This window comes from Sarcophilus harrisii, chromosome 3, assembly GCF_902635505.1.
Source record: "Sarcophilus harrisii chromosome 3, mSarHar1.11, whole genome shotgun sequence".
In the NCBI taxonomy this organism is placed as follows: Eukaryota; Metazoa; Chordata; class Mammalia; order Dasyuromorphia; family Dasyuridae; genus Sarcophilus; species Sarcophilus harrisii.
This window is the reverse complement of record NC_045428.1, coordinates 401,433,628-401,681,531: the sequence shown is the minus strand read 5'-3', so window position 1 is coordinate 401,681,531 and position 247,904 is coordinate 401,433,628. Positions and strand designations below refer to the sequence as shown.

General features: G+C 34.1%; 2 protein-coding genes across 3 annotated transcripts; one reads left to right on the top strand and one right to left on the bottom strand.

The window, feature by feature from the left end:
• Window positions 1-12,837: 12,837 nt before the first annotated feature.
• SLC25A12 (solute carrier family 25 member 12) lies at window positions 12,838-127,011 on the bottom strand. Of its 2 annotated transcripts, XM_012544818.3 has the most exons (18): window positions 126,930-127,011; window positions 125,843-125,896; window positions 109,973-110,115; window positions 99,162-99,277; window positions 89,792-89,931; window positions 83,268-83,414; window positions 80,013-80,151; window positions 78,592-78,685; window positions 76,706-76,790; window positions 44,013-44,094; window positions 42,508-42,666; window positions 37,856-37,908; window positions 37,487-37,567; window positions 22,279-22,419; window positions 19,067-19,205; window positions 15,980-16,138; window positions 15,791-15,881; window positions 12,838-13,951 (listed from the first exon to the last, which is right to left on the bottom strand). In XM_012544818.3, the coding sequence occupies exons 1-18, from the start codon at window positions 126,939-126,941 to the stop codon at window positions 13,753-13,755; spliced, it is 2,034 nt and encodes a 677-aa protein (XP_012400272.1). In that variant the 5' UTR covers window positions 126,942-127,011; the 3' UTR covers window positions 12,838-13,752. The 2 variants fall into 2 exon arrangements, with proteins under 2 accessions (XP_012400272.1, XP_012400273.1); XM_012544819.3 differs by lacking the exons at window positions 109,973-110,115; window positions 125,843-125,896; window positions 126,930-127,011 and adding an exon at window positions 93,589-93,692 and having other exon boundaries at window positions 99,162-99,250.
• A 31,926-nt stretch (window positions 127,012-158,937) lies between these two features.
• Window positions 158,938-247,273, top strand: HAT1 (histone acetyltransferase 1). Its single transcript, XM_031960464.1, has 11 exons — window positions 158,938-159,055; window positions 185,425-185,529; window positions 200,351-200,426; window positions 202,228-202,348; window positions 216,963-217,142; window positions 217,422-217,543; window positions 218,044-218,148; window positions 218,477-218,583; window positions 223,196-223,347; window positions 226,189-226,305; window positions 245,659-247,273. The coding sequence occupies exons 1-11, from the start codon at window positions 158,953-158,955 to the stop codon at window positions 245,824-245,826; spliced, it is 1,356 nt and encodes a 451-aa protein (XP_031816324.1). The 5' UTR covers window positions 158,938-158,952; the 3' UTR covers window positions 245,827-247,273.
• Window positions 247,274-247,904: the final 631 nt, after the last annotated feature.

Here is a 247,904-nt window from a genome sequence, read left to right as displayed (position 1 = left end):
CATGGAAGACACAACAGATAAAAGAAGTCAGATCTTCATTATTGAGAATTTAACCTTGTTATGTTTTTATCCAGGTAAAATTTCTAAAGGCTTGTGGAGCAATCTATATTTAGAGTTGGAGAGGAACCAATTTTGAGTATAGTTCTGGGGAATTATCTTTTCTTCTTCATAGTGTTGCCAGTATTTTGATCTGTTCACTTCTGGTAGCCTTCTCCCCCAAAAAAGTGAACAGCAAATTAAGAAGAAATGAAATTCAAAAATCTCTGCATTTTGTTCATATTAACAGTTGTCAAAAAATTTGAGAGACATGAAATTACTAAAAGCATATTGCAATGTTTAGGCCAATGGAGGTTTGGCATGTTATATACTTCGAGTGGAGACCTAGCCAAGGACTGTATCTACTGTCCAAGAACAACTTTGTATAGAGAGACTCATATGAGAAAGTTGGCCTCTGGGTGATGTATATGTTTTGGAAAGTGTCGGGGTTGGGATAGGCAACAGGCATAGTAACAAGCAAAGATTGTCTCCTGAAGTATACAGTGGTTGCCAGATCTGTTAAAAAGAACTACATTGATGAAATCAGATTCTTGAAATCTTGAAGAAATGACTGGTTATTAAGCTGATTTTGAGGATTTTGTGTGTTTTCACTTCTAATATATTTAGTGGAAGGAACACTAAACTGAGAGTCAAGGGTTTGGTTGCAATCCAGTACTGATTAAGCTCTGTGATCTAGAGCATATTACTTCCTATTTACATGTTTTATTTTCCTCTTCTATAAAATGAAAAGCTTTAAGTTGAAGATGAACTGAAATTCTTTCCTGATAGACTGTCTTAAGATTCTTTCTATTTATTTCCAATTATCATTTCTAATCAGGACTATTAGATTGTGATTTTTTTTTTTCTTTAGCTTACATTTTTTTGAGACATCAAAATATCAATATAACCACAAAAGGAAGTTTTAAAAATAATACTGTAAAAAGTGAGACATTAGAAAAAATGTCTTCTTTCAGTCATTTGACTAGTTAGAAAAAGCTAAGTTAGAATGTTTTGAGAACTGAATTTCAACCCATCTATCCACAGGTAACTTTAATTCATTTGCTATGTATCAGCAATGAGAATTTTTTTCTGATCTAGAAATATAAACTTTTTCCTTTGATTTATCCCTTTAGTTCTTTTTACAGATGTATTTTGAGTGGAGAATCAAAATGTATTCCTTTCAGTAGTTTTTCTTTAAGCAAAAATCTGCCTATTATTTGAAGACTTGCCCATTTTGCAATACCATTTTGAAATAATTACTATCCTATTTATATGGAATTTCCTGAACATTTTTGCTCAAAGAATTAGCAAGTTGTTCTTTCTTTATGCTCTGTGGGTTGAAAGTTCTTTGGTCTTTTCTTTTTTCATCTTAGAAAATACCAAATGTTGAGTTCCAAAATAGGCCACTATTTAGCCCTGCTGTCTTTAGTATGACATTTTTATTGGCATGAGAACAATTTTTCTTTGGAAAGCTATCTTATTAACTGATGTGTGTATTCTTGTACCAACTTTTGCTCATATATAAAAGATAAGAGAATAAAAGATCAATTCTTTTTTAGAAAAGACTATATATAATACAAATAAATCCTTTTCCCCTTTCACTTCAATTTTCAAAAGGTGCTTTTAAAAACTATTAGGTGATACATTGCTCTTTAGTAGTTGATACAAAGGCAGTATTTTTTTGTGTGTGTTTGATTTTGTGGCCAAATCCATTTTCCTGTTTTGTGAGTTACCATAGTGATGTTTTAGAAGAAAAACTTCACAGAACTAGTGAATTTGAGAGTTGGAAGGGACCTCATTGGCCATCTAGTCCAACTCAAACACATAAAGAATCCCCATTATAACATACTGGTGGATGTTACCCATTCCTTAGAAGACCCCCAAAGAATGCAAACCCACCATCTCTCAAGACAGCCTATTCCATTTTCACACAATTCTAATTGCTAGAAAATTATTTTTGACATCCAGCATAAATTTGCTTATTTGAAACTCTCCATTGCTTCTGCTTTGATCTTTTTAGGATTCGGCAAAACAAGTACGACCCCTCCTTCACATGATAACTTAAGACATTTGAAGGCAACAATTATAATACAACCAGTGCCTTGCCTTCAGCAGGCTACATATCCCCAGTTTCTTCAAGAAATCCTCACATGACATAGACTCGAGATTCTTCATCATCTTGGTTGTCCTCTAGACAACTCTTAGTTTATCAGTGTCCTTAAATCATGGTGTTCAGAACTGAGCACAGTACTGTGGATGAGAGCAGAAAACTGCAATTTTTCTATAGTGGAACTATTACCTCCCTATACCTGGAAACTCTGCCTCTCTTAATGCAATCAAAGAACTTTTTTGACTGCAAAATCATATTACTGATTTGTGTTGAGTTTGCTGTCCACTTTTAATGGACATTTACTTCTTTTTCATTATGCTGTCTAACCAGCCTTCCCTGTCATATGATTGTGGAGTTGATTTCTCATACCCCCAATTCAAGATGTTTGACTTACCCCTATTGAATTTTATCTTATTATATTAAGCCTGGAGTTGTCATCAGCGAAGATTCTTTGGATTCTAATTCTGTGTTAGTTTTACTTCCTAATTTGATGTCATTTAAAAATTTGAGGAGCATGATATTTATGCTTTATACAAGGTGGATCAAACCTAGATCCCTGAGAGATAGTCCACTAGAAACCTGCCGTGTTAAAATTGAACCACAAACAACTACTCTTTGAGTTCAGCCATCAAATCAGTTCTGAATCCATCTGATTATATTACTTTTCTGAATTTCTAGCTTTGCTAAAGAGCTAAGTAAACTATATCTACAACATTCTCTTCATTTACTAGTTTAGGAGTCCTGCCATAAAAAGAAATTAAGTTATCTGACATGAAATTTTTTTTTTTTTTGGCATGATTTATTGTTGATGATAATCATTCTGTCTCTTTGTGACCACTTTGTAACCACTACTACCTATCTAGATGTTCACAAACGATTTCTTTAATGATTCATTCTAGAATTTCCCCAGGAGTCAAAAGTCAAGCTCATTGGCCTATAGTTTGTAAATAGCTCTCCTACTTTTCTTTGAAAGTTGAGATAATTGCCCTTCTAGTATTGTTGCATCTGTCCTATTTTCCATAATCTTTTAAAATAAATTTTACTTATATATTTTGTGTTTACATTGTTAACAAATACGGATTTTGTATCCTTCCCAGAGAGCTGCCCCATAGGACAAGGCAAAGATTTTTTTTAATTAGCAAAACTGATCAATATGTTAAAAAATGTTGAAAATATATGCAGTATTCTACACTTGTAGATTACTTACTCTTTAAAATAATTGGAGACAGGTATCTTATCACATATCTTCTTTGAGATTCAGCAGGTTCTTTGTAATTTTATAAGGTTTATTTTTTATTGTTTTGTATTAGTGGTTCTTTTCATTAATATTGTTGTAGTCATGTGTTTTCCCCCTCCCTTGGCTCTATTTACTTCAGTTTCTATCAATACATGTTCTATGCTTTGCTGTATTTATTGTAATCAACATTTTTTATAGTATGATACTTTTCCATTATATTAATGTAACACTGTCTAGTCATGTCCGCTAAAGAGACTTTGCTTCCATTTCTTTGCTACTGTAAACAGTGCTGCTATAAATGTCTTAGTGTATAATCTCCTTTGGGATATATGCCTAATAATGTAATCTCTTGAGTCAGAAAGTATGGCTATTTTAGTTACTTTCTTTGCATGATTACAAATGGCTTCTCAAATAGGTTGTACTAATTCACAGCTTCCCAATAATACATTAATATGTCTATTTCCACAGCCCCTCCAACATTAATTGTTGCTGTCTTTTTCCACAGTCTTTCACAGTTTGTTGGATGCAAAGTAAAAAAGATTTTTTTGATTTGCTTTTTTTCTCTTCTTAGTCATTTGGACTATTCTTTCATATGATTGTTAATAGTTTTCATTTCATTCAAGAATTACTTGTTCATATCCTTTGACCAGTTAGTTATTGTGAAATATTTTGGGGACTTATATATTCCTGTTAGTTTTCTATGTGTCTGGTATCTGACTTTGGAGTCAGAAAAATCTGTTTTCAAACCAAGACAAAATCTGTCTTGGTTCTGCCACTGAAATGTTGGACAATTTACCAAACTCTTATCAGAGAAATTTGATAGAAAAAAATTTTTCCTCATTCATTTACTTCCTTTTTATCCTCACATTAATTTTGTTTGTGAAGCTGCTTTTCAATGTCTTATAACCAAAGTTATCTGTTTATCTTTTGTAATTGCCATGTAATTTTTGGTAATTATCCTTTGTTTGGTTAAAAATATATCTCCTATCCAGGCTGTGAAATGTGTTTGATCTGCTTCTTGTAATTTTTGTGGTATTATCTTTTTGGTAAATAGATACACAAGATGCATATCCATTTTGAACTTATTGTGGAATATAGCAGAATATTGTGGTCTAAACCTAATTTCTTCCAGACTGTTTTCCAGCTTTCCTGAAAGTTCTTATCCAATAGAATTTTTTTTCTCTTAAATAGTTTTTGTTTGTAATTTTTCAAATATCACCAATTGTGGCTCCATGGTCATATCTGCCAGTTCTTTTAGGACCTGAGGATATAGTTCTTCCTGGGTAGGTGGCTTTGGATGGTAAAGTTCTTGCCACCTAATCAACTTGTTAATTATATTAGGTAATCCTCTGTTGTTTTGTCCTGTCTTTTCCAATGCAAAAATCACTCTTGGCTGAAAAAAAAACAAACAAAATAGGAATTGAGCATCTCTATCTTGTCAGTTATTATTGAGGCATTGCAGGTGGCTGGTGTTTCAATGGATAGAGTGCCAGACCTGAAGTCAGGAAGACCTGAATTCAAATGTGACCTCAGATATTTACTAGATATTTACTACTACTCAGATATTACTAGGTAATAATAATAACTACCTCCTGAGGTTGTTATGAGGATCAAATTAGTCAACATGTATAAAGTACTGACTATAGTGCCTGCAAGACACATAATAACTACTTAATAAATGCTTGTTTCCTTTCTTGCTTTTTTATCCCATCCACTTGGAGCAAAAATCATTATCTCATCTTTGATCATCCTTTTTCTTCCAGTTAGAGCTTTTTATAAAAAAGGCACTTTTTGTTATCCTTAGTTTTCTTTCCTTCTTTAAACTTCAAACCATTCTGAGTGTTAGCATTTCTGACTTTATTTTTGCAAAATCATGTCATACTCATACTCTCTGTTATGTCTTTGATTCCATCCTTAGAACACTTTAAAAAAAAAAAACACTAAGCTGATTAGAGAGTTCTTTGCATCCCATTATTTTAAAAACAGTGTTTTAAAACCTTTTTTTCCCCTAACGCTATTGTGTAGACACTTCTTCTAAAGCATTTTAGTCCATGGGATCTCATCTATCTTTTTCCTGAACCCTTTGAAATCTGTTTTCCCAGAATCTAGAGTGTGTATTAAGCCATACCTGGATTTTTATACCCTCCAGCATAAACTCAAGGATGGAGTGGTCACTCCTTTTAGGATTCCATCATTTCCATCCTAACATCCAGTTCTTAGCTATTAATGAACATCAGATTGAGAATAGAATTACCCCTTGTTGGATTCTCCATCTTTTGAAGGACATAATTATCAATGACTAAGGTAGGTCAGAAAATTATTAGATACTCTTGTTTTGAGAAAAAGAGAGCTCAGTTGTCTGGATAATTAAAGATCCTCATCACTACTATTAGACCCCATTCCTGATTTATGATCTGTTTCCCAAATTATTCAATCGTTCCTCTTTTTGTCCAGGTGGTCTGTAAAATACTGCAGTGACAAAATTCCTTCTCTTTCTCCCTTTTTTTTTTGACTTTCATCCAAAAACTCTGTCACACTTTCCAAACCTTCTGGTTCTTGGATTTTCTTGTCTTCATAACATACAATATTATCCCTTCTTATCTACCATTCTCTTTCTTTTGGATAACGTATTCTCATTTTCAAGGATAAGGAACCTCCAAGTGGAACTTCACCCTGGCAAAGTGGAAAGAGCACTGACTTTGGAGTCAGAAGATCCACTTTCAAGTCCTGGTTCTGCCATTGAAATATTGGACAATTTATGTAATTTCTCTTTGCCTGTGACTTTATTTAAAGTAGAATTGGAGATTATAGTATTTGTATTTCTCATTTCCTGCCCCATCCCCTCCCCAAAGTGATTTTGAGAAATGCATTTTGTAAACTTACATCTCCCTGTGTATGTGTGTGTGTACATTTGGTGTAATGTGTCAGATATCATATAAGTATGAGTTACTGTGTTGAAATGGAAAAGAATGCTAGACTTAAAGCTTGTCTGATACAAGCTATGTGACATTTGTGAAATTCAGTTTGTAAAATAACAACAATATCTGACTCACAAAAGTGCTGAGGAAAGTTCCTTAAAATCTTAAAGCACTTTCTAAAATATGAATTATGTCAGTGATGATGTTAGGAAGGAGAAGGGAATGAAGCAACAGCAATTACTAATTCTGATTTTGTGACATTTGGCCTTTTCAGTTATCTCTAAGAGATGTGATAAAATTCTTGATATAACGTTACCTGGAATTCTCTCATCTAAAAAAATAAATAACTCATGTGATACTTTTAGAATTGAAAAGAGAGAGAGAGAGGCAGGGTGGACTGCCATAGAGACAGCATGGCAGAAGACCAAGATTTGAATCCCAACACCAGACACTAGCAGTTACACTTGAGGCTTTATTTAACTCCTCAGTTTCCATATTTGTAAAAATGAGAGTGATAATGATAGCTATCTCAGGGTTGTTGCTAAAGATCTGATGAGAAAATATAGCATTTTGTAAATTATGAAACACTGCTATGAAATTAGATGAGAATTGTTTAGTTGTTTTCAGTTTAGTCTGACCCCATTTGAGTTTTTTTGGCAAAGATATTAGAGTGATTTGCCATTACTTCTCCAGTTCATTTTACAGATGAAGAAGGAGAGAAACAATACCTTGCCTAGGGTCACACAGTTGACAAGTGTCTGGGGCCAGATTTTGAACTCAGGAAGATGTCTTCCTAATCCAGGCCTAAAACTATATCTACTCTGCCGCCTAATTGCCCATAATCAATGTCAAGATTTTTAAAGCAACAAAGACCAACTTTACATTCACTGGGACTAGAATGAGGCACTCTGCCCTTCCATTTAGAAAAGGACTGGGAGGAATGATGATCACTTTAATAAATGTTTTTTTTTTTTTTTTTCAGGGTCAAAGATTTTTACTTCTTTTGTGATCAAGGTGCATTTAGAGGAAAAGGTTGATGTCTTTTATAAAATCCAAAAAATCACTGAAGCTATTCACTGATCCATTCCACAAAGCATTTTTTAGTCCTTTATAAAGTTCAGACAACCTTTTCATGTGAAAGTGTTGAAGAAAAGGATTTAAAAACTCTTAGAGGGAGGAACTGAAGAAAAGGAGAATTTAGGATGATCCTGTTTGTTCCATGTTGTGAAACTACATTGGCTCATTTATTCTCTCCATTTTGTTCTAATACTGATAGGCCATAATATCCACTCCCATCCCCCAGCAATCTTAACTATTTGAAGGAAGGTCTTGAATGAAAATCTAATGTAAAGTGTATCATCTTGGCTTTTCCTGCTCCTCCCTTTCTTTTGGGATTTTTCTTGACTTTCATCATTGAATGTTTATATCTTCAGTCCATGAACATTTGGACATTTTCTAAATATAAAAAAAAATGCTAGAATCCTGCTCCAATGCTGGGAAAAAACAAGGTTTTTTTCACTTTATCTTAGCCCCATAAGTTCAAGAGTTTAGGTCTGTGTCCTGGGCAATACCAAGACAAGGTTTCATTGAGAAACCTCTTCTCTTATAAAGATGTCATGAGGTTCCCTTAGAGTATTTATTTTTTCTATATTCTGGCTTGCCTAGAGGGGAAAAAAGGGAATGGAGGTTTGATGGAAGGAAAAAGAAGGGAAGACCCTGCCTCTGACTTTCCTAATAATCTTGGGATTGTAGAGAAAAGTGCTAATGGAACTTTTTATTTCAAATTCCTTAGACCTGGAAGGGAATTTTGAAATCTTATACTGCTCTCATTTCACAGATAAATAAACTGAGGCCCAAAGAGGTGGACTTCTTAAGTTGCAATCAGGATTTGAACCTAGGTAGATCAATTGACTTCCAATCCATTGCTCCTTCCACTGAGCAAATGAAGTAAATAAGAAATCTGTTTTCTTAGTGCCAGTTTTATATATCTGGGGGAGCTTTGGGTTTCGGTGAAGAGTGGGTTTCACAAAAATAAAGGTAATCCAGCACATGTGTCCATTATCCCCCCTTTTGAAAAGGGCATTAAGATAACCACATCCGCCAGCAATCTTTTAAGCTGTTCTTTCAGTCACAGTGTTACCCCCAAAAGAATGTTTTCTTTGTGGAGAGTGTTACATTTTTCAAAGTTTTTTCACATACAAGAAACTGTTAGCAAGTCTTATATTTTGGAAAAGCTTCCCAGGTTTCTGACCAGAGCCAAAAAGAGGTTTAACAGTTATCCAGTTTGTGTCTTTTTGACAACATACTGGGCAAAATGAGGGGCACAGCTGACTAAATTTTGGTGTTGAGAATATGCTTGCTAACTAAGTCAAACTTTCCCCTAAATCACTTTAAGATCAATTGGGCTTCAAATATGTTGATTTTCATTATGCAGTTTTTAAGCTAGAATGGCTTCAGAACAGCCAATCATTAGGCTTTTTTTTTTTTTTTTTTTTCCCTTTTGCAAACTTTTTCAAAATCACAGTATTGCTTCAATTAGGAAACTGAAATATCAGGTTGATTTCTTTGTTACTAACTCAAAATATGAAAAGCTTTTACTCAAACGAGGCTTTTAAAAGTCATAGCATCTCATTAAATATTTTACCAAGGGTATCCTGGCAAATATCTATCAACTAAACTCTCCAAAAACATGATACTTTTAAATTTTAATATGAATTATTAAGACTTTCTCCATCAGTTTCTGAAGTCTAATCAACAAAACAATAAACCAAGTCCTTATTAACAAATCCATATTTTCCTCACTTCCAAAATACAAATGCCCATGTTGAAAATTTTGCACTGGGCTCACAGGTTAAGCTGGCTCTGGCATACCCTTCTCTTTACGAATGTGTAGAGTAGATTGTGAAGAAGCCACTAAATGACTCAGTGAATAGAGTGCTAGACTCAGCTAGAATAGAGTCAGAAGACCCAAGTTCAAATATGGCTTCAGACACTTGGCTATAAGTGTCTGTGTGACTTTGGGCAAGTCACTTAACTTGTTTGCCTTAATTCATTGGAGAAGGAAATGGCTAACCACGCCAGAATGTTTGCCAAGAAAACCCCACAGGTGATATGGGCCACAGGGTCACAAAGAGTTGGACATTGAACTGAACAATTTGTCCTTTTTTAATCACTTGAAAATGAAGGGCTAAAATAATTTACCAGATACATTTTAATCAGGTTTTTGTTTTTGTTTTTGTTTTTGTTTTTTTTTTTGCTAGACCAATGTGTAACTTACTGCTCTTGAATTAAATGTTATTTATCATGTTCCTACAATGACAGAAAATGATAAGGTTTTAGAGTCAGAAGGAATCATAAAGGTCGTTTAGTTTAATCATCTCATTTAAACAGATGAATAAACTGAGGGCCAGGCAGGTTTAATAATTTGCATTAGGCCACACACTGAGCAGTTTATTGACAGTTTATTGATACCATCTACCCAGTCATCAGAACAAAATGCGTAGATGATATTTAATGTTCAAGTGTTGTCTAACAAACCCCCGAACTCCCAGTTGGTAAATTAAATAGGTTCCATATTGGGCTGCTTTAAAAATTCCAGGGGCTTCTTGTCTCTGGGATAAAGTACAAAATCCTCACGTTGGCAGTTCCCATTTTGCCACTCTCCCTTCACAGTCTGGCTTCTTCCTATCTTTCCAGGCTTATGGCAAATAGCAACTTCCAGCTAAATGGCTAATTTGCAGTTGCCCTAACTTGGCACTCCACCTCCCATGTAGACCTATGCAGAACTAATCCTCCCTGGCAGAGGTGCATACCCTACACAGCTCTGCCTCTTACAATCTTTAGCTTCTTTCAAAGCTCAGCTTACTTGCTAGGTCCCATGGATGGCTTTCCTGATCCCCTCAGTCTTAGTTTTGGCTTCTTTCTTCCTTGAGTTATCCTGCACAACTTTTAAAATAAATTCTGTGTAACTAAAGGTCACCATTTCACATACAATCCTCTTTGTTATCTATGAACGTCTGCATGTGTTATTTTATAATTAAAAAACTAATTAAGCTCACCCTACATTAAAACTTATCCTTTGTATCTTCCCAATATATTGTAAGATCCTTGAAGGAAGAAGGAGAGTTTTCATCTTACTTTTGTATTCCCAGTGCCTTGCACATTACTTAATAAAGACAGACTGGGACTCTATAGGTCTCAGGATCTGTTTGGCTTAAATGGTGAGCTTCATCTTATATGGATGGTCTGCTTTGCCTTTCTTTGATCTCTAGTGACAGAGCTTTCTGGTCCATCCAAACTACACTTTTTAATTTCATTCCCAAACCTTTTATTATGTCTATTGTTACAACAGACTTCCTCTAATGTAAAAAGATTTCCAAAGCTTAACTAACTAGTGGCCCATTAATTTCCAACTTCTGATACAATAAAGAATTTGGACAGTACTTCAGAGGTCACTGTGGTTAATGGATGCTGGCCACATCTTTTCAATCTGAGATGCTCAAGTTGACAGCAAGAAATTCAGAAAAGGCAGACCCTCTCATCCTTTCATTGTAAAATGAATATCTTGTCTCCTTTGAAATGCACTAGTTTCTTGATCAGCATTTATGCTAGTGATGGCCTTTTGCACTTTTCCTTAAAAAAAAAAAAAAAAAAAAGCCTTGAGAATAATTAATGCTTAACAAGCTCACATCTTCAACAAGTGAGTACTTTTCACAAGGTCAGGGGATGCAGCTCCTAAGTACTCTGTACACATGGAATTGCGTGTTTAAAGATCTTTGTTCATACTCTTGCAACTCTCCAAAATTAGCAAAAGACTGAATTAATAGATAAAGACTTTGCTTTCCTATTCCATATTGCAACTTCAGGCTTGGCCTGTTCAAGCCTCTACACTAAGAACCTTATATCTCTGACACTTTGGCCTTTCCCTGAAGCCAAGAATTATGGTTTTATGGAAGGTAGTTTTCTATAGTAGAAAGGACATTGAATTTGGAACCAAAAGACCAGCACTACAGCCCACAGTCTATGTGGCCACAGGCAAATCAATTAATCTTTCTGGGACTTTCCTCATCTATAAAAGAAAGATAATGATATTTGCACTACCTCCCTTAATGTTATTGTAAGGAAAGTGCTTATTATACCACACCAATTACAGCATCATGTGCATAAAGACATTAATAAGATGACTCAGTAAAGCAAAGACAGAACTCAGATTCTTAATTAACCTTTAAATTTGCAACTCCAGGTCCATAAGCCTTTTTAAGACACATTTTGCAAAATGAAGTGTTCATTTTTTTTTAATGGTGCTTCAGACACATTTGCTCATTCAGTTATAGAAGGTAGATATCTGTGGTTTCTAAACAGGCTAGTCCTGGGTTACAATCATGAATTCACCGTTGACACTTCTTAGAACCACTACTTGGAATTGAGGGTTGTGGCTACCACAAAAGACAACTACCACCCTATTATACAACTTCCTATCTCCCCTGGAGATAATAGGTAGGGCTACCCAAGTCCTAGGGTTCAGGGCTTTCCACATATACTCTTTAGTATTCACAACCCTAAGACTGCCAGACTGAATTTGTGTGTAGACCCGGTCACTGATCTTGAAAGATTGTGATTTTCAAAATCAAATCAAAGTGATCACCTGGTATGACTCAGGAGTACCGACTGTCCTAACATAGTCAGCACTATCCTGACACTCAGCAGAACCTGGTGACAGAGGGAAGAAGGGGGATCGATGTTTCAATAGCATGTTTTGCAGTGAAGTTTCATATCTTACGAATGTCAGTCTTCACAGCATATTGTGTTTAAGCAGGGAACGCTGGCAACTTAAAAAAGAAATTCTCTTATTTGCCCCTTCCCAAATCTATGGTTTTTCTTCAAAGTAGTTTCAGCCATTAAACATGTTTCTTCCATCCTAATCAAGAAGGCCCAAAGCCATTTGGAAATAACAACTGTTGACAGAGCAAATATTTTGAGAATTTGTGGCCTAAAATACCGAATCGACTGTGGAAGAGCCATCAGCTGTGTCTCGAGCATCCCTGCCCCTTCCCCCACCTCTCTGCTAGTGCAGCATACTGGGTAGTTTGGTGTGCCTACAAGATTACTCTTTGGAGAAGTTTGTATATAGACACCCAGCTCTGACTGCCAGTCACATATTAACTCATCAGTGGCAGCAATGGAATTTCCCCATATCCAGGTGATGAAGCAAACTGAAACTAACTGCAGGTCAAATCTGTCCTATTCCCAATGGGAGATGTGACTGACAAATAGCATATTTTTATACAGCCTGATCCTGGACTCCTTTGCCAAGTAAGTTTCTAGCTAATAAGAGCCCCAAAGGAAAAACACCTTAACAAAAACCTTAATGACACCCCCCAAGCCACCTGTTTATATGTTTGGGATTTTGTTTTTAAACACAGGAAATAAAATATGTGCGTTCTCTGAGGACAAATCCACATGCCAGGTTTTGGGGACTGAAGCAGACCAGAAAGCACTTCATATTTTATCTACTAAGGAAGATCCAAGTACAAACATACATTTTGGTGCGCAGTTTATTTTTGATTGGAATCATGTCCATTTGGAGGCAAATTAAGGTACAGCTTCAAAGCTTCCAGCCCGTTGCCAAGGCAGCCTTTACTACTCCAAGAGGTGGAGCCTCACCCCTGCTGTATCAGAATAAGGCAAGGCTGCCAGAAAAAAACCTGGCACAAGAAGGGCTATCCAAGAAGGAACCTACTGACTGAAGAGGATTATACTGTAAGCCATGATAGAAAGGGGACATGTTAAACACAGGTTTAAAAAAAAACAACTGACACACAGAAGTCATTATGCTAGTCCTCAAGCAACCGCTAGCATGCATCTTTTTTCCAGTGCTATTCAGGCATGTCACCGACAGCTTTCCTTCTGCCTTAATACTTTGTTTTATTCCAGAATGGAAAACTCATTATCATGAATTCAGTACCCCGTATATTGATGCTTTATTGCCTTATCACCATTAAAAGAATTAATTTAATTTTAATACATTTTTATTGTCATGATTCTTCATAAAACACTTTCAAAACATTCTGTACATTTCCAGCCACTCACAACTGCTTTTTCCTTCTATAAATGTCACTTGGTGGGTGAAGATGCCAAGATATCTCTGTACAAAGATGTACAATATGTACAGTCACTAAATGCAAGCTGTGTCACACGGAGTCTAGGGCGCTAATTCATGCCAAGGTTAAGGGGAGAAAAAACCATTTCAACACAAGACTTAAGCTTGAAACTCTTTTGTGGTTGTTTTTCTGTGCAAATGATTACTTTATAAACAAATATATGTATATATCATATAGAAAGAACTGGTTTAAATTCTCAGTTCAGCTAGAACCATGCAGCTGACTGGACAAATGACAGTGCTGCTCTCCTATGCCTTTCTCCATCACCACCTTTGGCCATGCTGAGTCTCATCACTGTGGTGCCACTGCCACCTTTGGCTGAACTACAGAAACAACAGGAGATTTAAATTTGGGGAGATAGAGGCCAAATTTGTTTTCAATGCCCGCAAAAGTGGCTGTGGCCAGTCTGTATCCACCGATGTGATCAGGGTTGGCAGGAGGAAGGTCCGCGATGCGGGATTTGGGCGTAGGTTCTGAGCCCGAGGGCTTGCTGTAGGTAGAGAGAAAACAAATGTGGTCAATAAAACAGCTTTATGGAGAGAGTAACAGTTGCACTAAGTCTGCAGCAAAGAAAAGTACTTCCCCAGAATGCATGGGCAAGGCCAGAAAGTGTCCCCTAGTGAAGTTATATCCCCTATAACGGGGTTTATAAATAGACCACTGCTAAAACTAGGATGCAAGGGGCAAAAAAGGCCTTCCCAAAGAGGAAAGCATCCATTTAGAGATTAAACTTGTCATCTTGGATACTGGAGCACATGGCAGAGGATGTCATGATCAAGGTTTCTGATGGGTGAGAAACAATGAGAAGGGGAGACCTGGATACCAAGAACTTGTCTTTCTGCTACATGGTCCAGGAAAAAGACACAATATTTTAAATCCAGGAAACTTTAAAAGGTTCCTTAGACAGGAGAAGCCTTCAAATGCAGAAAAACAATATCCAGGGTGGCTTTGGTTTGATGGAAACCTCACTGGAGAATATCCCTTTCTGTTCACTCTGATTCACCATTCACCAAGCAACCTCTTCATTTTGTAATTTGGCCTCCTACACAGATTTATCTGGAAGGTAATTCTTCAGAGATACTGGGAACCAATTTTCTACCCTATATAACCACTATTGTAAATTAGTAAATTCACCTTTTGTGGAACTTGCCTCCACCCTCAAAATAATCAGAAATCTAAGTCTAAAGGGGATCATGGAGTCTATGAAGCCCTCCTCATCTATAAAATGAGAAAATTAAGTGATATCGAGTAGAAGTGGCCAGTGTAGGATTTCAACCCAGGTCCTCCAAGTAATCCTCTTTCCATTGTATTTTCTTTCCCTTCCTAGATGAACTGACAAAATCATATTTCTCTTGATCCATAAAATGGATCTAATTACCATATACCAATATATTGGACATATACCAATATGTCCAGTACCTGGACCCACAGTGATGACCTATGACAGCCTGTCCTATCTAGAAAGAAACACTTCGGTTTCCACATCTGTAAAATAAGGTGTGCAGAGGTGGGGGAGAGTGAGGGAGAGTTGGTTAAGATGATCTCTGAGGTTCCTTCCCAAGACTATAACTATTGAAGTTTTTCCAACTATAAAAATAATAGTAATAACTAACATTATATAGAACTCACTATGCATCAGGCAATGTGCTAAACACTTTACAATTATAATCTCATTTCACCTTCACAACGATCCTGTGAAGTAGGTACTATTATTATCATCCCCATTTTATAAATGAGGAAACTAAGGTGAACAGTAGTTAAATAAGGTGCCCAGGTCACACAATTAATCAGTGTCTGAGACTAGATTAGAAATCCAATCTTCCTCACTCTGGATCTAGTTCTCTACCCTAACCACTAGAAACCGTACCTATCCCCACCATGCACACTCATCACTCTCTTTACCAATAATCAAACTGAAACAAATTATTTAAAATGGGATATTCTCAATCTTTTCACTATCAATAAAAAAAATTTACATGTACTCTATCCTGACCCACAGTAATGATATATATATCTGCTTTGAAATACAAAACTATATATTATTGAATGATAGGACAAAGGGATTAATGATTACTGGAGCTATGAAGGATGGAAAATAAAACATTCTGTTAAAATGCAGATATTTCCAGATAGCACTTTTGTTACCTCTCTCTGTTCTCTCCAAAACAACCTATAAGATATGTCATTTCATCTCCTTAGTGTCTCAATACCACTAGCTTATAAGTATGCATGCCAGAAAGTCTTTTTCTACCTGCTCTTTAATAACCTTAAAAAAAATTAGTATAGCTCAGCTTTCTCTTTATAAAAGAAAATTCACACCACCACTTACAGGCCTCCAAAATCAACATAGAACCATCTCTGTAGAAGTTCATAGGTGACCAATGTAACCCCAAACTGGGGAGAAGATCGGAATACTCGGGCTGTAGAAAGAGAAGGAAGCAAGTCAGCTGGATTTAGCAGCCAAGGGTGAATCTTGCAAAGCAATGAAGGAAGTGTTCTACTTTAAATTGGCCCCTACCTGCAGTTCCTTTCCAGAACGCCGACGGGCCTTCTTCTCTCAGTATCTTTCTGAAACAGTCAATAACGCCACTGTATGTTGTCTGACCAGCGCGGGCTGCCACTTGCAGCCTTGTCTTGATGACATCAGCAGGGGTTACCAAAGAAGCAGCAGGCACACCTTTCAGGAGAAAACCACATTTAATTCACCCAAAGTATCCTGTAAGAGAGAAATACTTCTCATCTCTAACAATATAACTACCAACTTTAACCCTTGTGGGAAGCTTAAACTTTCTTAAACAGGCACTTGGGTGCTAATGGAAAAAAACAAAACACAACACAAGACAACTCTTAGCCACTTCAGGAGTCAGAGCAAAATCTTTCAGTGTTTCTCCTAGGTTAGGAATGTCATATTTTATGACAGGAATTGAAAATAATTCTACATTGTTTGAGTCAAAAGGAACTATGAAAAATTATGCTGTGATTGATATAAACAGAACAATTCTTTCTAAAGTTCCCCCTTGAGTTGTATTATCAATCATTTTAAATACCTCCCCTTTTCTTCTCAAATAAGATGCAAATATTTTCATGGGTAATAAGAAAAGGTAAGATGATGGCATGCATTTAATGAGCTGTTAAATACATCTGACACCAACTTATGGTGTCCTTAGCTAACTTGTCAAACTCACCTTGCTCTGTGAATATTAATAATTAGAATGGCCCACCTGCAGTATGGTACAACATAAAAGTAGGAGGTGACCCCCATTGGTTTCTGAAGTGAGGGCTAGTAAAGCAGACCAAAGAGGACAAACCACCAGTTTAAGAGAAACAGGACAGCTAGCTGTTTAAAGGGCATATCATTTACTGTGTTTGAGATTCCTGGGGTCACACTGACACCGATCAGCAGGATCCAGAAAATGATTTCACAAACACATGGTACACTTATAAAAGCAAAAACAGAGAACAAAAGAATAACACAAAAAGAATTTTTTTAAAAATCAATTTGACCAGAATACTCCTGAAAGAGCTACCCAAGTGAGAAGGGCTGATAGAAGGGTAGGCATGTTACAGAGAAAACCAAATACCACCCCATTCTTGTACTGAATTTCACTATAACTAAGGATAAATAACTTTCCTTAATACAGAATTCTGTATTTTCCTCAGTGGCCACATACACTTCAACTGTGTATGGGTAAAAATTAGAAATATTCACTTCTAATTTTGAAAATTCATATCAAACTGCTGTGAGTGAGAAGTTGGGGTTGACAGCATTTCATGGAAATGACATTTTCGAAAACCATATAAGTTAGGGTTGGTTTATTTACTTGGCTCTCCCAACTGAAAAAGAAACCAACCACAGCTCAACCTAAGGCAAAATGCCTGACTGGGCTTGGCTAGCTCATCTCTTGCTGCTTTTTGTTGTTGATTTGGAAATTGCATGAAGGAAGCTTGGCATGGAAGTGCTGACCCCAACTTAAAATGGGGAGACCCGAGTCAGAACGAGTGAGCTTCAGAAAGGAGCCAGGCCAGCACACCATACAAAATACAAAGCAAATAAACTCTCAGGCTTTCAACTGTCCACTTTAATAAAGATAAGAGGCAGAATAAACCAAATGATTTGCTGAAACATGGTAATGTCTTCCTGCAGCTCTGGTGGTAACCAACCTTGGAAGGAGTTTCTCAGTCACAAGCTAAAAAGTCATGGGCATCTATCTTATTGAAAAAGGCCCTTGCCTGCCTAAAAGGACCCAAAGAAGCCCCTAGGCACCTAAATTTGGGAAGAGAGAGATCTTCAGACTGTCCTGCTCCACCTAGCAGAGTCATATTTTCTATGAAAACAGCGTCTGGACCCTAGACAAGCCTGACAGGTCGTGCTTTTTGAGGTTGGAGATACAATCATACAAGGTCATGTTCTTCCCTCCTCTTTTCCCCCTTATACATATATCCCTTCCATAGCACAGGGGTGGAGATGGGGGACTATTAGGGATGCCCTCTCTTCCCAAAAATCCATGTAAAAATTTTTGGCATAGCAGCGAAGTCTGAATTATTATGATATTAAGAGATAAAACACACTAATATTATATAATACCATGCGTATTTTTTATGCATTTCAGAGTTTCTAAACTTTTTCTATGTTATCTGTGGGCCTGTCATCTGCAGCTTCCTCAAAACTCCCCAAAATTCCCATTTAATTTCTTTTTGCAACTCAAGATATGTCAAAACCATGATGAATAAAGTTGAGATGTGGAAGGGCTAACTATACTTACTGAACAGGAGACTAGACCTAGGATTTCATTGGTACAGGGAATGCCCAAAGGCAGAATCTCCCAATAATGAAGGTTTGTTCCTTCTCTGCAAATTGAAGTTTTAGAGAATTTCCTAGAGCACTGAAGTATTACAGCCAGTATGCCTCAAAAGTGGGGCTTGAATCTTTGTCTCCTTGACTTTGAGGCTGATTCTCTATTTGCTATATCCTGCTGTATCTTTACACTTATTGACATGCAAGTAAATGTTAAGTGATTTGGGACTGTTATGAGCCATTCTCCTATACCACTACTGATAGCTCACTAGAAAATCTTGTTTTACTTACCACTCCAAATCAAATATGAAAGCTCAGAGAAAACTATGAAGTTATAGGCTGAAGTGAGAAGAAAAAAGATTCTTATTCTGACTAAAAACACTTTTTAAACTGCAACCTTTCTTGGTAACTGATTTATAATTAGATAACCGTCCTCCCCCTCCAGAACTCACCCTACCCCTCCCCAACCCCAATTACCTTCTAAATTCCTGGTTTGCCTCACCTCAGATTTACAGTAGGGTAGAAGCTTCTGAAACATGTAAATGATGAAAGCCCAATTTAGATGGGCAGATCTAATTTGGCTACAAGTTGCTAAGCGGCATTAAGCTGTTTATCCACATTATGCAAATGTAATTAGCTCTCATCAGAATTAAAGTATATCCCACAAAGGAGACTGGTGATCATATTTAAACTAAGTCATCTACAAACAATAATCCTGACTCTATAAAGGGAACAGGTACCAGTAGATTCTACATTTCCAAGAGCAGAGAAAAAATAAAAAACTTTTTTGATTAAAAAAGTTACTGTTACCTGCCATAGCTCCAGCTGCCAGGAGATTTAATCCTCCAACCCGTCCATTTTCATCAGCTAGGAGAAGTTTGCAGTGAGCATAAACAGGAAAATAGATGGCAGAGAAGGGAATGTCTCGGAGGAAACACGCTTTGGCACCCTGTCACATACAGAGAAAACAGTGCACACCAGTTGTATAAACAGGGAGAATTAAGCTAGCAAGTTATCCAAGTGGGACAAAAAGGTCTCCAGGTGAAAAGCCAGTTACAACTTCAATAGTTTTTTAAGGGCATGGGGGGGGGGGGAATGTATGTGGGGAAGGAGAGGAGAAGGAGGGGGGTAGTCATTAAAGATGAGGGCTATGAGGAAGAGTACACACCCATAGTAAGACTTAACACAACTTATCTTAACGAGGAGAGCACTGTACAGAGTAACAGTGTATTGTAAAGATGATCAACTGTAAAAAACTTAGCTAATACAGTTGTATTGTATTGTATTGACAATGATCCAAAACAATTGCAAAGAACTGGGATGAAAAATGCTATCCACCTCCTAAAACAGAACTGATGCACTCTGAATGCAGATAAATGCATAGTTTTTCAGCTTTCTTTATTTTTATTATTTTATTTGGTTTGGGTTTTAATTTACAACATGACTAACATGGAAAAATGTTTTGCGTGACTCCACCCACAAAAGTGAAATCAAAGTATTTGCCTTCTCATAGGGGAAAGGGGCAAGAAGAACAGAGAGAATTTGAAATTCAAATGTTTAAAAAATGATTATTTGTGGATTACTTTCATTTATGTTTTTCTTCCCAGGTTATTTTTACTTCTGAATCCAATTTTTCTTGTGCAACAAGAGAACTGTATAAATATGTATACATATATTGTATATAAGATATACTTTAACATGTTTAACATGTATGAGACTGCCTGCCATCTAGGGGAAGGATGGAGGGAGGGAAAAGTTGGAACAGAAGTGAGTGCAAGGGACTATGTTGTAAAAATCACCTATGCATATGTTCTGTCAATAAAAAGCTATAATCAAAAAAAAGTGATTATTAAAAAAATTTTACATGTAATTGGGAAATAGTAAATAAGATAAATAAAAAGACTTTTAAAAGAAAGTGCTAATAAATGCTTCCTGGTGAAGAAAAAAAAACATTCCTAAGACTCCCTAAGCCTTAGTCAATATAGGCTAGTCACTAGATAAATGGAACCACTATAAACTAAGGAGGTATTGGTGTGTCTGTCACAGACTATTCTTTTTAAAATTAACATATTTTCATATATAACCTATGTTAGATTACTAATCATTTTAGGAAAAGGGGAGGGCAGAGATGGAGAAAAATTTGGAGCTCAAAAATCTTATAAAAATGAAAGCAAAAAATTGCTTTCACATTTAATTAGGAAAAAAATACTATTTAAAAAAATTAATACCATTTCATAACATCATAGGATTATAGATATAGAGTTAGAATGGACCTTAGCAGCCATCTAGTCTCATTTTATAGATGAAGAAACTAGTCATAGAAAAGTTAAGTTACTTGCCCAGTTTGACACAGCTACTAAATATCTGAAGTGGGGTCTAAACCCATGCCTTATATAGACTTCAAGTAAAGTGCCCTATCCACCAGCCTCACTGCTGGTAGATCGAGTGGATCAAGTAATTTAATGGGTAGCTATATCTGGAGAAGGAGGAATATTGGGGCATAGGAGAAATCTCGAGGCCATGATTTTGTTCGCAAATTACCAGCTGAGTATCCCTTTGCTAAAGAGAGAGAGCTAACAAAGAACCAAGTCAGTCCCTAGTAAAATATAGTAACTACCAAGGATAAGGAGTTTTGTTCACTGGCTTCTCTCTGCAGGGAGGTACTAAAGTTGGAAAGCAGAGGCAAGAAACAGTGATCCTTATCTATTCCCCTCCTTTGAGGAAGGGAGTAGAGATGAATATGGGGATTATTTGGCAAAAATAAGGTTTTTCAGTTCTGACTGTCAGGTTAAAACTGCCAGTTAAAACCAGAGATAACGTGCTCCCAACTTCAGTGAGTCCCTTTCCAAGCTACATCATCAATTATCCATGAGTTACCAACTGCCCGATCTTTATCAGAGCAGATGATAATTCTATATGCATATATTTTTTCCTGATTTATTTTTTTTAAAAAGACAAATGTCAGTCATGGGAAAATTGCAAGGTTTCCTTAAGGCACTGTATTGAGAAATGATTTAAAATATCAATACATTTAGCTAGGGGCATAATGGGAGAAGGAATAATGAAGGACAAAAGAAATCCAAAATCTTAGCCTCAAACTCCCAAATATCGGCACTCTCATTGTGCCATGGAATGGTGATAGCAGGACTCTTTAGACAACATTAGAGCTGTGTGACTCTAATCCATAGAATTCCTAATAAAAGCTGCCACTACCAAAGCAAATTTACACGATTCTAAGGTGTTAGCTTTATAAATAAATCCGCTTCCAAGAGGATGCTTTGGAAGGACGGTGCACAGCTGCCTGTAGGTACAGAATTTACCCCCTTGTACCAGTGAAGGGAATAGGAAGAAAGACTTCCTTGTTTAAGAAAACTAATAGCTTCTGCTCCATTTCATCTGATCTGTAATGATGGGAGTAAGTATACCTGCAGGGAAGGAATCTGTTGACTGGCATTTTGCTAAAGTACAGTACGGTGTGGGCTTTTTTTTTAAATGGAATTCATTATTGACAAATCCCACCACTTAACTTCTTAAACATCTGAATCCTACCAAACTCTACTACTGTTTCCTGGTCGTCAAATTATTAAGACAAAAGAAGGCTCCCACTGGGAAGATAACAATAGAGATAACAGATTCAAAATAAATGTAAGACAATTTGAACTCCAAAACAAGCACAAAGGAAAAGCTGAGAAACTTTTCACAAACCCCACCAAATGAAAAGATGAGTGGCTGAAGCCAGTGGGTCTGCAATAGAGGTCTCCCTGGGGAGAGGCATAAAAGCTCAGGGAGTGGAGGTGGGGGCTGGAGACAATGTTTGTACATCCCATAGCCACCACTACAGTGTCAGGTGTTTTTCCTTTTGTTTTTTCTCCTCCAGGGGCCACTGGGCAGGAAAACATGGGGCTGGTTTTGTTTGTTTTAAATGTGAAAAGCTCTTGTTTAACACAGTTAGATTTCACATCTTTCCCAACTAAGGTGGGACCTCTGTGGAGTCAGTTCCACACTCTAGGGAGACTACCTACCTTGTATAGTCCAAAGATCCCTAGATCCCGAAGAACATTCAGGGCACTGACTCTGGGACCTGTGGTGATCTCCCCAGCCACCTGCAATCGAATCTTCACAATCTCCAGAGGATTAGTAAAGATCACCTGAGAGCCTCCGGCCTGTAAGATAAGGAAGGAAAGAAATGAAAAATTCCCTTAATTGGGGAGTGATGCTAAAGGGATCAGTAAGCCATGAACAGTCAGCTAGCCTTTATTATGTGTCAGGCAGTGCTCAATACAACACCCTGTAAAGATGCTCTCCCTTACCTGGGCTGGATTGCAGCTGGCCTCTCCAGCCCAGACCTAAGGAGCTAATCCTCATGCTTGGCTCTAGCCCAATTCTTGTTGTATTGGGTCTTTTCATTTTCTAGGCTGGAAATGTGAAAATTGTTGGTGAGTTGGGTTTTTTCTTTCTGATTTTTTTCCAATCCGAACAGTCCCTGACTATCTTTTTTCTGATAACCAAGAAAAAATAAGGATCTCTACACCTGAAAATGAGATAGATGGAAGAGTCCTTGGGTAATGTTCATTAAATGGGGGACATTATATTTAAATAAATGGGCACTTAATTTATGTTTTTAATCAATTATAAATAAGAACATCTTGCCAGGTAAACAAGTAATCTCCCTCAGCATATTCTCTTTTACTAGTCTAAATCTTTTCCCCAAAATCAGTCTATGGCATATTAAAAACCTAAAGTTATGCATGGGGCATAGATGTATGGGAGCTAGACTTGGGTCCAGAGAAGTTGTGAAATGATTTGGTCAAAACGACATGGGTTGACAGGATATATAAGCCAGGGTCTTCTGATTCTAAGACAAGATCTATAATGATATTCCTATACATTTAGTACCATTATTTTCTTTTTTTACATAAATTATTGAATTTTTTTTTTCTGGTGACACATGTACATTTATCCCCCCCAGGCAATTAGGGTTAAGTGACTTGCCCAGGGTCACACAGCTAGGAAGTGGTGTCTGAGGCCAAATTTGAACTCAGATCCTCCCAGTTTCAGGGCTGGTACTCTATTCACTGAGCTACTTAGCTGCCCCCATTTATTTTTTGCATACATATTTATTTATGAATCATGGAAGAGAAAAATCAGAACAAAAGGGAAAAACCACAACAGAAAAAAAATTAAAAGGGTGAAAAAGTGAATATAGGATGTGTTGATTTACATTCAGTCTCCATAGTTCTCTTTCTGGATGCAGATGGCATTTTCTGTTCAAAGTTTATTGGGATTGCCTTAAATCACTGAACTGTTGAGAAGAATCAAATTTTTCCTAAGTGATCATTGCATAATCTTGCTGTTACTGTGTACACTGTATTTCTAGAACCAGTATTTTCATTCATTCACTTTTATGAAGCTCCTATTGGATGTACCTACTAAATACTTGTCAGACAAAGTCAAAACCAAACATCCTTGTTCTCCAAAGGGTACCATTGCTTCTTACAATGTTACCTGTGTGATTCAGGCACATTACCTACCCTCTAATCTCCATAAAAATGAGGGAATTGAATTAGGTGAGCTGGGAGATCCCTTCTGGTTCTAAATCTATAATCTACATGCTACCAAATGATATACACAGATCCTGCTCATCTTCTGAATTCTCAGACACACACTTGTATGTAATGCTTTTCAAATTAATTGTTCAGTTTCTTGCCTCCCTCTAAACATTAATATAACATTCTGAAAATCCTTCTTGGCTTTTATTTCTGAGCCTTGTAGAGAGCAATCAATATAACTCAGGCATCCTCAGGACTCATCAGAGGGGGAATGAGCCACTCATGTTCAAGTTTCAAATCTAACACCATGAACACAGCTCAGAGACAGATCACCACTTACTTAAGAGAGGCTTAGACTTCCTAAAGCACAGCTAACCCATAGAATGCTTAAGTCACCAGGAGTCTATGCTCACAGCCCACCCCCTCCTCTCCAAAACAACACATGTTCTAGCAGTCTGACTGACAGAGATCTCAATTGAGAAAATGAGTGTTTTGCATCTAAAATTTACAAAGCACTAGAAAAGAGAAGGAACAGCACAAACAAGTTTAACTTGAGTGCTAACATCTCTTCCTAAGGTTTCTACAATTGTGTGTGTGTGTGTGTGTGTGTGTGTGTGTGTGTGTGTGTGTGTGTGAAGTTTCAATTGCCTGAGCCCTCACAGAGAAGGAAAATTCCTCTTTGCACATTTCCATCCCATAATGGTAAGCTCTTCACAAAGGCCTGTCCTGCTGCAAGAGGCCTTTCACCAAGCAATATTTTGCATCCAAGTGACATCCTCAATGGGGGATGAGTACAGAGAAAAAGCCTAAGCAACATCCTTTTTAAGACTGCATTAGAAGTGACCTGGGTCCTATCCTGTGCTTTCTACCAAGCAGAAGGAGCACACAATCTGGCTGTGATTTTATTTTATTTTATTTTTTTTTACTTATGAGCCCAAGTTTTCTTTTATTTTTCCTAAAGCAATAAAATATGTACAAAACACCCTCAAGAGTAATGACTATCTGCAGCTGAATATCCTTGCTTTACTCTGGCTAAAAATCACAACTTCTCTCCACAGGCTTGTCGGTAAATTGACTATCCCAATTATTTGGAAATGAAAATGTGGGGGCTGGATCCTGCGCCCTCTCCCCATCGTGGGAAACCTATTGCTCATTATGATCCAGGACAGTAATCCCTTCTTTGTCTATAGAGCAGGGAGAGGCAACAAGTTTTTGCTGCTCAGTCTCATCATCTCCTGAGACTGGAGCCATATGCAACAACCCAGCTCCGCACCCCCATAATGCCATTGGCACAATGGCCCAACACAATGATTTGACCCAGTTTTGCATCTTGATTTTCCTCTGTGTGTCTCTCCCTCTTTTAATCTGTTGCCCAGCAGGAGGAAACATTTCAATGTTTCAGTCTCAGCAAACAATATTTTTTTTAAGAGATTGCTGGGTGACAAATTATGTTAAAATGATAATCCAAGTAATTCCTCTTGATGGAGTGTTAAAGACCAAACCAATTGGAAAAGTGTATGGACTTCCCTGAAGTTATGCTTTAAAATAATGGTAACAAAGAGAATCTTGGTCCAAATGTTCTCCATTTTCTAAAGTAGAGCAAAACCACAGATGACAAAACCACATATTTTGAACATAATACAGAAAATTTGGGACTACCAGACAATGTCAGCCCCTGGGTAATGTTCATTAAGTGGGGATATTACATTTAAATAAATGGGAACTTAGTTTATGTTTTTAATCAATTATAAATAAGAATATCTTGCCAGGCAAATAACTAATCTCCCCCAATGAACACATATACCCTCATTCCCATAATGGGACCAGTTTCAAATTAGTTCCCTCTCACTCTCTCCTTTAAATGGATATTTCCACTCTTTTAAGCAACATACCAAATTACATTTTGAGTTATATAATTCAATAAACATTTCACCATGGGAAAGATACCAAATTTAGATAAGACACAGCCCCTCTCTTCTTGAAATTTACAGACTGGAGGAAAGGCAGAATTTGGGATATATACATAAGCAACTATAATGTCTATTGCAGGAATGAAATGAATATATATAAAGAATAGCATAAGTAAAAAAAGGGAAAAGCTCAGAGAGCAGAGTGTTCAGGGAATAGAGGATAATCCAGATTGTCTGAAGAGAATATATTAATGGTATTAAGATAACATTTTAATGGCCCTGAATATCAGGTAAAGGAGCATGGATTTGGGAGATAACAAAAGGCACTGGAGGAAAAAAAAAAACCCAGAAATTCAACTTTGTTACATATTTAAAAGCAAGTTGTACATAATAGATTTGCAATTTCATGTGCAATTATCTTTTTTATTATGTTATGGTGATACTCATTTTATCCCATAAATTTCAAAATAAAATAATTTACAAAGGTTACTTTTTATTTTTTTTTACAGGACTAATTGTTGGTTCTCTTCTATGCTATCTTTTAGCAAGTAATAATGTATACAATTATGTCTCAGGTGTTTTGTAACACTAAATCCAAACAATGTGCACTCATATGTATAGATATATACATATTCTTTCCAAGACACCAGTAAGTCATAAGATATTTATTGAGTCCCTGCTATGTTTCACAGTTATAGGTTCTGCTTTACTGGATTTAGTGTAGCACACTACAATTACGTTACTTTTGTAGGTTTTTTTTTTTTTAATGAAATCTCAATTTATGTTGAGCTTTACAATATGAGGTGGACACACTGTTCAGATTATTAGACAATTTAAGAGACCCTAATAACATGTCTAAAAGCATTGAAATCTTAAATCCGTTTCAGCAATGGTATCAAACTCAAAAAAGAAAGGTATCCTTGCAGGTTTTATATTGACTTAGAAAACCACAAATTAACATTGTCAGTCATATGGTATTTTTATTTATTTTGTTAAACATTTCCCAAATACATTTTAATCTGGTTGGAGCCACTCTGGAGCAATATGAGGCCTCAATGTTTGAACACTTATGCCTTACGAGACCTAAGTTTATATATTATTTTTGACACTACCTATGGGGCATTTAATTGCTGTAGGCTTTGGAAGACTCATTTTCCTCAATCCATAAAATGGGGATAATATACCTCCTAGAATCTGCCTCACAAGACTGTTGTGAAGTAATGCATGTAAATACATTAGCATATAAAATGCTGCAAAAATATAAAACACTATATAATAACACCAATTTTAATAAAGTATGGATCTAAAATGTCAAACATAGGTAGGCAAATATGTTTTGTGATAAATTGTTAACCACCCCCCTCCTTTTTACTTTGCCATACCTAATATTGTTTCCTTTTTTTTTTTTTCCTTGAGGGGGAGAGATATCCTCAGTTTTGTCTCTTTTTTAAAAGTACAATAAAATTCCATTCCATTCCTATGCCTTTCTTGTTCTGCCACCACCTAATAGCTGGACACAGGAAAGGTAGCAGGAGACCTTAGAGAAGGAGCCACCAACTTTTCAGGCTTAGAACTTAGGTTTGAAAATGAACTTTGCCCCTTAATCTATGATTTGACAGCTCACATCACTTCTTTAGAGTTCATTCATTCATTCAATCTGAAAGATGAGGAAATTGGACTGGCCAACCTCTGAGGACCCCTCTACTCCTGATTCTCTGACAATGGAATCAAAAGTACTAGACTTTGATTAAAAAAAAAAAAGTTACACAAAAAAACCAAACCATGATTACAGGCATCTCAAAAAGAAATCTCTAAGATTGATGTTTTTGATGGGGTTTGGTGGGGGGAGGTGAGGAAGGGGGTATTTATTTATTTATTTGTTTGTTTGTTTTTGCCTGTGCTCAGGTAGAAAATAGAGGACAAGCTACCTACAGTTAAATTTTGGGATTTTCTGCTTCTTTCCCTCCCCAAAAAATGACTCAAGGGCTTCAAATTGTTTTATTTTATCATCATGAGAGGAAGACATTACTGAACACCCACTCACACTAAGCAGATTCTTTTATGAAAGTGGGTCAAACACTTCTGTTCACGCTGATTTCTATCCTTTTATTTTCCACATAAAGTCATTTCTTCACTTAAATCAATTACAAGGGAACTCAATAGTTGACAAATTTCATTTTGAATAGGGGTTATTCCTATGCAACAGAAATTTAACGCTTCCATTTAACCTCCCATCATTTAAAATAAGACTTTTCCTAACTCTCCACTACCCCCTCCCCACCCCCAACCCCATGAGAAAATAAACCAAATAAATCTGACAGCAAAGGTTAGAGAAGAAAAGGCAGCAGATTGAGATCCAGGCCTAAACCCCTCCTGACCTGCCTGAGGCTGGAGGGGCTACACAAAGGATCCCACAACATTTGACCTCTGCCCTTTTGATTCCACCCCAGAGGCAGAGTCCACAAAGGAGTGGCCAGATCCTGCCTCCCGTAAGTTCCCAGTTTACTTCCTACTTTGAACTTCTTTGAGCCTTCGGAACTGGAGCTATTTCCCACTCACCACAAAAATGTGAATATAAATGTTCAATCCAGTTTGTTTTTAATTTTTAAAGAACAAGAGGTAAAAACAAAGTCCACCATCACAAAGTCCCTGCACTCCTGCTGGAAAACATGCAGTTTATGAGTTTCTTAGTGGGGTGAGCATAATTTACTCATTATTTCCCAGCACAACATTGACCACAAAATACATACATTTAAAGTTGTAACTCAAACCAATAAAAACTACAGAATTAGTAGCTGAGACAGACTACATCTAATCATTCTATTTGAGGGAAGGGGTATAATGAGAAAGGGGTAGAGGAGATGTCTGTCTCTTTTCCACAAACAGATACAACCACCCCAAGATTAGTAATGATAGCTAGCATTTATATCGCCTCTCCCATGTGCTAAGCACTTTCTAAATATTATTTCATGTGGTCCTCATAAGAACCCTTCAAGGTAAGTGCTATTATTATTATTCCTATTTATAGATGTGGAAATGAGACAAACATGTTGAAGTGATTTGCCCACAGTCTCCCAGGCAGTGCGTGTCTAAGGATAGATTTGAACTCATGTCACTCTACCAGTTATGCTGCCTCATGGATTTAAAGTTGGAAGGGACTTTAGAAGTCACCAAGTCCAAATGTCTAATTCTAAACAAAGCTAGTCACAAAGCTAGTGAGCATCTGAGACAGAATTCACACCCAAGTCTTCTGAGTCTGAATCCAACACTGTCTCCACTAAAACAATAACTTTTATAATACTGAAGCTCAGAGTTCAATATCTATAATTTATGCTACTTCTATTTAAATAGTGAAACAACTAGTATTAATAATCTGAAAGGAAAGGAAAATAAGACGGCTCTTCAATGCTACAGCTGGTGTAGATAAATGGATAAAAAGGTATTTATTAAACCCCTAAAAATTATGGAGACAAATATAAAAAACAAGACCAGTTTCTGCCCTCAAGGAGCTTAAAGTCTAATGGGGGATGATTATATACAAAGGAGAAGGGGCCAAGAATCCAGGGACAGGCATTTGGATCCAGAAAATTACAGGGATATACTAACCCACCTGGTCCAGGTGGAGGTTGATTTGATAATGGTTAATAGTTCCCAAACTGGAGAACTAGGGAGGAAGAGGTGTCTGCCCTGCACAGCGAGGTTACTAGTGAGGCTTAGAAGAACTTAGATGGTCAGAGAATCAAAAGTGAAGGATGACTGGAACTTTTTCTGAAATAATGATTGAGAAACATTTACCAAGGGAGAAGTTACTCTAGGCAGAACAGGAAGGTGACTGAAGAAGCCACCAGAAATCTGAAAGTTAGGAAATGTATCATAATCTGTAAAATGACAGAGTCAGAATATATCTCCAAAGTCTCTTCAGACTCCAAGAACTTTAGAATTTAAGATTTAGGTTCTAGAATTGGTTTTCTTACTGATAGCATGGCAAGCTTCTGCATATATGAAGGGAAAGGATTGAACCAGATTAACCTGCCAGGACCCTACCAGCTCTAAAAATATTTAGTATTCTAAATCTCCCCAAATCTAGGAAGGTCCAGATGGACCATACCCAAATCCAGAGATACCTCAGAGATAATGCAGGTTCAGTTTCAGACTACCACAATAAAATGAATATTGCAATAAGGTAAGTCACACAAAATATTTTGTTTCCCAATGGATATGAAAATAGTTCAAGCTTCTTAAATGTTTTCTGAGTGACTCCTTTTCCCCTAAGAAATTTTTACACGATCCTGAATATACAAGCATATAAAATAGATATACACATCAAATGTTTACTGATAATAAGTCATAATTTCACAAATCCACATTCAATTACACTAACCCACATGGGTCACAACCCACAGTTTAAGAAGCTTTGCTGTAATCCATCAAGAAATAATATTATATTTATAATTTTTTAAATGTACATGCCTTAATTTAAAATATTTTATTGCTAAAAATGCTAACTATCATTTAAGCTCTGAGTAACTTGTAATCTTTTTGTGGGTGGAGAGTCTTGTCTCAATATTGATAGCTGATGAGGATGGTTGGTTGGCTATGGCAATTTCTTAAAATAACACAACCATGAAGTTTACCACATTGATGAACACTTAGATAAAATCGTAGGGCTATTAATTGGCTTAATTTCAATATTGTTTTGTTTGAGGGAAAAGGGAGACCCAAGGAGAGGAAGAAAGACAAGGGGAATAGCCAGTTGATAGAGCAGTCAGAACAGATAAAACGTTTATAGATTAAGTTCACCCAGTTCATGGCACCTCAAACTGATAACAGATAATCATAACAAATATGATAATAGTGAGAAAATTTGTTATAGTGTGAGAATTACCAAATGAACAGAAAAATGATGTGAGCACATGATATTGAGAAAATAGTGTTATATAACTGTTAGCTATCATTATCACTATTATTGTTATATATCTGTTATGGGCATATGTCACATAATAATAAAAAATAGCACTTATATAGTACTTTAAGATTTATAGAGTGAGGGGTAGGTAGGTGGGGCAGTGGAGAGAGCACCAGCCCCTGAAGTCAGGAGGACCTGAGTTCAAATTTGACCTCAGACACTTAACACTTCCTGGCTGTGTGACCCTGGGCAAGTCACTTAACCCCAATTGCCTCAGAGGGAAAAAAAGATTTACAGAGTGTTCCTTACAAGTATTTTCTCTTAATTTTTTTTTCCATCCTCACAATAGCCCTGGTAGGTATCCACCCCATATTACAGGTGAGGAAATGGAGAGACAGAACTTAAATCATTTAGCCAGATCACACAGCTAGGAATTATCTAATACTATATTTGTGCTCAAGTCTTCCTGACTCCAGAACAAACTTCTATCCACTGGGAGGGTCTCTCTCCTACACACAACCCTGCCCCAGGTTATTTAAGGTAAACTTAAATAGTGCTGCATTTATATATACCTGTCATAATTACATAAAATCGATAGTAAGAAAGAACTCTTTTAGGTTATAGGTTATATAAAGGTAAATTTGGTGAAACATGCCTGAATTATTATAAATTTAAATTGCTGAAGTTCAAAATCCTAAGGTGTTACTATAAAAGCAATATATGTCAATGGCTATATTAATGGCTAATACTTACAAATTAGATTAATACTCTGAAAATTTCAAAAAATTTTAATAGTCTCTTCCATTATTCTATCTCATTCCATCATTATATTCAACGTTCAATTCTATTTCGATTTTTTTTTTTTTTTGCTGAGGTAATTGAGGTTAAGTGACTTGCCCAGGGTCACACAGCTAGGAAGTGTTAAACGTCTGAGACCAGATTTAAACTCAGGTCCTCCTGACTTCAGGGCCAGTGCTCTATCTATCCACTGTGCCACCTAGCTGCCCTCAAATTAATTTTCTTAAAATAAACCCATGTTTATTTAAAGGTACTTTCAAATCCTCTTGTATTTCACACCAAGAAACTGAGTTTCATCAAATATTGTCAAATGGAAATACCTCTGACCACAAAAAAGGCTCTAATCAAACAAACAATAAACCTTGAGAACAGGAGCCTCTCCAAAAACAAACATTTATGCTGGTATGCCTAGGTTCATGCATGTGAAGCCCACATATGAGCATATACATCTTTCTCTTGCAATGTAGTGAAATGAATAAAACTGCTCTAAAAAACCTTGTTTCAAACCCTCACAATAAAATAAGTGAAATCTCTTTTTAAGTAGGTATGTGATATTCCAGGGCTGAGATCAACAATCATCACTACTCATGGTTCTCTTTATAAAGAGGACCTTGCTTCTTTTTTTCCCAGATCGGACATGGCTCATGGAACAAAGACTTTCTACTGGGGAAGAGGAGGTCAAGAAGGTCAAGCTATTCTTAATCTCCCTCCCTGAACAAATGACCCTAACTATAAGCTTGTGAGCTTATATCAGAGACAAAAAGTAAAATGAATGCAAAAATGAGCCAGACATGTGATTCAATGGAACAAGCCATTAATGCATTAGACATTTATTCTTTTGTGTTCAGAGTCGTGGCAGAGACTGATTAATTTCAATTCTAGCTTTATGATTAATTGTGCCCTCCACTAAAATCCTACACTTTATTTATCTTGTATGTAGTTATTTATATGCCATCTTCCACATTAAAAAATGAACTCCTTGAGGTCAGGGCCTGGCACAATTCCCCTTTGTGTGTAGTGTGAGTGTGAGAGAGAGCGAGAGAGAGAGAGAGAGAGAGAGAGAAAGAGACAGAGAGAGAGAGAGAGACTTAAATGTTTGTCGACTGACTACTCAAACTACCCATCATGATATGTATGAGAATTTGAATTCTTAAAAATTATATACGTTTTACCCAAGTTAAAATAGCTCAGAGAACAGGCATAGAAAACTGTGAACTTCTCTTCCCTAAAACCAGCTTAATTTAATTCTAAAAGAGTGGTCCACCAAGGGATGAATATTGGGACCCTAGAAACACACTAAGACTAAGGTGAAAAGGGCTTATAAATCACAGTGATGGGGAGAAGAGTCACACCTGTGAAATCATGGATATTTGAAATTGCTTGTGCCTCACTTTAGTACAAGTCTCTTCTTATTTCATTTTTTCAAGAATGTAAAGAGAATAATTTCTAAAATGTTCATTATTATTGGATGAAATTCGAGCTGAGGAAAGCAAAAATTCTAACCGTATTGACAACCAGTCACTGAAAGGTACCAAGAGAGGAAAGTCTCATCCCAACCTTTACAGACATGATAAAAGTTACCTCCCCTGAGATCAGAGTTGGGGCCTTGGATTCTCTCTCCTACACACAACCCTGCCCCAGTCCCAGCTCTAGGAAAAGTGTCTTGCTGCAAAAGACCAACTCCCCAAGGAGCCAATCTATGCCAAAGCTTAGGTCGTCTCTTCCTGATTAACTTGCATTAGCTACATTTTAAAAACTGTAATTAGGTTATTTGGGAAGAATGGCAGCATTTTTCTCTAACTGTGAAGATGATGTGCCCTTGATCCTTCGAAGCAGGGTGCTGGCTGTGCCAACAGCATCCAGCCCTACAGCTCCAGGGACTTTTAAAAGTACACCTTTACCAACTAAATCCCGAGACTAAGAATTCTCAGAGGGATGATTTGGGGGGGGGGGTTAGAAGAAAGGAGAGGGGTTGGGATATCTCTCCACAAAAAGAATACCTTCCCCATCATCCAAATCATGCCTGAACAGTCTGCAAGTGAGAAAACATTCCTTTGGCAAAGTTTTATTCCAAGTTAAAATACAAATCCCCTGAGAGAGATAACATATTAAGCCTGATTTGTCTTTTTTATAATTTGGGTCTTGATGAGTTTGATTTGGGAGGGAGCAGTAAGGGTAGGATATGCATTGGGACATTAGACATCTGAGGAGGGAAAGGAGAAAGGAAGATGAAAAGAGAAGGGGTCAGAAAGTACTAAGAATAGGAAAAGCAATTGTACCTAACTTTATAGTTATCTAAGATAGATGAGCTATTCAATTTTTTAATCAAATAGTCCCAGACTACTAAGGACAGTAGGTCTTCCAGAAATGAATCATACATAAAGAAGAGATTTAGAGCATCAAAATAACTCTCAACACCCTCCAAGCTTCATAGGGGATTATCAGCCCAGCCTAGCCAAAGCCCCAATCTTTAAATAAGCTCCCTAAAGAAAAGACACATCCTATAAAGAACAAGGCAACTAATGAGAAAATAAGCTGGCTAGGTTTTAACCACCTCATTCCTGTGGCTCAGTTTCTCATTTCATCTGAATGGCTTAGTCACCTGGACTAGAACCTTTAGAAATTCCACAAATGTAAACAGAACAGTAATTAGGAACACAAAGCAGAAAAATCATTCTTTCCTTCTTTCTTTTCTTCCTTTTCTCTCTATTCTTTCTTTCTTCCTCACCCCCTCTCTGTGTATATATGTGTCTCCCTCCCTCTCTCTCTCCTTTTCTCCTTCTCCTTCTCTCTCTCTCTATCTCTTCTCTGTCTCTGTCTCTTTATCTCTCTCTCACTGTCCTTTCTGTCTCTATCTCTCTGTGTTCTTTCTATCTCTGTCTCTCCCTCTCCTCTTTCTTTCTTTCTTTTTTTCTTCTTTGTCTTTCATGCCATTCTTTGTTAGCTAAGGAAAAATCCTGCTTGTAAACAGGTAAAAAAATAAAAAATAAAAATGGCAGCAATAGAAGTGACACCCTCAAACCAAATATTTCCCACACTTTGTTTCCCCAAATATTTCAACTCAGATGTAGCTGTGGTCTTAACCTGTCTAAGCCTGTCTATCCTGTGCAAGTCTTGTCCATGTCATCCCAAAATTTGCCACAAGGGGCCACCCAAAGTGCTGAAGGTTTTCATTGTTCTGCCACTGAGAATATATCAGTGGAGAATTGAGGCTATCTACCTGCTATCCCTCAGTCTAGCCACATAACCAAATTCTTCTTTTTCACTTCTTCATAGTCCTGACGACATCCTTTTCTTTGAAATTCTTTTTTTCTTATGTGATGCTACCTGCTCACACCCACCATTGCGTCTCCATTGCCCTCTGTATGACACTCATTTTTAATTTTCCAGAGATGGTAGGGTATTATTCCATGACCCATACCCAAACATGCAATTGCTGGCATTAAAAAAAAACCAAACCTTTATTTCTGGCAAGGTGTATGAGAGTCATTAAAGGAGCTTTGTAATTTTTATGAAGGCAATCCAGCCCTCTTAACTTCTCCTCTTTAATTCTGGACTCAAATCATCATTTGTCCCACCAGTCATAAACATACTGATAGACAACCTCAACATATTATCCATCTAACTATACAGTTACTTAATGTTGAAGTAGGAAGAGAAAACTTGCAAACTAAAAACAAAACCAATATTCTAAAGTTATGAAATTGTTCTCTCATATATTCAACAACACAAGCCAATGAACATGCAAAGTTCTGAAGATAACTAAGAAAAAAAAAAAACATATTCCCCCTGATATCAACAAGCTTCCATTCTCCAGGGAAGAGATATAAGGACTTAAATAACAATAGTACAAGTCGAGGAAGGTTAAATAATTAATAGCTGGGAGAGATTCTGGGAAGATTTCACAGAGATGACTGAATATGAATTGAGATTTCCCAGAAAGACCCATGATTCTTCAAGGCAGAGAAAGGAGAGAGTGCATTTCAGGCAATGAGGATGTCTTGTATGAATGCAAAAAGGCAGGTGAGATGGTATGTCAAGTGTGGGAGACAACTAATATTCCAGTTCCTCTGGAAAGTAGAGTTCTTGGAAAAGAACAATATGAAATAAGGTTATAAAGGCAGGTAAGAGCCACATTTTATGACATTAAAAAAAAGATTAAGAACCTCTGACTTAGAGAGAAAATGATTTCCATTTTATATATGTTAAATTTGAGATTTTGTTGGAACATCTAGGGTATGCTCCCTTAGTCATTAATATGAACCTGAAGCTCAAAAGAGATATTAGGCCTCAATATATAGATTTGGGGGAGTAAATGTCCAAAGAGAGGTTCAGTGGGCTCTATAATCCATCCTAATTCTGAAAGCTCATGATTTTGAGAATAGAAAGAGAAGAAGTTTCAGGACAACATCCAAGAGGACATCCATGATAATAGGATAGTAAATAAATAATGAACATAAGAGGTAGCTAGGTGGCACAGTGGTTAGGGCATCAGTCCTGAAGTCAGAAAGACCTGAGTTCAAATTTGGTCTCAAACACTCAACACTTATTAGCTGTGTGACCCTGGGCAAGTCACTTAACCCCAATTGCCTCAGCAAAAAAATAAAATAAAATAATAATAATAATAATGAACATAGGATCATATATTTAGAGTTGAATGGGAACTGAGAGATCTTTGAGTTCAGTCTCCCTCATTTTGAAGATGAGGAAATCGAGGTATGAGAGTTTTAACTGACTTTCCAGGCTTACACATGGATTAAGCATCTCTGATGAATTTTGATCCAAGTTCTTCCTAGATCTAACCTCTATCCACTGCAGCACATTAATGACCCGAACAAAGTGGATTTTAGAGTGCTTATATGGAAAGAAGTATCATCAAAGAGAGAAAGAATATAGAGAAAGGAGTGGTGGATAGAGGAAAATGATGCAAAGAAAACATGATAGTATATAATGTGGTAGGGGTGTAGGATCTAAGAAACAAGAATTGGGAACTACTTAGGTACATGTTGCATTCTGTGCATACCACTTATCCTCCAGAAAAAGAAGCTGCTTTTGGCAGTGAAGGTAGTTTTCCTTTCTCACAACACTCACACAGCTGCTTTTTCCATAAGAACATATATTGCTGACAGGTGAGGACTCAGGTATGTGCCATGCTGCCAAATCTAATCAGGGAGAACCAGAAACAGTCTCTCTCTCTGGCCCTCCAGGGCATCTTCCTTGAATTAAAAACTGCAGAGGTCATCAACCTCATCACCTCAGGTTCCACAACCAGCTGAAGAGGGGTTTATTCTGGCCTGTCAGCCAACTCAACTGGAAGTTATTAGAGTTCTCAGGGACAAAATGGGCTAAACTAGCCTTAAATACACCATAATGTTACCAAATGTGGGGCCAATCCCACAAGCAAAATTAGCTGAGCTGAAAATCTACCTTTGTGATTATGTCTAAATCCCAGAGTGTGCTCACAAAAATGATGAGGACAGAGATTCTGGTCCCTGCCCTGCTCTTTCTAATTTAAGTAAATGCCAAAACTATATCATTGAGTTTGAGATTGGTGTCAATAGCTTCAGTGCAGCTAAAACCTAAAAGGAATCTATTCCCCCAAAAGGAATGAAAATTACACCACAATGTGTTTCTCAGTCCCATTACCTGAAAGATAATAATAGCCCAATTAATCAGTCACCTTACATTGATTTTAAATTCGTCAGTATAAATATACCACCACAAGCAACCAAGTTTCTCTTCTTTCCATTCCACAATATTTATGGGGATTCAGAACAAGAACTTCAGAAGAAGGGGTGTGGGGGAAAGAACCCTGTGAGACTGTCAACAGAGTCTAAAAGAAAGAACTGATAAGAATTCCCAATTGCCACCTATTATCACTTGAAGCTGACCAGGCTGTTCAAAAAATCCATTTCATAAGAAGATAGTCCAGGAAAAAAAGAAACTACTTGATCTCACCTGGGATCAGATAAAATAGCAACTGAACCTTTCTTTCTCAGCAATAAATATTATGAAAAAGTTAAGTTTTTTTTTTCAAATGAGTAAAAAGCCCATGATTAACACTTACACAACCTCCAGCAACGATTTCTGCTAATAGCGGAATGGAGCCATCTCTTCGGGTGAATTTGTCTCGAACAAAATCATTAACCTGATTAAAAAGATAGAGTAGTCAGAAAAATTTTTTCCTAACAGTTCCCATATCCTTTTCCTTCTCCAGACACATAATTGTTTTCCTTCTCCAATCAAGGGCACATTGTATGTCATAATTCAAAATCAGTATGTGGCTGTTTATAAAAATTTACATTTTTCAAAGCTTCCTTTTAAGGCTCTGCTGATCTCAATAATCCAAATCCTACTTTTTTCCTTAATAAAATTTGAACAAATGATACAAAGCAAAATGAATCACTCCAAATTTAAAAGAAAGAACATTACTTACAGTCAGTTTAATGGCCTTTTCTGGAGCAACCCCTATAAGTTGTGGCACCAGACCTAGATAAACAAAGATGATCATAAGGAGCAAGATCAACTTTTCAGAAGAGGAAGACAGTTAAGTGGCCCAGGGATTGGAATCCTGGACTTGCAGTCAGGAGGAGCAGAGTATAAATCCTACCTCAGATGCTTATTAGCTATGAGACTCTGAATAAGTCACCTCACCTCTCTCATCCTCAGTTTCTTCATGTGTAAAATTGTGATAATAAAATAACTTACCCCACAGAGTTGTTGTGAGGATCAAATGAAATAAATGCTATGTAAATTTTATTATTATTATTAACATAATTTATTGAGCAAATTTTTAAATAATACTAGATTATAATATAAATCTTCATAGGTATATACAAAGTGTTTGTATCAAAAGTGAATTTTCAGGGGCAGCTAGGTGGCACAATGGATAGAGAACCAGCCCTGAAGTCAGAAGGACCTGAGTTCAAATATGGTCTCAAACACTTAACACGTCCTGTGTGACCCTGGGTAAGTCATTTAACCCCAATTGCGTTGGGGGGGAGAATTATCTGTTTTCATAAGTTTATTATTTTTCTTCACATACTAAGTTTACTCATTTAGTACCTCTTCAAAAATACATAGAGAATGAAACATATGGGCCCCTCCATTCCTAAGATATAGTCAGCATCAAAAAAAAAAAATAAATAAAATTATATCAGTCTCCATATCTAAACAAATCAAGAGAGGCTCTTTCTTAATCTAAAGTCACAAGTTTTGAAAAAAAAAACTGAAAGTTTATTGTTAAGAAGACCATAGTGTATTGGAATTCCCCATTTTGTAGGATACAAGGGGATGATTATACCACTAAACCACAAGGTTCTCCTTAATTGTAACAAATAAATAAAAGGTATGAAATCAAATGATTTAAAAGGAAGCCAAGCATTGAAGAAAGAAAAATAGCATTCCTTTAATTTCCTACATGAATAAATTTGTCTACTCATATATATATAAAAATTAATTTATTTATTAATTATTTTAAGATTAGTTATTATTTTAATTAATAAAATGACAAGTAATACTATATTGTTGGGAAGTTGAATTTTCGTGTACTGGTAACAGACTGGAATAGGAAAACCCCCAATTTAACATCTGCAGATATTCAAAGGACTCAGTTATCTAAAAACTGTGGCTTATCCAAATTATTGCATGGATTTCCAAAGATACTGCTAATAACTGGTCTCCTTCTTTTAAATCATGCTGGAGGTGAGGGTGGGAAGAAAGAAGAACCATATATATCTGCACCCTCACCACTGATCTTAAGCCTACTTTGAAGCCACTGCTGAGTGATTTTCCATGAGCTGGGAGCCAGCAAGTAATGGTGCACACAGGCTACTGTCAGTCAAACTGAATTACCAATGACAAATACATAATCTTCACATACCCTTAATGGAACACACTGATTTTTTTAAAAGACTAAATCAGTAGATGGCAGTCTTAACTTCCTAACATTCACGATTATCAGCACCTATTACTTTTAATCTAACTCTCCCTTACAGCCATGTCAGCATATGCATTTGTTGTCCAACTTGCCTAAATAAAGGCTCATAGAATTTTAATAAAGTACTGATTTATGTCATTCTCTTATCTCATTGTTACTTGTAAAGAGTCTTGGGCTAATCTGTCAACAATTTTGTCAATTATCTGACAGAATAATGGGCCAGTTCTATGTAATATATGACAATCTCAACAATCACAGTGTATATGTGTACACAGTTTACACTGTCTTTTTCCTAATACTGCAGTCTCTCATCTAAAATAGTTGATTTATCAGCTCACATCCTGAGTAAGACCAGAGATTGCCCTCTTTCCAAACCAAGACCATTTTTATGACATCTTTCCCAAAGTAGCCACCAGTAAACATTGCTCACTAGAAAAGAGATTAGTGTATTAAGTACTTTGGTTTCTTTGATTCAATTCCACAATTATTAAGTGTCTATCATGTGCAACATAGAGAGGCAAATATGGTATGATGGGAAAAATACAGATTTTGAAATCAGGAAGACCTGGGTTCAAATATTGGAGGTGACACCTGAGCTGAGCCATGAAGGAAGCTAAAGATTCTAAAAGTCAAAAGTTAGAAGTATTCTAAATGTTAGAACCAGTCTACACAAAGGCATGGAGGTGGAAGATGAAAAGCTGAATTTAGAAAATGACAAACAGACCAATCTAGCTGGAACAAGAATGTGCAAAAAGAGTTTAATGAGAAATAAGAATGAAAAAGGAAGCTGAAGCCAAAAAGTTTTTATTTTGTCCTAGAGGTAATAAGGAGTTGCCAAAGATTCTTAAGTAGGAGAATAATACAAATCTATGATTTAATATTACTCCGGCAGTTATGGAGAAAAGACTGAACAGGGAAGACACTCAAATAATAGTGACCAATTAAGAAGTTACTGAATAGTCCTGATGAGAGCTGATAAGAGCCTGCACTAGAGGATGTATAAATAAAAAGAAGAGAAATTCAAAAGATACTGGGAAGTAGATTATCTGAGATTTGTCAATTGATTGGCTACAGTGAAGAGCTTAGCAGGATTGTGAGGTTACCTACCTGCATATCTATAGGACAGTGGTGACCTCAACAGAAAAAGCAAAGCTTGAAGGAAGGGCAAGTTTAAGGGGAAAGAAAAAGGATTTTAAATTGGACATGTTGAGTTTAAGATACTTATGGGAAATAGAGCCGTCAATGAAGGAGTGAGTGATAGGGGTCTTAAGTCCAGGTGTGAGATCAGGGCTACATAAATAGATTTGGGAGACTTTAGCATAGTCTCTTATTCTTATCTGAAATCTAAAAGTTTATTGTGGTGGAATAAGGCAAATGTTAAATGTGAAAAGGGTAAAGAGAACAGTGGGAAAGGAAAGAAGTCAAGTAATTATTATGAAAATACCTAAGGGAAATACACAGAAAGAGAAAGAGAGAGAGAGAGAGAGAGAGACAGACAGACAGACAGACACTGACTCTCTCCTATAACACACTACTGTTATTTTCTGGATGGCTAAATACTCTGTATTTAGCTAAATTCTCTAACAAGATAAACATTTAAAAATCCCAGAGTTTTGGGTCTTGTAGGAAGGAGAATCTTCAGAGATAGGAATGCAAAACATATCCTATTTCAGAAAGATATGCTTTTCTCTTAACTTGTAAGCATAGATGACAATGTTCATTCTCTCTAATACAAATTTTCTAGATCTCCAGCTCTTATGTAGACCATAGGTCTTTGGACTCCAAAATGTAAGGTTCTTTTCACCATACCAAGCTTCAATACAAGCATTTTTTTTCATGTGTTTAAATATAAACCACAAATAAGGCCCAGAGCATCTTTTCTGTGAGAAGGTCTGAAGGGAAGCAGTTCAACAGGGCACTCAAATAATAAGCTAGAGATTGACTAAAATGTTTCTGCAAACAAACAAGTACTGTAAACCATCTAAATACCCAGGACCTGAACAGGCAGAGAATGTTTTCAAAGAATCCCAAGTGGCGCCCAAGGGGATTATAAAATTAATCTCCTTCCAGAAGGAAACACAAAATTCTAATGCGAAAACATTTACATGAAAGTCATTCTCACTCCAAAAGAGAAACAAGTTCCTGCAGAGCCAAGGAAAATGAATGCAGGCTGGACTGCTGCTTCTGATGCTGAGAATGCTGAACTCAGTCAGGACTATAGTCTGGACCTGAGGGAAAGTTTCCCTTGAAAAATAAAATCTCCCAGCTTTGATTCTGTTCACCTGTGGTTTGCTCTGATGCCTCCCCACCGACAGGACCTCAAGCTCCAACTTTCCCAATCTCAGGAAGCAACGGAAAATAAAATAAAATCAAAATGAAGTCCCAGGAGGGGAAAAAAAGAGGATATGACACTTGGAGCCAAAGGGGTTGTTTAAACCTCAGATGACAGACTGAATAGAATATATAAATGTCTCCCTCAGGATAGAGGAGAAAAAAATCTTCAAAACAAAACAAAAAAAAAATGGTGATGAATGGAAACCAGTGGCTAAAGAATAAACTTGATTTCAAAAATTAAGCCTCTATGATGTGAAAATGAAATATATTTTTCCTTTTTTAATTCTTCAAGAAAATACCTTTTAAAAAAGATGCTTATCTTGGGCCTTTTAAAGATTCATAGTATTCCCCTAGAACTCTATTATCACAAATATATGATTAAAAGTTCAAGATAAATAACATGAAGAAAAAAATGAAGCTTTCATTCCCTAGATGATGTGGCTAGCAACTAAAAAGAAAAAAATGAGGGGGAACATGATGAAAAAAAAACAGCTATAAAATGAGAATAATATTAGCACCTACCTTCCAGGGTTATTCTGAGAATCAAATGAGATTATATTTGTAAAGTACTTAACACAGTGCTTGGCACATAGTAGGCACTATATTAATGTTAGCTATTATTATTATTTTTAGCTATTAAGACACACATCCACATCCACACCCACAGAGAGAGAAAGACATTGAAGGAAAAAAGAAATGGGAATAATTAGTCTGCTTAGATTGAACTAGACATTCATTGATTTCCAGGATGTAAAATGCTGCTGCTAGTGATTTTACAGTCATTTGACTTGAGCAGCTAAAATTCATTTACTTACCTCTATAGAGTCCAAAGAAGCCTTCATAACGTAAGACTTTCTTAAAACAGTCAAAGCTGTTTTTATACATCAGCTCCCCCACGACAGAGCCAGTGCCACGCTGATTTTGCATACGCGTCTTTACCAGGTCTATGGGATATACTGCAGTGGCTCCCACAGCTATAAATAGAACAATTTTTAGACTAAAGGAACAGCACAACTAAATGGAGAGAATAAGATGAAAATAATCCAATCGCAAAAGGACCAGAAAAGTCTCCAAGATATTTGTTCTTGCAGAGAACACGTTACTTTCTTCCTCCTAGATCCAGCCAAAGGATGACACGGCTACCTTTGGGATCCATAAATACAAGTTCTATACATGCTGCTTCAGGGGATAATTGCCAGGAATGCTCTTTGATATTTTAGGCATTTAATTTAAGGAATGGATTATCAATCAGCATCAGATAATCAGCACTAGGTTTCCTATAACAATAAGATTGCTATTTAAAACATTTCACTTTTCCTTTCATGCTCTGCAAGGCACTTAAACATCATATTGATTTTGCCTTTTAAAAATTATACATATATCACTGTAATTCTTTAAATTTAGTCTACTGAAGCACTTCAGTACAGATTATATTTAGGATGTAGTCACAAGTAGAAGTGCTAGCAAGTAGAATTCCATATCAAGAAAACAATATCAAAGAAAAAGGAGAAAAGTAAAGTTAAAATCTTCTCTGCATAGGCAACATATTTGTACAATAACAAGGGCATATTTAAGTTGTAATTCATCAAATGTTAAGAAATTAAAGATAATCCCTAATGTTTAGCATAAATTTCTTGCTTTAATTTATAGTCATCTATTTTAGATTATGGGAAAGAGGAGAACCACATTCAGAATCATCTTTTTGAAAGCTGGAATAGGAAAATCAGTCATTATTGCAGACATGGTGTTTTTTTTTTTGGGGGGGGGAAATCATATATATAAACAAAAATTTTATTATTTTAATTTTAATTTCAAAGGCTCCTCAGATTATTTAACCTTCTTTGTGTTGAAGATTTAATTTTTAAAAACTAACTCAGAAATCAGCATTTTAAAAAAATAAATAAACCACAATCCAAACTAAGATGGAAAAAGGAGGAAAAACTGTTTCAGAAAAAAAAAAAAAGCTTGTATTTCCTGCAGCTTCTAGGGCATGCCTTTGATTCTTTGATATTTCTTTCCTAGTTTTAAGCTCCCATTTTAGTATGGGCCCCACTTTGTATCATTCATGTGAACAGGGCACTGTATCTGGGAGCTCCAGGTCATTACCAAGGTTTTGGCCTGAAGACTTTTTGGAGCCAGAAATGCCAGAGTAGTGCTAGATCAATTCCTCTGATCATCGGTAAAAATAAAGGACATTTCAGAGAGCTTTCTGCCTTTGCCCGCCGGAACAATGAACTGCACCTTTGGTGATCTGCCCTGCTCTGAGGAGATAATGTTACATTAACCCAGGCTTGAAACAGCACATAGACATGTCACTCACCTCCAGCAATTGAGCCCAAAGTGAATCTATAAGCAGACTCAGCGATCTGGAGCCAGACAGACCTGCCTAACCCAGGAGATTGCTGTTGGGAAAAGGGGGAGAAGAAAAAAAAATGTAAAAAATTTAGAAAAGCATGTGGGAAATAAAAGCAGCTGTGAGTCAGCTTTTATAAAATTAGGGGAAAAAAAGGCATGTGAACAAGGTATTTATTAAAGCTCATTCCTTCATTTCTGAAACAAATACCCCCCCCCCATTTTTTTCATGTTGATATAGTAATGTACATTTTAAATGTTTATCTTTCAGATTCTTTCATAATACAGTAGTTTGCTTGTATTGAAAACCAAGTAATTTGGGTATTTCATAATTTGATATTTCCTTTATGACTCCTCAGATTTTCATTACTTTAAGAACTGTTAATAGTACATTTAACCTAATCTTATAAAAAAAATCTATATAAATAAAAAATAAAAAACCCTGAAATTTAATATTTTAGGAATAAAGATTTTAAAAAATATTTTTTGACAATTTAAAATAGAAACCTTTCTTTAAAAAAAAATCCAACCTATTCCTTTCCCAGTTTCTTGAAAAAAATTATCAAAAAATAAAATTACATCGGGCATCATTTGGACTAGTAACTAACCTGGGTTCTGTATTTATTGCCTTATTTCTATGTTTCTTGGAAGCCTATTTTAAGTAAGTAGAGGAATATAAGAAATTACATGCCAGGTCAGTTATATGTTATGGAAGATAATAGAAATGAAAAATCTTTTTTTATAAAGCATAAAATGTAAGAATACTGGTCAACTAAAGTATCCTATATAATGCTAGGCACTATAATATGGCACATGACTTGGGGCCCCAAGAGACATTTTCTGGGATTCTTAAAGGGCTTGGTTTTCCATCATCTATAAATTTCCCTAATTATCCACTGTAAATTACTTTAAGACAAAGGCAGTGTAGGAACTAATTTATCTTGACTATGCATACTTGTTACATGAATTGTTTTTCATTTTTCTTTTTTCTTCAAGTGTCATAAATGCTTGTAAATTTTAAAAATTAAAATAATTTTTAAGAAAAAACACCCACTATAAATTTATACATAATGAATTCATGAAAATCCTTCTTGAATCTAATTTACATTTTTAGTTTGTGCTACCTCTTGAACTAACAAGTCTTATGAGAGTATGATCCCTTGTATGATGCAAAATTTCCTTTTGCTCCAAAACTATTTTATTTTAAGGGCTGGCCTCTAATTTGGCATTCAGGAATTTAGAAAAGAAGTCTATATCTTAACATACATAAACACACACACACACACACACACACACACACACACACACACACACAGAGATATATTTAAAGAGAGCTTCATTGATGCTCTTCCTGATAGACACTACCCTTGCAACAAAGAGCAATTAAGAAAACCATCTAATCCAGAATCTGACAGATGTCCTAGTAGTTCCTCTCCTACCCCCTGCCATGAAGCAGGGAATACATTTCATGAGATCTCCAGAACCTTACTGATTTCTCCATTACTCAGTACTCAACTTCCTTTTAATTATCAGTTCATCTCATTTTCATCATCATTCTATATGTATATTGCTCTCTGGGCTCTGCTTACTTCAAGATACTTTAGTTTTTATAATCTTCCCATATTTCTTTGAATTTTTCATCATATGTTATTGCATAATTCTTTTCTACCACATTCAGATATCAGATTTAGAGTATTTTGGTTTTGTTTGGCCAGTCTTCAATCAGTAGAAACACATTTGTTTTCAGTCTTGCTGCTACAAAGAGTGTTACTATGAATACTTTGATATATAATAGTATTTTTATTTTTAGTCAACTTTCATGAGATGCATGCCCAGGAGTGAGACTGTAAACCATGTAGTTATTTTCTTTCATAATTCCAAACTGAGATACACAATAACTGAATCACTTAAGAGCCACACCAACAATGCATCAGCATACCCATCTTCCCACAACACTCTAACATGAACTCTTCCCATATTTTTTCATCTTTGCCAATTTGCATGGTATAAGGGAAAACCTCAGAGTTGTTTCAATGTACACTTTCCTCAGGATTAGTAATTTGGAGTATTTTTTTTTTTTTTAACAGTTTTTAGTTCTCCCGAAAATTGTTTATTCACATTCTTTGACCATTTATCTATAGGGGACTGGTACTTGGTATTATAAATCGTCAATCTCCTATATATTTGGGATATGAGAAAAACTTGGTGATATTTGATATAAATATTTTTCCACACCATTATTTCTAATTCTGTCTTCATTGATTTGCAATAATAATAATTAATAAGGATGATAATGATGATGATACTTAGCCCTTATTTCACTCGTGCTTACTATGTGCCAGAGTTTATGCTAAGCCCTTTACAAATACTGTGTCATTCAAACCTCACAACAACCTTGGGAGGATAAATGCTAGTATCTCCATTTTTACAGTTAAGGGGACTGAGTCAAACAGGGGTTATATGACATGTCCAATGTTACACAGCTAGGATCTCTGAAGTTGGATTTGAATTTAGATCTTTTCCAACTCTTGACACAGAACTCTGCATACCATGTTCAGGTAACAGAGTATAGATCATATTGGTTGTTTAGAGAAATATGATGGAAGTAGTTTTTATGTTTTATTTCGTATTTTTGGAGCCAATCAGGTTAAGTGATCAAGGGCCACACATCTAGTATCTGCGACCATATTTGAACTCAGGTCCTCCTGATTCCAGGGCCTATGTTCTATGCCTTGTACCATACAGCTATCCCTGGAAGCAATTTTAAAAATGCTATTGTCACCTGGCCTTCAAAGCACACTTTATTTTTAAACCAGACTTGTGATTTCATAAATATAGGAAACTTATCAGTGAGAAATTACCTCTAAAACATAAATAATTACCTTCATAACAACTTACAATTTGTTTTTTTTTTTTTTTTTTTTTTTAATTTAATAGCCTTTTATTTACAGGATATATACATGGGTAACTTTACAGCATTAATAATTGCCAAACCTCTTGTTCCAATTTTTCACCTCTTACCCCCCACCCCTCCCTAAATGGCAGGATGACCAGTAGATGTTAAATATATTAAAATATAACTTAGATACATAATAAGTATACATGACTAAAACATTATTTTGCTGTACAAAAGAATCAGACTCTGAATTATTGTACAATTAGCTTTGTGAAGGAAATCAAAATGCAGGTGTGCATAAATATAGGGATTGGGAATTCAATGTAATGGTTTTTAGTCATCCCCAGAGTTCTTTTTGGGTATAGCTGGTTCTAGTTCATTACTGCTCCATTAGAAATGATTTGGTTGATCTTGTTGCTGAGGATGGCCTGATCCATCAGAACTGGTCATCATCTAGTATTGTTGTTGAAGTATATAATGATCTCCTGGTCCTGCTCATTTCACTCAGCATCAGTTTGTAAGTCTCTCCAGGCCTTTCTGAAATCATCCTGTTGGTCATTTCTTACAGAACAGTAATATTCCATAATTTTCATATACCACAATTTATTCAGCCATTCTCCAACTGATGGACATCCATTCAGTTTCCAGTTTCTAGCCACTACAAAAGGGCTGCCACAAACATTCGTGGCACATACAGGTCCCTTTCCTTCTTTTATAATCTCTTTGGGATATAATCCCAGTAGTAACACTGCTGGATCAAAGGGTATGCACAGTTTGATAACTTTTTGAGCATAGTTCCAAACTACTTCTCCAAAATGGTTGGATCTAGCTTCACAACTCCACCAACAATGAATCAATGTCCCAGTTTTCCCACATCCCCTCCAACAATCATCATTATTTTTTCCTGTCATTTTAGCCAATCTGACAGGTGTGTAGTGGTATCTTAGAGAACAACTTACAATTTGAAAGAATTACCTCAAGCCCTAAAAGCTTTAAGTGACTTGTCCAAGGTCACAGAGCCAATTTGTGACAAAGGCTGAACTTGAACACTGGTTGTCCTGACTCAGAGGTCAACTCTCTATGGATATTACTTTTCAAAGTATAATTATATATAGTAAAAATAATTTATAAGATCCATAAATTACTATAACAATTCGAGTTCATCATAATTATTACTACTAAAGAAAGCCCAGTGTCATATGGCTACTGTATGTCAGGTGGGCCAGTCTTGTCCCCTACTCTTTAGCATCACAAATGATTTCTACCAAGGGAAGATTTTAAAGGAAGCTCTCAAAAATATAAGTTGAATTCTAAAAATATATTCTAAGAACCTACTTTATTCAAGGCTCTTGCTAAGCATTTAAGAATCAGTTGCAAAGATTAAAATGAAATAGTCACTCCCCTCTAGCACTTTTGTGGTATACAAAGTAACATGAAGAAGGACAGAAGGTAACAAGTAGCGAGAACAGAGGAAGTCTCTCAGAGGCAGACACCTGAACTGATTCTTGAAGGAAGACAAAGATTCTAAATGAGGGAATCAAAAAGGGGGGGTATTGTAGGACAGCTTGGGCAAAGCACACAAGGCAAGGGATGGAATGTTGGTAGTCAAGAAATAGCCAGTATTCTTTCCAGTTTGGCTGGAACACAGAGTGCTTGGAGGCGAGTAATGTGAAGAAAGTGATAGTCATATATCTTGAAAGGTAAGTTGGAACCAGATTTCAGAAGATCTCATATGTAATGCTCAGGAGTATTTCAACCTAGAGGCAATAGAATACTACTGAAGATTTTAAACAAGAGACTGACATAGACAGACCTGCTCTTTGAGGACAATTACATTGACTAGTATGCAGAATAATTATTTGAGAGAGAAAAGACTAAAGCAAGGAGATTAATTAGTAGCTACATCACTAGAGTTTTGGTCATATAAATGAAGAGGAGACAGATAGGAACAACAAAAACAACAGAAACTTGATCCCATGAGGAATAAAGAGGATGGAGTTTAGAATGACCCTAAGTTTATAAAACTGGATGGCTAAGATGTTGGTGCCTTCCATAGGATTATATACTTCTAATCCTTAAAAACACACACAAAAATCAATTATGACATTTTATTAATGTTTAACACAAATCATCTACATGAAAGAAGGACAATGGAGAAGCTAAATGACTCAAAGGATAGAGCATCAGCCCTGAAGGAGGACCTGAGTTCAAATCCAGCCTCAGACACTTAACATTAGCTGTGTGACCAGGGGCAAATCACTTAACCCCAATAGTAAAAAAAAGGAAAGGAGAAAGGAGAGGAGAGAAGAGAGAAGAGGAGGGGAAGGGAAGGGAGCGGAGGGGAGAGGGAGAGGGATAAGGAGAAGGAGAAGGAAAAAGAGAAAGAGAAAGAGAGGGAAAGGGAGGTTAAGACTCCAAATTCAAAAGCAAAAAATAATTGGCAGCAAGACAAGAGACCTATGGAGAGTAGTTTGTTTGGATACTGTTTTGTGTTCCTGATTCAGTCACAGTATGTCCATATTTGAATGAGATGACTAGTGCTCCTAAAGGTCTTATATCTGCCTTTTTATTTTACAGATTTCCCCACCACCACCAATAGGTACCAATAGCAATATTTTAATTTTGTCAATGTCATCTGAAATTTAATTATTATATGATTCTTCCACTTAAGTACTATGCAAATTCCTTTTCATTAACTCATTCAATATTCATTCAACAAGTGATTAAATGCCTGCTACATGTCACTACTGAGCTGAACCTTTTTTAGTTGTCACTGTTGTTTAAACCAGTGATTTCATTAGTATAGTCAGCTAGGTGGTACAGTGTATAGTAGAGTGCAAGGCCTTGGAGTCAGGAAAAGTAGTTCAGATCTGGTCTCAGTTACTCCCTAATTGTGTGATACTGGGCAAACCACCTAATCTCTGCATGACTCAGTTTCTTCAGCTATGAAATGTAGATAAGCCTCCACCCACCTCACAGGGTTATTGTGAAGATCAAATATAGTGCCTGGCACATAGTAGATGCTTAATAAATGTTTATTTTCTGCTCCTTCCCTTCCCTGAAGGAAACAAAGGGTAGAACTGTTTTCTACTGATGCAGAGCAACACCTAATCTTAAGAGTACTTCCTAGAAGTTTCAGTCAGTCATTTTTTAGTGGTAGAACTATGTCCCCACATGGGATTTTCTTGACAAAGATACTAGAATGGCTTCCTATTTCTTTCTCCAGCTCATTTTATAGATGAGGAAACTGAGGCAAACAAGATTAAGTGATTTGCCAAGGTCACAAAACTACTGTCTTAGGATGAATCTGAACTCAGGAAAATGAGTTTTGCTGATTCCAAGTCCAGTATAAACCAATCCATGCCACAATAAGAGATTAAATCCAGAGTCACACAGCAAGACAAAACTTGAACTCAGATCCTTCTAAGGACAACTCTCTATTCTCAAAGTACAAAGTAATTTTAGTGGGAGGGAATACTAGAAACTGAAAGGATCAGCAAAACCTTTTTTTTTTTTTTTTTTTTTTTTTAATTTAATAGCCTTTTATTTACAGGATATATACATGGGTAACTTTACAGCATTAACAATTGCCAAACCTCTTGTTCCAATTTTTCACCTCTTACCCCCCCACCCCCTCCCCTAGATGGCAGGATGACCAGTAGATGTTAAATATATTAAAATATAAATTAGATACACAATAAGTATACCTGACCAAAACGTTATTTTGCTGTAGAAAAAGAATCAGACTCTGAAATATTGTACAATTAGCTTGTGAGGGAAATCAAAAATGCAGGTGTGCATAGATATAGGGATTGGGAATTCAATGTAATGGTTTTTAGTCATCTCCCAGAGTTCTTTTTCTGGGCATAGCTAGTTCAGTTCGTTACTGCTCCATTAGAAATGATTTGGTTGATCTCGTTGCTGAGGATGGCCTGATCCATCAGAACTGGTCATCATCTAGTATTGTTGTTGAAGTATATAATGATCTCCTGGTCCCAGCAAAACCTTTTGAAGGAGAGGTTCTTGAACTGAACTTTATAGGAAGCCCTTTAGGTATTATAGAATGAAAAAGCAAGGCAAGAATTCCTGGAATAGCCTAAACAAACTGAAACAGAATATCATATACAGTGTACAGCAAGAAAGCAATTTTGTCTGAAATATGTGTAAAAGAAAGGTTTATTTATGAAATAAATCTGAGTATTCAGAGAGAGGAAAACAACTTGGAGTACTTGACATTTTCTCGGATCCCCATAATCTCTCAAAACTCTTCAAAATAGAAATTAAGAGCCAAAGATAAAGCAACTTTAGCTGTCTCCAAGATCTAGGATTCATGGAATCCAAAAGCATATTAAAAACAAAACAGCCATGAAATGATACCTACCCTGGACTCTTTGGCTCCATTCCCTTGTCCTACTAGCAACATGGCTATAGTAACTGACCCAAAGACCTGACAAAAAAGCTTTCAATAAAACCACATCCTAATCCCTACTTTCTCTTTCCAATATCCTGAAGATCTTAGCTCCAGACTGCAGACAGACACAGCTTTGTGGTAGTGATTCAGGAGCAGAAGCTTGCTGGGTTACACAGAACTACAATGGATACTCAGCACCATGAATGGCAGCTAGCAGTGGTCTGTGCTTCTGAAGGTCTCTACAGAAGAGGAACAGAGGGAAAGGGGGAGGACACAAAATAGACCTCAATACCACATCACATTCTCCATCTCTTCCTAGGACTTTGGAGACCCAAACTACAGAAATCGGTCCCATAGTACCAGTGCTACAACACTCTGATCTCCCAGTAAAAAAGCAAATAACTAAGGAATAAACAGTATGACAGAACACTGGAATATGTCCCTTTTGGAGGTGGGGAAAGGACTGGGTGAGGTCACTGTGTGTGTGGCATATGTATACAGGGGAAGAGGGTCTACTCAATCTCTATTAAACCTGAAAGAAAACCTCAGTATTCAACTGGAGCCAGTTCAGTCTTTCTAGAAATCACATGAGGCAAAAACCTAGGCTGATGAACAATGAATTGTCCAGTATAGGAAAATGCTGAGATGCTTTGCAATCCAGACTCCCAAGGAGAGGGAGTAAAAAAGTGAGGAGGAGTAATGGGCTTGGAGGTGAAAGGGGGAGAAAGGAATGGACATCACTAAAAATCTCAGATAGAAAAAAAAACCAAAGAGTATGAACAAAAGCAGACAAAACAGCAGGGGAAACCTTAACAAAAGGAATTTTGGTCTCCAAATCTAGTAAATTTGGGCATTTATAAACAAATACTACAAAACAATGGAAAACAATCCAATACCCAGTGGAATGTGAGAACATGAAACCACAATATGCTATTCTTGAATGGTTCAAAAGAGAAAAGAAAAGTATAAAAGTAAAATTTATGGCTTGCACAATAAACCAGAAGAGAAAAACTTGAATCTCTGGTGGCAAGTCTGAGTAAAAAAAATAAGAGAGAACAATGGATTGGAAATGCAACTACACAGAAGTAAAGGACAATAGGGAAGAAAAGCAAAAAAAAACCCCAAAAAGTAACAATAACAATAAAAGGAAAATATGCTTAGTATGCATGTTATATAGATAACCTAAGAGTCCTAGTTCTCCTAAGAAAACTAGACCAAAAAATGTAATCACCATTACACAAGAAATAATACAAGAAAGCTGCCCAGAACTTCTGAACACATAAAATAAACATCAATCAAAAGAATTCACTTCCAGAAGTTAAAAAAAACCAAAAAAACATAAGGCTGCAAATTCCAAGACACATAATGGTTAAATTTAACAATTCAATTCAAAAACAAAAAGGTCAATAAACAATCAGAAGAAAAGATCTTCAAATACAAAGGAAAAGAAATTCAAATAATGCAAGACTATTCTGCACCCCCTAGAAAATGCAAAAGGGAGTGGAATAATATATTCCAAAGAACATGAAACTCTGAATGCAATCCAGTATGACTTTCCCAGAAAATCTGAACTTAATCATAAATGAGAAAAGAGACATTTGATAATAAAGAAGCATTTGAAAAATTCTTACAAAGAAAACCCAAACTGAAGAGATTGTTTGCTTCTCAAACACCCCAGACAACACCCCAGTACAGGAGGGGTGAATAAATGCAGCAACCAAGGAAAATAATAGCACCAAAATGAAAGCAGAAAAAACACCAAGAGATTTCTTTCTAAATGTACACAAGGAGACAAAGGTGACAATAGAAATTAGATGGAAAGAAAAGTGAAGAGTAGAGTCTAAGGCACTATGGACAAAAGCTGGCAACATCTAGCCTATGAATGAATCAACATACTCTTATGGATTTACATTGCAAAATGGGAGGACACATAAAAAAGGGGGAAGGAATAAAAATAGAGGGAAATTTGCCCAGATGAAATTGAAAACTAGCAAAGAAAGGAAAGTGACTTTATGATCTCAGGAAGAGAAACATCTTTGAGGAAGTGGATAATGAGTGGGGAAACTGATTGAAAGGAGATGAAAAGGGAAGAGACCTCATTTTGGCAATGGGAAGAGATTCCACTAATAAATGTAACTATGGGTAAAGGATATTTTATAATGGGAGATAGGGTCATTTTGTAAAAGACTTTATAGTAACAAACTGAGAAGTTTGTACTTTATCTTAATTAAGAAGGGAGGAAGAGGAGCCTCGTGAAAAGAGGGATTACATAGTCAGGCCTATGCTTTAGGAATACTATTTCAATAGCTAGGTAAAGCTTTAACTAGAGATAAGATCATTGAAATAACTTCAGGGAAGGAATGATTTAGACCCAAATGAAGATGGTGTGGAAATAACAGATAAGATGTTGAGAGATTACCCAAAAGAAAGATGGTCAGTGGTGTAATGCTGCAGAGAAGACAGGAAGAATAAATGGAGGGTGGGTGGGAAAGCCACAGAATTTAGCAATCAAAAGATCAATAGTTGGAAAGTTGTCCATGAACTCAAGCAAAGTGAATTGTACTGTATACAAAATAATAGCAATATTCCTGGATGACCAGCTGTGAATGACTTAGCTATTCTCAGTAGTACAATCATCCACAACTTCTCTGAAGAATTTATGAAAAATCCTATCCATACCCAGAGAAGGAACTGATTTTGTCTGAATACAGATAAAAGCATTCTCTCTGGGTGTCTCTCTGTCTCTTTCTCCATCTGTGTGTGTGTGTATGTGTGTCTCTCTGGGTGTCTCTCTCTCTCTCTTTCTCTCTCCATCTCTCTCTTTTAATTTAATTTTTCTTGAGGGTTTTTATTTTCATTAGGGTGGGAGATTTATGTTTTTTTTTTTTTCACAACTTGACTTCTATGGAAATATTTTGCATAACTTCACAAGTAGTTTCTTAATTGTGGATGGGAATAAAGAAGAAAACCCAGAATTCAAAAATTTTAAAAACAAATATAAAAAAATTTTTGTTTCTTTTGAATGTAACTGGGGAAAGATATTAAATAAAGAAAATAAATCCTCCCTCCCCCCTCCCCCCAAAAAAAAGATAAATGGTAACGTTAGAAAAAGCAATTTCAATTGAATAGTTAGCTGAAAGTTAGACCATAAGGGGTTCAGAAGTGAGAAAACAGGAAAAAGAAACAATGAGTATAGCTTTTTTTTTAGTTATTTGACTATAATAAGGAAGAAGGATATAGTGTGAGGGCTGAAGGGGGTGGCAGGATCAAGTGAGTAATTTTAAAAGACATTTTTATTTTAAATTTTTAAAGATTTTTAAAGACTTAGGCATGTTTACAGACAGCAAGGAAAGAGCTATTAAATCTGAAGAGATTGTTGTAGCCTGTTGGTGACCCTGGGTACACAAAGTCTATATCAGTAAAATATAAGTTCTGTCAGGTACTGCCAAGTTGGCTAAGTTTCTGGTATGGGTCTGGAGACTGTTTAGGCAAGGTCAGAGAGGCTGACCATTTAGATAATGGATGCTTTTGGTCATAACTCACAAAATTATTATACACAATTTATGCTTTATATAGAATAATGAAAGTATGAGTATTGAAAAGAAGAATACCAGTTGTAGCACCATGCAAAGATGTCAAACTCCATATTAAAGAATGTGATGGGATATTATTATGCTATAAGTAACAAAGAAGGGGGAAAATCATAGAAACACAGAAAGATTAGTATGAACTCATACAAAAAAAGAAGACCCAAGAGAACAATTTAAACAATAATAGTATTGTAATGACAAACAATTCTGAAAGATTTAAGAAGTCTGATCAAAACAAAGAACCATCACAATTCCACACCACTTAGGATGACAAATATTAACCACCTCCTGGCAAAGAAATGGTGGTCTCAGGATACAGATCAAAATAAATGCTGTTATGAACATGAACAATATGGAAATTTGCTTTGCAGAGTTATGCATATTTGTATTAATGGATTTTTCCCCCCCTTATTCTTTTTCCTCTATTAGGGAGGAATAAGAGGGAGAACAGGTAGATTTTTTAATAATTGAAAAAAATTAAACTAAGTTAAAATAAGTTTCATATCACAAAATTTTGTGCAATATAGTCATTATTCAATGAGCTCTAATAATGAATGCTTAAGATGGGTTTTTTTAAATAGTGATTTTTACAAAAAATGAAAGTCTCACTACCACCAGTGGGAGTCATTATCATTTTTTCTATAAATATGTAATTAAAATATATACAAAGTTAAAACTTCAAATATATCCCAGGTGAGGTAAAATAAGATATATCTGCTATATCTAAGAATAAATTCAAAGTAAAAGAATAATCAAAAGGAAAAGCCCTGCTCTGATGCTTCATTGTAGCTTGAAGACAATCCATGATTCTTTAAGGCTATGCCAGTGGTGTATATGTTTTGACTGGTTCTGCCATACTGGAAAAGCTCTGAATATAGTTTGAGAAACAGATTATATTTGCTTTCTCCTTAAAACAAAGGTTCATTTAAAAATTATTAACATTTTCACACTGATACTGTAAAAGTTATGAAATATTAATCTTAGAAGAATTAAAACTGCAGATTACCCCAAAGATAATGAAGCAGGGCAGAATGGGCATCTTCTCACTACAGAATATCAGCAATTTATAGCACAGAAGAAGTGTCAGAAAAAAGATCAGAGAGACTAGAAAATGATGTGGGTCAGTCCTGCCATAAAAGAGAAGAAACTGATACCTTATATGATCCAATGGTTGAGGCAGTCAGGTGATGCCATGGTATTGGGAGCCAAGAAGTCTCATTCATCTTCCTGGGTTCAAATTTGCCTTCAGATATTTGCTAGCTGTGTGACCCCAGGCAAGTCACTTAATTCTGTTTCAACTGAATTAAGTTCAGTGACCCAATGGCATGTATAAGATATTGGCATATCCAAATGAAGCACTTTGTGTACTCCGTATTGATGATTTACAGAGCAGGAACAAGGGTCTTATAGGACAGAGTCTGTTAGGGAATTAATTGTTGTCTTTACTACTGAAAAAAGTACCTACTTTAATGAGATCACAGATTAACTGAAGGAATCAAAAAAGTCTTTTAAAAATTTTTTCATATCAGGACAACATCTTAATGTTCACAATGAAAATGATTTTCTAAGCATGCTACCCATTAGCTTTTGGTCACAAAACATTACATAGATAAAACTGTAATGGGCTGAGGTTTGAGTTGATGCATTGAGGTCCCAAGTACGTGAGGCTAAATAGTAATTGGACTATACCCTATTAATATACATGATTGGATAAAGAATGGCCCTCACCCACTCTCGGTGCAAGTCCTGATGTATAGGAAATGACGATTTTGGGGGGTGGAGGCAGAGAGAGAGAGGAAGAGAAGCTGGGAGAGATTGAGCCTGGGTTCCATACTCCCAGCTGCTAGTCGTGTGGCTTCTGGTCTAGCTAGCTTCTTGACTCAGCTGCACACATTGCTATTGCTGATTCCCTTCCACCTCCGATCTTTCTTCACTGAAAATAAAGATAGACGATTTTCCCCTAACCTGAATTCCTGACTCTGGCTGATTTTAAAATACGCGGTCTTCACATTAAACATTATATAGAACTAAACCATTACACTTAAAATTATAGAATCATTGATTTAGAGCTAAAAGGCATCTTAGAGACCAGTGAATGAATCCAACTCCCTCATTTTTCAGATGAGGAAATAATGAAAAGAGATGAAAAAAGATCAGAAGATGATAATATTTCCAGATCAGAGTAGAGGGAGGAAATCAAGGAAGACTTCAGAAAGAAGCAATGTATGAGCTAAGCCTTGACAGTTCCAGGAAGAAACTAAGAAAACCATGGATCCTATTCACACACAATTAATATTTGAGATAGGATTTGAACTCAAAGCTTCTTGACTCCAAGTCCAAGATTCCATCTACTTCAAAATACTTCCTTATTTAAAAAAGCAAACAAACAAACCAAAAAACAAAAACAAAACAAAACTTGCTATAATAAAAAACTTGCCACTAATGACTTCCTTTAAAAAAAAAAAGGACTGAGGGAAATTTGTACTAAAGCTTTACTAGAAAAGCCTGTCTCTAGTTTATAGGAGAGCAAAGAACTGCACAACCAAAAGTCATCCTGTCTATATGTAGTATTTTTTGTTAATTATGTGACAATATAATAACATACATGTTTAAAGATTTAGCTTCTTTGAGATATTAAATTACTTACAACTTCCCCATAATCTTGCTATGTTACTTTGTACAATTAACACTGGGACAAGCATAATGGGACCCACAAGAAACAAAGCCACAGTTTCTGCTGTTGAAGTTGGTTGTTGTTCTTCATTCTCAAGGACCAAATGACATCAAATGCCATTTTACAGTTAAGGAAACTGAGGCAAACAAGGGCTAAGTGATTTGGCCAGGTTCATATACCTAATATGTATCTAAGGCTGGATTTGACTTCAGGCACAGTATTCTATCTACTGTACTACCTAACTGCCTCAGATAAAGTCCATATACTCTGGAGAATATTATAGTGAGGTTCTCCTATTAAGGAGTAATCAATAGATACAGCAAAAATAGAGAAGTTCTTCTATTAAGGAGTAATTGGTATATGATCTGAAAAAAAAGGGGGACTTTAATTTCTTATTTAGTACTATTCATTAAACCATTCTATACATGCAAGAAATTTTACTGGTTCTAAAAGGAGACTTCTGAATTTCTTTATTTAAGGGACTGTTTTAATTTTTGATTGTGTCAGGCAGACAGTCCCATGGATATGCTAAGACAAGTTGATCAAAAGATTTCCATAAAATAGATCTTATTTCACCAAATTCATTTAAATCTGCACCAAAGATGGTAGTCAAAAAGCCTTGTATACTTATGGACAAGCAGCTTGAAAACAGGACAAAATTCCAACTTTTCTAAAATTATTTTATAGTAGTCAATCTGTAAAACCATGGGTCTCCCTGAGATATACTAATGGTAGCATCTTGAAGAATATCTTTTCCCTCACAGTAATATGATTACTGTAGTAATCATAGTAAATGTATTTATAGTAAATACAAATACAAATATAGTAAATACGAAAATAGTAAAATGTTCTTCTAAAGGCAACATAGAGCCTAAGATTAGCTGGATCCTTGAAGAAATAGTGAAGGAAAGATAGCAGCTATGAATCCCATCATTTACTGTCACAGCTTCATGTCACACTTATACTCTATAGATCAATTAATTCAGACTTTCAGTTATCTTCTGAAAATGTTCTATGCTTTGAGGTGATCCAGTGATTAGAATGTTGATAGCCTTGGGCCCAGAAGACCTAAGTGCAAATCTAGCTTTAGATATTTACTAGCTGTGTAATCCTGAGCAAATCATTTAACCTCTATCGATTTTAATTTTCTCATCTATAAAATTCACCTTTTTTAAGGGAATATTGTAAGGATTAAATGAGATAATAACTATTATTCTCTGTCTCTATGCCTTGGCTCATTCTATTGTCTACAAATAATATGCCCTTACCCTACATCTCTACCAAATGAAATCCTATCTATCCTTCAAGCCCCAACCTCCATTTTAATTTTAATCCTATCTATCCTTCAAGATCCACCTTCTTCATGAAGCCATCCTTGATTATGTGCAAAGATATTTTTCCTTCCTCAAAACCTTGTATAGTAGTTTCTCTGAACTTCTTTTCTGTTCAATTTTGTAAAATAGTTATGTGTGTAATTACTACTACAAGGATCATTTATCTTATATTTTAAATTTCTTCTGGAACTAGTATAGTAATCTTGAACAGATATAACACTTAATAAATGCTTGTTAAATTGAAATTAGAACACAAGTTATATGAGGATACATGTTTTAAAAGCTTTGGATTTAAATATCTAACTTGATATAGCCCACCTTGGGTAAAGGGTGTTTGCTATAAAAGAACAACTGATGAGGAGGAGTCTAGGGAAGAGGAATGATATTAGAAGTAGGAGTTGATGTTAGAAAATAATATAACTGGCAATCATGGTGAAAAGTGGGGAAAAGAGACAGCAGCACTGAGTGACTAATAGTTCTGTAGAGTGGTGGGTAGGTAGAAGGAAAAGAATGATAAAATTACAAATGTAGCTGCACACTGCCACAAAAATTGTTGTGCCACATTTTAAAGAATTTTATCTACTCAAAATGACTTGTTTCCATTAAAAATAAATATCATTTTACGAATTTAAAATTCATGATTGGTTTTTATTAATCTTTAAATATACATTTTTGTTATATATATATGTATATATGTGTATCTGTGTATGTATGCATATACATATACCTGCTGATTAGACATACAGATAGATATATGTATCTCTGTAGATAGATAGTTCGATTGATGATTTCTATAGCTATAACTATATAGCTGGTCAGATTCCCTCATCAATACACTGCCTCATTCAAGAAATGGACTGTATACACAAGATAGAAATGTGGGAGACTTCTATTTCCATCTTTTCCATTTCGCAGATTAGCAACTTTTATGTTTTCTGATGATTTCCTTTTACTCTTTCTCAGGAATCAGCTCTTTACTTAGAAATATTTTGGATCACATGTAAATAGTTTGTGATTTGAAGCCCTAGTACTATAGTCAACTCATTACATTTAGCTGTGTACACTAACAAACCTGAAATGTCACACAAGGAAAAGAAATCACAGTAAGTGTAAAAAAAAAAATGTTCTGTGAATGGGATCAATACAGGCAATTAATACCATTGAGGCATGCAAGGGATGGCAACATCCATGCAAACATACCCAAGATATTACATGTTTACCTTGGAGAATCAAAAAATCCAGCTGTGAACGCCCAAACAAACTAAATGTTTAGTCATTTTAAAAAGCAGCACATCAGTGTTCACTTTAGCTTAACAAAATTTACAAGGCACAAGAAACACTAGTTAGATCTACTTGATTATATAGCTGATATGCTATCTTCCAAACATTTAAATACTCAAATGATTTTTCAAATATGTATTTTCTCCAAAATCACAAAACTGTTGAAATAATAAAATGTAAGCTTGTCCCTATATCATTCTTATTCTGTATTTTTTACAATACAGAAAATATTAAATTAAGCTGCAAAAACTGTAAAAAACATCTTAAAACAGAAACCCCAACAAGAATTATATAACTATAAATTTTACCTATTCCTACATTCATTAGTCCCATTTTAAGTTACATCCATTCTTTTTTATCCCTTTTGAAGCATTTCTCTTCTCCATAAGCTTTATAAAATCCTACACAAATCATAGAACTACATTGTGCTTTAATTCTTGGCTTAAAATGTCTTTAGCTATAAATACTCAAATGCCTTTTGAAAGAAATGTCACCTCCATCCTATTAAATAGCACTTATAAGATAATGTACAATATATTGTTACTAAGATATGTTTTTTAAAAAGCTAGTTATCACTATAGCTTATGGTTCATTTGTATTCAAGTATGTAAATTAATATAATTAATGTTATAGATTTCATTTCATGAATATTCATAAACAGAATGAAACTGTAGCTGTCATCCCTATTAACCACTAGATTTTTTAGCACTCAGACTTAAAGAAAATACTTGGAACTAAGAAGAAAAATGACTATCAGCAAGTAAGCTAAAGGAAGCGTTCATCTTTACATAAAGATAAATTATAATCAAGAAGGTTGTGTTTGTTTTTTTTAAATTAACAAGACTACTTCCATAGGTTTCATTGAAAAACTAAACTTATAGTTAATTTCTTTTCTAAGGAAAAGTGTTTTGGCTGAATGATGAAGAGAAACATCTTGTGCAATTTTGCCTTAAAATTTTCCCCTAAAATAATATGGGAATTAAAGCATAATTTAATCAACATGTTATATTACTAGTTCTCCATATATTTCACAACCAAAAACAATGACTTCTCCCATTGTGTACAGTGTGTGGGTTTAGAAGAAGGAAAAGGGAAATCTCGAAATACAATTTGCTACCTTGTTGTAGTAAATTTCCAGGCCTGGAGGACACATTGCAGAGATAGTGGAAAGGGAAAACCCTCTTAATTAGTCTTGTAGGTCAGCCCACAAAAGCCTATTTATGTTACTCATAATATAGCTGAAGTATAAAATCAATATTATTAGCTTGAGTAGTAGAATACACCACCATCTATCATGAAGTTAGACTTGAACAGGTATAACCATCTGCTTTCCTCAATGACCTCTCCCCATGAGCTGATATGTTATCTGAATTAATGGGACTCTATGATGAGGAAAAGTGTGAACTGGTAGCTTTGCAGCCTACTACCCAGTTACAAGTCACAGACTGAGGACTGACTTATAAAGGGACCCATAAAGAGGAGCGGTGATTCCAGATAGAGAAACCCTAGACAATATACCTACACTGTGAAAAGAGGAATCTCACAAGTATACAGAGATGGTTTGGCTCAGATTCTCCCAAATTAGATTTTGCCTCACTTCCAGAATCTAGCCCAGCCTTCAGAAGAATTACAAAGGCAGAAATCCCAAATCAAAGAAGAGTCTATATTTCCACCACTCTGAGTCAACACAGCTTTCTAATTAGCTAATAGAGACAGAGTAAAGCAATGATCCACTGTTACTCAGACCTAAATCCAAGTTAGAAACTGGAAGAGCTCAGAACATGAGACCAGTAATCAGATTCTGTCCTGTATCAGACCACTTTAAGAGTACTGAAAACTTTTAAATTCCCAGTTCATCCCCAAGATCTTGGAATTATGCAACATAACATCCCTGCCAAAGCACAAAAAGACAAACTCAAATTTTCCCTTCATAAGTGTATGTCTTCATAAGTGTATCAAGTCTAAAATCAAGAAATATGCTAGAAAAATGGACAGCAACCAAAAAAAGACCGTCATTATGACAGGCGTACTCAAGGCACCAATGTAGAAGAGAATAGATTGAAAATATCTACAAACTATGAGTCAGAGAAAAATATAGAATTTGGCTTATAATTCAACTAGAATTCCTGGAAGAGATAAAACAAGACTTTATTATAAAAAGAGAGTTTAAAATAAAAGGAATAAAAGCACTTGAGGGAAAACCTGGGAGGAAATTGAGAGATGTAGAAAAAAGAATCAGAAAGGGAATTAACAATTAGGCACAAGAGGTACCTTCAAACAATAAAATCCTTGAAAATCAGAATAGTCCAAATAAATGCCAATAACTTCAAGAGGCAACAAAAAATATTAAAAGTCAAAAGACTGGAAAAAATGTAAATATAAGGTATCTCATAACAAAAACAATTGTCCTGGAAAGCAGATTGAGGAAGGGGGAGAAAATTAAACTATTTGAACACCATGATTAATTAATTAAGGACACCTGCACATCATTCTTATCTGAAGTGGTCAAAAGACAGAAAATACATACATGTCAGTACACTGTTAAGGCCAGAAATACATTTCACTCAACAGTGAAATAGGAAGGAAAGAGAAGAAAAGGGGAGGAGGAATTGAAAGGTAGATTAAGGGAAGGTTTAGCCCTAAGCAAAACAAACTCTTAAGAATGTACAAAAATATTTACAGCTCTTTTTGATGTGGCAAAGAATAGGAATCTGAGGGGGTTCCCATAAATTAGGGAATAGGTGAATAAATTACAGCATATAGATGTGATGGAATACTATTGTGCTGAGCTTTTAGTACAATAATCAATTAGGATTCCAGAGGACTAATGATAAGATATTCAAGTATAAGCTGTACTTTTACTCATTTCTCCTTAATTGGAGCAAGAAAATTGAAATACTCATTGATTCTATTGCCACTTCTCCCCCTTTCTCTATTCCTTAGTAATCTCTCCTCCTTTGTGATACATGCCATTCATATCTACTACCAATCAAAATCCTGATAACTGTCCTCTACAGATCCCCAATTCACTCCCTTTCCTTCTTCAATGAGTTCTGTACATTTGACTCTTCCAAACTTTCTCATCCTTCTCCTCTCTATCCTTATCCTCTCAGTTGAGAACTTGTCTTTATTTTGTAGGGAAAAAAATCACTCATTCACTCCTTCTCCCCATTTCTTTATCTCCTGTTACTGAGATGGCTTCTGTCACTATTTCTACCCTTGTCTCACAAGATGCCTTACTTAGCAAGCTAACCCCCACTATCTTCTCAAAAATTCCCATTCTGCTTTGTCTCCTCCAATACTCATCACTTATTTTGTGTATGAGACTTTTTAAATTTTGTTTTACTTATTTAATATTTTCCCCCAAGTTACATTCGAAACAAATTTTTTTTTACATTTGTTTCTAAATTTTTTGAGTTCTAGGTTTTCTCCTTTATTCCCACCCACAATTAAGAAACCACTTGTGAAATTATGCATATTTCCATAAAGTCAAGTTGTGAAAAAAAAAAACATAAATCTCCCACCCTAATGAAAATAAAAATCCTTAAGAAATATTAAGTTTAAGAGAGAGAGAGAGAGAGAGAAAGAGAGAGAGAGAGAGAGAGAGAGAGAGAGAGAGAGAGAATGCTTCAGTCTGTATTCAGACACAATCAGTTCCTTCTTTGGATATTGATAGGATTTTTCATCATCATTAAGTCCTTCAGAGTAGTTGTGTCTATCACTTATTTTTAATTCTTCTGTATCAACTGGCTCCTTTCCTATTGCCTACAAATATTCCTGTGACTCCCTCATCCTGAAAAACTTCTCATTTGATTCTTCGATTCCTACTATCACCCTATATCTTCTCTGCCTTGGTGGGTAAACTCAGAAAGGCTATTTATCTTAAGTGTCTTCATTTCCTTTCCTCTCAATCTCTTCTTAATCATTTAGAATCTGGCTTCTGTCATCATCATTCCATTGATATTATTCTATCCAAAGTTTCTAGTGATTTCTTAATTGCCAAATTCATTGGCTTTTTCTCAATCTTCATTCTCTTTGATGTTCAAATAATCACTGTTACTGATCATTATGCTCTCCTCAATACTTTCTTTTTATCTAGGTTTTGGGGATACTACTTTCTCCTGGTTTTCCTCCGACCTCTCTGCAGTTATTTATTTTTGCTTAACTTTTTTCCTTTATCATTAGAGGGAATTTGTCAGAAGTGGAGGAGAAGTAGAATAAAAACTGTGGTGGAAAATAAAAGCTATCTATAAAACTTAAAAATATAGAAGATACAGAAAAAGATGATCCAATTGCTTAGCTCAAAAAAAGTATAATTAAATGCAATAAAAATGATTAATCTAGTGGCTAGAGAAAGAAAAGAAAATATAAGATGCAAAGTTTATTTTCCCCTTAGCTGAACTTTATACTCTACCTTTGGGATATCAAGCTTTGGTTGGTAAGTCTTCATTTTATCTAATCTAGACACAGGCCTCCATACCATTTCCCACCATCTCCATACCATGCTTTACATACTCTGACAATCATCCTCATCTTCTAAGAAAACTTTTTTTTTTATTTTAATTTTTTTTTATTTAATAGCCTTTTATTTACAGGATATATGCATGGGTAATTTTACAGCATTAACAATTGCCAAACCTCTTGTTCCAATTTTTCACCTCTTACCCCCCCACCCCCTCCCCTAGATGGCAGGATGACCAGTAGATGTTAAATATATTAAAATATAAATTAGATACACAATAAGTATACATGATCAAAACGTTATTTTGCTGTACAAAAAGAATCAGACTCTGAAATATTGTATAATTAGCTTGTGAAGGAAATCAAAAATGCAGGTGTGCATAAATATAGGGATTGGGAATTCAATGTAATGGTTTTTAGTCATCTCCCAGAGTTCTTTTTCTGGGCATAGCTGGTTCAGTTCATTACTGCTCCATTAGAAATGATGGTTGATCTCGTTGCTGAGGATGGCCTGGTCCATCAGAAGTGGTCATCACATAGTATTGTTGTTGAAGTATATAATGATCTCCTGGTCCTGCTCATTTCACTCAGCATCAGTTCATGTAAGTCTCTCCAGGCCTTATCTTCTAAGATAATTTAAAAAACTTAGAAAACTAAGAAAACTTAGTTCTCCACTCTTGGAATGCAGGATTCAGATAGGGGAAGCTTCAGTTTATCTTATCTAATGGGCCCACACAACACTTCTTGGCCATTTCCATACCATATTACTGCAAAAGTCCATCATTCTCATATTCATCCTTACCCACCCCCTAGTTATTTTTTTTTTGTCTTTTAAAAAGAGGAATATGCATAAAACATTGAAGAGTAAAAAAAGCAGAACCAAAAGATTAATTTGCACATCGAGGATAAATAGAAGTAACAATACTTTAATATTTAAATAATCTATAATTTCATAAATATGGATGAATATTAATTCAAACAAAACTACACTGAAATTTAATATATATGGTCTTCAGAAGATGCTATGACTGACAAATTCATCAAACTTATGGACAATGCAGTGAGGATTCTCTGAATTCAGTGAAGCTACTCCAGCCAAAAAATACTATCCATTTATGGTTCTATATTTTAAAACCTTCTAGTATGATAAGAACTGACAGAGCCTACAAACTCTGTTAACTTCATAATAAGGCTATGAAGTTAAGATCTTTGCATTGATGGTGGTTCTACATTTATATAAATATATTTTCTTAAATACTAAGAAAAGAGAATATCTGTTCCATGAAATTAGTGAAAGTTTAAGTAATATAACAAGGTGAAATAAGAAAAATCTCAGGTACAAGTGTGAGGAGAGGTGGTCTGAGATCCCTTACCCAGCTTTAGATTACAAAAGAGAAAGAGACAGAGACAGAGAGGGGGAGAATTAGAAAAAAATACAGGGTGTCCCAAAAGCCTTAGTGTAGTTTAAGTTATCAAAGTCCATATCTTATATAAGCTAGTGACCGACAAGTTTACCAGGAATCTGCTTCCTTAACCTCTTTCTATTTTTCATCATAAAGTCAAAATTCTCAAATTCAAATAGATTTCAAGGGTAATCTAGATGCTAGATGGCACCATAAATCATGGAATGCTGAGCCTAGAGTCAGGAAAACTCATCTTCTTGAGTTCAAATCTGATCTCAGACACTTAGTAGCTGTGTGATCCTAAGCAAGTGACTTAAACTTTGTTTCCTTAGCCTCAGTTTCCTCATCTGAAAAAAGAGCAGGAGAAGGAAATGACAAACCATTCCACTATGTCTACTAAGAAAACCCCAAATGGGGTAACAAAAGATTGGACACAACTGAACAACAAATGAATCTTTTCTATGTTAATCCCTGACTTGAATAGCTTTATGAGCAAGGAACTCACCATTTCAGAAAAAAAAGTCTCTTGAGAGACTTTCTGGAGTTTTTTTAAAAAAGAACTTTTTTGTGCTTTTGTATTTTTTCAAAAATTTTTTACCAGACTTCCAAGTTCAAAACAAAGATGACAGCAGAGAAAGTAGCCAAGCTTTCCCAACATTCCCTTCCAAACAATTTTAAAATAACACCTCAAATTGAATTCTGCAGAACTAGAATCAATAAAAAGTTGGGGTGAGACCTTTTTAAAACCCAAGACAATTTAAGAGGTTAGAAGGAGAGATCTGTGACACTGATGTGGAGGCTGGTCTGAAGGTCACAAACTGGTAGTAATGGGCCTTGGAAGTGGCAACAGTAGCAGCTTCAGAAGCTTTCAAAACAAGAGACAGTAAAGGTACTGGGCAACTGGTTAGAAAGAGATTACAATAGACCACTGCATTGGGTGCAGAAAAGGGCACTGTTTGGCAAATCCATTGCCTATACCAGTTCTGGGTCATAATTCCAAGGCAAAGAGAAGTGCTTGTAGTCCCAAGGGATTAAGGACCCTGGGTATCAATATATTTAACAGTCCCAAGGGAACAGGGACCCTGAAGAGCAGTATCACTTCTAGTTAGAAAGAAACAGTGACCACACCTCACCCCAGATCACACTTGCTTAGAATACACAATAAGTTCTAAACCCTCAGAAGAAGAACTGAAAATAGCAACATGAAAAAGCCCAAAACTTGGCATTAGGGTTCTTCACAGTAGAACACGGTAAATCTTTAATATAAAGTTCAAAGTGAAAAAATAGCCTAGAAAAGAGCAAACAAAAAAGAAGATAAAAAACAAAAACCCAAATGAAAATAACAATGTCCAAACAGTTACAAGCAAAGCCTCAAAGAAAAAAGTGAAATCTATACAAGTTCAATAAGTATTCTTAGAAAGGCTAAAAATTTATTTTTAAATTCAAATAAGAATGGTGAGGAAAAATTGATTAAGAAATGAGAGCAATGCAAGAAAAGACAACAAAAAAGTACATACAAATACTGAAGAAATCTTAAAAAGAAAATGAATTAGCCAAATGGAAAAAAAGGTACAAAAGCTCCCTGGAGAAAATAATTCCTTAAAAATTAGAATATAATAAGAAAAAGCTAATGACTCCAAGACATCAAGAAACAATGAAATAAAGTTTTAAAAAAATGAAAAAATCGGAAAAATGAGAAATATCTTATCACAAAAACAACTATCCTAAAAACTGGATCAAAGTAAAATAATTTAAGAATTATGGGACTACTTGAAAACCATGATTTAAAAAAAAAGCCTAGACATCATATTTAAACAAAAAAATTATAAAGAAAAACTACACCAATACACCAATAAGAATCAGAGAGTAAAAGACTCCACCAATCCCCACTTGAAAGAGATTCCAAACTAAAAACTTCCAGAAATATTATAGCCACAGCTGCCAGGCTAAAGAAAAATTATTTCAAGGAGCCAGAAAAAATCATTTAAATACCATGAAGCTACTATGGGGATCACACAAGATTTGGCAGTTATCATATTAAAGAAGCAGAAAATTTGGAAGATGATATTTCAGAAAGCAAAGGAGCTAGGGTTACAATTAAGAATAAGAAACAGCAAAAGCAAGTATGAATTTCAGAAGAAAAAAATAGATATTTAATGAAATATAGGACTTTTAAGCATTCTTGATAAAAAGATCAGAGATTTATAGAAATTTTGACTTTCAAACATAACATTCAAAAGAAGCATAAAAAGATAGAATGAAAGAGAAAAAATAAGAAACTCAGTAAGACTAAACTGTTTATAGTCCTATATTGAATCAGACAATACATGAAACTCCTGAGGACTTTATCATTATTAGAACAGTTAGAAGAACTCTATAGACAGAAGACAGAGGAGTAAGTTAATTATGTTGGGATTATCTTTTTAAAAAAAATAGGCAAAAAGAGGAATAAACTAGGAAAGGAAAAGGGAAAGGAAGAATAAGGGAAATTATGTTATATAAAAGGCATGCAAGCAGAGCTTTTACAATGAAGTGAAAAATGGTGGGGGAGAGGCATGGCTTGAATATCACTCTCCTCTGACCTTAGTTCAAAGAGGAAAGAACATGCAGACACATCATACATACACTTAATTGGATATAGAAATCTATTTTATCCAACAGGGATGTAGAAGAGTAAAGGAATAAGAGAAAGGAGGGCCGATTAAGACAGGCAATAATCAGAAGCAAAAAAAGGGGAAAAAAAACCCAAACATTTTTGAGGAGATACAAAGCGGGAAGAGAAAATGATAGCAAGAGAAACACAGAAAACAGTAGGATGGAGAGAAATGCATAGTTATCATAATCATAACTACGAATGTGAATAGGATGAACCCACCCATAAACCAGAAACAGATAGCAAAATGTATTAGAAACCAGAATCCAAAAAATATATTCTTTATCAAAAAAATTACACTTGAAACAGATATGTACATATGGTGTTAAAATAAGGAACTGGAATAGAATCAACTAGACTTCAGCTCAAGTAAAAAAAGACAGGGGTAGTGATCAAAACCTCAGACAAAGCAAAAGCAAAAACAGACCTAATTAAAAGAGATAAACAGGGAAATTAAATCTTACTAAAAGGAAACAGACAGAAGTGATATGAAATCTAAATATATATGCAGGAAATCGCAAAACATCCAAAATTTTAAAAGAAAATATTAAGTGAATTACAGAAGAAAATATACAGTAAAACTATACTAGTGAGAGACCTCAACATTCCCCTCTCAGAATTAGATAAATCTAACCAGTTAAATACATTAATAGAATTTCAGAAAAATTAGATATGACAGTATACTTAAGAGAACTTTAGAGAATAAAGCAAAAAACTTATTGAAACAATTAACAAATTTAGCAAAGTTGTAGAATACAAAGTAAATCCACATAAATGATTATCATCATTTCCATTTACTACCAACAAAACCCAAAAGTAATAAATGGTCAAAGGATATGAACAGACAATTCTCAGACAAAGAAATTGAAACTATTTCTAGCCATATGAAAAGATACTCCAAGTCATTATTAATCAGAGAAATACAAATTAAGACAACTCTGAGATACTACTACATATCTGTCAGATTAGCTAGAATGACAGGGAAAGATAATGACGAATGTTGGAGGGGATGTGAGAAAACTGGGACACTGATACATTGTTGGTGGAATTGTGAATACATCCAGCCATTCTGGAGAGCAATTTGGAACTATGCTCAAAAAATTATCAAACTGTGCATACCCTTTGATCCAACAGTGTTACTACTGGGCTAATATCCAAAAGAGATTTTAAAGAAGGGAAAGGGACTTGTATGTGCAAGAATGTTTGTGGCAGTCCTGTTTGTAGTGGCCAGAAACTGGAAACTGAATGGATGCCCATCAATTGGAGAATGGCTGAATAAATTGTGGTATATGAGTATTATGGAATATTATTGTTCTGTAAGAAATGACCAGCAGGATGATTTCAGAAAGACCTGGAGAGACTTACATGAACTGATGCTGAGTGAAATGAGCAAGATCAGGAGATCATTATATACTTCAACAATACAATATGATGATCAATTCTGATGGACGTGGCCCTCTTCAACAATGAGATGAACCAAATCAGTTCCAATAGAGCAGTAATGAATTGAACCAGCTACACCAAGCGAAAGAACTCTGGGAAAGGAGTATGACCCACTACATAGAATTCCCAATCCCTCTATTTTTGTCCACCTGCATTTTTGATTTCCTTCACAGACTAATTATACAATATTTCAAAATCTTATTCTTTCTGTATAGTAAAATAACTGTTTGGACATGTATACATATAATGTATTTAACTTATACTTTAACATATTTAACATGTATTGGTCAACCTGCCATCAGGGGGAAGGAGTTGGGGAAGGAGGGGAAAAGTTGGAACAAAAGATTTTGCAATTGTCAATGCTGAAAAATTACCCATCCATATATCTTGTAAATAAAAAGCTATAATAAAATAAAATAAAAAAAAACAGCACAAAGAGATAGAAAGAGAATTACCATTTAAAATAACCACAAACATAAAATACTTGGGAGTCTACCTGCCAAAGCAGAGGCTAAATGAATACAATTACAATAGGCCAAAACAATGTAATAAAAATGAAATTCTACCTAAATTAATTTACCTATTCAGTACCATGACAATCAGATTATCAAAGAATTATTTTGTAGAGCTAGAAAAAACAGTAACAAAAATTCCTCTGGAAAAACAAAAGGTAAAAAATATCAAAGGAATTAATGGGGGGTGGGGAGGAATGTGAAGGAGGATGGCCTAGCAATACCAGAATTCATATTATATTACAAAATGGTAATCATCAAAATAATCTAGCATTGGCTAAAAAATAAAGATGTGAACCACCAGAACAGACTAAATATACAAAATATAGTAGGAAATGATCTTCATAATGCAATGTTTGATAAAACCAAAGAGCTAAGCTTTTGGAACAAATTTGTCTAGGAAGTCTAGGAACAAAAATGTCTAGGAAAACTGGAGAGCATTTTGGCAGAAATTAGGCATAAACCAACACTTCATACTGTAAACCAAGATAAAGTCAAAACATGTATATACATTATTTAGATGTAATGGGTGACATAAGAAAATTTGGAAAGTATGAATAATTTTGCTTGTAAGATCTATAATTGAGGAAAAGATTTATGACCAAATAAGAAATAGAGAAGACCACAGGAAATAAAATGGATAATTTGTGTAATCAAAATTACAAAAAATTTAAAAGGTTCTCTATAAACAAAACTAATGTAGCCAAAATAAAAAGGGAAGCAGGAAACCGGGAGAAATTTTTATAGCAAGTTCTCTGAAAAAGGACTAATTTCTCAAATGTATAATGGAATTGAGTCAAATTTATAAAAATAAGACATATATGAACTGATTCTGAGTGAAGTGAGCAGAAGCAGGAGAATATTGTACAAAATAAGAGCAAGAGTATATGATGATCAACTATGATAGATTTAACTCTTCTCACCAATGTGGTGATGCAAGATAACTCCAATAGACTTTGGATGTAAAAGGCCAACTCCATCCAGAAAGAGAATTATGGATCAAAGTATAGTATTTTCACCTTTTTTTATTTGTTTGCTTTTTCTTTCTTGTGAATTTTTCTCTTTTGGTCTGACTTTTCTTGTACAACATAACAAATATGAAAATATATTTAAAAGGATTGTGCATTTATAAACTATATCAAATTTGCATGAACATAAAATTTGACAAGAATGAATATTAAAAAACTATCTTTACATGTATTTAGAAAAATAAAATACTATTGAAAAAACATTAAAAAACAAAAACAAGTCATTCCTCAATTCATAAATAATCAAAGGATATGAAAAGGCAGTTTTCAGAAGCAATCAAAACTATTACATGAAAAAAATGCTCTGTATCACTATCAGAGAAATGCAAATTAAAACAACTCTGAGATACTATATATATCCATCAATTAAATAATATGATAGAAAAGAAAGATGACAAATAATGGAAGGGAAAGGGGAAAATCAAGATGCTAATACACTGTTGGTAGAATCGTGAACTAGTTTAACCATTCTGGAGAACAATTTGGAAACATGCCCAAAAGGATAAAAAAATGGACATACCCTTTGACCTAGAAATACCACTACTTAGGTCTGTATTTGAAAAACATCAAAGAAAAGGAAAAGGACCTATTTGTACAAAAAAAAAAAAAAAATTAGCAGCTCTTTTTGTGGTAACAAAGCATTGGAAAATGAGATGCTCATCAACTGAGGAATAGCTTTAAAAAGTTGTGGTAATGATGGTGATAGAATGCTAATATGTTAAAATAAATGATGGGAAGACTTATATTAACTGAGACAAAGTGAAGTGAGTAGAACCAAGAGAAAATCGAACACAGTAACAGTAATACTGTGATCAAATGTAAAAGACTTAGGTACCCTAATTAATACAATAATTAAGACTATTACAAAGGACCCAGAATGAAAAATGCTATCTACCTACAGAGAGAGATCTGATGAACTCTGATTATAGAATGAAGCATGCTTTGTGTGTGTGTGTGTGTGTGTGTGTGTGTGTGTGTGTGTGTGTTTCTTCCTTTTTATTGTTTGTTTTTTACAGCATGGCTAATATGGAAATATATTTTACATAACTTCACATATATGCTTGATACTATACTGCTTGTCTTCTCAATGTGTGAAGGAGGGATGAGAAAGAAGAGAATCTGGAAATAACCAAAATTTTAATAAGTATTATAATTAAATACATAAAAAGGAAAAAGGAGGAAAAGGAAAAAAAAAAAAGAATTATTTTCAGATAACTGACATTCTTTCCCTGTAATCTGTTTTCCTAGGATTTAATTCTTATAAAATACTTTCTTTCTCCCTCCATTTCTTCTTTCTCTTCTCCTGAACTCCTGAATACCTAAAAATCTTTTTTTCATAATAATTTATATACAAGATAATATGATATAGCAAGGAAGTCCATCAGCATAACTGTGCATTTGTATTTCAGAAGGAAACTTCTATTTAGTATTCTAATCTGTTTGCCATATAGCTCCTTTTTTCAGAACTCAGTGGATATAGTGATTGTGGCAATTAAAGACTAGGGAACTAAAGAAGACCTCATATAAGAATACAGAGCTAGGGAAAAAATATACAAGGCAGAAAATCAGAGCAGGATGACAGAAAATGCCCAGAGGACAAGGAAGTATCCAATCACATGCTAATACTATTCCTATTGACCAGATAACTATATGACTTTATATTTAGTTATATATATATATATATATATATATATATATATATATATATAAAACTTTAAATTTCTATGCTATTCTAATCTATATCTGGCCACTTGACCCAGATGATTCTGAAGAGAAAGTGAGGCTGGTGACTTTACACAGCCCTCCCTTACTTAAATTCATTTGATTTGTGTGTCCATGACATCACCTCCCTAATGTAATGGTTCTCTTCAAGAACATAGAATAAAGAACAACAATCATGTTAAATAGCATTATAATAATCCATACAAATATCCTTTATGTTTAAAAAAAATCAGTGAGACCAATGAAATTAGACAATAGTCCTCAATATTTTAAGATTGTAATAAGATAACATGTAAATCTCTTTGGAAATTTTAAAGCTCTAAATGCTAGATATTATTGATAGAGACTGAAGAGCTGGTCTCGGAGTTTAGATGTCCTTACTCTACTAATGTGTCTGATGCATATTGCCTTTGTAACCATGGGCAGGGTCTTTAATCTCTCTGTGTCCCAGACAGACAAAAATCACTAAGATTAAAATCATAAGAAGATTGCCAATCTGTATCAATGAAGGGAAAACTCTTTACCTGAATTTATCTAAGCCAGTGAAATTTCAGATCTATGAGTGGATGCCCATCAGTTAGGGAGTGGTTGAATAATGAATATATAAATTATATAAATATAATGAAATATTATTGTTCTACAAGAAATGATAAGCAGGTGGATTTCAGGAAAACCTGGAAAGATTTACAAGAACTGATGCTGAGTGAAGTGAGCAGAATCAAGAGACCATTGTATATAGTAAGAGCAACATTTACGATGATCAACCATGACTTAGCTCTTCTCAGCAATGCAATAATCAAGACAGTTCCAAAAGGTTCATGATGGAAAATGCTGATCACATCCAGAAAAAGAACTACGGAGTCTAAATGCAGATTGAAACATACTATTTTCACTTTTTTCTTCTTTTTTGTGTTTTTTCCCTTTTGTTCTGAGATTTTCACATGATTAATACAGAAATATTTTTAATATGATTGTACCTCTATCAGATTACTTCTTGTTTTGGGGAAGGGTGAGGGGAATGAGAGAGGGAGAAAAATTTAGAGTTCAAAATCTTATTAAAATGAATGTTGAAAACTACCTTTAATAATTGGAAAGAAATAAAATACTATTAAGTAAAAAAAAAAAAGAGAGAGAAATTCCACATCAAGCTATTTTTACATAATGTATATTTACATATGTATATTACATAATGGTAAAGCTCCATTATTATTCCATGATTGGTTTTCATAGACAATTTTTTGTGGGGAAGCTTCCTATATATCCCAGCTTCTTCTTCTTCTTCTTTTTTTTTTTTTTTTTGGCTGAGGCAATTGGGGTTAAGTGACTTGCCCAGGATCACACAGCTAAGACATGTTAAGTGTCTGAAATCAAATTTGAACTCAGGTCCTCCTGACTTCAGGGCTGGTACTCTATCTACTGCACCACCTAGCTGCCCTGAATGTTTCTACTCTTAAGAAATTTATAACCACAAATGTTGTATGAGACTAAAGAGAGAAAGTTGGCAACTTCAAGATGGAATCTCTCAATACTGCTCTAAAATTCATTCCCATAGCTGTAGCATAAATTAAAATCCCACTTATAACCCTATGGAACAATATACACTCACTCCAGATCTGCTCATATGATCTCAGATATGTCCAATTATTTTTGTAACTTGTTGCAAAACATTAAAAATTAAAATCATATCATAAATCAAAGTTATATTGGCTCTTCTTCAAAATAAATTTCCCAATCTTTTTGATGCTAAGGAAATGGCACATAGGTAGGGGTAGCTCTTAGAATAAATAGTGAGGATCAGTTGAGTGATGGGGAGAATGGAACAAATGTTTAGATCTCTTACTGGATACCCTCAAAGGGCCCTACTACAAATGGGTTAGACCTTTTGTTGAGATTCCCAACAGCTAGTAAGCATCAAGGTTGCCAGAAAATGCTGGTAATTCATCTCTGAACCTGTCTTCAGAAGCCAGTTCACACCAAGAACAGTAATTACATCATTTTCTATTACAAATGAGATAGGAGGTCTCTAGACTTGAGGTGCCAGAAATTGCAACATATTTCTCAGACCTCCAAGGAAACTATTCATTGTGTTATGGGTAAGAGACTCAGTGGGGGAAGGGCAGAATTGAGATTTTTTTTTTTAAATCTAGTTCTCATTGTTTTCAAAAAACAATTAAATATATTTATATAATATTTATGTTGGTAGTTTTCATTTGTGGCCAAAATTTCTGAGCAGACCCCTACTCTCTATTCTTATAAGGGACAGATATTTTGCTCAATTAAGTCCCATTTTATCTTTTTTTTTTTCTACGTTCTCTTCTTCACTCCTTTGATTTCAGCAGTCCACTGGAGACAACACTAAATTCCAAAGCATTTTGGTAGGCACTATGAGAATCTCCATTTAAGTTAGATAGATAATAACCATCCATCTCCCAACAAAGCCCTCATTTTCTGGGCATTTCTTACCATCTTAAAATTTAATATATCCTATCATAGCAAACTATGAAAAGAAGAAATGTAGATAGGAATTAATTACAATATAAAGCTGAGGTTTTAAAATTCAAATAGTTCAATTCAGCTCTTCAAGTAAATATTTGTGAAATGGATTGGAATTAGGTTACATTTATAGGGATTAGATGTTATATTATTCCTTTTTAAAAATAGAAAGATATGGAGGTTTCAAATGATTTGATGATAGTCAAGATTGTATCCACAATTCATAAATATATAGATCATTTGGTTTTCTGTATATGTGTATATGTGTGTATATATATAAAACTGCTCATAAGCAGCTTATAAAACACACTCATTGAATGACTTGTTTCACCCAGTAATGTTTTGGGTTGTGTTGTATGTTTTTTTTGAAATAGCATATAAATGTCAACTTAATTATACAAAGTGAACTTAATAACACTAACCTTTAAACATGACTAGACTGCTGAAGGAAAAAGATTGCTAATCCTAGAAAGATCAATTCTATGTGTGTTTGTGCTGGTATTTTCCTTATTTTAATAAGTTAAGGGGGAAAAAACAAAAACATAAGCCTAATCCCTTTATCAGAACTTTTCCTGAATATGTGGGTGGGGAAAAGAAGAAAAGGAATTTTAAAAAACTTGATCCTTTCAGCAAAGTGAAAGTCTTTTTATGGGAAGCAGAATGTTAATTTTCACAACAAACATCCAGAAGCTTTAAACCCTCATTATCTTGGTCTTTCAGTGTTAAAAAAAAATCATTATATTTATGGGATTCCTCTTACCTGTCTCTGAAGTTCTGCCAGGTTGTAAGGTAAGGCACCTTCGGCCAAGGGTGCTATTCTCTCAATATCTGCCAAAGTCAACCGCCTTCAGATGAGAACATAGAAGAGAAATAATTGTTAGATTAAATAAATATAAACTACTGAAAAAGAAAAAACTTCACTTGACAGTTAAAAGAAAATGCACAAAAACAAACAAAACAACATAAACAATGGGGAATTATATCATAAAGGGCTTTGCTTAGAAGGAATCTTAATGAAGTACATCATAAGTTATCAAGATTCTGCATATAGTAAGCACAGTTTGCTGAATCAAGTTGAATTTATGTTAGAAACCAAAATGAAATCATTACTGAAGTATGCCTATTATTATTGCAAGAGTCTATTTTGCCAATCACTTAAAAGAAGTGTTGAATTTATGGTCCTTGTCCATGTAATCCAAAAAATTTCTGAATGTGGTCTAAATCAGATTAAAATGGGGAAAATTTGGGAAATGTTTAAAAGAAAAACACAATGCAGTATAGATAATGTTAATTTGTGATTTTCTAAGTCAATATTAGGGCAAGGTTTCTAATTAGGTTAGATAGTACTTTAGTTAGGTTAGACAGTAGAAGACCTTCTCAAATCATATTTTGAGAAATGCCATTTGTTGTCCTCAAGATATCTTAAAACATTAAAACCATAAAAACAAATTTGCAGAGATCTTGCCATACACAGAGCAGAAAGATAAATTACATTTATAGAAGTGAAAAGGAAGAAAGAGAATTACTAATCTGGAAAAGACTTTAAAATTTTATTTTTATATTTTATATTTTATTTGTATTTATTATATTTTATAACTAAGAAAGTTTAGATTCAAAATTTTTAAAAGGCTTGCCCAGATAATGATAGATTATGACAAAATTTAGACTAAAACTCAAAACTCATAACTTCCAGATCAAGGTTCTTTCCAATGTATGCTAATAAATAAATAGCAACCATCTCACCTCTTGCCTGACCATTCTGTCCTTCTAAGACAACAGATTACATGTAATATAAATCTCAGGAGAGAATTCATGTTATTCCATAGACCCTAACATTAGAACCTACTCCTTGTATTGAATATCCAAAAATAAACTTAACTAGATTATCTTTGGAACAAGAAAAATCTGGCTGACTAAAAAATTTCAACCTAACTTAATTTTAATAGCTCTTCCAATGAGAATTAAAATATGTAGCAATATTGTGAATAAAAAGTCATTAGATATGAGCAAGAGAGTCCTACTTTCAAAAGCTAAAATATTTTAATAGGATATAATTCCTTTATCCTATTGGGCATTAAATATATTGTACTTTTAAATCCTTTCATGTCTTGATAAGTCACACAACATTGCTGTAGTTTGGTTACTTTTGCATGTAAAATATTGTCTGCCTAAACCCCAAAAGAGTTGATATTTCATAGGTATTCTGAGAATCAAAGAACACATGGCCACTTATTACAAAAGACTCTTCTTTGAATAAGAGTCAACTTCCCTAGATTTATTATTTATAATACCTTCTGATGATAAATCAATAATACATTCTTCCTTTATTCACAAAATACATGACTAGACCCCAGAAGATTAAGTCCCAATTCAACTTCTATATCCTGATCCCCAAGGGATGTGTGAAATCTTAGAAAAGACCCAGTCTTAAAGAACAGAGCTCCTTATTTTCTCTGTCTTTATGGACATTTGGACAATGACTTAAGTATATAAGAGAAACAGATAACTGAATCCTTAATCCAACTCACCTGCACCCAAGTTCTACAGATCATGGTTTACTTTCACATAAGACATATAGCCAACATCTACATGGATTTTTAAAACTGTTGCCTTATAAACTAAATATCCTATCATTAGAATAATTACCCAGTAGCATTGTATAGATCTGCAAGTTGGTATAGAATATCAATTTCCAAAGGTGTAACTTGTCCATATCTTATCGCACTTTGAGCAAATTCCTCTGTGAGGGAAAAAAATAAATAGTCTTTAAATTTGCAGAATACATAACAAACTCTTACTTTAAATTAATGCAGTCCAGAAGCTGAGAGTAACAACCTGCACTATACCTGACTTTAATCATTTACACACAAATATACACAGTGAAAAATATGTTTTTCCCCCAACTCAAATATTCCTAGAACTGAAGGAATTTGAATGCAGATTAAAGCATTTTTTTTTTTTTGGCTTTCTTTATTATTTTTGTTTTTTTGGTCTGTTTTCTTTTGTAACATGGATAATATGAAAAGTTTTGCATGATTGCACATTTACAATCTATATCAAATTACTGGTCACCTCAAAGAGGAGTGAAAGGAAGGAGGAAAGAAAATAATATGGAATTCAAAATTTTTAAAAATTAATGTTGAAATTTTTGTTTACATGTAACTAAGAAAAAAAATAAAAATCAAATCAAATCTTCCTAGAGAATTTTGGATACCTCCTTTGCTTCCCACCACTTCCTACTTGTTATTATAGGTATCTGTGTATGGATTCTTCTTGGAATCCCTAGTTTCTTTCAAGGCCCAAGTTAGGTAATTCTAGTCTACTATTGTTAGTACTCTTCCCTCTACCATGAAATAACTTTGTACTTACTTATCTATGTACAAGTTGTATTACCTCATCAGAATGTAAATTCCCTGAGAAAGGGCTGTTTCATTTTTGTCTTTACATCCCATATTCATAGCCCATAAATAAATTGAATTAATGAATAATTGAAAAATTGAATTATATATGTGTAATGTCCCTAACTTCCTCCCCAGGAGAATATAAACTACACAGAAGCTAAAACTATTTGCTTTCATATTTGTTTTCCAACTGCCTAGCCCATAATAGACACTTAATAAGTGTCTGTTGAGTTAAAAGACTCAAACATCTATTAAAAATTAATTTGTGCATTACTAAATTGCCACAAAAGTAAAAAAAAAAAAGTTAGTATAAGGGATAATCAAAGGTGAACAACATCAAGCTAAAATTTTTTCTTTAGCATGCCCTTTGGTATTAAAAGTCAAAGATGAAAACTCATCTAAGTCTGCCTAATAGAATTCACTAAAAAAGAACTAACTTCCCAAGATACAATAATAATAAAACAAGACAATATGATCACTGTTGCCCACCACCCCACTGTCACTCTTTCAAATCTGTTTTTCCATGCACAGACCTGACACCCCAATCCAAATATTTTGCTCTTGCAGCATCACTTCACATTACTGTGAAGCCCAACATTAAAACTTAAAACCATTTTCCATGGAAGACTAAATGGAAAATGGAAAAACCTTAACAACAAAACTTACCTTTTGTGACTTCAACATCTTTCCTTGTGCCCGCTAGAGTGCTGTATATCTTACGGACAAGTTCCATGTTATTCAGTAAAGAGTTAAATGCATTGAAGTAGGAGAAGCTAACCTGGTGGGCAATACTTCCACCAGCTGCCTAGAAATGAAATGACAGAGCGGGAGAAAAAAAGAATGCATTTTCATCCAAGTTGGATTTTTCTTAAAATTGATCCAGAGCATTCATCATTCTACCAAAAAGCACCAGTCCATAAGTATAAAGAGCATATCATGCTTAAAAAAAAAAAAAAAAAAAAAAAAAAGTGAGGAGAGAATTCTCCTGCCTTATAGGGAAGCCTATATTTTAGACTTAAAAAAAAAAAAAAAAAAAGTAACATTAGGCAGCTGGACTTCATGGTTCACCTGTAAGGTTAGAACTAGCGAATACAATTGACAATCTAGAAAAATCATTTCTGTTAAACATTTCTTGGCTAGTCCTTACCTACAGAATTACTTGTCTGCTCTGGTGCAATTAAATCCCAGTCTGTTGACCTTCAGGAAACAATTTAAGTAGCTTCTCTTAGAATTAATAAATTTTTTAAGATTTCAAGGCTTTCTAAACAATATTATCCTACTCATTAAAAAAAAAAAGACTATTGCTAATTTTATTTTAACATTTTAATTCTGCACTTCAGTCCTGAAACTTGAAATAGCATTTAGAACTGAGAGAGACACAAACACATATCACAATTTCTTGCTCTGAAATAGGGGAAAACTCTGTTTTTGTCATCCTAACCACCAATGGAGCTCAGCTCAAAAGCCCAGCATCACTTCCTTTGTTCCTCATCCTTCTTTCAGCTCAGAATTCATGTAAATCACCTGTCCATATCTTATTTTGTTATTTGTGTCTCTTGTAGTAAAAGCCCCTTAATGTCACAGACAATCAGAGATTAAAGTGACTTGCCCCAGATCATACAAGTAAGGAACCAGCAGAGGCAGGATTCAAACGCAGATCCTCCGACTTCAAATTCACTACTTTTTTTGCTGCTAAGTACATTAATAATGCTGTTAAGTATAGTTAGAATTTTTTTAATTGGCAGACATACTCAACCAATTTTCTACATCATCTCTACAGAGAACCACAGTATGCCCTCTGGACTCAGAGAAGGAAAAACCTTCACTATTCTTGCTGTGTACAGAGATAACTTCACCTCTGTAGATCTATCTACACAAACCCACTTCAGATTTATGAAAGGCTGAAAGTATGAATTTCAAAATAGATGTAAACCATGGTTGACTGTGTTTTTGGAGCAAATATTCAAAATTCAAAGGGATGCCTGCATTAGGATGACTATTTTGATCCAGAAATTAGTGGGGTGTATGTATGTTTGGGGGAAGCACAGGTAACTGCTCCACAAGTGTCTTCCACTTTAACCAAAAATATACCTGGACCTAAACTGGACCAAATCTTCAACTAAATTGAGGCACCAGTTATACACTAAGGGAACTTGAATGACTTAAATCCAAAGAGGATTGGGTTACAAAGTCCAGTAGCTTTCAATCTCTAGATCTTGAAGAGATGGAACCAAGGTAGAATTTAAATGAACTGCTTATTGAAAGTGTTTCTTTGCCCCAAAGAATAAAATCCTTCCCTTGCAGGTCTTTCCCTCCCCCTCTTTTCTTTGTTTTGAAGGACAGAGAAGGGAATAGTGCAGAATATGTAAGAAGTGACACGTATCCTGTTCAAATTCACTGGAGAAAAAGAACAGGAGTTGATCTTTCTCCCCCAGTGTAAAGCAAAGATAATGACCTTCAGCTGAAACAACACAAGGGCTCACTGGCCTCTCTCCATGTAAAACAAGCAGTGATCAAAAACGTACACATATGTATAAAGCACGCACAAGAAAATAGACAAGTGAGGGAGGGTCACTTCAGAGGAAGTGCCTGAAAATCTAACATGCTCAGCTACTTGCAATTTATATGAAAATAGTCTAAATCTAGTTCTGCATTTAAAACCAGCCTTGGGGAAAACTTGATCCATGAATAATTCAAGTGGCTTATTTTTCAGGCTTGGTAGTTTAACAGAATAATGATCAACGTCTAGACCATAGATAGGCAGTGGGTGCCATTTTTGTCATACCAAATAGTTAAATGGCACATAGAAAGAAGGGACAAAAGTGGGAGAAATGGGTCAATGCAAGACAGCCCTTTACACAATGTGCTTTTCTAATTCAATATATCTTTTGCTATGACCACAGAAGCTAAATGAAGGTGCACAGAAGACACACTGTCTCTGCTAGCAAATATTGGAAATAGAACTTCATATTTGGGTCTCAACAGGTCTAGGGCCTCAACGAACTAGGTCGTCAAAGGAAGGGAAGAAGTAAGGAATATGGTCCACTAAGAAAAATAATTTGATTCCCTAATCTACAGCCATATTTGCTCCTCCCAAACCAGTAGGTGCAATAGGAAATAAAGTTTTAAAAGTTCCTGTTATCTTATTACTTCTTATGTACAGCCTAACTAGCCAATCTCTCCCCATTCTAATTCATTCTCAAAGTGCTTCCAGAACAATTTTTGATGTTTCTCTCTCATCACTCACTCATTATTCAAAAAACATCAATGTTTCTCCACTTTCTAAGTGGAGATCACTAAGATCAAATTGAACTATCCACTATCCCCCAAACTTTTCCACTCTGAATTCTTTGTTCATGTCACTTTTTCAACTCTATACACCATTTAAGGCTCACTTCCAATGCCCAATATTACTTCCCTTGTTCCCCAGCTTTTCCTATCCTTTGAACTCATATATTATTTTGGGGGCAAGGAACAGCATTTTATTCATTTTTGCAAATATGTAATAAGGAATAAGACCTTGACCACAGTAAGCCTTTAAGGAGTTTACAATCTAGAGATAGAAAAGTCCAGTAGCAAAAAGGCTGGTGCTCTAGCAATTCATCTTTTTATTTACTAATTAAAGGAAGTGTTTATCAACATTGGAACATGCTTCCATAAATCAATGTTTTTTCCCTATATCCATGAAATTAATACATAACCCTTTATTTATGGCTGGCTACTCTACATACATAATCCTTAATTTCCAGGAAATCTGGACCTAAGGGGCTTAGCAGATCTAGCCTACATTTGAAAATTACACTAGACTATTCATCAGAATACCTGGCATAAAGGCAAAAAATTAAGGCTGTAAATGAGAAAACAATTCCTTGAACTACATTTTCATCCTGAGAAAATCAAAGAACTTGCTTTTTTACTTACTGAAACCAAGTTTTCTTCCACAAAAGGAGTGAGCATGTGAGACCGAATAGTAACCATAATGTCACTGAAATCTAGCCCAGTGATCACTCCACTTTTGCTTTTATCTTTCAGGGCAAAGGCTTGCCTTGCATGTTCCAGCTGCAGCTCCTATAAGAAATAATTAGAAACAGAGCATTAAATTGGCCTTATAGTACATGTCATTAGCATATGTTGTAGGAGAAAAGGGAGTTTTTTTCCAGATACAAGCCGACAACAGAACTGAACAATGAACAGCACTGTATTTACAACAAAGCTTTTGGTTTTTTTCTTCCAAAGAGGCATGCTCTCTTGCAAAAGTACCACATATTTTTAAAATGCTCTACATATTATTCCAAAGGAGAAATGATGAATCAGAGCAATGAAATATAGAAAAGGAAAAAAATTAGAACTTCAGATTTTACTTAAAAAGTATTCAGCATTGAAAATAAACTGAGTATGTTTTCAGCTCTTTATTAAAGCTTTGAAATTATGTTGTAATTTATTCTCTCCTGTTCGGCAGTATCCTTGTCATCCACAAGTACTTCTTGAAATAATGGTTTAGGTTCATTTGTGGCTTTCCAATGCTAAATGTTGCAATCAAAGCTTCTTTCCCTCTCACTAAATGAATTAGAGATAATTTCTCAAACAATTTATATTTCAAATGAACCCAATGAGAAAAGCCAACAACTTTAATCTTTAGAACTTCAGACTTGAAAACTGTCTTTAAAATTTCATCGCCCATATTTAGCTGTAATGTTTTTGCCTGAGTCATAATCAATAAATAGTATAATAACCAGCAATTTGTTCTGAACTTTTCTAATGTTAAACTTTATAACAAATCAGTGGTATTACAAATAAAGATCTGATCACTAATAATGCTCTGGGTATCCTGCAAAACATAATTTAGGTGATTCCTCCCTTGTCAACTTACAGTATGATTCATAGAAAATAGGGCAATAGAATACTAGTGTAAATTGGTATTGTTTTCATGCAGATACATTGAAATAAAGGCCAATATCTAAATTGAATGCACTGCACTAAATAAAGGAAAAACATCGTATTTTTCATTCATAATTTCTCTATAAATACAAGACTAATATTATTGAAAAGTCTTTTGCAAACCTTAGAGTTAACAAGTGAATATATGCTATTATCACTATTCTTAACAATAACAACCACCACCAATACTGAATGAAGAGTGGTACTAAAAGTAGATCTTCACAAATCTCACTCTTATTACCAACTTATTTTTCATTTTCTTTCTGTTACTCCCAAAAGTTGCCATCTTCCTTGCTACTCAAGGCACGAAATTAGGAATGATAGTTTAGAATACTGATATTTGTCCCCAGACATTCCTTTTAAAAAAAAAAAAAAATCTGATCTATTTGTAAAGATTGAGAAAAAAAAATTCAACATCAAGGCATGTTTGGATTTGCTTGTCATCTGCAAAACAGCATTTAGTACAGGAAACTGAAAACCCAAACAATAAGCCATATGGACTCATTGCAGATGACAGTATGGAATAAACCACCTGCATGCATTTGCAGTCTTCACTTCCCCCACTCTACTCCAGTCATTTTCCCCCCCAAAAGCCTCTAGAAAATGAAGGAGTCTTAGTCGGCACTTGGTCCAATTGGATGGTTGAAAGAAAATGTTTTCTGTGAAGCAAGGGAAAAATATATACAATGACTACAATTATGTAACTAGAATAACACTAAAAGGCAGCTGAACTCAGATGAATTGAAATGAATAATCTTGATTTCAGAGCAGAGCAATGAAACAGACATATCATTAAAAGGTGGAAGACCACAGGTTTAAAATATTACACACACCTTTAGACATGGATGCTTTTTATCAATTAATCTGGCTTAACTAGATTTAATGGAGCAGTTATATTAAAAAAAACAATACCAATAAAAATCATCAACATAACACATTCTATAAAATATTTGCTATGAGAACATTTTGGAAAACTCAGAAAGAAGTGATAAGAGATTTTTCATCTCCTTTTCTCCAAATAAAGGTAAAACCTTTGAAATACCGAGAATAAATATATACCTATCACATAAGGAGGGTATGAGTGGCACTTCATAATTTCTAGTCATGTATACCTTCTACTCTATCTTTTTCTCTCCTTTTTTACTCTTCTTTCCACCCCCATCTCAATTCTCACTATCTATGCTTTAAGACTTCATAAGACAGTCAGTGGCAAGTATGTCAAAGACTTAGGAGGTAAGTAAATTTATTAAACATCATATTAAAAAGTTTTTAAATGGTCAAAAATGTTCAGATCCATTTCTTCAATTAAAGCTATCAAGTTGGCAGCAGAGTGGAGAGAGTGGGGAATGAGTGGTAGGATTACATTAGTGACAAGATAAGAATCATCAGGATTACAGTATAATACAAACTTATTCTCAAAACTTAATCTCACAAAAGAAAAATGCTCCACTTTCAAATCTGCAAGAAGGAGAAAAGGGAGAGGTTTGAACAAATGGAAACAGACTCTAAGGGGCTTACCTACCTCCTTTGTTGAGGAAACAGATTGGAAAGAGAGAAGACAGACCTACTACTAACACTGAAATCAGTACTAGGAGTTCCGAGTAATGGTGATTACAGGTGGAGAAAAGGAAATTAAAAGCATAAGAGAAAATAGAATTTCTGTTATAGGCAGCTTTTGATGGTACCAAGTGGTGATGGTGGTAACGATGGTGAAAGAGCACACGAAGATGCTTATCTGGGATGAGGTTTGGCCTTAGTGTTTTATCAAGATCCACAACCTTTTACTGCCAGTATCCCAACCTCTTACACAGGTACATCCAAGAGAAAGTGCTTCCAAGGTCACAGCTCTCATAGCCCAATCCTTTTACTATCTATTATACCTCAAGACCTCCAATAGATGAGTCTCCCCAAGGACAAACACAGCTAAGTAGGAACACAATATATCAATAATATTATACAGGTACCAGACTTCCCACATGTTTATTTTCTTACTACAAATCTTACTACAAAGATTTCATTTGGCTTCCTGATGTCAACACGGTCATTTCTGCGGTACAAGGGCCAACTTAGAAACATTAGCTCAGAAGCTGAGATAGCTCTTCTTTTATTAGTTAGCTAAAGGCAACAATGTCAGAGGGGCAAGAGGGGATAGTGCTCTTGTCAGGATTATTGACAACAGCAGCTGCCTTCCTGTCTCACAGATCAATTAGCTTACTTACCGACTGTGACATCATATGCCTTCTTCCTCCTCCAGATTCCTTGCTAAATTAATCAATTTCAACACCTTTCCAGGTTTTCACAAATGTTTATGCTTTAGCAAGAGCACTGGTAGCAGCAACAAAGAACCTCAGAGAAATTAAGGGAATTCACTACAGTCACACAGCTTATGCCATGGCAATCTAGTAATCAGTATTCTTTTAGTTTTGTGGTAGCATCAGAATTATAGAAGCTATTCTCGGTCACCTTAGAAGCAAAATGAAAAGATGCTACAGGTCTGTTCTCAGGGACTCCATAAGCTCAAAAATATAATAGATGGTCAAAGGGTTAAAACTTATAAGAAAAAAAAAGAATCAATGACTATGTCATGCCTTAGCTGTTGTTCAGTCATTTTTCATTCATGTCTGACTCTTAACGACTCCATTTGGATTTTCTTGGCAGATACACTCTATTGCTTTTCCATTTCCTTCTCCAGCTTTTTTTAGAAATGAGAAAACTGAGGCAAGTAGGGTTAAGTAAGTGTCCAAGATCATACTGTTAGTAAGTGCCTGAGGCCAGATTTGAATTAAGATGAGTCTTTCTCACTTTAGGCCTGGCATTCTATATATTGTACCATCTAATTGCATCTGTCATTTCTAAAGTAATAATTGCCAATATCATGGTTTGAGACAATGGTATCAAACTTAAATATTCATGAAGACCACTAAACCATATGTAAGGATCCGTATGGGCCATATATTAATTTAGAAAACTATATATATTATCTGTGTTTTATAGTTTAAGTATTTAACATGTATTGGTCTACCTGCCATCTGGGGGAGGGAGTAGGGGGAAAGAGGGGAAAAGTTGGAACAGAAGGTTTTGCAAGGGTCAATGCTGAAAAATTGCCCATGCATATATCTTGCAAATAAAAAGCTATAATAATAATAAAAAAAATTATCTGTGTTCTCTAGTATTTTATTTATTTTTTAACTATTTAAAAATTACATTTTAATCTAGTTCAGGCTGCACTCCAAAGTGTTGAGGGTCTCGTGTTGACACCTCTGGCCTAAGAGATCAAGAATATTTAGAATAGATTAGTTGGGAAAAAAACAAAAAGCAAACAAAACAAAAAACCGCCAGCTACCCAAAACATAATTTTTCTATTTTAAAAATAAAAATACCTTTTTATTTTTCAAAATACATGCAAAGATAGTTTCAAACATTCATAATTGTTCACTAAAGGAAATAAATAACAATAGACAACAAAGACTTTATCCTTGGAGAAATCAAGATCAATAAGAGAATAGAACAATATTATGCCCTCTCTCCCCACACATATAGACAAATATCTTTTTTAAAATTTACTGTCTTTGATAGAAAAAGGACTGGAGCCAAGATGGTGGAGAGGACACATGGTTCTTTCTGACCTTCTCCCATGACCCTCAGACTAATTAGCATATCCAGCCTCTGAATTAATTCTGGATTGGCAGAATCCACGAATATTAGGAGTGCAACAAATTATCAGCAGAAGATAACTTCAAAGATCACCAGAAAAGCTCTATTTCAATTGGGCATGGAGGGAAATATGCCAAGCACAATCAGGCCAAGCACAGACTCAGAGTGCAGGCAGCACAGACTCAGAGGGCAGGCAGCACAGACCCTGGGCAGTGGGGGCTCCTCCACTGGAGAATCTATGGGGAGGAATCTACAGCAGTGTTGGCTACTCACCAGTAAATCAACAGAGAAGTTGTAAAACATCCAACACAAACATAAAAGGTAAATAGTGAACCCCCGAAACGCCAGAATTCCATGAGACCTAGCCATGCCTACCCATCATCTGAAGTCAATTACTGCTGTTGCTGCTGCCACTTGTAGAAGAAGGTTAGACAACCTCCCTTGCCCTAAAAGCAGATCTCAACTGTGTTTTTTAAATGAGTAAAAAAGCAAAAAGAACTCTGACCATAAATAGTTTTTATGTTGAAAGAGAAGAACAAATTTCAAACCCTAGAGACTAAAAGTAGATTGTCTCCAGATAAAACCCCAAAAGGTGATATAACCTGATCCCCACCATATAAGGCTCTCCTAGAAGAAATTATGAAAGATCTTAAAAGAGAGCCAGAAAAAAATGGGGAAAGAAAATGAGAATTTTACAAGAGGGTTTGGAAAACACAGAAATTATCTGAAGAAAATTCATTGCAAAATAGACTTAGGAAGATGGAAGCATATAACTCCTTAAAAAACAGAATTTACAAAATGGAAAAATAAAAGAACTTCCTGAAAAACAGAATTTGTGAAATGGGAAAAAAATCCACAGAACAAAACAACTCATTTAAAAATTCAGTTGGACAAATACAAAAAGAACTAAAAAGAGTAAATGAAGAAAATAACTCACCAAAAATCAGAACTGAACAAATGGAAATGAATGACTCAATGAGATATTAAGAATCAATCAAATAAAAAAAAAAGAATCAATCAAGCAAAACCAAAAAAAAAAAAAAAATAGAAGAAAATGTAGAGTACCTACTTGGGGAAACAACTGACCTGGAAAATAGATTTAGAAGAGACAATTTAAGGTTATTGGACTTCCTGAAAATCATAATGAAAAAAAGAGCCTAGACATTATTTTTCAAGAAATCATCAAAGAGAACTGCCCTGATGTCATAGAATCAGAAGGTAAATTTAGTGTCTTCATTTTTTAAAAGTATTTTCACTGATAGTTACTCACGTTAATATTATTAATAACATTATTTACATGGCTGTTTAAAGTTTACAAAGTGCTTTCCTCAATATAAGGCAAGTTGAGCAAGTATGATTATCTCCACTTTACACAGCAGAAGCTGGGCCAAATAAGCTAATTAACTTATCCATGGTCACACACCTAGTAAGTATCTGAGCCAGGACTTTAAACTGAGTCTTCTGACTCCAATTCTTAGTCTCTAGCCATTATATTACAGTGTCCCTCATTTGATTTTTTAACAATAGTAGCAGACATGTAGAAATAACACTTGGAGTTTTGATCTTTTCGATTAAAAAACACTGTTCAAAAAGCACATTCTCAAATTTGAGAGAAAAAGGAGGAAAATAAACCAGTTGGATCTACAGATGATATAATGGTTGGGAAAGTGAGAACAAGAAAAGGAAAGAGTAGAAGAATCAATCATTTACTAAAAAATAAAACAAAAGCAAAATCTAAAAACTGTGCTTGAATATGCATTTTTTTATTATATTATGAAAGTTAGAGTTGGAATGATCTTAGCTTAGCATAAGAAATATTCTATTGACTTTACTTATAAAAAGAAATAGCTTACCTGGAGGAACTGAGTAAATTCTGAGTAAGTAAGATGTTTCTTTCTATTATGACCAAAATGCAGGCGAATAAATTCACAGTCCCAGTTAAAGGGTATATGATGATGAATAATTGTCTGTCCAAAAATTTCTTTGACATTTTCTTGGGAGGGAAAAAAACAGTCAATTACATTGAGGATAAACAATGAAATCCACCATAATGTTCCTACAGAAAAAAATCAAGAGAAGTTTTAAAAGTCAATATCATCCGCTTCTATTAAGATCAACTGCAAACTTATTTTTATCCTCTCAGAAACATGCACAGGAACACAATTGCTACAGAATATAATTTTATACTTAAGATTGTGTACTATTACATGTAAGGCCACAAGATTCTTAATTTCTCTTGATTTAATTTTAATTAGGAAGAGATTTATATCTTGCACAGTAAATGGCTGCTACTTTGCATTCAGGTATAAAATCAATAGTGTTTTCCCCATTCCTCAAGGAGTCGAATTAAGCCCTTTATCAGAGGCATGAATACCTAAATTACAGTATAATGCAATATTTGTCATACTAAGTATGGTTTGATTGAGGCTTGATTATTACATTCACACTAGCCTGAATATATCTATTGAAGATAGGTATAAGGAATGCCACCAAAAGCATATCATTAGCTCAGCAGCAAGCACCTTATTAAAAGCTTCTGATATTGTCAAAAAAAAAAAATGGCCTTGACACAAAGCTTCAAAACTCCCATAAAAAGCCATGATTATTAGTCTCAATTATTAAAATGTTTTAAGATAAGTGAAATTAGTGATTCACTTTTAAAAAAGAAGGACTAAACACAGAACAGTTACTCTTAGACAGGAACCAGTCAAGCTGTGTACTGTACAACGAAAATCCTTAAGTCTACTCTGATGGCCTGTCTTCATGCACTAAAAAATGTCATTAACTTTCTTACACAGTTCAACATTTGTAATAAAAGTCAATTCACAATTGACAGATACTTTAATGAGAATAGACGGGGTATCCAAATTTAGAAACTAATGCCCCCCAAAAAGCAATCATTAACAAGGCTTAAAAAGCAGAAAGCCTGTTTTACTGACATTTTAAGAACCAAAATTATTTCCAAATTTAATTCAGTTTTATTGTGAAAGGCTGGTACCACCAATAACTACCTATTGTAGTAAAGAATCATCAAATACAGACCTATTTTATTTCCTCAGCCAACTTGTACTGTTTCCGACTCCCCCCAATAACCTCTGCTGACTTGACTAAGATGATCTTCAGGTTTTTAATGGTTGAACAGACTGCCTTCAATGTATACCTTGAATACCTCCTCTTTCCTAATTAAAGCAGAAAAGTTACTAGTAGAATGCTGAATTGGAAATCTTCTTGGTATTGACTTAATATAACCAGTCTTGAACTAAGTTACAGAAATTATCAAGATTTGAAGAATTACAGGGGAGATAGGATTTTTTTTTCTCTCTCTTTATCTTATGGAATGCAACAGTCATTTCTTGCCTTGATAGTTAGCAAGATTTTGATTTCTAAAATATTATCACATGGATTTTCATTCTGTTGATCATGAATAGAATTGCGCTCTCCAAAAGCAAAATCTATAGCCAAGAGTAACTTAGAACCCTGGTCTCTAACATAAAAAGACTGTCGTTAAATCTAGAAATCTATTAAATTTCTACTTCAAAGCATGTCAAAACACAACTAATTAAGTAAAATAAAATTTACAAACCTCTTGCAAACCATGAGATAATTTTAGAAATATTTTAGTAGACCAAAACAAAAGCTATTAGGGCCAGTGGAATTTCCAAATGAGTTAGTTCCATTCTCATGATTAATTCATTTTGATGCTTGAAAACAAATGTTCTGGAGTAAAGAACATAAAGGAATTGATGGGGAACAAAAAAGGACTGCTCTTAAATAATTACACAACAAAATATTAAGATGAATTATAGCCAAAGAATTTGAAGGGGGAATATTTAAAGAAGCAATTTCCATTAACCTCAGTTACTGGTTTTAAAAGTGTGTATTTGCTACCTATATTTAATTTTCATTGAACTGTGGAATAAAGCATTCTCTTTTTTATATAAAACTACAATATTTCAAACTCTCAAAGGAGAAACTAGATATTAAAGAGTAATAATTGTAGTCATGGATACAGAAAGCTATCAATTCAAGAAATTCAAATAGTCCAATAAAACAAATTTGATTTATTCTCCTCTTCAAAAGATAAAATTTATAAGAATTTCAACTTCAATGGAGATTTTAAAATTGTTGGCAGGAGGAAGCTAATTAGAAAGGGCTAGGTAATTAGAAATATTTTTTTTTTAATAAACCCTTCAGCTATTGTTAGCAAATTCTTAAAATATCTTTGAAATAGAATATATCAATTGTATTATAAAGTAATGCATTTGATAACCTAGGCAAAGGCTTTCAACTTTATAGAGGTCTCAGTTATGTGTTTCCAGATATAGGATCATTATTTGTCATGGATTTTGTTTGGCTATTTTCTACTTCTCCAAAAGCAACTTAGAGATTTAAGTGATCCATATAAGGTTTTACTATGCTCATCAGAGTTGAATATGCTCTGTCAACTATCTCAAAAATCTTTTAAATTGTTGTCTTTGATCTACTTATGGTATTCAATTATTGTTGTGGGGGCTGACTGACAATTTTTTACCTACTTGAGTTTTACCTACTTTAGCAATTTTCCATTTTTTCTAACTGATTTTTCCCTACTACAGATTTCCCTAATATATAAGATGAATTAAGCTATACTACAGAATTAATTAGTGGCTTGTGAATCATTTATCTGATTGGTGACTCAAAAGTCCAACTCTTATTCATCACTTAACCATTACCAGGATCCTCTTATAAAAACCATACAAAGGCTCCAGAATTGGGGAGTAATTCACAGGAGGCAGCTCTCTTGTGTGTGTTTCTCTCCCCCCTTTCTTTTCTTGACTGGATTACACTCCTGTGATGCATTATCTCAAGCAGCTGGCTTTCTTCTTATCTTATCCAGTTTTATTAGGTCCTGTGTGACATGAAAGGGAACACCAATAATCTCAAATACACCCAAATGCAACTAACTAAAAGAGCACAGCAAGATTTTCCAAGAGAATCCTGTTTTCCAGGGGCAAACAAGAGTTGCTACCTATAGCGCTTTTTTAAGTGGCTATACTTCTGTTCTGAATATAAGTGATATGATGATCAACATCCCATGATTAAGTCATTAAGGCTATGGGCTGAAGTAGTGGGCTGGTTTTTGTTTGTTTGTTTAATAATAAACTGACTATTAATAGGATCAGGAATCAACATAAATAAGCAGGAAAGAGAAATGCTAAACTTTCTAACACAAAACTATCAATAAACAAAGCTTTTACTTCCTGCAGAATTTGGCTTAAGAAATACTATTTACAATTTCCTTTGATTTGGACAATTAATTCAAATACAATAGTGAGACAGAATAATGCTCTCTCTGATGGTATAAGAGGCAGCACATTGATTTGGCAGGAGGGGAAAGGGGGTAGAGGCTAGGAAAAACTGTTTTGGAAAAAATTTCCACAGGCAGAGCATTAGTGATTTGAGCTGTGTTAGTCACATATGACTAATGCAAAATTTGATTATATGATAAAGTATATTATAGCATGTATGATGTAAATGTGTTTTAATGGTGGTTTCCAATTTCCCCATCAGCCCAAGCTGCTATTCCCCATATCATCCACCCTCAGCCCACCCCTTTTTGCTACAGGAGCTTCTTACTAATCTTGTTCATCTTTCTGCAGTACAAAATTACCTCTGACCGGGGCTGGCACTCTTCTCCAAGACTGCCACCATGCCTGCTCCATGAATGAGCCTGGAAGGAGCTGCTGTACCAACGCTGTGGCCAGAGAACTCCTCCTGTAGGTATACAAGCCATCAGCCCTGTGACACAACCCACCTACCATCAGCCCAAAGAACGAGATGTCCAAGGTCATACTTATTTCAAGAATTCCAGCCCAGGAGCCACGGCTTCCAAATTATAGGCTGAAGGCCAAACAGTTTTGGGTTTTTTTCAGAAAAAAAAAAAAAAAATATATATATATATATATATATACACACACACACATACACTTGTGTATATATGTATATATTTGAGTAGCTGAATTCCACCTTGAGCATTTTAAAAAGGCCTTTTGAGAACTTCCATAGATATAAGAATATATTGAATATCTTAGATACAACTAGAAAAAAAATGGTGAGACTTATGGAACCTAGATTTTTCAGGAATTTAGTGGTTGAGGAAAAAGAGGCTAAGGGGAAAAAAAATCTATAATTTATATAGGCAAAAAGACAGCATTAGCCTGGGGAATCAGATACCTGAGTTCAGCTAACAGATTACTATAACCTTCTGTGTCTCCATGGGTGAGGGAAGAAGAAGAGACATTGCCCATTACCTACCTTAAGGAGAAAATGATGTGAGGATTTGTCAATGACAGCAAAGCATTCTGAATGCTAACCAATCTATGTGCCATTTCGCCTCTGGAATAATATATGATACTTCATTTAAACAGCATCTGTCACTGTAGAAACCAGATGCTTCAACAAATACATGTGTTTTATCATAAAACACCATTAGAAAAAAAAAAAAACAGTACCAAATTTCCCCTTTGTCTCAGATTTCAAGCTATGACAAAACCAAGCTTTGAGGATTATATTTGACCCACTCAGGAATGGCTGAAGGCCACCAAGAAGAAATTCTATAAATCTCCTTGAATGGTGTCAGAGGTAAGCTCAGCTGGTGCTTCAAAAGATATTCCATCATATGCCTTTCCTCACATTTATTAAGTGTACTTAATTCCTCTCAGAACTATATATTCTTCCAGGTAAGAATTTCTGTTTTTTACTCAATAGAGGTTTAACTGCTGTGTTATAAGACAGTATGTTGCATCCTATCAGGCCCTTTATGGAAACAATTGATATACTAACTACCTGCCTAATCTGTCTTACTCAGGTCTTCCCAATGGGAAAAAAAAGGCAAAATTTTCTAACCAGGCAGAAGTGAAAAAGAAAACTCAAAATTGTATTTTAAACTATTATACCTTAAAACTACAACATGATCAACCAAGTGGAACCCCTCTTTCTAGAGAGCACTACTTTCAGGGGAGAGGATGTTTTCTTCAAAAGAGATCTTTTCTCTCAAAAAAAGATATTTTCAAATAACTAAAATTCTCCAAAAATTTCCTGCATAAAATCCCTACCTCTTGGTAATTGAAATATTTTCTGTAGATGAGAATGTATAGAGGGAATGTAGTACTTTCAAAATGTCTTGCATTCATCTTATTAGTAAATAGGTAGGATTTCAGTTATGAATGCTTTACTGTTGAGGCAATACACATTTTGGCTAAATCCATTATTGATCACTATTGCACCATATAGTATAAGTGCTAAGCCATGGCATGTCAATAAATTCTATTGAGCAGAAGTAGATAGTTTTGATATGAGTTACACTACAAGAAACTGTCATGCATTCCTAGCAAACTCAGTGGGCAAGCGCTCAGGCTATTAGAAGGACAGAAGTTATAAAAGCCATCAAGCAGTTATCCACAGCTTACAATGTTAAAAGTTTTGCTGAAGGAACATATCAAGGAGAAACAATAAAGTCATGAGCACATTCACACATCACATTCACACTTAAGAAACCTATGAAGTCTTATGCTACTCTAGAAAATAGTCTATTTCTGACTATTTCTGACAAAGGCCTTCTTTGTAAGGCCTCTCCCCCAAAGGTGAGCACCTCTAGCAATACAAGTATACCCCTCTAAGTACTATACAGAGTTAGACCCCAACAAATGGGCAGTGAAAAAGTAGGGATTGTGTTGTGCATTTTTCTCATAATAATTCAAAAATTTGGCTCAAAAGCAGGATAAATCAAATGAGAACAAAGGCTATAAGAAGCTAGTACAGTTTAATCATCTCTATGTAACATATATACATATATATACATACAACTATTTATTTGTATACCAGCCAAAGTACATGTGTCTTACATATACAATAATTAGCTAAATGCATGAAGGTAAATCTTATTTTTTAAAGAATACATATAGATGAAAAATCAATTGCTCAAATACATTTATGTAATGCAATCCTTATCAAGGTAAGATACCAAGGACCAAAGAGTTTCTCCTATTCTATTCCACTCTCCCTTCTCCCTCTCAATTCCTGAGTTATACCTTCTATCTCTCCTATAAATAGAGAGAGAGAGATGAGAGAGAGGAGAGAGAGAGAAATAAGATATATAAGCAAGTGCCAATCTATAAAACTGACTGTGTGAATTGTAGTAGAAATTAGCTGGGTTTAGAATTTCCTTAAATATAAACATTTGCATGATAGATAAGCACAATACTATCTTTTACCTCCTTTCTTTGTATCCTTAGCATTTACCACAGTAACTAGCACATAATAGGTGTTTAATAACTGTCTACCCATTGTCTTACTTCAATAAAATAAATGTGAAATGTAGCTGAAAAATCTCATTATCACCAAGTACCAACAAATATTTAGATCAGGAGTTCTCAAATGTTTTGGACTCAGTTAAAAAATCATTGAGGACAACCCTCCTTCCTAAAAAGCTTTTATGCAGGTTATGTCTATTAATGTCTAACATATTAGAAATTAAAATGACTTAATATTATTAAAATAGTTTTGGCTTCACAAACTCCTGAAAAAGTCTCTGGGACCTGTGAGAATACAAAGATCACACTTTGAGAACTAGCAATCTAAATTATTCTATTGTATATTAACTGTGTAATACTGAACATTATAGGAAATCATTAGCTCTCAGAAAGCTTGTTACCACCTCAATGAAAATATCTGTGTATCTTTCACAATTTGCAATATTAAACTTTGAATTTGTGCTAAGATTGATATTGCATCAAGGTATCAAATTAAAAATGCTCTCTTATACTTCATTTATTAAGTTTTTAAGCTGAGGTTTTTATGAACTTAAAAACCATCAAAGATGTATTGTTTTATGTAGTATAAAGCAGGGAAACACTAAATGAACCTAGGAAATGGTATTACTCAAAGATATCAAATATTGGCCAGTAAGATCAAATAACTGTATTCAAACCAGAGTCATAATATAGAAAGATACTACTATCCACATTTTGTATTCCCTAGGAACCTCCCATTCCACAATTATAAAACTTAAAAATGAAGAGGGAATTAAGATGCCATAGAGGTAACAGTAGGCACTAAGTAAGCCAAAATGTTAAGTGCTTTCTCTCTCTACCAGGAGGTATAGATACTACATTTGGATTCAATTTAATTTTAATCCTTACCTTTAAATCTTACTCTGTTAAAATTAGAAGCACAGAAAAGAATAGCTAGGCATACTGTGCCATATTATAGTTTGGGGGATGTATTAAATTTTAAAATAAGGACTTTGTGGGAAGATGCTAGAATTGCAGTCATAAATTACAAGCCCCTAAAATGGTGCCTCACAATTAGTAACCCCTCAATAAATATTTGCGAAACTAAATTGGCATCAAGAAACTGCTCAGCTTTTTCCTCCACTAGTTATAAATCTAATCATTTGAGCTATGGCAATTTCTTGGACCTGTGTTAAGAGCCTGCTGGGATCAATGGACTCAAGTGCTTTGTTTTTCAAATGGAAGGTTGAAACAATAAGATGGGAGGCAAAAGAAACAAAGAACCACAATGGCAAGATGGAAAGAGGGAACGAAGACAACTTTTCACAGGTTGTCAGGAATTCTAATACCTAAACATGAGGCAAATGCTTTACAGAGAGGCTCAACTCGCTAATTCTCAAGTATTATTCCCACTACTTTTGAGGCACTATTGTTCCAGGCTTGCTGGAACACATGATTTTATGTGACACTTACAGAGGAGAAGAAGAAAATGCAACATTATTAATGCGTGCAAGTTTAAGGCTGAATGGACAGTGGACAGAGGCTTTTTTATTTGTGCTTTTTACAAACTGCAGGAGGAAAAAAGTGTTCCTAAAGCAATTTAATATTTTTCATGAGACAGGTCAGAGACTGCTACAAAGAAAAAGAAAAAAACTGTGTTTCTAAGAGCATGGAATGTTCTCAGATTATTGATTTTAATATTTCTATATTTATTTATCAGGAAACATCTTTGATTTACATAAAATCCAACTGGCTTAAGAGAAAGAACATTTAGGGAAAAGGCAAAATGTATAATTATAGACTCATCAAACAGTCTCAGTGGTAATCTCTGAAGTTATCTGTTTTCTCACCATTCTTATGCTGATAGTAAATCTCCAGAACCAATTTAACTTTGTGCTTTGCATGAGGAAAGTGAATTGATTTTTTTTTAATTGACAAAGTACCAAAATGAATATTTTGCATATGTGGCTCAGGAATGGCCTCATTATCATTTTAGAAAATGATGCCAAAGACATGACAAATGAGGGGCTACAAATTCAAGGAAATAAATACATTTATCTTTATTGAATAGTTTTATTCTGTTGCATGAAACCACTAAGGTACCATACTTCACAGTCCATTAGAAGAAAAAAAAAGCTACTCTTTATACTGTACATATGCCAGTCTTTGTAACTATACAGATATTAAAATCTTTCAAATGCTGAAACATTGTTACAAGTCTTTATTCTAGCTTGCATACTGAGAAACCATGTACCTCTACTAAGGGAATTAAAAATCAATTTCTGTATACAACACAGAATAACAATTTTTTTGTCTTACTTTTAAGACAAAAAACTAAAATTGGGGTATGCAGAGACCTAATTAGACTTAAACTCACTCCCTTACTCTATACTCAATCCTTCTCTTTCCAAATACTAAGGTAACAATTCTCTAGTGATGCTACAGAAAACTCCTGAACTTCTTAATCAGAAATCCCTTAAAGAATGGAGAGGATTACTCCATGCAGTTCATGCTCTATTTCATAAAGAATTTTGCCCAGGCTGGCCCAGAACAAGAAAATTTTGTAGCATGTAGTTTAGGAATGTGAAAGTGTCAGTGATTCAATGAGCTGAAGTAATTACATTCTTGGATTCCTTAATCTTTTGCAACAGTCTAATACTTTGAAGAAAAGAAAACAGATTTTCTATTTTATCTGTATAAATCCTTTTAGGAAATTAGCACTGTACTTAATGACTAAGGTCCTAAATCACAGCAATCTATATCTACTGTTGAATGTTAGACATTAAGACTGGACCAACCTCATCACCTAGTTCTTAAGAGATATTTTCCCTCTCTTTTTCTTTCTCTCTTTCTCTCTCTCTCTCTCTCCCCCTCCCTCTTCCTCTTCTTCTCTTTCTCTCTTTCCTTTCCTTTCTTTTCTTTTCTTTTTTTTTTGGTCTTGAAATATCCTTACCAAATGTCACCTCTCCACTTCCACTCTTGTCAAACAATTGGAAAGCTACTACGAACATAGCATCTGGGGCACACAAAACAGATTCAAATGCCAAAAACTCTTGATAGGAGATCAACCTAAAATAAAATATAAAAAAGTTGTCAGGTTTCTAGAGGCTTAGTAAGGGCAGCAATGCTTATGGTTGGGGAACAACTGATTTGGAACTACATTCATTGAGCTGATAAGGCACATAAAGCATAATTGTCTCCCTAACCTGCTTGCTGCAATGGTCTAATAGACACTCATATACTTGAGATTCCTAAGAAGAGGCATTACAATAATAATATGCATAATGTGTACATATCCACATGTTGAGTCTGAACCTTTATTGGTATGATTATTTTTTCTTCTTCAATTATCATCTCTTAGAAGCCATATTATATAATATTAGACAGCAATGTCTAAAATTTGATATGGACTATGAGTCATTAATTTTTTTGATAACTATATAAAATAAGCTCCTTAGGAAAAATCTCTACCCAAATAAAAGAAAAAGGTTTCCTGAAGAAGAGAAAATAAAGGCAATTTTAAGTGTTCCCTTTAGAAATAAAATAATAAAAAAGAAAACCAAAAACTAATAATAATAATAAACAAATGTCTCTCTTCCCCCCGTCCCCAACGTAACTATAACCCCTGATTGGGAAAATTTCCCAATTAAAATATAAAATGAATATTATAATTCAAAAAATTATTGTAGATGGGGGGAGTAAGGGAAAGGAAGTCATGGGGACATAGAAACAAAAAATTCCATAAGTTAGTATATATATTGAAAAGTACTTTGAGGTTTTATATTCTATATTAATTCCAAACCCAATTCAAGTTTTAAAAAAAATCAAGAAGTTCTATATTTATTGGAGTAACTTAAAATACAGTGGCTCAATTGTATTTATAACATAGATGCAATATAATCTATTCTGTTATATAACAGAAATATTATACAGTGCTTTTGTAGTGCTTGCTCAGAAAGTGTTGCTCCATAAATTAATGAGACTAACCTACTTCTTTTACATAGGGCCTGCTTCACCAAATTGTGTAATTTTTTGTTAAGTAATTAAAAATCCTTTCAGGGCCTAGGATAAAAAAACCCCAATCTTCAAGTAAGAATGAGTTTGGCCATATAACAACATAGAATCCTAAAAAACATTCACAAAATATTTACTGTGTCCTATGTGCTAATTTTTATTAATGGAAGAAATTACTTACACCAATATACCTTTCCCTTCCACCTTGCCTTACTTCACTCCCACCTTTATCAAAAAGAGTAAAGACTATATAGTTAAAGTATGTCTACAACATATGAATGCATCTGAAATGAATCCTAGGTCTATGGTGACAGATTACTCTAATGGGACAAATGAATCTACATAGCTTTATAAAACTGGAGTCTCAGAGATTATCTAATCCAGTCGTCTCAGTATCTCATTATTGTATCATCATTATATATGAGGAAATTGGGAGAGGAGGGGGCAGAAAGTTCAAATTATTTGTTCAAGGTCATAAATGTAAATAAATATAAAGGTAAATGATAGGATCCAAAACCAGATCCTCTGATGCCAAACCTCATGAGTGTTCTTTCTACTACAGTTTATTGCCTTCATTAATATAATTACCATCATCCAGAAAATCTTTAAAAAACCAATGTTTTATATTTAATATGTATTGGTTAACCTGCCACCTGGGAGAGGTGGTGGGGGAAGGAGGGGAAAAATTGGAACAAAAAGGTTTTGCAATTGTCAATGCTGAAAAATTACCCATGCATATATCTTATAAATAAAAAGCTAAAATTAAAAAAAAATGTTTTAATGAATTCAAAATCAAATTTGTAGTACATATGCACATGTGATTTTAAAACAAAAAGATGCAAGACAGATTAGATCACATTGCCTCACAAGTTATACCACCATTTAATAGTATCAATTATAGATACAACTACCTACTGTGATACAGACAAAATAGTTTTAAAAAACATTTTATATCTACTAATCACATTTCCTACCATTTAGGAAATAACTTTATGAACTCTTAAACTGATTCTCAAGATCTTCCAAAGAAGAAATAATTTTAAAAGAATGAAAGATCAAAGATGGTGTTTTTACTGAGGGGATAATAAAGGTAACTAACTGAAGAAACATCAGTAACTACCTACTGATACACCTTTCTCTTTTTGATGTTGGATTTGTTTGTTTGTTTTTTATTTCTAAACTAAATGCTAAAAAAATTTTCCTTATACAAAGTAGAAAAGAAAAAAAGAGGATTGCCCGTGAAGTTGCAAATCTGTATTATGTACAGATTGCTTTTCTTTTAAAATATATAATAAAAATAAACATGTTATAATCAAAGCTGTCCTGCTTGTCTGCATCTTCTATTGCCCTTTCTTTTCTTTTGTGCATTTTTAAAATGTTGTTCAATGACTTTTTTTCTTGTCTTTTTTTTTTCACTTTGGTAACCTTATTGCTGGTTCTACACCTCCCTCCCCCCAAATGAAAGAAAAACAAAATCCTTATATCAAATGTATTTAAACAACCAAAACAAATCCCCACATTGTATCAAAAAATGTTCATCTCCATATTTACACAGTACCTACTACATCTTTATGACATTGCTGAGAACAGTCTGAGTGTGTGAAATGTATGCTTGACAAAAAGGCAAAGGGTAGCTTTCACAGATGATTCTTAACATCTTTTCAATCATATAATTGAAAAAATTAAAAATATAAGATCCCATTGCACTGACTAATTATATGAAAGCATTTGACTTAACAGAACAAAAAGCAGGCTAATAAGGCAAAAAAATATACATCCAAGTGTATACACACATATCAGTCATAAGACTCTATGAGAAATGAGATTAAAGCAAAAACATTATTGACATTAAGAAAATGCTAAAAGAGACAGAGAGGTAGACAGATAGACATTAGCCCAAGGTCTTTTCTAGTATCATAGAAAATGAGTTAGATAAGGTCAAAAGAAATATTTTACTGATGGTGAAATTCTATTTGGAGGTAAAAAAAAAATTAATGTCATGAAGTCCCAGAATACTATAAGCCCTCCTTAGAGAACAGCAATGTGAAATATCAATCTAAGTGTTCTCAGAGAGAAAACAAAGTACATTAGTTTGTGAATACATTTATTTTTTACTTGGTACTACAGATAGGCAATAAGTTGGGCCCAGAACTGGGAATAAGATTGGGCTGACTTTCACTTGCTTGTACTCAGTGCTTTTAATGATTCCAAACTCTATTGCATCAAAAGCTCAGCTCCAGATTCTCCCTGTGAAACTACAGATGAGAATCTTTAAACATGAAGACCTTAGCAGGATGTAAATTATGATCAAAGAAGACTAACGTGTATGAAGTAATATAAACATTACTTAGGACAAATACAACCTGAAATGTGGTAGATGGGTCACAAAGAATGAGGGAGAAGGAATGAAACTGAGTCATATGTTGGTATCTTTGAGATCTAAAGTGAAAAGGGGGAAGTTTGAATGTAGTTGGGTATATATGTAATTTATAGATAATACATCTACAAGAATCACAGAATGAAGTTAGTACACCTGGAAGGAGAGAAGTACTCAAATAGGTAAAAATCACAGGGCCAAATTTTCAGAAATGAAAAACCTGTTCTTTACTTAGATTCTATTTTAATAGTCCTATTGCATTGTAAAAATATCACCTGCAAAAAAAAGATATTAAATAACAGGAAAAGGTAGGAGTGGGTAAATAGTAGGAAGCATTATATAGTGCTTACTACATTCCAGGTACTGTGCTAAGAATTTTACAATTATCTCATTTATTCTCTCAGAACTCTGTGAAATAGATGCTGTTATCCTTATTTTATAGTTGAGTAAACTAAGACAAACAGAAGTGACATGATCATGCAAATAGGAAGTATCTAAGGCTGGAATTGAAATCAGGTCTACCAAACTCCCTACTTAACTGGGAAGCTAGATGGCACAGTTGATAGAGCATCATGTCTGTAATCAGAAAGACCTGAATTCAAATCCAGCTCAGACATTGTGACACTGGGGAACTTATTTACTGTGACCCGTGGCAAATCCCTTTACCTTGTTTGCCTCAGTTTCCTGATCTATAAAATAAGCTGAAGTAGGAAATGACAAAACACTCCAATAACTTTGTCAAGAAAAATCCAAATGCAGTCACAAAGAGTTGGACATGACTAAAATGACCAAACAAAAACTATCTGACTCCAGGTCTAGCACTCTATCCACTGTGTCAGCTAAGTTCCTGTAATAATAAACAATAATCACTGCTTCTCAAGTTCCAGCTAGATTATGGGATTTTTTTAAATTCATAGGAAAACAACAAGCTTATATAGTAGTAGAGGATAGTATTCTGTACAAAATTCAATTCTCTGTATTATTGCTCTGTATTCTCTGTATTACTACTATTTTTTCAGCGGTAGATTTCAAGAAAAGAAAATTTCTACAGGAAATATTTATTATATTTAGGATATAAGAAATATATATAAAATGATATAACCTGAAAGTTAGGCATGAAACTAGAGAACTTGATTTCTGGGAGAAAAAATTAATGCATTTTATTAAGCTTAATCCTTATATACATCATTACCTATCTGACTCCCATACATAGCACTCCTTCTTGATCATGGATCATCATTTATTCCTTCTCACAATCTCCTCTTATCAATCTATTTTTATACTTGTTCTTACCTCACCTGCACCATCTAATTTCCATTCCTTACCTTCTCTATAATACAATTTTCCTCTCTTTATATAGTGCCTCTTCTTTTGTCGCCTTCCTTTGTAGATTTTGCTTTTTTGCTTTTATGTCCTACCATGACTGGATACTCATGTACTCCTGAAATATTCTGCAGTCTTCATTAATGAGGGAAATGGAAAGGTCATAAAAAGAAACAACAACAACAACAAAAAACCCAGCTGAGACAGGATCAAATATAGTTATAGTGTTAAATAGTCAAAAATCATTTATTTTTGCTTCACATTCAATATAATCTATTGAATGCACTAACATTATTTATTTTTAACCTCCTAAAGTAATGACTTAATAATTGCCTACTAATCTCCTTCACCAAATACAAAACAATTCAAGAGACCAATAATAAAGAATGATATTTGAGATATTAAAAATTAAGACAGTGAAGAACGTAGGTATTGATGATAATAGCAACTGCATTATATAAATTCAAAGCATATTTCCCAATCATTTCTCACCCTGATGATAGTACTTAGTGTCTTGAAAATGATGCTTCCAATCATCATACACTTCAACAATAATACTGTATGAGGATGTATTCTGATGGAAGTGGATATCTTCGACAAAGAGAACATCTAATTCAGTTCCAATTAATCAATGATGGACAAAATAAGCTACACCCAGAGAAGGAACACTGGGAAATGAGTGTACTGTTTGCATTTTTGTTTTTCTTCCCAGGTTATTTTGACCTTCTGAATTCAATTCTTCCTGTGCAATAAGAGAACTGCCCGGTTCTGCACACATATATTGTATCTAGGATATACTATAACATATTTAACATATATAAGACTCCCTGCCATGTAGGGGAAGGATGGAGGGAAGGAAGGGAAAAATCAGAACAGAAGTGAGTGCAAGGGATAATGTTGTAAAAAATTACCGATGCATACGTACTGTCAATAAAAAGTTATCATAAAAAAAAGAAAAGAAAAAAGAAAATGATGCCTCCACAAGTTATTTTTATACCTAGATCCCTAATAAATAACAGGAAAGATTAAAAGCAATTTATTATAACTTATTTAATTCTTCTAATTTCATCTCATTTATCCTTTTTACAATTGGGCCTATCAATAGTTATATTTCTCTATTGCATATATACATGATATAGAAAGAGAACAGGACCTTAAAAGCTATCTAATCAAACCACCACATTTTACAGATGGTAAAATTGAGAACTAGAAAGATTATGTTATATGCCCAAAGTCACAAAGGAACAAAGCAGCAGAGCTGGAATTTGAGCATGGATCCTTGGACTCTATATTTCATATGTTGTTGCCCTATCCAAAAACTACTTGGTAGCCAGACACTGGTGTTCAGCCATCTTTGCTCTATCTTTCCCTAGGAAATTTTATTTTCTTCACTGCTCATATAGAAATGTAAATAAACACAAGCTTAATCTCCAACTCTGCCAGTCATAGTACTTAGAACCATTTTGACAGACTAAAAGTGGCAGTAAATACAGCAAAGATTAAATAAGTTGTTCATTTATAATTAGAGATTGGGTGACTAATTAAAACTGATTAAAACTAATGCCATAGGTATCTTTAAAACAGCTACATTTTTCCAATTAAAACATTCAAAAAGATAGGTGACAATGAATAGAATGCACAATTTGGAATTAAGAAACCCTGAGTTTAATTGTAGTTTCAAAAAAATTGCTGTTTTTTTTATTCTTTGTTTTACCTCTATCATCCTTAATTTCCTCATCTGGAAGACAGGGATAAAAGAGGGTTTATGTGATAATCAAATAAGATAACATTTATATAAAGCACTTTGCTCATCTGAAAGTATTATGTAAATATTATTAATAGTACTAACACTAAGAATTCTATATCTCAGTACTAAGAATATCTATATCCAGAAGGGAAAACTACAATGACTCAAATATGTATTGTAAAAGGATAACAAAGATGTTGGAAAATCTCAACACTCACATGACTTTTGATACTAAGGATGTTCCATTAAAAAAGTTCTGAGTTCCCCTAGATAGTAAGTAATTAAATATATGAACAGTTTTTAAAAATGCAAACTACAACCAAATAAAAGTTTGCTCCAAATCTCAAATTAAAAACAAAGATTTCACCTTATACTCAATAAGTTGGTCAAAAATGATTAAAAATGGAAATATTCAGGACTAGAAATGCTGAGGGAAGGTAGACACATAAATATACTATTGGTAAAACTCCAAATAGATCTAATTGTTCTCAAAAACAATTTTAAATTATGGCATAAAAATGTTCATGATGTTGACCCAGAGATCCCACTATTAATCATATCTAGAAACAAAAGGGGCAAAAAGAATTGACTAAAGTATGACTGAACAAATTTTAGTTCACAAATTTCATAAAACATTAATATGTTTTGAGAAATTTAAGGAATTCAGGGTAACATGGGAAGAAATGTATGAACTGATACAAAGTAAAGTAGAACAAGGAGAATAATATGTACAGTAACTGTAAAATGTGAACCAAAAAAAAAAAAAAAAAAGATAAAATGAAACTTAATGCTAAGTAAGTATAATGACCAATCTTGGCCTGAGAGAAGAAAGAAAAGCACAAACCTTCCTTTGACAGAGAGGGAAGGGGTAAGGGACCTTATGACTGCAAAATGCTACATACTTTTACAGACATGGTCATTAGACACTTAAAGGTTTTTTTATTATAAGTGAGGACTCATTCACATATTAGTTGTGTAACCCTGGGTGACTTCTATTTGCCCTCAGTTTCCTATAAAATAAATCTATAAATTGGGAATAATAAAAGCATCCAACTGCTCAGTGGTGTTGTGAGGATCAAATGAAATAAATGTAAAATGCTTAGCTCAGTGCTTAGCATACAATAAGTGTTATATAAATTTTATCTGTCATTATCATGATTACTATAATTATTATTAGGAGAGAAAGAATATCTGAAAACGATTATTACATATAAACAAAAAACATCAATAAGATTTAAGGAGCAAAGTCAGCAAATGATGTACAGAAGCATTTGTGACTTCACAATTTACTTCACAATTCTAACTTGCCTTTTTGCACCTCTGATTCCATACATATTTTACATTTTGTTACAATGTTAATCATTTTTTAAAAGAGAACAGAAAAGCAGTCTGCTAATGAAAGTAGAAACACATTCTTAGGATAGTTCTCCTTAAACTCCTTTTCCCCCTTTAGCTTGTTATAGATGTTCTTCTGATACTACTGACAGGAATCTAACTGATCTATAAAATACAAACTTACACCTCTGGCAGAACTAAGCTTACACAATTAAGGTAGTCACTGTTCCCTAAGTGGACTCCCTAAAAAACTGATATATAAACTTTACACTTGTTATGAGAGAGGGGAAGGGGCAAATACACACACACACACACATTTGCTATTTACATTCTAAAAACTGATGAAATAAATTTCTGAAAATGGGGAGAACTTAGATTCTTCTTCTGCTTTATGAGAATAGAACCTTCACATGAAATGCTGAGTAGGGACAAATATAGAACCTACAATTCTTTTAGTTACAGCTTGAAACAAGCAACTGTCCAAACATTTTAGATTTCAAATCTAAATCGTACAATAATAGTCTCTTGGATACTTGCATATAAAGTATAAAATAATTTTACTTTTAATTTACAAAAAGGACTTCAAAGTTTTAGTTAAAACTAAGGAAGAAACAGATTTAGCTAATTGCTTCCTCTTTTAGACAACAAATCAAACTACTTATAACATACCCAATTGTTCTTTTATATAATGTTGCAAATAGCAGATATCTATACAATATCCTTTTACTTTCTGCCTTTTCAAGAGGTGAAGTTGGGGGATTGCTGGCACTGAGAATACAAGAAAATATAATAAAGATCTGCACATGGTACAGGGAACTCCTGGACTAATTTATCTAAACCACCCCATCCCTACTCATTCAAAAACTTAAGACATGTAGTCTAAATTTAGCATTTTATTTCTAGTCCCTTGTGAATACAAATATAATAATGAAATGCTATGTAGAAGAATTATTTGTGGAAATTTTTTTCACTAACACTAAAATGAAATTAAGAAACACCTTGTATTTGGGTAAATGTACTCAATGAAATATACTATCAATTCCTCTATCATTGAAAAATGAAAGAAAAGTTATCTCCTCATATGCAAAGTGAAGGAACAAAATGGAAGAAGGATAAGGGAGTATCCAGAAGAGATGACATCAGTGTGAAATATTTCAATATGAAAAGAAATACTGTCATTTTCTCCACCTCGGGGTATAAAGATTAGTCAAGGAACATACTGTCAAAACATATGGTTCTGTTATGATTTAATGCTCAAAACACTAAAAATTCAACTATGAACAGATTATATATAAACTGTTTCAGGGAAAACTAGTGACGATAATTAAATAATTCTAATAAATCATGTCACTGCTGCAGATTTTAAGAACCATAATCCAATTTGAAAATGGAAAGCATCAAAAAGAACTGCATTGATCTCTAACCCAAATCAAAGTGAATTATTAAATTAAATTTGACCCTTAGTTTTTTAAAGTAGGTTTCATTTCTTGGATCTTTTGGGGATAGTTGTAATCATCTGGCAGAAATCAGAAGTAACTAAGAATAACCTATCCCTTGATTTCAATTGCCTTATGTTCAAAAAACACTGAACTAAATGTTAATAACAAAAACTCCAAGTACTTTAAAAAAATCAAATAATTATTATTTCTTTATTAACTATATTGAAACAGTAAATTATGTGATCAAAGAAGATTAAATAATATGTGTAAACAAATCCTTAAAGTCATATTTTGCCATTTTCTATTGTCTGGATTATCTCAAATTACACAAGTTATAAGCAACTCAAAAAAAGAAGCCTACATTAAAAAAATATCTTTTAGGTGACCAAAAAAAAAAACTTCTTCTCATATTAATAATACTAGAAAATTCATTCTCCTCAGTTTTAGAAATAATTTATATGCTCCTACATCATTTTATAATTTGAAACATTGAAGTATTCCTATGGGTCAGATCTGCAACCAAAAGAAATATGAGAGTTAAGAGGATTTCAATTTGAAATGAATGAAATCTACCTTTTAAAAAGGTGGACAGTATCCTATTTTTAACAGACTCTTTCTACCTCTTCTTCAGTCAATACCCACTCCTCTGATAATATTTTTGACCTGCTCTCTTCTAACAACTTAACTTTTGGCTCTACTTGACTGTCTCAAGAGTTCTTTCTTCCAGGACTGAACCCAGAAAGCTCTGAAAAATAAGTGAAACCACATTGGAGCTGAAGAGGTCAAAAGGAAGTATATGAAAAGATGTGGATATTGTGCAGACTGGACTTGGAGAATAGCTTAAAAAAAAAAAAAACCCAACAATTAACAGCAAATGTTGTAGAAGTTACCTCAATAAGGTCCTTTAAAAGAATGTAAGGTAGAGATCTATATTAGATTTAATTAATTCTCATAGGTCTGTCTTTGGACTGAACAATTTCTTCATTGAATGGGTCATAGTAACTTTACCAGTTGATATAATCATTCATAAAATTGGGAATATACTATAACTGTGATTTAAAAGTACCCCACATTTCTATTATATTTTATCCTCATGTAAAAAGCTATACATTTCCACTTTAACTTCTATATGTTTCAATATATCAAATGCTATCTCACAACCTTCAGTCTTAACAATAGATTTTCTCTTGTAATAATGAAAAATATATGTGATTGACTCACAGATGTTTTACTTATTTAGAGCTCATCCTTGTATACATAAAAGTAAACAAAAATCAGTGTCCCTCTCTGTGCTATAGTCCTTGTGATTATATTTACATATCTTTAATTTTATATATAATCCTAAAATATATATATATATATATATAAATTTATAATTCTTATAGTATAATTTTTACCAGGAGTAAACAAAAGCATTTTTATTAATACTTAGTTATATTTTATTTAAAAGTTCTAGGTGGGTACTAATTTCTCTTTTAAAAAATTAATTAAACAACATCTTTTCTTTCAAAAACTGTTTCAATTCTCACCCATCCTTGGTTTGATCAGCTACTCCTGCCAACAGCTGCACAGTCCATGGATTATAATGTGTATCAGTATATAATCCAAGATAACGCTGGACAAAATCTTCTGGGGTCATGTAACGCTCTCCATCAACCTCAGTACTCGCATACTATGGAGAAAAGAAACAAAGGTTATAAGGATAAGAATAATGTGTTATTTTATAACTATCAAACCCATGAAATAATAAATCAAAATTTAATAGAGAAATGAAGGGACATCAACAGATCTTTTCTTTTTGGGTGAAAGGAAAGAGGGAATATTCCGCTGACTAATTTAAGAATGTCAGAAAGACAAGAGAGTTCAGAGTACAAAGGGTACAAGGACAGCAAAGATGGTGGCTAGAACCTCAGTGTGAGAAGATAAAAGATCTTCTAATTTTCAGAGACTTTCTTACCCATAAAAGAGGTTAAAAAAAAAAGTCATAATGGAAATTCTTGCTTAAGTAAGTGCCATTTTTTTTTACTGGTTCCAATTTCCAGCATGTGACAAGAAATTAGAAAAGATACTTGTTTCTAAGAAATTTCTTGAAAATTATATCAAGGATTTTATTTATAAGGATGACCAATGTAATCAAAACCTATGCTCTGTGGGAAATAGCTCTTATTAAATGAATATTTGCCCCTTTGACTGAAATCAATCTTAAGTAGACAAATTCATTCTAGAAATTCTTTTTGCTAAATCTGGCAACACCAACAAATAAAATAATCATAGTCCACTTATATGTTGATAAAAGAAGGCTTGATTGTTGTAATTTCTTTTTAAAATAACTTTTCAAATTAAGTACCTGAAAATGCCATGGAAAAGAAGTTAATATCAAATTATAATTTTCTCTGTGTATTTTTATGAAAAAGGTTAACTTTCATTCTCATTAAAATGTTAATCCTTTCTTCTAGGTAAGATTAATAAATTGTTTGTAATTCTGCAGAATATACCCATTCAAACAGAGAGTTCTAAACTTCATAATCCCACAGCACAGCAAGTATTCAAGGATGTCATTAATTTTATATTTCAAACTAAATAAAGCCTTCAGAACTAGCTTAATTCTCAACTACCCAACTCATTACCTCAAAATATCTTTATCTGCTTTCTCCTCTGCCTTAGAGAAAGAAGAGACCCTCCTTTCTGCCAAGAGGAATACCTCCAAGACCTTAATCAAACCCCCTCTTCCTTCAAGAATACTACTTAATCAATCATTATTCTCTCTAGCACTTCCACTTTCCTTCTCCATTGACCCCTTCCTTTCTGTTTATAAATGCTTAAACATGCTTTTATTTTAAAAATCAAACAAAATCCTTCTCAACTTAGTTATCCCATAAAGGTACCATATGATCTCCTTTACTTCCCTTCACAGTGCATCCAGGGACGTGGCTGAAGTCAGTTCAAATTGGGTAAAGATGTTAGATTTTCAGTGTGAGCATTCGCACCTCAGAAATAAGCACACACTCCAAATCAGGAATTGACTTGTTATTTTGTTGATTGTATAGATTTAAGAAAATGATGGAGGAAAAAATGTTAATAATACAGATTAAACTTTTTCATTGATCTGTTTATTAAACACTTATTGGTATATCCTATTAAGTCTACATTTATTGTCTCCATTTCCTCTAAATTATTACTACCAATCTTGAACCAATCTTTGTACATCAATCTTCACATGTATTTTTGAATATATCACTATCCTACTCAGAAAAAGTTCTCAGTGGTTCCCAACTCTACACTGAAAAAAAGTTTAAACTCAGCTTGGGAAGCTTAGAGTGATTTTCTTAGATACTTGAAATAGGGACTCTGCCTTGGCTTTGCATTTCCTATTTCCCTTAAGTATAATATACTATTTTGTGGCATACATAATAAGTGCTTACCAAATGTTTGTTGACTGAATAATCTTAAATGTTATCTAAGCTCTCCATTTAAAATGGGTCCTGCTTCTCATCTCTATCAACAACTGCTTTTAGTTATATCAATAGACATTTTTATCACACTTTAAAAGTGGCGGAAGAATTTACATCTATAATCTCATAGATGCTTTACAACAATTATGCTGTGAAGCAGTTACTAATGTTACTATTATCTTACCTGTAAACTAAGTTTTAAAAAACTAAGGGGCTCACTCCTGGCCACATATTTAAAGAATTGTAAAGACAAAATTTGAATTTGATAGCCTCAATCAGAATAGTTTCTACCACAAAGTAAGCACTAATTGATGTTTGTTGGATTAAATATCTCTTAAACTAAGGACTACATCAAATATAAGATTTAAATTTTATTCACTGAGCTACTATAATAACCTCCTACTTGATCTCTCAAGGTCTTTTCCTTTTCAATTCAACATCCACATAGCTACTGAAATGACTATCCTAACAAACAAGCAGCTAGGTGGCATAGTAGATAGAACTCTGGGAGTGAAGTCGGGAAGACCTGAATTCAAATCCAGCCTCAAATCCTTACTAGCATAAGCTGTTTGATCTTGAGCAAGTCACTTAACCCTATTTGCCTCAGTTTCTCATTTGTAAAATGAGCTGGAAAAGGAAATGGCAAATCACTTCAGTATCTTTACCAAGAAAATCCCAAAGCCTTCTAGGCTCAAAACCCATCCCTGATTCCCTATCATTCACAGGACAAAATAATACAATTGGCCCAAAATAAGCATTTTCACATGAGCATTTAAAATCCTTCACAATTTGACCTCCAAACTATCTCTCCAACTTTATTATTCATCATCATATACTCTTATATTCTGATCACACTGTACACATTTTCCCCTTACATAGTCTCACTGGGATACAAGGCTAGAAAACATTCACCTTCCTAAAACTCTAAAATCCTCCTTCAAGTTAGTTTAGGTACCATTTCCTCCATGAAATCCTTCTTCATTTTTCCAATTGAAAGTATTCTCTATACTCAAGTATTCTGAAAGTACTTTTTCTAGAACTCTCCCTCATGACATTCTGTTTATTTATTATATCTATAAATATATAGATATTTATTATATCTATATAGATCATGTGTTCCTTAAGAGCAGAAATCAGAGGATTATTTCATCTTTGCTGTCCTGGGGTCTTGCATAGAGTAGACTCTTAATATTTGATGAATTTAATACCATTGTTCAAAGAAAGGTGTCATAACCACAGAAGGCACTCAAAATTAGAATGATGTAAGAATGTGGTTCTATAGCTATCTTGATTCCTGCTGTTTATGTTTTTTGGTTTTTGGTTTTTTTACTTTTAGCTATGGTCAAAACTCTACTCACTTACCATTCACAGGCTAAGAATCTATCGGATTCACCAGAGGGTATCTTTCTTCTAATTTATCAGTTTGATTGCCAACATAGTGACCAACATATACACAGGGGGAGAGTAAAAGTATATTGTACTTGTTGCAGAAACAGCACACCACAGTTTTTGGAGTCAAAGAAACAGTGATATGCACAGTGCCAAGAAGTGAGGCTGCATTTCCACAAGCTACCAAGGCCACAGGTAACAATTAAGCAAACAATTGCTTTCATTGTTGCTTATCAATGAAACCAGGTCTGACTTGTGCCAAGAGTTACAAATGATGCTAAAGAAAATCACTTTCCTTGGGTTTTTTCCCCCTTTTTTCTTTTTCCTTAAGTATTTCTTCCTAACTCTCCCAATCTATTTTAATTTGATTTTAACAGAAAGATAAAGTATCAACAGTCCTAGGTATAGCTCAAAGGGGTGAAAAAGTCTTCTCATTGACAAGAAGTATTGTGCTTGACTTCTAGATGAGGCAGTTAACTAATTAACTCATTAAATTAAAGGCAATTACTTGGCAAATTCATTTTGTCTGAAGAATAGCAGTCTAAGACTCTAAGTTCAGAGCTGAAAAATCCATGTATATATTGGGACATACATATATGGATCTTAAATAATAATAATTTACAAACATTTCAGATTTTCAATAACATAATAAACCCATGAGTAAAGTGGGATAAAATTCATTTACATATTTTACATAAAAGAAAAATAAAACTCATGGTTGTTGATCAATTTTCTTGAACATTAAAAGACTGGATTTCAAAAATCAATATTCAAACTCTTATTAAGAATCCATTTTGTAGCCTTGGTTTTGAGGGCTTTGGATTTTGTAGATGGGAAGAAATATCACAATCCCAAATAATTAGACAGAAGAACCAAAGCACTTGCATTTGATAGATTTTGTTTTTAAAATGGGGCCTTGTTTTTTCAGCTTTATCTGCCATTCTTAATGAAGACTGATAAATCAGTTTTTACCTCTTTTATTAATAAGACTTCATTGGATATCTTGAGTTGATGATTTTGTGATTCAGGTGGGCAAACTGTCTTTGTATAAATTATTTATAAAATTTTTTAAAGGTTATATTCTAAAAAAAAAAAAAATCTATTTTGTGCCAGACACTGAGCTAAGTGCTCCAGATGCAAAGAAAGAAAAACAATCCCAGTCTTCAAGGAGCATACAATCTAATGGAGGTAGACAAGAGTTAAAAAGATGGTGGGGAAAAAAAAGAAGTAGAAATTTATTTATCACTGGAGCATGATAAAGTACAGAAGTATACAGACAGATGGGCAATTATAAGTGGCAGCCTTGGGACCCTCCCTAAATGGAAGATCTGGGAGAAGATCTCCAATGTTTATTTTTCAATCAGAGAGAAAGATGGGCCTTGGAGCAAAAAACGTAAGGACCAGTTAGAAGGTTTTTGCAATAATCCAGGCAAGAGGTAATAAGGATACCAGAGTATAGGCTGTATGATTAATGAGAAAAATTAAGAAAGAGGTTGTAAAGGCAGAAATGACAAATTTGGTAACAAAGTAGATACGTGGGTTGAGAGAAAAAGGAATTGAAAATGACACTAAGATTGCAAAGACGATGTCTCCAACACTAATGGGAAAATTGAGAAAAGGCAAAGATATAGGGGGAAAGATGAGTTCAATTTTGAACATGTTTAGGTCAAAGGATGTCCAAGATATACTTAGATATGGAGAACTGGAGTTCGGTAAAGAGATGAGAGATGGATACATAAAGCTGGGAATCACTTACCGAGAAATGATAAGTAAACCCATAAGAACTGATGAAAACATCAATATGAATGATGTAAAGGGGGAAAGAGTTAGGATGGAATTCAAAACAAGGCCTTGGGAAACAGGAAAAGGCCTGACCTGAGTGAAGATAGAGCAAAGGAGACTGAGGAATAATCAGCAGGTAGAAATCAGAAGGGAAATGAAGAGAGACTCAAGTTGAGAAAGGGCCATTAGATTTTGGCCCTTTAAGATTTAGGATTAAGAAATCATTGTGATTATAGTAGTCTAGTATTTGACAAACCCAAAGACTCCAGCTTCTGGGATAAGAACTCACTATTTGATAAGAATTGCTGGGGAAAATGGAAAATAGTATGGCAAAAACTAAGCATTGAACAACCCTATATCAAGATAAAGTTGAAATGCGTTCACGATTTAGACATTAAGAGTAATACAATAATTAAATTAGAAGAGCAAGCTACCTGTCAGATCTTTGGAGAAGAAAGGATTTTATAATCACAGGACTAGAGAATATTATGAAATGCAAAATGGATAATTTGGTTAACACTGAATTAAAATTTTTTTGTAAAAACAAAACCAATGGAGCCAAGATTAGATTAGAAGGGAAGCAGAAAGCTGGGAAATCAGGCTATTTCTGATAAAGGCCTCTTTTCTTAAATATACAGAAAACTGACTCAAATTTATAAGAATGCAAGTCATACCCCAATTGATAAATGATCAAAATATATGAACAGATAATTTTCAGAAATTAAAGCCATTTCAAAGGATGTGAACAATTTTCAGATGATGAAATTAAAGCTATTTGTAATCATATGAAAAAATGCTCTAAATCACTATTGATTAGAGAAATGCAAATTAAGACAACTCTGAGGTACCATTTCACATCACTCAGATTGGCTAAAATGACAGGAAAAGACACTGATAAATACTGGATAGAATGTTGGAAAACTGAGACATATACATTGTTGATGGAGTTGTGAAATGATTCAACCATTCTGGAGAACAATTTAGAACTAAGTCCAAAAGGCTATAAAATTGTGCATACCCTTTAATCCAGTAATCTCACCACTGGGTCAGAATCCCAAAGAGATCATAAAAGAGGGGAAAGAACCTGTATATATAAAAATGTTTGCAGAAGTCCTTTTTGTAGTGGCAAGAAATTGGAAACTGAGTGAATGCCCATCCGTTAGAGAATGGTTTATGGTATATGAATGTAATGTAAACTTAAATACCTTTCAGGCCTCCAATATGACTCCATTCCCACTATGAATATATTTTTTATAATGCCAATATAAATCTTTTACTAGGAAATAGAACATAGTTTAACATTAGATAAGCATCTGGATTCTTTCACTAACTCTACCTGAGGTGAATCAAAATGATTTAAATCTTTCAAATGGAATGGAATAACAAAAGATAAGAAAAAATGTCTGTGGGCCTGCCTCCCCAATGCCAAAAAGGAGTTTCAATAATTCAATAGTATGCAAATGATTTAGCATTAATTTAATAATATCCAGTTTGATTCCAAACAGCTTCTAAAGACTGACGAGATAAGGAAGCCAAATGACTATGGAAACAATTAATATAAACTTAAATGTACTTTAATTTCAAAGTCAATCACTTGCTATTTCAAAGATGCCTTCTTAACAGCTAGGAATCCTAGATGGGCACCAAGTCAAGGACAAATGAAAGACAATCCCAGTGTGAAGGCAGCACTGGTATAAAAATAGTAGAGAGGCTATTTCTTGGTCAAACTTTTCAAATGCAACTCGATTATTTTTCAAGCAAAAGTGTACATACTCTGATAAACAATTCAGAATAAAAAAAAAAAAAAGATGTAGCGGTATAGGTGACAAAAAAAAAACAACCCTCATATTTTGAAGCTTGAAAATTAGACTGATTTCCTTAAGATAGATTGTATTGGTATATTAAGTCAAAGTAGTTGCTTGTTAAAAAAAAAAAAAAAAAAAAAAAAAGGTATCACATGCAAATGTGTGGTGATTAGATCAAGTTACTTCCAGTTCCAATGAGGTCATGATATTTGGCCACAGTCCAACACATCAAGACCTTGATTACCCAAGTAAGCCAACTTGGCAAGCTGCCTAATTTTATCAGTGATTGAATCTAGTCTTAAATGACCCTGGGATTTATAAAACAATTATCACAAGCTAAGCTTAGGGACTGAACCTAACAGAGTCAATCTATAACCTTAAATCACCTCTGTAAAAGAAACAAAATGAAAATCCAAATAATTTGAATTTGTAGGAGCCAAAATTCATGGAAGTTTTGGTTCTGTAAACAAACTACAATCACATTTTTTTTTCTTTCAAATTTAGGGGGAGGGAGGAAGGGGATTAGGGGGAGAGGAAATATTTGGATGGTAAAAATACCTGCAAATGCCTAAGGAAAAGAATTTAAATCTGGGGCATATACTTGTGACTGAGGTGTTCCTTCATGTTTTCTAATATGCTCTAAGGAAAGAACTTTCTCTAAAAATATGCATACAATAAACATAACCATATATTCAAAAATAATACTTCTAGGCAAAAATTTTGAAAATGCTCCCAGAGATTAATATTTCTTAACATTTCTAAAGAAAAGATCTCATCACTACACATATATACATAAAGTATATAGTGTAAAAACTACATTTCTCCCATTCACTTAAAGGCAACTTGTCTAATGTATGGAAGAATGGACACTAAGTCACTATCCTCAATTAGGTGTGATACTGTGAAAAGTATTTAATTCCTCTGGTCCTATGTTTCTCATCTGAAAGTGGGGTTACCATAATTCTGCTTATCCAACAGAGCTGTCAGGATCAAATGAAATAACATAAGAGAAAGCAATCTGAAAGTTCTAAAGTACCAAACCAATATAAGAGTTAAAACACATTAATGGGCAATAGATATCCAACAAGTCTCTGTATCTGGCTGGTTGTCTCTTCTCATTGGGCTTACTAAGTAAGAGGGAAGAGTTGTTCTAATATTTTTCTTCGTCTTCAAAAAAAAAAAAACTTTTCTTGGGTTTGGCATCTATTACCATTCAGCTCACCAGGGAGACCAGTTCTGACTGGCCTAGGTAAACTTCCTTGTCTTTCTGGTGTGCAACTGTAATATGAGCACAAACTATTGCATGACTGTTTCACCTGAGAACTTATGTAACATTTGCTTCTTAACATTATTTCAAATTCATCAGCAAAATGATGAAAATGTCAATAGGGTGTGGTAACAAAATATATAACTGCTGTGCATTTCACATAAAGCAATGTATACATGACCAGACACCAAAAATAGGTACAGCACGTACTGGGTCAGGAGAACACACAAAGCTATTCCCTCCTGATGGTCTTTCTCCTTTCCTGGACTCTATTTCCAACAGAAGCCAAATTTAGGCAGGAATGTACGCCCTTTAATGGCATGGCATGCTCTTTGCACAACCAGTTATAAGTAAAGCAGACCTACAAAACTTTTCTAAGGCTATAATAGGTAGGTCATCCTGTTTCAATCTTCTGGTTTCTCTGTAACACGAAAACATGTTACACTGTTAAATATATATATATTCTAACAAGAAGCAGCAAATGCCAAATCTCTTTAATCATACTGATTAAGACAATTCATATTAGCAGAATTTTTAAAATTATAAAAAGACCCTCACATGCACTAATATTACTAGTTTCATACATAAATCATATGCATATATGCAAACATATATATATACACACATGGATAGATGCACAGACATACACAAGAAACCAGGACTATTATATAAAAACCTTGTTCTGTACAAATAAAATCCACAAAGAAACTTATATCTCTAAACAACTATCTATTTGCTATTCTGAACATTCATTCATTTCATCTTTCATCTCTATTTTTGTACAGTCTCTTTCTCCAGGTCTAGAATGCACTCCCTCCTTACCTCTGCTTCTTAGAATCTTTCATTCATCTTTAAAGCTCTACTCAAAAGCTATTTCCTACATGAGGCCTTTCCTGATCTTTGCCCCAGCTTCTATTTCATATCTAATATTAAATTCAGTCTATATTCTACATTTACTTTTATGTGTATTTACTGTGCCCCTAAATAGAATGTATGCTCCTTATAGACAGGGATTGTTTTATGCTTGCATTTCAATTTCCAGCACCAAACTGAGTGCCCAGAATATAGCAGGCACTTAATAAATGCTGCTTGTCTTATTTGGTCATAGTTTGGGTCCTGATAGACTCAGATTGAATGTAAATAGCAATTATTTCAACTTTGGCCATAAACCCTGAAGGTCTTCTCCTCCCATATTTATTAATTTATTTAGATTTTTTTTTTTTTGACAAGGTAAAAGAGGAGATTCTTTGCCTCAATTGCTACCTAACCTTAATCACTGGATGGGTGTGGCTTTACTCAAACTGAGACCTGTTGAAGACCTACCTTAAAAAGGCCAAGGTCTCCCATTTCATTCAGTCACTTGGATCTATATTTGGCCACTGCACCCAGATAATTCTAGAGGGGAAAGTGTGACCTTGTACAGCCCTCCCTCACTTAAATACAATTCACTTGCATGTCATGGTATCACCTCCCTGATGTCATGGTCTTCTTCCAGTTCAAAGGATAAACAACAGTTTCATTAATTTATTCATTCATTTTGTATTGCCCACTTTATGGCACTTACTGTTGAATTACTACATACTGCTTTCCCAAAAAAGGAAAAAGTTGGGAAAGGTTGCTAATTTCATTTGTTAATCAATGAAATTAGCTGCTGACATACATAATACACAAATTCTAAAAATATTGTTTTCCACAAAATGGCCAAAATCCTTGAAAAAGAAAATGGTGGCTATGGTGAGCAGAACAACTAGAACTAACAGCGTTTCCAGGACAGATCAAACTGAATAATTAATCTCCATTTGTTTCCAAAATACTCATTCAATTTCTCAATCTAGATAACCACAGGAACATACAAGAAGAATATATATGTGTACATATAAACACGTGTATATCTAGTTAATTCCTGGCTCTTGACAATCAAGATATAGCTCATAAGGACCTGTGAAGCTTAGACATTGGCAAGAAATAAGATTAATCTGAATAGCCATCAATATTTCTGACTAAAAGAATTCTATTCTTGGCTAGAAGAAAAAGGTATGCAGACTCCCATTTTTAGTTTAAAAACGCCTCCAACTCAAGAGGAGTCTCATTCAGGGCCCATGAGTTGGTGCCCTTGGAAACACATTAAAAACAAATAGTTCTTTAGCTCAGCCCAGCTCCACATCCTTGAATGATGAACCAATGCTACAGACACTCTGACACAGATAACAGGGCAAAGATGCAGTTTAGTAGAACAGAAAGGGAGCTAGATCTTGATCTATTACCATGTTCATACTTTTAAGCTAAAATTTAACTCTCTGTTAGCCCCAGAACCATGCCTTTGGGGATCCAATATCTTGAATCTGCAATAAAGCATTGTAGTATGCCTATGTACACAAATATATATATATATATATATATATATATATATTATATGCATTTACACATATTTATTAGGTTCAAGTATTCACTGTGAGATGGTTATCCAAGTGAAATAGCAGACTAATACAATTGAAAGAAAAAAATTACCTTGTCTTAAATCAATGGACAATTCAATAGCAGAAAGCTACTACTAAACATGCTAATTTGAAATCAAGCTCAAGAATGGGAAAAAGCAACCACAATGAGGAAAACCCAAGAAAATAGAAGTACTCCAGGAGACTCAAATCAGGCAATCATGCATGGGGAAATCACAAAATAAATACCAATAATTAGCTCAGGCATCAAAGGGGAGGAAATATCCGGAACTTTTAAAATAAAGTATTTTCTAATGTACACTTTCCCAGAAATAATCACTGCCACCATTTAATGCTATCCTGGTGTTGTTTTTCTTATCCATTGCACTGGCAATAAGGAGTGAACTTTCAGAATAAAAATACATCCATATCATGGCCTTATTATCATTTTTCATTTCCTTTATGTTGTAACATATAGCAATATGTACAGACTATTGAGCATTTACCACCCAATTCTAATTTCTTTTGATACTAAATAACACTGTTTTTCCTTTTAAAAAAGGATGAAAAGTATAATTTCTAAAAATTTTATTTTATCAAAAATAGTTTCTAATAACTTTTGCAAATAAACACGGCACAGTTCTGTAAACTGCCATGCTTAAATTCTCAAAGAAGGTATTGAAAATTCTTACTATCTTCCATCTAATTGCCCTCATTCTTGTCTGCTGCTGAGGCCCCAGCCCCACTTTTGCTACCATATACTATAAGTAGAACAAAAGCAAGCCAGTAAGAGTTATGGATGAGAAAGAAGCAATAAAACCCCAAAAATTACTTTAAGAATAATAGTACATTTTAACTTAAGAATTACCTTAGAAATTATTGCACAGGTAACCTGGATACATATGAATTTATTTATTGCCCTCTCAGAGCTTTTTTTAAAAATCTATAAAATGGGGGAAATAATATTTTCCCAACATTGTGGGATTTTTCTGACAAGCACTATAATAATATGAATAAGTATTATTGTATACTACTTCATATTGCTATGGTATTTTAAATAACAATTCACAATCAAAATGAAAAGGAACTCAGATGTTATCAAGTCTCACAGACAAGAAAAGCAAAACTCAAGAGAGATCAAATGATTTACCTCAAGTCACACAGCTTGCTATTTAGTGACAAAAGCAGGAATGGAACTCAGATCTCATGATTTCCCATCAGCATACTTACCACTCTCCCACAGCTATCTTTTAGTAACATGATTTTATACAATTTCACTGACAATATGCATTGATAATTTCAAAATACGAATACTTATCTATCCATATAAAATATGACATCTTATTTTTGCAAGAATTTAGGCAGATGTGATACAAAATTAAGTAAAATAGTCCAAATAAGAGCTTTCAGTAAAATTGTTTAAAATTTAAAATTAAGATTTTATTCTGTATAAAGTTAACCAAGTAATTCTAAAACTACTCCTTTACCAAGAATACTCTCAAAAATCAAGACTCAGTATATAATAGGAAAAATCTACATATTTGATACTTTCTATAGTCCCCTCCTTCCTGAAAATCCTACTCTTCATGTCATCAATTCTATCTTACTTCTTTAACTCTAGTAATCACTTGAAGCCTAGATCTTGATCTTCAGTTCTTCTCGTTCTGTACTCTCTCTTTTAGATTTCACAAGTTCAACCTGCCACCTACAACAAATCTATACCTCCAACTTTACTCCCTCAGTTTCACATTTCCATGATTTGAGGAATACATCTGACAAATGAAACTTAAATGTTAAAAAAAAAAATGATAACAGTTCACATGTATGTGGTACTTTGAGGTTTAAAAAGTGCTCTTCTAATAAAAATCCCCAAAAGCAGGCAACACATTTTATAAATGAAGAAAATGAAGATAATACATTTGACTTGACTTGTCCAAAGTCAAATTCTTCATTAGTGGCAACTGGGTACTCAATCCAGTTTAGAGTTTGAACTAATGCTCTTTCTACTATAATACAACTGCTTCAGAAATACTCCTTCTCCTCTCACCTTCCTGAAAATCCTGCATTTAAAACTTTACTGTCATTTTTCATTTATTTCTCTCTTTTTCATCTTATGCCTCCTCACTATCAATCCAGACACTGAGTTCCATAAAATTTTAAGAACCAGTGAATGTTAAAATTGGAAGGTACTTTACATGTTATCTAGTCCATATTTCTCCTCTCACAGATGAGGAAACTGAGTCTCAAAATTCAAAATATTTGCTCAAGTTCACACAGCAAATCAGTCAATTATAAAGTCCTAAGTGGAGCCCAAGTCTCCAACTTACTAGGCAAGGGCTCTTTTCACTACAGATAAAGTGAATCGATGGCCCTTAACAATTCGTGGAGTACTTTTAGCAGGAAACTTTTTAATTCCTCAGGATTTATCACTCTCTTTCCATTTCCAGACAGACCTTTTCCAGACTTATGTTGCCTCCTATATGCATAATTCTAAAGGAGAGTCTGGTAGTTGGTCATTCTTTCCTCCAAGTTCTTCCAATTTTGATCTACCATATATACAACAGTTGTTATGAACAGCCTTCCATAAACTCAATATTCTTTACCTCCTATTTAAGGACCTACAATTGATCTTTGTTTTCCCATAAATAAAGTCCCCAGCCCAGTATTCTAGGCTACTACACAATGCAACACTGTTTATGTTGAATCTTTTGATATCTGGGATTTTATGAGAGCTTTGTACCAAGAATCACCTTTGCATTTTGCCAACAAACCCCCTATCTCACACCTTTCTAATCTCATCTAGGTATCTCACAATATGGTTGTTATTCCCTAGTCAAACTAATCTGTTTGTTGTCCTCTCCAATCAACTCTGTGCCTTTGTCCTTGGCAGCACACTTCCTCTTGGCTTACATACAACCACAGTTCCTCAAGAACTAGTTAAAAACTCACATCCTATAGTAGAAAGACTTTTAGATTTAGAGTTTTAGGACACTTCTGTTTCTGCAACTTACTTCCTGTGATCAAGCAAATTATTTAGCCTCTCTAGACTTTGGTTTGAGGTACAACAAAATAGTTAGACTAGATGACCTTGAATGTTCTTTCCAGCTCAAAATATGTGATTCCATGATTTGATTCTAACCACATCCTGTCCTACCACACTGATTCATCTTTAGGTGCAAAAAGGATACAAAATAACACACTGAGCAAGTATTTTTATTTTTTCACTTATTGACAAGCTACTTTGTAACTGTTCTCAAGACAGTTCAAGTAAATATTCTGAAATTTCCTATGCTATATAATCTTTTAGTCAGAGAATCTGGCTTCTAAGAATGTTTCAGCCAATAGTAAATGGTCAAAAGAAACTAATGAATTCTACCTGACTTTACTATTTTTTTTGGTGACATGAGAAGGGAAGAATGTCCAGAAATTTTGTCATTGTGGAAAATATCCTTCACAGGCACAAACCAGCAACTTGTCTACTAAAAAGTTTTAATTTGAAAAGATATCTTTTATTGTTATCATATTGTTCAATTGGCTCTGACTCTCATCCCATTTGGTGTTTTCTTAGCAAAGATACTAGAGTATCTTGTTATTGCTTTCTCCAGCTCATTTTACAGATGGGGAAACTGAGGGAAACAGGTTAAGTGACTTGCCCAGAGTCACATAGCCAGTAAGTGGCCAGATCTGAACTCAGAAAGAATATCTTCTTGAACCCAGGCTAGTTGCGCTATCCATTGTGACCTGAAAGCATATTAAGGTGCCAGAATACTGTATCTAAAATATTCAATTTAATGTTGATAAAAGTAACATAAAGGGAGAAAAAAGTCCCTATTAATGAGAAAGGATTCAGTTGATTTCTTAAATATACAAAAGTCTATAAAATATCTAATAATTTCATCTTTCAAACAAATATAATGACGTGACCACCTGTCAATGGCTGAAAAGTCTTTATTAATTTTAAAAATATTTATTATGAACTAAGATTTTAAAACTAGAAATAAAGGCTTAATAACACTGCTGTTACATTCACTGACATTATTGTTATTTAGTTGGAAGTTACATATATTATCAGATGTTTCTAAAATGGAGGCAGAATAGCCTTGTTTATTTAACCTCAGTTTATCAAATCTTAATTTTAATACATAAATGTATTTAAATTAGTTTACAGTATGCTTATACATCATAAGCAAGCCATGTCTCCAACTTTTTAGTCACATTTTCTAAGATATTGCTGAACTTATTGCTGCTGTTAAATTATCACATATCTACAGAATTTAAAGAAACCATTTCATTTTACTGACAAACAGAAAGTTAAATGCCTAAGGTCATAGAGTTGGCAAAAGCTGGGACAAGAACTCTGATTTCTTAACTCTCATTGCAACCTCTAAGGATCACAGCTTAGAGAAAGCTCTTACCATCATTCAATATTCATTTACCAAGCTCTAAACAAATGCCTACTATGTGCCAGAAGCAGACACATGCTAAATGCTGAAGAAACAAAAGTGAAAAGGAAAACAGAAGACTTTACAGTAAAATATAAACTTGGCTTATCTCACTTTAAAGAACACCTTTTTGTACATCAAACTTAAAAAATATAAGAAAGGAAAATAACACACACACACACACACATACACAAACATACCACATATCACATATACACCCCCTAAGTGAAAAAAGGTCAGAGCCAAGGTCATTAGAACTGAAGTCTGAATAGACTTCAAGTTTGCTATATATTGTGGGAGGTCCTATAAAGAATTCTATAAAAGCACATTTTGATACAAAGATAACAATAACAAATTGTTTTTAAAAGAACAGTCAAATACCAATGAATCAGAGTAAACAAAAAAGAATTACAAATTATTATTTTAGTAACAAGCTGAATTTCTTATTTATACATTAAGCAAGGATAATTTATCATCAAGAAAACTACAATTTCTAAGGAGGAAAGAATTTCAGGTACTGTAATCTATTAATTATTCTTTTAACAGAATGAAGACAAGCAAATTCCATAACTACATTAAGTGGTAACTTTTTGGGGGGGAGGGGAAAAATTAGAAATTTTTTTATTTTCCTTCCCATAGACCTCAGAATAAATACATCTGAAAACAAATTGTAGAACATGTTTAATGAAATTTCTCTGGTATGTCTGAGAAAAAGAACCATGTGATATATTATTCAGCTCTGTTTTGAAAAATAATAAGCCATTTTTGAAAGTTAAGGCCTAACCATGTGAATTCCAATTAAAATGATGATGCATAAACAAGTTTACCTGTAGGAATATGTTTCTTAACTCATGAGGATCACCTCGCTTAGTTGTCTGCACCTGTAAGGCCAAAAGAAAAAAAAAGGCTGGTTAATGCTTCACTAGAGAATTTTACTACAATCTAAACAGATAAGAGTTCACTTCCAGACAATCAATGGCTTATCTCCTTAATAAGTGTATTCAGTTTAAATTCAAAACAAAATAAAAAGATACCAGCTGTTGATTACAGCTGTCACAAGGGATGACTGTGACCTGAAGGGCAGAAAGAGGTAGTAGTGTGAAAAACTGGAGGAAGCTGCAAATTGAACATATATATATAGTGTTTCTGTAACAGAGAAAGAAGGCACTAAACATTAAGTAGGTTTTTTTTTTTTTTCCTATTTTGCTAGCAACTCAGTAGCAAATGCCCACCTCCACACCAAGAGGCTAGGAAGGGATCAGTAACAAGAAAGTCAAAATGCCCAAGTTAAAACTCATGGCCTAGCAACCTTCCAAGTGGAGAACGATCCTGCTTAAAACATGATGCCGGTGAAATGAAATAAAAAATGAAGTCTTCTTTCTACTCCAATTAAGACTGTTGCAATATTCTCAAAAGCCCTTAACTCTGCAACCTGCATTGGAAATGCCTACATTGACCCCTGAGCAATGCACTAAAAGTCCCAGATTACTGCACTGAGGCCCCTAATCACAAAATATCCACTGCCTTCCCTTCCCCCACTGCAAGTCTCTCCCCTCCACCACCACCTTGGCCTGACATGCAACTTCCTCCCACCCTCTTTCCGCTACCATACAACCCCTGGATCATGGGTGTATACCCCCGAATCCACCTCCTTGACAAGGTGGTCGAACCGGATTCACGGTCCACACAAGACCCTCAAACTCCCTGTTCCTCTTCCTTCCCCTCCCCCAAGCAGGCATCTTCTCTTCCCAGCCCATGCACAGCTTCCCCCTCTGACGCCGGAGCTGGAGACCCGAAATGCGTTTATCGGAGAGCAAAGCAAAAAGGGAGAAGCGAAAAGAGAAGAAATTTTAAAAACAAAAAACCCCGGTAGTGTTTCCTATGCCATAAGCAGCAGCAGATAGTTGGAGTCACCTTGACCGCCATGCTGTGCTCGGAAGCCGGGAGCGAGCGAGTGAACGAGCCAGCGAGTAGAGCTGTCAGGGTGCGCGCGCGTCGCCTCCCTGGCCCAAGGCGCGCGCGCCCCTATGCAAATAAGCCCTGGGAGGACTAGGACTTGAATGCCCCTGGCATGGGGACTGTCCAGGTGTGGGGTCGCTAGGTTAGGAGAGGAGTGCTTAAATCAGAGAAGCCGGAGCCAGAGGGTCGCATGAACTGAGTTTGCTGATTAAAGGCCCAGAGGCCGCTTCCACCACTAAGGAGAAAACCTCGGTTCTCCTTGGGCCTCTTAGTGGGTGTGGTTTTGCACACTGTCTCAGGCTACTCTTGGGTTCCAACTTCTGAATTCGTTTTATCCCGACATTGGGCCAGATCACCAAAGGTTGTTACAAATAATCATCTTAAAGCACATGTTTATTGTCAACAATAACACGATAAATAAAAATGATATACTGATAACAAATATTCCATTGTTGGAATTGTTTACATTAGGAAGGATTTGAAAGCAAGATAAAAAGATTTGATGAATTTTTTTCTGACTGAAGTAGGGCTGTGAAAATCCAGTAAACTTCTGAATCTGTTATTATTATAACATTCCTCCTCCTTCCCACCTTTCCAGGACTCAGACTGTGTCCAGTGCCTAAGTAAGTTCAAACTCCATTTCCCATACAACTTAGGAAAGAGAAATGTATATTCCCCTTCAATTTCAGCTCCCCGATTTTTATTAAATTAAACTTTTCGTTGTCTTTTTGTAGCTTGGAAAGACTTTAATTCCTCTCTCCCTGACTACTTCTACCACACTGACTGTATCATTGATATATGCCTTTAATTGTCCAATGGTTACTGCAATACAAACAAGAAGCAGGAGTAGAACTTTTTAGAAAAAAAAAAATAGAGCTAGTAATCATTGATCTCAAAGTCGAACAAAAAATTCAATCAATAGAAAAATTACATTATATCTCAATTATATTAATATTTTTTAGATGCATGTCTGTGTATGCATAAATAAGTATGTATATATAAGTGTATCTATATGTGGGTATGTTTGCATGTAGTTGTATTATGTGCATAGAGATATGCATATGTGTGTGAATATATATGTATGCATGTGTATGTGTGTTATATATAAATATATTCATGCTTAACTATAGCCTGCTTGGGGGAGATAGGGAGGATGAAAAGCGGGGGAAAGAATAAAGTAAAAAATGCATAGCAGAAAATAACCTACAAGAAAGCAAAGAAAGGATGGACAGTCATGAATATAATATCTTCTGTTATTATATATGCTTTCTTGAAATGGAAATTTATTATTACATATTTTGAATCTTCTTGAGTATTCTGCTGGGCACATGAAAATGTTTTTGTTTTTGTTTTTGTTTTTCTTTTGTGCTTTTGTTTTTTTTTTCTTATTTTGTATTTAGTTTTAAATAAATAAATAAAGGATACTGAAACTTTATAAAATCAAAAAAGTACGAAATGGAAAGAAAAATCACAGGTTATTTGGTCCAACTACTCCATAAACAGGAGTATATGCTATATTATCTACAAGATACCTGACAGTCATCCAGACTCTACTAAAAAAGCTCTAATGAAAAGGAACTCTATTGCCTTCTGAAGTTATTATTCTACTTTTGGAAAGCTCAAACTATTAGAAAGTTTTCTTTATCTTGAATTAAAATCTGTCTCTCTGTAATACAAGTTACATTACTCCCATTACTCCCATTTCATTACTCCCAATTCTGTCTTCTGGGACCAAGTAGAATATCTGTCTACAAACTTCACTTCTCCAGCCTCAGATTCTTGCCATCTGTGGAACTCTGGGCAAATTATTTTCTCTCTCTGCTCCTCAGTTTCTTAATTTGTAAAATGGGCACAATAATATCGCTACTACCTAATGGAGTTGTTATGAGGTCCAAGTGAGATAATATGTATTTTTGTAAACTTTAAAGCATTACATACATATATGGTAGTTATTTTACTATAATTCTCTAGACCAAAGATTGCTAGTTTTTTCAACTAATTTTCATATATCATGGCCTCCAGTGCTCTCACTATATTGACTCTCCTTCTCTGGAAATCTTCTAGTGCAACAATATTAGTGATTGTTAAAATATTAATGATCTGGTATCAGTAACTGAAGTTTATATTATTGATGCAATCTGACCAGGGACAATGGAACAGTCAACTCCCTTAAACTTGACACTATGCTTCTATTAAGATAATTCAAGGTAGAAAATATGGAACCCAAAGACTGGAGTTCAAATTCTGCATCTCATAATTAAAATCAATCAATATTATTAAACTAAATGCCAGGCACTGTGACAACATGTAAACAAATATATATGAAGCAAACTATATACAAGATAAATTAGAAATAATTAACAGAGGGAAGGCATGGGAATTAAGGAAGAGTGGAAAAGTTCTTATAGAAGATGGGATTTTAGTTGGGATCTAAAGGAAGCCAGGGAGATCAATAGTCACAGTGGAGAAGGGAGAGAATTCCAAACATGAAAGATAGAGTTAATTCCTGGAGTTGAGAGATTAGAATATTTTGGTCTTGGAATAGCCAGGATAGAAGTGTCATTGGATTGAAGAATCCTTATTAGGGAGTAAAGTATAAAAAAACTAGAAAGTAGTGAGAGGGCTGAATTGTAAAGGACTCTGAAAAGGCCAAACAAAATTTGTATTTGATCCTAGAAGCAAAGGGGATTAACTGGAATTTACTGAGTGAGGAGGGTATGGAGGGTAAGGGTAGGGTGAATCAAACCAGTGCTTTTAGAAAATGAATGGTGGATTATTGGTGAGTGGGCAAGAAGGGAGAAAATTTTTAAATTCAAAATCTTACAAAAATGAATGCTGAAAATTATCTTTACATGTGATTTGGGAAAAAAAAATACTCTTAAGTTGAATGGATGATGGATTGAAATGGGAAGACTTGAGGCAGGCTGACCCACCATGGTCCTCTTCAAGAAAGAAGAACAAACAATCTCTGTAAGTAAAGCTAGTCTATAATTGATCAATTGGAAGATTCCTTTCTTCCTTCTTTCCTTCTTTTCTTTTCTTCCTTCTTTCCTTCCTTCCTTCCTTCTCTCCTTTCTTCCATCTGTCCCCATAAGGTACATAACCCTCTTACCTACAGATGCTTTTAAAAGCATTCTCCTCCCTCCTTTTCACCTGTCAAGATATCTTGGGGTTTACTGGCTAGATTTCTTTAATAAGGATCAGGATTTATACCAAAACCAATCTGATTCTAATTGATCACCAATAGGTCCTAGGGTAAGCCCCCAATTGGTCTTTGGAGGTCAGATTTACTCAGATTGAAAACAAATAGCAATCACTTCTGTTTTGGCCAAAAACGCAGAGGGTCTTCCTCTCCCAGATTCATTCATTCATTCATTTGTTCATTTATTTAGATTTTTGGATTTGGTGAAAGAAGAGATTCTTATGTCAATTGCTTCCTAGCCTTAATCACTGAATGGGTGCAGCCTCAGTCAAAGTGAGACTCAGTGAAGACCTTAGCTTAAAAAGGCCAAAATCTCCCATTTCATCCAGGACCATCTTCTGTCATCTTGATCTATATTTTGCCACTGAACCAAGAAGTTTCTGGGGGGGAAATGAGGAAGGTGACCTTGCACAGCCCTCCGTCACTTAAATACAAATTCACTTGCATGACAAGGCATCATCTCCCTGGTGTCATGGCTCTCTTCAAGAAAGAAGGACAAACAACAACAACAATTTCTGCAATAGTCCAGGTCTGTACTAAAGTGGTAGCAGTATCAGAGTTGAGGAAGGAACATATATGAAAGATGTTCAAGGTGAAATCAATAGGCCATGGCAACAAAATGAATACAAGAGGTGAGAGATAGCGAGGATCTCAGGATGATATCTAGATTGTGAGCCTGATCTTAAGAGCAGGAAAGAATAGACACAAGAGAGAAAGAAGAATGCAAGTTCCAAGTAAGAGGGCAGAAGGCCCCTCCCCATTCTGCCAGCTGCTTGTACAATGCCTTGGATTATCCAGCTATTAAGTATTAAATATCTAAGGCAGAATTTGAATTCAGGTCCTCCTGACTCCAAGGCTGATGCTCTGTCCAGCAGACTATCTTGCTGCCTAGAGTATAGTTACAAAATGCTTTACAGAATAACTGGATCAGTCATAGCTCTACCAATAGCATCTAAAAATCTGGTAAGCATCTATACCTTCATCTAAATCCCTGATGAAAATATGCTAAATACAAATTCAAGGACACAGTACCTGGGTTATTTTTACTATAGGCTTCCTTTCAGGTTGATATAAGACTATTCTTAGAGTCCTGTCATTAAACAATTCCAATCTAGCCCACAATATGGATCCAATATGGATAGACTTTCTAAAATGCTTTCTTATAATCTAGATTAAACTAGATCAGAGGATCTAGAAAACCTGTCAAAAATGGAATGATCACTATTTCTTTTTTCTAAATCACCATTTCTTTTAAGCCAACTCTTTAAGAATATATTTTTGAATATGTACAATTGTCCCTTTTTTTTTGCAGAGATGGCATATGATTATGTATTGCTATGTATTGTCAGATTCCATTGTATTGGCTAGATGTGCCGAACTATTTGCCCTCCCATTCCTTTTTAAATTATTTGTTATAAGGACTGGCTCTTTCAATTAAGTTTGGATATATTTAGAAATGAAGGTAATATAAAAACAAGATGTCAATAAAGCATTTTAAAATAATGTTAATTCTTTTGTAATCAAATTCAAGGTAACTGGTTTCTATAGAATGGGGTCTAAAAACTCTTTATCTAAAAATTGGAATAGCTGCCCATATCTAGTGTTACAGCACCATTCTTCCTATCCAAGATTTTTCAAAGACCATAGAAAACGATTCAGCAATCATATGCCCCCAATTCTTTCAGAACCCTAGGATGTAGTGACCTTAACTCACAGAAATCAGTTAAGTTCTCTTCTACCATCTCCTCACTTATCTTGAGTTTCAATTTCCTGTTAGCCATTTTTTGTTCTCTTCTCCCCAATCTGAAGATATTTCTCATTTCTACAGAAAACACTGAAAACTGAAAAGTTCTTGCTCCCCATTGTCATTGACTTATCTATTCTGAGACATAGACATTTTCCTTCTTTTAATTTCATTTTACTCCCCAACAGAACTAAACAGCCCATTCACCACCAATTGTGGTCTATTGTGAGCTCCAAAGTTTCTTAAATCATCACTATTGGGCCATGCTATTCTTTTGTAATCATCCTTAGTTTTCCTTTTGTCTACCAAGCATAAATGTTATTTAAAAAATCAGCTAATGAAATTCTTACACATCCACACAATCTGTTTAAGCAGCTCAAACTTTTTCCACCTCATCAAAACTATTTTTATTTGTTTTCAGAATTTCATTTCCCAATGCAATTAAATATTCTTGAAAATCTTTTATCACATTTGGCTCAATTTCCTCTTTTAAAATTTAGATAATGAAAACCTGCCTCTTCTTTCTCTGAAATCATCAAAGTCCACTATTCCAAAATCAAATTCATTTGATTGCCTGAGAATTTTATGCCCTCTTTCCACTCCAAAATAAATATCCTATAAATTCAAAAAATAAAATAAAATTAGAAGCAAAAATAGAAATTTCTGTTCTATGGCAAGAAAACTCATTCTATCCCTGATAATCTCTCTGCAAGTAACTACTCTAGACTAAATCATCAAGGTATTTATATAATTTCAAATTGAAAACATAACTTTTCCCTAGCTGCCCAAAGACTTATAGACTGAAAAAAAAAGTTTCTTGTGTAATATTTTAAATGCTAAATGAAAGAAAAAAAATTCTACTTGATTACTCAAACTTCTAGTATAAGAAAGAAAGCTTAGCATCAGATAATATATTCTTAGTGAAGGAGGCAGCAGATCTGTATTCCCACCATTTAAAAATAATGACACTAGATCACAATGAAAGCTTTTACATATATATATCCACATTTTTTTTTGCAAATTTATAGGTTTTATTTTTAGCACAAGAAGTAAGAACCAATAATAAATAAACAAGTTAAAGTTTCTACTCTTTGAAAAAATTAAAGAGTACTTCATCACTTCCCTCCCCTCCTGATGTTCTAGGTAATGGAAACCCCATTGAATTTTTCACATTTGCCTAGATATGGGAAATTGTGATTAAACTAAATCAGCAAATACATATTAGAATATACAAATTACTAGACATCAAGAAATATACAAAGAAATTTAAGGCACAGTTTCTGTTGTACTGGTTATATACTAATATAAGGTAGAAACTGAAATTATAAAATGTTTAAACTATAAAATAAATATATTTTTCAGGAGCTGATCAATTAATTGACGAGTAGAAAATAAATCTGTTAAAAAGAACATTAAGAAGAATTTCATCTGTAAGTTATTCTCTTCATTATGTTTTAATACAGTGATGTAAGAAATCATTATTACTTGTGTTTTTGTGAATAAGAATTTTGCCTATTTCTTTTTCTGGATTGAAGGAATTTAAAAATTATAAACAATGAATTTGAATAGCTAACCTGGAAATGAATTTTCAGGAAATCAACAGTTTTTTATAAGGAAAGGGATAGAGAAGGGACTGTGGAAGTACTTTTTTTAAAATTAAAGCTTTTTATTTTCAAAGTTTATAGATAGATAATTTTCAACATTCACCTTTATAAAACCTTGTATTCTAATTTTTCCTTCCCTTTCCCCCACCCCCTTCCTTAGACGGTAAATGATCCAATATACATTAAACATATGCGATTCTTCTGTACATATTTCTGTGGAAGTGTTTTCAGGAAGAGAAATTTGAAAATCAGTCCACCATTTTATCATACATTCCTTGCTGCTCTCTGAAAACTTGAAAACCGGTTAATCACTAGCCTGGCTACCTAGGAGATTGAGCTTCATATATGGATCTCTTAAGCTCCCTCGAGTTCTGAGCTGCTGTGGATTTAGTGTCTGCACTAAGTTCAATATCAATATGGTATATTAATATCAAAAAGCCACCAAATTGACTATAGAGGGATAAACTGGCCTAGGTGGGAAACTGAGAAACTCAAGGTTCCCAGGTCAATCAGAGAAGGACAAAGGCCATGAACCTTTGAAACTCCAGACTGAGTAAAACAAGGAGTTCCATCTTTTAAAAAATATTTTTTCAAAAATTTAAGGCCAATAAGTATTCTTTAAGACTTGGTTTGCTGAAAGAGCTGGTATACAGTTTGATTGGATTGGGGATTTAAATCTGCTTGTGAAGTTATTCCAGGGAAAATATGTTGGTGGCAAATATAAAACTGAAATGTGAATATGCTACACAAATCCAGAGATATTTTACTACAAACCTAATCTATTTTTCAATTATCAAGCAATTTTTTGCCCTTCTTACTTAACAAAAAAGGTAAAACAAAACCTTTATGAACAAATATGCATAGTTAAGCAAAACAGCCAGGTCATTTTATATTTCCTCTGTAAGCAGTTTTATATTTCATAGGTGCCTATTAGAATTGTACTAATTTTAAGTTTCCCTATAAACAAATGTAACTGGCCTTTGGTGCATTAATCAATAAAATACTATTTTTAAAAACAAAACCAAAAATATGGTCAGAAAACAGACAATTTCAAAATATTGTTTCCTCTTACCCCTAACTCCTTTTCTTAACAAGCTTATTTCCCCTATATCTTCTAGCCTCACACTGTTACTTTGTTGATTTTTTAAAAATGCTTTTTTCTTCTTGATTTTACTAGTTAAATGCTTAAGATGGCGGTATCCAAGTGGGAAACTCCAAGAACCTGCTTCTAGAAGAAAACATTTTGGATTTTCCTACCATGTGAGTGAAAGCAGCCTCTTCTACTAAGGGTTTAGCCAGAACTGATTACATCTTTGAACTACCTGAATAAAACAATCTTATTCTTTCCAGAGATAAAGGTCATCTCCCAATGCCTAGGTACCATGTGTGAAGCCTTCCCTTCCTTTTTCTTTCCCTCTTTCCTTTAAGTCCTATAGTCTGAAGAAACTGACTTGGGGATTTTATCTTCATTTGTCTTTTGTTCTAGGTGTATCAAGAGGAGTCTATGACCCTGAAGATCAAATCATAGTGATCTTGGAGGCAGAATTCCAAGCCCAGAAGTTGGTGCCAGAATCCAATAAAGAAGCCCTGAGAAAGCAGGATCTGGGTACACAAGGATTTTTGGATTAGAACTTGATGGGAACTAATGTTATATAGGAGCTAAATTAAGCTAATATTCTAATTCCTTCCCCCACCCCCCAAGACTAAGGATGTACAGAGGGTTTTGTGCTTGGATTTACACTAGAATGTTTGTATGATTGCTTTTGTTTTTTCTTTGAAATGAACATTCCTCTGTAAAAGTTAACCTGATTGCTAACTGGTTAAATGGAATTGGAATTCTTGAAGAACACAATCTATGGGGGATTGAGCGAATGGCAATTCACTAAGACAATTAAAAACATTGTCTTAGAGGTGGAAGGTACCTCTGATGTCATATACTTCAAGTCCCTCATCTAGGTGAGGACCAAAGGACTATGATGCATCCAAGTTCACAAGACAGTACATAGCTGAACCAGGCTTTGATCCCAGATCTTCTGACTCCAAATGCAGATCTCTTTTCACTTATCACACACAACTCTCTATCTTGATTTTCTATTGTTAAAGAAAACATTAAATTGTAGACCCAGAAGAGGGCTCTGGTGACTCTATTTGGTATTTGTGCACCAAGTGTAAGAAATTTGTGTCATAGCAAGTACCAGCTTTCTATGTGGGTGGAGTAGGCAGTAAAAATGTCAGAGTGAAATGTAGAAGAAAGCAAGCTTGGTATAACAGAGATAAACTCTGTATTTCACAATTTTGAATAGTGTCAAATCTAGTTATGGTTCTAGGGGTAACTAGATGATGAAATGGATAGAGTACTGAGTCTGGAGTCAGGAAGACTGGAATTCAAATCTGGCCTCAGAAACTTATTAGCTGTGTGACCCTACACTTAACCCTAACCCTGTTTTCCTTGTTTCCTCATCTGTAAAATAAGCTAGAAAAGGAAATTGCAAACCACTCCAATATCTTTGACAAGAAAATCTTATATGGGGTTGCAAAGAGTCTGAAACCATTAAACAACAAGAAGTTGAAGTTCTAATGAAATATATAGGGTGTTTCAAAAATCTTAGTGTAGTTTAAAGCTAATTCAGTTGGTTTATTTTGCTGAATTATTTTTATTTTTATTGATATATTTTGTTTAGAAGAAAATTATTTTGTGACAAATATCCAAGCAGACTTAGAAGAAAATAAGCACTCAAAAATATTTTTTAATTTACTCATTCAAATAATTCCTACTTGCACTATGTACATATGCTGAAAACAATTACGCAAAGCAATCTAATTAAGTGGTTGCATTAGTACATAATATATCTAATCTTAAAAACCATGCTATTTATAGGACAAATCATACTTAATGTATCTGCAAAAAATAAATAAATAAATAAATAAATGAAGCCTTTGTCTTCTAGTATTTCAAAGAAGGTAAGAAAGACTAATGACTATTTCTGAGGTTTTTCCTTTATTCCACGATGGCAGGAGGGTTTAAAAATAAGTTTGTCTTTTACTAGTGGCTTTATTTATAACATAAACATTTTTAATCATGCTAAAAGTACATGTACATGAGTTCTTTCAGTGAATATTCTGCTATGGATTCCTCTAGGTCTATTTAGTGTAATCATCTACCTTCACCTGTTCCTTATCTTTATTTTCTATAGTTTTTTTCATTCATAGAATTTGAAATAGGCTTATACAATTTACTAAATCCTCCTGCCACTCACTGAGGACCAAGGGAAAAGAGATGGAAAGAGAGAAGATTTCCAGGACTCATAAGAAAGACAAGAAACCCATAAACTTCTCTATATTTGGTTATATAGCAAGGATCTTGCCTAATTACAAAGTAATGTCCTGCTGTGGCATAAGAAGATAGTGAACAACTGTGTAACATTAAGAAATGATATATATTCAATATTTAATGTATAGATTTTATAAAGTATATACTAAATGACTATCTATTTTTATATTTTTTCAGCATTTTACTCATTACAAAGATGCTCCATGTAAACATTTAGGATTGAATTTGTTAAGAGTGAAACAATTTAATGGGAATATTTTTAATCTACTGATATAGAAATGAATATAGTAATTTTTTTAAAAAGTTTGGAAAGAGTTCATATAGAATTAAATTTCCCAAAATATTTTATGATAGTAAGTGGAAGTAACTTTTTTAATTCAAATAGTTTGTGTAATTCAACAGGAAACATGAAAAACAAATTCTCAATTTAAATAAAATATTATAAAACTGAAATAACTTAGAGAAAATCCTTAAAATATTTGCATGGGGAACTGTTATTGGGATTCTCCTAATTTAAATATGTGGATTTTAACAACAACAATGTAAAGTTCAAAATGTGGGAACAAAAATTTGAAAGTCTTCTTTGAAGAAAAAAATCCCATCATTTTTGTTAATCTATAAAGAAAACAGTCCAGAGTTTTTGTATTTTTTTTTTTAAATCTGCCAAAAGCACAGTCATGTCTGGGAAAGGATAAGAAGTACTAAGCACCAGAAACAGAGAGCAAAACAATTACCAGGCATCTCTGAAATCCTTGGTACTAACATTTTTAGATATCTTCCTAAGAAAAGTACATTGCAGGGAAAGTGAAAAAAAATATGACATACCTCTCTCTTTAGCAATAGCTTAAAATGGGGATTTCCTAGTATTTTAGAGGTGAAGCTAAAAATTTCCTTTGACTATCAAGAGGAGACAAAATCATAGAATCTTCACAACTAGAGGAGCCCCAGAGATTTAGACCAATATTCTCATTTACAAATGGAGAAATTGAGGTTCCAAACTGAGAAGTTACTTGTTCAATAAGCATTTACTATGTGCCAGGAACTGTGAAAAGCATTAAGAATATGTATTTTTAAAAAAGGCCCAACAAAGAGTCTACATTTAAATGGGTGAGACAATATGCAAATAACTATATATGTATATATACTTATATATATATATATATATATATATATATATATTCAATATACATTGAAGGTACTTAGGAGTAGGGGGAAGGAGAAGGAGACTAGGAAAAGCCTCCTGAAGAAGACAGGATTTGTATTAGATCTTAAGTGAAGCCAGGGAAATTAGGAGGTAGACAATTCCAACCTGAGGAGATAGACAGTACAAAGATAAAGAGTAAGGAGAATATTTTTGTGTAAGGAATAGTAAGTTGTCTAATATAGCTAGATTCCAAAGTACATGGAGAGGATTTTAAAGTTTAAGAAGATTGGAAAGACAGGAAAGTTCATTATAAAGAATTTAAAAGGGCAAACAGAGGGTTTTACATTTGATCCTACAGATAATGGAAGCCATTGAAGCTTTCTTAGTTGGTAGGTGATCCCATAACATGATCAGACCTGTATTTTAGAAAAAAATCACTTTGGCAGACAAATGGAAGATGGACTGAAACTAGAAGAGACTTGAGGCAAAGAGACATAAAGCTTGAGGTAATAAGAGCTTGTATCAGAATGGCAGCTGTGTAAGTAGAGAAGAGTATTGTGTGTGTGTGTGTGTGCATGTGTGTATGTGTGTGTGTGTGTATGTGTGTGTGTATTTTGGGGGGGCGAGGAAAAAAGAGAGAGGATGGGGAGGAGTTGTTAGTGTTAGAAAGGACCAGATCTCAGAGCAAACTGGATATAGGGTATAAGAAGACAAGGATGGTATCTTACTTCTGAGCCTGCATGACTGGGAGGAGGAGGATGTCTTCAGTTGTAATAAGGAAATTAGGCAGAGAAAGTCTGCAATCAAGGAAAGATGATTTCTGTTTTGGACATGTTGAGTTTGAGGTGTCTAATAGGTAGTGGTGATGTAAGACTGAAGCTCAAGAGAAAGGATAGGATGCAAAAGGTTTATACAGAGGTGTGCTGGTAAATATTTAACAATTGGCTTTCTGTTAAATTGAATATATGCTATTTATATCACTTTAAATCTAGACAATTAACAAAACAATATATCATGTCCTGATTTATAGCATTTTCTGAGATGTAAATGCTTACAATAAATATTTAAGAATTGATTCTAAAAGGCAAGTATGAAGTATGAAGATTCCATATGAAATGGTGATCTTCTCTCTTTGGTTCTATCTTTAGTAAAAACCAAACTTCTTTCTACTTGCTTCTTTTTTTATTTAAATTTTATTTTATTTTATTTTTTATAAAGCTTTTTATTTTCAAAACACCTGCATAGTTTCCAACACTCACTCTTGAAAAATCTTTTCTAATTTTTTCTCCTTCCTTTCCCCCTTTCCTCTCCCCTTAAGAGCAAGTAATCGAATATAGATTAAACATGTGCAATTATTCTTTACATATTTCTACAATTATCATGCTGTACAAGAAAAATCAGATTAAAAAGGGAAAGTGAAAAAGAAAACAAAATGCAAGCAAATAACAACAAAAGTGAAAATCCTATGTTGTATGGGAACTCAGTGTTCCCATAGTCCTCTCTCTGAGTGCAGATGGCTGTCTCCATCATAAGACCATTGGAACTAGTCTGAATCACCTTGCTGTTGAAAAGAGCACTATCCATCACAATTGATCATCATATAATTTTGTGGTTGTTGTGTACAATATTCTCTTGGTTTTACTCACTTCACTTAGCATCAATTCATGTAAATTTCTCCAGGCCTCTCTGAAATCATCCTGCTGACCATTTCTTACAGAACAATAATGTTTTGTAACATTCATAGACCATAATTTATTCAGCCATTCTCCAACTGAGTCCATCTCCAACAGTTCATCCACTCAATTTCCAGTTTCTTGCTACTATAAAAAAGGGATGCTACTAACATTTTTTGCACATGTGGGTCCTTTTCCTTTTTTATGGTCTTTTTGTGATCTAGTCCCAGTAGAGACAGTACTGGATTAAAGGGTATGCATAGTTTGATAGCCCTTTGGGTATAGTTGCATATTGCTCTCCAGAATGTTTGGATCAGTTCACAACTCCACTAACAATGTATTAGTAATTTGGTTTTCTCATATCCCCTCCAATATTCATCACTATCTTTTCCTGTCATCTTAATCAATCTGAGAGGTTTGTAATGGTACCTCAGAGTTGTCTTAATTTGCATTTCTCTGTTCAATATCCACTCTCTTTTTAATTCAAAGAAATGAAAGATCTTTCTTGGTTCCTTGTTCACTGAGATTTGGTCTGTTCTAAAATATGTCCTAGAATCTCTTCTGAATAAGTCTAAGGAACAACCTCATAACGCACTTAATTTCTTGCCTTCTCTCTTCGTTTATTAAATCTATTGTCTCCCAACTCCTGAAGTTGATTTGGTACTACTTTTCCTTTTTTTTTTTTTTTTTAAATATTCATTAGTTCTGTCAACCAGTCACTCTTGGATGATAGTTTCATCTGTTACAAATGAACAGATGCTTGTTTGCATAGAATAAACTGGTTGTGGCCTCTTGTGTCAATATTAGGAAAATATATACGATTAATACATTCAGATATTATTCTGAAGTCATCAGGAACTGGCTTTAAAACTGACTGGCAAATGCTAGAAATTAGGGCCTTACTTAATTGTTTATTTATTGTCCAGGCTTAAGTATGAAAAAAATGTTAATAATGCAGATTAGACTTAAAAGTTTATTGAACTACAGGTTTTTCCCAGAGAACCAGTTGTTAAACATTTACCAGCACACCTCTCAGATTGTACCATATAGGTATTTCCCTTCCCTAACATGTAGGATACTGACTTTTCATAGACTAAATCCTGCCTCTCCCCCAGATTTGAAGAGCTAATTTTTAGCCAGATAGCTGAAGTGTTTGCCTTTACCCAGATTCCACTATTACAACCTAAAAAACCCAAAACAAAGAACATAATTTCTTTCTTTTTACTAAATTAAAAAATTCATTTAAGACTGAAAATTGAAGAATAGTGGCTTTCACTGCTAAAGGGTTTTACTCATCAGGAATTCTCTACAACAATATAATTATATATCCAGGCCAAAAAAGGCAGAGGAAAGAAATCTTTATTGATACCTTCTCACATCTCTGGAAACCATTTTATTAATATTAAAAAGAAAGAAAGATTGAACCTGATTGATCTAGCTAGCAGTCATTTTTGCTTTCCCTCAGAATTTTCTATCTTAGGAAAGAAAATATCTTCTCTACATTATCAGTCAGCATCTTGTAAAGCAGAGGTCTCCAAAGTTTTTTGATCACTTACTCCTATCAGTAATAACATGTATTACAAAATATGTATAAAATGGAAATAAAAAAGAATAAGATAAAGGTGAAATAATAGTTGGTCCTAGAAGAAATATGGTACTGTTGGAATTTGTTGAGTAAGGGACTGACATCATCAAACTTTGACTTCAAGAAAGTAATTGATAGCTGCATGAAGGATGTATTGGAAAGGAAAGAAACTAGACAGAGAAACCCATCAAAAGGTTATTACAGTAGTCAGGGGAAGGAATGGTGACATCCTGGAGTGATATGTTAATCTTGGAAATGGAGAAAAGGGAAAGATATGAGAAATGTGAAGATAACTGAATGGATATGTGGGATTAGAATGAGGATGATAATGAGTTTGTGAAATTGAGTGTCTAGAAATATGATAATGCCCTCAAAAAACAAAACAAAACAAAACAAAACACAGAGGTATGAAAGAGTGGTAGGTTTAAAGGAAAAGTTGATATAATGATATATGCCATGCAGATTATTACTCATCTATGCTTATTCATCCTGTGAGACTAACTCTGACTCATTGAAAACAAAAAGGGTTTAGGTGGGGAGAAGAAATGGGGGCAGAATATGAATATGCTGGGAGGAGGGAAGATATTTTCTCAATGGCAGCTCTGCAGCTACTTGTGTGCATATCCTGGTGGAGGTTTTATGAAAACAGTCCTTAAAGGCCCACACCAAGGCAAAAGGATAGAACTTGGAAGCTTGAAAACTTGTGGAAGGAGGCAGAATGATCGAATTTGGGAGGATAATGATTGGAGGGAATTGCATAGTTATGCTGGAAAGAAATTCCAGAATCAGCTATTGTGGTAGGTTTGAGTTATAATCTATGTTACTACTCTCCAATTGGTAGATGTAATATCTTTTTGGGTCATATGATGGATTTCACTTCAGAGACCACTGATTTAAAAGACCAACAATTTGAGGTAGTAAATATAAGAATTTTGTGCATTAAATAATTTCAAAAAGTTTTCTAACAAGCTAGCTATACTTTTATTAAATGCTAGACTTTGCCAACAATGCAGTATGGCTGCTAAAAATTCCAACACAATTTTAGATTGCAATAATAGGATAGTGTCTAGATAATGAAAGTAAATAATCCTGATATACTTTTTTTAACTAAATAGACTCCATATAGTATATGTTCTGACTTAGGTACTACTGTTTAGGAGGGATCCTTACAGATTAGTGTTTACCAGAGGAGGACAACTAGGATGCCAAGGGCTTAGACATTTCAACAGAGGGAACAACTAAAGGAAGTGGGAATGTTTAAAGAAGAGAATTAAAGGGCAACTTAGGTCTTCACATATTTAATGAGCTGCCATGTAGAAAAGGAGTGTAATTTGGAATTATACAAGAAAAAATACTAACTTCATACCCTTTGATCCCAGAGATTCCCCCTACTGGTTTTAAATTTTAAAGAAGTCAATAATAACAATAAAAGACTCATTTATATGTAATCTAAGCCTTAAAATCCTTCTGTATGGGACTGTTCTCCTTCACAGAGACTGATCACTCCATGTTCTTTGCTTGTGTGAAGGGCAGAACTGGCAATAGTTAAAAAAAAGACAGATTTTTGTCTTCTAAAGTCCCGCTTCAAAAAAGTCATATAGTTACAGACTCTCTTCATGTCCTTGAAGAGAGAAAAAGATTGGGGAAAAGCTGACATTAAAGGAACCAACACTTTGATCATATTTCTATTTTTAGCTAACTACACTAAAGACTTCAGAGATTTTCCCTTTTGGTTACATCTAGTATATTCTCTTGGTCACCTCAGAGCTGAAACATTCTGTATATGATCTAGTGTATATTCTCCTATGGATACTTTCTCTGATTTCTATTTGTTATCTGTGTGGAAAAATAGGTTTATTTGTTATTTGCCATGTGTATTCCTTGTAGAAATGGCATATAATAGAAAGTGTATAACCAAGCCTTGGTTATATACCTTGGGATACTTTTTCTCCATAAGGAACAGAAATCAGGAGGGCAATCTGAATCTAAAAATTATTTCCTGTAGCCTAAAAATATTAAAAGCAGCAGACAGATATAATTTTATTCTAATACCACCTCTCTCTGAAGAGAACAGATTGGCTAGCCTTTAGCTCTAAGTTCCTTTTAATTCTCTTGGAATCAAAGTCTCCCTTGAGGAAAGAGGAGATGATGAGAATCTAGAGGTACCTATTCTTGCTTCCCTTTGAGTTACATCTAAACATACCTCTATAAATATATATAACTGGCTGAGCAAAACATGTTTTCACACACATGTACTACAGTCCCTATATAAAACAAAAGTATTAATGGCATTTTGTTATATCAGAAAGCTAGAAACAATGTGCCTGATAATCAGGTGAATAGCAGAACAAATGCTGGCATATACAGGAAATAGAATATCATTGTGAAGAAAGCTCAGAATGAATAATTTGAAGAAATGTGTGGGGTAAGTGCATGAAGTAAGAGAGGAAAGTCAAAGGGATAATATATATCAAGTCTATAATAACAAAAGTAAAAGCAACAAATTGAGATCAAGTATCAAACCCTCTTTTTTTGTTAATCTGTGAATTATAAATTTGCAGATGACATTAGTTGAAATAATGTTAGATAATTTTGCTTAACTCTACTGAAAGATAGGGGCAGGAGGAAGTGTTAGGGAAGTTTCAAGATAATATATCCATTATTAAAATGAAAAAAGTAAAGGGCATAGACTTGTTCTATACTGACTGAGGGTGGGGGGACAGAAAATTAAGACTAGTAAATTTTATCACTTGTTAGGAAAATGGACTAATTTAATGAACTCTAAAGTCTTTCAGTTTTAAAATTGATTTCCTTTAAAATGTTAATTGTTAAAAATAGAATAAAAATATGTTTGCTTAAAAAAGTATTCTTTGTGTGTAAAGGTTCAATTTAATATTTTTTGTTAAATATATGCCATGTTGCAAAGGCACTGGTTATATAAAGACAAAAATGAAATAGTACCTTCCTTCAAAGAACTTATATTTACTAGAATTTACAATCTGTACACATAAGTAAATACAAGATAATGAAGGAAGAATAACTGGAGGAATATAGGAAAGCCTCTCAAAGAAGAGAGGAGGCAATCTTTGAACACGAACATTCTGAGAGTCAGAGTTAAGGAAGAAGTTCATTCCAGATATGGAAAATGGCTTGTGCAAAACTAGAGAAGGCAGGGAAAGAGATGGACATTCAATGAAATAAAGGATTTTCAATCATTTCTTGTAGAGGAGCACAGATAGTGGGGGAACTCTGGGAAAGGTATACTTGAAGCAAGGACACTTACAGTACGGTGTTTCCTCAGTGTAATTGATGAGGTAATGGTTCTCTAGTTCACATATACTTAATATGATATAATGACATAATCACTCTTGTATGATATAATGATGTAATCACTCTAGTTGGCATATACTTAGTGTGATATAATGATGTAACCAGACTGAGGTATTTAAGGGCTGAGAGGACTGGAGATGAGAGCTTGAACTCCATCTCAGACCCAGACTCAGACTCAGACTCAGACACAGACACAGAGGAGATACAGATGAGGACTCAGACACAGAAGACCGAGACAGAGAGATCTTCCTGGAGGTTCTTCTGCCTTCATCACTCCTCCACCTAAGATCAAAGGTTGTCCAGAGATCCTCCAGAGAGCTACTCCGGACATTACATTCCTTATCTAGAAGGAGCTGAAATCTGTCCCTATCTGGCCTATAGGTCCCTTGCCTCCAGGCACAGTAGGCTTGACCATTTCACCTCCTGAGAGTACTTACAAAACAAGTGTCCATATACACTGACTTGGGAAACTGGGGAATGTGTAGTTAATGTCCCAGTCACTAATACAGGTAGACAATGTGTGATCTATCGCCTAGGAGAAGTAGTAGCATCAGGTTTACTGATACACATTCCTGATAGGCAATTTGGTGATATTTATCCAAATTTTGACTCCTAACAATAGAATCCAGGAATATTCTGGACTGAAGCTGTTATAGCTGACCATTCTATGCTCACTATCTATGTAAATGGCATACCATTTACCATAAAAGGTATGGTATTTTCTTGGTCATATGAGCATATTGTTTCTGCTGCTATCAAAGCATGGGGCACCCTCCCAGAAAGGCAAGATAGAGGGGAAGCCTTCATGAAAATAGAGCAAGGTACAAATGAACCCTTTGCTGATTTTGTGGGATGTATACAGACAGCTTCCAGATCCTATTTTTTTATGGAAATTCAAAGGCAAATTGCATTTTAACCATGTTAGCCAATACTTTTTTATTTTAGGCAGCCCAAAAATCTCATTTTAAATATCATCAGGCTGTTTGAGCTTTCCATTTGCAATTTGGGATAACAAAAAAGGAAGGTAGGAGCATAGTAAAAGCCTGTACAGCTTGCCTTCCTTTCCACACTCCTTAGCTTCCTCCAGGGAAGAAGCCTCATGATTTGAGACCCAATGAAATTTGGCAGATGTAACCCATTATAAATCTTTTGGTCTGTCTTTTATCCATATAGTAGTAGATACCTTTTTCAGGATTTACTTTTGCAATATCAGCAGCAAAAGAGACAGCCCAAGTGGTCACTGAATTCCTTATATAAGCTTTTGCAATTATGGGTGTGCCACAAGCAATAAAAACAGATAATGGACCTGCATATACTTGTAAATATTTTGCACAGTATCAGATTTTATATATCATTGGCATACGTTTAATCCTCAAGAACAGGCAATAATAGAGATTAGAAACAGAGACATCAAGACGCTCCTCTAAAAACAAAAGAAAGGGGGAGCCACAGGTAACCCTAGAGAACTTTTTAATTTAGCTCTTTATACTATTAATTTTTTGATTTTTGATAAAGATGCACTGGCTCTGGCATTCAGGTTTTATAACCTACCAAAAGGGCAATGTCCAGTAGGTGCAGTTCCACTATCTTTAGATAATTGCCAGGTGATGTGGAAAGATCCAGAAAGTGATGAATGGAAGGGACCAGATAAGTTAACTGTTTGGGGGATAGGGTTTGCTTATATCTCTACAGATGGAGAAGGAACCAGATGGGTGCCAATGAGCCATCTTCACCTTATTCATTGGAGAGAGATGGAGAATTCTCTTGAAACAAAGGAAAAGACCCAAGAAATATCAGATGGTTCTATCTCTGAACCTGAACATGAATTACATGTGCCACTGAAAAAGCATGGCTGTTAACCCAATGTGTATGGCAATTGGCTCATGAACATCAAAAATTATTAATGAGACTGCTGCAGAATTTCAAAATCTGCAGGAATCATTGGATTCTCTGACTCATGAAGTAATGGACAATAGATTGGTGTTGAACTACCTTTTGACTGCTGAAGGAGGTATATGTGTGATTGCTATTTATATACTCTCCTTTTAGGACTTATGGATATATACAATTCCTCAAGTTGATTCATGTTGTTTGTTACATCACTACGAGCCTGTGTTACATTACTATGTGCTTGTGTAATAGCTCCCATGTTGATGGATTTATGTATACTTGTTTCAATTAAGACCCTTAATCCAGGAAACCTGCTAACGATATCTGGTTTGGCTCCCCATTTCCCTTTGGTGCCCACCTGCCTTCCTGAGAAATCAGGGAGGGTGTGATCGTCTCCCTTTGGTGTTCTCACCTTTCTTCCTGAGAAGTCAGGAAGGGTGTGATCACCTCCCTTTGGTGTTCTCACCTTCCTTCCTGAGAAATCAGGGAGGGCGTGATCACCTGTGTTCTAAAACAACAGGAGATGTAGAGGGCCATAGATAGTGGGGGAACTCTGAGAAAGGTATACTTGAAGCAAGGATATTTACAGTAGGGTGTTTACTCAGTGTGATTGTTGATATAATGGTTCTCTAGTTCACATATACTTAATATGATACAATGATGTAATCACTCTAGTATGATATAATGATGTAATCACTCTAATTGACATATACTTAATGTGAAATGTAATGATGTAATCCAACTGAGATATTTAAGGGCTGAGAGGAATGGAAATGAGAGCTTGAGCTCGATCTCAGACCCAGACTCAGACTCAGACTCAGACTCAGATTCAGACTCAGAGTCAGACTTAGACTCAGACATAGACATAGAAGAGATACAGATAAGGACTCAGACACAGAAGACTGAGACAGAAACAGAGATCTTCCTGGTGCCTCTCCTGCCTTCATCACTCCTCCACCTAAGACCAAGCTTGTTCAGAGATCCTCCAGAGAGCTACTCTGGACATTACAATTTCTAATGAAAAGAACCAGAACTGAAAAGAATATTTTATCTTCAATTCAAGAAAAAGCATAAAAAGGTAAACAGGGAAGGAAAAAAAAGACTGTTTTTCAAAGGTTAAAATGTTTACATCTCTACATAGGAAGATGATACTTGTAATTCTTAAGAACTGTATCTTTGTTAGGGCAGTTAGAAGAGGTATAATTAGATAAGAGGGTGTAGGCAAAAAAAATTAACTTTAATGTGATGATATAAAAAAAGAAATTAGGGATGGAAAAGGGATTGTATTGGGAAAAGAGGAAAGGAGAGGCAAACTGGGATAAATTACATCACAGGAAGAGGCACAAAAAACCTATTTCAGCAAAGGGGAAAAAGGGAGGGGGATAAGTATGGTTTGAACCTTAATTTCATCAAATTTGGCTCAGAGAGGGAATAACATACATACTTAGTTTGGTATAAATATTTATCTTTATAGGGAAGTATGAGGGGAAAGAAAGGAGGAAGCTAATAGAAGGGAGGACAGAAATAGAAAGGGAAAGGGATAAGAAAAGAGGGACTGAAAAAAGGAAGAACAAGTTGAGAGAGTTGGTGGTAAGAAACTAGAGAGGTAAAATAGACTGAAGGTTCTATAATGTTTAGGGACTTCATGCAAACCACATCATCTTTAAACAGAGTACCATGTGTAGGAAAAACCTTTTCAGTTTGGATTTTGTACAAGACTTCCTCATTGATTGTAACAAAAACCATTAGTATGTCTTGTTCCCTCTTCTAGTCTTACTATTGAAGATTTGATTTAATAATCTGATTATTTTTGTAGGAGCTTTTGTAAACTTAATGCATGTTTTAATGCATGTTTAGGAGATTTCTTTTAGAGGAGACCCTTTAAGGCTACATTTGTTTTACAAATGCTTTTTGCAATCAACAAACAGAGTGGGATGCATCATATATTTCACTAAATCATATGATTGAAGTGAATCATATGATCAAATATGTAGTCTGCTATTGAAAATCATCTACTTGTCTCTTTCTCATATTTTAAAAATATCCCCCAAATTCCTAAATAGACCATTCTTGGCAGGATTTTTATAGAGATGAAAAGGAAAACATATTGATTGGGAATTATTATTGTATCCTTGGTTGCCTTTTTTTTTTTTTTTTTTAATAATTACACCATTTGCAATGATTTCTGTTGGGAAAAGGCAACCAAAAAGACAAATACCAACAATAAGTAATTGGTGTCTATAATTAAAAAAAAAAATCTTAAGAATGGTCTTCATGAGAATTTATGACCAAATAAGAAATACAATGTTAAGGAACATGCCTAAGTGTGAATGGGACAGGTCAATTCTCCTAAAGCCCCTATAGCTGTGAATCATAACACATTTGAAAGAATTGCAAATCAGCCTTTACTGATGCAGATGTTGCTTGTGAATTGGGAATGAAATAAATCGAGAGCAAGAGGGAAGAGGAGAGAGGTCAGAGAATGCAATTGCCTCTTAGTCTCCTTGTATCATTATAATCCTCTCATTATTCTGCTAGTTAGAATTAGATCCCCAGCAGTCACTGGGGGATCCCATAACAATACAAAACATTATAAAATATAAAATGGATAATTTTAATTATATCAAATTTAAAGATTGTTTTGCATAAACAAAACCAATATAACTAACACTGGAAGGAAAGCAGAAAACTAGGAAACCATTTTTACAGTCAGTATTTTTGATAAAGGCCTCCTTTCTAAAATATATAGAAAACTGAACCAAATTTATAAGAATACAATTCATTCTCCAATTGACAAATATTCAAAACATGAACAGACAGTTTTCAGATGAAGAAATTAAATGAAAATTATGAAAAAATGCTCTAACTCCAACTCTGAATTACTACCTCATACCTATCAGAGTGGCTACCATAACAAAAAGAGAAAGTGGTGGGTGTTAGAAATGTGATGGGAAAATTGGAACAATAATGTATTGTTAATGCAGTTGTGAACTGAATCAACCATTTTAGAGAACAATTTGGAACTATGCCCAAAGAGCTATAAAACTGTGCATACTCTTTGATCCAGTAGTGTCACTGTTGGTTTTTTATCCCAAAGAGATCATAAACAAAGGGAAAAAGATCTACATGCAAAAAAATATTTATAGTAGCTCTTTTTTGTGATGGAAAAGATTGGGGATTGTGAAGATGCCCATTTACTAGGGAATGGATGAACAAATTGTGGTTTTTGAATGTACTGCAATATTATTGTTCTGAAAGAAATGATGAGGATGCAGGGATTTTGGAAAAACCTGGAAAGACTTATATGAACTGATGCTGAGTGAAGTGAGCAGAACCAGGAGGAAATTGTACACAGTAACAGCTATATTATGTAATGATCAACCATGATAGACATGGCTCTTCTCAGCAATACAATAATCTAAGACAGTTCCAAAAGACTCATGATGGAAAATGCTATTCACATTCAGAGAAATAATTATGGAGTCTGAAGATCATAGCATACTATTTCACTTTTTAAATTTTTTTTCTCATGTTTTTCTCTTTTTGTTCTGATTGATCTTTTACAGCATGACTTATGTGGAAATATGTTTATATATATGTATGTATATATGTATGTATATATATGTATGTGTATATATATATATATATATATATATATACATGATTGTACATGTATAACCTATATCAGATTACTTGCTGTCTTTGGAAGGGGGGAAAAGGAAGAAAGGAGAAAAATTTGGAATTCAAAATCCTACAAAAATGGATGTTGAAAAATATCTTTACATGTAATTGGGAAAAAAATAAAATACTGTTAGGTGGGGGAGAGGAAGAATGATTTTCATGCCAGCACATTTCCTACAATGATATTATCATATCTTTAGGCTGCAAATCAAAGTTTTATTCAGATTATTAGAAGCCATGGCATGGAAAGGTCAGCTGATTCACAGAATTTCTTTTGTACCTAAAGTGAACTCTGATTATAGAGTATTTCTCCCTCAACTATACAAAGAATAAAATGAAGTAAAGGAAGTTATGTTGGATTGAAAATGGTTTGTAGTTGGTCTTGGAAGTTGGCCAAGAGAGGTTTATTTCTATGAAGGAGAGAAAATTGGCTAGATAAATTATCCTTGACCTCAGAGGTGAGGAACAAGCAATTCCCCCCCTACCCCATCTTCCTTTCCCACCTCCTCCCGCCCCCCAAATCATCCCCTTCTCTGTGGTCAACCTTGTTATATAGATCCTGGGATAAACACAGGAAAGTGGATGGTTACAATAAATGGGAGTGGGTGGTGGATGGTAGTTTAAATATGAAGTCAAAGATGCAATCAAGAAAGGGAAAACACAAGACTCATTTCTCTCCTGGTCTTCATAATGTATATGCACAAGAAGTGGTATAAGGGATACCATAGAAATACATGTACAATTGGAAAATGAAGTTGCTAGTCATGTTTTGAGAGCAGAGTATGAGAAAGATAGCTCAAGTAGTCAACTGGTACTCACAAAATGTAAAAATACTTAGGGAAAAGCTCTGGACTTTTGAGTGTATCTTCTGTGAAGGGTTTATGGAAAAATATGGACAAGAAGTACATGGGACAAGGATGCATGGATAAAGAAACCAATATCAATGAGATGATATTAATGACTGGTATATTTTCTCTAAAGGTTTTCAAAATACTTTACATATACTACCTTATTTTATCCTCATGACACTGTGAAGAAGGTACTATTTATCCTCATTTTAAAGATAAGGAAACTGAGTTAAGAGAAATTAAGAAGCTTGCACAAAGTAATAATGCTAGTTTCTGAGGAAGAATTTGAATTCAGCTCTTGTGGACTCTCAAGTCTCTCTTCATCATGACATCTAACTATAATTATATATTTTTAAAACTATCTGTTTCCTTCTAAGAACTCTTAAAAATAGATCCCTGAATACTTTCAAAATACAGATTCCTTCCAGTGGGCCTAGTTACTCTTCTATATATAATCTTATATTCCATTTCTATGTATTTATGGAACACACTGGGTAATGACAGCTGATGTTTATGGAGTGCTTTAAAATTTACAAAGTATTTCACAAACACTATCTAATCCTTGCAACAACCTTTTGAATTAGAAACTACTATCAATTCTACTTTATAATAAAGAAAGCCTCTACTCTAAGTTTCTAAATAGAGGCTTAAAGAAGTTGTGACTTGAAAACTTTAATTTACAAACATTCTAAGAATTCTTTGGCTTATCCGGGTCTTATATTTTTGACTGACATTTTCCTTCATTAATTTCCTATTTTGTAAAGTGATACTCCTTAACCTTCATTTATTCCTCCCACTTTTGAAAATGCTTATGTTCTTAATATCATGATACCCTTGGCTCTTGTGTCTCTGCTTAGCAAAGAGACAACATTTGTTAGCTAATGCAGTTTCTGAGTTCTTGTGGTTTTCTTCTTATGGTGTCTGTTTTATATTGACTAAATGTTATCTCTAGGATATATGATCAAATTCAGTCTTTAATTGTCCTTTTCCTTTTTTTTTTAAGTCAATAGTTTTATTTGAATTGTTAGGTTGGAGCTGTTGTAATTGTAAGCCTTGAATGAATGAATTTCAGTTTTGTAGTGATGCTCAGTACTCTCTATGCCTAGAGGTTTCTGACTGAATTTCCTTTCTTCAACATGCTATTCAGGAATCATTCAAAAATCACCAAAATTTCTATTTATTACTTGTGAGAAATGCCATTTAAACCAATGAGAAAATGTCAAAATTTGGGTATTTACCTACAATGTCATTTTTTTCCCCATTCAATAATATTATTTTCCCCCGATACCTGTAAAAATAGTTTACAAATTCATTTTTATAAAACTTTGCATTCCAATTTTTTCCTTCCTTTACTCCATATGTCCCCCCCTCCCCAAGATAGCTAGCAATTTGGTATAGGTTAATATGTACAATTGTTTTAAATATATTTCCACATTTGTGTTGTTATGTAAGAAAAATAAGACTAAAAGTGTGTGTGGGGAAACACAAGAAAGAAAAAAAACAAACAAAAAGATGAAAACACTATTCTTTGATCCATTTTTAGTTGTCATAGTTCTATGCATGTGATTACCATTTTCTATTCCAAGTCTATTGGAATTGCTTTGAAACACCACATTGTTGAGAAGAGCCAAGTCCATCACAGTTTATTATCACATACTTGTGTGTGTGTGTGTGTGTGTGTGTGTGTGTGTGTGTGCGCGCGTGTGTGTGTGTTTCCTGGAATATTTTTTTTTCTTTTTCCAAATACATCCAAAGATAGTTTTCAACACTTACCTTTGCAAAACCTTGTGTTCCAAACTTTTCTCCTTCTCTACCCCCTTCTCTAGACATCAAGCAATCTGACACAGGTTAAACATGTACAATTCCTCTGAATATATCTCCATACTTGTCATGCTGCAGAAGAAAAATCAGATCAAAAGGGGGGAAAACATGAAAAAGGGAAAAAAAACAAACAATAAAAAGATGAAAATACTATGTTTTTATCCACATTCAGTCTCTGTAGTTCTCTCTGGATAAGAATGCCACTTTCCATAACAAGTCTATTGGAATTGCCTTCAATCTTCTCACTGTTGAAAAGAGTCAAGTCCATCACAGTTGATCATCACATAATCTTGTTGTTACTGTGTACAATGTTCTGGTTCTGCTCACTTCACTTAGCATCAGTTCATGTAAGTCTTTTCAGGCTTTTCTGGAAATCAGCTTGTTCATCATTTTTTATAGAACAATAATTTCTATTACTTTTTTATAACCTATTTAGCTATTCCTCAACTGATGGGGAATTCATTCAATTTCCAGTTCCTTGACACTACAAAAATAGCTGTTACAAACATTTTTTTGCACATATAAGTTGTTTCCCTCTTCTTATTATTTCTTTGGGATACAGACCCAGAAGTGAGACTGCTGGATCAAAGGGTAGGCACAATTTTATAATACTTTGGGCACAGTTCCAAATCTATAATGCCATTTTTACAGAAAATGAGAATCAACTAACTAGAAAGAGTCAAATGATATGGCTAGTCTAAGTTAATATTGTAAGGATAATATCAACTCAAATTTAATATAGATTTAATATACTACTAATTTTAAAACCTATAGAATAGTTGATAGCAAAGTCAAATTAATATAATGAATGTGGAACAGAAGGTCAAGAATTTTAAAGGAAATCATGGAGGATGAAAACAAAAAGAGCGACTTCTATTTCCAGATCTCAAATTATACTTAAAGTAATAATTATCAAAACTATGGGCAAAATAGATTGCCTAACCAGGAAATAGTTCCAAATGCATGCATGCATGCAAAAAAAAAAAAACACAACAGATTATGTTTGATTAATCCATGACAATAAAATAAAGAAGTAAAAACTAATTACTCAACAAAAACTTTTGGTAAAAAATTTTATAGCAGTATAGCTTTTTAAAATAAGCTTAGGATCCACAATTGGCCACATGTTACCATAAATTTCACGTGGATAAATGTGTCTAAATATTTTTAATTGAAGATAATAGAATACTATCAATTGAAGCTGTAGGTAGATAGACAATTTTTATTTATTCAAGTAAATGAACTCACAGGAAGCAAAAACATGTTTTTCATAAACTGAATTGCTACAGCAAAAAAAAAAAGTATTTAAAATAAAATTTAATTTTTAAAATAAAAAAAATAGATTTGTGACAAAGAATTATTTTTAATAAACATTACTAACAGAAGTCTGACATCCAGTATCAAAAAGAAATTGGCTCAAATTTATCATATCCATTTCCAAACAGATAAAATGTCCCCCAGATTATAGACAGTTCTTGAAACAAGAAATACAAAGTCCATCTGAAACTATGACATCTACTAAAAGAATGCTCTAAACATTTAATTTCTTGCTTTGATTTTCATAACATACTTGCTTTTGACCAGGTTATCATTAATTAGCTTTGGGAAGAAAGTAATTCATCTCCAGGGTATACTATGTATCTAACAACTATATGGTAATTTTGAAAATGCTGAGTAAATGTTGCTACTGCATCTTTGTTTACTGTTTGACTTTGTAAGACTAGGCCATGCTAGGTAGATACAGTTCCTTGTAATTGAGTGACTAAATATGTTACATAACATTAGAAGCAACATGTAAGAAACCTATATTGTACCTATATATGGAAAACCTGAATTTGTGTCACAGTTCTGCCACTTATTTTCACATTTATTAAAATGTGAAAATTGTTGAAGATGTAAAGATAAAATTGAAAGCCCTCTACTCTCTGTGATCTCTTTTCTCCCAAGAAATTTTTATGTGACCCTGGGTATAAAAGCACATAAAGTAGGTATACAAATCAAACTTTCTTGATAATAAACCATAATTTTGTGACCTTCACATTTAGTTATGGGACTCCATATGGGGTCATGAACAATAGTTTTATAAGTTGGGATATCAAAATTAATACCAGGAAGTCTGAGTAGGGAGAAATCACTAACAAGGTGAAATGTAAAGACTTCATAGAGTAAACAACATTGGAACTGAGCTATGAAGAAAAATGGAGGGGATTCGTTCCAGGAATGGAGTAAAGCTTGTGAAAATGCATTAAAGCATAAAATGGAAAGCTGAATTCAAGAAACAGTAAGCAGTTATATTAGGATTTGAAAGCACATGAAGGAGAATAATATGAGATATAACTAGAGATATAGATTGAAGACATTTATGAACTAGCCTAAGAAGTCTTCATTTATTCTAAGGAATATAGGGAATACTGGAAGCTATTGAGCAGTGCAGTTAGTGGCAGTGCAGAGAGTCAGGGTGTGAGAATCCCTTTCTGGTCAGCACAGGTTCAATGTAAAAGAATTCACAAACCCAAAATATTAGCGGCAAAAATAGTTTATTGGCACTGAGAAGTTAATTCTGGCAGAGGAAAAAAAGATCCTAATAGAGAAATTCTGGCAGAGAAATAAAAAGGGGTTATCGCTGAGAAGAGAATGTCTTCCCAGTGGACAGGGGTCCTAGCAGGCAGCTATGCCAAGGAGAAAGCTATTCCCTGACAAGACATAGTCCTGCTTTGGGCCTCTGCAAATTGAGTTTAAAATTGCCTTTTTTATAAGAGATCAATTGAATGAAATTTCCCCAATGTTATCACTGCCCCCATGCCTAGATTTCTAGTTGAATGAGACCATTTAAATTCAAGCTAAATAGGAGTGATCCTGGACTAATTTTCAACTCAATAGAAGGTGCAGCTAGTCACCACCAAGTTAACAGGATGAAACCACTTTAATCTTGATTCCCTGAGGCAGGCGTCTTCCAGAGGAGAGAGTTCAAAGAGAGTTTCTCAAAAGTTCGTTCCCAGGCTTCCACCTCAAAGTCAGAGAGGACAGTTTCAGGGTACCCCCATCACAGTAACATGGGGATAATGATATATTGGCTAACCTTTTTTTTTTTTTTAAGAATTTTATAAAGAAATTTCACAGCACTGGGAGTCTTTGTAAGATTTGCTACAGTGAAGGCACTAATTTCTCTTAATGATTTCTTACATACAAAACTCAAATTTGATTGGTGACAGTTGTGCTTCTACCAAAACTACAGTGTTGGTATGTCTTTTAGAGTTTTGCCTTTTGGAGAGAGGTTAAAATTCTTTTGTAAGGTCAACATTTTGCTTATATAATAATAATAATAATACCCTCATCTTTTTGATTCAATGCCCTATATATAAAATCTAGGTCACAAAATGATAAAATAGAACTAGAAAGGACCTGAGAGGTCAAATCTCTGTTTCATAGATGAAGAAACCAAAGAGATTAACTTGCAAAAGGTCATACAGGAAATAGCAGCTCTGGGCTTTGAATCTAAATTCTCTGATAAAAAAAAAATCCAAGGCTCTTTGCAGTATAAAAAATTCAATTCAGGAAGTGTAAGTTCAGAAAAAAGAGGTGAATTGATCATGTAGAATGATTAAGGGATAACAGATGGACAGTTCTAATACTTGCAGTGTTAAGTAAACTATCTAAAACAAGGGTTCTTGATCTATGTGTGTCTATGTGTGTGAGAGAGAGAGGTGGACCCTTTTGGCAGTCTGGCACAGTCTATGATCCCCTACTCAGGACAAAGTTTTTAAAAACATAAAATAACACACATATGATTACAAAAGAAGTATGGAAATACAGTTATCAAAATATAGTTTGTTTTTTGTATGGGAGAAACTTATGAAGACTTCTCATGGGAATGTGGCCTTGAGACTTTACAATAACAAGTTGAACTATAGCTAAAAAAAAAAAAAATGCTGCAGGTGTTCCTTTGCCTTGGATGAACATTTCCCCTCCTGTTTCCCAAAACCTCTTAATTAGCATTTAAGTACTTCTTTAAAAGGCCGTGATGGCTTTGGGAATTCATAATAGAATTCTCTCATCTATTGTATAGCAGTTCTCTAAGGGAATTTAATTATTTACCAATATTCTTTTGCTTCTGAGATAGACTTCTGTGTTTAGAGTGTTTGGGGTTGAGGGGAAACTTCTAGTCTATTTGATCTTGTGTTTTGCAGTTTGTGCTTTGCACTACTCTCCTGACACATTGTCTGTTGGGAGTTGCTTTTTTCTGGAGATTGTAATAAATCCCTTTTTTGCCTTTTTTACCTAGAGTCTCTGATTTTAATTTGGGTAAGGGTCACTGTCCCACACATTTTAAAAATCATATACCTGAGGTTACTAACCTGATTTAGAGCTGTGCTTCCCAGCACATTAGTGAAGGAGTTGTAGAGGAATTATAAATGAGAGTCCAATAGAATGATTGCAATATATAGTAATCAGTTTTTAATTCAGTGACATATATAGTCTCAATGGAAAAGGAGAACTCTCAAATAAATAACCTAGCTCTGATTCTAGTTTTGGTGAGTGTCACAGCTTCAGTCATGGTTATATAATTCTTATCAAGGTTAAATGGGGGTGGGGAAGGACTTAAAGGAACTTGCTTCTTTTCTTTCCCTTCTCCAAACCTTCAAGTTTTGGTCCTTAAAGCCATCTGTGGTTTCATGCATGACTGAAATATGTAAATATTTTAAGAGGAGTCATTCCTATACAAACTATGTTCTTAAATGTTTCATTCTTCAAGAGAGTAAGCTATCTAGAACTATTAAATATTAATGAACACACAGTCCAAAATCAGCCCTTACCTCAAGGGCAGCCCCGAAATGAAACTCTCACTCTTTACTAGCTGTGTGATCCTGGACAAGTCACTCAACCCTGTGTGTCTCTTTTCCCATCTGTCAAATGAGCTGGAGAAGGAAATGGCAAATCACTCCAGTATCTTTACCAGTATCTTAGGGAACTTAAGAAACTCCCTCAGAGAAGCTCTCCCCTGAGACCCGCCCCAGGGAATAAAGATAAAATGGTTTCCTTTCTGTTATCTGGACCACTCCTACTTAGCCCGAGCTGGAGATCTCAGATATCAAACTCTACTGAGTTGGAGATTAGTCCAGGGACACTCATTCAATTAGAAGATTCTCTATTCTGATTTCGACTCAAACTGCTCCCAGCCCCCCACCAAGAGCTACCCCTATAACAAGCTTCTTTCAGCTCTATTCCTTGCATGGGCCAAAAGCAGATATCTTTATCTCTCTCACCTATTTCCTTAACAGGACCTTACCCCTCTTTACTTCTCTGTCGGGATTTCTCTGCTAGACTTTTACTTCTCTGTCGGGACCTTGTCACTAAAGAAGTCAGACTGCAAAACCTGACTTCCCAGTACAAATAAACTTCTCTTGTTAGTCTAACTTTTCCGATTTGTAAATTCATTTACGAAGCACCTGCACCTACCAGAAGGGAGTTCCAACCACTCCCTGCCCTGCACCGAACCTCATCATTACCTACTTGATAATACAAATCATTTGGAGCGTCTGATTCACCAAGGTCTGTGGTCCTAGTTTTAGACATATTGTACTTGTCACGGAGTAAGCGCTTAATAATTCTGGTTGCTAATTGATTACCCAAGAAATCATTACTTCAATGAATATTAGATACAGGGACAGGTACTTGCCGAGAGGCTTATTTACTGTTTGCTCAAAGAGCTCAAAAAAAAAAAAAAAAAAAAAGCATGTTAGCTTTGAAAGTTACAGGAGGAAATTCAGACAAGTCTGAGCACCCTTTTCTGCGATTTTGCTGTCCCACAGTAGCATCGGGTTTTCAGAATAGACGCCCAAAGAGAAAGCCTTTCCGGGAGGGGGGAAAGAGTTATTCATTTAAGTACTACAGAAACTCCTAAAGAGCAGCGCCCATTCATGGCATTTCCGCAGGGGCTGGAGATCCTTGACCTCCAGCTTCGCCTAGCCGGAGGACGAGCGTTTCAGTCCTGCGGTTGCTAAGCAACGGTAGGCAGTCAGCCTAGCAACAGCGGAGCGCGCCGAGTTCCTCGGCGCTTCCGCCCCCGGAGCCTACGGCCTGCGCGCTCAGAACGTTCGCTCCTCAGCCCGCCGGCCGTTCCGGGAATGGTCGGAAGTACGTCACTGTGGTGCGTTCACTTCCGAGCAGGGAGCGCGCGGGTTGATTCGTTCTCCTCGGCCGCTTCAGCCTGCTGCACGGAAATGGCGGGTAAGTTCCCGGGAAAAGTTTACCTAGGGGGGAAGGGGGCGGGGAGGCCTTGGGGACTGGATGCGGAGACGGCCGCTAAGGAGGTTCCAGCTGTCCGGAGGTGGGAGGAGGGGGTGGTCTCAGCGGCTTGTGTGCCCTGCCACTGGGGGGCAAGCTCCGAACTCTCGTCCTCCCTTCCCTGTCTCTCCTTTTCCTTCTCCCGCCGCGGTCCGGACCTCGGTACCACTGGGACCCTCTGTGTCCGGGGCGGCCGGGGTGTGGAGGTATAGGTTCGGCGGGAAGGTTCTCTCCCCCCTCCGCCGCCACTTCGGCGCGTATGGCCGGGCGATCGCCTTGCCCTTCCCCCTCGCCCCTGCCTCGTCCGTTCGGTGGCGAGCGCCCCTCCTCCCGTGGCTGACAGAGACACTTCCCTGTCCCCAGCTGCTCCAGGGATAGGAGACGCCTCGAGGCCCCGCCCCGAGCCTCTTTTCCCGCGGTTTCGGGGCCGCGGGCTCCGGGATGTCCGAGATGCTTACAGGCGCCCCCACCCTTCACCTCTGACTCTGAAGCCAACTTCAGTTTGGGGTCTCGGATGCTGGTTAGCTTTAAATAGATTTCACACCTTCCCCAAACCCTAGGCTTCTTTTAAGGGTACAAGTAGCAGTTATGGGAAAGCCCCCCAAAAACTTCTGTATTGAACCTATTTTGTCTTTTCCGTTCTCTCTCCACTTTGTGATAGTCTGCCTCGATTTGATTTTACCTCTGGTAGACGGCCTCCCAAGTGAAATAAAAGTACCTCGAGGGCTGGAACTTTTTTCAAACACGTTAACTTTGCATTATTTTTATCTTTGACTTCCTACTATAACCAAACTCAAAATTCCTTTTTCCATATTAGATTGTAATAAAACACAAATGGGATAGTTTATCCCATTAATTCAGAGTAGAGTTAAATTATAGTATTTAATATAGCTCATTTTTAAAGTTTTTATTTTATTTTATTGGCTTGTTATTGTTTAATTGTATCCCCTTGGGACTTTCTTGGTAAAGATACTGGAGTGATTTGCCATTTCCTTCTCCAGCTCATTTGACAGATGGGAAAAGAGACACACAGGGTTGAGTGACTTGTCCAGGATCACACAGCTAGTAAGTTCCTGAGATCTTGCTCAAGGATCAAGATCCTTGGTATAGGGTGTCCTATAATCGGATATGCTTTGAAATGGAAAGCATTTATTTGAGGAATTTGAATTGAGGAAGATGAGTCTTCCTGACTCCAGACCCAGCACTGTGCTAACTCACTGTCCAGTCTAGACAAAAAGCAAAATCGCCAGGCATTTTGAAAATCTACTGCCTAGGATGCAGCCTATATTTGATGGCCAGTAGTTGTTTGACCTTTGACACATTAATCTAGTATTGATAGATTTAAATGAGTACCTTTGAAATAATTTTATCCAATGTCCTCACTTTGCAGAGGACTTGAGCTTGGACTAGTACATAACAAGTTGGCAGAACTGTTACTGGAACCCTGATCTTCCATTTATAACCCACTGTTCTTTTCTCATTATACTTAATTCCCTCTCTGAATTTATATCCACATCTGTAAAATGGGCATGAGAATATTTACCCTGCCTTCCTTAATTCTCTAGGACTGTTGTAAGGCTTAAATGAAGGAATTTGTGTAAGATAATTTATACTATTTAAAGTAATATCTTTTGCTAAACATTGAAATAAAGAAATTAAGTAATTCATCATAACTATAATTGTGGTTTGGGTTTTCTTTTTTAGATTTTTAAAAATTTTAAACTTATAAGAAAAAAAATTACCATTTGTACAGCAGAATGTGAGAGGATTCAAAATATAAAGCAATAAATTTCCATTTCAAGAAAGCCTATAAAATGCATATACATTGTGTTAAGAGCTGTTCTTCTTTGCTTTCTTGTAAGTTTTCTTTTGTTCTCTGCTGTGTACTATTTACTTTATTTTTTTCCTTCCCCCCAAGAAGGCTACAATTAAGTGCAAATATATGTATGTACCTCTCTCCAATGATACACATACATATACTTATATACACAAATGTATATGTACATACAGATACTTACACATGCAGAAATATAGATATCTATAGACATGCACATATACATTCATTTGCATCTTTATAAGACTGTACTATTCTTGTCTGTTCTCTCTTTCTCTGAAAGTGGATAACATCTTGTATTCCAACCTTATACTCTCTAGTTATTTTAAATATTCAAAATAGTATTGAATAATATGGATGACATAGTGTACTTTTTCTTTTCATTAAATCTATTTTAGTTTTAACTTTGAGATCATGATTACTACCCCAGCTTTCTATTTTATCTTTATATCTCATTTCTTATCCCTCCTGATTCCTTTACTTATACTGGCAACCTTGCCCCTCTTATTCAACCTATCCCAACTCCACAAAGATAACTTCCTATCCTCTTTAACCTATCCACCTTTCCATGAGTCTCTCAATTATCCTTCTCTTCTCCCACCCTGTCTCTCTTTATCCTATTCTCATTAATCTACACACCTTTCTTTACCGTCTCCCCAATCCTTTCTCCCATCCTCTTATTTATTTAGAAGACTTCTATTTCCTTCTAAAATGTTATTCTCTCTAACCATGATCTGATATAAAAATTCCTGCCTTATCCTTTTCTCTCATCCTATCTCATTACCTTTTTGTTTCTTTCTGAACTTAGACTTTTATACCCTACTAGATAAATATGTATTTTTCCCTTAATCTATCCCCAATGAGAATGGGGTTCCAGAACTACCAGCTCTCCTTTTCCATCTAATTCCTGTGTCATTTCTTCCTTTCATACTTCATGCATATGAGATAGTTACTTATTTTAATCTTTTCCTACACAATTTTACTTTTTAAACTCACATCATATTCAGTTTTACCCCAGTCTTTGTTTCCAGCTACCCAATTACTAATGACAATTTTAGACATGCAATTTATGTTTCCAGGTTTAAAAGTTTGTCCTTATGAAATCCCTTGTAATTAGTCTTTGATGTTTACCTTACATTTCTTTTGGATCTTGTGTGTCAAATTTTCTATTAAGTTCAGATCTTTTTGCAACAAAATACTGAAAAGTCTGGCAATTTATTGAATGTCCTTTTTCCTCCCCATTCAGGTTCATGCTTAACTTTGCTGGCTATGTAATAGTGGTTTATAGTTCATTCTCTTATTCCTGCCTTAGTAGCTCAGAAAACTTATGTTTTCTTTAGGTTTTATTCTTTGCTACTTCACTAGTTCTCTTTAATGAACAACTTCTAGCTAAAATAAGGACCACTTATCCTGCTTTGCTGCAAATTAACCTGACTTAAAAGTTTTATTTTGTTACTATGTGTCTTTCCATATGCCCTTCTCTTACAACCTTGGTATTAATGTTGTTGAAAAACAAAATGATATGTATATGATACAGTTAATTAGGAATATTCTTTAAGTGAATTCAATTTGAAAAGAAGGATATATATATATATATATTACCAGATTTGTGTTTTCTTTGGAGTGATTTGAACGGAATTGATTTGTATATACAATTTTTATATTCTGAATCTAGGGGGGAATCAACATCAAGTTTCTAAAATTTGTATCCCAAATTTTTAATTTTAGATATAAAGAATCACATATTCCTTTACCTTCCTACTATAACCAGACTTGTAATTCCTTTTTCCCTTTTAGACTTTAATAAAGTCTAAATAAATACCTGTCTTGTTGATTCAAAGTAGAGTTGAACTAGAGTATTTAATATATTTAATTTTTACTAGGTTTAATAACACACTTTCCGTTTCAAAGCATATACGATTATAGGACATCTTATACCAATATAGATACCTATATACACCCTATACCAAAAATATCTATATAGGACACACATACCAAACCATAGACTAGATCTAGAAAGTACTATCTAATCCAATGCTCTCATTTTATACTTGAGGAAATAGTTGCAGAAAAATTCATTCATTTTATCAGGGTAATCTTGTCAAGTCTCTGTAAAGGAAGGCAATGCTCATTTTTCTTGTTGTAATATACATATATGGGGGCCGGGGGAGTGGAGGGGATAAGGCCTTATATAATGTCTGTTTTGTGCCTGGCACTGTGCTAAATACTTTTTTTTTTTAATTCAGTTTTTTTTTTTTTAAATCATCATAACAATTGTGGGAGATAAGTGCTATTATTATTCCCATTTTATAGTTGCAGAAACTGAAGAAAACAGTAGTCAAATGACTTGTCCAGGGTCACACAGCTAGGCTGTATATGAGATCTGATTCAAGCATTGGTCTTCCTGCTTCTAGGCTATAATGTTCTATATGGATAGAGACAAGTGATTTAATTTTATTTCAGAGACTAGTTATCCAACCAGTAGAATAATTATTTCTATTTAAAACTTGTGTTTGATGTATCCCAAGCTCATTTTATACATTATTGTTAAGTATATACATTGAGGTCTTGAATGAAGAGGAATTTGATTGATATTTTCATAGGTAGTCTGTCCTGTTTTCTAAGAAAACTGCCTGCAAAACTCAGTTGTTTTAATTGATATGTTTTCTATGATTTTCTAAACATTGTGTATCTTCAAGAATAGAATTATAAAATTTTAGTGCTTAAAAGAAAGTTGGATAAAATCTAGTCATAGAATTTTATCTTTTGTAAATGAAATCTGGAAATTTTACTTGATTTATATAGATTTATATATTATCCTGGACTTAAAACACCAAATAAAATGAGCATTTCCATTACAATATGTAGAATGAGTAACAATACAAATATTGTGCACGAAGCTACAAATCTTTTTTGACATACAATTTACTTTTCCTGTTAAGTATATAGTAGATTCGACATTTAATTTTCAAAGCTGTCCTTTTTGTTTTTCTTCTAGTCTAACTTCTTTTTTGTTCCTGGGTATTTAAATGTTTCACTGACTCCCAGCTTCCCTTCCTCTCTCTTTCCTTCTTCCTTCCCTCTTTTCCCTACTAACTTCTTTCTCCTTTCCTATTCTCTCTCTTTTCTCCCTTTTCCCTTTCCTCCTTCCTTTCTTTTCTTCTTTCCTTTCTCCCTCCCTCCCTTCTTTCCTTCCTTCCATGCTGTTAATAGCCTACCCCATTTGGATTTGGAAGGAAAAAACCATTGCACCAAATATGTATGTCAAGCAAAATAAATCCTGGTCATTTCTAAAAATGTATATTTCATTCTGCACATTGAGTCCATTGCTTCTGTCTAAGGAAATGAGTAGTATGCTTCATCACTGGTTCATTGAATCTGATAAGGTTAGTCTCCCCTAGATTCCCGATGGTGAGGGAACCAAATGATGAGGTGAGTGGCAAGTTTGAGGTTCAGAAAACCAAATTAAGAGGTTTGGCTCCACTAGAGTCTCTTAGGATTCAGCATAGGGCAGGGAGTTGTGGGAATCCCTACTGGCAGTGCAGCGGTCCTTAGTAAATGAATTTACCCACCTGAAAAGCTAGACTGGTAAAAGAAATTTTTTATTGGCATTGGGAAGTCAGCCTTTGCTCTGCATTAATAGAAAGACTGAATTCCTTGGTGGCAAGGTCCTGACAGAAGTTTCTGGCAGAGAAATCCTAACAGGGAGGTATAAAGTCTTGTTTGTACAAGAGAATAACACAATCTTCCCAGCCCCCCAGGCTTAAAACCCAAATGATATACTATCTCTCTTGCCCCCATATCCAATCTGTTGCCATCCTTCTCTTCTATGATACTACCACAATAGTGCAAAGTCAGGTCAACTCTGACCTGAATTATTGTAATACTAATAGAATACCTAAGGTGGTGGATCTTCCTGCTTTGTGTCTTTAGGAATTCCAGTCCATCCTATATTTTAGTCACCAAATGATTTTCTTAAATTGGTCCCACCTTGTCACTGCCCCCCCCCCCAGACTGTCTTCTCCCTCAATTTAGTAAACTCTTAGAGCTCCCTATTGCTTTCAGTATCAAAAACAAAATTCTTTTTGCACTCAAAGCCATTTATAACCTAACTTCATATTTTCCAATCTTTTAATTATTTTTTTCTCAATAATATTTTATTTTTCAAGTTCCAACTAAAATCCCATCACTTTCCCAACCTCTCTTTCTTCTAGCTCCTCCCATCTGTTGTTTCTTATTTTTCCTATATATGGCTTGTTATTTGTTTACTTATTGTCTCCACCATATAGTATGTCATCCTTGAGGGCAGAAACTGTCTTTTTTTTTTCTTTTCTTTTCTTTTCTTTTGTTTTCTTTTCTTTTCTTTTCTTTTCTTTTTTTGTATCCCCTAAGTTTAGCTTAGTTCCTTGGAATAGTAGGTAATTAGTAAATGTTTATTAACTAACTCATTAACTTTGACCCCTTTCCATAGTTTTAAATAGTTTTCTCTTCCTGACTTTTCTTTGGTGCTTCCTGAGAAGTGGGGTGAAAGGAAAGGTGGGGGTGAAAAAGGAGATGAGATGATCATGCCCTCCCTGACATCTCAGGAAGGGAGATGAAAAGCACCAAAGGGAAGTGGGGATTGCTAGCGGGTTTCTGGGCTGAAGGGTTTTATTAGAAACAGGTATGCACAAACCCATCAGCTTGGGAGGTATTACAGAAGCACATAGCAATAGCGCAGAGACTATTAGTGATGACTCTCCCCACAGTCATTGCAGGCTCAATGTGGTGTAACAAACATGAATTGTACATGCAAGTAGTGATATAACAAACAATATAAATCAACATGGTGTTGTAAAAGATTTCCAGAAGTCCTAGAAGGAGGGTATGTAAACAACAGTCATACATACAGCTTCTTCAGCAGCCAAGAGATAGTCCAAAACCAATCTATTGTCCATTGCTTCACGTGTCAGAGAATCCAATGATCCCCCCAAGTTTTTGAAGTCCTGCAACAGTCTTTTTATGTGTTAGGGAATCCAATGATTCCAGCAGATTTTGAAGTCCTGCAACAGTCTTATCATTTCTCAGAAAATCCAATGATTCCTGAGGGTTTTCAAGTCCTACAACATTCTTATCATGTCTCAGAGAATCCAATGATTCCTGAGGGTTTTCAAGTCCTACAACATTCTTATCATGTCTCAGAGAATCCAATGATTCCTGAGGGTTTTCAAGTCCTACAACAGTCTTATGTCTCAGAGAATCCAATGATTCCTGAGAGTTTTCACGTCCTACAAGAATCTTATCATGTCTCAGAGAATCCAGTGATTCCTGAGAGTTTTGAAGTTCAAGAATTTTTGATGTCCACGATTCAAACGTCATAACTGCCATGCTCTTTCAGTGGGGGCACAGTTAGCAACATAACCACCCAATGTTTCTTGGGTCTTTTCCTTCGTTTCAAGGGTCTGCTCCGTCTTTCTGTGATGGACGAGGCAAATACGGCTTGTTGGCACCCATCTGATTCCTTCTCCACCTGTAGAGACACAAGCAAACCCTCTCCCCCTAGCAGTTAACCTATCTGGTCCCTTCTATTCACCACTTTCTGGGTCTCTCCACATCACCTGGAGATTATTTAAAGATAGTGGAGCTGCTCGCACTGGACACTGCCCTTCTGGTGGGTTATATAACCTGTCTGCTGGATCTAGTGCATCTTTGTCAAAAATCAAGAAGTTAATAGTATAAAGAGCTAGATTTAGAAGTTCTCTAGGGTTACCCATGGCTCCCCCTTTGTTTTGTTTTTGGAGGAGCGTCTTAATGTCTCTGTTTCTCCTCTCTACTATTGACCGTCCTTGAGGATTAAAGGGTATGCCAGTAGTGTGTAAAATCTTATACTGTGCACAAAAGTGTGCAAAATGTTTAGAAGTATATGCAGGTCCATTATCTGTTTTTATGGCTTGTGGCACACCCATAATTGCAAATGCTTGGATAAGGAATTCAGTGACCACTCCAGCCCTCTCTTTTGCTGCTGGTATTGCAAAAGTGAATCCTGAAAAGGTGTGTCTACCACGACATGGATAAAAGACAGGTGACGAAAAGATTTATAATGGGTCACATCTATTTGCCAAATTTCATTGGATCTCAAACCAGGAGGGTTCTTCCCTGGAGGCAGTATAGGAGTGTGGAAAGGAAGGCAAGCTGTACAGGCTTTTACTATGCTCCTAGTTTCCTCTCTTGTAATTCCAAATTGCAAACGTAAAGCTCGAGCAGCCTGGTGATATTTAGAATGAGATTCTTGGGCTGCCTGAAATAAAGGAGTATTGTCCTTTAAATTTCCATCAAAAATAGGACCTGGAAGTCAGCTGCTATGAGAGTAGACATGCAGATATAAATCTTACTTGGATGCTTTCTCACTTGTTCTTTAAGTTCTTTAAAGAGCTGATATATATTAGAGGCTACAAAATTTATTTGGGCTGTGGCAATTCTTTGTACCACATTTGTACTGAATAGACCGAATCAGATATTATATTTATATCTCCTGGATAATAAGTAAGAGCTAGAATGATTGCATACAATTCATTCTGCTGAGTGGACTGAAAAGGGGTTCTGACTGCTCTCTTTATAGGTAAATCACAAGAACTCGTATTTGGATGCATCTATAAAGATAGCTGGTCCTTTAAGAGGAACTTTAGAAACCTTTTCTTCAAGAATCCATCACCAATTACATAATAGTCTGGTTATCTTTAATGGAAACCCGTGTGTAAAATTTGGAGCCATGGCTAATAAAATTTGCCATTCTGGGATGGTCTCACAGCACACATTAATTTGTATATTAGTATAAAAGGTGTATATCTTGTCAGGTCTTGTCCCAGGTAATTGTACTGCTTGCTTAATGGCCTTTAATAAAATTCTAGCCACAAGCACTGGGTAAGGAGTAAGGCTTTTATCTGGTTGTGCTGGGAGGTTCACCCACTCTCTCACACTGTCTCCTTGATGAAGGACTGCTGTGGGTGCCTCTTGTGTAGCAAAAACTGATATTTCCCAGGGTTTTTGAGTGACTCTTTCAACTACATTGGATAAAACCAGTTCAGCTTCTCTGAAAGCCTCTTGAGCTTCTTTGGTAAGCTGATGTGGTAAATTTAAAGCAGTGTCTCCCCTTAAAATGTCATATAATGGTTGCAGTTGATAGGTAGTTAAGCCTAACACTGGATACATCCATTGGATATCTCCTATCAATTTCTGAAAGTCATTTAAGGTGTTTAGCTTCTCTGTTCTTAAGGATAGTTTTTGTACTGTAAGCACCTTAGGGTATACTTCATATCCTAAATATTGAAAAGGAGCATGTCTTTGAATTTTTTTTTGGAGGTATGTACAATTTGTAGTTCCTTAGTGTTTCTATGGTCTTTTGTAGACATGCTTCTAATATTTGTTTCTCAGGTGCACATCCCAATATATCATCCATATGATGTAATAACATTACTTTTGGAAATGCTTTTCTTACTGGAGTAAGAGCAGCAGCAACATACATTTGACACATAGTGGGGCTGTTTTTCATTCCCTGTGGCAAAACTGTCCATTCATATCTTTTATAAGGCTCAATTAAGTTAACACTGGGCATTGAAAAGGCAAATCTTTTCATATCCTCCTTACCTAGAGGGATAGAATAGAAACAATCCTTAATGTCTATAACCCAAAGAGGCCATTTTCTAGGCAATTGAGTAGGAGATGGAAGCCCAGGCTGAAGAGTTCCCATAGTTTCCATCTGTTCATTTACCTTTCTTAAATCAGTCAACATCCTCCATTTTCGAGATTTCTTTTTTTACAACAAATACTGGGGAATTCCAAGGACTTAGAGAAGATTGTAAGTGTCCTTGGTCAAGTTGCTCCTGTATTATATCTAATAAGGCCTGAATCTAATAAGGCTACCTAAGGGCTACTGTTCTATCCACACTGGTGTATTAGTTTTCCGTTGGATAGGAACAGGTGAAAGTGTTGGCAGGCCTTCAACAGCAGCCCTGCCTAAAAAACTGAAGTACTCATTTTTAATTGTTGTAAAATGTCTTTTCCACAGATTGATAGGGATTTTTTCAACTATAAAAGGAGCAAAAACTCCTGTTTTGCCTTCAAAAGTCCATCTCAAAGGGGTAGCACTAACTTCAGCTATTATTGATCCTCCTATGCCAGACATGTAGGTGTCTACTTTAATCTGAGCCAGTTGGAACTTCTAATGACTGTACAATCTGAACCAGTGTCTATCAATCCTTCTAATGGTATACCATTTATATAGATAGTGAGCATAGGTCGGTCAGCTGTCACAGAAGCTGTCCAGTATATTCCTGGATTTTGTTGCTTGGAGTCAGAATCTGGGTGACTATCACCAGATTGCTTATTAGGAGTCTGTCTCAGTAAACTTGATGCTACTACTTCTCCTGGGTGATAAGTCACACATTGTCTACCTGTATTAGTGACTGGGATATTATCTACACATTACCCAGTTTCCCATATCAGTGTATGGATGGACACTGTTTTGTACATACTCTCAGGAGGTGAAATGGTCAAGCCTACTGTGCCTTGAGCCAAGGAATCCATAAGCTGGAGAGGAACAGATTTCGCTTCTCCAAGGGGTCTCTCAGTTGTCCCAGCTGCATACAACTCTATTCTCCCCAATTGTAATCCCTTTCTCACATCAGATGGCTTCCTGACTGATTGGTCATGTATGGGTACTGGACTTCTAGGCACTCTCTGGGTGTAGCATCAGCTGCCATCATGCCCCAAGTGTTTTTTGCCTGGGCTCTGGAGCTGGGCCCCTCATCCCGTTTCCCTGAATCAGTCTACATTCTGAGGCCCAGTGGAAGCCTTTGTTGCATTTTGGACATGGGGTATTGGGTCTTATTCTCCCACCCTGTTTTCTCATTCAGTCTCTATACCAACATTGAGCTTTCAGACTTTACCACACTGAAAGCATTGATGAGTATCCCTGGAAGTCCCTTGCCAGAAGGGACCCTGTCTTCCCATGTTGGGATCTTGGGAAGTCTGCATCATAACCTGGCTATAAAAGGCATTTGTGCCCACTGTGGCATAGCGTCTTGTGATTTCCTCTAAAGGAGCATCCTTGTGCAGTCCTAGTATAATTCTTCTACATACCTCATTAGCATTTTCTTTAGCAAGTTGCCTTATCGAAATGTCTGTTGCTGTATTTTTGCCATTAGTTCGTATAATAACTGTTTGCAGATGTCCCACAAAATCAGCAAAGGGTTCATTTGGCCCTGTGTTATTTTTGTGAAGGCTTCACCCTTGTCATTTTTCTTGTGGAGGTAAGCTCATGCTTTGATAGCAACAGCAGCAATTTGCTCATATGCTGCTATGGAGTAATTAATCTATACTGAGATGTCTCCATAAGAACCTACACCTAGTTGGTCATAGGTGATTGAAGTATTACCTCCATTTTGACTATTTTGTTGGGCTTGTATCCTACAGAGCTCACTATATTCAGAAAGCCACAAGAAGTTTTGTTCAGGTTCTAGGCATACCCTTGCTATAGATTTCCAGTCACTAGGGGTTAAGACTTCATAAGCAAAAACATCTTAACATAAGCTGATGTAATCCCATAAAGAGTGCAAGCCTTTTTCAGGTCTTTGAGGATTTCTATATCAAAAGGAGCCTATCTTCTACTTTCTTGACCTGAAGAGTTAAACTGTTGAATCACAGGATAGATTTGTAGTTTTTAACTCGCCTATATTCTTCCCTTCCTCTGTGGCTTTAAATACTGCCTTTTGCAGTCTACTCATAGGAGGAGGTGGTTGCTGGGGGTGAGGTGCTGGTGCCACCACTGTCCCTCCCACTACTCCTCCTCCCTCTACCCCTGAAGGTGGAGTTGATGGGGAAGGGTCAATTGTCTGCTCTTTAGGCAGGGTTGAAGCTTCCTAGTGAGATGGAAAATTACCACACCCTTGAACCTCACTTAAATCTCCATGCCCTGTGGGGATATGGTCATTAATCTATTCATGTCTTCCTCTTTTTCCTCACACTTCCTCATCTGGCTGTTCCTAGAACTTTTCTTTTTTCTATAACTTGGAGGATTCTTTAAGGCCAACTGTATTATGTTGTATGCATAGAAAGCTTTGATGGAAATTGAAGGAGGACTTTTATCATCTTTTATCATCGTAGTATTCAAATAGTTGTTGTCCTACCAGCTTCCAGTTATCTGGCGTAATTTGTTCTTCCTCTAAGAACCGAGGGGACTTGGGTTCTAATGTACCCAAGAGTCTAGTGATCTGTTCCCAAGTTATAATTAAGCCTTGTTCTTGATCAAGTTATGCATGCTTTCGATAGCACCAAGGGGATGTGGGTTCTAATGTACCCAAGAGTCTAGTGATCAGTTCCCAAGTTATAATTAAGCCTTTTTCTTGATCAAGTTACGCATGCTTTCTATAGTGCCCCTTTGGGCTGGGGGTGGGGCTGGGGATGGAGGAGAATCTTTTCCTAACATCTGCCCCATTTCAGCCAGAAAAGGTTACAAGTTTAGCTCTTAACAAAGTAAGTTCCCTGTTTGTCTATTAAAATACTCTCCTAATTTCCTGGTCACCAGAGACTTCTTCAGTGGAAGTAGGGTCCTTGGCCCCACATTGGGTGCCAAAATGTGATGACCACGTTCGCACCTCGAGACTTTAGAATCAGCTGGAGTCAGGATAAGCAATCTTTATTTTTTTTCGAAGCCAGAGGAGAGAGCGTGGACACAGGAATCTCCTCTTTCTTCTCTGGCCTGGAGCCACCTTGCTAGTCCTACTCCATCTTCTAAATCCTGCACCCAATTCTCTCTATATGCCAACAGATCAAGCCTGCACATAGTGGGCAAGGCCATTCTTTTTCCAAGCATATGCTAATAGAGTGTTGTCCAATTTCTAATTAGCCTTAAGTGTGCCCACCTCAGTGCATCAACTCAGTTTCAGCCTATTACAATTTCTTAGAGAACAATAATATTCCATAACATTCATATACCACAACTTATTCAGCCATTCTCCAATTGATGGGCATCTACTCAGTTTTCAGTTTCTAGTCACTACAAAAAGGGCTGCCACAAACATTTTTGCATATAGAGGTCCTTTTCCCTTCTTTAAGATCTCTTTGGGATATAAGCCCTGTAGTAACACTGCTGGATCAAAGGGTATGCACAGTTTGATAACTTTTTGAACATAGTTCAAAATTGCTCTCCAGAATGGTTGGATGCGTTCAGAATTCCACCAAAAATGCATCAGTGTCCCAGTTTTCCCACAATCCCTCCAACATTCATCATTATCTTTTCCTGTCATCCTGGCCAATCTGACAGATGTGTAGTGGTATCTCAGACTTGTCTTAATCTGCATTTATGTGATTAATAATGATTTGGAGCTAGAAATAGTTTTAATTTCTGCATCTGACTATTGTCTGTTCATATCATTTGACCATTTATCAATTGGAGAATGGCTTGATTTCTTATAAATTAGAGTCAGTTCTCTATATGTTTTGGAAATGAGGACTTTATCAGAACCTTTAACTGCAAAAATGTTTTCCCACTTTATTGCTTCCCTTCTAATCTTGTCTGCATTAGTTTTATTTGTACAAAACCTTTTCAATTTAATATAATCAAAATTTTCTATTTTGTGATCAATAATGATCTCTAGTTCTTCTTTTGTCATAAATTCCTTCCTTCTCCACAGGTCTGAGAGGTAAACTATCCTATCTTCTTCTAATTTATTCTTTTTTAAAAAAATTTTTTTTTATTTAATAGCCTTTTATTTACAGGTTATATGTATGAGTAACTTTACAGCATTAACAATTGCCAAACTTCTTATTCCAATTTTTCACCTCTTACCCCCTACCCCCTCCCCCAGATGGCAGGATGACCAGTAGATGTTAAATATATTAAATTAGATACACAATAAGTATACATGACCAAACTGTTATTTTGCTGTACAAAAAGAATCAGACTCTGAAATATTGTACAATTAGCTTGTGAAGGAAATCAAAAATGCAGGTGGGCATAAATATAGGGATTGGGAATTCAATGTAATGGTTTTTAGTCATCACCCAAAGTTCTTTCTCTGGGCGTAGCTGGTTCAGTTCATTACTGCTCCATTGGAAATGATTTGGTTGATCTCATTGCTGAGTATGGCCAGGTCCATCAGAACTGGTCTTCATATAGTATTGTTGTTGAAGTATATAATGATCTCCTGGTCCTGCTCATTTCACTCAGCATCAGTTCGTGTAAGTCTCTCCAGGCCTTTCTGAAATCATCCTGTTGGTCATTTCTTACAGAACAATAATATTCCATAATATTCATATACCACAATTTATTCAGCCATTCTCCAACTGATGGGCATCCATTCAGTTTCCAGTTTCTAGCCACTACAAAGAGGGCTGCCACAAACATTCGTGCACATATAGGTCCCTTTCCCTTCTTTATAATCTCTTTGGGATATAATACTCTTAAAGAAATTGAATCCTGGGAAAGAATTTGCAGGAAAATTGGAAAACAATCTGAAAGAAATTAGGTTTAGACTGACAGCTTAGATCAAATTCCACAATATATTCAAAGTGAGTATTAGAGCTGTTACCCACACACACAAAAATTAGGAATAAATCTGATTATTTGCCTTCCCTTGATGAATAGTGGGACTTAAAATCTTAAACACACTAAGACTTTTGGAGAATCTTCTGAATATAGACAAATTGAAGAAATTTATAAAACCAAAAGCCATTCTCCTGTAGAGAAATGATCAAATGATATGAACAAACAGCTTTCAAAAGAATTGTAAATGACTAACAACCTTACAGAAGAATGCTCCAAATTATTTTTATAAGAAATCCAAATTACAACTTCAGGGTTTTACCTTAAAACTAACAAATTGGCAAAGCCTACAAAAACAGAAGTCACTTTTGGAGAGATTATAAAAAACGAAATGGCATTCAAATGAATGCCTTATTGATAACTTTGTGAATTGGTCCAACCATTCTGGAAAGCAATTTGAAAAGTGACTGACACATTCATGTTCTTTGACATGATAAATCTCCATTGTGAGGAATATATCTGGAGGACATTGATAAAAAGAAAGGCCCCATAATGTACCAAAATATAACAATATTCTTTATGGTATCACAGAACTGAAAATAGATTATGCTTTTTAACTAAGGATTATCTTAAATTGATATATGCATATAATGTATTGTTTACTATGCTAAAAGGAATAATCAGCATGCTATATATAGACAAAGGTTTTGATGAACTGATGCAAATGAAATAAACAGAACCAGAAAAACAATGAACATACATAATTGCTACTGTAGTAATGTAAGTAAAAAAACAAATAAAATAAAACTGAATTCTTCAAAATTATAGTGATCAAGAGCTTGGCTTCAGAGATAGATATTACCTCCTTTACCTGACTAATTTTTTTTTTTTCTTGGTCAGGCAGTTGAATTTAAGTAACTTGGCCAGGTCACACATTTCGGAAGTGTTAAGTATCTGAGGCTGGATTAGAACTCAGGTCCTTGTGACTTCTTGGCCTTATGACTATCCACTTTGCCATCTAGTTGCTCCAACCCCACTATATTTTGTAACAGTGGGGGCAACCATGAAGATGATACACTGTATGTAATGCTATACTTGATTATTGGTTAGTTTGGAGAATGTTTTTCTCAACTTCCTCTATTTATTATGGGGTATAGTTCTCTGGGAGAGGAGGTAAATGAATAAATGTAGTGGAAATACAGGTAATATAAATAAGAAAAGGTCTCAGTATAGTTTTTTGGAAAAACAAAATACTGTATAACTGCATATATATATATAAAAGCTTTTTATTTACAAAACATATGCATGGGTAATTTTTCAACACTGACCCTTGCAAACCCTTTTGTTCCAACTTTTCCCTTCCTTCCCCCCACCTTCTCCCCTAGCTGGCAGGTAGTCCAATACATGTTAAATACAATATATGTATAAATATATATAGTTATTTTGCTGCACAAGAAAAATCAGATTTAGAAAGAAAGTAAAAATAACCTGAGAAGGAAAACAAAAATGCAAGTAGACAATAACAGAAGGAGTGGAAATGCTATGTTGTGGTCCACACTCATTTCCCAGAGTCACTGGGTGTAGCTGGTTCTCTTCATTACTGAACAATTAGAACTGATTTGGATCATCTCATTATTGAAGAGAGCCACATCCATCAGAGTTGATTATCATATAGTATTATTGTCAAAGTGTGTAATGATCTCTTGGTTCTGCTCATTTCACTTAGCATCAGTTCATGTAAGTCTCTCCAGGCTTCTCTGAAATCATCCTGCTGGTCATTTCTTACAGAACAATAATATTCCATAACATTCATATAACACAACTTATTCAGCCATTCTCCAGTTGATGGGCATCCATTCAATTTCCAGTTTCTAGCCACTACAAAAAGGGCTACTGCAAACATTTTTGCATATAGAGGTCCTTTTCCCTTCTTTAAGATCTCTTTGGGATATAAGCCTAGTAGTAACACTGCTGGATCAAAAGATATACACAATTTGATAACTTTTTGAGCATAGTTCCAAATTGTTCTCCAGAATGATTGGATTGGTTCACAATTCCATCAACAATGTATCAGTGTCACAGTTTTCCTGCATCCCCTCCAGTATTCATCATTATCTTTTCCTGTCATCTTATCCAATCTGAGAGGTAAGTAGTGGGATCTCAGAGTTGTCTTAATTTGCATTTCTCTGATCAATAATGATTTGGAGCACCTTTTCACATGGCTAAAAATAGTTTCAATTTCTTAATCTGAGAATTGTTTGTTCATATCATTTGACCATTTATCAATTGGAGAATGGCTTGATTTCTTATAAATTAGAGTCAATTCTCTATATGTTTTGGAAATGAGGCCTTCATCAGAACCTTTGACTGTAAAAATTGTATAACTGCATTTAAAAAATTGCAAAAACAAAATGTTCTGTGAGAAGCAGCAAAGTGCAATAGACAGTGTTAGAACTATAGTCAGAGAATCTTCCCACAATTTTTTCTTTTAGCACTCTTAAAAACTTTCTCCTGGGGCAGTTGGGTGGGGCAGTGGATCGAGCAGCAGCCCTGAAATCTGGAGGCCCTGAGTTCAAATTTGGCTTCAGACACTTAACACTTCTAGCTGTGTGATCCTAGGGAATTCACTTAAGTCCAAATGCCTCAGCAAAAAAAAAATAAAAAAAAATAAAAAAATAAATTCTCCTCCATTGTCCCCATCTTGACTTGGAAGTGACCCAAAGTTCTAGAATGTAATATTCTTTTTTTAAAAAATAGCTTTTTATTTATAAGTTATATGCATGAGTAATTTTACAGCATTGACAATTGCCAAACCTTTTGTTCCAATTTTTCCTGTCCTTCCCTCTACCCTCTCCCCTAGATGGCAGGATGACCAATACATGTTAAATATGTTAAAGTATAAATTGAATACAAAATAAGTATACATGTCCAAACCGTTATTTTGCTGTACAAAAAAAATCAGACTCTGAAATAGTGTACAATTAGCCTGTGAAGGAAATCAAAAAATGCAGGCAGTCAAAAAATATAGGGATTGGGAATTCTATGTAATGGTTCTTAGTCATCTCCCAGAGTTCTTTTGCTGGGTATAGCTGTTTCAGTTAATTACTGCCCCATTGGAACTGATTTGGTTCATCTCATTGCTAAAGATGGCTAGGTCCATCAGAATTGATCATCATATAGTATTGTTGTTGAAGTATATAATGATCTCCTGGTCCTGCTTATTTCAGTCACCACCAGTTCATGTAAGTCTCTCCAGGCTTTTCTGAAATCATCCTGTTGGTCATTTCTTACCAAACAATAATTTTCCATAATATTCATATACTACAATTCAGCCATTCTTCAATTGATGGGCATCTACTCAGTTTCTGGTTTCTGGCCACTACAAAGAGGGCTGCCACAAACATAGAATGTAATATTCTTGAGGGATGGGAGTGTTTTTATTTTTATCTTTGTAATCTGAAATTCCAATCAATGCTTGACACTGAATCAGTGTTTGATAAATGTTTATTGAATTGAGTTGGATAGAGACTATGAGAATGAAATACTTGACTATTAGAGAAACATAGCAGATGAACAATAAACTAAACCCAGAAGTGAATAAGAGGAAGATAATACGCTAGGTAGCATTTGGGAAATTGAACAGTACTTCCAGTAACCTTAAGTCTCTTCCCTAAAATAAAACCAATCTTTTTTAATACCAGTATTTTTCAGATGGTGCCACTTGGTTAAGAATCATAAATGGCTATAAATTCTCCAGACTCAACATTATAGGTCCACATATAGCGTGATAGGGAGTAATAAGAGGAATTAAATAGGTTATGGCATATTAAGCAACAATGAATTGTACATAAAAGGCATAAAATATAACCAAAGATATTTAATTCTAAAAGGAGAACTTAGTCGGTTATGTAATAAGAACAAGTAATAGTAGCCTACTTGCTACACTGTTGTCTACATAATCTTTTTTATTTTGTTTATTTTTTTAGATGATAACATTCAATTTGTAAGATTTTGGATTTCAATTTTTTTTCCTCTCTTCTTACCAAAACATCAAGCAGTCTGATATAGGTTATATATGTATAGTCATTTTAAAATTTCCATATTAGTTTATGTTGTGAAAAAAACAGAGCAAAGGGGGAAAACTGCAAGAAAGAAAAATCAAATTAAAAAAAAAGGCAAAAATAGTATTTTTCAATTGCATTTAGTCTATAATTCTCTGTGGATGTAGACAGCATTTTCTATTCCAAGCCTACTGAATTTGTCTTGGATCGTTACATTGCGAAGAAGAGTTAAGTCTGTCATAGTTGATCATAACATAATATTGCCCTTACTGTGTACAGTGTTCTTCTGGTTCAGCTCACTTCACTCAAGAACAATTCATATAAATCTTTCCAGGTTTTTCTAAAATCCCCTCATCTCATCATTTCTTTTAGTACATAATATTCCTTTATATTCATTTACTATAACTTGTTCATCCATTCTCCAACTCACAGGCATCTACCCAATTTCCAATTCCTTTCTACTTTAAAAAGAGCTGCTACAAACATGTAGGTCTTTTTCCTCTTTTATGATCTTTTTGGGATACAGACTCAGTGGTGACAATGTTGGATCAAAGGATATGCACAGTTTCATAGTTCTTTGGTATAGTTCAAATTGCTCTCCAGAATCATTTCCCAATGGTTGGATCATTTCCCAATTTCACCAACAATGCATTATTGTCCCAGTTTTCCCACATGCCTTCCAACATACATCATTATCTTTTCCTGTCATGTTAGCTAACCTGAAAGGTATCAGAATTGTTCTAATTTGCATTTCTCTGATCAGTAATGATTTAGAGCACTTTTTCACATGACTATAGATTTGCCTACACAATCTTAAAAGACTGACGCCCTGTGGAGGATTTATGTGAGGATGTGTGCAAGAATTTTTTTTTTTAATAGGATGTTATTTTTACAAATACATGTAAAGATATTTTTCAGTATTCATTTTTATAAGACTTGGTGTTCTAAATTTTTCTCCCTCTCTCCATCACCTCTTCCTTTCCTAAGTCAGATAGCAAGCGATTCAATATAGATTAAACAAACATATGAAATCCTTTTAAACATATTTCCATACTTAACCTGTGATACAAGAAAAATCAGACCAAAAAGGAGGGGGAAGGAAACACGTGAGAAATAAAGAAACCAACCCAAAAAAAGGTTGCTTCAATCCACAAAGTTCTCTCTGTGGATACAAATGGCATTTTCCATCCCAAGTCTATTAGAATTATCTTGAATCACTGCATTTTTGAGAAGAGCCAAATTTATTATAGTTAATCATCACATAATCTTGTTATTATGTACAATGTTCTCCTGGTTCAGCATCAGTTCACTTAAGTCTTTCCAGACTTTTCTGAAATCAAACAGATCATTATTTCTTATAGAACCATAATACATCATTACTTTTTTATGCCATAACTTAATTAGCCATTCCCCAGCTGATAAGGCATTCATTCAGTTTCCATTTCCTATGTGTGCAAGAATATTAAAGGATATGGAAATATTTGTGGATTTTAGAATATGCTTTTAGAAGATTTATCCCTTATTGAAACCAAAGGCTTTAGATAATACAGTATTTAATGTATCATCTAATGTTTCAACTCTGATGTCTTTAGCTTGTGATATATAGTCATCTTTTGTAAAATACATTAAGTTGCAATATCTATTAGTCCAGATAAAAAGAATTTCTATTACTTTCTGAAACAGGAGATTCTGATATTTATTTAGCAAATATTTGAATGTCTGCTGTATGTGGAAGACTGTTTTAGGTACATTGTACTATACCTACAAGTAAAAGTATATGTTTTTAGAAACATCAGGCTAGCATTTTTTTTTTTTTTAATTTTTTTTTTGCTGAGGCAGTTGGGATTAAGTGACTGGCATCTTTTTAAGTGGTTAAAACTATAGTTTCCAAGATTATATTGACAGATTTTTGTTTTGCTTTTAATATACACATATATATAAGACATGTAATGGTAAAGTATAAAATCTTTCAAGTGTAAAATTATTATATTGACTTATTGTCAAAGTCACAGTTCTTATAATAATGTGATATCATGTTAACCCATCTGTATGACCCATGTTCTTTTAATCATGACACATTTAGATGAGATCTAACATTTTTGTATCTACCCATAACATCTAGTACAGTGCCCTTACATATAGTAGATTCTCAAATATTGAATTTAATTGATGGTAAAATAGCTTCTGATTATAAAGGATAGTGCATGTAGTCCTACATATTTTCTGTTTGTTAAAATAATTGGTAGAGATATATGCTTTCTTTGCAAGTTATTAATAATCAGTTTTGATTTGAATTTTGTTGTTATTTGAAGTTGATTTCATTTTTGTGATTGTAGATTTGAATATAGTCTTGATTTTTGTCTTGTTCATTATCACTTCATGTAATGTTTTCCCTAGCTTCATATTCACTATTCCTTATAGTACAATAATCCAACATATTCATATACCATAAGTTTTTCTGCTATTTCACAAGTTAGTCATGGTGGTGCTAACTTTTTTTTTTTTTGCTGATATTCAAGAGTTGTTATGTCCATATAGGTTTTTAAACCTTCATAAAATTTTAAAACTCCGCACTTTAATATTCTGTAATATTTTAAGCACTTACAAAGATATGAGTAATGAATATCAAGAGATATTTAGCATTCATTTTATTTAAAATGCTACTGTAAGTACTAGATAATTTTAAGTCAAAGTTAAGAATTTTTATATCTTTTTTATGTAGACTAGATAAAGGAATGTAGTGATTTTTATCAATCAGCAAGCATTTATCAAGTGCTTAGAGGACCAGACACTATGTTAAGTGCTGGGGATACATAGAAAGGAGAAAAAAAAAAAAACCAGTTCACTCCCTTTAAGGAGCTTACATTCTAATAGGGCAAACAATATGTAATTAGGTACATAAAAGTAGATTGTAAGGTGATCTCTAATAGCTGGGGGGACTGGAAAAAGGCCCTTTGCAGATTGTTCTATTTTGAGATAATGCTTAAAGGAAGCCAGGGATTCCAAGAATCTTGAAATGAGAAGGGAAAACATTCCAGGGATAAGGGTCAGCCACTGCAAAAGTACAGTTATTACAGTGACAAGATGCTATGTTCTTTGCACAGGCCACAGCTTATTAGCATATCTGTATTGTACTGTGTGGAAGGAAGAATAAAATGTAAGACATTATAAAGGTGGGAAGGGTCTAGGTTGTGAAGAGCTTTAAAGGCTACACTAAGAACTTTATGTTTGATCCTAGAGGTAATTGGGAATCTCGGAATCTGCACTTCAGAAAAGTCATTTTGGCATATGTATAGGATAGACTGAAAAGGAAGATTTGAAGTAGAGAGATTAATTAGATTTTCAATAAGTCCATAGGCGATGTGATGATTGTATATATTTATTTGTAAATTGCAGAGAATTTATAATTTATTCTGTAGGATATGGTGAGACAAAGAAGCTTCTTGATCAGTAGTACTAATTAGGAAGCTGGTGTTATCTTGAACTTTAGGAGGATGGCCATATGAATGGAGGAGGATGAATTAGATGGGTAGAATCTGCCAGTCTTGACAAATGGTTATAGAGCTTGAAGGTGAATGAAGAATGTGAGAAATAACTCCACTGGACTTGAGAGAGATGATGTTTAAAAGTTTTTTTAATTACACAACTGCAGAAGTGGGTATCCTGTGGAATAGGAACTCCTGGAATTAAATACTTATCTTTTTTTATATTCAAAATTCAAGTTCCTCCCCTGATGCCCCATTGGCTGAGTACTACAGAAGTCTCAAGTTATCTGGAGCTCATAATCCCCCCCAGTGAGTGTGAATCTCCACCCCTAATTACATCATTACTTCTCCCTTGTGTTCAGTTTAGGGATAGTTCAGTCCTTCCTCTAATTCCCTATTGACTGTCCTATCTGAAGTTTTAATTCCTCTGAGTCAGAGGATTTAGGGAAGAGTCTTGGGCCACTAGGTGGCTCTCTCTGGGCTTGGATTCAGGTAGACCCCCTCTTCCTCAGTTCAAATGTGGCTTCTAATATTAGCTATGTGGCCCTGGATAAGTCACTTAACCCTTTTTGCTTCAGTTTCCTCATCTGGAGAAGGAAATAGCAAATCATTTGAGTCTCTTTCTCAAGAAAACCCCCAATAAAGTCACAAAAGGTCCTGAAAAACAACAAAAAAAATATAAAGAAAAATCTAGCCAACCATCCTAGGTAGAGAGATGAAAAACCTGATATTAGACCTGTGTCTGCCAGTTAAGTGACAGAATCTGGATTCAGAGACAGTCATAGAATTTTAGAGTTGGAGGTGTTTTGACCATTTTGTACAAATTGTACCTGAAAAAAATATCTCTGCTACAGACAAGTGGCCAAGAAGTGATTATCCAATTTTTTCTTGAAGACTTAATTTAAGAGAACAGGAACCTGTTACTTGGTGCAAGAGAGAGAACATGAGATAAGGAGTTAGGAGCAAAGTTGAAATTATACCTCAGTAACAGTCTAACCACAAGCAAGTAATTTAATGTCTCTAAACCTCAATTTTCTCATCTGTGATATAAAGGAGTTGGACTAGATAGATGATCATCAAATTCTCTTCCAGTTCTAAATCTTTGAACCTGTGACCTTTTGAAGGTGGAAGCACTTTTTCTACTTTTGTTTAGCTTTAATTGTTAGGAGGAATCAGGAGACCAGTATTGTAGTACAATGCCCTTTCTTTGTACCGTTCTTTCACCATAACATGATCTTTGTTACAAAGGGGTTTTGCTGATATTTGCAGCTTATCTAGTTTTAGCTTATGCATAGAGGTCAACGTAGACTTAAAAAAACACCAAGGCTATACAGAGAAATTTATCAGCTTCTTGAATTTTAATATGATTAATCTCTGTCTCAATTCATATGTTTTTCAAAAGTAGTGATGAGAAGCAGAACTTAGTAGTAATATTTCCTAGTTTATTCTTTCTATTCTTTGTATAGCCTCTTAAGAAAATAAGGATGGTGTCTTAACAGAGAGGGGGAGAATAAACATTTATATAGCATTAACTGTGTTTCAGGTCTTATATTAAACACATTTTAGAAAAACAAATCTCTCATTTGATCCTTATAACAACTATAAAATGCATTTTAATTAGTGGAAACCGAGGCAAATTAGCAGGTAAAGTGATTTGCCTAGGTCATGCAACTGTGGTTGAGGTTAGAATTGAATTAGGTCTTCCTGATTCCAGATTGTGATGGCTATATTTACTGTGCTTCCAACTGTTTTTTTTTATTGTTCTCTTATATTGTTATAGGATTTATGGACTTTTTTGAAACTTTTTTGCCTTTTATTTTCATTTATGCAAAATTCCTTAAGAAATATTATTCATGAACTGACATGAAGCAGATATTTAACACATTTATGGATATTTTTAGTAATACTTAAAAATCCTAAGAACTGCATACATTAGGAAAAGCATATACATATATAGATAACTAAGTATCTTGAGTGTAGTGGTGCATTGAAAATAATGAAATTCTGCTTCATTGGCAGCAATTGCAGCACAGTCATTGTTCTGTTAACCAGGTATGGAAAATAACTTTTTTACATCTAGTCTTAAATCAAACCAAGATTTCAGCCAAGCTATCCAGCTTACTATGGGAGTGACTTTAATTTAGCAATATTATCTCTTCTTCAAAGATCATGCCAAAAGAACACAAATACTAGTAGGTCTTGCCAAGCTAGCTAGACAGGCTTAGAGTATAGGCCTGATGAGAAGCAGCTTTGGTTAGGAAAAAGTACAGCAGATTTGTACCTAAGAGGCTCAAGTTTGAATCCTTCTGATAAAAGGATTCCTCTTCACCCCCCAAACTAGTCACTGACTTCTTTGGATCTCTGTTTCCTTATCTGAAAACTGTGCTGTTTACCTCACAGGGTAGTGTAAGGAAAATATTTTAGGTTTTTTTGATAGAACATATTATAATATACAACAATACTATTCAAAATGAATGACCCAAGTTTCATATTATTGCTTGCCAAGTTGATGACAAATCAGTGTTAGTTACAGTACTTGAATTATAATAAATTGGCATAACATTTTATTTACTTTATAAAGCTCTTTCCTCATGAGAGCCTGGTTAGAGGAAGTATATGGATTATAATAAGTATAATTATGTACACTTTAGAAGAGGAAGTAAAACTTACCAAGAGTCACAAAGTTGATTTGAAGAATTGTGACTGAAAGGCCGGTCTTCTGACTGCAAAGTACATTGGTTTTATTTAAGGCTGTTGCAAGTATAAAGGAAAGGATGAAGTGGAGTGACTTAGTTACTTTGGTTAATTGACTAAATATTTTTAGTTCCTGCCAAAACTGTCCTCTAAAGATTGGTGGCAATAGTTTGTGAGATCACTGAATGTGGTTCTTATTTTATTCCTTTATTGTATCGTCTAAACAGTAAAGATTTTTGTTTGAAAGCCATGTTGTATCTGAAAGCTGCATTGTCATCTTAATAGTACACAATTAATAATATAGTATGCATTAGCCATTTCTACCACAGCAGCATTTTTCTAACATCAAATGATATATAGTAGTTGCCAAAAACGATTTTCTTTCTCCCTTTTTTTTTTTCCCCTAGAAGCCATTTTAAACTTTTTAAGGAGATTAATGAGATCTTTTGGGGAGAATCGAAGTGATCTGTATTTTTTATTTTATTGGTATAGAACCATCTTTTCTACAAATTTTTTTCGTATAAATATTACATATCATATATCTTAGTGCACCAGACACCAAGAGGCTAATGATTTGATATGAGTCTGTATCAGAGGCTAGACTCAGATCCACATCTTTTTGATATTGAGGGCAGCTTCTTAGCCATTATTTGTCAACATATTCATACTGACTAGTTTAAGACAAGATATTTTTATTAATTTTTAAAATCAGAAACTTAACATAGAGCATCACTATAATTAATAAATTAAGATGCTTCAGTTGATAAGCAAGTTTAGTTATTTTCTTTTCCATTAATTATTTTTATTCCGGACGTACGATGTCTTTGGTGGGGAAAGTTCCCTCTACCAATTTGGACAATTTTTCAATTTATAATCATGGGTCTTCCTGACTCTTGGTTCTGTTTTTTATTTATTCCACTGCTATTCCTCTCACATTAATGTGCCACAATTTATCTTTTTCCTTATTGTTGAACATTTGGATTTTTTTTTCAATCACATGTAACATATATATGAAAATCTTTGTCTTTTTTATTTAATTGTTGAATTTAGAAGGAACACTCTATTCCCTTCCTGCTTCAAGCTTCAAACGTCGGACAACGTGACTATGGACAAGTCATTTAATCCCTCAGTCTTTATTGCCTTATTGGTGTGGGGGTAATAATTGCACCTACCTTACAGGATTGTTGTGAAGATTATAATAGCTGATATTTATGTAATGCTTACTATGTGTCAGGCACAGTGCTAAGAGATTTATAATTATTACAATTTACAATTACTCTTATATTTGATGCTCAAAACAACCTTGGGAGGTACGTGTTGTTATTATTATTCCATTTTACAGATGAAGAAACTGAAGGAAACAGAGGATAAGTGAGTTGCCCAGAGTCACATGGCTACTAAGTATCTGAGGCTAGATTTGTACTCATGTCTTAAGTCTAGGCCTTGTGCTCTATCTACTTCATGAAGTGTCTTGAAAACCTTAAAAGTCTATGTAAATGCTATTTATTTTAAAGCAACATTTACATGGTAGATTCCTAATGAGGTGATTATTGGGTAAAAAGATGATTTTTTTGTTTCTTGTATTGTTGTATTTCCATAATTTGAGATTAAGATTTTGTGTTTAGGCTTTAATTTCCCTAATATTATTCTTATAATTTTATTTAGCATTCAAATAACTTCTAACCAAATGCTTTTGATACTTTTCCCTTCTCCCATAGGTTTTGGTGCAGTGGAAAAATTTTTAGTGGAATACAAGAGTGCTATGGAAAAGAAGCTGGCAGAGTACAAGTGCAACACCAATGAAGCAATCCAACTTAAATTAGGTATGTTACATTTTCGGTGTTTTAAATTCTGTGCTCTTGAATATATACACTTCTTAAAAGTTGCTTATTTTATGCTGAGGTAGGATTCATTTGTGCAAGAACTTTTTAACTTTTAACATATAACTTTGTATATCTGTGGTTCATAGCTTTCTACTTGAATATAAGTAGATCTCAGTTATCACTAATTCTGTTAATATAGAAACAATGTAAATGTAGAATATAGAAAAATATAGGAATTTTAAACAATGTTATAGTAAGGTGAAGTAGCCTTGTTTATGGCTGGATGACTGGGGACAGAGAACTGTATATCACTTCACTCAAAAAATAAAGTCAGCCCCCAAGTGCTGAGTTCTTGCTGCATATGCTTAAAAACACAGAGCATAACAGGAAACTAAAGGGTTTGGATGTGGATTCTCTTGTCATTGAGCATATCCAGATTAGCAAAGCTTCCAAAAAATAACACTGTACTTACAGGGCTCATAGTTGATTTAACCCCATATATGAGTTCTTTGCCATATTGAGATGGCATTTATTTATTTATTATAGCTTTTTATTTACAAGATATATGCATGGGTAATTTTTCAGCATTGACCCTTGCAAAACCTTCTGTTCCAACTTTTCCCCTCATTCCCCCCATCCTCTCTCAGATGGCAGGTAGACCAATACATGTTAAATATGTTAAAGTACATGTTAAATACAATATATGTATACATATCCATACAGTTATTTTGCTGCATAAGAAGAATTGAACTTAGAAATAATGTAAAATTAACCTGAGAAGGAAATCAGAAATGCAAGAGGACAAAAACAGAGGGAGTGGAAATGCTATGTAGTGGTTCACACTCATTTCCCATAGTTCTTTCACTGGGTGTCACTAGTTCTATTCATTATTGAACAAATGGAACTGATTTGGTTCATCTCATTGTTCAAGAGAGCCACATCCATCAGAATTGATCATCATGTAGTATTCTTGTTGAAGTATATAATGATCTCCTGGTCCTGCTCATTTCACTCGGCATCAGTTCATATAAGTCTCCAGGCCTTTCTGAAATCCTCCTACTGGTCATTTCTTAGAGAACAATAATATTCTATAACATTCATATACCACAATTTATTCAGCCATTCTCTAATTGATGAGCATCCACTCAATTTCCAGTTTCTAGCCACTATAAAGAGGGCTGCCACAAACATTTTTGCACATACAGGTCCCTTTCCCTTCTTTAAGATCTCTTTAGGATATAAGCCCAGTAGTAATACTGCTGGATTAAAGGGTATGCACAATTTGATAACTTTTTGAGCATAGTCCCAAATTGCTCTCCAAAACGGCTGGATGTATTCACAATTCCACCAACACTGTGATATGGTACTTATTGAAAAGGAGCAAAATTGTTCCTAAACTTGAAGAGAAAGTTGCTCAAAAAAAAAAAAAAAAAAAAAGGTATCTCAAAAGAAACTGAAGAAACAAAAGCTTATATGACAATGCAAATAAAAGTAAAATGAAATATTACAATAAATATTTTAAAGTATTTATTTCCTTTTAAAGTGTTTATTCTTACTCCCTCTCCCCCCAAAAGAAAAAAAAGTCAGAATGAAGATACTTTATTATTCAAGTATTCTGTGTCAACAATATTTCCTTAAACTAATTTTCTAATAACCCTATCAAAAAAACAAATGAGTTTTGCCTGGCATAACTTGTTCTTTCTGAGCTTCATGATTAAGGAATTTAAATTCTGCCAAAAGAATAAAACATATAAATAAGAAAATAAAATATAATTAGAGAAAGAGACTAGTAGCAACTATACCAATTGGAATATACCAATATACTAGGAGACTCGAGAAATTTTAAGTAATGGCACCTGAACTTGGAAGAATTTTAAGAAATGGTTGTGATGAGGGAATATATTTTAGGGATGGGAGACAGCTGTGTGAAGGCATGCAGAGAGAAGTGTCAAGTTCAGAGACCAACTAGTATTCCAGCTTAGTTGTAACATAGAGTAGAAGGAGGGTAGTGATGTGAAATGGAGTCAGATTGTGGAGGACTTTAAATGCCAGACTTAGAAGTTATCGTGCAGAAGTAATAGAGATCCACTGAAGATTTTTTTTTAACAGGAGGTTGATAATGGTCAAACTTGCATCCAAGAAAAATTTATTTTAACAGTTCAATGGAATATGGATTAGGGAAAAGATCTAGGAAACTTGGAGAATAACTTGGAAACTTAGAGCTATTATAGTAGACTAGGGGAGAAATGATTAGGTTTTTGTAAGTGGAGAAGAAAAAGAAATAGGTAGAATATAATCAGTTGGCAACTGATTGGAATATTAAAAACTGAAGAAAAAAGAAGGAAGAATAAAGAAATTAACTCTGAGGTTACCAAACCAGAGCGATGATTATCATCATCATCCCATACTAGGGGAATTTCTCCCTTGGTTCTTCTCCCAGAGGTCTGATAGCTCTTTCGTAATCTCTTTTACTAGATTTTTATCCACTTCATGATGAAATTCACTGTGGGTTAACTATGGCTTTGTTCTGAGCTCTTTTCTGCCACTGTATTCTTCTATACTGTTTTGCTTGGTGTCTCACTTCTCTAGCCCTAAATACTCTCCTGACTTCCAGGATTACTCTCCAATTGTAGACATTTTAAATTTAACATAATCAAAATGGAACTTCTTTTTTTCCCCAAACTCTCTCCTCTTTCTGATTTTATTACTCTTGAAGTTACCACTATCTTCACAGTCACCCCAGCTCACAATTTTGGTGTCATCTTCTACTCCTTACTTTTATTCCTTATAGCTAATCTGTTGCTGAATCCTCTTAACATCTCATATATACTGCTCTCTCTTTTGAGACTGCTGCCATCCTGGTGTAGTCTAATCGCCTAATGCCTAGACTATTGAAATTGTCTACTTGTTTTCCTCTTTAGATTCCATGCATCTCTCAAATTGATCTTCCTAAAATTCTAGTCTGATCATGTCACACCCTCTCTTCATAAACTTGCTGGATCCCTATCACCTTCAGGATCAAAAGTAAGATCATCTTGTTTGGCATTAAAAGTTAGTGAGAGTGGCCTCCTATGCTCTTCCTCACACACAAAACACTCCTCTTAACTTTGAGTATTTTTATTGACTGACTTTGATTCCTGGAATTCTCTACCTTCTCATTTCTGCCTCTAGGCTTACCTGTCTTCCTTCTAGGTTCATCTAAAGTTTCCCCTTCTGCAAGAAACTTTTCTTGAATCCCCTTTATGTTAGTGCCTTCCTTTTGAGTTTATTTCTAATTTATCTTTATTTCATATGCATCTTGTTTGTACATGGTTGTTGACATGTTGTCTCCCCATTAGACTGTGAGCTCCTTGAAAGCAGAAACTTTTTACCTTTCTTTATAATAATCCCAGAGTTTAACAAATGCCTGATATAGATAGGCTCTTACAAATCCTTGTTGTGTTGATTAGAAAATCCCATCCACCTCTAATTGTAATTCTGTGAGCTTTAAAGACATGTAATATCCTTGGGTATATATACCTGACTTGGCATTTTAGTTCTTATCAATAGCAGATCTGAGCACATCTGTAACTTAGATTTGAGAGAGTTGATTTAGGCTTGGAAAAGTTTATAGAACTGGTAAGTCGTTGATGTGAACTTACTTCTTCATGATGCCAGTAGTTTATCCATACTGTTATTCATGACTGTTAAAACAGACCTTTGATTTCTCTAGTTTTGGGTTCTATGATTTTGAAAGTATATTGTATTTCTTTTAAAATAGCTTTATTAAGATTTTTTTACTAATTTTGACTAGTGATAAATAAATAATGAAACTACCTGTTTGCATTTTAAAACAGTTTTCAAAGTTTTCTCTAGAGATAAATACCTTGAAGAATAAGTGCTTCTAAATATGTTAAAAGTGGTAACCTTCAGATTTATAAAGATTCTTTTTTTGTTAATGGGAAGGACCATTATATATATAATGTGTATATGTAGTATACTATATATATAGTATATAAAGTATATATGTTTGTGTATTTGACAGATGCCAGCACATGATGCATATGAATTTCATTTATGTACTTGATTTACTTGTAAGTATAGTACTTTGGGATCTAAGATTTAATCAACAAAGCTTCTGAGCATCTAAAAGGTATATCCATAAAGTCTATGCACTAAAGCTTTGTGGACTTTAATCTTTTCACTTACTAAGCATACTTGTTTTTCTGAATTTTTAGATAGAGCTAGATTTGGGAAAGGAAGTATCTGGATAAGATTCTCCTGAAGATAGTCAGGAAGAAGTGACAAATTACTTAAGATCATAATTAGCCTGAAGCTAATTGACTCCCAAGTCAGATCTATAAGACTCATAGTGACATATAATATATGTTGTGTAGAGTATATTGAATATAATTTAAGAAAACAGTGAAGTATTTAATCAGTTTTATAAGCCTCCAATGATTATCTAGCAGATATTCGTATATATGAAATATCCATTCTTCAGTGATCCTAATGAGGCTATATATATAATATGTATAAATATTTTATACATACAAATAAGAACTTCTGCTTGATCAGTGAGGTGTTCTGTTTAACTGAGGAGGGCTAATTAGAAATATCTTTTTGTTTCAGATTATGTAAATCTGTTAACTGTTACAAAATGACTTATGATTTAATTGATGTTGATACTTCCTATTCTGATTCAGATTGATCATATGCCTCAGTTAGATGGTCTTCCTGAGTTGTTCTGTTCAAGGACACATTATCTCCTGGATTAAAAGGATCGCCTTTTGATGATGAGCTTTTCCCCTTTCTTCAGATAATAGATAACTCATCCATGAGCCTGTATCACTTTTTTGGCTTCTGTCATTCTAGAGCTTATATTCTGATATAACTAGCTTTAGTGCAAGTTTGGGGTCAGTCTTCTTGGTTCATATTGTTCCTTTAACAAATGAGTTTTCCTAGTCAGATAACTAACCAGACCTGTTTAAACAACATTTTTATTTTAAAAATATAACTAATGCAAACATTTGGAACAATGAGGAGGTCAAAGGAGCCTGAAAAGTAAGCAAACACTTGTTCTCCTTGCTTGTAGACACTTGGAAGTTAAGGGTAATTAATTCCTGTTTAGAGTACAAACATACTTGTGAAATATTGCAGGGGATGGTGGAAAACTGTGAGCAGTGTTGCGTCAAAACATTGAAAAGAAGAACCTACAGAAAGAACTTGCAGAGAGAAATTGAAATGAGATATAAATGTATTTTTTTGAAGAAATGACAAATGACACTTAAGAAGATGATGTGTTGGAAAGAATGGTATATAATTTTGAAGACATTCTGATATTGTCCTTTCAGAATATCTCGGTGTATAAGATTTCCAAAGGGATAGAAAAGATCATGGAGGGTTTTTATCGAAAGGATAATTAGGAACACATTTTCCTGTTAAATCTCTAAAATTTTTCTGGGAGTGTTTTGTATTAGAGAGTATCTTAGGTGAATATAGAAAGACATAGATAGGTTATTCTTACTATTAAGAGAGATCATGGATCCATTGAAGTATGTATGACCAGAAAAGTTGTTGTTTGCCCTTTGTTCTTGAAGAAGACTATAATATTATGGAGGTGATGCCATTACATGCAAACGAATTGGATTTAAGTGAGGGAGGGCTATGTAAAGTTTCCTGCCTCACTTTCCCCTCTAGAACCATCTGTGGCAATATATAGCCCTGGATGAAATGGGAGACCTTGGCCTTTTTAAGCTACAAGTCTCAGTTTGACTGAGGTTACACCCATTCAGGGATTAAGGCAAGGTAGCAATTGAGGCAAAGAATCTCCTCTATCAAATACACACATGATATGTTACTATGTCTAAGATAAAAAGATAACTTTTAGTACATAGGTATCACCATATCCTCTGGGGGATTTTTGAGAAAATGTGGATAAAAATTATATAATATAAAAAGGCATAGAAGGAATGTCCATACTTAAGAAATTTGCAGATTCATCAAAGTAACATTCAAAAAAAATCTGAGTCCTTGCAGGCAAAGACATTTTAGGGTATAAACTACTTGAGAGCCAGGACTGGTTCATTTATTGTTTTTGTATCCTTAGGGTCTAGCAAAGTACTGGAGACATAATAGGCATTTAACAAATGCTCATCATTGACTAATGAAGTAAAATTAAAGTATTAGATGTAATTTCTGCCCTTAAGTACCCAGTATAGATTTTTTTAATATGGAAGAAAATATGTGAATATTAACTTAGTAACAATAGTATAGTAAGCATAATGAAATCCTTAAATATATATAATCTTTAATGTTTTCTGAATAATAATCTGAACTTTTAATTATGACTATATTATAGATAGTTAGATTAAATAATGTGCCAACCATGGGACATTTCCTTGTGTTTCTTTTGAATTAAACAGAGAGAGAGAGAGAGGTAGAAATAATGAAGGAGTGAGGGTATATTCTAAGCAATTTAGGATTTTTGTTGATCAATGTTTTCTTTTATATAGATGTTGACTTCCAGTTTAAATGAAGCCTAGATTTAAGGTCATTTATGGTATTTTTGTATTGATAAGATCATAGATCTTGAGCTAAAAGAGACTTCAAAGGCTATGGAATCCAAATCCCTAATTTTATCTCATATACTGAGGTAAAAGAAGAATAAGTAACTTGTTCAAGGTCATATAGATAGTAAATATCATAAGTGGGTTTTGAACATAGGTCTTCTGACTCAAAGCAAGTGATCACTTCAGTGTACAGTTAGATGGGATGAATCCAGTCTTCATAAATATTGAATTATGGAATTTTTAATCTAGAAAGAACTATAGATCATCTCATCTAACTGCCTTTATTTTATAGTTAAAGAACTGAAACCCAGGTGACTTAAGGAAATTTCCCAGTAATAACATATCTATTATTGGGCTCTGAAGTTAAGAATGCATCTTCCTTATAACAACCCAGTGAGGTAAGTAGTTAAAATATTATTATATTACAATTGAAAAAAGAATTGACTCTGGGTTGCTAATGGTCATTCAGCTAATAATTATTCTTGGCCCCAGGATTTGAACTCAGGTCTCCAAAGTATTAGTTAAGAGATCTTTCTATTATATTATCCTGTACACTCAAAAGTCATAGAGCTGGAATCAGGATATAAAGAGAAAATGCAGGTGTCTCTTTATGGCAGTGCATATACTATTTAGAAGATTTCATATTCTAACATACATAAGGGATAAAAATAATACTTAACTGGATTTTTAACAATTCTATCCTTTTACTCCATGTTTCTTTTTGTGGAGAATGGAAATGTAGTTAAGTCTTTAAGAAAATAACATAGAATAAAATTAGGTCTGACCAGAAACGAATAACATTGTTTATGGTATATTAGCTAATTTAGAATGGCCATGTGAAATGGGTTTCAGAATGTTCTGTGAAAAGATGATTGTTTAGGTATGGAAATTTATAATTGATTAATAAACAATTATTTGACTTGGAAAATTTATGAAGAGTTAATCTTAATTATGTTCTTGAAATTCATGATTAAAAAAAGATTAAATGCCATATTTTAAGAAATCATAAATGAAAACTTGAATCTCTTAGGATCATAGGTTAAAATAAAAATAGAAAGAATCCATCATTTACTGCCCGAAAGTAAATAAACTTATAAATATTCCTTATGAAAAAGCCAGAACTGAGTAGACATTGAAATGTAAACTCAGGAGTAAAGAAAAAAATAGAAAATGCACACTTGTGATAACTTGTTAATATGTGAATGGGGGACAAGAAACAGTATCTTCTCAGAACTCTAAAGTCTTCAAGACCCTTTTAGACAGGTAAATAAGACATACAGAAGTTATAGGTATGGTTTTTCTGTGTATGATGATTTTAGGAGAAGATAGAAATAAGAAGGATAGAGAATCATTTTGGGGTGAAAGAAGATTTAAGGAGAAGGAAATCTCTATAGTTGTGTTAGATGAAAAGTTTTCATACATGAAGAAAGAAGTGGAAAGAACTGTGTTCCACAAACCTCATTTTTCATCTGTAGCAAAGAAAGAAAAGTAAAACACAATTGCATAAATAAACAAAGATTATGGAATAGAAATATGTTAAATTCAGTTGGGAAATAGGAAAAGAGGGGGAGAAGACTAATTTAAGAGGGAGGGCAGGATAAGCAAAGGATTAGTCTTAAACAAAATAAATTCCAACATTGGAGAGGGTGTGTATGAGATGAAGATTCATAAGAAAGGAAGACTAAAACTTGTCATTGAGGGAAAGGGGAAGGCAAAAGAGTGGAAATATATTGCTTCATTTACAAATTGTAAGTATTAAGTAAATTCTTTTTCTTTTACTACTAACTTTTCTTTTTTTAATAATTTTATTTTCAAAATATATTCAAAGATAGTTGTGAACATTCTTGTTCTATTCCAAATTCTTTTATTTTATTCAATTGTAAAATATCTTGTGTTCCATATTTTTTCCCCTCCCTTTTCCCCATCCCCTCCCCTATTTGGCAAGTAATCCAGTATATTTTAAACATGTGCAGATCTTCTAAACATACAGTTGTCATGCTGCACAAGAAAAATCAGATCAAAAAGGAAAAATATGAGAAAGAAAACAAAATGCATGCAAACAACAAAAAGAGTGAAAATGCTATGTTGTGATTCACCTTCAGTTCCCACAGTCCTCTCTCTGGGTGCAGATGGCTCTCTTTATCACAAGACTATTGGAACTGACCTGAATCATCTCATTGTTAAAAAGAGACAATTTTCTTGGATTTTTTTATTTTATTTTATTATTATTATTATTATTTTTTTTTTTCCTGAGGCAGTTGGGTTTAAGTGATTTGCCCAGACTTATACAGCTAGGAAGTGTTAAATGTCTGAGAACAGATTTGAACTCAGGTCCTCTTGACTTCAGGGCTGGTGCTCTATCCATTGCACTACCTAGGTGCCCCTCTTGGATTATTTCTTGCTCTGTTGTGTCAAAATCCTTTTTTAGTCACAACTTTCAAGTGGTCTGGTTATTCTTATATTTTCTCTTCTTGATCTATTCTCCAAATCTGTCATTTTTCTTATGAGAGGTATCATTCTGTTCTGTTTTTTCATTCTTTATAATCTTTTTTGTTATTTCTTCACTGTTATAGCTTCACTGGCCTCCCCTTGTCCACTTCTAATTTTCTCTTTTTTGCTGAGGCAGTTAGGGTTTAGTGACTTGCCCAGGGTCACACAGTTAGGAAATGTTAAGTGTCTGAGATCAAATTTGAACTTGGGTCCTCCTGCCTTCAGGGTTTGTGCTCTATCTACTGTGCCACCTAGCTGCCCCCACTTCTAATTTTCAAAAAATTATTTTCATTTTTGAGACTGTAGTCTTTTGTAGTTGGCTAATTTATTTTTCATTATCATCTTGTTTTTCTTGGATAGTTTTTTTTTTTTTTTTTTTTTACTTTTTCCTCAGTATCTCTCATTTGATTTAAATTTTTTTTTTTTTTTTTTGAGTTCTATAAATTCTGGATAGGGAGCCATTTCACATTACTCTTTGGAATAAAAGCTTTTTTTACTTCAGTGTCCTCCTCTGAAGATGAACCTTGTTCTTTCCTGTTCCTGTAGTATGTTTCTATTTTAGGGTTCTTTCTTCTTTGCTGATTTTTTTTTTTTTTTTTTTAATAAGAGGTATTTGTATAAGCAACTCCAATCCTGGGGGATTTTGTCTCTGGCTTCACTTCAGCTCTCCCTTCTGACCAGGAACCCCAAACTAAGAGCTCTACCCTCCAACAGGTGTCCACAACCAGCAGCATCCCTGTCCCGTTGCCTCTGTTCTCAGCGGTATGCAGGTTCTTTCTCCTCAAGGTCAGCATCCTGCAGCATAACTGGGCCGGGTGTTCCCAATCAGCCGAGGTTTCCTCAGGCCTAGACTCCACAAGTAGTCTGGGAGGTGAAAGTCTCTGTGGTTTTTGCTAATGCTCCAGCTACACCCAGCTAGCCTCAGGACTGCACTTGCTGCCTCCACGGAGGTGTTTGCACTTCACACAGGTTAATCCCGGCCCTGGATCTTTCCCCAGATCCTCTTGCATTTAATCAGGAGCACCCCAGTTCTACTCCATCTTCTCGATTTTTCATGAGTCTATGTTTTCTTTAAGGTGCAAATTTATTGTATTTGTGGGGAAAATTGGGAGAGCTTGAAATTTACTAACTTACTCTGCCACCTTTCCAGAATCCTCCGTTGATAAAAGTTTATAAAGGTATACTTAACACAGTGCTTGGCACATATTAGGTACTATATAAATGCTTATTCCCTCCCTCTGTCCCAATGTAACATAACTAATAAGTGTCATAGATGGATTTCAAGCCTACTGCTCTCTCCCAATTCCAAATACAATCCACTTTCTATTATACAGTAGTGCCTTGGCTAACTGTTTTCTCTTCCTTTTTTTTTTTTTTTTTTTTAATTTGCTATTGTGTTGGGAAAGAAAATGGGTAGACTCAAGAACCAGATAAAAAAGTTAGTTGCCTGTTTTAAAAAGTTCTTTGTCATATCAATATAATATACTTATATATTTCTGTATGTTCATATTTTAAATTATAATTTTAATTTTGATTCTATATGAACTATAGGGTATTAGTTCCTTACTGCCATTATATTTTTTTCTCAGTCCTAGCCTGGAGCTCAGTTCTACTTCTAGTATTCCAGAAATGAAAATAATGCTCTTAATTCTCTATAGACTTCAGAAATATACTTTTTCTATCTCTTAATGTGAGTAAGAGTCTGAGGCTAAGCAGAAACTTCTCTTCTGCCCTCAATCTTAGACAACTTGCATTTATTTCCATATCCTAAAAGTTACAGCCAAAGCCTTGGATGTTCTATCTTCTTTCCCCACTTCTCCTCTTAATTTTGGATTGTTGTTGTTGTTGTTTACTTCATTGTCATATATGTTTTAGGCTCATTTGAAATACTCCCTTGCTTTTCTTTTCACTGCTCATGTGAAACAATTTGTCGAGCCATCAGTGGAATAAAGCACCTCTTTCACCTCCATTATGTTGGGCTATTATTGTCTTGCCTCCCAAACGATTCTCACTCCCCACACCTAAAACCTATATACTAGAGTAATTATAACCAAAAAAGTTACATGACATAAAGTAATATAAATATTTTTACCTCCAAAATACATAGCCAAAATCATTTTATTACAGGTACTTTAAACAATCTCCATGATAGCTTGTTTATATTATTAATGACAGTAAAGGTTGTACACACAAAGAAAACCCTGTACTTTTCAAAGAAGAAATACAGTGCTATTTTTCTGTCATTTTTTTAGTTGAAAATATAATAAAATCTTGTCAGTCTATTCACATTTTCTTGTTGGGGAGAAATATATTTGCTCAGAGTAGAAATATAGTTAAGTAATCTACTGGTCATCCTGCCATTTAGGGGAGGGGGTGGGGGGGGGTAAGAGGTGAAAAATTGGAACAAGAGGTTTGGCAATTGTTAATGCTGTAAAGTTACCCATGTATATATCCTGTAAATTAAAGGCTATTAAAATAAATTAAAAAAAAAAATTTAAAAAAAAAAAAAAAAAAAAGAAATATAGTTAAGTAGCAGGTAACAAAGAGAAGAAGGTCATTTCATTGACTAAATCACATATAAAGTTGGATATATGTGGAATTTTCTAGCATGCTTGAATCACTCAAAGTTCAACAGGAAGGCATGATTTCAGATAAAAAGAAAGAGGTTTAGAGCTTTTCTAAGTAACTATTTTCTTTACCTGCCATTGATTATGGGTAAGAATTTTGATCAAGGAACTTAAATAATGATAAAAAAGGACAATTAAAGAATAATGATCAAATTAACTTAAATTTGAAAACTTTTAATTTAAAATTATCTATGAAATATGTACACCTGTAGATAGTGAAGTCCTCAATATTTTGTCTGTAAATGATATTGTGCTGATTAAGTCATATCCTGAAATATTTTCAAAGTTATGTAAATGAGATCATATATATATATATGAGTTAGGCATAAGTATTCACATAGGAAAGAAAGAAGACTGACATATAGAAAATGTGTGTGTGTATGTTTGTGTGTACATACACTTTCTGCAGATAGATAATTGATAGACATTGAAATTTGAATTATGAGTTAGGCATAGGGTAGAATAGGAAAAGAAGTTTAAACTCCAGCTTTAACTGTGAGTTGTGATGCCATATGGGGTCTCATCACTGAATGTGGGGGTCACAGAATCATAATCTGTTATCAGTAAATGTTTGATTTGTATACCTATTTTATATACCTATTCCCAGAATCATGTAAACATTTCTTGGGCAAAAAGGAGTCATAATTGGAAAAAGTTTTAAGAAGTTCTGGTTTAAACTATTTTTGGCAACTTGCAAAGTTTCATTCAAAGACTCTTTACTTCTCTCAGAAACAAAGGCTCATCTTTCTTTCTTTTCTTTCTTTTTTTTTTTTTTTTAAACCAACATTTTTTCCATGATGTCAAATGGCTGAGTCAAAGAACACAATGGAATTTGAAGAATTCTCTTCTTCACCTCTCACATCTTCTTAAAAAGGAATTCTGGAGAAGTGTCATAAAGGCTTCTGTCAGAGGAACATATAATCAGAGAATTGGATTGGTACTTGTCAAAAGGAAGGAATATACTAATACACATTGTGCCTTGGGAGGTTAGGACATCTCAAAAAAGCATCAAATATATTGGTTGAACATAAATTGATGTCATGCATACTGGGTACATAGGAAATAACTATGAGTGCATTATAAAGGATCACAATATTAAAGAGATCACAAATATATTTGGAGTAATTTAGGTATTTAAGTGTAACTTGTAAGACTAATTATACTTTAATGGTTCAAGAGGGCAGCTAGTTGACACAGTGGATAGAATGCCAGGCTTAGAGACTGAACTTATTTTTCTAAGTTCAAATCTGACCTCAGATTCTTATGAGCTGAGTGACCTCTGGGACAAGTCACTTAACCCTGTTTGCTTCTGTTTTCTCATCTATAAAATGAGCTGGAGAAGGAAGTGGTAAACCACTCTAGTATCTTTGCAAAGAAAACCCCAAATGGGGTCACAAAGAGTTGAACACAACTGAAAAACAAATGAACAACAGTTTTTTAAGAGGAATGATTTGGGGAAGCTAGCAATATGGGATAGGATTTTATTCACTTATAAACTAAAACTAATTAAATTAACCTTTATTTTTTGCTTAGTTATACATCTTCTTACTTCTGAATGGTTAAATTCTCATGAATGACACAGTTATAATAATGCTGTTCCCTGTAAATAATTATCTTGGTTTGTTTTCCTTTGGCTTTGAAAATTATGTAGATTGAGCTATCTTATGCGTGACTTTTTAGGAGCCTATAAGAAACTTTGAATATATTTCATGAAACCAAAAAAATGCAATTACTCTCTTAACAATTTTCTTCTGTTGTCCTTTACCTTTTTTTCCCCGTTCTTCAGTGTTCTCATTAACTGGATTAACTCATTTAATTAGATTGCATTATCTTCTTTTAGTAACTTATTTAAAATTTAGAGAAATATGTGGATTCTTCAGCATTATGTAATAGAACTGTAAAGTCTTATTTATGTTTAAAAAGCATCCTGCCCATTTCTAACAATTAAGTATTGTCTTAGGTTTATTTGTTATTGTTTAATTAGAATATAAATCACTGACAACCCAAAACCACTGTCTATGGCACTTAAAAACAGTCAGGCAGGCATCACCATAGCTTCCAAACAGCTCTTTGGAATGAAAAGTTAATAAGCTAGAAATTATAGTTAAAAGAGATTCTTTTATTGTGGGAATAGTTGAAGGATAATCATAATTATTCAATGCAAACCACATCTATTTGTCCCTGAATCTTTAGTAATGCTCATTATATGACCTAAGAAGAGACACTGCATGACTAGCCTATGTATTTATTTTCCTCTATATCTGTATCTGTCTCTGTTTCTATATTCAGATATATTGAAAAGAGGTTGGTAAGGTTCCAATAAAACAAGTAGAAATAAAATATATACTAAATGGCACATATGAAACTGATATTGGCTCTCTTATGTAGGCAGATAGGTGCTATGATCATTAGAGAACTTAACTTGGCATTAGAAAGACCTGAGTTTAATTTCTGGCTTCAGACACTAACTTGTGTGACCCTGGACAAATCACTTCACCTCTTTGTGTGTTTCAGCTTCAGTTTCCCCATCTGTAGAATAGGGATTATAATAATACCACCTCTCAGAGTTGTGAGGATCAAATGAGGTAATATTTCTAAAGTGCTTTGCAATCCTTCAGGTGCTTTAGAATTGCTAGCTGTTGTTAACATTCCTTTCCCCCACCATCCATACCTATGCAGATACCTTTAAAGAACTGATTTGAAAGGCACTATCATTCAAGGAGCAAGAAAACTTCTCCTGATATTCCTAGTTTTTGGATGCATTCAAGGTCATTATTTTCATAATAATACGAAAATATTTTAATTTCTTATTCCATAAAAATATTGATACATATTATCTACATAAACAAAAGCTCTTTGGGCAATCTTCAGAAATTTTAAAGAATATTAATGGGATCTTGAGACCAAAAAATTTGAGTATCACTGTTCTGGAGAAATAACTATTAATTTTCTCTATTGTGCTTGTCTTTCTGATTCCCAAATGCTACATTTTGAGTATATCACCCTTCAATGTTATATTGTCTCATAAAAATCCAGTCAGTTGTCAGTATAGAAGAATGACCTAAATTGGTGAAACCCTGAATGGCTATCATGGAACTACTGCTGTTGTATGCATTATTTATTTCATTTCTCTCTCTCTCTTTTTTTTAATAGTTCGCTTTGCTGAAGATCTTGACAATGACAGCACAACTTTTAATCCTGAGTACAGCCATCAAATATTTGGTGATGAGTAAGTATTGTAGAAACCATATAGGCAAATATAAATAGGATCCAAGCACTTATTTTTTAGCTTCACTTAGTAATTAATTTTAGGTTTACCTGGTGCCTTTTACATAACATTTCATATTTTCTTATGTTGTAAATTTTTTGTAACTGAGATTTTATGTATGTTGTATTCTGTTACAAGTGAAAGCTTTAAGTAATTAGATTCTTTTTTTTTGTTTGTTTGCACTATAATTTATGAAAAGTAAGCAAATAGATAACAGGGACCTATTAAGAAAAGTAACTTGTAAGATGTATGAGATCTCAATACAGTGATGATTACTGCTCATAAGCCTAACAAATAGTAGGATCTTAAAGTACTTTGATTCATCAAAAAGACGTTCTATTTGGTATTAACTTTTTATATTAATATTTACTTTATGATGGTTTTATATAACGTGTTTAGTAACTAACCAAAATTTTAAAATAACTAACATTCCATCACTACTTTGGAGTAAATGGAATTTTACTATATCATGGAATTATTGTTTTTTTAAATAATTGTTCCATTATGTAGAGAGACCTTGACTTTTTTTTTTAAAGGTCAGCTAAGAGCGTGAGTCCATTGTCAATTACTATTGTGCTATGTGTCAACATTGTTTTGTGGATTTTAATTTAGTTTTGTCAGTTTTTTACATAAATTCCAACAAATTTATTTAACTCATTAATAGAAGCTTATGGTTTTTTATTATCTGACCATGTGTTAACTTTCACTGGCTGTTGACTGCATTCTGTTATAATTTCATTGGGAGTCTTGTTCATGAACTTATTATCATTTTAAAGAATAAAAAGCTCTGCATAATACATTCCACTTAAAGGGGGGATATTGATGCATCAATCTGGAGTCTTTTTAACTGTTCTTCAAAAAAAAAAAAAAGAATTATTTGACACATTCTGTAGTATTTATTTTGTTTTATTCCTCTTTGCTTTTATTATTCTCTCTAATGACAAGGGTTAAGAAACTAAGTGATAAGTACTGCTACTTTTTGGCACATTTCACCTAGCAAATACTCCATATTGTCTTCTTCTTCCATTTGTATATCCTTTAGGATAATCTTTTTTTTTTTTTAAATGGTGTGCTTATTTGCAGTTTTTTTAGGTGGTTAATAGGGTAAGTAGCTTTATGAGATAGGAGGGAGTAACTCAGCCCTTACTGACTTAAATTTAAATGAAGTCTTAATTCCTTGTCAACTTATGTTTCCTTTTAATATCACCAATATTGAGTTTCTGAAAGTAGGACAAAAGTCTGCCCACATTCTTTTGGAATAGCTTAGAAAGAATTTTGGAACTGTCATTGTTTCTTGTAAATACATTTCAGAGCTCTCTCATAGCACTGAAATTTTATCGAAAATTACTTAATCTAATTTATCTTACCTAGAAGAATTCAGCAGGAAATTTTAATGACTTTGTTTGTCCCTGGAAACATTTATTTGAAAGATGAGTACTATCATTTCACTTCCTGGTTTCTTGACTTGGTTTAGGATATGATTACTTCCTTTTTTATAGAGGTGGAAAGTTGGTAGAAGGAAGCAGTACAATTGAAGAACCACTTGCGGTATTTCGATTGGTTAGATTCTGGTTCAACTTTTCTACCACTTTTATGCAATGTCTGGCTACTTAAATGATTTTTATAAAAGTTTATTTGTTTTTATAGGAACAGTGAGAAATATTTTTAATGCATGCACATTCAAAGTGTTCATAGATAGTTAATATATATATATATTTTGTTTCTCTTGGGTTCTTGATTGCTGCTTTTCTTTTCCTTCTAGTGAAACTGTCTTCGGTTACAAGGGTCTTAAGATCATTTTGTACTATAATGCTGGTAACCTGTCAACATTGTTCCGAATTGAGTATGCATCTAAAGTTAGTGAGAATTTCGACTGTGTAGAGGTAAAAACAGAATTAAATTTATATTTTTACTGTATTTTTAATTATGTTTTAAAATTTAAAATATTACATTATTCTAAACATAGATAAGAGAGGGTTATTTTCTCTACTTTTTAGATTACATATACTAAATTATCAGTTGTCACTTCTACTACTCATTAAATTATGTAGACATTTTCTTTCTCCATCTGATTTCTTAGTTAATTTTCTATACAGTTTTATCTTGCCTTTGGAATGTCAAGGTTGTATTTTCTTTTCAAACACTTAGGTTCTATTGCCATTGCCTTTGGATTGTGGATTAAGAAAATCGTTTACTGAGAACCTTTACTGTGGTACATTTTATGTAATATAAAGGAATTGAAGGGGTAGAAGAAAATAACTAAATTCTCTTTTCTCAAACTTTGCTTGCAAACTACTTTTCTAATTTCTCTCATCAGTTACTAGTTTCATGTTTATTTCTTCTGACTTAATAATGAGTTTATTAATTAGTATTGTTGTTATTAGCATTGTCTCATAAGCATAGGTAATAAAGTCAATTGAAACAAAACTGAACCAGACAGAAAGAGGTTAGGGCAGGAGTGAAATTGAGTATTTTGAGTATGTGTTTTTCTATTTCAAATTGAAATGTAAACAATTTTTATTTTATCTGATTTCTAAAAATATTTACTTATTTTTTGAAAATGCTCCTTTTTTCTGATTTATTGAGACTTAATCTTTTATATAACCAATCTCTTGACTTCCTATGCCTTAAAAAAAAAAAAAGATGAATTGAGAGGTTTATATTTCATACATTTATAACACAGAGTTATACTTCCTTTCTATAATTTCTGTTGGGTATATTGTAGAATTCACCTGCCAAAGTCATAATCCTTTAGGCCCTAACAAACTTAATTTTCACCTGTTTTAATGTTATTCTATTCAGGAAAGGCATCTTCTAACAACAAAAGCTTTTCTCTCAATTTTCATTGAGATCTATAAGGCTGAAATGGACTTTTTTTATTCAAAAAAAGAGCAATAACATAGCATGCAATTTTTTTTTCATTTTTACCCCTGTTAAAGAGTATACATCAGATTTGTAAAATCAGAGTTTAATATCAGGCACTACCTTTTTCTCCTAATCAGTGGTTGACTAAACGATACCAGTGTCCATGCCCTCTCGTCACAAATCATTATATTTCTAGCGTCTTTAACCAATTTCAACGTATTTTTTTTTATCTTTCACTTGAAAGATTTCCATAATTACTCTATAATTTTTTTTCAAAGAAATCATACCAGGTCCTTACTGCTGTTGGACAATCCTAGTTGCCTTATCAACTTTCTATGTCAGTTTCTACAATAGTTCTTCCAAATATATTCCTCCCTTCTTTAAACCTACTGTGTCTCCCTTTCCTACCACTGTCTCAGCTAAGAACTTTGCCTTATATTTTATTTTTAAAAAACTGAGGCCATTTGTCATGAGTTTCCTCTTCTCCCCCTTCTTATTTCATATCACTCCTATGCCTTCTTCCACTATTTCCTTCTTTATCCCAATCTCACATGTTGAGGTGGCCTTACTCTTTGCTCAAGCAGTCCTTTTCCATCCTGTCTCTTTCAATAGATTTGCCTCTTATTGTCCTCGTTCTGTCATTTATTTTCAATCTCTCCCTCTCCATTAGCGCCTTCTCTATTACCTATAAATATGCCCATGTCACCTCCATGCTGAAAAAGCTAATTTGATCCTTTTATGCTTTCTATCATCTTATAGCTGTTCTTTCTCTTTGTGGCCAAACTCTTTGAAAAGACCATCTATATAAGTACTTTCACTTTCTCTTCTCTTGACCTCTTCTTTTTTTTTTTTTTTTTTTAATAGCTTTTTATTTACAAGACATATGCATGGGTAATTTTTCAGCATTGACAGTTGCAAATCCTTTTGTTCCAACTTTCTGCCTCCTTCCCCCCACCCTCAGATGGCAGGTTGACCAATACATGTTAAATATGTTAAAGTATAAGTTAAATACAATATATGTATACATGTCCAAACCGTTAATTTGCTGTATAAAAAGAGTCGGACTTTGAAATAGTGTACAATTAGCCTGTGAAGGAAAACGAAAATGCAAGCAGACAAAAATAGAGGGATTGGGAATTCTATGTAGTGGTTCATAGTCATCTCCCAGAGTTCTTTCCCTGGGTGTAACTGGTTCAGTTCATTACTGCTCTATTAGAACTGATTTGGTTCATCTTCATTGTTGAAGAGGGCCACGTTCATCAGAATTGATCATCATGTAGCATTGTTGAAGTATATAATGATCTCCTGGTCCTGCTCATTTCATTCGGCATCAGTTCATGTAAGTCTCTCCAGGCCTTTCTGAAATCATCCTGCTGGTCATTTCTTACAGAACAATAATATTCCATACTATTCATATACCAGAATTTATTCAGCCATTCTCCAATTGATGGGCATCCACTCAGTTTCCAATTTCTGGCCACTACAAAGAGGGCTGCCACAAACATTCTTGCACATACAGGTCCCTTTCCCTTTAAAATCTCTTTGGGATATAAGCCCAGTAGTAACACTGATGGGTCAAAGGATATACACAGTTTGATAACTTTTTGAGCATAGTTCCAAATTGCTCTACAGAATGGCTGGACATATTTACAATTCCACCAACAATGTATAAGTGTCCCAGTTTTCCCACATCCCCTCCAGCATATTCTGCATTATCTTTTCCTGTCATTCTAGCCAATCTGACAGGTGTGTAGTGGTATCTCAGAGTTGTCTTAATTTGCATTTCTCTGATTAATAATGACTTGGAGCATCTTTTTATATGGCTAGAAATAGTTTCAATTTCTTTGTCTGAGAATTGTCTGTTCATATCCTTTGACCATTTATCAATTGGAAAATGGCTTGATTTCTTATAAATTAGATTGACTTCTTCTTAAACCCTTACAATCTGGCTTCCAACTTTATCACTCTACTAATAGTTCTTTCTCTGGAGTTACCATTGACCAAATCCAGCAACCTTTTCTCGATCTTATTTCTACCTCTGCACTCTGTTACTGTTAATCACTCTCTTCTTCTCTCTTAAGTTTCTGGGACACTAATTTCTCCTGATTCTCCTTCTGCTGATATGATCATTCTTCATTCTCTTTTGCTGAATCCTCATCTAGATCATACCTTCTAATCATAGGTATCTACAAGATTGTGTCCTGTATCCTCTTATCTGCTCAATCTATATTTACCTCACTTGGTGAACCCATCAGTTCCCATTGATATTTACCATCCCTATGTAGATGATTTTTACATCTCCCTATCCTATTCTGATCTCTCTATCAAACTTTAATATTGTGTTTTCAATTTGTCTTTTAGACATCTAGAACTGGATTCCAGAACATAAATTAAAATTCAACATGTCCAAAACTGAATTCATATTTCCCCCTGAACCCTACTCCATTCCTAACTTTCTTGTTCCTGTGGAAGTCTCAGTACTCACAACCTGAGTGTCACTCACATCTTCAGGCTCACAATCTAGGTATCATTCTCACTTTCTCTCATCTGTCTCCCATATCCAATCTGTTGTCAAGGCTTGTTGATTTCACATTTCTAACATCTTTCAAATATACCCACCTCTTTGCTCAGATACTGTCACTACTCTCGTCCAGACCTTCATGACCTCCTACTTTAACTGTTGTGATAGCCTGCTGATAGGTCTGTCTGTATCAAGTTTCTTCACTATTCCAATCCATCCTAAAGTACAAATCCAATCATATCACTCCTTTATTCAATAAACTACATTGACTCTCTGTTGCTCCCTTTCACATTCAGATCCCTTCATAATCTACTTTTTCTTAACTTTTCAATCTTCTTACACTTTACTTCTCAGCTTTTACTTTTCAATCTGATGATATGATATTTGCTTCCTTGCTGTTCTATAACTAAGACATTCAAATTTCCACTCAGAATTTTCTCTAGCTACCTTTCATGCCTGGAATGTTCTTTTTTCCCATCTCTATTGATTTTCTTTATGACCCAACTAAAATTTTATTTTCTGAAGGAAGCTTTCCTTTTATTACCCTGTTTATAGTTTGTTTCTACATATTTATTTTCTTGTTGTCTTTTCCATTAATTCTATTGTGAATTCCTTGAGGATCATGACTATCTTTTGCCTCATTTGTATCCCCAGTGCATAGTGTATGGCACATAGCGGTTGTGTAATAAATATTTATTGATTGAATGGCTAGCTGGCTGCCTTAGGTGACTCAGCCAAATATGTAAGGCTTGAACTCATTCTAAGTTGACTCCTTAATTACTGTTCATATCCAGTATGGGAGTTGCCCCATTTTGAAAAGATGCACTCTTAAATTAGCTAGAATTTATCACAGAAGTCTTATTAATATATTTTTTCATAATTAAATGTCATTAAATCATCCAAACACAAGTCAAGTTAGTTATTTTTAAAAGGCTATTGGTATTTTATTCTCATGAAACTCATTGTCTATGGGCATTTTTTTTTTTTAGTTGTAAAACTAACTGAGCTAAATTGATTTCTTTGAAAAGAAATATTGACTTAATTATTGATAAATCTTTCAAATATTGTATACAATGAAAATAGCTATGTATTTACATTGACTTCTAATTGCTCCATGCTTGAAAACCTGTTTTTTTCATTTGGAAATACATTTTCACTGAGAAATCAATGTTTTTTTATTCCAAGTTACTTTATAGAGTGTCTTATTCTTTTCTGGTCATAAAAATCATTTAAATGTGTTCAAACATTCCCTTTGCCATCTTCTTTTTAAATTTTTTTTTAAAGAGAAAAAGGAAATCTGAAGTTCAATGAATTTTTTTAGTGTTTGCCTCTTTCTTTAGGAATTGTACAAGGTTATATTTTTTCCAGTATTTGAGTTATCTTTTGTATAAATTAATATGTTGCCTAGATAGGACATGTATCAAGATCATTAAATTATATTTATATCATCAAGCATTTATTGAGCTCTTAGCACTCTCCAGAATTGTATGAAGTACTGATGAAAATGTAACAAAATATGATCTGCTGTTATAAAATTTATAATCTAGAAAGAATATTAATATGGGTCAAACTAGAATATACTTATTGTGCCATTAATAGGAGAAACTGTTATGAATTGAAGAAAGCTTTTTGAAACAGGTAAGATGAGCTAGAATTTGAAAATTGCTAGATTTGGAGGGAGAGAAGACTTCCTCATTGATGGACATTTTTTTCATCCATTTTTTTGCAATTATAAGTATAGTTGCTATGAATTTTTTTCCACCAAGTTTTTTTTTTTTTATAAATATAATTTAGGCATATTTTTCCTAGACTGTAATTGTTGGGTAACAGAAATTATTTTTACAAATCCTACTTCATTTTGCTAAATTCTGTCACTCAGTGTTGTTCTGGGTATGTAGTTTCTATGTAATTCACTATTGTGCTTGTCCCTCCATAATCCCCATTATCTTTGAATTTTATTGTTTGTAATTACTTTTTGCTAAGTTTGGGAATTATTTGATTTGATTTCATGTCCTATTAATTAAAATTAGAATATATTGTCATCTTTACAATATTTCTGTGACTCCTCATTTATCATTGTCTATCTGATCCTCTAATAACCTTTTTCAATGTCATTGCAATTGTTAAAATTTCATTTCAAGTAAAAGTGGTAGTGGACATCCTCATTTCATAACTGTTTTTAGAAGGAGTACTTTAAAATTTTTTTTTTAAATGCTATCATGTTGACTTGATTTAAGGTAAGTCACTTTTTATTGCATTGTGAAAAAATTGAAAGAAAATTTTTCTGAGTAGAAAGAAAAATTATGAACCAATACATAGTAATATGAGAATTAGTATGACATATGTAGAGGACTGTGAATAGCCTTCTAGGAATAATATTATTTAAGGGGATATGGGAAATAAAGTTGAATTTTAAAGCTATTTTAAAACCTTGAAAACTACATTGAGAAATTGGCACTTAGAGTGCTAGGCATCATTTTGACTCTTAATTAAGAAGGTATAAAAAATAAAAGGCCATGGTGTATAAAATAAAAAGCATCAAAGTAGGAATAGAGATAGGGGCAGCAGCCAAGAAATCTAGTTCTGTCTTTAAGGAAACTGAAGAACATTTTTATTCCATAATTATTTTGAATGTTGAAAATCTTCATAGAAAGCAACAAATGGTTAATTTGGCATGTAGTGTAGAAGGCCGCAGATAGTGGGGGAACTCTGAGTAAGGTATAAGACCCTTCAGCCCAGAGGGAACCTGCTGACAATGTCTGGTTTGGCTCCCCATCTCCCCTAAGGGCTCTCGGCCTTCCTCAGAAGTCAAGGAGGGTGGGACCACCTATGTTCTACTTGAAGCAAGGGATATTTACAGTAAGGATGCATTTACGTATCCATAGCGGTGTGCTGTGGTGATATGGTGATGTAATGGTTCTGTAGTTGGCACATGCTCAGTGTGCTGTGGTGATATCATACTAAGGTATTTAGGGGCTGAGAGGACTTGAAATACATGGACTCCCATCTTTGACCATTCTCGTGGTTCTCCTGCTTTCTTTACTCTTCCACTAAGACCAAGGACTTGGGCTGGTCCCAAGATCCTCCAGAGCTAGTTCAGATAGTACATTTTGGAACCTCAATTTGGGGGCTCTAGAAAGCACACTACAATGTAGAAATTAGAAATGGCTTTAAAATAGCAGAATAGCCATAAAGTTTTGTTTTTTTTTTAAATAATAGCTTTTTATTTTCAAAATATATGCAAAGATAGTTTTCAACATTCACCCTTTCAAAATCTTATGTTCCAGTTTTTTTCTCTTTCCCTTCCTTCTCCCTCCTCTCCAATATATGTTAAACATGTGTAATTCTTTTCCTTTTTTTTTCCTGAGGCAATTGGGATTTAAGTGACTTGTCCAGTGTCACACATCCAGGAAGTATTAAGTGTTTGAGGCCAGATTTGAACTCAGGTCCTCCTGACTTCAGGGATGGTGCCCTATCTCCAACACCAACTAGCTGCTCCGAACATATTCCACAGTTATGCTGCACTAGAAAAGTCAGATCAAAAAGGAAAAAAAAGTGAGAAAGAAAACACAAAACAAGCAAACAACAAAAAAGGGTGAAAGTATTATGTTGTGAACCACATTCAGTCCCGATAAGCCTCTTTCTGGATGTAGGTGACTGTCTCCATCACAAATCTATTGACTTTGGCCTGAATCACCTCATTGTTGATAAGAGCCAAGTCTATCAGAATCAATCATCATATATTCTTGTTGTTGCTATGTATGTTATTCTCACTTGGCATTAGTTCATGCAAGTCTCACCAGGATATTCTGAAATAATCCTGCTGGTTAGTTTTTTTTTTGTTGTTCATTTGTTTTTTAAATAAAGTTTTTTATTTTCAAAATATATGTAAAGATAGTTTTCAACATTCAACCTTGCAAAACCTTATATTCCCAATTTTTTTTCCTCCCTTCTCCTCACCCCCTGCCTAGATGGCAAGTAGTCCAATATATGTTAAACATGTGCAATTCTTCCAAACATTTCCACAGTTATCATGCTGGTCAAGAAAAATCAGATCAAAAAGAAAAAAAAGCAAAGAAAACAATGCAAACAAACAACAACAAAAGTGAAAATGCTATGTTGTAGACCATACTCATTCCCCACAGTCCTTTCTCTGGGTGCATTTGGTTCTCTAATATCACAAGACTACTGGAACTGGCCTGAATCACCTCGCTGTTGAAAAGAGCCAAGTCCATCAGAATTGATCATTGTAGAATCTTGTTGTTACTGAGTACAATGTTCTCTTGGTTCTATTCACTTCACTGAGCCTCAGTTTGTGTAAGTCTCTCTAGGCCTGTCTGAAATTATCCTACTGATATTTTCTTATAGAACAGTAATATTCCATAACATTTATGTACCATAACTTGTTAATTCATTCTCCAACTAAAGGGCATCCACTCATTTTCCAGTTTTTTTTACCACTACAAAAAAGGCTGCTACAAACATTTTTGTACATGTTGCTCCTTTTCCCTCTTTTATGCTCCCTTTGGAATACAGGCCCAGTAGATACTCCTGTATCAAAGATTTTGCACAGTTTTGATAATCCGAAAGCAGAGTTAAAATAATACTAGTCATTCCTCACCATATTTTTAGGTTTGTTTTTGCCAGTAGTTACACTTAAATGAAATCACTTCAAAAAATTAAGTGCATTAGTTTTTCTTCTCATGGCTTATATCAGTAAGCCACAGAGAACTGCTAATTTTGATTTTTAAGTTGATTTTTAAAGTTTATTCTTTAAATTTTAAAAAAATTTAACCTTTATATTGGCACTGTTGTCTGTTTTCTTTTTGTAAACTGAAATGAGACACCTTCAGAATCATTTGAAATTGAGTTTACTTTTTTCTCTCATTGTAATTAGGATTTCCTCATGTTTAATGATTATCTTTGCAGATAAACTAGTGCTTATTCTGCTTAAACGCATACATTTTTTAAAAAATGTAACAAACAGCAAACAAAATGAACATTATAACAAAGAAAGGATTGTATATGAAACGGAATCTTTATTATGTAGAGCTTGCCTTTCCTTTTCAGTATATTAATATACACCCAGCAGATAATTTTCAGTGCTTTAAAATGTTTGTATTTTCTTTTGGCATTCCTTCTGTTCTCTTGTGTGCATTAAAAAGTTTCAATTTTTTAAGAACAACAAAACCCTTTTAACAAGTAGATGTAGTTAAGAAAACAAATTCACCTGTTGTCTGTAGTCAAAAATATATTTCATTCTGCATCTTGAGTCTACCTCTCATCATTGGTCCTCTTAAGTCATGATTAGTAAACATTGTTATTGTATAAATTATTTTCCTCATTCTGTTTACTGCAATGTATGAATAGAAGTTTAAACAATTTTTTGTAGGTTTCTCTAATGGTCTTTTTTCATCATTTCTTTTTTTCTTTTAACTAAGGCAATTGAGGGTTAAGTGACTTGCCTAGGATCACAAAGCTAGGAATTGTTAAATGTTTGAGGTCAGATTTGAACTTTTGAACTAAGGTCCTCCTGACTTGAGGGGTGGTGCTCTATACACTGTGCCATCTAGCTGCTGCTCCCCTTTTCATAATTCCTTATGACATAGTAGTATTTCATTACACTCATGCTATGATTTGTTTGGGTATTCCTTAATCAATGGGTACCTGTTAGTTTCCAGTTCTTTGCTATATCAAAAAGTGCTGCCATAAGTACTTTTTAACACAAAATCTATTTTGCAAGTGATAAAGCAAAATTATCAAGGTTCACCTAATTTGGGTTTCTTTTTGCTTACATAATAAAAATATTATTCTGATGTAAGCAAGTCTGAGCAGATCAGCTATTTATGAATGATTCTTCAATAAGAATATTGGATTTTTTTCAAACGTTTTTGATCCTGTTTCCTTTTCAGTCAAATAATAAAACCTCATAATGTCTTCTTATTTTTTCTTCTTACTAACTGCAAATATACTTTGCAAGAATTAGAGGTAGATGGTACATTTTTTTTTAAATGTACAAGATATGTGCATGGGTAATTTTTCAGCATTGACACTTGCAAAATCTTTTGTTCCAATTTTTCCCCTCCTTCCCCTCACCCACTTCCCCAGATGGCAGGTAGACCAATACATGTTAAATATGTTAAAGTATATATTAAATACAATATATGTATACATGTCCATATAGTTATTTTGCTGCACAAAACGAATTGGACTTTGAAATAGTGTACAATTAACCTGTGAAGGAAATCAAAAATGCAGGTGGACAAAAATAGAGGGATTGGGAATTCTATGTAGTAGGTTACACTCATTTCCCTGAGTTCTTTTGCTGCGTGTAGCTGGTTCAATGCATTACTGTTCTATTGGGAGCTGATTTGTTTCATTTCATTGTTGAAAAGGGCCACATTTGTCAGAATTGATCATCATATAGTGTTTTTTTTTTTTTTTTTTTTTAATTTAATAGCCTTTTATTTACAGGATATATACATGGGTGACTTTAGCATTAACAATTGCCAAACCTCTTGTTCCAATTTTTCACCTCTTACCCCACCCCTCCCTAAATGGCAGGATGACCAGTAGATGTTAAATATATTAAAATATAACTTAGATACACAATAAGTATACATGACCAAAACATTATTTTGCTGTACAAAAAGAATCAGACTCTGAATTATTGTACAATTAGCTTGTGAAGGAAATCAAAGATGCAGGTGTGCATAAATATAGGGATTGGAATTCAATGTAATGGTTTTAGTCATCTCCCAGAGTTCTTTTTCTGGGTATAGCTAGTTCAGTTCATTACTGCTCCATTAGAAATGATTTGGTTGATCTCGTTGCTGAGGATGGCCTGATCCATCAGAACTGGTCATCCTCTAGTATTGTTGTTGAAGTATATAACATCATATAGTGTTGTTGTTGAAGTATATAATGATCTCCTGGTCCTGTTCATTTCACTCAACATCAGTTCATGTAAGTCTCTCTAGGCCTCTCTGAAATTGTCCTACTGATCATTTCTTACAGAACAGTAATATTCCATAATATTCATATACCACAATTTACTCAGCCATTCTCCAGTTGAGGGGCATCCACTCAGCTTGCAATTTCTGGCCACTACAAAGAGGGCTGCCACAAATATTGTTGCACATAAAGGTCACTTTCCCTTCTTTAAGATCTCTTTGGAATATAAGCCCAGTAGTAACACTGCTAGATCAAAGAGTATGCATAGTTTGATAAAAGTTATCAAACTTTTTGAGCATAGTTTAGATGGTACATTTTTTAAAGCAATAAGATTGTGATGTCTTGCATTTAAATATCAACAAAATTAGTCATATAGAAACTACTATATATTTATATTCATGTAAATAGTAGAGAATTATAGAATTTAGAACTAGAAGGGACCCGAGAATATTCAATTTAATACTTCTTTTTTATAGATAAGGAAATTTTGCCCAAGATAGTAATTGAGATAACTAAGATTTTAATTTAGTTATTCTGATTTCGAATCCACTGGTTTTATTTTCTACTACCTTACCCTAGACCAGAGTAAGGCTGAGTAGTGGTCCTAACATAGCTTATTCATAGCACCATAATAAACTAAACTCTGTGTTGTTATATGTACATTCTATACTACATTGTGTAAAATGGAATTTTAAAGTTGTAAAGTACTTTAGAGATCATTTAGTCTAAAACATTAACGATAATCCAGAAAATTAAAAAACTTAGTTTTTTGCTCTGTGTTCAGTTTTTTCAGGAGAACTCAAATGTTAGGAAACCAAGCTTTGTGTATTCTTAAAAAGGCAAATACAAAAAACCTTTTCACAAATGTATTCTCAGTCAGTGATTCCTAACTTAGAAGCTGTAAGATTATTATCAGGGTTCCACAAATCCATATGTATCAAGCATTTTCATTTTGTTCTTTATTGAATTCTAGTGAATATGCAGTTTGAATAAGAGGTTTGTTAGGAAGTTTTTACTTTCAGTTATTATTCCTTTTCAAATGTATATAGATGATATGATTAATCAGATGACACAAATTCACTTTAAACTTAATATTGAATTCATAGTTTTTCACTGCCATCTTTTTCCTTTAACATAAGATCATAGCTCTACAGCTAGAAAAGGGGCCTTAAAAACCATTTAGTCCGATGACCTTATTTTACAGATGAGCAAATTAAGACCAGACCAAAGAAATGACTTGTTCACAGTTATCCATATAGTAAGTGGCAGAGCTTATAACTGAACACAGGGCATCTGGTTCCCTAAGATCAGCACTACTTCCATTGTACCATTCTGCTTGTCAGTGGATGCTAAAGTCACAGCTAATGTTGTTGGATTTCATGACATTTTTATATTAAGTAGGAGATCTTTATTCTTTATTAAAAATGTTGGAAATTTGATAACTTTATCTTACAGTGTTGTGCAAACATAATTGAGATTTAGAATGCAAAATCTATGAGTAAATTTTATTCACCATATACTAATTACTAACAAAGGAAAATAAATAGCTGTTTTAATGAAATACTTTATAATAACTTGAAACAAAAAGATGATCTTGTTGGCTTAACCTTTACTATAAAACTCAGTTAACCCAACAAATAATTTTCTTCTGTACTTTCTCATTGTACATATGTGTATGTGAATAATAAGTTTTAAGTTACATGGTTATGTGTACAGTTTGTTTTCCCTAGAAAACTAAATAGACACTAAAATCCCAGTTAATGCTCCTAAAATTTGTCCTATAGCTTTCCGGGAGGAAGTATGAATTCAGTTTTTAACAGTGAATTTTTGTTATATAAACCAGATAAATGCATTGTAATCAGTCATATTACGAAATGGAAATTAATACTTCAAGGATATTTAACCTTGCCCTTTGTAAGGGCTTTTATTCACTTTTTAACATTTTAAGGATTAAAATTAGGTGTTTGTCTTAAAACGTTTTATCTGGTTATCTTTGATGTTAATTGATGTCATTTATTATAGTTTACAATCTATTATCTTGAAGGTCAAAATCTTTGGGCTTAAAATTCTACATAATAAAATTGATATTGCTGTGTCCTTTCAACACTAGCATAACTAGGTGATCTTTACAGCTATTTTATTGGAATGATAACTGGAGTGTCAACTAAAAAATATTTGAAGTGATTGAAAGAATTAGTACAAAAGTGCAAAGTGATCATATTGTATGAATGTATGTTCTGTATAGAAGGCAACAAGTATCTCAGGAATTTTGGGAGGTAAAATGTTAAGTGGTTTACAAAGTCTTTAAACTGACTTTTTAAAATATTATTCAAGTTGGGAACTTTATAAATACCTTTAATTATTCCACCCAACTTAAAATTATTAATCAGTAATACTTTGTATTTGAATTACCAGAGATTCAGGTTTACAAAAAATAACATTTTTTCTTTATAATAATCTTTACTTAAATTGCATTTATAGTGTAGAGTAGAATCCCAAGTTTTGCCTTTACTCCTCTGTTGTTCAGATTAGCCAGTAGTTTTAGAGAGAAATATTTATCAAATCCTGTTTAGAAAGTAACAAAAAAATGTTCTGGTAAATTCAGCTTCTTTTATCTTGATGATGAATCAGATGCAGGGACTATGTATGTATTAAAAGTAAGCTTGGGGCAAAGTATTGTAGCACTATATTCTAATTGTTTAATAGCTCTTTTTTACAGATAGAAAACAAGTTAAATATAAATGTTGGTGGTACCAAAGCATTGAAAATTCAACTTGTTTGTGATAAACTCCATCCGTGGTTTTCCATCCTAAAATTGTAACTGAATGATGATAAAGTGCTATTCATCTGCAGGTGCATTGCTTCTACTTAGTTAAAGATGGTTGAAAGGACAGGAATTAGTAGCATGTTGTATTAGCCTTTTGTAGTGTATTTTGTTCTAAGCATCTTAATTTCCCTGTTTTGAATGCTAAGTAGCAAGGGTCTTGGTTTAGAACTAATACCCATCATGCATGTAAACGGTGTGAAAGAGCTGCTTAGTAAGTTAACACAAAGTGTTCTTGTGTCAGTCCTTGTGGAAATAGATACAATACAAACATTACAGCTGAACTCACGGCAAACTCCATTAAGTAAAAACCTGGCCTCATTGTTCAGAAAAAAGTTTGAATAGAATGCAAGCTCATTTTGTTGAATGTAATGTCAGGCTTTTAGGGACTGTATTGAGGGGTAAGGTTTTGTTAAGTTGAGACCAATTCATTAAGTTTTATTGCCTGGTGAGAAGCAGTAATACTTTATTGTGAGACTTCATCAAATATTCATGGTTAAAGAGAAGTAGTAAATGTATTCAATCAAGTGGTCTTTTGGGGTTTTGAAAAGGATTATGAAGTCTGCTCAGCTGATAGTCTGAACATTCACCAGGATTGTTTAACAAGGGTAATTTTAATCTCTGAATTTAATTTTGTTAAGACTTGCTTTTTTCTTTCTTCCATAAATCTGACTCTATAGAAATCACCAAAAGTATATGTGAATATTATATACACACTTCTATTATGTTAGTTTATGTATTCCCAAAATTTTGATATACATTTTAAAGTAACTTTGTCAGAAATCACTTGTATTAAATCTCTTCAAAAACCCTTAATTTTTTTTTATGTATGGGGTAGTTGAGTTCATTATGAGATTTCTATTCATTTGCTCAGTCATTAGCTTTATCCTATTGCTGAAGGCAGCTCTTTCTTGAATAGAGAAACATGTTGGTCTCTTCCTATCTAGCACAATTTCCAAAGTTTTAAAGTTGGTAAACTTCAAAGATTATGTAGGAGGATAGTCAGATCAATCATATTGTATTCATGACTGCAAAACCAGGAAAAATATTATTGGCTTTCTGACTTTCTTTTATTAAATCACAGCATATCTGTTTACTTGAGAATAGTTTGATCTGTGGTTTTAGATATGACTAGATAGATGATCTTATACATAACAATCTCAATTTATTACATGTTTACATCCTTGCTTTCAATTATATATTATAGCATGAACTGAAGTTACTTGGTCTTGTGAGTCCTGTTTATGCTAAAAGGTTTTGAATGTTTTCAGCTAATATTACGGAGAAATTTTTATTTTTAATTTTTCATTCCTCTTTAATGTCTAATCCTTAGGCAGATGATGTGGAGAGCAAAATTAGAGAAATCATTCCTCCAGGATTTTGTACAAACACAGATGATTTTATTTCATTGTTGGAAAAGGAAGTTAATTTTAAACCCTTTGGCACATTACTTCATACATACTCAGTTCACAATAAGGAAGCAGGAGAAAACATTACCTATGAAATATACAAGGTAAGAATAAAACTATATATTTCTTTAGCTTAAATTTACATTTTTTATTAATTTTCTGAAAGTTATTTTCAGTAAATCTATTCTTGACTGCAGAATATAGCTCTTATTTACAAAAAGTTCTTTTCAGAGTGTGTGGGTGTGAGGGTGTGTGGGTGTATACACATCTTAATCAGAGCATTCTGCTCCCAGACATTTTCCCACAGGACAGTTTTGTGTTCTACAGACTTTCACTTACCTCTGTGATGAGTTTCACCTGACTTTTCTTGGCTTTTTCCCTAGGCTGACATGACATGTACAGGCTTTCGAGAATATCATGAAAGGCTTCAGACCTTTTTGATGTGGTTTATTGAAACTGCTAGCTTTATTGACGTGGATGATGAAAGATGGAACTACTTTCTAGTGTAAGTACAGTTCTAAAGCAACAGTCGACCTTATTACCTCCACAAAGCCTGCATTTTAATTGTGGCGGGCCAATTATTGGGACAATATAATGATATTTTTCCCAGGAAAGAAAAACTATTGTTTATCAGGCTTGAGTTTTCCTTCATTATGCTTTGGGAGATCTTGAGAATAGAGCTGAATTAAATGCTGTTGTCCGTTAGAGCCCTGAATGTAGGCTTAAACAGTAAAATGAGCTTTGCCTGTGTTTTCTTTTACTTGCCACCTATTCATCTTTATAATAGGCAAGTGCACTGAAGTGATGTAAAGAGGTCTGATTTATCCAAGTTGCTGCACACCAATTAAGTGAATTGTACATTCAGAACATAGCAGGTGTATCCATTGGGCCCTCACAGAGTAGCTTGCTGACACTGAAAATTCAGTCAGAGAATGGAAAAGAAAATGGACACTGCATGGGAGCGCGACTGTAATTGACCTGCTTGGCTTTCTGTTTTATCTGCAGATTTGAGAAGTATAATAAGGATGGAGCTACGCTCTTTGCGACCGTAGGCTACATGACAGTCTATAATTACTATGTGTACCCAGACAAAACCCGGCCACGTGTAAGGTAATTGGCAGTGTAACACGTGCCTTGTCTTTTATTTCAGAAGAGGGAACTGCTGAAGTTTCCAATACTTGTTATAATGGTGTTGATTTGTTTAAAAAAAATCACTATTATTCAGTGGGTATGCTCTGATTTATTTCATTGTGCCATTTGAAACAATAGGGAAGATGTTTTGATTATCATTGTAATTTTAACTTTTTTTTTTTTTTTTGAGATAAAGTTTCAATGATTTTTTGGTACTTTCTAAGTTGTTCATCATATAAAATTGACCTCAGATTTCAAATGGTGTCCTTTAAAAAAAGTTTAAAAATGATTTCTTTCTGTATTGTAGCCAGATGTTGATATTGCCTCCATTTCAAGGTGAAGGCCATGGTGCCCAACTTTTTGAAACAGTTCATAGATATTACATTTCTTCTCCTGTAGTTCTTGATATTACAGGTATGTATATCTTTTATTCTTACCTTCAGATTAAGTTACTTTAAAAAAAATTTTACTTTTAAGTGGCTAAATTTTGTGTTATCTATCTGTCACAGTTGAATTAAGACTTCAGCTGGCAATATGGTCTGTGTAGGACATTTTAGATTGTAAGCTCCTAGGGGACAGTGGCTATATCTTTTTAGTTAGTTGTATAAAGTGTTTTTAATAGAAAGCATTTTCCAAATTCACAATTCATTATTATTGTTGATTTATTTGTAACTTTTTATTTGATCAGGTTACTCATAGAAAAGTTGAGTTTTTCAATATCTTTTTGGTACTTCCTCCTTTATTAAACACAAAGAAAAGATTATTTTGAATATGATATATGATAAATTTATACATGATTAATAATTTTCATATTCCTTTTATTATGTTTTTACAATTTTGAGGAATAAAGCCACTTAAAGTATAGAATGAGTGAACTGCAGAGCCACTTTGTGATACAAACATCAATCTATTAATTACCCACAGAATGCTATGACTAGAATAACTAATAAAAATAGATTTGACTGTTTAATCTGTGATTTCAACTATTGGATTCTTCTATTCAAGTATTATGTTAGTATCATTAAAATTGAAGAGCAAAAGTAGGTTGGAAGAATGCGAGTAACTCAACCCGAAGTAAAATGATACAGCTTTACTCTTTTTCTGTAGTTTGTGGAATTGTTGTCAAGGAAATAAATTGATGACTACACCATGAGAAAAAAATGAAAAAGAAAGAAAAATGCTATTACAATTTCTGGCCACGAGGTGATGGATTATTTGGCCATGGCAAACCAACTGTTCATTTTCACAAATAGAATATAATAGATTTTTAAAGTTGTTAAGACCCTTGGAAATCTAGTCAAACCCTCTCATTTTTATGTGTTCTAGAATTTAATTTCATTTACAAGAAAGCCTCAACACCATATATTAAGATGGACTTACTTTGAATCTAAAATAAATTAAAATTGATGTGAAACAAATTCCAAATTGCCATTTTAAAGTAATCTACTAGAAAACATGTTGTTTCAACAAGGATCTCAAAAGCATATGGAGAGATGACTTATCATTTCATCTTGCTGTCATTGTAGCTACTAAAGTAGGAATTCAAAATTGGAAGAATTGAAAGATATTTGCTAAGTATGAATTCACTAAAACTGGAGAGAATTGAAGTATAAACTATAATAATTTGCTACAAAAATGGATAACTATCCTTCTGATTTGCTGATGGTTTGGAACTCAAGGAATTAATGCAGTTTTAATCTGGTATCTTGTTAAAGATTACAGATTTGAGTTGCTCTATTTACTAAAATGAAATCTTATTGACCATCAGTGGATTCTGGATCCCAGAATATATATATCTTACATAGCTTTTGTGTCTAGGTCTGTGGCTCCAATATTAGACTATTATTTAACTAAAATTTGATCTTGGTGGCTGTGTTATCTTCTTTCTAGAAAAAGATTTTGCATTATACCTCATACCTGTGTTAGAATAAAAATGTAAAAATAGTGTGTAGTATCTTCATTTTGAGGATATTTGTCTATCACAAATACTCTTTTGTATATTACTATAATCTCTTGAGTTAGGAATAGAATAACATTAAAAAAGTTAGTTGTATCTTCCTTAATATTAAAATCTAAATTGAAGATAGAAATAAAATTTGGTATGAAAATAAAGTTACCATCTTCACAAGTAACAAGATAATGTAAGTATATTTATGCCCTTTAAAAATCCCTTCCTACAAGAACTGCATATTTTAGAATTTCCTGGAATCCTACATTTAATTTTTTTATGCTTGGTTAATTTGTGCTTTAATCTTATTTCCCTTTCTAATATATCATTTTCCTATCTCATTTTATTAAAAAGAAGCTTTTTTTTTTTTATTACAACCGAGCAAAAGAAGCTTTTTTTTTTATTACAACCAAGCACTTATATTGTTAAGTGTTATACTTTTAACTTGTAAAAATTCAAACTTTGACCTTCTCCTCTAATGCATATCCTGATGAATCTTACAAAAATCTGTATTTTAGTGTGTTTTCATTATTAATATATTGCTTATCTCTTTGGCACTAAAGCAACTGATTAAAAAAAACAGACATGCCAAATTGTTGGGGTCAGGAGGTACTAGAAATTCACTAAAGCTAACACTTTTACCATTAGTTACAGAGTTTAAGAAAATTTGAGAGGCAGCATGGCCCTTTTGAGCCACATCTGAAATGTAATCAGTCTATGAGGGATTATTTTAAGCTAAAATGGTAATGATTGTTTGCATAGTTTAAAGTGACCTTTCAATTGAATGTAACTTGAAGAAGGGAATATGACATACTCTTCATTTTTAAAATTTATAATTTTGCTTAAGGTAAACATTTTTAAACATGTCGAGATACTTATTGAATTCTTAGTTGCTACTAGTTATATCAGATTTACTTTTTGATAAATAGGCTTTATATTTATTATATTTAGTCTTATTTGCTTTTTTTATACCAGTTTTCAGAATCTAAATGACCTGGACAAAATATTTATGTTGAAAAGTCTGGATCTTAAGTCAGTATTTAAATTTTTAAAATAAATTTCATAATATGCAAGCAATCTTAGAAAAACTTGGAAATTAGCCTTTATTTTTTCTCATTTTGATCAAATATTTTAATTGTTATTTAATTCCTATCTGAAGTTAGCATTCTCTATTAGAGTTAGTTGGTATAGGTATATTTATAGGAAAGGCTTAGTGGTTAGTGGATTGAATATCATGAGCAAATGCAAATTTTCTTAACTGCTAATTGTTGCCTATAGGCCAGCTGACAGTCTAGTTTCGCTTTCTTGAACCAGACTGCTTTACTAATGGGTCTTCTGTATTTCTTTGCCTGGGCATACTATTCTTTCATATTCATTTTTAGTAAGAAAACAAAAAGGATTTATGTTGATAGTTTGAAAGGTTATGTTGGGAGTGCTGAAAATTGTTTAAAAGTCACTTGTTTCTGACTGATTTTGATCTTGACTGTAGTCATCATGCCTATGATGGAATTTGAATTCTTTTTTTTTCTCTGGAAGAATAGTCTCAAAATACTACATACATTTGTATAAAAGTTTAAAATAACGTCATGTGATCTTTGTCCACTATAGTCTAAAATTAACATAGATTTATTACACAGATAACATGAAAGGAATTATGTACTGCCTGAAGACCAGGAGTGAGAGCATAAGGGCCAGAAAGAAGAGGGGTAGAATTAAGGAAGGATTAAAAATAAGAACTTTTTAGAATTTTAAGCATCCCAAATGTTGATAATTCTTTGGGATGATAGGTGATGCATATCTTCCTTTTCCTTGTTTCTTACTCAATTTAGACTCATAGCTCCCATACCTTTTAAGGTTTTTGTGCCAGTGGAAATCAAAACCTCAAATGATTGTGATCATAGTACAATGACACAAGGTTTTTAGTATGTGATTACATGATCAAAATTCTGTCCTTTTTTACTTTACTATTGGTTCAGACTCAGAAATTTTTCATAATCTTTTATGAGATTATGATTATGTTCTGATAGAAATATATTTTAGACATGAGTGAAGATTATAGCAGCATATTTGAAAAATATCTTTCATTATATTCTTTAGAACTGAAGAAGTAAAACCATTTAAAAGTAATGCTAAGCATAAAAAAATAGATGACAGAATGATTAATTTGTGGGCCTTTATTAGTTTGGATAAGAGAAGGTGATATATAAAGCTGAAATGTTTCATAGTGCCAGTTTGCAGAGAGCATAGTAAAGATGTAACTATATAATAACATTGTGAATTTGTAATTCTGTGAGTTAGAGATAGGTAGTTGATATTTTGATGTGTTAAATATTTGTGTTGGAAAGAAAATTTAAAGATTACCATGTTCTCTTTTTTAAGCATAGAAATCTTTGATGTGAATGTATTATTAAGCTGAATGCCAGATGTGCACTAGCTACCAAACTGGAGGAAATAGTTTTCCATGTGATCAATACTCACATTCCAATATAATACAATTTTTCCCATGCTATTATGTCATTACTTTGTCATCTTTAAATAATTGTTTTCCTATGCTGAATAGAACTGTTTTAGTTTTTAAAAATTTGATAATTTTTATGGGATAGTTTTTTGTATTGTAAATGCAATTATAAGCAGGTAAGTACTGAACAACTTTCTTCTTACATACATTACAGAATTTAAAATTAATTGACTTACTGGGCATGTATTAGTGAATGGCTGACCTTCAAATAGCTGTTCCATCTCTTTCTACTTGGTGGTGTGCCTTTTATGTTTTTAGTCTAGTGAATATGAAAACCAAGACTGCTTGTGACAACAGTATGACATAAGGTAATATTTTAAAAGACTGACACTTAGGTCATAATTATTACCTAGATTTATAAAGGATTTCAGGTCTAATATTTGGCTAAGTTGGGAAATTTTACTGCTTAAGCACAATTGTAGTTTGTAAAAAAGTATTTCAAAAACCATTTACATTATACCTTTCATATATTCTTATGAATCTTTAAACTAGACAATGTATCATTCAGAATAAAAAAAAATTCTTTTGAGTATGTTATCATTTTGACTTTATTTCCTTAGCTGAAGATCCATCTGAAAACTATGTAAAACTAAGAGATTTTGTACTTGTGAAGCTTTGCCAAGATTTGCCTTGCTTTTCACCAGACAAGTTAATGCAAGGATTCAGTCAAGATATGGTGACAGAAGCACAACAGAAACTCAAAATAAACAAGGTATTTTAAATTACAGTAGGGAAGATTTTATATTTAATTATTGATAAATATATAGCAAAATATTGATTAGTATGTACATTTGATCATTACATTGCTGTCAGGAACTGGCATACTTCAGCAATTATAGTATGAACAACTTATAAATATTGCAAAACACAGCTGTTTCAAGCAATGTCAAGTTTAGAATAGCATTTATGTCACTGCTTACATGTAAAGGACTTAAGGCAGAAGCTGGAGAGTTCCTTTGTACTTTAAATTCATAACTCAGAATTCTTTGTTTCTTCCAAGAGATAACAAATGCGGTTTTTTTTTTTGTTTTTGTTTTTGTTTTTTCCTTTTTCTTTGCTGAGGTAATTGGGGTTAAGTGACTTACCCAGGGTTACCCAGCTAGGAAGTGTTAAGTGTCTGAGGTCAAATTTGAACTCAGGTTCTCCTGATTTCCGGGCCGGTGCTTTATCCACTGTGCCCCCTAGCTGCCCCCTGCAAATGTGTTGTAAACTACTAAAAGAAAAGGACAATTTAAATTAGATATATCTATATGTTCATCCTCCAAAAAAAAATAAGCCACAATATAGCTTTCACATATTATTTCCTTTCTGGCAGTAGTTTTGAACTTTAGCTCATAAAGTATAATGGTGTAAAGCCTTCATCATTCATAGAAGCATGCAAATATTTAAGATGCATATGATTTAATGCTCCAAAATTTTTTTTTATCACTATGATTTCTAATTATTTTTCTTATGTTTCAAAATAGCTAACTTATTTAAATTTTGTTTAGGCTTGACAATTTAATGAGAATCATTTTTAGTTTTTGCCTATGAAGCAAACTAACATTTTAGCAATGAATATATTAGAGTAGAAATGAGTGATGATGTTTTAATCAGAAATTGGCTGGAGGGGTTTCTCCCTTTCATCCTTGTTTTAAAGTGTTAATTTTTGTCTTATAGAAGGAAATTTTTTAGTTGTTGCTTGATAAAGTTTCTATATAACTGGGATTGGGAGATCATGGAATCCACCATAAAATACAGTCTAGAAACTTTTGTGGACATAAACTTACAAAATTAAAATATTTTTTAATTCAGAGTTTAAACTATTTAAAGGACCCGGCATTGGGAGGAATAAAGAATTGCTGGTAGTGTGTTCTGAGAAGGCAATTAGTACATGAGAAAATAAGGGATAATTTTTTTATAGACTTGCATTAAAATAATTAGATACAAATATCTGCCTTAATAGTTTAATGTCGAATAGATCTTTAATTTACTGGCTTTTGAGTCTATAATTGATGTGAGAGAAGCATTAAATGTTTTTTTTTCAATGACAAATATATTGGTTATAAGTAACTCCTTTAGATATTAATTTTTTCATTTTGCAGATTTGAGTAGCTTGAGTTGCAGTTTTTTATTAGCTTATGATGCACAAAGAAATTTCAGATTGTAAGATTGATCAGATACAACATGTTATGTTATGTTAATAACAGAACTAAAATTTTTTTCTCCTGTTCTTAGACTTTTCAATCAGTCTACTATAAGCCCACTCTAGGAAGTTACTAGGAATGAAAAGTTATTATAGATCTATTAGCTTTTTAATTTGAGTAGTCCTGGCAGGATTCCTCAAAGAAAAGAGACAGTAAAGTAACCAAAAAAGCAGAAAAATAGTTGGGCTTATCCATATTGTGGGTAGAGTGGGAGGGAGGCAAGAAAGATACAGTATATATCTGTTCAAATTAAGCAAGAAAGATCCCTAACAAGATGGAGCTACCAAGGTAATTCGGGAGAACCTAGAAAGTTAGATAAAATGTAATATTAGAGAAGAGAAGTTATAGGTTTGATGATGAAGAGTTAGAATAGTGTTGGATAAAAAGCTAGTATTCAGTAAATACTTAGGTTTTTACTATATATGTATATATATGCTTTGTTAGTTTTTAAAGAGAAAGTGTTTTCCTTTGCTAAAAATGATCGCAAACATTTTGGTAGTAGAAAAATAAAGGACAAGTATCTTCTTTAAAAAATTTGGTAATTTTTAATGTTATATTTTCAAAATAAATTAATCAGTTCACCTACTTACAGTGTAAACCTATATTGTGAGAATTCATAACATTAGACTTGTGACAGTAATGGGGATTCCCTAGAGGAATGTTAACTTGCAAAAAATATTCTAATTCTACTTTGAAATATAAGCTGATCATTTTACACCCAACATGCTTACAAGAATTATAGTTTGTATAATAGTACATTTTAGGAAACACTAGTATAATTTATATAAAAAAATTCTGGATTGTTCTAGGAACTAAAAGACATTTATTTCATTGCCTAGGGAGGCTAATTTTTTAAAAATAGAGAAATGATGGGAAAATGATTTTTTTTTTAAATCTTACTTTATTTGGAATGATTTGGTACTCTTGTGTGAATTGTGAAAGTCTTCCTTTTTAAAAGCTCATTTTTATTGCTTTAAAATAGATATCTTAAATAGTGTTAAAATTGAAGTTAAGACAGATTTGCTTTAAAAGTTATTTGTAATAAGCACAATAGTATATAAATCATAGCTCTTCAGGTTAAGATTTTGGAAATTTTGTTTATATGAGACTGCATTTTTGTTGTTTTGTTTTGCTTTATGCAGACTAAAGGTAAAGTATTTGCTTCCTACTTCCAAGTTTTCACATTGTTTGTATTTTAATGTGGCTTTGCTGTAACTATAATGGAAGAATAGAGAACATAGCAAATTCAAGTTTCTTTACAGCATTAATCTTAAAATTAGATGATGAATCCTTGAGGATATTTGTGCATTCAAGAATTTTTTTTAAAACACCTTGCTTTTTTTTTGTTTGTTTGTTTCACTTATTAGCAACATGCTAGGCGAGTTTATGAAATTCTCCGATTACGTGTGACTGACATGGGTGATGCTGAACAATCCAGAGGCTATAGACTGGACATAAAAAGAAGATTAATTGGTCCATACAAGGTATAATTAATTTCAGTCATTTTGGAATATTGTGTCCTGTTCAGTATTTGGGGTCTTTAGGGGGCTCAGTTCTAAGCCTAGAGTCAAGAAGATTCATCTTTATGAGTTCAAATCAGGCCTTAATCTGGTTGTATTTATTATGTGATCTTGGCCAAGTCACTTAACACTGTTGGTCTCAGTTTCACATCTATAAAATGAAGTGGAGAAGGAAAGGGTATACAATTTCAGTATCTTTGCCAAGAATACCCTAAATGGTATCACAAAGATTTGGACACAACTGAAATAACTGAACAATAACAATTCAGTATTTAAATTAAAGACCAAAGAAGGAAATATTATTGGATATCATTTATAGGAGGATTCAAACTATCTTGCTAGCTTTTATTTGACCTGCTTAGAAAAGCTCTAGAATAATTTAAATTTCTCCATTATTTTTTATTTTAAAAAATTTTTTACTGAAGTGATATGTAAACTCTATCCTCATTGAAGCATCTGTAATTAAAATAAATTCACACAATAGCTTTCTTTTTCACTTTTATGCGTCCTTGAAAATCTTAAGGACCAGAACATAGTCAAACTTTTCTCTACTTTCTTGTCATCTACATTTTTTTTGCTATTATTTAGTATTTTTTCCCCTTATTATATTAATGGCATTCTTTTCTACTACTGATTATAATTATAAAGTGGCTTTTTCCTATCATGTTTTTGTTCCATATATTTGTTCTTTTTTGCCTATTTTTTCCCTTTAATCCTTTTTCATCTCTAAACTCAGTTTTCCCCTTCTATATATGAAAAGAGGTGGCATGGTAAATTTAGGAGGTGAAAAAAATTGGCATCACCTGAGAAACTAGAAAGACTGAAGAAATTGCCATGATGGTGTTTGGCAAAGAGCTGGTGTGAATGTATGCAGTTTTTCTGTTTGTGACAGTTTTAAACCTTAGTTGTCTCTATATGAATACTTATCTCTGATTATTCATGACGTAAAGGATGCTTCTATTGAATGTCTGTCACTTGGAATTATTCACTAGCTTAATTAAAAGTAGACACATAAAGAGCTACTTTATCACAATTCTTCCAAAAGTATTTCAGAATAGTTTAGCATAACCTTAGGATTTAGCTAAAATTGTTATTATATATTGAACATGTGTATTGTAATCTTTTGATATTTTTGATTGATTTAGGAGCTATAGTCTGGTTTTCTTATGTTGTTTCTAAAAAGGCAGTGAGATTTGTATTTCAACAATTATGAAGTCTGAAAGGTCTACTTCAGAACCTGTAGAAGGATGGTTTTGAGTAGAGAGAGCTAAGAAACAAAGAAGTCCAGTAAACTGTCATGCAGCAAGTCCTGTGATTCTTTTGACTTTGCACTTTGATTTTGTTTTAAAAGCAGGGCTTTAGAATTGCATTGTGTTTTTAAATGTTTGTAGGTTAAGAACTTTTAGCCTGTTTGAGAAATTTCCAACAAGGAGTTAGGATGAAAAAACTGCTCCAGTTAAGTCACTTAAAGCCTTGGGCCATTTTGTACAAATTGATGAAAAAGCAAAGCAAGTAGATCAGCTAGAAAAAAAGTGAATAATTTATTTGGCCAGGGAGCTTTGGGCTTACTTGGGAAAACTCACCCCTGAGTCTTTGCATGTGGCAGGTACTTTTTCTTTTCTCTTTATAAAGATCAAATAATAGTAGCAAAGAGAAATGCTCTTAAAGGCTTGCCCTAAGGAAGAGGAGAAAAAGCAGTTAGAGGCAGGTACCAGCTAACAACATGAGAACATTTGTTCCATAAGCAGTTGTAAGTTAAAAGTCATCAGTGGCTTCAATGTTTCTTCACTCTTGTAGGCATTTATTAAAGGCCTATAGTGTTGTACTAAAATAATCCTTGCCCTCAAGTAGCTTAAATTCTGCTTTGGTGATGCAACATTTGCACAAATATTTAAGAACAATTAAATTGTAGAGGTTGAGAACTAACAATAAAAGGGCCATAAAAGACTTCCCATTGCAGATGGCATCTGAATTGAGTTTTGAAGGTATGAGAGGTAGAGGTGAAGAGAGAATATTCTAGGCATGTGGGATAACCTGTGAAAAGACAAGCAGCCAAGAAAATAAGAGTTTTGAATTTGGGGCATAGGAAGTACTCCTTTTTCACTAGATCATAGTATTCATGAAAAGGAAGTATGATGAATGAAATCTCAAGAAGGGTAAGCTAGCACCGCACTAAAAAGATGTAAATGTCAAATTCTTGAGATTATATTTCCTGGAAATAATAGTCAACTGAAAACTATTGAGTGATATGATCAGACCTATATTTACTTGGGCAGCTTTCTGTGAGGATGAGTTGGAAAGAAAGCTAATTGGACAAGGAGATGCATTCGGAAGCTGTTGGAGTAGTTTAGGTTAGAGGTGATAAAGGCCTGAACTAAGGTAATGGCCAAAAAAACAAACAAACAAATAAAAAGAATATTAAAGAAATAATTCATTCAGTCCTCACAACAAAATTTAGTGACTGTTTAGATAATAGGGAAAGGAAATAAATGGAGTTGTAGGTGACTCAGGATATGAATCTGGAAGACTAGAAAAATATTGATGCTTTCAATGAAAACAAGAAAGTTAGAAGAAACAAATTTAGGATGGGAGATAAATTCAGTGTGAGCAAACTAAAGCTCATTGAGATGCCTATGGACTATCCAGTTGGAAATGTTCAGAAAAGAACTGATGTAAAACTGGAGTTCAGGAGAGATATTCGAGTTGGATGTGTATATTTAGGAATTATGTCTAGAGAAGGTGGGAGCTTATAAAAGTATAAGAGGAGAAAGGAGGGTTTGAACTTCTTTCCAACTATCCAATTAGTAATGACAATCTTAGACATACAGGTTATATTTCCAGGTATAAAATATAAAAACAACTTGTCCTTATTGAGCCCCTTAGAAATTACTTTGATATTTACCTCATATTTCTCTTGGATCTTGCGTGTCAAATTTTCTTTGAGGTTGAGGACTTTTTTCAACAAAATTCTGAACATTTAGCAGTGCATTGATTTTTTTTTTTTTTTTTTCCCTTCAGGCTTATGCTTAACTTTGTTGGGTATTATATTTTCAACTACAACTCCAATTCTTCCATATATAGTGATCCAAGATCTGCAGTCTTGTAGTGTAGCCGCTGCTAGGTCTTCTGTAATTCTAATTTTAGTTTTGCAACATTTAAACTTTTTTTTCTTGTTTCTGGCAATATTTTCTCCTTAACATGGGAATTTTCATATTTTGGTTTTGATGTTCCTTTAGGTTTTCTTCCTAGGATCTTTTTCAGGTAGTGATCAATAGTGGGTTTTTTTTTTTGTTTTTTTTTTCTCTCTATTTCTATTTTTCCCTCTTGTCCTACCACTTTAGGACAATTTTCTTTAATTATTTCTTGTATTTTGTCCTGGGCCCAATTTCTGCAGTTCTTTCCCCTTCTTAAGACATAGCTACAGCTTTCTAGCTCAATATTTTGGAAATGCTCCTAATCCTTGAGAACCCTCCAGTGTCCATAACTTTCATTTCTTCTCTCTGATTGGTCATGTGCTGTTTGCATTTCTCCCACTCAGATGCTTGACTCCCCACACTGTCCAGGTAAAAATTCCTGTGACAAGCTACCTTCCAACGAGCTACCCCCCGAGGCCACTGGAGCTATTTACCCTTCACTCAGGTTAAATCTCTTTCTGATATATTTCTTTGGATCTTCTCTGGTTTTTTATTTTTTATGGTTTCCTCAGTTAAAGTTCTTATGTGCTTTTTTTTTTTCTTTTTCTTTTTTTCTTTTTTTTTTTTTTTGGAACAGGCGACCTTTTGATATTGCTGTTTGGGATAGGAGAGGCTTTTTTTGCTCCAGTATTCTCTTTTTAAGAGTGAACCCTGGTCATCTTTATTATCATATTAAACCATCTTTTCTCCTTTACCTGTTAATTCTTTTAGAAATACATTTTATTATTATAACCATTTCTAGTCCTGGGTTATGAGACATATGTCTCTAGCCTCAGGCTATTCTAGGAACACTAACTGTGCACCAACTCTTGCTTATTTTTGCTGTTCTTTTTTCTTGTTTGTGGAGGAAATCTGGAGAACTTGGAATTTTCTTTAACAACAACAAAAAAAGGTAGGGGGCAGCTAGTTGGCACAGTGAATAGAGCACCAGCCCTGAAGTCAGGAGGACCTGAGTTCAAATCTGGCCTTAGACACTTAACACTTCCTAGCTGTTTGACCCTGGGCAAGTCACTTAACCCCAATTGCTTCAGCAAAAAAAAAAAAAAAATTAGTAGCATTTTATTTTTCCAAATACATATAAAGATAGTTTTCAACATTTGTTTTTGTAAGATTTTGTGTTCCAATTTTTTTCCCTCCCTTTCTTACCTCCCCCTTTCCCAAGATAGCAAGTAATTTGATACAGGTTAAATATATGCAGTTCTTTTAACATATTCCATATTTGTCATGCTGTGTAAGAAAAATAAGACCAAAAAGGAAAAAATCATGAGGAAGGGAAAAAAGTGGCTTAATTTGACTTAACATGGGAAACCTCACCTGGTTCAGACACGGAAAGGATTGACAGACTGATAGCTCTTTCTCGATTCTATGCTTCAATCAGTTTTGGTTTCCATAATTCTCTCTCTGGACTTGGATGGCATTTCCAGTATATTGGAATTTTCTTGAATCACCACATTGATGAAAAGAACCATGTCCATCACAGTTGATAACTTAATTTTGTTATTACTGTATATAATGTTCTCTTGGTTGCACTTGATTTCACTAGCGTCAGTTCACATAAGTTTTTCCAGGTTTTTCTGAAATCAGCTTATTCATCATTTCTTATAGAATAATGATATTTTATTACATTCATATTCTATAACTTATTCAGCCATTCCACAAGTGATGGGCATCCACTCAATTTCCAGTTCTTTGGCACTACAAAAAGAGCTGCTACATGTGGGTCTTTTCCCTCTTTTTTGATCTCTTTGAGATACAGCCCAAGTAATGAGACTATTGGATCAAAGGGTATGCACAGTTTTTTAGCTCTTTGGGCATGAACTTGGAATTTTCCTCTTATTCTGCCATCTTTCCAGAATCTTTTTTAATACTAGTATTGTTGTGTAATGTATGACCACAAAAACAGAAGATGCATGGTGTGTGCAAACTGTATTATTAACAAGTAATGATTTTAAAGGTGGTATGCTGTGGTAATGTAATGGAAATTCACTTTAACGTTTCCTTTATTAAACATTTAGATTCTTCTCTTTTTTTCCTCAATTAAATACAATTTTACTATAAACATGTCTGTCCAAACTGTTCCTTTTTGGGTGTTTTAGTTCCGGGGGGTGGGGGAGGGAGTTGTTATTTTCATGACACTCTCAGGATATATAATTAATAATAAAATGATTGGACCAAAAGATTTGATTTTGAGGTAATTTTTACTATTGTCAGATTGAATCTAGAATTTCTATGACATCACGTTGCCTTTATCTAGAAAGAAAGATTATTTCTTGCCTAGCAATTAAATTATATAAAACACCAACAAACATGTGCTATTGAAATTTTCTTTCTTCATATTTCAAGGTTTGTTGTGATTATGATCTCAACCATGGTTTGATTGTTTAAAAATTTTTAAAACCATGTAGGTCATTTTATCTGGAATAACTCACAAGTATCAAAAGCTATATTTATTACCTCTGGCATAATATAAGTACTAGCTAACCTGAAACAGAGTATCCCTTAAAGTTGTATCAAGTACTTAAATAACCTATACCTAGTAACTTTACTCACAGTTTCTCAAAGGGACAATTTTGTAATTTCAAGAGTAAGCCATCTTTTGGAAGGTACGGTACTAGTGTTGTGTTTTGTTTTGTGTTACTTTTCTTAAGATAACTTCTCAAGTGTAAAGGTACCACTATATATGGTGTGTGTGTGTGTGTGTGTGTGTGTGTGTGTGTGTGTGTGAGAGACAAGTCGTATAACCTGTCATTGCACCAGGCAACTGTTTAAGACTTTAAGTTGACAAATATGTCGATATGCATGTATGGATACATTTCTCTATAGGGAATTACTTATGCCCATAAAATTACAGGTCTAGATTAAAAAATAAAACAAACTTTTTTTCATGTATTGGATAGTGTTAGATATTGACAGAGAAAAAAAAAAGCTTTATTACAGACACCCAGTGAGGAACACATACACAATCAATTATTATTTTTCTCTTAAACACAAAGTATTGTGCCATTGATTTTTCAAAAACAATTGGTTCATACAAAACAGGAGACCTTTAACTAAATTATGAAGACTGCTTGAGTCTAAGATTCTTTACACTGATACTTCTTAGCTATGTGGTTTAAGACAGGTCACTTAATCTTTCTAAGTCATTGTTTCTGAATCTGTTATCAGATTCAGAACAATAACACTTGTATCTTCAGCCTTGTAAAATAGAGATGGTACTTTTTAAAACCTGAAGCTCTTTAGAAATATGAACCATTTTCACTCTTACAAAAGATTTTGAACATAATCATTCCTATTCTCCACACTTGAGGAATTAAATTAATACTAAGCAGATTCAGATCATTCGCTCATCATTAGAAATTTTGTTTTACAAGCCATTGATATTGTCTGCAAAGTTTCAGGTGAAGAGAACTCCTAAGTTTCTGAAATTAGAAATTCCATTCTGCTGGTTCAAGTTTGACACTAAGATGAATACATTTCCTTCTGTCATTTTAAAGCCTGTTTAATATTTTTCATTTGACAGGTGCTTTAGATTAGTGCTGTAACCTATTTCTATGGTTTCTTTTTTTTTCCCTTTTTTTAATTTATTATAATAACTTTTTATTGACAGAACCCATGCCATGTTAATTTTTTACAACATTATCCCTTGCACTCACTTCTGTTCTGATTTTTCTCCTCCCTCGCTCCACTCCCTCCCCTAGACGGCAAGCAGTCCTATATATGTTGAATATGTCGCAGTATATCCTAGATAAAATATATGTGTGCAGAACCAAACAGTTCTCTTGTTGCACAGGAAGAATTGGTTTCAGAAAGTAAAAATAGCCTGGGAAGAAGAACCAAAATGCAAACAGTTTACATTCATTTCCCAGTGTTTTTTCTTTGGGTGTAGCTGCTTCTGTCCATCATTGATCAATTGAAATTGAATTAGGTCTCTTTGTTAAAGAAATCCACTTCCATCAGAGTACATTTTCATACAGTATCGTTGTTGACGTATATAATGATCTCTTGGTTCTGCTCATTTCACTTAGCATCAGTTCATGTAAGTCTCTCCAAGCCTCTCTGTATTCATCCTGCTGGTCATTTCTTACAGAACAATAATATTCCATAACATTCATGTACCACAATTTACCCAACCATTCTCCAATTGATGGGCATCCATTCATTTTCCAGTTTCTAGCCACTACAAATAGGGCTGCCACAAACATTTTGGCACATACAGGTCCCTTTCCCTTCTTTAGTATCTCCTTAGGGTATAAGTCCAGTAGTAGCACTGCTGGGTCAAAGGGTATGCACAGTTTGATAACTTTTTGGCATAATTCCAGATTGCTCTCCAGAATGGTTGGATTTGTTCACAATTCCACTAACAATGCATCAGTGTCCCAGTTTTCCCACATCCCCTCCAACATTTGTCGTTATTTTTTCCTGTCATCTTAGCCAATCTGACAGGTGTGTAGTGGTATCTCAGAGTTGTCTTAATTTTCATTTCTCTGATTAATAATAATTTGGAACACTCATATGAGTGGTAATAGTTTCAATTTCATTGTCTGAAAATTGTCTGTTCATATCCTTTGACCATTTGTCAATTGGAGAATGGCTTGGTTTCTTATAAATTAGAGTCAGTTCTCTATATATATTGGAAATGAGGCCTTTATCAGAACCTTTAACTGTGAAGATGTTTTCCCAGTTTGTTGCTTCCCTTCTGATCTTGTTTGCATTAGTTTTGTTTGTACAGAAGCTTTTTAATTTGATGTAATCAAAATTTTCTATTTTGTGATCAATAATGGTCTCTAGTTCGTCTTTGGTCACAAATTTCTTCCTCCTCCACAAGTCTGAGAGAGAAACATTCCTCCAATTTATTTATAATCTCATTCTTTATGTCTAAATCATGGACCCATTTTGATCTTATCTTGGTATACGGTGTTAAGTGTGGGTCCATGCCTAATTTCTGCCATACTAATTTCCAGTTATCCCAGCAGTTTTTGTCAAATAATGAATTCTTATCCCAAAAGTTAGGATCTTTGGGTTTGTCAAACACTAGATTGCTAGAGTTGACTATTCTGTCTTGTGAACCTAACCTGTTGCACTGATCAACTAATCTATTTCTTAGCCAATACCCAAATGGTTTTGATGACTGCTGCTTTATAATATAGTTTTAGATCAGGTACAGCTAGGCCCACCTTCATTTGATTTTTTTTTCATTAATTCTTTTGAGATTCTCGACCTTTTATTATTCCATATGAATTTTGTTATTTTTTCTAGATCATTGAAATATTTTCTTGGAAGTCTGATTGGTATAGCACTAAATAAATAGATTAGGGAGTATTGTCATCTTTATTATATTCTCTTAGCCTATCCAAGAGCACTTAATATTTTTCCAATTATTTAAGTCTGACTTTATTTGTGTGGAAAGTTTTTTGTAATTTTGCTCATATAATTCCTGATTTTCCTTTGGTAGATAGATTCCCAAATATTTTATGCTGTCGACAGTTATTTTGAATGGAATTTCTCTTTGTATCTCTTCCTGTTGGATTTTGTTGGTGATGTATAAAAATGCTGAGGATTTATGGGAATTTATTTTATAACCTGCAACTTTGCTAAAGTTATATATTATTTCTAATAGCTTTTTAGTAGAATCTCTGGGGTTCTCTAAGTATACCATCATATCATATGCAAAGATTCTATGGTTTCTTGGGTAAGGTCTGTTTAATATGTCAATCATTCATATGTATATATTCTTATAATTATTTATATAGTTTCAAGTATAGCTAATATCTTAAATCCATAGGCACTGACTACATTTTCTTCAAAAGATGAATTAACAAAAAATCTGTAAATCAAGAAATCTCTTTAGTATATTTGAAAATTGTTAACAAAGATTTCAATTAAACATAAGATTAATCAGACAGGAGCCATATTAGACTTTTACTTTGTACTTTAAACCTTTTGTTTATTATATAAATGAACATATTCATTAATTTTTTAAAAAATCAAATAAAATAAGATTATAAAGGAAAAGTTTTTAAAATATTTAAACATTTAACTCAATTCCAAGTCTTCAGGAAACACTATATTTTTTCCAAACCAAAAAATACTTTTTATAAAACAGACTCCCCAAGATTTCTATTAAATATATTTTGGAACTCTAGTTTGAGTTAAACACAAAAAGTTTCAAGCTGTATCAGTCAGGTGGTTTCTATAAGGTAAAAGAAAAGGAAAGGATTTTGAAAAAGTATACAATGTAAGATGCTGATCCAGTAAAGTAAATTTATGTAAAGGCCTTTATAAATTATTAAACCCTCTAGTATATAGTCCATGATTAGTAACCCCAAGAGATATTTTATGAGAGAATTTTCTAATCCTTAGTGATGAAGATATCAATTGGTCAAATATATCTTTTCTAACAAAAGTATTTAAAGAATTTTTAAGATTATCCATTATGAATTTATTTTTCAAACAAACTTCTTGAACCTTTTACACTTTTCCTTCATTAAGAAAAAACAACATTCCCTGCCTTCCTCCCCCTAGTAGTGAAAAAAATTAAAGACCATTGTAACCAATAATCACATGAATTCCTATGTTATCCACATCCAGAAAAAAAAATGTCTCATTCTGCATCCTGTGACTCTGTTACCTCTTCATCAGGAAGTGAGTAGATAGGAGGCATGTTTCATTACTGGTCTTGGGGAATCAGTTTTATTGTATTGATCTGAGTTCTTTTTTTAAAAAAGTATGTTTATTTCTATTTTAAAACATATGCAAAGATAATTTTCAAATTCACCCTTGCAAAACCTTGTGTTCCAAATTTTTTTCTTTCTCCCTTCTCCTCACCTCCTCCCCTTAGACCAGGGGTCCTCAAACTATGGCCCGCGGGCCAGATGCAGCAGCTGAGGACGATTATCTCCCTCACCCAGGGCTATGAAGTTTCTTTATTTAAAGGCCCACAAAACGAAGTTTTTGTTTTTAACTGTAGTCCGGCCCTCCAACAGTCTGAGGAACAGAGAACTGGCCCCCTATTTAAAAAGTTTGAGGACCCCTGCACTTAGATGGTAAGTAATCCATGTTAAATCTGTGCAGTTATTATATTCATATACATATACAGTTATCATGCTGCACAAGAAAAATCACTTCAAAAAGGAAAAAAATGAGAAAGAAAACAAAATGCAAGCAAAACAAGAAAAAGTGAAAAATACTATGTTGGGATTGATGCACACTTGTATCCATACTCCTCTTTCTGTATACGAATGGCATTCTCCATCACAAGACCATTGGAACTGGCCTGAATTACCTCTCTGTTTGTCCATCAGAATTGATCAGTTGATTGAGTTGAGTTTTTATTTTTTTAAAGGATTTTTTTGACCTGAATTCTTTTTTTTTTTTTTCTTTTTTGAGGTGATGTGCTTTTATTTTTTTACTTGTTTAATTTTCAGTAGTATTTTATTTTCTAAATGTAAAGATAGTTTTCAACATCTGCTTTTGCAAGACCTTGTGTGTTTCAAATTTTTCTCCCATATTTCCCCCTTCCAAGATAGCAAACCTCTGATATAGGTTAAACATGTTTCCATACTTCTCAGTTGTGCAAGAAAAATCAGAACAAAAGTGAAAAAAACTATAAGAAAAAAAACCAAACTAACAAACAAAAAGTGAAAATACTGTCCCTTAATCCACTCAGTCTCCATAGTTCTTTTTCTGGATGTAGATGGCATTTTCCATCCCAAGTTTGATCTGAATTCTTAAGTTTTTCAAAGTTATGTTTTTATTGTGTAATTGTTATTGCTTTTCTCATTTAACTGTGCATCAATTAACTTCACTAGCATTATTGAAATCTTTTGAAATGGGGTCATGAATAAAAAGTGGCCCTGAAAGGATATTCCCTATTCAAAAGGAACAGAACAGATGAAAAAGGTCTGTTACAATAGTATTATTTAAAATATAATCTTGTCAGAAAATCCAGGAACTAAAACAAATAAGAATGAGAGAGAGCATTGGAGTGGTTTTTGTATAGTATAAGAGGTAGCTCCCTAATAATTAGAGCTCTCCAGAAGTGTAATGACAAGCCTTGACAGGTAATAGGTTCCCACTTGCTGAATATTTTCAAGCAGATACTAGATGGTTTTTCAGATACAGATTGAACTAACATGACTTGTTATAGGATTTAGTCCTGTGCTGGTTGTTCAAGCATGTGAAAGATTCAGTAGTCAGAAATGAGGGAAATGGGCAGTTTAGATACAGGGAATGATATGAACAAAATGATAGAGATTGGAAAGGGTAGGATGAGTTTTAGCAAATAGTAGATAATTCTGTTTTAAATATACTTTAGCACATATGAAGAGAAATAATTTAATAAAAAGTTGGTTGGAGCCAGATTCAGAGACTCAAACATCAAAAGAGTTTGGACTTTATTTGTATTAGCTATGGACTTTGGATAAGTCATTTGCTTTCTCTGGGATTGTTTCCTTCTCCAGGGAGTGTTGAACCATATGATTGTTGAGTTTTAAAGGGTGACTATTGAGAGTTATTGAGCAAAAGAATGATTATCTGAATTTTTTAATTAGGAAAATTCATTTAGTACCTGTATATAGAAAAGATTGTAGGGAGAATGGTTGGAAGCAGTGTTAGAAATTATATGTCTTACAACATTCCAGTCAGGAGATAATAGGGGTCTAAATTAGATTGGTTGCAGTAGGAATAGAATGAAGGGGGAAAGCATAATTGACAGGACTTGATAATTGGATGTAAGTTAAAAAGAAAAGAATGAAAGGTGACTGTTAGGTGAGTTCTGGGGCTTAAGTGATTAGGAGAATGAAAGGCAAGTTGTTGAAGATTGGAGCAGAGAGAGAAAAGCTAACAGGGAATTAATATTGTAAAGTAAAATAGAAGCAGATCAGAAAAGGTGGCTGACTGATGATGTCCTTTATTTCCTGACTCTGCACTAATTTAAATACAACATATAAGACTTCTCTATTAATTCCATAATAACTTGTAATGTGAAACCTTTTAACTCTAAAGAGATAAACCTACTGGTTTTCCTCTTCTATTTCTTTTTTTCCCCCTGAGGCAATTGGGGTTAAGTGACTTGCCCAGGGTCACACAGTTAAAAAAAAAATGCTAGATTTGAACTCAGGTCCTCCTGACTTCAGGGCTGGTGTTCTATCCACTGAATTACCTAGCTGCCTCCATCTTATATTTCTTTAACTTTACAGAGGTAATAAAGTTATATTACCTTTAATTACTTTTAGTATTCAACCTGATCTCTCTTAATTCTCTTTTTGGTATGATCAGGACATATCTTTATATTTGTTAGGATTTTGAAAGTGGATATTTCATAATATTAAATTTTAAAAGTACTAATTGAAGATCTTGCTTTTTCGGTTCTTTAATTCTTCATAATTAAATGAGTAAAAATGGTCCAAGCATGACAAACCTGTGTGTTCCAAAAATTTTTTTTGGTAAGTTTGGAAGTTACTTTGCATTAAAGCTAGCTTTGAGAACATAAGAATTAATGAATAGTTTTTTGAGATAATTACTTCCTAGTTTTAAAAATTCATAATTGATGCTTCAATTAAAAGGAACTTCAGTAATATTAAATAAAATCCATACCTGAACAAGAATTTCCCACATAATACTGATAAATAATTATCCAATCTTAAAGAACTTTTAATGAAGTAGGTCATGTCCACTATTTCATGATCCAACTTAAGTAACATCTATATTTCTTCATCTTACTCATTGTTCTGTTACAAATATAAAAACTAGCTTGTTAGTTAAATAACTGTACCTAGATTATTTTAATTAACTTCTTTTGTCATCCTCTTGTGCCCAGTAGGGTCATTCATGAGAAACATCATTCTTTTCAGTGTTTTGTTGATATAAAAAGGAACTCAATAAATCTTCAGATCTTTTAGATGATAATTAGATTATGTTAATAACTTAGTAATACTGAAGACAAATGTTTAAATGATCTGAACCAATTGGGAAAAAAAATCTAAACAAAATTGGTTGACAATAAGAATAAATACGAAGTATTTTTTATTTAAGCCACCAAAGCATAGACAAGTAAGAAGATAACTTGAAAGTTATAATTTACTACAAGTTGAACATGTCACTTTATAGGGATAGAATGCAACATTATTAAGAATAAACAAGCAACTGTTGGTGATACTAATTATAATAGTTAAAGTTTATATCTGAACTTTAAAATTTGCAAAGGTGCTTAATATACACTATTTCAGTGTCATGTGACAACTAACTATATGACATTTGGCAGGGTATTTATCTTGTCTGAGTTTTAGTCTCCTTCGGCAAAGAGGATTGAACTCATGATCTCTAAGGCCACTTCCAGCTCTAAAGCATGAAATGTAAAAACCCGGAAATCCCTTTTAGTAAGAGGAATTTAATAAGACATAATATGTTTTATACTAATTTGACCCCTATTCAGAAGATTGTCCAGTTTTGTTCAGCATATTTTAAAAATGTGAAAAAACGAAGATTCAGAAAAAAGAAACTGTTAAAGAAATAGAAGACTGACTATAGGGAAGAGTTTACTAGAAAAATTTTAAGTTACTGATTTAATTGGCATATGCAAACTTTTAAAAGAATGTTTCTAAAGGACTAAATCAGGGTAAACAATTTTAAATCAAAGTCTTAAAATTGCAATTGGGCATAGAGGGATCCGTTTACCTTTGGAGATACAACAACATCTCCATTTATGTTGTTCAAAGAATAATAGACTTAGAGCTAGAAAGGTTCTTAAAAGCCTTTTTCAGTTTACAGATGAGGAGAGATCATGAGGTACTTGCCCCAAATCTTCCAAGAGTAGAACAGGGTGGAGACAGTGGTGGGGAGACTTTTGTGGAAACCCCACTTTCTTTACTTTGATTCAACAGAAGCAAGTGCTGGTACAAAATAGAAATAGCTTTCTGAAGAAGTCCAAATATTCAGTACGTGTACAGAAAGATGTTCAAGGACTCTAAGATAGCAAATTCAGTTCCTTTTAATAAAATTATCCCCCAAAGAAATGATTTGTGCAAAGGCACAGCTAATTGGTAATAAAGATAAGGTGGAAATTCAGAGCTTTTGCTGTGGATACTTTTCCTGCTTTGCACTACTACCTGTCTTATAAATAGGAATGTGTCTGGATGTGGAGTGTCTCACTTTAATGTAAGCTTGGATTTGGAGAGTCTCACTTTAATGTAAGTTTAGTCTAGAATGGACAATGTGGTGAGAGAACCAGCTTCAAAGCCAGAAAAGCCTGGATGCAAGTCCTTTCTCTAATACTTATTGACCATGTGATCTTGGGCAAAATGCAAAATTGCCTTTGGCAATAAGTATTGTAGAATTATCTTATCTAGGAGGAGTTCCTTATACCCATTTATAAGGTATTTACAGATCCAGTCACTATTCATAGACTAGTGTTTTTTTTTTTTTCTTCCTAAAGACTTTTCCTTCTCAAACTGTTTAATTTGGTATTAAAATATAAATCGACATGGAAATAGAAATTCAGTGATAGGCAATATAAATTCATCATTTTCTTACATAATAATCTTTTCTCTTTTTGTGCCTAAGATTCCCATCTTCTAATGAACTATCAGCATTTTTATTTTTTGGCAAGGAGCATTGAATGTAGGGAGGATTTAAAATGTAATTTAGTAGATAGGCTAATTGTAATAGTACATTTTACAAGAGAGTTAAAAAATTTTTGCTACCTTAAGAATAATGCCACTGGAAACTATATATATACTTATTAAAAACTCATCGAAAAGAAATTTCTTAATATTAAAACAGCTAGAAGACTTTGAACTTTAAAAAAATTATATTCTGGTATTTTAATATCAATACTTATAAACCTAGTCATAAAATATTTATATGTATTGAGGCAAGTAGGACTATTGCTGTTACTTTTTTGTTGTTGTTGAAGCAGTTGGGGCTAAGTGACTTACCCAGGGTCACACAGCTAGAAAGTGTTGAGTATTTGAGGCCAGATTTGAACTCAGGTCCTCCTGATTTCAAGACTGGTGCTGTATCCACTGTGTTACCTAGCTGCCCCTGCTGTTACTTTTGGTCTTTGTTTATGAAACTAAAAACCTAGAAAAAATTTTTTTCCTTTACATCACCCTTTATAAGGTACTAGTATAATAATAACTAGTCATAAGATTGTGATGCTAACCCTGATTATAAAGTCACAAAAAAGTATAAATTGCTTTTGAATAAATAAATATGTGAATAAAAACATGTTTAAAGTTTCTAAGGGGAATACATTTTCACATGATGAAAACCATGAATGGAAAAATTGATCCATATAAGTATTTTAAATACAAAATAAATAAAGTGATTTTTTTTTTTTTTTGGTTTTGGTGAATCTAGGAAACTGAGAAACAATGCTTTCCTATGAAGTATACTTATTATATAAAACAAAGGACTTTGTGTCTAGATGATTTATGACATATAATGTGTTGTGATATGGGAGCCACCTGCCAGTGGCTACTGGAGGTCTAACTCAGACCTGTAGAATGGATCTCTTCGCGTGAGCAGATGATGATGATACAAGGAGACTGGGAGGCAGTCGCTGTTCTCTGACCTCTCCACTGAGAGCGTTGTCTGACCTCTCTCCTCTTCCCTCTGCCTCCAATTTATTTCATTCCCAGTCCACAATTAACACTTGTGTCAGTAAAGGCTGCTTTGCAACTCCCTTCAGATGTTATGATCCACAGCTGCAGAGGCTCTAGGAGAATTGACCTCCCCCTTCACTTAGGCATGGTCCTTAACAATAGTGCTGTTACATTGTCAGATAGGCACTTTGATTAGATAGTAAAGTAAGGAGAAAGGGGAATTTTTAGAATTAAAAAACATTTTTACTTTCTGTAACTATATGTTCATTTATATTATGGTTTTACTTGATATTTAATTTTACTTCAATTAAGAACCCAAATTACCAGATCTAAGTTTTGATATTTTTAAATAGAGGAACTTGAAGGTTGTACTTAAAAGAAAATAGTCTTAAGTCCATAGAAAAGCATACAAATCTTCCATTTTATGTTTAGTATAGGATTTTTTTCCTTTCTTGTTCACAAGTGTTTTGTGTGTTTCAAGTAGAAAAATAATTTGAAATTAAGGTGAACTATTAATAATACAAAAGCATTGTTTTTTGTTTTTACCATTATGCTTATTCACATAACTGTTCTTCACCTGGATATCCCCTGAGTACATAATGGAATCATTATTTTCTCCCTTGAAACTTCATTGTCCAGACTAGCTTATTTTTGTTTAAAGTAAATACTATGTGATAAACAGAGGACTTTTTGCTTAATCTGATTTCCTGTGATCTAATCATTTGCCTCTAGTACATCCAGTCTCTTATTTCTAATCAATTGACTGCCACTCTGGTTCAAGGTCTTGCCACTTTTCAACTGGAAAATTACAATATTCTTCCAGTTGCTCTCCTAGTTTTCAACCCCTTCCTCTTCAGTCTTTCTCCACCCAAATGTCAAAATAATCTTCCTAAAGCACATGTCTGACTTTATCATTCTCTGTCTAATAATCTTCAATCTCCCTATTGTTTTGAGATTAAAATAGAAACTTTATGGTTTGGCATTCAGAGCCTTTTTCAGTTTGGCCCCAGCATATTTTTCCAAACTTATTTTATTTTGCAGAATTCTGCTGTAACTTTTTTATTTGAAAATGTAAATTCATTCCAATATGACTGATATATCAGAAGAATTTCAACATCACAGATTTTTGTGTTTGTCTATGCATTTTTGTTTCACAGTATGTAAGACAAAGCAAGAACAAAAAACTGCAGCACTGACAACTCACAAATTACAATGCTTCCCACACCTGATTAAGCAAGCAACTTTTAGCTTTTTCAAAGCAAAATGCCATATTTATGGTACATCTTCTATATGCATCTTCTCCCACTTTCATATAGCTATGGATCTCTAGAATTACAACCTGCTGAGACCACATTCTTTTTTTAGCCCTTGATTTTGCCAGCTGGAGGACATAGATTCCATTTTTTCTTGTAGTATTTAATCCTGTAATATGTATATAATTGGGCTGCTATTTTTATTAGTTTCCTGTTTTTTAATGTTATTGATAAAGTTTTTGAGTTATATGTCCATAATTCCTTACTTTATTTATGCCATAAATGCTGTGGTTTTTATTGTGCAGTTTTGCATTGAGATGTTCAGTGGGAATGTATATCAGAACTTAACATACTTCTTACATCCCCTATTCTAGCTTAAAGTAGCTTGGTTGCTGTTTCTGGACTCCTTCATTTTCTTTTTTCATGCCCTTTGCATAAGCTACTTTTCCTTAGCCTAGAAAATATTTTCTTTTCATCTTAGCTTTACTTCAAGGCACAGCTCAGGTTTGCCTCCTATGGGAAGCTTTTCCTACTCTTTGTTGTCAGTGTTTTTGCCCTCCTCAAATTATCTTTTTTACATATCTTTTTACATGCTGTATATGCTGACATACATTACATCATACCTTGCATGAAGTAGATACTTAATAAATATTTGTTGAATTGTTTCTAGAAGCTTATCTTGTTTACAGCTATAAAAGTTAAAATCTCTGGCTACTATCTGTATCCTGTATTCAAGTAACTTTCTTACATAGTTCCTTGTTTTTTCTCGTAATGTCTCTTAATTATAATTATTATATAATATAATAGCTATTATAATTACTATTTAGTTCTCCATTTCCTATTTCCCAGCCTCTGCCCCCTTTAAAAAAAAAATTACCAAACTTATATTTTTCATGGAATTTTTTGGTAAGGTTGAATCAGAGAATTGCCATATGATAAGAAGTATTATCTTTCTATTGACTTTCAAATTTGCCAAAGATATATGATGTGAAGAAGTACGGTAAGAGAAGAATTAAAACATGCTATACACTGTATTCTACTTTAAAAGAGGGAGGTGCTATTTATTGGAGCTTGGTTTCATTTGATAAAGCAAAAGCTCAGAAATAGACAACTGAAGACAGCAAAAATTCTTAATAGTTTAGAAACAAGCAACCTTGGCTGTTATATTATTTTGATTTCTGATTAGTATTATTAAGTGCCTTCTAAGTTGTTAAGTGCTGGGGATACAAAGAAAGGTAAAACAAACAAGTCCCTACTCTCATAGAACTCAACTTCTAATTGGAGATAACTTGCAAACAAACTATGTACAAACAGGATATATATAGGATAAATTAGAGGGGTAAAAGAGGGAAGGCACTACCATTAAGGATGATCAGAAAAGTCTTTTTGTAGAAGGTAGGACTTTGTCTTGATTTTAAATGAAGTCCCAGAAGCCTACATAAAAATGAGGAGAATCCTAGGCATGATGAATAGACACTAAAAATGTCTGAATTCTAGAGATGGGAATATTTTGTTTGTGAGGAACAGCAAGGTGCCATGTCACTGTATCCTAAAAGCTAGAAAAGTAAAAAGCCAGGTTAGTTATATTTTTTGAATACTATATAATTTTATATTTGATCCTCAAGGTAGTAGGAAACCAAGTGAGTGCTCCATTGCAAGGATAAGACTGGGATCAAATTTCCTTACTGTAGTTTTTCACTCACATTACTACTTTGTATCTCATTTTTATCTGTAAGTGTGACCAACATCAAGTTCTTTTGGGCACTATTCCCAAGAATATTGGCAAGTGTCAAATATTCAGTGTATGTGTCAGATATGTATATATTATATACATAAGTGTGATATGTGTGTGTGTATATACACACACACATATCACACATAAATAATTTTATTATTAACTATTAAGTTTAAGCTTTGGGCTTCCTTGAAGATTGTAATGTATATTTATTTCTGTTACTATTAGGCTCAGATCTAGAATTGCAAAAGATCCCAGAAACCTTCTAGTCTACACTTTACTAATTTTACAGATGTGATGCATGAGGGCATAGGGGTTAAAAGACTTGACTAAGGTCATGCAGGTTGTAAACATCAGAAGTGAAATTTGAACTGAGGTCATCTTTACACAAGAGTCAATATTTCCATTGTACCAGCATTATTTTATTTTACTTTGTTTGGTTTTGTTTTTAACATTGGAGATTACTGTTAAAATTATACAGATTCAAGGAAATAAGCTATTTCTTTTCCTAACAAATTTTATTTACTGCCTAGAAAAAGCAGAGGGATCTTGCAAAGATGAGAAGATGTCTCAGGCCTGAAGAGCTGACAAACCAGATGAATCAAATAGACATAAGCATGCAACATGAACAGTTGGAGGAAAGCTTCCAACAACTTGTTTCAGACTACAGGAGAATAATAGAACGACTTGCCCAAGCATAACGAATCAGCTTTTCTGTACAGGAATTTGAAGATTTCTATACATTGTGCTGTGAAAAACACCTGTAATGGCTTCTTAATTGAAAAAAATCTTATGTGACACTTGTATTTACATTAAAAGGTTACCTTTTTTGTTTTTCTCTTATTTGAAGATTTTCTTCTAGTAGGTTTGGAATTATAGGTTCTAAGATATTGTTTGTATTCTAGGAGCACTCACTGCTAAATAAATCACAGGTATAGTTTATAAAATACCCATCACTGCTATTTCTTTTCGTCTTAAATAAGCATTCATAATGCTAACTTGGAAATACCAGGTTGTAGTAATATAACTACTCTTTAAAATGAAGAAGTAAGGCAAAATAAGGAATATAGTACTCAGCATTAAATATCCTCAGATGCTAATAGTGTAAGGCATTAAAAATCACAGTGCCATTTTTTTTCTAGAGTATTATAGAACTAGAAAATTAGGTTTTCCTATGCTTTTTCAATTATCTTTCCCTGTATAAAAAATTTATTATTATTTTTTTGCTTAGCTGATTCTATTTTGAGATGTAGGGTTTTTAAATAGACATATAAAAGATATAATCTTTTCTTCTATCCCTAAACTACAGCTGGGGGAAAAAAATTAAATGGCTTCATATTTGTGGATTAGAGGGAATAAAGAATTTTTGCACAAAATCTGAGTCATCAGGTGCCTTACTGGCTTATTAAACCCCTTTATGTGTATGGAGGGTACAGATAAAAAGAAGATTTCTCACTGTCTTATTTTACTTGGGGACATTGTTCTCATCTTGGGATTTTTTTTTTTTTTTAAAGTTTGGGAAAATGCAGACCTTCCCCAAAAATCTTCGATTTTACATAGATTTGTTTGGAACCAACATATATAGTAACAGTAAAATAGGACTGAAGTCCTACTTTACTTGAACCTGTATTTTTTTTTTTTTTTGAACCTGTATTTTTTGCAGTAACAAAAACAATTATTAGTATCTTTGGTCCTTGACAGAAGGAAGAGATTTTGGTTTTATAGAGGAAGACACTGAGGCCCAAAGAGGACTTGCCCGCTGTCACAGAGGCATTATGTGGCAAAGGTGGATTTAAAATACTTGCATCTAAATCAAGTCTTTTCCTCTGTACCAGAGGTGGAGAATGTCTAGCCCATAAGCTGAATAAAGCCTACAAAATCATGTGCTAAGACAACTGTAGGCAGTGAGGAACTAAAGATAGGTGCAACAACCTCCTTGAGTTCTATAAATTGATAATTTTATGTGGCCCACAATTGATATTAAAAGTATCCAAATGGCTCTTGCTCTATACCATGCTGAGGTTTAGAAATATGGGAATGTTGAGAGACTCAACCTGTAAATCAGATTGAATTAGATTTAAGTTCACAGCTGGAGTTGGCAAACAGAATATTTTTTTACACTTTTAATAAAAATTACATTGTATTCAATTATAAGAACCATTTTTAGCTGGGGACATACAAAAAGATAGTGATGGATTTGGCCTTCTAGCCATAATTTGCTGAACACAGATCCAGTCCAACCCCTCTATTTCGCAGATGTAAAAAATGAGTCTCAAACAAGTTAAGTAAGTGATAAGCAAGGTAATATCGTTAAGTAAAGCTGGGATTCAAGTCAAATGACTCCAAAATCTTGTACTTTATCTTACTTCATGCTACTTAAAAGATATATCATAAATTTTAAAAATCTGTATCAGTTCATAATTTATCCTGAAAATTTTTGTTTTTCTCCCCTATAGTTAATTTCCTGGATTTTATGCTTATAAATTCTATCCAAAACTTCCAGAATGGCTAAAGATTGTAGAGTAAGAAAAAAAAGATAAGATGTCGTGGAGAGGAACATAGCTGTGCGATGAAAAGCACTGGTTCCAAAATTACATCCTGATAAACTATACACTTATTGAGGCAAAGACTGTTTCATTTGTTATTGTAATTCTTAATACTTTAACACATAGACTTAATAAATGCTTCTTGAATTAACATTTAACACTATATGCTGGCACTCTATTATAAAACTAGGGGAATGTGAAGCAAATTATTCATGAGATGTAGGCCACCCTAA

What these genes read in the sequence shown, in the direction of transcription:
- SLC25A12 (XM_012544818.3), bottom strand. An exon ending in GCTGATCAAACCAAGGATGG is followed by an intron (nt 99,278 to 109,972) that starts GTGAGAATTGAA and finishes ATTTTATTTTAG; the next exon opens with GTTGATCTCCTATCAAGAGT. An exon ending in GTTCTGGAAAGGAACTGCAG is followed by an intron (nt 15,882 to 15,979) that starts GTAGGGGCCAAT and finishes CTCTTTCTACAG; the next exon opens with CCCGAGTATTCCGATCTTCT.
- HAT1 (XM_031960464.1), top strand. Translation starts at nt 158,953, where the DNA reads ATGGTCGGAAGTACGTCACTGTGGTGCGTTCACTTCCGAGCAGGGAGC. An exon ending in AGAATTTCGACTGTGTAGAG is followed by an intron (nt 202,349 to 216,962) that starts GTAAAAACAGAA and finishes TCTAATCCTTAG; the next exon opens with GCAGATGATGTGGAGAGCAA. An exon ending in TGTAGTTCTTGATATTACAG is followed by an intron (nt 218,584 to 223,195) that starts GTATGTATATCT and finishes TTATTTCCTTAG; the next exon opens with CTGAAGATCCATCTGAAAAC.